At 43.0% G+C, this 227,055-nt stretch overlaps 6 protein-coding genes across 14 annotated transcripts; 2 read left to right on the forward strand and 4 right to left on the reverse strand.

The window, feature by feature from the left end:
• The first annotated feature begins 1,170 nt into the window (after nt 1-1,170).
• psmd1 (proteasome 26S subunit, non-ATPase 1) lies at nt 1,171-60,212 on the forward strand. Of its 3 annotated transcripts, none has more exons than XM_014149758.2 (25): nt 1,171-1,451; nt 2,332-2,375; nt 2,640-2,713; nt 3,087-3,256; nt 3,512-3,720; nt 3,969-4,112; nt 4,646-4,872; nt 6,636-6,696; nt 6,808-6,936; nt 7,118-7,206; nt 7,809-7,887; nt 8,019-8,192; nt 8,808-8,919; nt 10,300-10,496; nt 11,212-11,307; nt 11,746-11,810; nt 41,459-41,573; nt 46,187-46,303; nt 47,427-47,529; nt 51,643-51,812; nt 52,861-52,953; nt 53,302-53,400; nt 55,387-55,572; nt 58,715-58,879; nt 60,027-60,212. In XM_014149758.2, exons 1-24 carry the CDS (start codon nt 1,436-1,438, stop codon nt 58,859-58,861), a joined length of 2,916 nt encoding a protein of 971 aa, XP_014005233.1. In that variant the 5' UTR covers nt 1,171-1,435; the 3' UTR covers nt 58,862-58,879; nt 60,027-60,212. The 3 variants fall into 3 exon arrangements, with proteins under 3 accessions (XP_014005233.1, XP_014005235.1, XP_014005234.1); XM_014149760.2 differs by having other exon boundaries at nt 53,302-53,394; XM_014149759.2 differs by having other exon boundaries at nt 6,811-6,936.
• Nucleotides 18,718-34,047, reverse strand: htr2b (5-hydroxytryptamine (serotonin) receptor 2B, G protein-coupled). Its single transcript, XM_014149761.2, has 4 exons — nt 33,293-34,047; nt 31,750-32,390; nt 22,337-22,537; nt 18,718-20,432 (listed from the first exon to the last, which is right to left on the reverse strand). Exons 2-4 carry the CDS (start codon nt 32,009-32,011, stop codon nt 19,510-19,512), a joined length of 1,386 nt encoding a protein of 461 aa, XP_014005236.1. The 5' UTR covers nt 32,012-32,390; nt 33,293-34,047; the 3' UTR covers nt 18,718-19,509.
• Nucleotides 60,213-68,681: 8,469 nt separating the features above from the next.
• Nucleotides 68,682-140,300, reverse strand: LOC106574130 (arf-GAP with coiled-coil, ANK repeat and PH domain-containing protein 2). Of its 7 annotated transcripts, none has more exons than XM_014149750.2 (26): nt 139,609-140,300; nt 122,457-122,514; nt 120,213-120,332; nt 115,485-115,538; nt 113,858-113,916; nt 112,346-112,529; nt 108,175-108,219; nt 107,967-108,062; nt 104,849-104,923; nt 103,900-103,911; nt 102,133-102,177; nt 96,187-96,299; nt 93,743-93,794; nt 93,247-93,347; nt 91,265-91,370; nt 90,813-91,018; nt 87,844-87,913; nt 87,513-87,607; nt 83,976-84,178; nt 83,306-83,407; nt 82,866-82,946; nt 82,130-82,365; nt 79,928-80,037; nt 78,253-78,363; nt 76,384-76,445; nt 68,682-70,875 (listed from the first exon to the last, which is right to left on the reverse strand). In XM_014149750.2, the coding sequence occupies exons 1-26, from the start codon at nt 139,659-139,661 to the stop codon at nt 70,769-70,771; spliced, it is 2,556 nt and encodes an 851-aa protein (XP_014005225.1). In that variant the 5' UTR covers nt 139,662-140,300; the 3' UTR covers nt 68,682-70,768. The 7 variants fall into 7 exon arrangements, with proteins under 7 accessions (XP_014005225.1, XP_014005224.1, XP_014005227.1 ...); XM_014149749.2 differs by having other exon boundaries at nt 90,813-91,021; nt 139,609-140,296; XM_014149752.2 differs by lacking the exon at nt 102,133-102,177 and having other exon boundaries at nt 90,813-91,021; nt 139,609-140,294.
• Nucleotides 140,301-149,362: 9,062 nt separating this feature from the next.
• On the reverse strand, nt 149,363-182,478 carry ppp1r2 (protein phosphatase 1, regulatory (inhibitor) subunit 2). Its single transcript, XM_014149747.2, has 6 exons — nt 182,065-182,478; nt 170,689-170,796; nt 169,884-169,964; nt 156,847-156,941; nt 154,801-154,971; nt 149,363-151,839 (listed from the first exon to the last, which is right to left on the reverse strand). Exons 1-6 carry the CDS (start codon nt 182,199-182,201, stop codon nt 151,826-151,828), a joined length of 606 nt encoding a protein of 201 aa, XP_014005222.1. The 5' UTR covers nt 182,202-182,478; the 3' UTR covers nt 149,363-151,825.
• Nucleotides 182,479-191,246: 8,768 nt separating this feature from the next.
• On the forward strand, nt 191,247-206,192 carry LOC106574127 (uncharacterized). Its single transcript, XM_014149744.2, has 9 exons — nt 191,247-191,444; nt 194,811-194,913; nt 195,182-195,257; nt 195,497-195,615; nt 196,734-196,770; nt 196,902-197,311; nt 201,586-205,231; nt 205,397-205,484; nt 205,828-206,192. The coding sequence occupies exons 2-9, from the start codon at nt 194,855-194,857 to the stop codon at nt 206,004-206,006; spliced, it is 4,614 nt and encodes a 1,537-aa protein (XP_014005219.2). The 5' UTR covers nt 191,247-191,444; nt 194,811-194,854; the 3' UTR covers nt 206,007-206,192.
• Nucleotides 206,193-207,543: 1,351 nt separating this feature from the next.
• LOC106574125 (protein ANKUB1) lies at nt 207,544-223,891 on the reverse strand. Its single transcript, XM_045697399.1, has 5 exons — nt 223,603-223,891; nt 221,301-221,444; nt 212,859-213,069; nt 212,457-212,571; nt 207,544-211,202 (listed from the first exon to the last, which is right to left on the reverse strand). The coding sequence occupies exons 1-5, from the start codon at nt 223,690-223,692 to the stop codon at nt 210,260-210,262; spliced, it is 1,503 nt and encodes a 500-aa protein (XP_045553355.1). The 5' UTR covers nt 223,693-223,891; the 3' UTR covers nt 207,544-210,259.
• Between the last annotated feature and the right edge of the window lie 3,164 nt (nt 223,892-227,055).

Genomic DNA, 227,055 nt, shown 5'->3' on the forward strand with positions numbered 1-227,055 from the left:
GTACATTTTCAGACTGGTCCCCCGTGGGGATTGAACCTACAACTTTAGCATTGCAAATGCCATGCTCTGCCAACTGAGCCACATTATCAGGTCACGTCATCACAAACCACTTGATGTCTCAATGTAGGCCTACTCAATTACTGTATTGTGCATTGTTTTTCTTCATGTTGATGGAAAGTATACAGGTACCAAACCTAGATGACCAGCATATGTACAATACAGTAATGTACATTTATATTAAATGGTTTATACGAATGGTAAATTAATACTGTGTAAAAAGTGGTTGCTTTCCATGTTATTTTATCAAGAAAAATATTTAATTTGATGTGGATGTTTTGTGTCTTTGCCCATAACTTTGAACCTTTTAATGTAAATGTTTGAGGGCAGGGTTTTGTTCTGTCTGGATTCCATTAGCAGTGGTTCCCAAACTTTTTACTGTCCCGTACCCTTTCAAACATTCAACCTCCAGCTGCGTACCTCCTCTGGCACTAGGGTCAGCGCACTCTCAAATGTTGTTTTTTGCCATCATTGTAAGCCTGCCACACACACACACTATACGATACATTTATTTAACATAAGAATGAGTGAGTTTTTGTCATAACCTGGCTCGTGGGAAGTGACAAAGAGCTCTTATAGGACCAAGGTACAAATAATAATATAATAATAATCAATAATTTTGCTCTTTAATTAGCCACCTTACATATAAAACCTTATTGTTCATCAAAAATGGTGAATAACTCACCACAGGTTAATGAGAAGGGTGTGCTTGAAAGGATGCCCATAACTCTGCAATGTTGGGTTGTATTGGAGAGAGTCTCAGTCTTAAACCATTTTCCACACAGTTTGCCTGTAGTTAGTTTTCATGCTAGTGAGGGCCGAGAATCCACTCTCACATAGGTACACGGTTGCAAAGGGCATCAGTGTCTTAACAGCGCAATTTACCAAGGCAAGAAGCTGTAATATTTTTCTGTAAGGGGCGCTAGGGGGCAGAAAAACAACATGTGTATGACAGGTAAAATAACTGATTCATTCGAGACTGGCAGAATAGAAGCCGGTTTGTGGATAAAAATATACCGAAATTATGTTTTAAATATTCTAGCTAAGAATAAAAAATATACAGCCCATTACAATGATTTTAGTCAACACTTTTCCTACCCCTGTCCAAGAATCAGGATGAGATTAAATAATTGACAATGACGACGAGCTGTATTTTCATCAGGCACTATCTAGGTATACTTAACTATGGGTTTTGGGAAAGGGGGCTTTCATTGTTGAACCAAAAATATTTTTCAACAGACAAGTGTCCCGCTGTTGTGGACAACTGACACATCTACTGTACTTTCAAGGTGTTGATGTTTTATAATTGCATTGCCACTAACTGAAACGGTATAACCTGGGTTCGTGGAGTTAAGAGGCGGAGAATAAAGAACCAACCATGATAACGTCTGCCGGTAAGCAGTAACATACTAGCAAATGTCAGCGTTTTGGAAAAGATTGCTAACGGTAGCAAGCTAGCATCCATTGATTTAGCTGAGTCACATAGCTAACTGGCTAGCTAACTAGCTATCTACCCAGTTTACAGACTTTTAAAATTCACAGTTAGCTAATTTAGCTACTGAACGTTTAATAAATGAAAGCTAGTTACCTAGGTGGCTGGATAACACCTTTATTCCTATCATATTGTTTCATGTCTATAGTCGCCATTAACGTTAGTCGTTGGACAATGACGTTAGCCAAATGGCTAGCTAACATTAGCTAGGAATTTACCGACCGCGTTGGTTAGCTGCTGACGTTACCTAGCTGTGCCCTGGGAAACTAACGTAGTTAGCTAGTTTATAATGTAATATTTTCGAAGCCCGGTCAAACGGGCGGCATGTAGCCCGGCGGCTAGGATTCCTAGCCATTCCTGCTCCTAGTAGCAGTGTCGGGCCAGTAACCGAAAGATAGCTGGATCGAATCCCCGAGTCGACAACGTTTTAAATCTGCGCCTGGTCAAACTCGGAAGGGAAAGGGGGATACGTAGTCAGTTATTAAATTGAAATGTGTCGATTAAGGCCCTATCTGATTCCGAGGGGTTGGGTTAAATGTGGAAGACACATTTTCAGTTATACAACTGACTAGATATCCCCTTTTCCCTTTCGAGTTTGACCTGTTTAGGCATCACATGAAACTTTTTTTTTTACTATAACAGTCATAAATGAGAAGGCGAACGTTAACGTTTTCTGTCTAACCTAGCTAGTAGCTACGTTACATACAAATGTGTGTGAACCCTGATGCACATCAGGGTTTATCCATGATGTTGAAACTGACAACACATTCTTTGATTTTTAGCTGGAATCATCTCACTGCTGGATGAGGAGGAGCCCCAACTCAAGGTATCATAAACTTAAGCTTGTTATCCAGTGAGAATACACCAATGGTCACCAACCCTGGACCTAGAGAAGACGAGAAGCCTTGTACAATAACATTAAAGACCATCATAAGTAGCTAGTTAGTGGAAGCAGTCGTTAGTGCTGGACACTAGCTCTCCTGGACCAGGTTTGGTGACCACTAACATTGCTATTGACTTGGCAATGATTATTCTTGACTATTGTTTGTGTGAAGTGTCTTAACATTTTTTATATTTTTTTGGCTTGTAGGAGTTTGCTCTGCACAAGCTGAACTCCATTGTCAATGACTTCTGGGCAGAGATATCGGGATCCGTTGACAAAATGTACGTTTTTAAATAAGGGAGAAAAAGCCACAAATATTTCCATGTTCAGTTTAAATTGGCAATATGTCACTTTTTGGGCAACCTGACCAAATTCACTTAACGTTCTGTTTTTGTTTATTTTAACTTTAGATTTTGTACACCAGCTTCAAACAGCTGAAACAACAATATTTTTGCTTATGTAAAATATTTTTCACAGTGATTTAGATGATACATTGATTCTCTACACTATAGCTAACTTAGTTTGTCACAAACTGAAATTAGGCAAACTATTTAGTTTAAGTAACCAGCAAATGGCGGAGCGATTTCTGAGTAGTGCATATTTAATTAGAATAAAGAAATTACTCAAGGGGAAATATTTGTTCTCTCCTCACAGTGAGGTCCTGTATGAAGATGAGACATTTAGGAGCAGGGCATTTGCTGCCTTGGTGGCTTCCAAAGTGTTCTACCACCTCGGGGCGTTTGATGAGTCGTTGAACTACGCTCTGGGTGCAGGAGACCTTTTCAATGTCACAGACGACACTGAATATGTGGAGACCATTATTGGTGAGTGATGTCACAACTGCATGTTTTGGTATCCCCAAGTATACCATCTTAATAATCACCTCAAGGGCTTCTAATGCTGATCCATAGGCTTACCTTTTGTTACATTACACATAGTCACCTCAACAATGTTAAATTTATGTATACCCACTTTTGCTAATTTAGATATCAACACACTGATGCCACTAATCATGGCAATTGATTATTCCTCAGCGGTATACAGCAGTTCTTTGATGACCTCTGGTCTTTTCCCCGTAGCCAAATGCATTGACCACTACACCAAGCAGCGGGTGGAGAATGCCGAGCTTCCTGAGGATGAGGAGAAGAAGAGCATCGACCCCCGGCTGGAGGGCATCGTCAACAAGATGTTCCTGCGTTGCCTGGGCGACCATAAGTACAAGCAGGCCATCGGCATTGCCTTAGAGACACGACGCCTGGACATTTTCGAGAAGACTATCCTTGAATCGGTCAGTGGCTCCCTGGTCGTCTTCTGAACACGTTCTGTTTTGGTTCCACAGATTGTCTAATTTGGCGCTACTTCTACTTAATGTAATAAAAAAAATAAAAAATTAGCTTAATGAAAATCCACAGATCCATGACTTTTGGTTTAGCCTACATTTTATTGGAACGTTTTTGTTGTGGTTTAAAACAACATTCATTAACAACTTGCATTTTATGTTGAAATCCTAACCCTCTTCCTTCTTGTCTTGTACAGAATGACGTTAGTGGCCTACTGGCCTACAGCCTGAAGGTCTGCATGTCACTAATGCAGAACAAGAAGTTCCGCAACGAGGTCCTCCGAGTGCTGGTCAAGCTCTACATGAATCTGGAGAAGCCTGACTTCATCAACGTTTGCCAGGTAACAGGGAGAAAGCACACTTCAAATTGGGCTCTGATTTTAAAATAGCAATTCAGCTGCCTGCAGTTTGGTGGTGCGATGGTTCTCTGATTTCACAATCTGAAACAATGCCATCCTGATCCAGTGGAATTACATAGTCATTCAATAGCAAATTACTTTGAAAATAAACAGTCACCTGCACACATTATTATTGGGGGGGGTGAGAAACTCTGCATAATGAAATGAAAAGATCCACAAAATATTGTTCAACTCAATTGTAACAATGTTTCCGTCTGAGGTGGATCTTCATCAGGTTGCATGTGCCCAAACCCACACGTGTTACCAGCAGAGGCAGTCACTTTGAGGCTGACTACAGACTATTGCTCTTAATTCCCCCTCACCCCACCTGAATCTCTTTTTGATTACTGCAATTCAGCTTTTAGATGCAAATGTGTACAATATCAAATAAATCCATCTTACTAATACGAGGAAGGAACCACTTGACCACCATGCATCACACTCAAACTCTCTCTCCTTCTCTTTCTCTTCCACAGTGCCTGATCTTCCTGGACGACCCACAGGCGGTGAGCGACATCCTGGAGAAGCTGGTGAAGGAAGACAACCTGCTGATGGCCTACCAGATCTGCTTCGACCTGTATGAGAGTGCCAGCCAGCAGTTCCTCTCCTCCGTCATCCAGAACCTGCGCACCGTGGGCACGCCCATCCCCGCCGTGCCCGGCTCCACCAACACAGGCACAGTGCCCATCCCAGACAAAGACAGGTGCGTGAGGATGAGGGTGTAGTCACAGGGTGAGAGGGGTAGGTTGAGGAGAGGGAAAGATGACGGGGAAATGTGAAGGAAATGTAGTAAGATCGGTGTAGGTGAAATGCACTGCTCAAAAAAATAAAGGGAACACTTAAACAACACAATGTAACTCCAAGTCAATCACACTTCTGTGAAATCAAACTGTCCACTTAGGAAGCAACACTGATTGACAATAAATTTCACATGCTGTTGTGCAAATGGAATAGACAACAGGTGGAAATTATAGGCAATTAGCAAGACACCCCCAATAAAGGAGTGGTTCTGCAGGTGGGGACCACAGACCACTTCTCAGTTCCTATGCTTCCTGGCTGATGTTTTGGTAACTTTTGAATGCTGGCGGTGCTTTCACTCTAGTGGTAGCATGAGACGGAGTCTACAACCCACACAAGTGGCTCAGGTAGTGCAGCTCATCCAGGGTGCCACATCAATGCGAGCTGTGGCAAGAAGGTTTGCTGTGTCTGTCAGCGTAGTGTCCAGAGCATGGAGGCGCTACCAGGAGACAGGCCAGTACATCAGGAGATGTGGAGGAGGCCGTAGGAGGGCAACAACCCAGCAGCAGGACCGCTACCTCCGCCTTTGTGCAAGGAGGAGCAGGAGAAGCACTGCCAGAGCCCTGCAAAATGACCTCCAGCAGGCCACAAATGTGCATGTGTCTGCTCAAACGGTCAGAAACAGACTCCATGAGGGTGGTATGAGGGCCCGACGTCCACAGGTGGGGGTTGTGCTTACAGCCCAACACTGTGCAGGACGTTTGGCATTTGCCAGAGAACACCAAGATTGGCAAATTCGCCACTGGCGCCCTGTGCTCTTCACAGATGAAAGCAGGTTCACACTGAGCACTTGACAGACGTGACAGAGTCTGGAGACGCCGTGGAGAACGTTCTGCTGCCTGCAACATCCTCCAGCATGATCGGTTTGGCGGTGGGTCAGTCATGGTGTGGGGTGGCATTTCTTTGGGGGGCTGCACAGCCCTCCATGTGCTCGCCAGAAGTAGCCTGACTGCCATTTGGTACCGAGATGAGATCCTCAGACCCCTTGTGAGACCATATGCTGGTGCGGTTGGCCCTGGGTTCCTCCTAATGCAAGACAATGCTAGACCTCATGTGGCTGGAGTGTGTCAGCAGTTCCTGCAAGAGGAAGGCATTGATGCTATGGATTGGCCCGCCCGTTCCCCAGACCTGAATCCAATTGAGCACATCTGGGACATCATGTCTCGCTCCATCCACCAACGCCACGTTGCACCACAGACTGTCCAGGAGTTGGCGGATGCTTTAGTCCAGGTCTGGGAGGAGATCCCTCAGGAGACCATCCGCCACCTCATCAGGAGCATGCCCAGGCGTTGTAGGGAGGTCATACAGGCACGTGGAGGCCACACACACTACTGAGCCTCATTTTGACTTGTTTTAAGGACATTACATCAAAGTTGGATCAGCCTGTAGTGTGGTTTTCCACTTTCATTTTGAGTGTGACTCCAAATCCAGACCTCCATGGGTTGATAAATTGGATTTCCATTGATTATTTTTGTGATTTGTCAGCACATTCAACTATGTAAAGAAAAAAGTATTTAATAATATTATTTCTTTCATTCAGATCTAGGATGTGTTGTTTAAGTGTTCCCTTTATTTTTTTGAGCAGTATATCTTGACACATCACCGGTAACTTATAGTGATACAAAGTTGATTTAGCCAATATGTTTTTTTTTCTCTTTTTTTTCTCAGTGATGCTATGGAGACGGACGACAAGGCCAGCAGCTCCCCTGCAGGAAAAGCCGCAGACAGTGTGAGTAGCTCTACTTGGTGCTTCTTTATGGCCGTGCAGAGAAGTTGTCAATTTTATATAGCTGTTCTTGTCACCAATAATAATGGCTGTTCCCTTCCTCTGCTTGCATAGAAGGATGAGCCTAAGGACCAGAACGCGAAGATGATCAAAATTCTCAGTGGTGAAATGGCCATCGAATTTCATCTGCAGTTCCTCATCCGGAACAACAACACAGATCTAATGATTCTCAAGAACACAAAGGTAAAGGATGCCATTATGAGTATTAAACAGGCTATGTATTGGATGTTAAATCAAGAACACAAAGATAAAGGATGCCATTATGATGCCACTATGTATTGGATGTTAAATGGGCATATGACATGTACTGCATTATAAAAAGGCTTTCGCAAAACAATTTTGTTGCTTTGTCTACCTAATTCAGGATGCTGTCCGAAATTCAGTTTGCCACACAGCCACGGTCATAGCCAACTCCTTCATGCATACGGGGACCACAAGTGACCAGTTCCTCAGGTATAGCCACTATTCTATAACATCACCAGCTATAGCATAAACCCAGAGAATATCACTTTCGCTTTTGCCAGCACACTTCATAACATACCCTCCAGGAAGTCGTATTTATATATGTGTGTGTGTGTGTGTGTGTGTGTGTGTGTATTTATATTTCGTTGTGATGGTGGTAATGTGGTATATTCTATTGGTGTGAGGCAGACCTGGCTTCTGAGTATTTTCAAATAATGTGGCTGAAATCAACTACTTCTACTGGAAGTGTTTCAAATAATTCCTATAAATAGCCTACTGGTACTATTATTTCCAAATGCATTATTTCAAATACTCCTAGGACCTGGGTTCAAATGCATCGGAGTACTTATTTGAATTTTTATGTATTCTGTATTAAATTACATTTTCTAATAAATGCTTATACTTTCCGATTTTATTTCCAAATACATTCCAATATTCAACTACTTATATTTTCTTCCAAAAATATTTGAATATTTACTTTGAAATGTTTGTGAAAGTAATTTAAATAATCAAAATAGTATTTGGCTGAAGCCTGGTGTGAGGATATAAAGGGCCAGTGCTGTGTGATGTGATTTTATTCATTCTTTCAACAGAGAGAACTTGGAGTGGCTTGCAAGAGCCACCAACTGGGCCAAGTTCACAGCCACAGCCAGTCTTGGCGTTATTCACAAGGTAAACTTCAGTGGAAAAGATTTAAAACGTAAATGGATATCTGCGACATCTCTGGTTTTCGGATTTTTTATATATATATATTTTTTTTTAATAAAAAAAAAAGTTTCACTGAATAATCTGCATATTTTCAGGGTCACGAGAAAGAGGCACTGCAGTTGATGGCCACCTATCTGCCCAAAGACACCTCACCCGGATCAGCCTACCAGGAGGGAGGCGGCCTGTATGCCCTCGGGCTAATCCACGCCAACCACGGGGGGGACATCATCGACTACCTGCTCAGTCAGCTCAAGAACGCCAGCAACGACGTGAGTGGCCACATGCAGACACGTCACATTTCCTTTAATCAATTCCAAATCAACCCATATTCCCCCCACCCCTTTGGTCACTTAGATTTGATCGGATGTGTGTGTGTAAAGGCATCTGCGTGATACCCAGCCGAAACAGTTCAGAAAAGTTTGTGCTTATATTATAAGCAATTTGACACGTTTTCATGCATAATTTTTTTTAAATTGAGAAATACTGAATCAAACATTTTTGATGTACAATTGCGCGACTAAGATCTCCTCGGCAAAAACATGAAAATTAATTTCTTGAGTTTCTTGAATTGATTTCTTGAGTTATCTTTGATTAATTCGGACTATTTGAGGAAGTGTCTACTGGCTACAGCATCTCAAGATGGAAAAACAGTACGATTGGCACTTTTTTTCCTAGTTTTTCAAGTGAAGGTCTTTTTTAAGGGAGTAAGCGAACACTCGTTCCGGCTAGGCGCCAGTCAAACTGAAGCATGCTGATGCATTAAGCAATACGGAGATTATTCCAACGAAGCCCATCAGAGGGATATCATGTCACATTTGAGTTGAATATAAAGTTCTATTTGTGTCTGTGATGGCCGTTTTGGTTTGCTTTGTTTCCTCCCACAGATTGTCCGTCACGGGGGAGGTCTGGGCCTGGGATTGGCTGCTTTGGGTACAGCCAGGCAAGATGTGTACGATCTGCTCAAGTCTAACCTGTACCAGGACGATGCAGTCACAGGTACACGACCCTGAACAGACAGTGAGGCATTTGGTGCTAGTCGAGTTCAAATTTAGCCAACTATTATACACTGAACAAAAATATAAAAGCAACGTTTTCAAAGGTTTTACTGAGTTACATTTCCTATAAGGAAATCAGTAAATTGAAATAAATTCAGTAGGCCCTAATCTATGGATTTCACATGACTGGGAGTACAGATAGGCATCTGTTGGTCACAGATACGTAATGGTAGGGGTGTGGATCAGGAAACCAGTCGGGATCATGCAGTGCGACAAATCTCCTTCACGTGTAGCTCATCATCAGGCTGATTGTGGAATGTTGTCCCACTCATCTTCAATGGCTGGGTGAAGTTGCTGGATATTGGTGGGAACTGGAACATGCTGTCGTACACGTTGATCCAGAGCATCCTAAACATGCTCAATGAGTGACATGTCTGAGTATGCAGGACATGGAAGAACTGGGACATTTTCAGCTTCCAGGAATTGTGTACAGATCCTTGCAACATGGGACCGTGCATTATCATGCTGAAACATGATGGTGGCAGATGAATGACATGACGATACGTTCAAATTTCCATCGATAAAATGCCATTGTGTTTGTTGTCCGTAGATTATGCTTGCCCATACCGTAACCCCACCGCCACCATGGGACACTCTGTTCACAACTGTGACCTCAGCAAACCGCTCGCCCACACGACACCATACGTATGGTCGCGGTTGTGAGGCCAGTTGGACGTACTACCAAATTCTCTAAAGCTACGTTGGAGTCGGCTTATGGTAGAGATTTGAGCATTAAGTTCTCTGGCAACAGCTCTGATGGACATTCTTGCAGTCAACATGCCAATTGCACGCTCCCTCAAAACTGGAGACATCTGTGGCATTGTGTTGTGTGACACAACTGCACATTTTAAAGTGGCCTTTTATTGTCCCCAGCACAAGGTGTAATGATCATGCTGTTTTAATCAACTTCTTGATATGCCACACCTGTCAGTTGGATGGATAATCTTGGCAAAGGAGAAATGCTCACTAACAGGGATGTAAACACAATTTGAGAAAAATAAGCGTCTTTTATTTCAGCTCATGAAACATGGGATCAACACTTTACGTTTTTGTTCAGTATATCTCTGTAGCCCTTAGAGTGTAACATGGGATGTCAAATCCCCATTGGTAGGGGATTCAGAAAAACATCTTGAAATATTTGCATCTGTTAATATACAGTATGCTTGCAACAAAAACTGCATTGCTTGTGCAATTTACAAGAGATCAGTGATACTAGCAACTTGTTAGAAAATCAACACTGTGCTGCCAGTTGTTCAGATTTAGAAAGGACTTTTCTTTGGTGCCATCATGCGGTGCTCATGTTTTGACCCTCTGTTCCCAGGCGAGGCGGCGGGGCTTGCCCTGGGGCTCGTCATGCTGGGCTCCAAGTCGGCCCAGGCCATCGAGGACATGGTGGGCTACGCCCAGGAGACTCAGCACGAGAAGATCCTGCGCGGGCTGGCCGTGGGCATCGCCATGGTGATGTACGGACGCATGGAGGAGGCAGACACGCTCATCGAGAGCCTCTGTAGGGACAAGGTAACAATGGGACTTGAAATGCATTCACATGTACTAGGACTGACCACATTTTTTTGTTTGGTCGATAGGCTGTTTGACCTATTTCTTTAGTCGAGCAGTCGCAATTATTGAGTTTTTTAAAAGTTTTTTTTTTTTCATGTTTTCTTTTGATTCATGCTTGTTAGGGACAACCCTAACACACACACACTCGCTCCGCTATGCCTGCCGTGGGGATGGGTTCCGCTATGTGTTGTAAGGTGTGGAAACTCACCTCATCCCCTAGTACCAATATATTGACCTTCATTCCTTCATTCCTTGGCTATGCAACCATGACTGTTAACCTTGTTGCCTATTGTTGGGGTTCTTTTTTCCAGCCTGTAGTCATCAGTTTCAATTTACTGCGACAATGAATACCTGTCCTGAACCGTTGTATGAATGGTACATGCAGTACCCATACTTAAATGTGTTATTTGTCAAATAAGAGGTATACCTTTTGTTGACCATACATTGTTTCCATGACTACCTACTAGGGTTGCAAAATTCCGGGAACTTTCAATAAATTCCCTGGTTTTCCAGAAATCCTGTTTGGAGGTTTCTGGATTTCCTGCTTATTCCCTCCTGATTTATGGGAATCATCCAACTGGGATTTCGGGAATACCAGAATTTTGCAACCCTACTGCTGCAGACTCTTGTCTCTTAGCTAAGGCTCTGTGTTCTGTCACTGTGTGTGTTGTAGGACCCCATCTTGCGCCGCTCCGGAATGTACACAGTGGGTATGGCCTACTGCGGCTCCGGGAACAACAAGGCCATCAGACGTCTGCTGCATGTGGCTGTAAGTACCCTCCTTCCTCATGCAAAACACTGACAACCAGGAATCAGAGTAGGGATAGTCAAGATATGAAGTATTGGAATTGGGAGTATGGTTATGACAGACGATAGTATACCTCACAGTAAATTAAAATGTGTTTTTATGTTAATCGTCATAATGAAATAAATTCCTTGGTAGTACAGGAAGCCCTGATAGATTCATTAATGTTACTGGGTGCAGATGGTTGAGTTGGTATTCGTACAGATGGCAGCCTGCACAAGCTAAAGATGTTGTGATACAAGAGCTTTTTATGAACAAGTATAGGCTTTCCCCAAATCTTTTGATATCTAGGCAGATTGGGAGTTTGGCGTTTGGGCAGGAAAATGGTTATAAGTGGCTGTTATCTCCTTGCCCTACTGTATTTTTTTCCCTGCTATTAATACATTGTTCTCTACCTGTCAGGTAAGCGACGTGAACGATGATGTCAGAAGGGCAGCGGTGGAGTCCATTGGATTCATCATGTTCAGGTAAGGCCTTGTGCAACCCTGTATCCTTCTGTATCCTTCTGTATCCCCTATGTAATCCCCTTTCTGCCCAGCAGAGGTCCCCCTACTTTCAGCCTCTTGGTCCACTGCTAGTCTCTAAGCCAAGCTAACTGATCAATCAGCTCCTACATGTTTACACAAAGACTGCATTCCTCCATAGCCCGGGCATCATTTCCAAATGCTTTTGGAGTATGTCCTCAGATGGGTGGTGTTGGCAGTTTATGTAGCCTCTCTCCCCTCATCCTGATCGTTAAAACAAACAGTGAGATAGATTTCTTCCGCCTAGACCTCAGATAAATAGATGGGGCTTTTCCACTCCTGATTGCCACCGGGGCTGTTACCCATCTTTGGCCCTGAGGTTAACCCACATTTCCACGTTCCATGTTTTCCCATCAAGAATTGGGTTTTTCGCAAGTTCTCACCATAGCCTGTGGAATTTTCACCCCCGAAGAATTTGTCTGAACACTGTTTGGGGTTTTAAGTAACCAAGGGCATGCAGTAAGGTTAACCTTTAGCCCAGATGGAGCTCTGGGCTGATTTGCGTTTTCTTATACGCTGAATTGTTTATGTAAGCGCTAGTGCTGGGCGATATGGGCAAAATATCATATCATGGTATTTATTAAAAAAAAATGTCTGATTGTATTTGACAATATTTTATGTTTTTAAATTATAACATTTTCTAAATTTGCTTTATAAATAGTGCATGACCTCAGGGTTGCAACACATACATTCTAAGTGATTTCAACAGGTCTTTCTCCATTCTGATTGTTTTATACTGTTCAATTCAACCCAAAATATTTTTTTTGCATTTTCATAAATTTCTGCATTTTCTGCGTTCATTTGAGAATTTCCACACTGCCATGTAGGGTTGCACGATATGGGCAAACAATCTAAACCTTATTGTCAATCGGCAGGGTAGTGGTTAGAGCTTTGGACTAGTAACTGAAAGGTTCAAATCCCTGAGCTGATAAGGTACAAATCTGTCGTTCTGCCCCTGAACAGGCAGTTAACCCACTGTTCCTAGGCTGTCATTGAAAATAAGAATATGTTCTTAATTCTTAACTGACTTGTCTAGGTAAATAAAGGTAAAATCAAATGCTAATTGTTTCCTAGGGACCCTATAATCTTAGGCTACATTGCCTGTTTTCTACTTAATGTAGCTAACATATTAATGCTTCTTGTATTCCTTTTTGATGTGGAAGGTACTGTTGCACAAACAACATGCTGATATAGGTCTACACCATCACTGGTATTATCAGGCTGTATAATTAATTATGTTTGCTCTGACTAAGTACATTTTATTAGCTAGCTACCAGCATTAGCGGCTAACAGGATTTAGGCCCAACTTGCTAAGAAAAGACAAACTAGCTGTTTGCAGATGTAAGCAACATAAACTAATAGTGTAATTATAGAACACTAGTGGATTTATATGACGAAACAAAGTGAAAACAGCATTGTTGTCATCAACATTGTTGCATGTGCTACATTGACCATGCGGACTGAACGCAAGTCTCATAGTCGAGGAACAACAAATGCACTCCTTGAGTGACAGGGCGGGGCTAGGTCTGTGTTGAAAGCAACATGCGGAGAGAGATGACTCAAATAGCGAAGGAAACAAAAATAGACGTTAAACACGGCGTATCGCATTTAACAAATCAAACATTAAAATACCGTTTATAGAAGGTAAAGTAAAAACCCAAACCGGTCCGTGCATCAATACCGGTATATCTAAAAATACGGTATACCGCCCACCCCTAATAAGCGCCCATTTTGGGCTCAATTCAGAATTGAGTTGAGAATGCCTCAGAAATTCACATTTTTGAATTGGAGTAGTTAACAGGATGCAGAATTGCTATTTGAATGAAAGGAAATATAATTAATTGAAATTCAAATGCCTCTTCGATATTAGGTGTTGTCTATAAAAATACACATCTTGTACATAACATCAACCATGTCGTTATTTGTATGAAAATACAATTGTTGAAACAATTTTATTTTCAAGAAAAACTCGATTCATGCACCAGGAAAACAAAACCTGTGTGCGAATATTCTAAGTTATTATATTTCATTATTCACTTAGACATGCTCAGGTACTTTGGAAAATAGTAAGTATTTGGGATGGATGTCAGTTTGTAGTTCATACATGCATAATCTATGAGCAAATGTACTGTCTTACCTCAATTAGCCACCAAATCCCTAGGTAAAGAGTGACTGTTTTCTAGAAGCTCTGTGATGCCATTTTCCATGTGGGCCAGCCCTCTAAAAATTCAAGTTTCAGCAAAAAAACAGTCCCTCGCCGTTTGAGTGACAGCTAGCAAGACACAGACACAGTAGAGCGAGAGAGCAATGACGTGGTGCACATATCTGCACATTTGTGACGTAGTATGCAATTTACAGGGACCACTTTTGGCTCGGGCACTACTTTCAAAAGTACCAGAGAATATCTGTAAAGGTCCGACGCAGTTGTTTCTATCTCAATATCAAATCATTTCTGGGTAACAATTAACTGCAATATGTAACTTTTTCGGTGACCTGACCAAATTCACATAGAAATGTGAGTTATAGATCTGAAAGCAAGTCTTAGAAGCGGTAGATCTGTTCTATGTGCACTATTTCTATGCTTCCCATTCAGTTTCGTTTTTTTTGCGTCTTTTACTATTGGTTTTATACACCAGCTTCAAACGGCTGAAAATACAATATTTTAGGTTAGGAATTTCACAGCGGTTTAGATGGTACAAGGATATTCTACATTACACGTTGCTTGTTTTGTCACACAGACTGAAATTTAACAAACTATTAGAATTTTAGCAACAGGAAATGGCGTAGCAATTTCTTCATGTTGCACCTTTTTTTGAGTACCTTGTGATTGATCTTTTTTTGAACATTTAAATTTAAAACAAACTTCTTAGCAAAGACCAATTTCTCAATCAAGAATTTTAGGTCTGTCTGGGAGTGGTCTTAGTGGGGATGGGAAAACAATCTGTTTATTGGAAGAGGTTTGGAACATATTGGTCTGTTAACCTGTTGGGGATAGGGGGCAGTATTTGCACGGCCGGATAAAAAACCGATTTAATCTGGTTACTACTCCTGCCCAGTAACTAGAATATGCATAGAATTGTTTGATTTGGATAGAAAACACCCTAAAGTTTCTAAAACTGTTTGAATGGTGTCTGTGAGTATAACAGAACTCATTTGGCAGGCCAAAACCTGAGAAGATTCCAAACAGGAAGCGCTCTCTCTGACTATTTCTTGGCCTTCTTGATCATCTCTAACCAAAACAGGGGATCTCTGGCATAACGTGACATTTTCTAACGCTCCCATAGGCTCTCAGAAGGCGCCAGAACGATGAATGGTGACTTTGCAGGCCATGGCTGAAAAACAGTAGCGCATTTGGATAGTGGTCGATCTGAGGACAATGAGACTGGAGGCGTGTGCACGAGCCGACACCATGTTTACTTTCTCTCTCTTTGAATGAAAACAACGACTCCCGGTCTGAATATTATCGCTTTTTTAAGAGAAAAATCGCATAAAAATGGATTTTAAACAGCGTTTGACATGCTTCGAAGTACAGTAATGGAATATTTGGAAATGTTTTGTCACGAAACGCGTCGGGCGCGTGACCCTTCTTTACCCTTCGGATAGTGTCTTGAACGCACAAACAAAACGCCGCTATTTGGATATAACTATGGATTATTTGGAACCAAACCAACATTTGTTATTGAAGTAGAAGTCCTGGGAGTGCATTCTGACGAAGAACAGCAAAGGTAATCCAATTTTTCTAATAGTAATTCTGAGTTTGGTGAGTACCACACTTGGTGGGTGTCAAAATAGCTAGCCTGTGATGGCCGGGCTATCTACTCAGAATATTGCAAAATGTGCTTTCACTGAAAAGCTATTTTAAAATCGGACATAGCGAGTGCATAAAGGAGTTTTGGATCTATAATTCTTTAAATAATTGTTATGTTTTTTGTGAACGTTTATCGTGAGTAATTTAGTAAATTCACCGGAAGTGTTCGGTGGGAATGCTAGTCACATGCTAATGTAAAAAGCTGGTTTTTGATATAAATATGAACTTGATTGAACAAAACATGCATGTATTGTATAACATAATGTCCTAGGAGTGTCATCTGATGAAGATCATCAAAGATTAGTGCTGCATTTAGCTGTGGTTTTGGTTTTTGTGACATTATATGCTAGCTTGAAAAATGGGTGTCTGATTATTTCTGGCTGGGTACTCTGCTGACATAATCTAATGTTTTGCTTTCGTTGTAAAGCCTTTTTGAAATCGGACAGTGTGGTTAGATTAACGAGAGTCTTGTCTTTTAAAATGGTGTAAAATAGTCATATGTTTGAGAAATTGAAGTAATAGCATTTCTAAGGTATTTGAATATCGCGCCACGGGATTACACTGGCTGTTGAGTAGGTGGGACGCTAATTAACGCTTGGTGATGTCACTAGGCAGGCAAAAACTCCATGGCTCTGTAGTGTGATAGATGCGCTGGTGTGTGTGTGTTTGCGCAATGCCATCGAGTGCCATAAGCCAGTTGGCAGCCACAGATCGATAAGCAGGATGTTGGCCGCTTCCTCTGTCCTCTCAGACCTTATTTACTTTTCACAATGAGGGAATGTCTTTTCAAACAGCTCTTACGCCCTTTTAGTGTATCATCATTTTCACAATTTCATTGTTATTCCAACCTCATGGTATGGAAATATATATATGAAACACGAGTGAATCTAGTTTTTGACTTCACTGGGCCTTGTAAATTAGGTTCAAAATAGGGAAAATACTAAATTTCCCAGAATGCATTAGTTTAACCCTCAAGTTGACCCTGAGGCCTTCAAAAAAAAAAAGCCAAACAAATGAAATGGTTTCATAGTGAGAGCAATTATCCCATAAGTTTTAAATGGGTTGTCTACATTTGTAAACAGAGAAATAAAAGTTTGTGGTTATAATGGTGACGATCAGTAGTTCTAAGCTCATCAGGCTATACAGTCTGAGTGATATTCTCCAGGAGTCAATGGGTTTACATTTATATCCAAAAAAGTACAATATCTTTGTACCAGTCACGGATTGTGGCTTTAGAATACAAAGCACAATATATAAGGTAGGGTCTAATATAACTGTATTATTTAAGAAAATCTAATTGGCTATTCTAAGCACCAAGGTTAAAATAGAATGTTTCTGCAGAAAAGTGATTCTTTGTTGTCTGGACGTGTCACCTGTCATTCAATGAAAGGCATATTCTATGACTGAGTGGAATTTTTAATTGAATCAAATTAAATTCTACTTCCTGTCATTCAAATTCTACATCCTGTGGACAATTTGAATTTAAAGTCATGAGTTGAATGGGATTCAATTCCAAAATTCTGATTTGAGCTCAACCCTGGTAAGCGCTGGGTATCATTTGTAATTTGAAAAACCAACACAGTTAAATGTTTTGAAAGTGTGCTTAAGTTTCAGCAATGTGAGAATTTGTTTCATGTCCAAGTTAAATCTATGGAACATGAATCATCTTTGAACCACCCTTGTTTTGGTCTGTGCAATGGTTTTCAGTAGCCTCTTGTAATTTTTAAATGCAATTCATGATCAAAGATATGACACTTTTGGAAGTGATTTTACTCTTCAGAAAGCATAACCTGACCTACATTGATCAGCTGCAAACTATCCCTCACTTTCCTAGTTTTGGCACTCTTAAGTGATCCTGTGATTGGTTTGCATGTGGATTATCAACATGACATAGTGATCAGCATCTCATCAAATGGATGACAGAATTTAGGTTCACTTTTAGCTGAGAGGATATAATTACTTCCTGGCTCCTTTACAGGTAGTTCAGTGTCTGAGGACTTTGGCTTCATGTCATCCTCCCGAGTCGCATTATTGTTTTTCGGTCTGTTTACGGAGGCTGATCACTCATTCTCTGACGTGAATTTACCCATCAGGCATCACTGCAGCATTCAACAGCATCAGGCAGCACTGCAGCATTAAACGACACCGAGCCAAGCAGAGGAAAATGGAGGGACTATTTTAAGCCCAAAAAAGGCTATGCGATATTCCCATGATCAATCGGCTGTTAGATAAACGTTGTGTAAATCCTTCCTCTGTTTAGAGATCCTCCTGAGCGGCAACAATTCAGCTGAGCTCCCACTCCCCCATGGCTTCCAGGCCCCCTTACAGTCTTGGGAAACCAGGATGTGGTGCTCAGAGCTGCTGTCTCTTGAGTGGGTCAAAGGTCAGCGTGAACGCTGGTGTGCTGGCGTCTCTCACTCCCCAACTGCTTTGAAAGGCCATGGGCATATTCCTCCCCACCGACTAGTCTCATGATGGCAGAAATATGCATTGGAAGTTGTATATGAACCAAACATGGACTCTCTCATTACATTTCTGGCCTTGTGTTAGTTCCTTGGGACTTATTATTATAGATTTATGCTGTGGACTAATTTGGCACACTCACCTTAAAAATACTTTTGTTAGGTTTATGTGAAGTCAATTGTTTTTGAGTTGTAACGTCACTTAATTCACAGGTACGGAGAATTAATCAAAATGCCCTTTTTTTTTTTATTGCCCCTCATAAAGCGGTCATGTCCCTACGCACTTACGTTCGGGATTCAGCCTCCTCGTAGTCGTTGTTTGTGACGAACTCCTAGCGCAGTGGTTTATGGTGTGTTTATTTTGGCTCCCAAGTCCAGTTAGCTTTGCTTTGCTTCATTACCACCCCATCAAGGAGACACTATATAAACTCTGATGAAAGTGAAACAGTAGATCGGTCGTTGCGGCCGCAAAACATATATACTTTCAGAGAAAAAGACAACGTGTTTAAAATAAGATGACTTGGTCTGTAGTTACATCTGCTTTCAAGATCCTCTTAAGAACTGTAAAAAAGGACACGGCTTTTCTTTAAGCCAAGCACAGTTTTATACATTTCTGAACCATCACACATCCATTCGTAGGCTATACATTTTTGTATTTGACAAGCTTCCCATTTGCAAAGGTTTTGTCTGTGTTGCATTTTATATATAAACATCCAAGTGGATTATTATAACACTTTGGGGAAAATAGGACTTGTGACTTTATAACATCTGTTCACAGTTTATAAAAACACTTACCAAACATTGCAGTTAAAATGGGTGGCATTTATAGTGTATTCTTCAGAACTCTGTGTGATGTGGAGACTGAATGTCTAGTTTGTGGGAGGAGTGTTTGTCCTCTCAATTGGTAAGCATGTCATCTCCTCCATGGGAATTGTCCATAGCAGACAACCAAATAGCCCATGGGTAGCATGGGAATACACATTGTATCCACAGAGTGTTTCCAGACAGTCTATGTCTTCATTCCTTATCTGTCTGGCGGCCTCCTTAAGGACAATCCGACCTGAGCGTTGTAGGGTTTGTCTTTTATTGAGGGTAACTAACTCGACGCACCTATTTGCTGTGTCATTTTACTCCTAATGTTCAGCAATCTCTGTACAGAATCTGAGGGCCTCTTCTTTCTGGCCAAAGTGTTTGACAGAGATCGCATCTCCTTTCGTTTCGCCCCTGAGGACACACGGTGTTTTCTTTTAATAGCACCGAATCCACAGAAGTGATGCTCAAGGAAGGTGTCTTGTCACCTGAACCCCTGGACAACTCAAGCCTGCTCTGTCTTTTTCACGTGACTTTCTGGTTCTAATTATTTCCTTTTGCACTACACATAACTGACATGCTCTTCGGGTTTGCAATCCTCATTCTCTGTAAGGAGCAGAGTGTCCAGTACAACGCTAGCAGAGGACTGCATGGGTGCTTGCCGTCGCCTCGGCGGGCTCTGATAGCTCACCGGCCCGATGCCGTTCTTCATCCCCCGCTTCATGAACAGCTTGGAGTTTTCCGCCACAGATGAATGGAAGGAGATCCGTGTCAGATTCCTGCAGCCATGCTGTTCCCTAGTTTGCCTGGCTGGCGTGTTAGTGGCGCTGCTGTAGTTACAGGTGATGTAGCGTGTGAAGGCCTGGCGGAAGGTCTTGTTGAAGAGGGTGTAGACCAGCGGATTGATGCCTGATGACACGTAGCCTACCCACACGAAGATCTCCATCAGGCGGCCGATCACATGGACGTCGCAGCTGGCGCAAAGCACAGAGGTGATGTTGGTGATGAAGAATGGGCACCACATGACCACAAACAGAAGGAAGACGATGCCCAGCACCTTGGAGGCACGCTGCTCATTGGTCAGGTTCTGCATGGACTTCTTGCCTATGGTGGACATGCGACGGATGGGGATCTCGTCACCTATGATTGGGTTGGCGGGAGAAATTGATTTTCCTGGCAGTTTCTCAGTTGTGGGAGAAGCCACTGACTGCTCCCTCTGGAAGACTGAGGAGACGGTTGGGCGAGTGAAGCGTTGGGTCACCTTTGACCTGAGCAGAAAGGCTTTCTTGCGCAGCACCTGGATGGTGAGCAGGTAGATGACCATCATGATAGTCAAAGGGATGAAAAAAGCTGTCATGGAGCCAAACATGATGAATTCTCGGAAGCTGTCTGGTTTCAGTAGGCAGGTGTGGTTGCTGTTAAAGGTGACATTGTTTGGAAGGTGGTAGTTTCTCAGCCCCTTGATGGGAATGGGAATTGCGATACCTGTGTGAGAGAGAGGGAGAGAAGTTTGGTCAGTGAAATGATCAATCCAAACTTTGTTGTCTCTACACAGGGTTAGATGGAAAGACTAAGAACTTTGGTTGTTTGGGATTAAATGTGTTTTGGGAGTAGAGACAGGATCTTCTCAGCCAGTGGACACTTTATGCTGCTTTTCTTTTTGCATTTTATTATAGGACATGAAATGTTCACATCTGCTTTTCCTTTTGATGCTGCCAGAGTATAACTCTGTTTAAAGCTTCAGGCTTTCACGACTGAGGACAGCAGAGGTAGCGCAAAGGGTCGTTCTGGGACTTCTGGAAGTTCTCATTCTTTGCTTAAAAATCAAATAAACAAACCATATATTGCCAGCTATAATACAGTGACCGTGAGCACTACACCTTGGACGAAGAGACCCTTCTACTGTCGTGGCGTGTAAGTGCTGCTCGCGTAACTCTAAGCAATCGTCTGGTTTTGCTCACCGAAAGAAAGTCAATGTGTAGAACCTTAGCCCTGAGGTGGAAACTGAGAGCGTGCTGTTGTGAACGAGTCTGAACGCCCTATGAATTCCATTAACCTGCTAGTAAGCATGTCGTTGGATGGTGTATACCATGTGTATCCTGTACATGTGACTAATAAAACTGTAAACTTGATTAATGCCAGGCTGAACTCTGCCAAGTCCTCACACCAGTCTCCTAAATGCTTCAGCCAGAGGAACTGTCATGATTAACGAGAATAGGGGTGTTCAGTTTCATTTCATACTGGAAAGTGTATATATATATATATATATATAACGGATAACAAATAATTTGTAAGTCGCTCTGGATAAGAGCGTTTGCTAAATAATGTAAATTGAATTGGAAACCAGTGTGCATATTTACCAAGGGTTCACTGGCCAGTCATTAACAATACAGACTCGGACAGTGGACAAGAAGTAATAAGAAGCACATCAATCAGAAAAATAAAACAATGTTTGTCTCAAACTGTCTTATTGGGCTGTCAAATTACCCATTTGGGTATAGGCTTAACATTGGGCCAAATATGGGAAACCAGTCTGACATTCCCTCGTATGTAACATGTTCTGTGTGAAGAGGATTCCAGTGGATTAGCTGCTCCCTCTCCCCCTTCTTTATGGACTAAGCTTATGGTCCTTAGCTTTATCCCTTGCCCCTTATCCTCTTCAGTCCAAATGTCCTTTTGTCTCGTAACCTAATTTTACTGAAAATACCAGAGGCTCTTTAGCGTTGCTTTGCTATTCAGTTTTGTAAAATTGCAGATTCCTATCTGTACTGCAGTGCACATTTTATGCTTATTGTGAAGAGTCAAATAGTTACTGGTCCAGGAGTCCTCAAATAAGGTTGTGGTTTGAATGCTTGGTTTTGTCTTGAATGTTATTTTGTCTTAAACTTTTCTGAAAAACAAATCTGTGATCCATAGCGTTGTAGCAACATTGTAAAACCGTTGTACTGCTCAAAGAGCACGCATATTTTTGCAATTGTAAGCCTTATGTTGTTTCACTACGCTCATCACAAGGGCAGTGATGTGAAATGAATTTCCTTCCTGGGAGCATACTCTCTAATTTAAACCTCCCTTTTTTAATTTGATGCTGTTTTTGTGTAAATCTCTCTGGCTCATTAACTGTGTTTTCCCACAGGTCCCCTTGACTGCTAACACTATGATGCTCTGTTACTGTTTACAATGTGTTAGTCGGGGTTAAGTTTTAAGCGAGGTACAGTATGTGAACGTTTTTATATAGCTTTTATTGCATCCGGCTTTTCTGAGACATGTCACGTCACAGGCGCAAAGGAATTGAACCGCAATGACATAGCGTAAAGAAACTTGTTCAAACAATACATTGGAGAATGCTCCTGATATCAACACAGGACAAAAACAAAAAAACAGCAGCTTACCAATAGATATGAACCACACCACTGCTATCTTAGCCATGGCTTTGGCCCTGGACTTATACTGGCTGTGCTGAATGGGCTTCTTGATGGCTATGTAGCGGTCCAGTGAGATGGCACACAGGTGCATGATGGATGCTGTGGAGAACAGGACGTCCAGGAAGAGCCAGATTGGGCAGAGAAACTCCGGAAGAGGCCATCCGGAATCTGAGAAACGGACAGATGAGGGGAAGCATTGGATTGTTAGCTGCTCTCATAGGCCAATACAGAACCATTTGAGATTTAAACCATGCCTTTCTAGACAAATTCTCAAACTTCATTACTGTGGTGTTAAATCATTTTTTTTTCTTCTTCACCCTGAGAGGAGCCTATTTGGATTTCAGTGACTAAGTCATTGTAAAAATAAACATAATAGCCATTCAAGTAATTTATTACCATCTTACACTGAACAAAAATATAAAACGCAACATGTAAAGTGTTAAACTCATGTTTCATGAGCTGAAATAAAAGCCAGAAATGTTCCATATGCGCAAAAAAGCTTATTTCTCTAAATTGTGTGCTTATTTTGATTTATATCCATGTTAGTGAGCATTTCTCCAGTGACGTAAAGTACTTACCCCAAAAAACTACTTAAGTAAAAATTGTTAACTGTACAACTTTTACTACACTAAATTCCTAATGAAAATAATGTACTTTTACTCCATACATTTTCCCCGACACCCAAAAGTACTTATGTTTTGAATGCTTAGCCTTAGCAGGACAGGAAAATGTGGTCTAATTGACACACTTATCAACAGAACCTCCCTGGTCATCCCTACTGCCTCTGAACTGGCGGACTCACTAAACACATGCTTCGTCGGAGTGTGCCCCAGGCTATCTGTAAATAAACGTAAAAAACTAGGAAATGTGGCCATCTGCTTTGCTCAATATAAGGAATTTGAACTGATTTATACTTGTACTTTTACTTTTGATACTTAAGCGTGTGCATATATAAAACCAAATACTTTTAATCAAGTAGTATTTTACTGGGTGACCTTAATAGAAAATGAATCATTACTTTTACTCAAGCTTGACAATTGGGTACTTTTTACATCACTGCATTTCTCCTTTGCCAAGATAATCCATCCACCTGACAGGTGTGGAATATCAAGAAGCTGATTAAACGGCATGATCATTACACAGGTGCACCTTGTGCTGGGAACAAAAAGCCACTATAATGTACAGTTCTGTCACACAACACAATACCACAGATGTTTTGAGGTAGTGCAATTGGCATGCTGACTGTAGGAATGTCCATCAGAGCTGTTGCCAGAGAATTTAATGTTCATTTCTCTACCATAAGCCGCCTCAACGTCATTTTAGCGAATTTGGCAGTACGTCCAACCGATCTCGCAACCGCAGACCACGTGTAACCACGCCAGCCCAGGACCTCCACATCTGACTTCTTCACCTGTGAGATTGTCTAAGACCAGCGACCCGGACAACTGATGAAACTGAAGAGTATTTCTGTCTGTAATAAAGCCCTTTTGTGGTGAAAAACTCATGATTGGCTGAGCCTGGCTCCCCCAGTGGGTGGGCCTATGCCTTCTCAGACCCACCCATGGCTGCGCCCCTGACCAGTCGTGAAATCCATAGGTTAGGGTTTAATTCATTTATTTAAATTTACTGATTTTCCTTATGAATTGTAACTCAGTTAAATTGTTGAAATTGTTGCGTTTATAATGTCAAGGACTGCATGGGCCTGTGTGTGTGTGTGTGTGTGTGTGTGTGTGTTGGAGGCGAATAGAGATTGGTCAAAGATGCCAAAATAAAAGGTGAAAATCTGGGATATTTTTCTAATAGGAAATTAAGTGTGAAGATGTTGGACATTTAGTCATGCCATTTCTCTTACTTTAGTGGCCTATGATGCAGGTCTTTGTTTTTAATTCCTGAGGAGGAAGTAGCCCGTTTTGAAATAGGGACTAATTTCTGATTAGTCCCATTTTTTTTTGGTCCAGCAAACCTTTTTGCATTCTAAACAGAACTTGTGTTGTGGACATCAGTGACGCCACCAGCATTGGGGAGATGCGCTTCAATAGCTAATGATTAAAACCAGCTCTGATGTAAAGAATTCTATTTATTTTAGTAAATAATTAATTTACTGCCGAGGAAATGCTTCTTATGACTTTTTGTATGGAGCTGAAACAGCTATGTTCTTGATGTGTTCGGGCCCCTTCTCACCAGACGTGTTTGTTTTATTTTGGATCCCACGTGTGAAATTGCCCCATAATTGGGCTGGATTGTGTGTTGGAAAGGTTCTTGAATGATTGTCTTGTCAACCTGTTTTGCTGATGGCTTGTATTTCATAATTCAAGCATTAGTGGATATGTTTATTTTTTTTGTTAACAAGTATTTTTTTAATTATTTGTATATACTTAGTATGTGTATTTATTTTATAACTTAATATCACTACTATCAATATTTTAGTGTCCTCCCTGTTCTACGTGTGCCCTATGAATGTAATGGCCATTCATTTTATTGGGGGTCTACTGCGCACCATTTCAGGGGCTTTGTTCAGCTCCTCGCGCGCACGCACCACTTGCCTTTTCTCTTTTTTTTCATTTAGAAATATTTTCTGTGGGATATTTATACTTCGATAGGTAGGCTACTTTCTAAGAGTATAATTTTTGTGGGCCCTTTTTGTAATTGCTGTCATCTATTTAACATGAGCAAAGATTATTTTCAATGGGAATAATACTCAACAAGTTCTACATGTGAGGATATTGTGTGCTTATACCAGATTTGTTCAAATCTGTCTGGTAAAGTTTCTGATATGTGTTGCCAAGGCTACAGAGGTGTCCATCCAAGGCCACATTTCTAAGACAAACATGTGAAGTCATTGCAGTGGACCAGCTTCGAGAGAGAGGGAGATGGAGAGGAAGAGAATTCTATGAAAACAGAGCTACCAACCTCTAGGGTGAGGTCACCATTCCTTAGTTGGGGAAAAAGCCGGTTTGGACTCAAATAAAAACAAAGCTGAGATCGCTGTCTTGTTAAAGGTCTGTGTCTGAGTAGTATTATTGTCATTGTTAATCATTATTATTGCTTATTTTTAGAAAATGTCCCTGTTCCAGCAAATACCGGGGTGTAAACGATCTGATTAGAGTCATTGATGTCTGTCAGGCTCTGATTATACAAGACATGCCCACACTTCTTAAGGGCCTCCATACTTTATATGGGAATCCTTTTGTTCTTCTGTAAGAAGAACTCAGCCTAAATCTAGTGAAAGCTGATCTAGTCGTCACAATCGTTTTATAGTCTTTCTGTATGATATACAGTGCCTTCGGAAAGTATTCAGACCCCTTGATTGTTTTTCCCACATTCTGTTACGTTACAGCCTTATACTAAAATTGATGAAGGGGGGGAAAAAAATATTTAAATAATCTACACACAATACCCCATAATGACAAGGCAAAAACAGGTTTTTAGAAATGTTTGCCAACTTATTAAAAATAAAACTGATATCACATTTGCATAAGAATTCAAACTCTTTCCTTAGTACTTTGTTAAAGCACATTTTGGCAGCGATTACAGCATTGAGTCTTCTTGGGTATGACGCTACCAGCTTGGCACACCTGTATTTGGGGAGTTTCTCCCATTCTCTGCAGATCCTCTCAAGCGCTGTCAGGTTGGATGGGGAGTGTTGTTGCACAGCTATTTTCAGGTCTCTCCAGAGATGTTCGATCGGGTTCAAGTCCTTCTCTGGCTGGACCTCAAGGACATAGAGACTTGTCCTGAAGCCACTCTTGCGTTGTCTTGGCTGTGTGCTTAGGGTCATTGTCCTGTTGGAAGGTGAACCTTCACCCCAGTCTGAGGTACTGAGCGCTCTGGAGCAGGTTTTCATTAAGGATCTCTACATTGCTCTGTTCATCTTTCCCTCGATCCTGACTTGTCTCCCAGTCCCTGCCGCTGAAAAACATCCCCACAGCATGATGCTGCCACCACCATGCTTCACTGTAGGGATAGTGCCACGTTTCTTCCAGATGTGATGCTTGGCATGGAGGTCAAAAAGTTCAATCTTGGTTTCATCAGAACAGAAAATCTTGATGCTCATGGTCTGAGAGTCTTTAGGGGCCTTTTGGCAAACTCAAAGCGGGTTGTCGTGCCTTTTTAACTGAGGAGTGTCTTCCGTCTGGCCACTCTACCATAAAGGCCTGATTGGTGGAGTGCTGCAGAGATGGTTGTCCTTCTGGAAGGTTCTCCCATCACCACAGAGGAACTCTGGAGCTCTGTCAGTGACCATCGGGTTTTTGGTCACCTCCCTGACCAAGGCCCTTCTCCCCTGATTGCTCAGTTTGGCCGGGCGGTCTGCTTAAGGAAGAGTCTTGGTGGTTCCACACTTTTTCCATTTAAGAATGGAGGCCACTGTGTTCTTGGACCTTCAATGCGTCAGAATTTGGTTTTGGTACCCTTCCCATGATCTTTGCCTCGTCACAATCCTGCCTCTGAGTTCTACAGACAATTCCTTTGACCTCATGGCTTGGTTTTTGCTCTGATATGCACTGTCAACTGTGGTACCTTATATAGACTGGTGTGCCTTTCCAAATCATGTCCAATCAATTGAATTTACCACAGGAGGACTCCAAGTTGTAGAATAACCTCAAGGATGATCACTGGAAACAGGATGGACCAGAGCTCAATTTCGAGTCTCATAGCAAAGTTTGTCTAAATACTTATGTAAATAAGCTATTTCTGTTTTATTTTTTATAAATTGGCCAAATTGTTTTCGCTTTGTCATTATGAGGTATTGTGTGTAGGTTACTGAGGATTTTTATTTAATACATTTTAGAATAAGGCTGCAACGTAACAAAATGTGGAAAATGTCAAGGGGTCTGAATACTTTCCGAAGGCACTGTAGATCAGGGGTGCCTCCCAGTCATTATGCATGTTTTTGGTTTTTCCTTTTAAGACCTAGAAAACCAGGTGAGGGGAGTTCTTACTAATTAATGACCTTAAATCATCAATCAAGTCCAAGGGTGGAGCGATAACCCACGGACACTCGGCCCTCCGTGGAATTTGATTGACAATCGATGTCCCACAGATAAATAATTGTCTTCTTTTGAAGGCTTTAACAACAGGCATTCTAGAGTTTTCTATTCTGCACTGACGTCCTTCAAGGCAGCATTAATTCATCTGTTGTATTTTTCTCGTTATAAAGCCCTCTGCCGGAGCACTAAATGGGTGGCTTGGAGGTTTTGTTTACATTTTTAAATCGGGCATGTTTTGACTTAATGACATTTTCCAGGGTTCTCAAAATGAATTATGGTGAAGTTTAGGCTAAAAGGCAGCTCTGGTTGAGTAGGAAACGTAGATCTAAACCTAGGCCCTGCCGGTCGTGTGTGTGTGTGTGGGGAGACTGGGTGAGTCTGGGGTCGAAGCTTGTCTTGCAAAAGAGTGACCTCTCCCTGAAACAGTCTTAAGCTCATTAGTGAAGAAGGGTAAGAATGTTCTGTCGTCATTCTCTTATGGCCTGGTGGGCTATTTCGTGAAATCTTAATCTTCATTCTTCTCTTCACTCTGATGATGGAACAATGAACAAGTTTTCTGCACTGCCAGGTCTTATGCCACGGCCCAAATATATATTCAGGTAAACATTTATCTGTCCGCCATGTAAACACTTCTCATGGTGCTACCTTGTAAATATGGTGCTATGGTTAGTGCATCCCCCTCCCATCCCGAATCCTTCAAATAGCTTTTCTTAATTGTTCTCTCTCGTCACCCAAGCCTTAGTCAGCTGTATGTTTTTCGTTTAGCACTGTAGTCAGTCTACAGTGCAGCCTTTAAACATTTGGAACCATGTCATTTTTCAAGGTGTTGACTGTATGCCTTACATTCATCTGCTGGGCAGATGTGGAAGAGGTCCTCAGGACTTCTTTACAGCTCTTATCGAAAGCTATTGCACACTAGACTTTCCCTCCTCCAGTAAAATGTTTAATTTTGGAGGAAGGTCTTATGATTGGGCTCACTAACTAATTAATATTGGATGTTTGAGGTGATGATGGGAAGTTCGTATTTTTTTAATGACTGATCTTTTCAACTTCGTTCACTCCAAAATAATTTTAGTTCATTAGATTCTGTAAGGACCCGCTACTGATGAACGATAAACTAAAAACTCTGAAACTAAAAAGAATCCTGATTCTACAAGCTGCACGTTCACCATAGGGGGCTTATTGGATCTGGAATTTGTGACAGACATATAAGTGTGATTCAAACAATGTACATTTGTGAGTGCTAGGCATACAAATACAATTATTTATTGATACCTTTGGAATGAGGTCTAGTTGCTGCCGCAACCGAAATTGACTCTTGGCGGAAAGCAGTTGCTTGACTGCCGAGAGAGGAGATTAGCACTATCGTTTGCGAACTGCAGCATTTTTTTCTGGATCAAGAAGGGACTTAGGTGGTGGGCGTGGCTGGGGTGTTTCAGATGGCGTGGCAACATTTTAGACGCCCCAGTTTTGGTGGTGTAGAGTTTTTACAACTATTTGTTCAGTAAAAGAGTCGAACTGCACGTCACTAGTTTGAGGCAATAGCTACTCCAGGTTAGTCTGAAACTTCTCCCGCAGCCAGGGTTTGGGATGGAGAGGAGATCCATCCAGGCAGACACAGAAGAAAGTGGATAAATGGTCAAACTGAGTTGCTATTACTTTCTTTATGTTTATTTTAAGCAAATCGTTGTGGTTTATTGGGAATTTAGAGAGTGTAGTGTTTAATGGCGGTGATATATTAGCGGTGACAATACTGTAGCTACAACATCTCGTCTCTGTCCTCTGGTAAATTTCAGGTGGTATTTGAAAGTTTGCACTGATTCCCTCTCGCCATTTGCCTGCACACACTGTTCTTAGAGCTGCAGGCCTGGATGTGCACAGGCCTTAACTGGTCCACCCTGCCGAGTGGCTCTAAAGGCTTGGCGTGAAGCACTGACCAACCCCCCACTGTGTGCTCGGTCTCCAGCCAGTAGAGAAATGACAGCTGCCCCTGCACAAACGTACCTTGCGTCCATTCAGACATGGCGCTCTGTGCGAACTTACATGTACGCACACGTACACACACAGCCCCCCTCCTACTGAACATGGGCTACTACTCTTCAGAAGCCTCTGGCTTTTATTTGTGATCACATGGCCTTGACTTTGATCCTCTCCTTCCCCTCCGTCTAGGCCCGATCCTCTCCTTCCCCTCCGTCTAGGCCCGATCCTCTCCTTCCCCTCTGTCTAGGCCCGATGGACGTCATTAAGATGAGCCTCTCCTTCCCCTCCGTCTAGGCCTGAACCTCTCCTTCCCCTCCGTCTAGGCCTGATGGACGTCATTAAGATGAGCCTCTCCTTCCCCTCCGTCTAGGCCTGAACCTCCCCTTTCCCCTCCGTCTAGGCCTGAACCTCTCCTTCCCCTCCGTCTAGGCCTGATGGATGTCATTAAGATCCGATGGAAGGATGATTCCCCTCCCCCGATACAGCTAACCTCGTGCCCACTGTTTGCACGGCACATATGGTTCTTATACAAAGATGGTGCCTGTTTTCTGAAAGCATGACTTGAGATCAGATTCCTGCCAAGCACAGTCGAGGTGGGGTGCGTGTGTCACAGGGCCATTTACTCCAACAGAATGAATGAGGAGTAGTGGCTCGACTATACATTCTGTGTCAGGAGAAAGAGGACTCTGCTAGAGAGGGGGTGTTTTAATTCTGCACTTTGAAACACAGCTGCATTTGTGGGGCGGCAGGTAGCCAAGTGGTTAGAGCGTTGGGCTAGTAACCGAAAGGTTGCTGGATCGAATCCCCGAGTTGACACGGTAAAAATCTGTCGTTCTGCCCCTGAACAAGGCAGTTAACCCACTGTTCCCCGGTAGGCCCTCATTGTAAATAAGAATTTGTTCTTAACTGACTTGCCTAGTTAAATAAAGGTTAAATAAAAAAATTGTAAACATACGTCACTTAATGGAATCGAATGCAAATGTTTTCAGTTCGCTCTTACATCTGTATTTTCCCCTCGCGACCTGAGGGAGAGGTTGGTTTCTGAGTGGAAAGTCGTTTGTGAAAGTCATGCAGAAATTGGGTCATCGTGATCATTGGTACCTGATGTGACTGTGCCTCTGCTGTGATCACACAGCCAAAGGAAGTACCTTGTTTATTATCCACTGTCTTGTGTTTTTGCCATCTGCTATAATTTGTTTATACTGTAGCTGGCGGAGATTCAGCAGCATCTCTTGTGGTGTCCGATTTTAAACTGCTGTTCTTCAATTATTATATTATAAATATGCATGCTTATTTTTATTTTTTTTGCTCGGTTCAGTTAACAAAAGAAGGCGTCAATTCTTGTCATCGAATGCTAGATCTGCTAGATCCAATGAAAAATATTTTGGCTACCTACTGTGGTGGATTTCTGCTTTGCAATGCACATTTACAGGTGTTTCTCTGGTCTCAACTGACAGCAGCTTTATAATAGCGTCTCCATGGAAACTGGGGTGACCAAGTGCAATTTTAGATCTGATTGATGGGGGCCAAGCTAAACACAAGTAAGAGGCCAGCGTTTGTGATTGGATCAGCTGCTGTGTTGGGGCCAAAAATAATAATTAAAATTAATGTTGAGGCAATCATGGTGTTACAGTTCTATGAACTGTTCACACTTGTAGGATCAGTACATTTTAGTATCAGCTATGGTTGGGTTGTATACAGATGTTCATACATAAATCCTGTACCGTCCTGGGGGGTATACCGTATTATCGTCAGTGCAAACAAGTGGACATTTATTTTAAAATGTAACAAATAAATCTTATGCTTTAAAAAGAAAAGAAAACGCATGCGAACGTAAACTAATTGCGAAGACAGACACCCCAGTTCATAAAGTTGTACAATTAACTCAGAACAAATATTAGACAGCAAGAATGTTGATCCAGGAGGGATTGATCGATTCTGCTGTAACCAAGAAGATTGACCTTGCCATCTAGACACTTGGGTAGTAAACCAAATGCATAGCTGGAGCCCTGAGCTGGAGAGAATTTATTTGGCGCATCTTAGATAGTTAGCTGGAAACTATTAGTAGGATCGTCACGAAAGTTTCCATGTGCTCTTTGAGCCAGTCATGTGGTATGTTTTATGTTGAATGGCTTCTTCATTTCTCCTGTTGCATCATTCTTTTCATTAAGAATGCCATCTGCTTTATCTATTGACACAAGTTGACTGCAGGTATTTATTTTAAAAGAACCAATTGAACATTTTGTGATTTGAAAATCATACCGTGGGTATTTTAAAATACCCCAGTATACAGTATTCCGCCCAACCCTAGTATCAGCAGGGTCTTGAGTTACAAGTGGTTGAATGAAGGTATCAATGAAGGGTTCCTTTCTGATGGCAAGGCAAGAGGTCAACCATGTTGTGGTGACTTACTGTAGAGCACAGTGATGAGGGCGATGGGCATCACCAGGAGTCCCACCAGCAGGTCGGCCACTGCCAGGGACATCAGGAAGTAGTTGGTGGCATTCTGCAGTTTCCTCTCCAGCGACACTGCCAGGATGACCAGGATGTTGCCCCCAATGGTGGGGATGATGACCATAATGATGAGTAAGGCGGCCCAGCGTAGCTGAGCACCAGCCACCTCCTCGGACCCCGAACCGTTGACCGCCAGCGGGGGTGCCTCTGGCTGGGACATGCTGCTATGGAGAGGACTGCTGGGCTGGGCGCGGGTCGGGGCTCTGCTCTGGCTGGTTCAGGGGGCTTGGTCAGCATGGTCACAGGGTCCCGCGAACAGGGGTAGGGTCGGCGGAGGGCAGCTCAGGTCCAGCACACAGGGCGGTGGCTCATACCCGGGCGCACCGTATAAACCAAAAGGGCCACTTCACAATCAAAAAAGCCCAGCAGCTCCCAAACTTATTAACAGGTCGCCGCAAAACGTGGTCAAGGCAGTAATCCAAGCACAGAATGTACCTCCACAGTAAAAGGGGTGTTAGGTCAAGAGTTGGTTGTCTGACTCGCAATCCAGGCGCCGTTGTCTTCTGGTTTGTGTACGCTCTAGAACAGGCCGGTTTCTACTAAAAGTTTTAGAAGGAAACAAAAGGAAACAAAAGTGACAATGTTAAACCCCTTGGACGTTAGTTTCAGTGTGAAGACCTAATGATGAGTGACATTTATCATAACAAATGACATGGGATTTTCCTCCACAGTCATTAGTATTGTTTCTATACCAAGGAAACAGCTATCGACTGTAATCACTGCTTGCTTGCACGCTTAACTCTGGCATGTTTTTTGTGTGTGGTTTTAAAAAAAAACATTTATCAACTGCTAATATGTTCGTTCTGGGTCTCTTTGTGTAGTGGTTTGAACATTTTAGTTTCAAACAAAATTGTTAACGCGTAAGGTTGAAAACGATTGCATGTCATAAAAAAAACCATGGCTAGAATTATTTCTTGAACTAATGTTAAATTATGCATGGTTCAGTTTTGAACATACAATTTAATAAAGCTTATGGTTAATTTTCATTTCACTTTTGAAAGCAATTTTATTTGTAAAAAATAATTTCCTTAATTTTCCCCTATTGCTTTGTAGTGTATATAGTTACTTGTAACACATCTAGCTTATTCACTGCATATCATAGTGGTTTAAGTCTGTGGCACTAGGGTAATTATGATTTTTCCCCCTCCGTTTTTATAGATGAAAGTTATGCAAACATAAGCATATTTGGTTATTATTTAATTGACAATAATATTACACTCAATATAGTCACATCCTCTCAATAGCTTATACATGTTATTTACATGTCATCATTAATTGTAACTCATACATTTTATATCTTCCTTTAAAGTTAACTGACTGACGTTAAATCAAGCACAGCTCCGAAGTTCTCAGACTTTTTGATCAAAAAACATTAACCATTTCCTGTAGATTTAACTGATTTTTATTTTAGAATGATGAACAAATAGTTTGTCTTTCTTACCTTCATCAAAGGCAGCACCCCTTGTGTTCTCCTTTGATTTGTCCTGTACATTTGTATCGCCTTCTGAGCTGCTATAATCCCAAAAAAATTCAATCGTGCAAAACCAGGGTTGTTCATCACCAAACAACTCAATCTTCAAACTCCTTCAGTGACTGCCTTTTTTCCCCTGTCCCCGCTCATGTTTTTATACTTAGAACTCCTCCAAAATCAAAAAATGTCACAGGCAGCCCTTGTGAAAATAATTGCCTAATATTATCTGACTTTGGTGCATTCCATCCTGAGGAAATTCCTTTGTCCCGCTTGTTGGATGAGCCCCCGGTTTCGATTCGCATCACCTACCGTGATCACAGGTTGAAAACTTTCAGATGTCCTGTCTCCCCCCTCTCGCACTCCGTCTCTCACTCCCTCATACTGCTTCTCCATCCCCCTCGCTCCCTCCTATCTCTCTCTCTCTTACCACCTCACTTATCCATGAGTCAGGCTAGGGAGAAGACAGATGAATGTCTCAGAGCTGGCCGAATGCCGGTGTTTCTGGGAGGCAATATCCTTCGACACAGCCGACTTACTGTTTATATTTGTCTCTTTCTGTTCTCTCCTCCAGTAGGGGCTGGGGATGGTGGTTGGAGGAGGAGAGAGTTTTTAGTTGTGTAGGTTAAGTGTTGCTTCACGTGTCCTGTTGAAACAGCATTTTCACTTCTTTTTTAAAAGTTTTTTAGATAAAAACTAAAAACACATTTTCCGGATTATGATTATATAAGAAATTGCAGAGCCAAGTTTTTTTTGTCTCCCTTTCCGTGCCTGCACAGGGGGTTATGTTTGGCATCTCAAATCTCGCTTAACTTGACAGCCTAACCACCCCCGGCCAAGTCGGAGCAATTGTCTTTTGATTAGAACAAAGGCCAAAGGTCACCCCCCTCCTCGCCTGATTCCTATGTGAATCACTTGGATGCTCCTGATCCTCTGATGTTAGGAGTTGCCCGGGGACTTCCTGCTAGCGCCTCACAGACATCTGTTTTCCACCTTTCTGCATTAACGCTGCGGATGCTACTTGAAAACATATAAATAAATATAATTTGATTGAACATTCAGCCGACTTAGATTTTACGACAATGACCTGCCCAATTCTTCAGATATCTTCTAGCTAGACAGGATAGCAATGGGCATGATTTCACTTAGATTTTCTGCCCTGTCAACTCATGATTAAGTCTGCAGTCATTTCTAATTGGAGTGGGATTCATGGTGTACAGAGAAGTGCTGCAAAATGTTCTTATGTCTCTGTGTGGAAAGAAACACTGCTTTTCATTACTAATTTGGATCGAGTGGAATGACGAAGTGAATCATATCGTCTTTTTGGCAGTGTATGTATGAACTGGTACTGGTTTCATTACCCTTAATGTTTCCCTGCTTCCTACTTACTATGTGTGCCGCTGTGCTGGTCATCTCTGGCGGCTGAGAGGAAAGGACAGGATGGATTGAGCTGGTGCTACTGGGCTTTTTAATTAAAAAATAATAATTCAGCGTCGGACACCGTCAGGACGTCTGGTGACACGAAACATGTTAGGTGCACATAGCCTATATAGGGATTGCGTTAAATGCGGAAGACACATTTTCGATTGAAAGCATTCAGTTGTACAATTGACTAGTTTTTTTTTTTTTTTTAACCTTTTAACCTTTAACCTTTTATTTAACTAGGCAAGTCAGTTAAGAACAAATTGTTATTTTCAATAACGGCCTACCGGGGAACAGTGGGTTAACTGCCTTGTTCAGGGGCAGAACGACAGACAACCTTTCGGTTACTGGCCCAACGCTCTAACCACTAGGCTACCTGCCGCCTCTCGGAGCAATGTTTATTAACTCCAAATGTTATCAAATCAAAGTTTATTGGTTGTGTACACAGATTTGCAGATATTGCAGGTGCAGTCTATGCTTATGTTTTCTAGCTGAAACAGTGGAGAAATATCTAGAAATACAATAATACACACAATCCCCCCAAAAAGTAGCTAGAAACAGGGCGCCCGTGTCTGTCGGCACCATCTTGTCAATCATTTATATTGCTATGGTAGCAAAGCAAAACGCATACTCAACCTCAAGACATGGCATTGCCAAACAATGGTCGTAAACCTTAAATGTATAAAGCATTGGCTCATTGGAAAGATCTTATTTTACCTTAACCTCATTCATATTTTGATAAACATTTCTTTTTTTTATGGATGGTATATGTGGTATTGACACTTGCCACTGGCTTAGTCATACAATGGACTATATACCTGTCGAACCTAACTGCAAAGACTGCTTGGCCACAGCTCTCAAAGAATAGATTGGTGGTTGTTAAATGTCTACTACAGTAACATCTAATATCCTTGCTGGTGAAATTGAAAGGCAATCCAGATAATTTGTGATCAACTGGTTGACCAGTTGAGATGAGCTACTAAATCAATTTGATTTGTCACGTGCGCCGAATACAACAAGTGTAAAACTTACTGTGAAATGCTTACTTACAAGCCCTTAACCAACAATGCCGAGTTTTTAAAAAGTAAGAAAAATGTGGTAAATAAACGAAATAAAAAATAGTTACACAATAAAATTAGGCAATATACAAGGGGTACTGGTACTGAGTCAATGTGCAGGGGTACGAGTTAGTCGACGTAATTGAGGTCATATATACATGTAGGTAAGGGGTGAAGTGACTGCATAGAAAATAAAGAGTAGCAGCAGCATATGAACAAAAATTATAAACAGAACCATTTCAAAATGTTTACTGAGTTACATGTCATATGGATATCAGTCAATTGAAATAAATTCATTAGGCCCTAATCTATGGATTTCTCATGACTGGGCAGGGGCACAGCCAGGGCTGGGCCTGGGAGGGCATAGGCCCACCCACTGGGAAAGCCAGGCACAGCCAATCCAAATGCGTTTTTCCCCACAAAAGGGCTTTGTTACAGACAGAACTACTTCTCAGTTTCATCAGCTCTCCGGGTGGCTGGTCTCAGACGATCCCGCAGGTGAAGTCAGGTGTGGAGGTCCTGGGCTTGGTGTGGTTACACGTGGTCTGCGGTTGTGAGGCCTGTTGGACGTTATTCCAAATTCTCTAAAACAACGGAGGCAGCTTATGATAGAGAAATTAACATTAAATTATTTGGCAACAGCTCTGGTGGACATTCCTGCAGTCAGCATGCCAATTGCACGCTCCCTCAAAACTTGAGACATCTGGTGCGTTATGTGACAAACTTTTTGTCTCCAGCACAAGTGGCCTTTTATTGTCCCCAGCACAAGGTGCACCTGTATAATGATCATGCTGTTTAATCAGCTTCTTGATATGCCACACCTGTCAGGTGAATGGATTATCTTGGCAAAGGAGAAATGCTCACTGACAGGGATGTAAACTAATTTGTGCACAAAATCTGAAAGAAATAAGCTTTTTGTGTGTATGGAACATTTCTGGGATATTTTATTTCAGCTCACGAAACATGAGACCAACACTTTACATGTTGCATTTATTTTTGGGGACAGATCGAAAACAAATATGAAACATTCATGGACATTTCGCTAGCTTGCTGTTGCTAGCTAATTTGTCCTGGGAGATGAACATTGGTTTGTTATTTTACCTGAAATGCATATGGTCCTTTTTATTCTTTTTTTTTTTGCTGGATCTTTGTATAATTTTTTATTATACATTACCGCCACCGAGTGTGGATCTCTTTCATCTTTCAATCACCCACGTGGGTATATGCTTGTAAAAAAAACAATGAGGAGCTGGGAAAGGGCGGGACTTGACGCAGCACGTCAAGCGTATGAAATAGTTGTATTTTAGCAGATGAAACGATTGAATGACATGTATGTGTACATTTATTTAGCAAAACGGCCAGTTTGGTCAGTATGTAAGGGGCTTAATGTAGTGTCTGATTACACTTGGATTACATTTTAAAGATACACTATACCGAATTCGCTCCGCCATTGCCTGGTTGCTAAAATTCTGATAGTAACTTAATTTCAGTTTGTGACAAAACAAGCAAGGATAGTGTAGAGAATCATTGTAGCATCAAACCGATGTGAAATATATTTTCCGTAACCAAAAATATTGTATTTTCAGCTGTTGGAAGCTGGTGTACCAAAGTGAAAGACGTAAAAACTAAACTTTAAAATGGGAATCATAGAAAAGTGCACGTAGAACTGATCTACCGCTCCTTAGACTTCCTTTCAATGAGAATGGCAGATCTATAACACATATTTCTATGTGGAATTTGCAGTTGGTTTGACACTAGTTTTAATTTGTTTTAAAATCAAGACTGCCTGTTTTTGGTTTGAAGGACTACCAGTCATGCAAATATGGTTTGAGCAGTAGCACAACCGTAATAATGTGTACAATATGTTCAGTGTCCGGCAAAAGGGATCCATATTCCTCTGAGCTTTCTTAAGCCGCTTGATAATTATAACGTCCTCCTGGCCTCTTGACGCCGTCAAACCAATGAGGTTTTCTCTGAGAAGCAGAAAGGACCTCATCAATTGCAGGGACGCGTCACATTTTATGGTTGAGCCGTGCTATTTTTACGTTTTTTGTGAGTTAGTGGCATGGGAGTCATGGAGAGGGATTTGCGACGTTGATGATTATGCTTGTTTTTTGGAAAAGACTGAGGGATCTGTTTTTTTTATAGAGGATTGGTTTACCGCCTATCGTTTTTCGGGTGAATGACAATTAAAACCTAACTGATAGACTCTCAATGACCATTACGGAGAACTGAACCTTTCTGGGAAATCTGAAGGCATATGGTAATATCCTCATCGGTTTTACCGTCCATGCCGTGGCAGTGTTGGTCTTATCCAACTGCCTTTTTACAGCATAGCAGGCTGGATAACACGCTCAATATAATGCTGCTGACCTCATCCCATAGTGGCTGTTTGCCTCTGTCTTGACAGATTCCCTAATTCAAGACATTACCATGGGCTATGCTGTAATACATTTCCAATGCTGATAATGTAACACACATTGTAGTGATTTGAGTAAGAAGTGACTTGTGAAGTTACCAGTACTTATGATGAAATCCCTCTTTCTCAGGCAGTATTTGTTCCTGACCAGTTGTAATTGCATTCCCTTTTTTGTGACCAAATATAAGTAATACATGTTTAGCTGAGCAGTTTGGCAGGAATTTCGCAGGAATTTTCACTAATTGCACAGGCTACAACAGGCGACTCGTTTGCATTGCCGTAACACATTCTCATTTACAGCAACGACCTGGGGAATAGTTACAGGGGAGAAGAGGGGGGGGATGAATGAGCCAATTGGAAGCTGAGGATGATTGGGTGGATGGAACAAAGCCAGTATCACTTCCTCAAAATAGTCAGAATGAATCTAAGATACCTAAAGAAATCTGCAATTAATTAGGATTTTTTGGACGAGGATGTTTTAGTCGCAAAATTTTACATCTGGCTAAGGCAGCGGTTCCCAAACTAGGGGTCATATGAAAATGGGGTTGCGGGAAAATTTCCAAAATAATGAATGTTTTTATATATCATCTTTGTATCTTAAAATCATTGTAATGTGGTTAACCTTAATCTAAATGAAAAGTATTGAAATCTAAAAGATAAATTCAATCAGTGCCCTTAGATCGTGGGCAAAGGCCGCCCGCACTTGACAGTGGCTCTTGAATTGGGATGATTCAAGTGCGGCCTTATGAACTGTCATGTGACCGAGTGCTGCAGACAAAGCATTCACAGGTGTTTTGGTTCCTGACTTGAAGGGAATAAATACCCAGCCGTCTCACTCAGTGCGTTAAAACTCACGGTACCCTTCGGCAGCTCATATCTGTGTGACGCTGGATTCATCAGTGCTCTCGTCTGCATTAAAACCAAATATCGATCCAGGTGGGATGTGACCGCAGAGATTTGAGGTGCGCACTGTTGACCTCTTGCCCCCTCACTTTGAGAAGCTCTGACATGCATCAAACACACCCATCTCATCATTTGTGGTGAGATGAGACATTGTCAGACTAATTTGCAATTGACTGTCATAGCCCCACATTAAAAGAATGTATCGTGAGTTAAGACAATCAGAAATACTGTTAGAATGTTTTGTAATTGACTGCCATAGCCCAGGGGAGAAAAAAAAAATATATATATATATTTTAAATCCATGTCATATAAATCCATGTCATATATATATATATATATATATATATATATATATATATATATATATATATATAATTTTAAAAAAATACATTGGCTGTTAATTGCATAATTTTTTTGCGTGGTTCCGCAAGAATTTTCACATCAAAATGAGTTCGTGGACGACAAAAGTTTTGGAACCCCTGAGCGAAGGTGTTTGGTGCAGTGTTTCTCTCAAGTAAAACCAAAGACAGGTCTGCTGGGTAGGTCTGTCTCACTGTATTCTGCGGTAGGATTGGAAAGAGCTCCATCACCGAAGCTGTGTATCCTGTGTTAGTGAAAATTGTCGAAATGAAATCCACAACCCTAAATCATGACGAACTCACTTACAAAACTCTGTTCTGGACGAGACTGACTTTATGACCAAAATGATCCTCTTTACACTTTCTAGTCAATTTTGATAGTAGAATAAATGTTTCTGATTATTATGGATGCCACAGAGGCTGTTTTCTATCAGATGATAAGTTGCTCTTTAATGACCTACATTTCTTGTCCCAGCAACAGTCAGGTGGCACAGATCCACTTGCTCTCCATTCCCACTTTACTCTTAGAATAGAGCCCATTTAAATTCACTTCAAATCTCAAGCGCCTAATGGCAAATGGCCCTTACCCTAACGGCACTTTGAGCCTTAAGTAAAGATGAGGTTAGGGTCCAAAATCTACCTCCCACCCTGCTCTTACCTCTATTTTCTCACCCCATACTCCTGTTAGGGTGCTATTGAGGGGAAGGGGGGGTAACTATAATTACTTTGTGTAAATTGTTTAAAGAAACCATCTTGACACAGCTGCAGACTTGGGAGAGTTTGTATAAGGTCTTGGTTCAAAATGAACATGTGAAGAGTTTCCTCACAATGAGACGGTTGGACTTGTGGAAACCAGGAAAATGTGATGAGGGGAGAAATCCTAGCATTTACATGTAAAACACGATGGTCGAAGGTAGTGGATTGGAAGGGTTAGACCGAATATTCACTTACACTGGCAGTGTTTAGACTTGAGGTAACGTTCTGCCAAATTACACCGTAAGTTGCCATGGGGCACAGTTTTCTGCCAACGTCCCATCACCTAAATGTTGTTCTTTATCATCATTTTAGAAATATAAAAATCATTCATTATTAACAGTGCCTGTTGGATGGGCGTTATGTTTGAGCATGCCTGTTCTTTTTGTAAGACTAAAAAGGATTTTGACAAATGTAGTAGGCTAGTTAAGAGGCCAGAGTCTCCCCTGCTGTACGTTTTAATCGTCTTGGCTCAGTATTCACTTCAGTCAGCAAAGAAATAACCATTTATGCTTTGCAGAGATTTAAAAAAAGTTTTTTTTAAATAACATTTTGCTCTCGACCTGTGCCATTATACTTCAAGTCCAAGATTTCAATCTCGCAAAATGGTTAAGCACAAGGTTTTCTCTTCTTCATAGAGCAGCAGCCCCGGATACAATTCATCAAGACTTGCGGAGGTGTCAGACCTATAAATCATTGCCCCTTTTCACACACCATACACCCCCCAAGTTCACCCTCTATCACCGGTTCTGTTGCTGCAATCCCTTTGTTGAGCTGTGGCTTTGAGCCACCTGTCACCTGAACAATTATTCTGTAATGATATTAAAGCCTTGGACCTGGTCCAATTGGATTCATTCCTATGACCCGCAATGTTGACACAACCCCAGTCTCTTCAAAAATTGTCAAAAAAGTTAATAATGATTATATTAGTTATAGAATTTGTATTAACCATGTTTACATTGTGTTTACCATGTTTACAAGAGGCAAGACTGCAGACTCTAACAATGAGCGTAATTGAATAACTTATTGACTGTACGTTTGTTTGTGTAACTCTGTTGTTTGTGTCGCACTGCTTTGCTTTATCTTGGCCAGGTCACAGTTGTAAATGAGAACTTGTTCTCAACTGGCCTACCTGGTTTAATAAAGGTGAAATAAATCAAATAAAAGATAACCGTCTCTCTCTCTGTGTCCCTCTTTCTGTCTCTCTCTCTGTCTCTCGCTACAGGACCCCAGAGCAATGCCCCAGTGTGGTGTCTCTCCTGTCAGAGAGCTACAACCCCCATGTGCGCTGCGGAGCCGCCATGGCCTTGGGCATCTGCTGTGCCGGGACAGGCAACAAGGTAAGTGCCCCTCTCTTCCTTATCCGACCCTACCTCGCTACTGTCCTCACTTCTCTGTGAACCAGCTGCCAACTTCATTGTCCAGTCCAAAATAAACTCGTCTTAATGCAGCCTCGTGATTCTGAGATAATCAAAAGGGTCTATGGATTATTGGGAAAGCTCCTTCTAGCCAGCTCCTCCCGGCGCCGAGCCTGCCGCAACGGCGCCGAGCCTGCCACACCACGCGTGTAGCAAAACAAACGGATACCACTGTATCCTACCTAGGAAGCTGCCCCCCGGAGGAATTTGTAGCAGCTGTTAGTGTCTATCAGACTGAATAAAGTGGCAGGACTCTGAGGAAACCACTCTGCTGGAATAGGGGCCATGATCACGCCTGGTACACAGAGAGAATCACAGCCAGGATAGGATCGAGCGTGGCCTATGTGGAGACTGGGCTTAGAGGGGCTCCAATCTGAATCAACCCTGTTGAAGCATTCAACTCTTAAAATCACATTTTATTGGTCACATACACATATTTAGCAGATGTTATTGCGGGTGTGGTGAAAATGCTTGTGCATTAGTTTTTTACAGGGAGATCCTAGAACATGCCTGTTTGACCAGTGGCCAGAGTCTCTATATTTGGAATGCTTGTTATTAAAGACATGCTTCACCAATGTTGATACCCTGGAAGGATGACACCTGCATATTCCTGCTGACCTCTGTTGGGTCATATAATGAAGACTTATATCTGGCCCACACAATATGCGGTGATGGCAATTTTCCTTTTTCCTCATCGCCATTTTTGTTCTTTGTAGTCCCTTGTCTGTCACCGATACTGATGTCCTATGCTGAGCACAGGGGTTCATCTGAAATGAAAGGCCTTCAGTAGGGTTAACTACTAGTCCACGCCGCTAAAACAACGGCTTCTCTGTCAGCAAATTATATCCTGAACAAAAAAAATCTAAATGCAACATGCAACATTTTCAAAGATTTTACTGAGTTACTATTCATACAGTATAAGGTCAATTTAAATAAATTAATTCATCTGTTGATTTCACATGTTGGTCACAGATACTTTTTGTTTTTAGTTGCATGGATCAGTATCTTGTGTGACCACCATTTGCGTCATGCAGTGCGACACATCTCCTTCTCATAGAGTTGATCGTGGCCTAAGGAATGTTGTCCCACTCTTCAATGTCTGTGCGAAGTTGCTGGATATTAGCGGGAGCTGGAACACGTTGTTGTACACGTCGATCCAGAGTATAATAAATGAAATACAATGCCTGAGATACATTTGATATATTGCGCAGTTCGGTTTCTGTTTGGTTTGCATATTGCCACTGAGCTGTACCCTGTCGGCCAGACGAGGACATTGCGGTCAGGGATAGAGGGGAGGGAGAAGAGGCTGCCGCCAGGCTCAGAACAGCTTAATGATGTGGACTGGTTACTCTCAGGTGCCCGATGCCCAAACAGAGTCACAGCCCATTACACTCGGGCCTTGGTGCCCAGAGGGAGAACGTTCTAGGCCTACACTGGACTGGGCCAGACCAGGACTCCAGTCTTCGCACAGCCAGTCCTCCAGTACATTAGCTCCGTGCTTCGGTGAGCGGAATGGTGTTGTGGCTGGAGAAGTGGGTCAGCTAGTTATTACATATGGAGCTCATACTCTCTGTCATCATTTATACATCCTGGAGGTTTGGATATTTTTTTATTACCCTATAATTTCGGGTTCTTGCTGACTGGTATTGGGTAAAAACATGCAGAGGAAAGCGAGTTGGATTGGAACCTATTTCACGCTCCCTATCCATCAATACAAAGGTGTGCGTCAACATGAAAGTTTTGGGGTTTAACGAATTGGGTAGAAAATGAAGCCACGTTTTTTTTTTTTACCAGCCTCGTGTAAACATTCGAATTATTCATTCTTCTGAGTGACTATGCCGTCCTTTTCACGATTGACATGAGATATTCTGTACATTTCAAATAGGCAAGTAATAGCAGCTGTTTTGTTTGACTCGATCAATATATTTAAACCTCTTGACAGTGTAGAACTTTCATCAAGTCCGAAGGAGTGATGTCACCCTGCAGTACTACTGAGGCCCCTGTATGCCATGTTCTGCATCAGCCAGCTCTGCTGATTTGAAGTTAATACTCTCAATTGAAACCTCAACCGACTAAGGTTGAGATTGTTGGACCCATTTTGAAATGGACCTGGGCCTTTCCCACCCGAACACGATATGCATAAATAATTGTTTTAATATAGAGACCTGTTCCAAACGGACCCGAGGACAACTAGACTGGTTCCGTATAGACCTGGTTGGATCCAGACTCTATCCGAGGTGAGGGAAGCAGTAGAAATGTACATTTGTAAGCTACTTTATTAACCAGAGCTGAAGCGCAAGAGAGGGAAACTCGAGCGATCGGAGGAATGGCCTTGCAGTGTGTTTACTGTGAGCAAGTGGAACGGGGAGGGAGATTCAGAGATGTCAATCAACGCAACAACAAAAAAAACAGAAAATACCAAGCCGACTCATTTCTAGCTTGTCATAGCTAGATTATTTATCATAAAATATGATTACGTAAGACCCGTCTTGACTGCATCAAGCCGATTTAGAAGCAAGTTAGCTAAGCTAGCTAGCTAGGCTAATTGAGACTGCATGCGCTTCCTCCTCGTCCTACAGTTACAAATAACAACTCCATTCAGATTATTAAGTAGCAACCTACCTGTTGGCTCTTGGTTGTTGTAGCGTATCTTTCTCATTACATTTTTTATGTATGCGTGTGTCTGTGCCGGAGTCATGGCTCTATGTAGTACTGTGCACCTCCCATAGTCTGTTCTGGACTGGGGGACAGTGAAGAGACCTCTGGTGACGTTTCTTGTGGGGTATTCATGGGTGTCCGAGCTGTGTGCTAGTATTTTAAACAGACAGCTCTATCTTCAGCTTGTCAACACCTCTTACAAGAACAAGTAATGATGATGTCAATCTCTCTTCCACTTTGAGCCATGAGGGATTGACATGCATGTCGTCAATGTTAATTCTCCATGTACTTTTAAGGGCCAGCAGTGCTACCCTGTTCTGAGCCAACTGCAATTTCCCCAAGGCCCCCTTTTGTGGCACATGACTGAACAGTAGTCCAGGTGCAACAACCAGGGACTGTAGGACCTGCCTTGTTGATAGTGTTGTTAAGAAGGCAGAGTATCGTTTTATTATGGACAGACTTCTCCCCAATTTCCACATTATTCATTAGATAATTTCCTAGCTTGCTTTGCCACACACGGAGGCCCTATGACTGTAATGCCGCTTTGACGACTTGTGATTGGCCGACAACAGCAAGCTATCTACACACGCCACTCTGCATAGGCTATTCTTGTTGAGCAGTGGTGACTTGCTGTTACTTTAAAAAAAAATCTAATTATGAATTTAGTAGGGTTTTTTACCACCTTTTTCTCCCCAATTTTGTGATATCGAATTGCGATCCAATTACGATCTTGTCTCATCGCTGCAACTCCCCAACGGGCTCTGGAGAGGTGGAGGTCGAGTCATGCGTCCTCTGAAAAATGATCCGCCAAAACGCTCTTCTTAACACCCGCCCACTTAACCCGGAAGCCAACTGCACCAATGTGTCAGAGGAACACCGTTTAACTGACAACCGAAGTCAGCCTGCAGGCGTCCGGACCTCCACAAGGAGTCGCTAGAGCGCGATGAGCCAAGGAAAGCCCCCCCCACGGCCAAACCCTCCCCTAACCCGGACGACGCCGCCCTATGAGACTCCCGGTCACGGCTGGTTGTGACACAGCCTGGGATCAAACACAGGTTTGTAGTGACGCCTCTAGCACTGGGATGCCCCCATACTGTTAATGTTTTATCCACAACTCTCTGTCCATCGCCGTGATAATCTGGGAAGCCAAAACGTTCCCTACCCTACCACTCCCCATCGTACAGAACTAGTTCAAGGCTGCACTTCACTAAAGGATCATTTTGAAATGCGCCAGTAAAAATTTTAATTTGGATTACAATAAGAGGCATACAACGCAGTGTAGGTATAGCCTATAGGCCTAGTGTTTTAAATGTTTTTTTATTATGTATTCATTCGGGTTCAGTGCGACCCCACCAAGGTCCCTGTACCAAACGATTTGGTAAGAATACGTGTACTGTTACACCACTACCGCTGACCAATCGGGCAGGGGATGTGGTAGCAAGGGCTCCACCAGTGTACCTCCTACGCCACAGCTCTCCGCTCTGCTTGCCGTGGCAAAGATTCTAAAACCAAAGATAACAGATTCTGAGTTCAGTTCTTAAAGCTTTTTGTTTTGTGTAGTTTTCAGGGGATGCTCACTCATCCTTTTATATTGTTTTAATATGCAGAGTGTAAATAAATAAATCATTTTAAGGACAATAAGGTTTCAGTCTATCTGAAGTGATTGTAGGCCTCATCTTGGATCCTCACTGCTGAATGCTGCACTCGTACTTAAGGAATAGCACCAAACTTCATCTATCTATTTACTTACTCTAAGCTACTCAGCACGATAACCTCTCATCTTTAGGGTTTGCTGGTCAAGTAGTCATCTAGTTGTTAGTTTAAGTTGTGTATTTTATTGTCATAGAACTTGTCAATTTTCCTTTTTCCCTTCTCAGGAGGCCATCAACCTGCTGGAACCTATGACCAACGACCCAGTGAACTACGTGAGACAGGGCGCCCTCATCTCCTCTGCCCTCATCATGATCCAGCAGACCGAGGTCACCTGTCCCAAGGTGGGTGTATGAGAAACAGCCCATCTCATTCACAGCCCACATTTACCATAGAAATTGTCCACAAACAACTTTGTTATTCACAGACTAAAATATCTTGAAGTTGATTGGCTAATGGAATCATCTGTTTTAAATGTGATTCTAGCCTATAGAAATGTTCTCTATTTTGAGTCCAGTCCTCTACTTCTCTGCTGATGAACCCCCGTGGAGGCTCTGGGTCCTAACCAGAAGCTGTCTAAGTGTTTTGAACTTTTAGCTGCATGTTGATGTGACTCAGTGCCTAATATGACCACAGCTTTATACTGAGTACAGTGAGGGACAGGAGTTGTTCTCTCTCTTTCTCCGTTATGCACAACAAGCTCTGTCACAGCCGTTTTAAGAAATGCCAGACCCATTTTCATGCATCCTCTGGTCATGGCCTGTAAAGTTACAGCAACAGGCTTTGCGCTTGGGGCGGTGTGAGAGATTGTTCAAGAGAGACTGGTTTTAAACTAGAAACAGCAGGAGGCACTACACTTGTTCAAGAGAGACTGGTTTTAAAGCTGCAATATGTCACTTTTTGGACGACCCCGACCAAACTCATAGAAATATGAGTTATAGATCTGTCATTCTCATTGAAAGGAAGTCTAAGAAGCAGTAGATCTGTTCTATGTGCCCCGCAGGTGGATCACTTCCGTCACATTTTAATTTCCCTTTACATATGTTACATGGTCATATGAGTGGTAGTGTTTTAGCCGTATGACCTTTTCTTATTAAAGACGTGTGTGCCGCTATTCTGTCACTGCTTATTTCTCTCAGTAAAAAGTGAGTTAGAGAAACATAAAAGTATTTCTAGAATCAAAAATACTGAGTTAGTCCTTAGCTTCCACCAACAGTGGCTCTCGTCAAAGTGTTTTAACCTGTTTTTAATATTATTAAAGGGGAGTAAGGGCATCTCTTGCTTGTGGGCCCTGGCGTGCTCATTGACTTAATCAGAACCAAAGCAACGTGGCAGAATAAATATTTAACATATGCTGCTAAAAATGTCATTTAATAAGAATGTTAGATTGTAATGTGGAGACCCACCAAAAGAACTGAACAATGGGTTTGAGTCTTACTGTTTTTTTGTTATTTTCCCGACACACAGGTGAACCAGTTCCGGCAGCTCTACTCCAAGGTCATCAACGACAAGCACGATGACGTCATGGCCAAGTTCGGGGCCATCCTGGCCCAGGGCATCCTGGATGCAGGTCAGTGTGTTGTGACATTTGGAGTTAGGGGTTGGATTTCTTCAGAAGACGTGTGGGTGTATTTATCTGTTTCTGTCTGCTGTTAAGGGGAGGTGTGTCTGCGTATGTGTGCGGTTTACAGGAAGTCCCAGTCCCCCCCCCCTGTGATCTTTCCCAACTGCCTTCTCTGGAAGCGATCATGTTACGATGCTTTAGCGCCTGGCGGGCCAGCAATGTCAACAGCCACATGACTCTTGTGATTATTTTTGTTCCCATAATGCTTTCAGACGATCTTTGTCACTATAGCGACAGTCGAGACCAAACTGGGAGCCCTCGTTCTCCTGCCAAGATGAAGAACTCCAGAGTCCCCCCCTCCCTGTTTTCCGTCGCGTGAAACCGCCCAGACAAAATCTTTAGTATGGGGTCATTTGTAAGATGGCACACTGAGGCTCTCTCCTCTCCCTCTACTACCCTTAACAACTGTCAGGCCACTGCTCCCTGATACACATCCATGTTTTGAAACGGCCTGGAAGGCTGGGTGTTGAGTAACGTCAGGAAGGCAGCTTCCTCCCAAAGAACCATCACTTCACTTCTAGTGTACCACTTTGATTTCAGATAAGGTGATGGGGAGTATTAGTCTTTAGTTAAAAGTGGGGTTGTGATTTTGGGGGCAGTTGGGTAATCGTGTGACAGGCAGAAGTCATTAGGGTTCCGTTTCATGATCTCTGGTGTTCATTACTGAAGGTTCAGCATTCAGAAGCAGCTCTCGCAAACAACTACATGCCCAACCGTTCGGGGTGGGGTGGGGGTGCAAAACAATATTATGGAAGATGTTCCTAATGTTTTGCACAAGTTTTGTCCTCAGAACAGCCTCAATTCATTGGGGCGTGGACTCTACAAGGTGTCGAAAGCGTTCCACAGGGATGCTGGCCCATGTTGACTCCAATGCTTCCCACAGTTGTCAAATTGGCTGGATAACTTTGGTGGTGGACCATTCTTGATATCCTGTTGGGGCCACCCCTTCCCGTTCTTATCCCGGTAACTGGATTGCGTGACAATATACATGGCGCGAAATTCAAAACAGCAAAAATCGAATTTCAATTTCTTAAACAATCAACTATTTCACACCATTTGAAAGATAAACATCTCCTTAATCCAACCACATTGTCCGATTTCAAAGAGGCTTTACGGCGAAAGCATAAAGTTAGATTATGTTAGGAGAGTACATAGACAAAGATTTACACACAGCCATTTTCAATGCAAGGACAGGCGTCACCAAAAGCAGAAAACCAGCTAAAATTATGCACTAACCTTTGACAATCTTCATCAGATGACACTCCTAGGACATTATGTTAGACAATACATGCATTTTTTGTTCTATCGAGTTCATATTTATATCCAAAAACAGCATTTTACATCGGCGCGTGACGTTCAGAAAATGTATCTCCCCCAAAACTGCCGGTGAATTTACAAAAATACTCATTATAAAACGTAGATAAAATATTAAACTGTTATTCAAAGAATTATAGATTAACATCTGAATGCAACTGCATTGACATATTTCAAAATAACTTTACTGGGAAAGCACACTTTGCAATAATCTTGAGTACTGCGCTCAGAAAAATACACTAGGCAATACAGATAGCCGCCATTTTGGAGTCATCTAAATGCATAAATAACATTAGAAATATTAATTTACCTTTAATAATCTTCATCAGAAGGCACTTCCAGGAATCCCAGGTCCACAACAAATGTTGTTTTGTTCGCTAAAGTTCATATAACTCGATGTTGTTAGCGCGTTCAGTAAGCTAGCGCAAGGAAAGCGTCACGACGAAAAGTAAAAAAAAAAAAAAAACTATTTACGTTGGTTCAAACATGTCAAACGTTGTATAGCATCCATCTTTAGGGCCATTTTTAACGTGAAACTTCAGTAATATTTCAACCGGACCATTCCTGTGTCTTGAAAAACGTTTTGGAACAGAGCTACCTCTCTCGTGAACGCGCGCCAATGAAGTGATGTCATTCCCTGGGTTACCAACTTCCCAGCCTTCTCATTCGGTCTCTGTTCATCATAGACACCTCAAACAACTTTCTAAAGACTGTTGACATCTAGTGGAAGCCTTAGGAAGTGCAAAATGAATCCTTAGTCATTGTGTGTTCCATTGGCAATGACTTGAAAAAAGTACAGCCACAAGATTTTCATTTCCTGCTTGTATTTTTCTCAGGTTTTTGCCATATGAGTTCTGTTATACTTAGACACCATTCAAACAGTTTTAGAAACTTCCGAGTGTTTTCTATCCAAATCTACTGATAATATGCATATTCTAGTTTCTGGGCCAGAGTAGTAACCTGTTCAAATTGGGTACGTTTTTCATCCGGCCGTGAAAATTCTGCCCCCTAGCCCCAACAGGATATACATGGGAAACGGTTGAGCGTGAAAAATCTAGCAGCGTTGCAGTTCTTGACACAAACCGATGTGCCTGGTACCTACTACCATACCCAGTTCAAAGGCACTTCAATCTTTTGTCTTGCCCATTCACCCTCTGAATGACACACATACAAAATCTTTGTCTTAAGGATAAAATATCCTTCTTTAACCTGTTTCCTCGCCTTCATCTACACTGACTGTAGTGGATTTAACAAATGACACCAATAAAAGATCATAGCTTTCACCTGGTCAGTCTGTCATGGAAAGAGCAGCTGTTCCTAATGTTTTGTACACTCAGTGACCGTGTTCAGTTCTTAAGGCCCCTTTTTTATAGCTTTTAAAATACACACGTTTGATCATTTAGTAGACATTCTATAGCCTTTAAAAAAATACATATTTGATCTTTTAGACATTCTTATCAAGAGCGACAGAAATCCCTCAGCTCTGTTGTGCCGAAGGACCTTATGCGATCACGGAAAAATGCTAGTTGATCTCGGAATTACATAACACCTTGGATTCTGGGAAAGGATGTCCCCTTCCCCAGGAATAAAAATTAAACTGCCATAAAGTAGGTTGACAAAAACCCCAGGATACCTCTCCTCCCCCCCCCCCCCTAGTATATTGCACACTGCTGTCAAGCTGCATCTCAAGTTTTAAGAGACCTCGTGTGTGTGTGTGTGTGTGTGTGTGTGTGTGTGTGTGTGTGTGTGTGTGTGTGTGTGTGTGTGTGTGTGTGTGTGTGTGTGTGTGTGTGTGTGCTCTCATTGTGGCGCAGCAACTAGAATCTGTGAGTCACTCTGGCAACCAGTAAATCAATTTGTTCGGGGCATTAGGAGGCCATTTCAGCCACCAAAAGAAAGTTATCAAATCACCCAGAAGTCAACACTGTAATTACCTTTAAAAAAAAGTCAACTGAGCTGCGGTAGGTCAACCACCATTGTCTGATCTGTTATCACATTGGAAACATTTCCAGTGGTCTCTGCTGTAATAATGTCTTTTAATCAAAGGTTTCCTCCTTAGTAACGCTTGTTTTTTGAAGGGAGTTTTTACAATGTTTCTATGAGGATTGGGGAAGGACCTCCCAACACTGATTCCAATCCCCTTTTCATCCATCCTGTCACTCCTCTGCAACCCTCTTCCTCCCACTCCCTTCATCCTCTTCTCCCTAGCAGTCTCCCAGAGGGCAAAGGGGGTCTGTTGTTTTACTTGTCTGCACCCTAGCCCTTGACCCCCTTTGTACACTGGAAAAGGCTTTATTACCTCACACTAGCCATGCCAGATCATTGTTTTACCAGCATTCTGTTCACATTTTTTAATCTTGTTAAGTTTAAAGGTTATAAATGACTAATGGAAACGTTAGTGAGGCCCTTGGCCTGGGATTAGGAGTAATCACGATGATTTAGTGAAATGGCTGGCTTTGTCAGTGTAGTAAGTTAGTTAATTAACCCCTCCTCATTATTCACTTCTTGTTTGTGGCTGCGTCCCTGAGGGCACCCTATTCCCTTTATACTGTAATTCTTTTGGCCAAAGTACCCTTAGGGACGCAGACTTTATAAGCATGACAGTAGAGGAACCCACCATAACATCATATAATGCCATAATAGGTACCAAAGTTATAAAATGAGATTTGAGTGTTATAATGGAAGCAATACATATCAAAGTGAAATGTCAAAACTCTACTTCCCTGCCCCCTTGTTTGTGTGCAGGTGGCCGTAATGTCACAATCTCCCTGCAGTCGAGGACGGGCCACACCCACATGCCGTCCGTAGTGGGCCTGCTGGTGTTCACCCAGTTCTGGTTCTGGTTCCCCCTCTCCCACTTCCTCTCCCTGGCCTTCACCCCCACCGCCATCATCGGACTCAACAAGGACCTCAAGGTAAACGTCCCACCTCACTGTATCCACGCCAGTCCCACCCCACTGTATCCACACCAGTCCCACCTCACTGTATCCACGCCAGTCCCACCCCACTGTATCCATGCCAGTCCCACCCCACTGTATCCACACCAGTCCCACCTCACTGTATCCACGCCAGTCCCACCCCACTGTATCCATGCCAGTCCCACCCCACTGTATCCACGCCAGTCCCACCCCACTGTATCCACGCCAGTCCCACCTCACTGTATCCACGCCAGTCCCACCCCACTGTATCCACGCCAGTCCCACCCCACTGTATCCACGCCAGGCCCACCCCACTGTGTCCACGCCAGGCCCACCCCAATGTGTCCACGCCAGGCCCACCCCACTGTGTCCACGCCAGGCCCACCCCACTGTGTCCACGCCAGGCCCACCCCACTGTATCCACGCCAGGCCCACCCCACTGTGTCCACGCCAGGCCCACCCCACTGTGTCCACGCCAGGCCCACCCCACTGTGTCCACGCCAGGCCCACCCCACTGTGTCCACGCCAGGCCCACCCCACTGTGTCCACGCCATTCCCACCCCACTGTGTCCACGCCATTCCCACCCCACTGTGTCCACGCCATTCCCACCCCACTGTGTCCACGCCATTCCCACCCCACTGTATCCACGCCAGTCCCACCCCACTGTATCCACGCCAGTCCCACCCCACTGTATCCACGCCAGTCCCACCCCACTGTATCCACGCCATTCCCACCCCACTGTATCCATGCCAGACTTTTCTCTCAGGTGAAGTCACAGCAGTCAGCAGTCAGAGAAACACAGCAGTCAGAGAAACACTTTTCAATTTCCCTTCCCTCTCACACTTTAGCCCCTGGAGTTGATGTCCGTGCCCCCACGGGAATCTAATTAGCATTTTAAAAAAATGCCCCCATCAAAATGTCAGTTTAAGCTAGAGATTTATAAGTAAACCCGGAACATCACGTTTCATAGGGTGCTGGGCCGAACTTTACTACCATCGCTTGTTATTGACGTTTGACCCCCACACTGTTGTCTTCCCTGTCCAGATGCCCAAGGTGCAGTACCGCTCCAACTGCAAGCCCTCCACCTTCGCCTACCCTCCGGCCCTGGAGGTACCCAAGGAGAAAGAGAAGGAGAAGGTGAGAGTCCCCCAATAGTGACGTGATGTCACCCTGTTTTAATCAACTGATGTCGCATTCGCTGCTTCTCACGGTCATCCTGAATGGTTATTGTTATTCGAGTCCCTTTTGAACTCTCTCTCGTTTCATTTCCATATTGTCAGTCTGAGACCATGTTATTTTGCCTACTCAGTCCGAGTGTTAGCTCATTTTAGAACATGGGTACATTTTAATAACGTAATAAAAAAACAGTGGATATTTTTAGTTCACTTGTGTCGTGTATTTTAAGAGGTTTTATGATTGCCCCTCAGTGCCTTTTTATTTCTGTGCGAACTCTCCCTTCATTTAGTCTCTCTTCCTCCATTATAGGTGTCTACTGCTGTTCTCTCCATCACAGCCAAAGCTAAGAAGAAGGAGAAAGAGAAGGAGAAGAAGGAGAAAGAGGAGGAGAAGATGGAAGTAGTGAGTGTATGAACACAATCATTTCATAGGATGGCCAGCCTCATAGAGACCACTTTCTATTTTTCATTTTTTAAATATTTTTCTTCAAATTAAGTCTTGCTTTCTATGTAGATGTTTTTAACCTTCCTCAAGCAAGAATCCGGTAGCCCCTGTCCCAAACAACAGATCTCTGCTCATATTGACCAGCCTATTGAGGAATGATCTGTGTAATTGGTTGTGAGGTACTAATGGTTCAAAGACCTGAAAACAGTTTCCCTTAACGTGTCGGGCCTCTGCAGTCTGCAACTTCCGTCACTAATATTTCACTCAGTATCCCACAAAGCTTCTTATGTCAGATGTACTGTCCAGGTACACATACTACTGCAGAGGAGACCGTTTCAAAGGTAACAAAACCATCAATGAAATGTCCCTTTTTTTATTTTTTATTATAAAGTAGCAGTTCAAAATCAAATCACATTAATATTTGTCACATGCGCCAAATATAACAGGTGTAGACCTTTACAGTGAAATTCTTACTTACAATTCTTAACCAACAATGCAGAGAAGTTTTCTCAGGAAATCTTGAGTGAACTATCTCGCTGAAATCGAATTAGCGTAATAAAAAAAATGGCCGTCAATCCATCAGTTTAAACTAGAGAGATCTGTTTTTTTTTGCATGAGCATCACATTAAGTCCACCGCATCCGCCAATGGCGGCCTTCTGAGGTGGAAGGTGGCCTAGCTACAGCGGTGTTGTCAGACCATGAGACATCCCGAAAATCAGTCTTCTCACGAAAACGTCTGTATTGTCCCAACGGTTTGGCCTACATGACCACATGAAAATACGTTAAATAAAATAAAAGAATAACAAATGTTTCCTGATCTTTCAGATATAGAACAGACTCTTCAGAACAAACTTCCTTTAGATTTTTTTTGGGGGGGGGACCATCTGTTGTTCTATGTAGTCAATCTGTTATTCAATGTGTTTGTATGGGCTAATAGCAGTAAGACCAAAAAAAAATGTTTTTATTCAAAAATAAATAAATAATGTTTTTATACTTCAAGGGGTCTTAAAATTTCAAATCAGGAATCGAGGTCATCGCCCCCCCAGGGCTTAGACTCTTATGGGTTAACGTAGCAGTTCTAAAGAAATGTGAGTGAACTAGGCTTTTTAAAATCGCAGTTCTCAGGAAATTAGTGAAGTACCCCTTTAAGGAGCAGCTATCTGTCAGCCCTGGCAAGGTCCCCCAGCCCCTCTCCACTGACGTGACCAAGTTATCCATGAAGTACACGGCTGGAACACATACCATTACCGACAGCCCCTGTCAACCCAGTGCCAGTATTGCTTTCAGTGGGACGTTGGCCGCTGGGCGTTATCGCTATGTTTGATGGCGTCCACCATGCTAGATTTCACGTCCTCGTTGAGGGATGGCTCTGCGATCTCAGGCAAAGTTGGATCCGCTCAGTTTGATTGATTGGGCTTGGTGTCATCGAGGTTAACGAGAAAGGGGGGAGTATTTTAACCCTCGGTTATATCAGTGTGTTAGTTTTAACCAAAGGCATTGGACAGTGGAGATTAGTTTTATTCTCTCACACAAACACTGTGTGTTGTTTTTAGTTGAGACACACACACACACACACGTAGACAAACAGGAGTGCTGATACAAGTCATTGCACACCTATGGTCCAGTTTTCAGCCTATCGTCAGATGGTACAGGGCCTTGTGGTAGCAGCCGGGAGACCTGGGCAGGGGACAGGAGGCAGGGAGAGCCTAACAAATCACTGGCCACTGTGCAAGACAACCGATAAAGAGTGTATCACCCATCTCAAGATTAACACGTATTCCAGAGTTGAAGCTTTTTGGTGGTGTCAGGAAACATATGAAATGAAGGCACACTTTATTCCGAGGTGACCCTTACTGCCATCGTCATATTTTTTATCATCCAATGCATTGCGGATTTTCCTCAGGAAAAGGGAGGGAAAACGCTTAACATTGTATTTGTTGGATTCTCAGGAGGTACAGGAGGCTGAGAAGGAAAAGAAAGATGAGGAGAAAGAGAAGGAGAAGGAGAAAGAGAAGGAGAAGAAGAAAGAACCCGAGCCCAACTTCCAGCTGATGGAGAACCCAGCCAGAGTGATGCCCGCCCAGCTCAAAGTGCTCAACATGCCCGAGACGTGCCGCTACCAGCCCTTCAAACCGGTACGTACTGTTGGTGTGTGAGTCTGTGAACACATGGGACTTTTTTAAGTGTGTTTCTGGTAGGGATGTGACACATGATTTTTATTTTTTAACTGGGGTTAAAAAATCATAAAATGGCGTGAATTCACAATTCAGATATGGTCCTGCTTATGACCGCTAGGGGGCAGTGCAGTTCAATCTACCGCAGTCCTGGCTACCTACCAGACAGAGAAGTTCAATCTACTGCATTCCTGGCTACCTACCAGACAGAGAAGTTCAATCTACTGCAGTCCTGGCTACCTACCAGACAGAGAAGTTCAATCTACCGCAGTCCTGGCTACCTACCAGACAGAGAAGATCAATCTACCGCAGTCCTGGCTACCTACCAGACAGAGAAGTTCAATCTACCGCAGTCCTGGCTACCTACCAGACAGAGAAGTTCAATCTACTGCAGTCCTGGCTCCAAGCTGGCTGTCATGTGCCTTTTACTGAGGAGTGGCTTCCGTCTGCCCACTCTACCATGAAGGCCTGATTTGGTGGAGTTCTGTAGAGATGGTTGTCCTTCTGGAATGTTCTCCCATCTCCACAGAGGAACTATTGATCATTTTGGCTGGGCAGCCAGTTCTGGGAAGAGTATTGGAGGTTACAAACTTCTTCCATTTAAGAATGATGGAAGTCACTATGTTCTTGGGGACCTTCAATACTGCAGAATTTCTTTGGTACCCTTCCCTAGATCTGTTCCTCGACACAATCCTGTCTCGGAGCGCAACGGACAATTCCTTCGACCTCATGGCTTTGTTTTTGCTCTGACATGCACTGTCAACTGTGGGACCTTATAGACAGTTGTACGTCTTTTCAAATCATGTTCAATCAATTGAATTTACCACAGGTGGACTCCAATCAAGTTGTAGAAACATCAGATGATCAATGGTAACAGGATGCACCTGAGCTCAATTTCGAGTCTCATAGCAAAGGGTCTGAGTACTTACGTAAATAATGAATGTCAAAAATGTCTAAAAACCTGTTTTTGCTTTATCATTGAGGTATTGTGTGTAGATTGAGGATTTTATTTAATCCATTTTAGAATAAGGCTGTAACGTAATGAAATGTGGAAAAAGTCAAGTGGGTCTGAATACTTTCCGAATGCACTGCATCCGTGGCAAATTATTTGAAAATGTTTATCCTCCTATTGACAGAATTGTTGTATTACGTATGTTTTATTTATTTTAGCCTGGATGATGATGGTCTGGACCTGTTGGTGGTAGTTTTGTGATGACTGCAATGCGATTTAAATTTGGTGAAAAATAAAGGTGTTCAGTTATTTCTTTTTTTTAGCATCTGGATCCAGCGTTGAAGCTGTCTTTCATCAGCCATCTTTTATTCGTCTTTGATTAGATCCCCGGTTAGATCCACGGAGTCTTAAAGTTGCCGGACAATAAACCACTCTGTACTCTGGCCCTGCGCAAAATGTTGACAGCTTTCCACAGTAAATAACATGACATATGCAGTCGCCCACACACTTATCCTAATCCCACTCCAATAAAGAGGACTATCGTTTGGTTACATGTCAAATCAACACACGTCGAGCTGAGAGCAATGCATCATGGGTCATATCATATGACACTTGAGTGTTTTTGCTCTCGTCTGTCTCCTAAAACTTTCTTTAGTATTTAATTTTTTTTTGAAGGCGGTGTTTTAACACAAAGCGATCCGTTGTTGTGGGGCCAGGGTATGCCTCCCACAGACCTTCCCTCCATATTGTGATGATTCCATTTCACCTATTCCATAGAAGGCAATCCGAGCACACAGCAACTGTTCCAAAGGTCTTGTAGTGTGGTCTGTGAGTAAATTAGTGCTACTTAGCTGCCCGGAGATAATGTAGGAGTAAAGATCTAGTCTGGGCAGTGCTCACCATACCTGATGCTTTAGTCTGGACCTGACCATATCTCTAAATGATTTACAGTGATAACCAAGCTGCTTGATGTACTGTACAACCACTGCAAGGGCAATGTGCTCACAGAGTAGGACGAGACAACCATCTCCTCAAAATCCTCACAGGTAGACTGGGGGAAAAAACACCTGTTCTTTCTTGCAGTCATGGTAAATCTCTTTACTGTGTAATCCCTCACCACGTCTGTGTAGTGTTTTGAAAGTTCCTCTCGGCTTCAGCGTTATTAAACACCTGTCGCAGTTCCTCACTTCTCGGCTTCAGCGTTATTAAACACCTGTTGCAGTTCCTCACTTCTCGGCTTCAGCGTTATTAAACACCTGTCGCAGTTCCTCACTTCTCGGCTTCAGCGTTATTAAAAACCTGTCGCAGTTCCTCACTTCTCGGCTTCAGCGTTATTAAAAACCTGTCGCAGTTCCTCACTTCTCGGCTTCAGCGTTATTAAAAACCTGTCGCAGTTCCTCACTTCTCGGCTTCAGCGTTATTAAAAACCTGTCGCAGTTCCTCACTTCTCGGCTTCAGCGTTATTAAACACCTGTCGCAGTTCCTCACTTCTCGGCTTCAGCGTTATTAAACACCTGTTGCAGTTCCTCACTTCTCGGCTTCAGCGTTATTAAACACCTGTCGCAGTTCCTCACTTCTCGGCTTCAGCGTTATTAAAAACCTGTCGCAGTTCCTCACTTCTCGGCTTCAGTGTTATTAAAAACCTGTCGCAGTTCCTCACTTCTCGGCTTCAGCGTTATTAAAAACCTGTCGCAGTTCCTCACTTCTCGGCTTCAGCGTTATTAAAAACCTGTCGCAGTTCCTCACTTCTCGGCTTCAGCGTTATTAAAAACCTGTCGCAGTTCCTCACTTCTCGGCTTCAGCGTTATTAAACACCTGTCGCAGTTCCTCACTTCTCGGCTTCAGAGGTTTACATGGACATAAGCCTTGTTAAATGTGTCCAACTGTTGCATAAGCATGATAGTCCATGTTGACAGTGGAGAGTGGGGGACATTTTAAACAGTATGGGGTGCAGTGTCTTCTCTGAATTCGAGTTGAGGTTATTGTGGTGCGGGTGATGTTTGACGGGTGTACTGCTCAGTTGGGGAGGCAGACAGTGTTGTGCGTATAATACGACACCCGCGCCCCCAAAGAAAATAAATAAATTAAAAGACACCCATCATTGGTCGAACAGCTTAGTCGCTCATGTCCGTGTCCCCTATCTGTCTCCAGCTGCACACCGGCGGCATTATCATCATGAAGGACACCAGCGAGGAAGAGGAGGAGCTGGTGGAGCCTGTCTCTGCCCACGGCCCCAAGATCGAGGAGGAGGAACAGGAGCCCGAGGCCCCCGAGTCCTTCGAGTACGTTGACGAGTGAATGTCCTCCAAGCAAAAGGTATGTGTCCTGCACCTGTGTTTACCAAATGATGGATCTGGGTACAATTGATGGTTTGCAGATAAAACATTTTTTTAATGGGTTCACTCTGAAAGTGTGGGTTTTGCTTAGAAACATGTTTTGTTGAGTAAATGCTGTAGATGGGTCTTAGTGCTAAACATGTTGTATCCCCAGCCTAGGGGTAAATAGAGAACTCAAACTTTCAGGATCAAGCTGCCTGAATATTCAGCATCGCCTTGTAATTATACAGGCAACAGTCTGAGTAGCTATGCCACATTGATGGTTCAGAGAGAGGTAATGGTACAGTGTGCATGTCTTTGGGTTCTTGTTCCCATGCCTAACCTGGCTCACGTCCATCAGTGCCTATGGAATGTAAACAGTGCTGCCGTCGCCAAACCACACCCACCTGAGGACAAACCCTCCATCTGTAATTGCACGGCATAGAGAGCCGATCTAGATTGTTTTGTCATTTTTGGCCATCAGCACAATGTTATGTTTGTCTTGGTCCCCATTTACCTCCCAGGGTTGTACATACAGTACGTATGTTAAACAAGATAAAATGATGGGATGCTTAGATATTGTCATGCCCTTTTGGATCAGAAATGCTCCTGTTCTGCAAGTAAGATGATTTCAAAAACACACCACTGTGGTCAATATAAAAACAAATATCTGAAACTGGTGAAATAGTTTTTCTTCCAAATAAATGGTAATTGATTATGTTAAAAAGCAGCTTTTCTGTGTTGGAATGTTGCGGGCGTAATATACCTGTAATTGAAAATATTAATGTGAGTAGACTGCTGATTGGTCAACTCATCCTCCTCAGAAGGAGGACATCATCCTCTGAGGAAATGCTTTGGTCACATAAGAGAATATGACGAGTCGTCAACATTATTTGGGTACGAGTTAAGAGAATATGAACTTTTAAAAGTAAGATTTTTTGCTGTACAGTTACTTTAATGACAGCCTTTAAATTATGATCATTAAAAGTGAATTGTCCTTTAATAAACATTAGAATATAGATAAGCCTAATTAACAAAACTTTCCTGTAAAAAGAAGAAAAAAAAGTAATGAATTAAGGGTGTTTTGTGATCAAACACAGAGCCTGGTCAGGTAGTATCCTAACCGCTCTGTCCTTTTGGTTCCACAGGTGACATTACCAGGCTTCTACAGGAAGAATCTTCACATCCCAGCATGCACCTCTTTGTCTCTCCCCCATGACTTATTTGACATGTTCCTTCCCTGTCCTGGCCCCCTTTGTCAGACAGGGAATGTTTGACATTCTCTTGTTAAAATGGTATCATTTTCTGTTAGTACAATAAAATAAAAAAGTGGAGCGTGTGCTTAGTTTTTTTCCTGCATGTGCTGTGTGTACATAGTGTAAATCCCCCTAATCTTACACGTTTAGGATGGTTTACATTCTCTCCAGTGTTTCCTCACAGCCTGGCCACCAGCCTGCTATTATTCAGGCCAGTCTAGCTGAAGCACTGTCTCCTTACCATACCCAGGGCTTGAACACACACTCACATTGAATGCACAAGGGCATACACTCTTAGACATACAAGTCAGATTTAAAAAATAAACATACATTTAGACATCTCAACGCAAGTTTTAGTCTTCGGCTGCAAAAGTGCGAACCGTTAACGGAGAACTAGATGAGGAAGTTGCACATTGAGTTTAAGTGACACATGGTGTTTCTGTTTCCAGAGTTGGGTTCGTTGTTTATGAAAACCTGTGGAATGCCAGTTGGGGTTATGGAGGCAACGCTTGATATTTAACATTAGAAGCAACTGTTCTTAATACTTTAAAGTCATTAGTGTTTAATATGTGCCCTCTTTATTCCATTACCATCTGGGGGAGAAGAGGAGAGTTCACGTGAAATGCTGCTGGGTAAGAATAAACAAAGCAAGTGTGGTGACATGAAGCCACCATAGAATATGTTGCATGTCGGAAAACAATTAACTAACTTCATTTTATGTAGCTACAAATGTTTGACCTCAGCTATTTTGGGGGAGAGAAGTGTGCTTCACTGCTTGAAAACAATCAATGGTTATTCCTCCTCACTATAGTCCTTTCTACCTCAGCTATTTAGAAACACTAACCCATGCAGCTGTGGTCGATCACCACAATGTGTCAAACAAGGTTAAGGAAGTACAGCCGTGGTTGGTTGAGTCTACTGTGCACCTGATTCCAAGCTTCTTTTCTTGTTTTCCTATGTGATGCCCCTGCAATGTGGGGGGAAAAATTAAAAATTATTTCGCTCCATTTTCCTGCTTGTCAGGGGAGCATTTCGATGCTCCTAATCAAATTAAACATTATGTTATATGAACCAGCTGCTGCTATATGCTTTTGCTACTGTATCACTGAATGCATGCAGAACATTTTTTATCTACAGTGCCTTTGGAAAGTATTCAGACCCCTTGAGTTTTTCCACATTTTATTACGTTACAGCCTTGTTCTAAAATTGATTAAAACATTTTTTTCTTATCAATCTACTAACAATAAACCATAATGAGAAAGCAAAAACAGGTTTTTAGAAATGTTAGCAAATGTATTCAAAAATGTTGTTTTTTAAAAATGACATTTTACGTAAGTATTCAGACCCTTTACTCAGTACTTTGTTGATGCACCTTTTGCAGCGATTACACCCTCAAGTCTTCTTGGGTATGACGCTACAAGCTTGGCACACCTGTATTTGGGGAGTTTCTCTCGTTCTTCGCTGCATATCCTCTCAAGCTCTGTCAGGTGTCTTCAGAGATGTTCGAACGGGTTCAAGTCCGGCTCTGTCTGGGCCACTCAAAGGACATTCAGAGACTTGTCCCTAAGCCACTCCTGCGTTGTCTTGGCTGTGTGCTTAGGGTTGTTGTCCTGTTGGAAGGTGAACCTTCGACCCAGTCTGAGGTCCTGACTGCTCTGGAGCATGTTATCATCAAAGATCTCTGTACTTTGCTTTGTTCATCTTTCATCGATCCTGACTAGTCTCCCAGTCCCTGCCGCTGAAAAATATCCCCACAGCAAGATGCTGCCACCACCATGCTTCAACATAGGGATGGTGCCAGGTTTCCTCTAGATGTGATGCTTGGCATTCAGGCCAAAGAGTTCAATCTTGGTTTTATCAGACAGAAGAATCTTGTTTCTCATGGTCTGAGTCCTTTAGGTGCCTTTTGGCAAACTGGGCGGGCTGTCATGTGCCTTTTTACTGAGGAGTGGCTTCCATCTGGCCACTCTACCATAAAGGCCTGATTTGTGGAGTGCTGCAGAGATATTTGTCATTGTGGAGATGGGAGAACCTTCCAGAGAGGAGCTCTGTCAGAGAGACCATCGGGTTCTTAGTCACCTCCTTGACCAAGGCCCATCTCCCCTGATTACTCAGTTTGATGGAGGACACTGTGTTCTTGGGGACCTTCAATGCTGCAGACTTTTTGGTACCCTTCCCTAGATCTGTTCCTCGACACAATCCTGTCTCGGAGCTCTATCGATAATTCCTTCGACCCCATGGCTTGGTTTTTGCTCTGACATGCACTGTCAACTGTAGGACCTTATGTAGACAGGTGTGTGCCTTTCCAAATCATGTCCATTCAATTGAATTTACCACAGGTGGACTCCAGTCAAGTTGTAGAAACATCTCAAGGATGATCAATGGAAACAGGATGCATCTGAGCTCAATTTCGAGTCTCACAGCAAAGGGTCTGAATACTTATGTAAGTAAGGTATTTGTTTTTTTATTTCTAGAAACATGTTTTCACTTCGTCATTGTATGTAGATTGAGGATTTATTTAATCCATTTTAGAATAAGGCTGTAACATAACAAAATATGTAAAAAGTCAAGGGGTCTGGATACTCCAGGTCGCAGTTGTAAATTAGAACTTGTTCCCAACTGGCCTACCTGATTAAATAAAGGTGAAATAATAAAAAATACTTTCCTAATGCACTGTACCCAACCTTGCCCCAGTATCTGTGTTAGAGATGTCGACGATGGGTATGACGCGTCTCCTCAGGAAGCTCCGATTCAAACTCCCATTAGACTGCTCTGCAAGCGTTATGTGAAAATATGTTAATTACTGACCAAATATGGAGTTTCGCTAAGTAACTATCTTTATTTACTCCCGTTACGGCCGGTATGTACTTCCAAAAAATGTCAAAATATTAGTTTTTACAAGCAACCTAAAAAATGCCAATTCAGCACCTCCAATGACTCTGACAACAGCTCAAAACATTGGAGGTGCCGAAGAGCCATTTTTTTCAGTTGCTTGTACATTTTTATTTAGATTTTTTTGGAAGTTCATTACAGGAGTAAATGAAGATAGTTGCTCAGTGAAACTCCATATTTGGATAGTAACAAATGTATTTTGGTATAACGCTTGCAGAGCTGTCTGAGAGTTTGAATCTGAGCTTCCTGGGTGTTGGAAAGGTGACACGTCATACTGGGACTACCGAACCTCAAACATACCACAGGACGTTGTAATAGCCTTTAGTCCCCAACTGACACGAGGTAATGTTTAGTCACACTCTGAGCCTCCCTTCTCCACCCTGTTTCCCAAAGGAGATGAGATGACGGCCAATGTTTCACTTCCCGTATGTCTGTTTTATGCGGGTGGGATATTGTAGATTTCTGGGGGGAAAAAAGTGGAAAATCTAAATTCCTGGAAGAACCTTGTAAATCTGAAATAGTTGACATTGTCTTTGTTTATTTTGCCTCAGCTTTTCTCTTCAACATTTCATCCTTGGCACTCACTTATCTGACCAAGTAATTAAACAGAGTAATGAGATGTTGGCACACAAACCCTTTCCATCATCAGCAGCAATGGTTCTTTATGACCCCAGTACTGCCACATGAAATAATTCTACAGGTAACCCACTCTAACCTTGGCCTTATTCTGTGACCTGTAACCTTAAGTTCTAAAACACAAACTTGTGTTCATGAGTCAATATCCGGCGCAACATCAGTTCTATAATTGGTGGGCTGTGTTGTAGTTGGTGTTAGTCAAACTCCTCAGCGTAATTTCCCAACGGGGACAATATGCCCAACACCATACAAGGCGAAAAGTTACTCCTGATGTGGCGTCCAGCCAGGCCAAGCCGTGAACCCAGGGGAACAGTTATGGTCAAGCGGTAGACTGGCGCCTCCAGTGCCTTTTCAGCATAGTGATGAATGAGAGAAGGAACGAGCATACCTTTGGCGTTCTCGCCCGTGGAGTCACCGTCTGTTGGGGGTGTTGATGAGTAAGTGTCGATGAAATGATTGCGGCTCAACAGCTCTCATGTTGTTTAGGCAAACAAGCAGTCCCACCAGGTCAGGATGGGCCAATAGAGTCGTCGGAGAGGAGGGGATGGTTGTTAAATTGATTGTGTGGCTATGGAGCTGAAGGCAGGGTTAAGGCCCCAGCGTGTTCGCTTGACTTATAGGCCAGCGAGTGACATGCCGGCGGTCCATGGGACTCTGGACAGGGCAGACTGTTTTGACTCCTCAATGAGACTTGAGATCTAACGGGTGGGATGTTGTGGATCTAGGCTGATGTCCAAAATCCTAGTATCTCTGAACTAAAAGGCAGGGTACATCAGTCAGACCTCCCATTGAGACAAGCATCTTCTAGGAAAAATATGAAGAGAATCTATTGTGTCGTGATGAATATGCTGTGGTTATTTTTCATGTCTCCGTGATGTGATGAATATGCTGTGGTTATTTGTCATGTCTCCGTGATGTGATGAATATGCTGTGGTTATTTGTCATGTCTCCGTGATGTGATGAATATGCTGTGGTTATTTTTCATGTCCGCGACGTGATGAATATGCTGTGGTTATTTTTCATGTCTCCGTGATGTGATGAATATGCTGAGGTTATTTTTCATGTCTCCGTGATGTGATGAATATGTTGTGGTTATTTTTCATGTCTCCGTGATGTGATGAATATGCTGAGGTTTGTTTGTTTGCCTCCGTCGCCATTTCTTCTGAAGTGCTTGACAAATGTTATTTTCAAATATACTAAATTGAGCCTTTTTCCCCCCCAGTTACAATCAACTAGTGCTGCTGAGTTCAGAACTCTTCCTTAATCCATTACATTTGCATTGGAGGGTGGAAGACATGTTTGGCTATATTAAAAATAAATGTCCATAGTACAATCGCAGAGAAATACTGTACCAATGACATGAGCCTAGTTTGCATCACAAGAGTAGCTGCTCTTACGTGAGCTAGCTTTCCCGTGTTTTACATTAATGGCTTACTGTATGTTTGATTCCAGTCACCCTTCGCAACAGGCATCATGTTGCTTTTGCAGGTGGTTAGGTTCTGTTCAGCAAAGTTTTTGGACTCTCAAAGCTTCTGCGACTGCTGAAACAAACACCTCAAATGTCCTCTTCTGTCAACCTCAGACGTATTGGGTTTCAGCTCTCGGAGGGCTGGCACAACCACCTAGGCCAGTGTGGAAGATGAGGCTGTCTAGGGCTATTTTATTAGGATCCCCATTAGCTATTCCTTCCAAATCTCACAGAAGTATGGAAGCCATAATATTATATACTTCCATAAAGGTTTAATGGTAAAAGCTAATTGACCCAAAGGAGGGATGTCACTATGGCTAGACTAGCCATCCTTCACTCTCCCCACACCTGGCAGAGAGGGGCGTTCTGTGGCCCTCTGAGCAGCTGAAGGCAAGACCTGTGATGGTGAGGACTTCATTTTCCTAGACGGGTCATCCCACTGGAAAGGCTGACAGCTGGCTGCTCACCGGGTGTGGAGGACAGGCCTCCAGGGAGCCCCCCCCCCCCCCAATATAGTCTCCTCTAAAGGAGAGGGGCTACAGGACCAGCCCATTCTGGGAACCGGGGCTGGAGACATAAACAGCACAACTGCAGAATGAAGTAGCATGAATGAAGTACCCCTCCAGGGTAGATGTAGTCCTGGCAGTCTCAGTGTACCGAGACCCTTGGATGTTGCGGCGAGTGACATTAATGGAGCCTCTTTGCGTTTGTGCACATTTCTCTTTTATAGAGGGGAAACGTCTCCAGCAGCGGCCCTCCGCCTCTCTGCAGGGGAGTCCAGAAAAAAGGCCAGGATCCAGGCCCTGTGGCTGGGTACAGACTGGCCAGTTGAGCCTTTACTACCACGACCAGTCTGGAGCGTGAAAGGTCTAGGCTGACTCCGCATCTATAGGATCTTAAATAGCTGAGTCAGGCCTACACGGCAGATGTTTTCCATTGCCAATAGCAGTATGTGACCAGGGTAGGCGTTTTGTGATGTGGCCCAGGACAATGCTTTGAAACAGACTAAACATGCACATGTCTGCTGTGAGGACCATAGCTCATGAAAGGACTAGAGGACTGGATGCCTTACATTTTTTGCACCAGGAGAAATAAACAGTGTAATTTTTGAGTGGGTGACACCATCAGGGATGTATGTTCACTATAGCCCTGTTTATACCTGGTTCTAACATGCGTCCTTTGTCCTGATCTTGTCCACATTCTGATTGTGCCCACATTTTCAGACCGGTGTAGATGATTAAAAGACACATTGTGATCAGATTTTCCTGACCACCACCACGCAAGTGTCCATGGACCACTGTGATGCCATAAATCAATGATGATTTAATGTGGCTTAAAATATATATTATTTTTAAAGAATATCTTTCAAATAGTTTACATACATGGAGGGACAAGGAAATCTGGTCACAATGCAGACACATTGGACAGATAATAAACTCATTTTAATACCAGGTGTAGCATTGGGCCAGTAACCTTAAAGTCACTCGTGGATTATTAAAAAAATTATAATCTGACGTTCTGCCCTTAAGGAAGTTGGCTCCCGACGATAACTGCTCCCCGATGACGTGAATGTTGACTAAGGCAGCCCCCCCCCGCACAGCTCTGATTGAGGGTCTGGGTTTGTGAAAGAAAATGTTTGCTTTTCTAATGACTGATTGAACAAATCTTCACTATCAGTATCTGCAATTTGGCAGTACGCCCAGACCCTTGTTTTGAGAACGAAAGATCTGTTTTAAAATCAAATCAAATGTTGTGTTTCTAGCTCCAACAGTGCAGTGATATCTAATACACAAATATAAGTAAAGGAATGGAATTAATTTCAAGGTCTCAGTTTAGAGAGAAGAAGCCTCATGAGGTGTTGGTCGGTCACATGAATGAACCAGTGTTGGTCGGTCACATGAATGAACCAGTGTTGTTCGGTCACATGAATGAACCAGTGTTGGTCGGTCACATGAATGAACCAGTGTTGTTCGGTCACATGAATGAACCAGTGTTGTTCGGTCACATGAATGAACCAGTGTTGGTCGGTCACATGAATGAACCAGTGTTGGTCGGTCACATGAATGAACCAGTGTTGGTCGGTCACATGAATGAACCAGTGTTGTTCGGTCACATGAATGAACCAGTCTTGTTCGGTCACATGAATGAACCAGTGTTGTTCGGTCACATGAATGAACCAGTGTTGTTCGGTCACATGAATGAACCAGTGTTGTTCGGTCACATGAATGAACCAGTGTTGTTCATGCAAATATAACTTGTCTGCAGTATATAAGAGAACTAACCGGACTGGCCCGGAAAAGCTCACTTCAGACTGGCATTTTATGCATCTAAGTTTGACTGTGACCTCTCCAGCATGCTGTTAATAAAGAATGATTTGTTTAAGTTTGACTTGGTGTCCCTTTGTAGAATTTCCACAACAGGTTAAATGCATTCGGTTGTGCAACTAATTAGGTATTTGCTTTGCCTTCCTGAAAATGTGGGCACAATCAGAATGTTTGACAAGATCAGGACAAAGGATTCATGTTAGACAAAGGCACAAACGGGGCTTATGTGGGAGCGACAAGGTGATCCATAGGGAAAGGAAGAATAGCTTCTCTGTGACATCACTGTTGTGAGCACATCGAAAGGATGGCTGGAGAGGCTCAGACACACATGCATTGTTTGTATACTGAACAAAAACACAACATGTAAAGTGTCCAACAGAGCTGTTGCCAGACAATTGAATGTTCATTTCTCTACCATAAGCCACCTCTGTTTTAGATTATTTTGCAGTACACCCAACCAGCCTCACAACCGCAGACTGTGTAACCACGCCAGCCCAGGACCTCCACATCCGGCTTCTTCGTCTGGAGGGGCGGGGGGGTGCTGAGTAGTATTTCAGTCTGTAATAAAGCCCTTTTGTGGGGAAAAAAATATTCTGATTGATTGGCTGGGCCTGGCTCCCCCGGCCTATGCCCCTCCACCAGTCATGTGAAATCAGTAGATTAGGACCTAATGAATTTCAATTGACTGATTTCCTTCTATGAACTGTAACTCGGTCAAATTTTCGAAATTGTTGCACGTTGCGTTTACATTTTTGTTCAGTATATTTGCCCGCCTTCTATGAAGTAGAAACAGCAATCCTTCATGAGGTAAGCACTCTGCATGGTAGAGGGGACAACATTTCTCAGAAGGATCAGATAACATCTATGCGTCAGGGATAAAATGAGGACAGGATATGAAATATGGAAGCCAATTTTGTGTATAAGAGTAAAGCCCTTATAAGGATACTTCAAGATTTTGGGAGTGAAGCCCTTTATCTACTTTCCCAGAGTCAGATGAACTCTGTGTGCAGTTTAAAGTTGCTAACTAGGGTTAGCGCAATGACGGTGTCTATGGTAACTGCTTGCATACTAGTAGACACAATAGACTAACAGTTATTGGGCTAACGCTAGTTAGAGGTAGTTTCTGGAGTCAATTCTAACTTCCTTCATTCTGGATGCAGACAAAATGGTATCATTGCCAAAATAGTGAAGTATCCCTTTAATTAAAGTAATTAAACAGACAATCAGAACGGAAAATTGCTTTATAAAATCAATACAACAAACAGTTCAACATTCAGCAAGAAATTCAGTCCATGATTTGCAATAAATGTAATATAGTCCTTAATTATATCGATATGCATATCTGAGTGGTATAGGGAGACAATTTTATCTTGTAATTGTCTTTTTTATATTATCAGCATTTACAAGCGCTTATTTAATGATTCAAGTACCACTAGTTTAGATTTAACTTATGCATATTCAAAAGCTGTACAAGATCTGTATCCCATGTTGGATTTAAGAAATGCCCAGTTTATATCTGGTGCTAACAAAAAACTTAAAAAACACTGATCAGTTCTTCCTGACCACCTACGGAAGTAGTTGGGACAAATTGATTGGTTGGATGAAAACTCAGTGGGCAGAGTTTACAAGTTAGAGTCCAATAAAAATCAAGAAAGGAAAATCCCTAGTTACACATTTCATTTACATGTGATCTGAGCCAATCACTACTGTATCCGTCAATTACTAGATTGGTCCTACCGGGCCACCGTCTCTAAAATAATCATATTTATTTAACGTTATAGACCAATATTGATGCCTTTAGACAATGGTGCCCCACGTCAATGATTTGAGGGTGGATTTAAATGGTTTGACAATCCAGATCTGTTTACACAGACCTCCTCCAGAAGTGGTAAAGAGGATTTGATCACAATCAGTTGCTTTAATCATCTACACCCATCTAAAAATGTGGGCACAATCTGAATGTGGACAAGATCAGGACAAAAGGCAAATGATAGCACCAGGTATAACCAGGGCTTAAGAGCTCCTCATATTGTAATTGCAATGCAGTGCCGCAGTAGTATGTATCCAGGAAGGTGGTACATGCTTGTTAGTGTGTCTAATACACTGCTATACTAATAAACAAGGTATATTTTATAGAAGTTGTTTTTTGCCATCCAATGAACAGGATGCTATAATACTGTTTAAAATAAAATAGTGAGATGTGTCAGAAAAAGTGGATACTACAATGTGGGGACCTAAATTCAAACATTCATGTACATGCAATCTTTTCTCTTTTTAACAGTCATTGTTTCCGGTCTAAAACAAAATTGAATATGAAATTATACTTTAAAACATAAGGCTCGTCTTCCTCACACACACAATAACAAACAAAGAACTGGCCTTGGTGACAAACATGGAAAATCAGATCTTAAAAACCACACAAAACAAAAGTATTGCCTCATCAATAAAATAAACAGCAAAATACCCACAATCAACATCTATGAGCCACATTAAGGGCTTTTCAACAGGAACAGAAGAGTGACAAACCTACACTTCAGCAACATGTGCACTTTACACCAGCTGACACTAAAGTTCCACCGTACAAAACAGTGTTGACGAGGAAGGTGGGACTTTGTGCAAATAATTAAGGTGGCAGAATATGTCAACTACCTGGGGGAGCCAATTAACATGAACTTTCATTTTTAACATAAGGAGTTGCATTTGCATTTTAATATACAGTACATCAATGCTGTGAAAACACTACTACAGCCAAAATCACAAAAGGTGCTGTTTATTTATCAACAAAACACCACATTGAAATGGGACGATTTTAACAAATTGATAGCACAAATAAAATGCGCATTCTTTTATATATTAAAAAAGGATCTACATGTAAAAAGCCTACTAAACTTCAAAAGACACGATGAGTGGTCTATTTGGTTTATATGAATTCAGAATAGACAATTATGACTCGACTTGATTTTGTTATTGGTTATGTTTTCAACCAAACTGTCACATTATGTAAAAAGCATAATACTGTACCATTCAGGTTCAAATGTGAACTGTTTTACAAACTGGGCACCAGTCCAGAGTCTCATAAAACATTGTTTAAGTTCACAATCCTGAGCCATCCAGCCTCAATGAAATGTATACATTTTTAACTTTAAAAATGTACATTTTTAGACCCATTTAAAACCAATTAAAGGTGATATACGGCAGACACCTTCACCGTTGAGGTTCAGGTGAAACAGACCCTCCAATACTCGTGCTGAGTACAGCACTGAGCAGGAAGAAGGCCAGACGGTTTCCCCAGACTTCCAGGTTGTCTCCCTCCCTCATGGCCTCTGCTGCGAGTCATACTGCTGGTAACGGTTCAGCTTCTCCGGATCGTTTGAAGCCATCTGGGAAAAATCCTGGAAAATGTCTTGGTAGGTTTCATCTCCTGCAAGGACAAAGTAAACCATTACAGTGTGAGTACGACTCGGTAATACCAGGAGTAATACTATCAGTGACTTACAAGCATAAAACTGGTCGGTATTGTAGAATAAAACTGGTCGGTATTGTAGAATAAAACTGGTCGGTATTGTAGAGTAAAACTGGTCGGTATTGTAGAATAAAACTGGTCGGTATTGTAGAGTAAAACTGGTCGGTATTGTAGAATAAAACTGGTCGGTATTGTAGAATAAAAATGGTCGGTATTGTAGAATAAAACTAGTCGGTATTGTAGAATAAAACTGGTCGGTATTGTAGAATAAAACTAGTCGGTATTGTAGAATAAAACTGGTCGGTATTGTAGAATAAAACTGGTCGGTATTGTAGAATAAAACTAGTCGGTATTGTAGAATAAAACTAGTCGGTATTGTAGAATAAAACTGGTTGGTATTGTATAACAAAATGCAAGCTTACAAAAGGAAGATTTACGAGAGCTCAGACTTCTGTCACAGACACACACAATACAGGTAAGATAGGATGTTTATTTAATGCCAAAGGTTTGAAGAGGGAATGAAAGAAATAGAAATGTGGCCATACCTTAAAGCGTCACTGTTGGGCAGTAGAGAGAAACAGCATTATGCAGAGGAAGATGTAACAATGAAAGAAGAAGCAGCCCAATGTTTGAAGAGTGTGCAGGCCTAAAACAGTACTAAGGCAAGGAGCCCTCTCTTTGCAGTGAATTGTGATGTGGGAAAAAAAGGAAGCCCACAAGATAAGTTTTGTTACCAACTGTATTGTATTTAAAGTGCAGGATTTATGTACAAAAATACAGCTGTGTTGGACTCAGCACCCCAAAGAAACGAGAGAACAGAAAAAAGGCACAAACTCCGGGGAGAGAGAAAGAGAAACAGTACAGAACAAAGTGATAGACAGAGAGAGAGACAAGCAATGAGAGAATAAGAGTGCAACAAGTATCTGAGCAGAGAGCTTGACAAGAAAGCATCGTCCTACACTTCCATTGGATCCCTTCCCTACAACACATTCATACACTTCAGGTTTGTACACTAACAAGATGTAAAACATTGTCTTTGTAGAAAACACTACTGTATCCCCAACTGCTACAACTGTCTGCTGTTGACTTCAAGGTAATAACAGGCAAATATCGCTCACATTGGATTTAAGTCATGACAGAAAACGGTACATGAACAGTCGTATTAAATCAACTATTCTTCTCGTTACAGGTCCAAGAATCTATGGGTCATTGACTGAATCTACACTGAGTATACAAAATCATGTTCTTTCCATGACACTTTGACCAGGTGGAAGCTATGATCCCTTATTGATGTCACTTGTTAAATCCACTTCAATCAGAGTAGATGAAGAGGAGGAGACAGGTTAAAGAAGGATTTTTATGCCTTGAGACTATTGAGACATGGATTGTGTTTGTGTGCCATTCAGAGGGTGAATGGGCAAGATAAAAGATTGAAGTGCCTTTGAACAGGATATGGTAGTAGGTGCCAGGAACACCGGTTTGTGTCAAGAACTGCAATGCTGCTGGGTTTTTCACGCTAAACAGTTTCCGTGTGTATCAAGGATGGTCCACCACCAAAGGACATCCAGCCAACTTGACACAACTGTGGGAAGCATTGGAGTCAACATGGGCCAGCATCCCTGTGGAACGCTTTCGACACCTTGTAGAGTCCATTCCCTGACGAATGGAGGCTGTTCTGAGGGGGAAAGGGGTGCAACTCAATATTAGTAAGGTGGAAGGTGTTCCAAAAGTTTGGAATACTCAATGACCAAACACTTTTGAGGTGGAGGAACTATAACCTGTAGAACTACATGAAGTCCAAAGAGCAGCATGCTGGGTCACCTCCCTGTCAAACTCAACATTTATATTCCACTCACTTAGAGTGAATTGGTGGATTTCTAAATGGAGCACTCCCTCCAGTGGCCACACAAGGTAATTGGACCAGTTGTTTCCTCACGCTGTCAGACCCGCTACAAACTAGTTGTTTCCTCACCCTGTCAGACCCGCTACAAACTAGTTGTTTCCTCACCCTGTCAGACCCGCTACAAACTAGTTGTTTCCTCACCCTGTCAGACCCACTACAAACTAGTTGTTTCCTCACCCTGTCAGACCCGCTACAAACTAGTTGTTTCCTCACCCTGTCAGACCCACTACAAACTAGTTGTTTCCTCACCCTGTCAGACCCGCTACAAACTAGTTGTTTCCTCACGCTGTCAGACCCGCTACAAACTACCGTAATTTCCGGACTATTAAGCGCACCTGAATATAAGCCGCACCCACTGAATTTAAAAAATATATATTATTTTGAACGTAAATAAGCCGCAGGTGCCTACCGGTACATTGAAACAAATTAACTTTACACAGGCTTTAACGAAACACGGCTTGTAACAAAAATAAATAGGCTTTAACGAAACACGGCTTGTAACAAAAAATAAAAAATTAGCAGTAAGCTTTAGTTGTCTTTTTGCACTGAGTCAATTCCTCACGCTGCTGTTTCCAACGTCTTATCATCGACTCATTAAGACCAAGCTCCCGTGCAGCAGCTCTATTTCCTTTTCCAACAGCCAGATCAATCGCCTTCAACTTGAAAGCTGCATCATATGCATTTCTCCGTGTCTTTGCCATGATGAGGGTGACAAAATGACTACCGTAATCAGAATGATGGGAAGTTTGAGAGCGCTCGATTTAATTTAAACAGTAAACAAAAAAGATGTTTGACCTTATCCCGTTCGGTCATTTTATTGGTCTAATGAAAGCTTCATGCCGCCAAAAAACTGAGCACGTCACAGAATGTGTTTTTTTGGAGAAAAAAATTGAAAGTGGGAAAAATCCATATATTAGCCGCGAGGTTCAAAGCTGGGAAAAAAGTTGCAGCTTATAGTCCGGAATTTTACGGTAGTTGTTTCCTCACCCTGTCAGACCCGCTACAAACTAGTTGTTTCCTCACCCTGTCAGACCCGCTACAAACTAGTTGTTTCCTCACCCTGTCAGACCCGCTACAAACTAGTTGTTTCCTCACCCTGTCAGACCCGCTACAAACTAGTTGTTTCCTCACCCTGTCAGACCCGCTACAAACTAGTTGTTTCCTCACCCTGTCAGACCCGCTACAAACTAGTTGTTTCCTCACCCTGTCAGACCCGCTACAAACTAGTTGTTTCCTCACCCTGTCAGACCCGCTACAAACTAGTTGTTTCCTCACCCTGTCAGACCCGCTACAAACTAGTTGTTTCCTCACGCTGTCAGACCCGCTACAAACTAGTTGTTTCCTCACACTGTCAGACCCGCTACAAACTAGTTGTTTCCTCACCCTGTCAGACCCGCTACAAACTAGTTGTTTCCTCACCCTGTCAGACCCGCTACAAACTAGTTGTTTCCTCACCCTGTCAGACCCGCTACAAACTAGTTGTTTCCTCACCCTGTCAGACCCGCTACAAACTAGTTGTTTCCTCACCCTGTCAGACCCGCTACAAACTAGTTGTTTCCTCACCCTGTCAGACCCGCTACAAACTAGTTGTTTCCTCACCCTGTCAGACCCGCTACAAACTAGTTGTTTCCTCACGCTGTCAGACCCGCTACAAACTAGTTGTTTCCTCACACTGTCAGACCCGCTACAAACTAGTTGTTTCCTCACCCTGTCAGACCCGCTACAAACTAGTTGTTTCCTCACCCTGTCAGACCCGCTACAAACTAGTTGTAGCGGGTCTACTGATACTCAGTAAGCACTAGTAGGGGGCATATTGGCTTGTACGGACTTCACTTTGGATACATCAGTAACTATGAGGCTGAAAGTGCTTTTTGTGCCCATTTAAAAATTACCCATCAGGCTCAGGTGCATTGCCAGGGGGCAAAGACTACGTGATGGGGAAGATGAAAGGATGACATCTAAAGAGGGGAACATTTCATTCATTCTTTACCAACAATATTGGAGTGAGCTTCACACTGTCCTATATTCAAATGTTTTGTGAACATCTCTTTTTTTATCCAATAAGTTGAAGTTAATTATATAACTATTATGCGGTAAAATGCTGTACATGGGTAAATGTGAATACTTTTCTAGACTATTGCCCTTCCTTTTTGGTACACTCTACCACCTTGATATCTCTTGTCTAAACTTAAATTCACACCCTTACCAGTGTCAGCTAACATTAAAGGGATACTTCTAATGCTAGCAGATAGCGCAATGACTGGAAGTCTATGGTTAACGCTAGTTAGCATTGGCTTGCAAAACTACCTACAACTTCCTTCATACTGGACACAGAGAGATAAAAATGGTATCCACAAGTTCCTCGGACTCTGGGGAAGTAGATAAAGAGACTCTGCTAAAATCCCAAAGTATCCCTTTAAGGACTGTATAATTAATGTCAAAAGAACAGGATTGCCAGAGGGGGGGTATTGTTCTATACCATAGCCAGGTAGACCAACAATCAATGAAATCATAGTCTTAAAACAGGTGTAGAAAATACAACACAATACAACAACAAAAAACACACAAAAACAAGGATGCAAGCACATTTGACTTACAGTACTCACCCTTGTTCATAATGTGTTGTCTATCTGACATTCGACTTACAGTACTCACCCTTGTTCATAATGTGTTGTCTTTCTGACATTACTGCTTCCGAGAATCTCTCAACTTTACTTCCTATTTTGCTTATACTGTATATGATATAGAAATGTATGTATATTTATGTACAATACATCATTTACAATGACATCTTATTATCATTATCATTATATGGTTCCAATTGTTATAAAAAAAAAAAAGTTCTCCCACAAAAGTAAAATGCTTCTTTAAAATGTGCCAAAATGTATACTTCATCATTGTAACAAACAGTTCAAACAAGTGAACAAGAAAAAGGGGGAGGTTAAGACTGTGGGAACGATACATGTAACACACTGAGATATTGCATAAGCATACCAGGAATGTGCATAAATATTCCCTCCGGTAAATCACTCATAACCACACCTGGTGCATGGCAACACACTGCTAGCCACTCAACAGCCGGATGGTCAAAACTGTCATTCAAAAGTCAGGATTACTGCCTGCGAGTCAACACCGACGTAGCATTGCTGTTCGATAGTAATGACACCCTCTGTTGCACGTGCTCTTCGACATCACAACTAATAAAGACGTGGCGGTTTGAAAATTGGGACGCAACAGACTAATTAAAAAAAAAAAGGACTGTTTATGTCACAGCTGTTCAGTAGTCAAAACAATGGCTCTAGAGCTAATGGTTTTGACCCCGGTTGGAAGTAAAAAGTCGAGCACCTTTGTCTAAAACACAAGATGCAGCTTCGCTCACCACCTGGCTGGTATTGAACACAGGACATCACAGGGTCAAATGTCTGCTTAATAAAAGTATGTTGCTTCTCTTGTCTTTGTATTTGGGCTCTATGATCTCTAAGGCTCAGCCAGCTGTAGGCAAATGAACTCCTGCATACACTTCCTGTATTGCATCTCTGTGGGGCTGCTGGTGGAATATTGACCTGACTGCATGTAGGGCCCCTCCGCCTCCCGCATCTCCTCGTTCATCTTGGCCAATCGCAGTCTGGGGAAAGGAGAGCGAGGGGAGTCATTCAGTTTGTCATCTTTATCCAACCCACTTTTAGACTTATAGAAGCAATCCATATGAATTGAGACAGTGTAAAGTCAAATAAAATGTTGCATCAGTACTCCAATTTCAATTTGAGATTAAGTGACAAATATAAGGCAAATTGTTTTTCCATAAAAAATAAATACACTATATTTATATAATATTTATGTATACTGAACAAAAATATAAACCAACATGTAACAATTTAAAAGACTTTTCTGAGTTAGAGTTTATATAAAGGAAATTAGTAAATTGAAATACATTTATTTGGCTCTAATCTATGGATTTCACATGACTGGGAATAAAGACATCCATCTGTTGGTCACAGATATCTTTAAAAAAATGTAGGGGTGTGGATCAGAAAACCAGTCCGTATCTGGTGTGGCCAACATTTGCCTCATGCAGCGCGACATATCTCCTTCACACAGAGTTGATCAGGCTGTTGATTGTGGCCTGTGTAATGTTGTCCCACTCCTCTACAATGGGTGTGCAAAGTTTCTGGATATTGGCAGGAACTGGAAAATGCTGTCATACACATCAATCCAGAGCATCCCAAACATGTTCAATGGGTGACATGTCTGGTGAGTATGCAGGCCATGGAAGAACAGATCATTGTGACATGGGGCCGTGCATTATCATCAAATCAAATGATTATTGTTATTGGTCGCATACACATATTTAGCAGATGTTATGGCGAGTGTAGCGCCATGCTTGTGTTCCTAACTCCAACAGTGCAGTGGTATCTAACAATTCACAACAATACATGCAGAAACATGAAGTGATGGTGTTGGATGAATGGCACAATAATGGGCCTCAGGATCTCGCCGCAGTGTCTCTATGCATTCAAATTTCCATTGATAAAATGCAATTATGTTAGTTGTCCGTAGCTCATGATTGCCACATACCGCCACCATGGGGCACTCTGTTCACAACGTTGACATCAGCAAACCACTCACCCACACGACACCATACACGTGGTATGCGGTTGTGAGGCTGGTTGGACGTACTGACAAATTCTCGAAAACAACGTTGGAGGCGGCTTATGGTTGAAAAATGAACATTAAATTCTCTGGCAACAGCTCTGGTGGACATTCCCGCAGTCAGCATGCTAATTGCACGCTCCCTCAAAACTTGAGACATCTGTAGCATTGTGTTGTGAGACAAAAAAGCACATTTTAGAGTGGCCTTTTATTGTGCGCAGCACAAGGTGCACCTGTGTAATGATCATGCTGTTTTAATCAGCTTCTTGATATGCCACACCTGTCAGGTGGATGGGTTACCTTGTCAAAGATGTCTTCTGTGCCCATATGAATAACCCCTATGAGGTAACTGGAAAGATGAGATAGATGTTCTTCTATGTTTTAGTTTTATTATTTCACTGCCATACTGAGTTCGGTCTTGTCCAGCCATCTTGTCTCAAGAGGACCACAATGGAAATAAGTCCCAGACTTTATTGTGTGTTATCCTCCATGATTTTATTCATGTGCATGTATGGCTTTTTCAAGTTTTATGTGTGCTTGTTTTTTTTAAATGGTGGAATTAATAAACCAAACAAGGAGAAATGCTCACTAACAGGGATGTAAACAAATTTGTGCACAAAAAGTGAGAAATAAGCTTCTTGTGCGTATGGAACATTTCTGGGATCTTTTATTTTAGCTCATGAAACATGGGACCAACACTTTACATGTTGCGTTTATATTTTTGTTCAGTATATATATATATATATATTTTTTTTTTAAAGGCCAAAAGGCTTGGCACTCACAATGTGACGATGTCGGCATTGGCAGCGTCCACTGCCATGGATAGGGGCGTTTTCGCTTCAATGTCTGCCGCGTTCTGATTGGCTCCTCTTTTCAGGAACAAACACACTTGACTGGATTGGAGAATAAAATTTTAAAAAAGGGAGAAAAAAATCAAACCCCAACATGAACCAAGATCATAGACCGAGTTCCCCTTTGTCACCACTAATTAACAACCTCAACCCACTAATTAACAACCTCAACCCACTAATTAACAACCTCAACCCACTAATTAACAACCTCAACCCACTAATTAACAACCTCAACCCACTAATTAACAACCTCAACCCACTAATTAAGCTCAAACACTACCCTCGTCTATTACGATCAAATATAAAATACAAAAAGGCTTAGCCGAGGCTTGCCATAAAGGCTTTAATCTAAACCAGAACACATGAACAAAAGGAAAAGTCTGCCGTGTATTACTACGCCAGGTGAGATCTAGAAATAACAGACCTCCAATGCTGTAGGGCGGCGGGTAACCTAGTGGTTAGAGTGGCAGGTAACCTAGTGGTTAGAGGGGCAGGTAACCTAGTGGTTAGAGGGGCAGGTAGCCTAGTGGTTAGAGGGGCAGGTAGCCTAGTGGTTAGAGGGGCAGGTAGCCTAGTGGTTAGAGGGGCAGGTAGCCTAGTGGTTAGAGGGGCAGGTAGCCTAGTGGTTAGAGGGGCAGGTAGCCTAGTGGTTAGGGTGGCAGGTAGCCTAGTGGTTAGAGTGGCAGGTAGCCTAGTGGTTAGAGTGGCAGGTAACCTAGTGGTTAGAGGGGCAGGTAACCTAGTGGTTAGAGGGGCAGGTAACCTAGTGGTTAGAGGGGCAGGTAACCTAGTGGTTAGAGGGGCAGGTAACCTAGTGGTTAGAGGGGCAGGTAACCTAGTGGTTAGAGGGGCAGGTAACCTAGTGGTTAGAGCGGCAGGTAACCTAGTGGTTAGAGCGGCAGGTAACCTAGTGGTTAGAGCGGCAGGTAACCTAGTGGTTAGAGCGGCAGGTAACCTAGTGGTTAGAGCGGCAGGTAACCTAGTGGTTAGAGCGGCAGGTAGCCTAGTGGTTAGAGCGGCAGGTAGCCTAGTGGTTAGAGGGGCAGGTAGCCTAGTGGTTAGAGCGGCAGGTAGCCTAGTGGTTAGAGCGGCAGGTAGCCTAGTGGTTAGAGCGGCAGGTAGCCTAGTGGTTAGAGCGGCAGGTAGCCTAGTGGTTAGAGCGGCAGGTAGCCTAGTGGTTAGAGCGGCAGGTAACCTAGTGGTTAGAGTGGCAGGTAACCTAGTGGTTAGAGTGGCAGGAAGCCTAGTGGTTAGAGCGGCAGGTAGCCTAGTTGTTAGAGTGGCAGGTAACATAGTGGTTAGAGCGTTGGGCCAGTAACTGAAAGGTTGCTGGATTGAATCCCTGAGCTGACAAGGTCAAAATCTGTCGTTCTGCCCCTGAACAAGGCAATTAACCCACTGGTCCCCATGACCTTCTCATATTTAACCTTTATTTAACTAGGAAAGTCAGTTAAAGTCCAACGCTGACCACTAGGCTACCTGCCGTCCCTCTTAACTGACTTGCCTAGTTAAATAAAGGTTAAATATGAGAAGGTCATGGGGTCTTTAATGTTCTGCTAAAAGACAGATCGGAGGTTGTGGTAGGTGGTAAGGGGTGGGAACGGACCCGGTGTGTCCCAGGATGGTGGCGTGGTGGAGGGGTCCTCGACCCAGGGCGTCCTGCTGGTTCACGTTTCCTGCGTTCTGGAGCAGGAACTCACAGGTCACCAACGAGCCCTAGAAGAACAGAAAAGTACCAGTCCATTTATCGCGCATGAGCACACATACAGGGCCAGACTCCCCGCGCCAGTCCGCAACGCGCCTGTCCACAACGCGCCTGTCCACAGCGCAACGCTCCCCGCGCCTGTCCACAGCGCAACGCTCCCCGCGCCTGTCCTCCCCGCAACGCTCCCCGCGCCTGTCCTCCCCGCGCCTGTCCTCCCCGCGCAACGCTCCCCGCGCCTGTGCTCCCCGCGCAACGCTCCCCGCGCCTGTCCTCCCCGCGCAACGCTCCCCGCGCCTGTCCGCAACGTGCCTGTCCGCAACGTGCCTGTCCGCAACGCTCCCCGCGCCTGTCCGCAACGCTCCCCGCGCCTGTCCGCAACGCTCCCCGCGCCTGTCCGCAACGCGCCTGTCCGCGCCTGTCCGCAACACGCCTGTCCGCGCCTGTCCGCAACGCGCCTGTCCACAACGCTCCCCATGCCTGTCCTCCCCGCAACGCTCCCCGCGCCTGTCCTCCCCGCGCAACGCTCCCCGCGCCTGTCCTCCCCGCGCCTGTCCTCCCCGCGCAACGCCTCCCCGCGCCTGTCCGCAACGCGCCTGTCCGCAACGCTCCCCGCGCCTGTCCGCAACGCGCCTGTCCGCAACGCTCCCCGCGCCTGTCCGCAACGCGCCTGTCCGCAACGCTCCCGCGCCTGTCCGCAACGCGCCTGTCCGCAACGCGCCTGTCCACAACGCTCCCCATGCCTGTCCTCCCCGCAACGCTCCCCGCACCTGTCCTCCCCGCGCAACGCTCCCGCGCCTGTCCTCCCCGCGCCTGTCCGCAACGCGCCTGTCCTCCCCACGCAACGCTCCCCGCGCCTGTCCGCAACGCGCCTGTCCGCAACGCTCCCCGCGCCTGTCCGCAACGCGCCTGTCCGCAACGCTCCCCGCGCCTGTCCGCAACACGCCTGTCCGCAACACGCCTGTCCGCGCCTGTCCACAACGCTCCCCGCGCCTGTCCTCCCCGCGCAACGCTCCCCGCGCCTGTCCTCCCCGCGCCTGACCGCGCCTGTCCGCAACGCTCCCCGCGCCTGACCGCGCCTGTCCGCAACGCTCCCCGCGCCTGACCGCGCCTGTCCGCAACGCTCCCCGCGCCTGACCGCGCCTGTCCGCAACGCTCCTGTCCGCAACGCTCCCCGCGCCTGTCCGCAACGCTCCCCGCCCGCAACGCTCCCCGCCCGCAACGCTCCCCGCCCGCCCCGCGCAACGCTCCCCGCGCCTGTCCGCCCCGCGCAACGCTCCCCGCGCCTGTCCTCCCCGCGCAACGCTCCCCGCGCCTGACCGCATCGCTCCCAGCGCCTTTCCGCAACGCGCCTGTCCGCGCCTGTCCGCAACGCGCCTGTCCGCGCCTGTCCGCAACGCTCCCGTCCGCGCCTGTCCGCAACGCGCCTGTCCGCGCCTGTCCGCAACGCGCCTGTCCGCGCCTGTCCGCAACGCGCCTGTCCGCAACGCTCCCGTCCGCGCCTGTCCGCAACGCGCTCGTCCGCAACGCGCCCGTCCGCAACGCTCCCGCGCCTGTCCGCAACGCGCTCGCGCCTGTCCGCAACGCGCTCGCGCCTGTCCGCAACGCTCCCCGCGCCTGTCCGCAACGCTCCCGCGCCTGTCCGCAACGCTCCCCGCAACGCTCCCGCGCCTGTCCGCGCCTGTCCGCAACGCTCCCCGCGCCTGTCCGCAACGCTCCCCGCGCCTGTCCGCCTGTCACGCCGCTCCCCGCGCCTGTCCGCGCGCCCCGCCTGTCCGCAACGCTCCCGCGCCTGTCCGCAACGCTCCCGCGCCTGTCCGCAACGCTCCCGCGCCTGTCCGCAACGCTCCCCGCGCCTGTCCGCAACGCTCCCCGCGCCTGTCCGCAACGCTCCCCGCGCCTGTCCGCAACGCTCCCCGCGCCTGTCCGCAACGCTCCCCGCGCCTGTCCGCAACGCTCCCCGCGCCTGTCCGCAACGCTCCCCGCGCCTGTCCGCAACGCTCCCCGCGCCTGTCCGCGCCTGACCGCAACGCTCCCCGCGCCTGACCGCAACGCTCCCCGCGCCTGACCGCAACGCGCCCGTCCGCAACACTCAAGTATCCTCACCCCCTGCACAGCCATGATGAGCGGGGTCCTCTTGTCGTCGTCGGTGTTGACCCAGTTGATCTCCGCTCCGTGTGCCAGGGCCTCGGCCATGTTGGGCAGGCTGCGGGCACACGAGGCCCAGTACAGCTGCAGACCCGGGGAGTACTCCTTGGGCTCCGAGAACACCACCAGCTCCTTACAGGGCGATGGAGGGGGCAGGGTGGCAGGCATGGCCATTGGGGGCGCCTCGGCAGCTTCTGAGTGGAGGGGTGGAGAGAGAGAGGGAGTTAAGAGGTTATCAGGAGCGTCGAGGTGTAAACTGTTGTTTTTCATGGTAATCCGGGTGGATATTTAAATATAGGAATGTAAGTAAGGAGTTCTAGTTTCAGTGTGCGCTCGTGTGTGGGGTCATTTCAGTGTGCGCTCGTGTGTGGGGTCATTTCAGTGTGCGCTCGTGTGTGGGGTCATTGAACAGCTGTTTGAATATAAGCTGGATACGAGTGAGACCCATCGGGGGTGTGTTGGTGTGTGTTGGTGTGTGTTGGGGTTGGCACAATTACTGTATAATCATGCAACTGACGATTATGGATCATAACCACTTAAAAAAGAAAAATATATATTTAAGTATTTTTTGTGTGCTATTAAAACGATTATAACAGTGAACACGATCATTTGGCTGTCCAATAACAATCATTCAAAATGCCATCACGGCCTTAGAGTGTGTGTGTGTGTATGTATGTGTTTGAGAGAGCATCACCTGCTTCAGCCAGGCTGTTGGTGGCTAACATCTCTCTACTTCCTTCTGCACTGTTCTGGATGCCACTGTCTGCACTTCTTACTGCAAGGGACCAAGCAGTCAGTCACTCAGTCAGTCACTACACACCAGCACACATACACACACATTCTCCAACTTTAACCAAGTGGTTAGAGAATGCAGTGTACTTTGGTCACCACAGCCAGTAAGAATTTCCCAGCTGACCCCCACAGCCACAATAAGACAGATGAAACCCATAGACAAAACACTGACCACAACGACACACTCAACGTGACGACACGGCTCATTAAGGGAGCAAGACGAGGGAATGTGGAATGGGTATTAGTCTACAGCCAGAGCAGTGAGTACAGATAGATGGCTGGAGGGAAGGATGTAAGGAAGGAGGGAAGGAGGTGGAGAGTTAAACACTGAGCTATACTTACTGCTCCTGAGCTTGGCAGAGGTGTCAAAGTAGGAGAAGAGCGAGTCAAGCTCGTCTGGACAGAAGAGAGAGTCGCGGCGCGCCTTCAAGCCCTTGGCAGCAGCTTGGCAAGGGCAGTGGATGAGGTCAGAGAGAAAAGGGCACGAGGTGGAGGAAGAAAGGAATAAAAAGCAGCGAGGGGAAAGGGGTTAGTCCAGAAGCACAGAGCAGCCGGAGGAGGGTGGAGAAGAGGGGGATTGAGAGGAGAGAGAGGAGGATAGAAGCACAGGCAGTTAGACTACAACAAAAAGAGAGAACGCGAGAGAGAAGATAGGAGGGTGCCTTCCGTTGTGTGCCCTGAGCATGACATCGTTCTATTAGCGCAATTCAGTTGCTGTTCCTTTAAAGGCACACTCTGTAGCTTGTACTGTATTCTTGGTTAACAGCAACAGGCCCTACGGCTTGATTGTTTTAAAGGACTGAGTGGGAGGAAGTCTTTCCAAGTGTAAAATCAAAACGGAACAGGCGCTATCGATTGGCATTTTTTGTGAATTTGCATGTTTAGAACCATGTTTATGTGTTTATGTACAGTTAGCCTACACAGTATACATGAATTCGTAATACTACCAAACCGAGGAAGAGCTCCAGAGTGCACCTTTAAGAGACCGGACCTGGGATGGGTTGACACCTACCTGACTGACCTGAGGCGTTGGAGGACGGCCGGAGTTTGGGCGTGGGCGGGGGCGGCCGGGGGGGCAGGTGCTCCGTGCTGCCGCTCAGCTTCTTCTCCTGCTTGACCAGGGACACCACCTTGGCGCGTAACTCTTCATTGGACGGGCGCTGCACGAAACGCCGGTCAACGTACTTGGCCCTGATGTAGGCTTCGATCTCCTGCCTGGGGAAAGACACCGAGAAAGAGGAAGACTGAATTCAACAACCTGAACAAATCAGGCAAAGACAGCAAGCAACATTTTGGGCAATCTTTGAGCAATGCCATTGCACACTTGCTGTAGTACGACACCTATGACTTGTATGGGACTACCCTTTATTTGCTTCATAGAAATAACATTTTAAAAAGCTATAAAACATGGTGGTGGCTAAAATCAAATCAAATTTTATTGGTCACATACACGGTTAGCAGATGTTAATGCGAGTGTAGTAATATCTAACAAGGAATCTAACAATTCCCCCAACAACTACCTAATACACACAAATCTAAAAGGGGTGAATGAGAATATGTACGCGATGGCCGAGCAGCATAGGCAAGGTGCACTAGATGGTATAAAATACAGTATATACATATCTTATGAGTAATGTAAGATATGTAAACATTATTGAAAGTGGCATTGTTTAGTGGCCAGTGATTGGGTCTCCATGTAGGCAGCAGCCTCTGAGTTAGTGATTGCTGTTTAGCAGTCTGATGGCCTTGAGATAGAAGCTGTTCTTCAGTCTCTCGGTCCCAGCTTTGATGCACCTGTACTGACCTCGCCTTCTTGATGGTAGCGAGGTGAACAGGCAGTGGCTCAGGAGGTTGTTGTCCTTGATTATCTTTTTGGCCTTCCTGTGATATCGGGTGCTGTAGGTGTCCTGGAGGGCAGGTAGTTTGCCATCCGGTGATGGGTTTGTGCAGACCGCACTACCCTCTGGAGAGCCTTGCGGTTGAGGGCGGCGTAGTTGCCGTACCAGGCGGTGATGCATCCCAACAAGATGCTCTCGATTGTGCATCTGTAAAAGTCTGTCAGGGTTTTAGGTGACAGGCCAAATCTCTTCAGCCTCCTGAGGTTGAAGAGGCGCTGTTGCACCTTCTTCACCAAACTGTCTGTGTGGGTGGACCATTTCAGTGCGTCTGAAGTGTACGCCAAGGAACTTTCCACCTTCTTCACTACTGTCCCTTCAATGTGGATAGGGGGCTGCTCCCTCAAGTCCACGATCATCTCCTTTGTTTTGTTGACGTTGAGTGAGAGGTTGTTTTCCCTGACACCACACTCCGAGGGCCCTCACCTCCTCCCTGTAGGCCGTCTCGTCGTTGTTGGTAATCAAGCCCACTACTGTTGTGTCTGCAAACTTGATGATTGAGTTGGAGGCGTGCATGGCCACGCAGTCATGGGTGAATAGGGAGTACAGGAGGGGGCTGAGCACACACCCTTGTGGGGCCCCAGTGTTGAGGGTAGGCGGAGTGGAGATGTTGTTTCCTACCTTCACCACCTGGGGGCGGCTCGTCAGGAAGTCCAGGACCCAATTGCACAGGGCGGGGTTGAGACCCAGGGTCTCCAGCTTAATGATGAGCTTGGAGGGTAATATGGTGTTGAATGCTGAGCTGTAGTCAATGAACAGCATGATTTACATAGGTATTCCTCTTGTCCAGATGGGATAGGGTAGTGTGATTGCATCGTCTGTGGACCTGTTGGGTCGATATGCAAATTGAAGTGGGTCTAGGGTGGCAGGTAACGTGGAGGTGATATGATTCTTGACTAGTCTCTCAAAGCACTTCATGATGACAGAAGGGAGTGCTACGGGGCGTTAGTCATTTAGTTCAGTTATCTTTGCCTTCTTGGGTACAGGAACAATGGTGGCCATTTTGAAGCATGTGAGGACAGCAGGCTGGGATAAGGAGCGATTGAATATGTCCATAAACACACCAGAAAGCTGGTCTGCGCATGCTGAGGACAGGGCTAGGGATGCCATCTGGGCCAGCAACCTTGCTAGTATACACGTTTAAATGTCTTAACCACGGAGAAGGAACGGGGGGGGCGCAGTCTTCTTTTAGCGGGCCGCAACTGTGGTACTGTTATCCATTAGTTTGCCTGGGAGCGAGACGGTGTCCGTTACGCGGCTGCTTTTCTTTTTGTAGTCCATGATTTCCTGTAGACTCTGAGCCGTTGAACTCTGACTCCACTTTGTCCCTATACCGACATTTAGTTTGTTTGCCTTGCGGAGGAAATAACTACACTGTTTATATTTTGGCCATATTCCCAGTCCTCTTGCCATGATTAAATGCGGTGGTTCGCGCTTTCAGTTTTGCACGAATGCCGCCATCCATCCACGGTTTCTGGTTAGGGTAGGTTTTAATAGTCACAGTGGGTACCACATCTCCAATGCCCTTCCTTATAAACTCACTCACAGAGTCAGCGTATAGATCGAAGTTCTCTGAGGCTGCCCGGCACATTTCCCAGTCAGTGTGATCAAAACAATCTTGAAGTGTGGATTCCGATTGGTCAGACCAGCTTTGAATGGTTCTAGTCACGGGTACATCCTGTTTGAGTTGCTGTCTATAAGACGGTAGGACACGATGGAGTTGTGGTCGGATTTGCCGCAGAGAAGGAGGGCGAGGGCCTTGTATGCATCGAGGAAGTTAGAGTAGCAGTGATTAAGTGTATTGCTCACGCGAGTGCTGCAATCAATATGCTGATAGAATTTAGGTAGCCTTGTTCTCAAATTTGCTTTGTTAAAATCCCCGGCTACAATAAATGCAGCCTCAGGATATATGGTTTCCAGTTAACTTAGAGTCCAGAGAAGTTCTTCCAGGACCGTCGAGGTATCTGCTTTGGGGGAGGGGGGGGGGGAATATACACAGCTGTGACGATAACTGACGAGAATTCTCTTGGGAAATAATATGGCCGGCATTTGATTGTAAGGAATTCTAGGTCGGGTGAGCAGAAGGACTTGAGTTCCCGTATGTTATGTTTAAACCATGAGTTGTTAATCATGAGGCATACACCCCCGCCCTTCTTCCCAGAGAGGTGTTTATCTCTGTCGGCGTGACACATGAAGAAGCCCGGTGGCTGAATCGACACCGACAACGTATCCCGAGAGAGTTACAATCTCTGATGTCTCTCTGGAAGGCAACCCTTGCTCTAATTTAGTCTAACTTGTTGTCAAGAGACTGGACATTGGCGAGTAGTATACTCGGAAGCGGTGGGCGATGTGCACACCTACGGAGCCTGACCAGGAGGCCGCTCCTTCTGCCTCTTCTGCGGCGACGTTGTTTTGAACAACACTGGGGTAGCTGCAGAACAACACTGGGGTAGCTGCAGAACAACACGGGGGTAGCTGCAGAACAACACGGCGGTAGCTGCAGAACAACACGGCGGTAGCTGCAGAACAACACGGCGGTAGCTGCAGAACAACACTGGGGTAGCTGCAGAACAACACTGGGGTAGCTGCAGAACAACACGGCGGTAGCTGCAGAACAACACGGCGGTAGCTGCAGAACAACACGGCGGTAGTACCTGGGGTCTGTCGGCTTTGGCTTCATGGCTCCTAGCTCCTCTCTCCCAGCCTCGTAGATCTGGTTGATGACCCCGTTACCTAGCTCACACATCAACTGTGTTCAACACACCACACACAATAATGTTACCATGACAAAATTAACCAGCACATTCCGAGGACAACATGTCATTCATGCAAATTCATGACGTGTAAAAGACAGCTGTAATATGTAACCATTACATTTTACCATTGATCTGTCACTAGCGAATCCAAGAGGGAGTATGTGAGTGTGAAAATCTCCTGCCTCTCTCTTTGTGCCCCTCCATCCCTCACCCCCCTTTCTTTTCTCACCTTGAGTAGTTCAGGTTCCCATGAGTCCAGTGTGAGCGAGCGCACTTTGGAGAAATGGACCCCCAGACTCCTGCAGATGGTGAGAGTCTGTTATCAACTCATACATCAAAGAGATTGTCTAAAAATAACTGAGTGCACACAGCTTCATCACAGGAACACGCTGTTCAATCGAGGGTGTAGTTTGTACTGTGGCCACAAGGTGGGAGTATACAGTTAGTAACAGTAAGTCAACAGTCTAAAATGCACATGGGGACAGATTTACTGAGCCTTTGTTTTATTCCCCATTTAGTAAAAAAAAGTGAACCTTTGTACTGTTGTACAGCACCAGTCTACTGGTTCAGTATATTGTTGTCCAGCACCAGTCTACTGGTTCAGTATATTGCTGTATAGCACCAGTCTACTGGTTCAGTATATTGTTGTCCAGCACCAGTCTACTGGTTCAGTATGTTGTTGTACAGCACCAGTCTACTGGTTCAGTATATTGTTGTCCAGCACCAGTCTACTGGTTCAGTATATTGTTGTCCAGCACCAGTCTACTGGTTCAGTATGTTGTTGTACAGCACCAGTCTACTGGTTCAGTATATTGTTGTATAGCACCAGTCTACTGGTTCAGTATATTGTTGTCCAGCACCAGTCTACTGGTTCAGTATATTGTTGTACAGCACCAGTCTACTGGTTCAGTATATTGCTGTCCAGCACCAGTCTACTGGTTCAGTATATTGCTGTATAGCACCAGTCTACTGGTTCAGTATATTGTTGTCCAGCACCAGTCTACTGTTCAGTATGTTGCTGTATAGCACCAGTCTACTGGTTCAGTATATTGTTGTCCAGCACCAGTCTACTGGTTCAGTATATTGTTGTCCAGCACCAGTCTACTAGTTCAGTATATTGTTGTCCAGCACCAGTCTACTGGTTCAGTATATTGTTGTCCAGCACCAGTCTACTGGTTCAGTATATTGTTGTCCAGCACCAGTCTACTGGTTCAGTATATTGTTGTCCAGCACCAGTCTACTGGTTCAGTATATTGTTGTCCAGCACCAGTCTACTGGTTCAGTATATTGTTGTCCAGCACCAGTCTACTGGTTCAGTATATTGTTGTCCAGCACCAGTCTACTGGTTCAGTATATTGTTGTCCAGCACCAGTCTACTGGTTCAGTATGTTGTTGTACAGCACCAGTCTACTGGTTCAGTATATTGTTGTCCAGCACCAGTCTACTGGTTCAGTATATTGTTGTCCAGCACCAGTCTACTGGTTCAGTATATTGTTGTCCAGCACCAGTCTACTGGTTCAGTATGTTGTTGTATAGCACCAGTCTACTGGTTCAGTATATTGTTGTCCAGCACCAGTCTACTGGTTCAGTATATTGTTGTACAGCACCAGTCTACTGGTTCAGTATGTTGCTGTATAGCATCTTTATGATATCATGTTAATATAAGAAGGTGCAATACCAATAATGATAAAGTACTTTGGTGTAGTACCTTGAGGACATATAGGGGCGTCATGCACCCCAAAAATCTGAGGGGGCACAAAGTACGTGAGGATGGCCGGGGGGGAGTTGGCCCACCGTCCGTACGTTGGAGAATTTTGAATTTTTCTAACACCTGAACCAGCTTTTTCCTGAAATCTAGAGTAACCCCCATTATGCTTAATTCTATGTAAAAAAATATATATCTAAGCACACTTCTGGAGCTGTCTGTATCCTCAGAACTGGTGAAGTCAGAACTCAGTTCCTTATTTAAAAGGAACTGAATATGGTTCTCTACTAAAATCTGGGTAAACGATTGAAAGGAATGCGAGTCTTATTCAGTACATTTAGTTATTGCTTGCTTTTCTAAAAGTCTACCAATCATGCCAGCAGACATGTCAGCTAAGATAGTCGCTAGCTTGTCCAACTCTAACTTGATTGACAGCCTGAAATGGCTTCTGGGTAGCTAGTTATGCGGTTGAGAGCCTGTCTGGGCTAGCTAAAACCATCTTCATAACAATGCTAACTGGCTAGTAGCATAATAAATCAAATTAAAAAAATATTTTTTAGAAACACTTCCTCCGGTGCCCCCTATGGGCATGACGCCTACGAATACATATGAAGTTCGTAGTACCGTGATAGGAATGTACTGTGTATCCTGGAAGCACTGGGTAATATACATACACACACACACACACACACACATTAAAATATATATATATATATATATATATATATATATATATATATATATATATATATATATATATATATATATATATATATATATATATATATACATACATACATACATACACACACACACACACAGTGAACAAAAATATAAAAAACGCAATATGCAACACTTTCAAAGATTTTACTGAGCTACAGTTCATATAAAAAGAAAATCAGTCCATTTAAATAAATTAATTAAGCCCTTATCTATGGATTTCACATGACTGGGCAGGGGTGCAGCCATGGGTGGGCTTTGGAGGTCATAGGCCCACCCACTGGGGAGCCAGGCCCAACCAATCAGTTGAAGTTTTCCCCCCCACAAAAGGGCTTTATTACAGACAGAAATACTCCTCAGCACCCCCCTCCCTCAGACCATCCCACAGGTGAAGAAGCTGGATGTGGAGGTCCGGGGATGGCGTGGTTACACTGGAGCTTATAGTAGAGAACTGAACAGTCGATTCTCTGCCAACAGCTCTGATGGACATTCCTGCAGTCAGCATGCCAATTGCACACTCCCTCAACTTGTGACATCTGTAGCATTATGTTGTGAGACAAAACCGCACATTTTAAAGTGGCCTTTTATTGGCTCACTAACAGGGATGTAAAAACATATTTGTGCACAACGTTTTAGAGAAATAAGCTTTTTGTGCGTATGGAACATTTGTGATTTTTTTGTTATTTCAGCTCATGAAACATGAGACCAACACTTTACATGTTGCGTTTATATTTTTGTTCAGTGTAGTAGCAGTACTTCAGTATGTAGTATACCTGTGTATCCCAGAGCACTGGATACAAAGGGTGATACCCAGGTTGATGCTGGCCCAGCGTGGGTCAGGTTGACCACAGTCACAGCAGCAGGCGTTGCCCCCAATGACCATGACCCTCTGGAGGGCGCTCTCCCCCTTCAGTGGCCTCTCTTTGGGCTCGCCGCCTGAGTCCAGGCTGCCTGTGGAGGTGGAAGACTTCCGGTCCAGCTTCTGGCATGGAGGGTCATGAACATGACGTTATACACAACATATAACACTGGAAGAACGTTACTTCATGGATTGTTACACACACACACACACACACACACACCGAGGGAAATCCTTTATTTTTGTTCACATGAGGTACGTCTGATTATTTTCATCCTGACATGTACTAAACGAAAACAAATAGCAAATAAATAACATGGAGAAATGTCATGAGGTCATTAGTTCTGTCAGCGCGTGGTGACTCACCTCAGCGTCCTCTCCCTGCTCCCTGAAGGCAGTGGCGATGCTGTTCTGGACAGCTTTGATCCAAGCCTGCCTCAGCTTCTCAGAGTCAGCCTGCATAATACAACTCCTGGAGGTGGAGGGACACTGGGACGTCAGCCTGCTACCTGGCCTGATAGACCTCTACACACTAGACTTCAATTTGCTACTGAGCAGCACTAGAGTGTGTGGTGTGACAATATTGGGGTGTCTAGGTACTCTGTGTGCACTTGTCTCTGTAAGTGTATATACACTACATGACCAAAAGTATGTGGACACCTGCTCGTCAAACATCTCATTCCAAAATAAGGGGCATTAATATGGAGTTGGTTCCCCCCTTTGCTGCGATAACAGCCTCCACTCTTCTGGGAAGGCTTTCCACTAGATGTTGGAACATTGTTGCATTCAGCCACAAGAGCATTAGTGAGGTCGGGCAACTGATGTTGGGTGATTAGGCTGGCTCGTAGTCGGCATTCCAATTCATCCCAAAGATGTTCGATGGTGTTGAGGTCAGGTCTCTGTGCAGGCCAATGAAGTTCTTCCACACCGATCTTGACAAACCATTTCTGTATGGACCTCGCTTTGTGAATGGGGGCATACCACCCTGCATCCCACTGATGGCTTGCTTCTGAAGCTAAGCAGGGTTGGTCCTGGTCAGTCCCTGGATGGGAGACCAGATGCTGCTGGAAGTGGTGTTGGAGGGCCAGTAGGAGGCACTCTTTCCTCTGGTCTAAAAAAATATCCCAATGCCCCAGGGCAGTGATTGGGGACATTGCCCTGTGTAGGGTGCTGTCTTTCGGATGGGATGTTAAACGGGTTTCCTGACTCTCTGTGGTCACTAAAGATCCCATGATACTTATTTTAAGAGTAGGGGTGTTAACCCTGGTGTCCTGGCTAAATTCCCAATATGGCTCTCATAACATCATGGCCACCTAATCATCCCCAGCTTCCAATTGGCTCATTCATCCCCCTCCTCTCCCCTGTAACTATTCCCCAGGTTGTTGCTGTAAATGAGAATGTGTTCTCAGTCAACTTACCTGGTAAAATAAAGGTTAAATAAAAATGGTCATGTTGTAACAGAAAAAAGAGCCTTCCCCAAACTATTGCCACAAAGTTGGAAGCACAGAATATCATTGTATGCTGTAGCATTAAGATTCCCCTTCACTGGAACTAAGGGGCCTAGCCGAACCATGAAAAACAGCTCCAGACTATTATTCCTCCTGCACTATGCATTCGGGCAGGTTGCGTTCTCCTGGCATCCACCAAACCCAGATTTGTCCGTTGGACTGCCAGATGGTGAAGCGTGATTCATCACTCCAGAAAACGCATTCTTACTGCTCCAGAGTCCAATGGCGGCGAGCTTTACACCACTTCAGCCGACGCTTGGCATTGCACATGGTGATCTTAGGGTGTGTGGCTGCTCTGCCACGGAAACCCATTTCATGAACCTCCCGACGAACAGTTATAGCGGTTCTTGTGCTGACGTTGCTTCCAGATGCAGTTTGGAACTTGGTAGTGAGTGTTGCAACCGAGGACAGACGATTTTTATGCGCTACGTGCTTCAGCACTCAGCGATCCCGTTCTGTGAACTTGTGAGGCCTACCACTTCGCGGCTGAGCTGTTGTTGCTCCTAGACGTTTCCACTTCACAATAACAGCACTTACAGGTGACCGGGGCAGCTCTAGCAGGGCAGACATTTGACAAACTGACTTGTTGGAAAGGTGGCATCTAATGACGGTGCCACGTTGAAAGTCACTGAGCTCTTCAGTAAGGCCATTCTACTGCCAATGTTTGTCTATGGAGATTGCATGGCTGTGTGCTCGATTGTATACACCTGTCAGCAACGAGTGTGGCTGAAATAGCAGAATCCACTAATTTGAAGGGGTGTGCACATACTTTTGTATATATTGTGTGTATATGTGCATTATAGTGTGCGTGTGTGTGTGTGTGTGTGTGTGTGTATTTACTTGGTGGGTGACACCACTTCAAAGCAGAAGCGGCGTTCGATATCTTCACAGTGTTTGACTGTACATAGCCGCAAGTCCTCCACCACCACTGTGGGATTATCCTGGAAAGGAGAACACACACACACACACACACACACAATGCAATGTACACACGAAATATACAATTGTATGTGCAGCCTCAAGCGATCACACACAGACACGCACGCAAATGTCATTTTTTCAGAGCTATACACAACCTGCAACAAAGTGAATTGTTTTTCCTCCCTATTCCACAAACTCATCATCTATTTTGGGTTAACTGTGCTCCACATTCAATGCTACCTCACTGTATTACAAATGCAGGGAGAATTTGGGCTGGAAGTGTATATTTGATGTTGGCCGCATCCCAAATGGGACCCTATGTCCCTATACAGGTCACTACCCATAGGGCTCTGGTCAAAAGTAGTGCACTATACACGGAGCCAATTTGGGACACGAATGGAGTAATCCGACTTACCTTGAACTTCTTCTGGTAAACTAGCTGATTGTTTTGAATGGAGAACCAGCGCCTGAAAGGAGATCACAAGAGCGTTCACATCACGGTCAACAGCTGAGACCATTTGAAGTATTTAATAGTCAATTAAAATTGATAGAGATTTAATGAAGGACATAAATGATAATCTGATATTATGGTGATTAAATCCTATTCTGGGAGAGTTGGTAGAAAACTATGCCGTTTGACAGAAGGTCTGGAAAAAAGCTTCCCTGCACTATAATATATATATTTTTTAAACAGCATGGTTCCAGAGACCATCTCGCAGTACAGGGAATGTCTTTGGAGGCTATTGGAGTTCTTCTTGTTAACTCCATGCAGCTCACGGAGCGCTGCGCCATTCAGGCTGCGCTCTCCCAGGTGTCAGGCTGCGCTCTCCCAGGTGTCAGGCTGCGCTCTCCCAGGTGTCAGGCTGCGCTCTCCCAGGTGTCAGGCTGCGCTCTCCCAGGTGTCAGGCTGCGCTCTCCCAGGTGTCAGGCTGCGCTCTCCCAGGTGTCAGGCTGCGCTCTCCCAGGTGTCAGGCTGCGCTCTCCCAGGTGTCAGGCTGCGCTCTCCCAGGTGTCAGGCTGCGCTCTCCCAGGTGTCAGGCTGCGCTCTCCCAGGTGTCAGGCTGCGCTCTCCCAGGTGTCAGGCTGCGCTCTCCCAGGTGTCAGGCTGCGCTCTCCCAGGTGTCAGGCTGCGCTCTCCCAGGTGTCAGGCTGCGCTCTCCCAGGTGTCAGGCTGCGCTCTCCCAGGTGTCAGGCTGCGCTCTCCCAGGTGTCAGGCTGTGCTCTCCCAGGTGTCAGATGACTAGGGCATCACTACTTCCCTCCCACCATTCTTCCCTCCTGACTGACTGCCCTGGAGGAATGCATACTAAACAGTGCCTTAACACCTCCCCACCCAGCTAGTAACAAAAAACACCATAAGGTTAGAGGACACAGAAAGATTACTGCTACCAGGAATGTTCTACCTACTAAACATGTACTGTGGTGTTTAGTGCAACGGTGAAGCCATTACAGGGCGCAGCTAGAGAGAGGGATAGATTGGTACAAAATATATAGAGTACTGTACACACTACAATTACTTAGGTTTAAAAATAAGCTCAACTGGACACCTTAATGAGGCAGTGAATGAACTGAGAGAGAAAGCACGCAGGGCATTCTACGCCATTAAAAAGCAAATTCAAATTGAAATACTTATTAAAATTTGGCTAAAACTAATTGAATATGTCATTGAACCAATTGCACTCTATGGCAGCGAGGTGTGGGGTCCACTTGCAAAACAAGATTTCATCAAATGGGACAAACACCCCATTGAAACCCTGCATGTAGAGTTCTGTAGGATTATTCTACATGTCCAGAGGAAAACTACAAACAATGCATGCAGGGCAGAATTAGGCCAATATCCACTAATAATAAAAACTCAAAAAAGAGCAATTCAGTTTTGGAAACATCTAAAATACAGTGACCCCTCTCATATCATTACCAAGCCCTGCATTGCCAAGAGCTGAGCAAAGAAAAGAGTCCCCTCATCCAGCTGGTCCTGGGGCTGAGTTCACAAACCTGTTCTACTAACACACTGAAGCCTCAGGACCCTCATCCAGCTGGTCCTGGAGCTGAGTTCACAAACCTGTTCTACTAACACACTGAAGCCTCAGGACCAGAACATCCAATCAATCAGAATAAACCAAATTACAACACAGTCAAAACAAAACTATATTGCTTATTGGGAAACACAAACACAAAGCAAAATGCAGTGCTATCTGGCCCTAAATAGACAGTACACCGTGGCTAAATATTTGACCATGGTTACTGATCAAAACCTTAGAAAAACCTTAACAAAGTACAGGCTCAGTGAGCACAGCCTTGCCATTGAGAAGGGTAGACACAGGAAAACCTGGCTCCCTGTAGAGGAAAGGCTGTGCAACCACTGCACAACAGCAGAACCTGAGACGGAGCTGCATTTCCTGACAAAATGTCAAAAATATAAAACAATTAGAGAGTGTCATTTCCCCAAATTTGAAACCCTTATTCTAGGTTTCAAAGACCTCTCTGATGAGGATAGGCTACCCGTCCTGTTGGGGGAGGACGCAGAGAGCTGTGGGTTGGCAGCGCACTACATTGCTGCCTGCCATAAGTTGAGGGACAGTGTCTGACAGACCAATAAACCTGCACATGTACTCTACTGTATGCTTATTGTTATTGTTGAATGTATGGTTATTCTGACCCTTGGTTATTGTTGTCCCGTTTACAATTTTCATTCTCATTTTTTAAATTTATATTGTAAATATCCAAAATAAGCTTTGGCAATATGTACATTGTTACGTGAGAGAGAGAGTGAGAGGGTGAGAGAGTGAGAGAGTGAGAGGGTGAGAGAGAAAAAGAGGGGGAGAAGGAGAGAGCTGAGCGTCATGTCCTCTAGCTGACCTGTTCCATGTTTTGAAGGCGTTGCTGGCCCTCTTAAACAGGTAGCCCTCCATCGCAATGCCATTGTCTGCGTCCACATTGTACTCCAGCTTGGTGTCGTCATTCGAGAAGTCCTGAAAGAGAGAGCAGAGGTAGGACAACACAGAGAGGGAGAGAGCGCAGAGGTAGGACAACACAGAGAGGGAGAGAGCGCAGAGGTAGGACAACACAGAGAGGGAGAGAGAGAGCAGAGGTAGGACAACACAGAGAGGGAGAGAGAGAGCAGAGGTAGGACAACACAGAGAGGGAGAGAGAGAGCAGAGGTAGGACAACACAGAGAGGGAGAGAGAGAGCAGAGGTAGGACAACACAGAGAGGGAGAGAGAGAGCAGAGGTAGGACAACACAGAGAGGGAGAGAGAGAGCAGAGGTAGGACAACACAGAGAGGGAGAGAGCGCAGAGGTAGGACAACACAGAGAGGGAGAGAGCGCAGAGGTAGGACAACACAGAGAGGGAGAGAGAGAGCAGAGGTAGGACAACACAGAGAGGGAGAGAGAGAGCAGAGGTAGGACAACACAGAGAGGGAGAGAGAGAGCAGAGGTAGGACAACACAGAGAGGGAGAGAGAGAGCAGAGGTAGGACAACACAGAGAGGGAGAGAGAGAGCAGAGGTAGGACAACACAGAGAGGGAGAGAGAGAGCAGAGGTAGGACAACACAGAGAGGGAGAGAGAGAGCAGAGGTAGGACAACACAGAGAGGGAGAGAGAGCGCAGAGGTAGGACAACACAGAGAGGGAGAGAGCGCAGAGGTAGGACAACACAGAGAGGGAGAGAGCGCAGAGGTAGGACAACACAGAGAGGGAGAGAGAGAGCAGAGGTAGGACAACACAGAGAGGGAGAGAGAGAGCAGAGGTAGGACAACACAGAGAGGGAGAGAGAGAGCAGAGGTAGGACAACACAGAGAGGGAGAGAGAGAGCAGAGGTAGGACAACACAGAGAGGGAGAGAGAGCAGAGGTAGGACAACACAGAGGGGGAGAGAGAGCAGAGTTAGGACAACACAGAGAGGGAGAGAGAGCAGAGGTAGGACAACACAGAGAGGGAGAGAGAGCAGAGGTAGGACAACAGAGGGGGAGAGAGAGCAGAGGTAGGACAACACAGAGAGGGAGAGAGAGCAGAGGTAGGACAACACAGAGAGGGAGAGAGAGCAGAGGTAGGACAACAGAGGGGGAGAGAGAGCAGAGGTAGGACAACACAGAGAGGGAGAGAGAGCAGAGGTAGGACAACACAGAGAGGGAGAGAGAGCAGAGGTAGGACAACACAGAGAGGGAGAGAGAGCAGAGGTAGGACAACACAGAGGGGAGAGAGAGCAGAGGTAAGACAACACAGAGGGGGAGAGAGCAGAGTTAGGACAACACAGAGAGGGAGAGAGAGAGCAGAGTTAGGACAACACAGAGAGGGAGAGAGAGCAGAGTTAGGACAACACAGAGAGGGAGAGAGAGCAGAGGTAGGACAACACAGAGGGAGAAAGGGAGGGAGAAAAATAGACATTTGAATGGACAATGGCATTTGGTGTTGGTAGCACTTGGTTTTACACATCTAATACACAGCACACAAACAGGCTTGTGGCGTACAGACACGTTCAGTCAGTAAAGCGGGCAAAACAGGCTGATCCTGATTCACTGTGGGCGTCCAGGTGAAGAGCGACTCAGCACCATTCAGCCACACATTTTGGGGTCGTGTTCACTAGGCATGAAAAGGAAGAAAACCACTAAACTTGTCCAATAAGAAAAGCCTGCTTTCGTTTTCCGTTGCACAACGTTTTGCTACAGTGGGCATTAATGAACACAACCCTGTTGACCTTACAAAAACGGATAATTCAGTAGGTAACTAACACTAAACAAAAGCAATGGGTTTCTATAAAAGTCATGGCTAATTATACAACTTACATAGTAATGGTATTTCTATGGAGTTTGGAGAGGAAGAGCAGGGTACTTTGAAAATATGTTGGTTAAATATTTGGTTTTGATCCAAATGAAAAAAGGGAGAATGCTTTTTCGTAAACGGGTGAGGTAGTCTCACACAAACTAGACATTTTCCTATTTAGTGTCTACTGAACATGCCTGGTCCTTTGAAATAGAAATGTTCCAGAGATTCAGTCCCAAGAGAGATCCACGTGGACGTAGCAGTGACCATAGAAATAGACTCTGAAAACGGCTGCCAATCCACCCATTATAGCATCATTAACTTGAATGGGGACGCCCATTCTACTCATTCTAGTTCTGTTGCATCGGTCCTCATCCTTGTTTCCTGCGACAGTAAGCCGACTCGATCCTTTAACACCTGTGGTCTGGGGCAGAGTTGCCTTCTCTCTGAAAGAGCCACTGACACCCCTGTAACTTGACCAACTGGCCACCACTGTCATGAGATCGCCCCCCCCTCCAGCCTGTCACACTTTCCTAATCCTCTGGGACACTGGACACCATGCAGTCAGAGGGTAGGTGGGAATGGAGTTGGGTCTTAAAACTTCTATGAATTCACTGTTCAAAGTGTTGCTGAACTTGTCGTTAAGAGTTTGAAGACAAACAATAGGATTTAATGAAACAGATCTTTTGTTTTCTGTTTGTTTTTTAAAAACGTTTATTTAACTAGGCAAGTCAAATTCTATCTGTGATAGGAAAGATAAGACTTTAATTGTAGGATAATAAAGATCCAAGTGTTAAACGATGGCAGTAATCCTCTCAGTTCCAAATGACTACTAGCACACGACATGGAAATCACAAAACACTTCCTTAGAGTGGCACGGTGAAATCTGCTCCCAGCAACACAAAACCATACTGTCACATCTTGGTTCCACTGGCCTATAGTCGTCCCAACTGCTCCAGAGTAAGGTCTGCATCGGTCTGCAAGACGCCGTTGGTTGATCTGTGTACGCCGTTGGCCTCTACGTACAGCTAACGGGGGGTGTGTGTGTGTGTGTGTCCTCACGACCAGGTTGCACTCTGCACTGTAACCTGAGCAAAGGGGCCTGGAGCTAAACCCCTCAGCCTAGCAATCCCCTGGTTTGACACACACACAGTAGGACAACAGAGGTTATTTTTGGATGGAGGGGTACAGTACAGAATGTAGGCAGACAAATGGAGGGGGAACGGAAACTGTCTGTACAAAGATGCCCAACTGTGTCAATCCAAGACTCCAATCACAAAATCAATCCAAGAGAGGGTAACTACTAAATGAACCCCAACTCTTACTACCAGTAAATATCACTAGAGATCGTCACGGTTTTAAAATGAAAAAACAGAGTCCCCCCTGGATTTCCATAGCAAGACGGGTCAATCATCGGGCCAGTGGTGAGCAAGACGGGTCAATCATCGGGCCAGTGGTGAGCAAGACGGGTCAATCATCGGGCCAGTGGTGACCAAGACGGGTCAATCATCGGGCCAGTGGTGAGCAAGACGGGTCAATCATCGGGCCAGTGGTGAGCAAGACGGGTCAATCATCGGGCCAGTGGTGAGCAAGACGGGTCAATCATCGGGCCAGTGGTGAGCAAGACGGGTCAATCATCGGGCCAGTGGTGAGCAAGACGGGTCAATCATCGGGCCAGTGGTGTGAGATATTGCATGTGACTGACATACGAACTGAGATCCAGACCATAGTCCCCCCCCTCCCATTTCATCGTGGGGGGAAATAATTATGTTTCAGCCCTCCACCGTGAAAATAAAAACTTGAAATAAGCCAAAGACAAAAGGACAGAGCCCTCCTCACAACCTCTCCAATCAGTCTTGCAAGAGAGTTTGGTAAGGAAATCCTGTCTCATATGACGGCTGGGTTTATCACTAACCATGATCAAACAAGGCAACAGTAAACATGTCGTCCCCCACGAATGATGCCCCGCCCCGCCCGCTTGGGCCAATTGGGATATCGCATGTGACTAACACATTTCAATTACTGTGTGAGACCACAGATGATCCAATATACAAGTGATCCAGATACAAGTGGCCGATCTAACAATGAAAATACGTCTTCAAAAGTTACCCCTTCGTTTCTTCCTCTCTGGTGCGACTCACACATTCCAGTTAATTACCATAGCTCCAGCCTTAGGGCCAATCAGGGGCATTTAGTAAATGCCGGATCTCTATGGCAACACGCATCATTCACCCAAGTTTAGTCAAAACCGGGCCTGTGCTGTCTGAGATATCAAACTAACGTACAAATGAACAGATCTAATGTTATGCTCGAAAGACACCTCAGGAAGAGAAGATGATTTATCCTAGTGTGCACAGTCCACTTACAGTAACTAAAGCCTCATTTTGCAGTGTTGCCTTGTTGTATCCTCACTGGTTGTACCACTGCCTGGTACGGCAACTGCTCGGCCTCCGACCGCAAGACACTACAGAGGGTAGTGAGTACGGCCCAGTAAATCACTGGGGCCAAGCTTCCTGCCATCCAGGACCTCTATACCAGGCGGTGCCAGAGGAAGGCTTAAAAAGTGTCAAAGACTCCAGCCACCCTAATCATACTGTCCTCTCTGTTACCGCACGGCAAACGGTACCGGAGCTCCAAGTCTAGGTCCAAAAGGCTTCTAAACAGCTTCTATCCCCAGGCCATAAGACGCCTGAACATCTAGTCAAATGGATACTCTTTTACACTGCTGCTACTGTTATATATCTTCGCTTAGACACTTTAATAACTACCTACATGTACATATTACCTCAATTACCTCGACACATTGACACTGTACCTGTACCCCTGTATATGGCCTCGCTATTGTTATTTTACTGCTGCTGTTTAATTATTTGTTATTTTTATTTCTTATTCTTATTTTTGTAGGTATTTTTTTTTAAACTGCATTGTTGGTTAGAGCTTGTAAATAAGCATTTCACTGTAAGGTCTACACCTGTTGTATTCGGCACATGTGACAAATAAAATGTGATTTGATTGTACAGTGTAGACTCACTAGTGTGTAGCCTGGTTGTACGGTGTAGCCTGGTTGTACGGTGTAGCCTGGTTGTACAGTGTAGACTCACTAGTGTGTAACCTGGTTGTACAGTGTAGACTCACTAGTGTGTAACCTGGTTGTACAGTGTAGACTCACTAGTGTGTAACCTGGTTGTACAGTGTAGACACACTAGTGTGTAACCTGGTTGTACAGTGTAAACTCACTAGTGTGTAACCTGGTTGTACAGTGTAAACTCACTAGTGTGTAACCTGGTTGTACAGTGTAAACTCACTAGTGTGTAACCTACTCGGACTGTTAAGAAGTATTTTTGGGCTGTATATATTATTCAAGGGCTGTGTCCCAGCATGTACCCTGGAGGAATGAAATAGTTGTTCATTTTGGGAAGCGGTGAAAACATGCCATCCCTCTAAAAAGACACTACTACAACTGGAGGCTGTCCCTAAGACCCAAACACAAAGCATACTGCACAGCAGCCAATCAGCAAGGCTCAAGACAGACCGGGACATAGAATCCAAACAATCAAAGACCAAGGCAATAATTGATTGTGTGGGTAAACCATCGCCCTGCTTGAAAAGTTATATTTTTTTAATCCTTCTCTCCTTCCTTGGAGTAATCAGCAATCTAACAGGATTGGAAGGTGAAGGCAGGGTTGTACCACATAGCTTCCCATACATGTCCCATCAGGTATTGCTTCAAGGAGAAGAGGAAGTAAATGTTTCAGAACAGGATCTAAGTAATGACAGCAAACGGTCTTGCCAACTGGACAATGAGTGACAAGGAGTTGGAATGGCAGCCAAAACTGATCTGGGACCAGGCTAATGCTTTGTAGTGAGCAGGAAAACAATTGGAGCCATACATTAGAATGAGAAAAACCACACGCCTCGGCAAAAATCATTCATGTACAGCATGACAATGCAAATCAGTCATCACTCCGGTTGTGCAGGCAGGGGGTGGGGTTGGGGGGGGGGTCAATGATAAACAAATATCAAATTAAAATGAACTACTACGTACAGAGGACATCCACGCGTAAAAGCTGTGGCCATCAACCTCTGTCCCCTAAAGAGACACACCGGAAGAACAAGACAGGGCTGAGAGAAACAAACTGAAGGAGAAGAAAACAAGGACACTCGTTTCTCTGACACACAAAATGGATTTTGTTAACCACACAGAGAATGCCCATAGCACAGAGCCATGTCAAGCTGAAAACAAAAACACACGTTTTGTCCCATTCTTCCAGCGCTCTCACCAGATACCACACATAGTGGAACCTGCTGAAGATCTCTATGTCTGTGACAGGTTAGTGTGTGTGTGTGTGTGTGTGTGTGTGTGCCCCAGTCACCGTGACGATGGCTAGCTAGCGTTATCTACCTTCACCTGTCCCATTGCAGCATCTCTAGTGACAGCCCCGTCACAGTCGCAAGTTAGCTGCCTCTCCACAACAAAACCTCCCTCCCTTCCCTCTGTGTGTGTGTGTGTGTGTGTGTGTGTGTGTGTGTGTGTGTGTGACCGTCATCAACACTTGTCACCGCTGCTGGCTGAGCTTGGCCCCTCCCCCTTCCGCTAAGGCCCCATCGGCTTGCGAAGGTCGATGGGATGTGAGCGTGAGTGTAGGTCGATGGGATGTGAGAGCGTGTGTGTGTGTGTGGGTCGATGGGATGTGAGAGCGTGTGTGTGTGTGTGTAGGTCGATGGGATGTGAGAGCGTGTGTGTGTGTGTGTAGGTCGATGGGATGTGAGAGCGTGTGTGTGTGTAGGTCGATGGGATGTGAGAGTGTGTGTGTGTGTGTAGGTCGATGGGATGTGAGAGTGTGTGTGTGTGTGTAGGTCGATGGGATGTGAGAGTGTGTGTAGGTCGATGGGATGTGAGAGCGTGTGTGTGTGTGTGTAGGTCGATGGGATGTGAGAGCGTGTGTAGGTCGATGGGATGTGAGAGCGTGTGTGTGTGTAGGTCGATGGGATGTGAGAGTGTGTGTAGGTCGATGGGATGTGAGAGCGTGTGTGTGTGTAGGTCGATGGGATGTGAGAGCGTGTGTAGGTCGATGGGATGTGAGAGCGTGTGTGTGTGTAGGTCGATGGGATGTGAGTGTGTGTGTGTGTAGGTCGATGCTGGCTGGTGCTATGGGGTTAGAATAACCAACACAACTCCATGCAGAGTCGCTCCGGCATAAAACATTTACACAGCTTCTGTTTGAGAGTCATGTAGACGACTCCTACCTCTCACACACTGTACGCCTGTGTACAGACGCATGTTTTTCTGCAACGTGCACAAACTTCAAGCTCCCTTCGCCCAGTGAGGTTCTTTGTGACACGATGGTGCCCTCTGGCAATTCACATAAGACGTACTAACACACTGATGAAAATGAAATGCACATGAGTCTAGGCAAGGTGAATGTCAATAGCTATAGCACCTATAGCATTTAGCTTATAGTTTGAGATTTATCAACCTAACAAAATCTCTCCCCCATTCCCTTCGCAGCAAGGCTTAATGACTAGAGAGTTAAAGAATATGCTGTATCAACAATACATAAGGTGAATGAATGATTGACATTTACCACAGCCCGGCATGCATGGACTTCAACGGACACACAACACGGAGCACGTCAGGCATGTGTCAATAATACATCATGGTGACTACACTACTCTGTCTACATGAATGACTGGGTCGGTTTTGCTCTAGCAGTCTACTAAATCCCTGTCAGGGGCAATCAACATGCAGAAAGAACAGGAGACAGCACAGAAACAGGATAGAGACAAAAATGGGGGGGAAAAAAAGGCTTACCTGCAGAGCAGCCTGGGAAAGAGTAGAGAGTGGAGGAGGAAGAAAGAGGAGAGATTAGAACTGCTTATACATACTGGCAGAAAGAGCGGGAGGGGAAGGGCGAGAGGGAGTTAGAAGAAAGGCAGAGAGAGGGAAAGAGGGAGTGTATGAAAGAGGCAGAGAGAGGGAAAGAGGGAATGAAGGAGCGAGGCAGAGGGAGATGGAGGGAGCGAGGCAATATAAAAATAGCATCTACTAAAAAGGGAGGGGGTTGGAGAGGGAGGGCGCTGGGAAGCAATGCGCTCAAGGACGAGCGGAAGTTGGCACGGGCCACCTATGAGAGAGGTCCTGGCTGGAAATGGTGCTTAGGCTGGAGAGCCAGCTGCTGCTCACCACGTGCCGCGTGCACACACACACAATAAAAAAAGGGAGCGAGAAAGAGATTTTCATGAAGGCACAGACTACCTGACGCGCTATAAGAGGCCAGACAGAAACACACACAAAACTCACCCATGCACGAAAACAGGTTTCAGTTAGACTTGTCCTGAGTGTCTTGGACTTACATTGACTACCAATACAAAAGGAATTTGATTTATTTGACCTTTAACAGGGATTGAGATCAAGATCTCTTTCGCAAGGGACCCCTCCATGCACACATTTTAATGGGCATTTTTCTCCTTTTAAAAAAAAATGGGGATTTAGTTGGAGACTTAGGCCAAGATACCACCCAACACCGTGGAATTAAAGGTCCGTGATGGGTGACATGGCGGTGGTGGCGAAACGTACCCATGTTGTTAAGTGAGCCCTCCGGAACTTCCGACCCACTTGAATAATGTAAGGTGTGTGACTGTGTCCACTGCATGAGATCACCCTAATGTTGTGTACCAAATGGCATCCTATTCACTATGACGGGGGGGACGGACGGGGACGGACGGACGGGGGGGACGACGACGGGGGATGGGGGGGGTACCTTCTGTTGAATGGTGGAGTGTTTCTGCTCCATGTCCCTCTTCTCTTTGGCTGCATCCACCACCAGCAGGTCCAGCTGAAACACAGCAGAATGTGTGAAACCATTAAGTGTGTGAGTAAACATGTCATATTATTAAGTAGGTTGCATGGTTTTGCTCACCTTAAGCCTACAAATACCTCGTGCCCATACCAGTAGTCTTAAAGATGCTTTCTTCACCTCAACAGGGTTGTGTTCATTGGGGCATAATCAAATATGACTATCTTATTGGACAAGTCCAGGGAGTCTCTCCCGTTCTAACATCTGGTGCCTAATGAACACGATCCAGCGCTGTTCCCCACAATCCCCAGTAGGCTTCTGCAATATTGCTTTAACACATCCAGTGCTAGGGTACTGAAGTACTGTCTGAGAAGGTCCGGTGGTCACACAAATGTCCTAGGTGGCAAAGGTTCATATGGATATTGTCATATCGGCATAGTAACAAACCCCCACCTCGCAACCCCAAACTGTTCACACCCCTCTTGTTGACGGACAGAAAATGCCATTTTAAAGCTAATTTCCTGCAATTCTACACATTTTCCATGACGTGTGTTTTTATGATACCAGGAGTCGAAAGCCTGACAGTTCCACCCAACAAATGATAATAAATATATATTTTCTGGTGTGTGATTTTATAGTCAGGACCTGTGGTCCGTACTGACCCCGCCAGTCGAGTATGGGGGAATCTAGTGTTTCAGAACAGTGCAGATGGATGTGAGACGAGGAAGACACTTTAGATTAGCAAGTATTTGAGATCAAGTCTGTTTGTAGGGGAAACTGAAAACTAGCAACCAGAGACTCCAAACTAGGCTACTAAACTATCTTCAATTGCCCTTTGATGTAGCTAGAGAGGATAGTCAGCGTGCTCCTTTTCAATCTAGCCCATAGACATGTCGATGTCCCGTGGATAAACAACTGCTCCTTTAAGAGATGAGCTCTCCTCCTTGAACAAAATGGATGCCACCATTGATGCTTTATCATGTGTGAAATTGGATTGTGGGGAGATCTATTCTCTCCTTCCTGGTTAGCACCACATCCACCACACTAAAACAACTTCAGATTGAGTAACTTATTGACTGTTTAATTAGGTCACTGGATGACCCCAGAGCTTGTTTCCTACATGAGTGTAATTCGAGTCTCCTCGTGTGTCTAAATCAGCAGCTAGGATAACTCCTCTCACAGAGAGGAAAACACTACCCGGTGACAGAGGAAAAGTATTACTTAGGCTTAGAGTTCCAATGAACCACAAATAACCATTCCTCATCCAGCTTCCTCATTCCCACCTTTCTCTACCAAGATTTACATTTACATTTTTAGTCATTTAGCAGACGCTGTTATCCAGAGCGACTTACAGTAGTGAATGCATACATTTCATGCATTTTTTTTTATATATTTTTTTGTACTGGCACCCCGTGGGAATCGAACCCACAACCCTGGCGTTGCACACACCATGCTGGCGTTGCAAACACCATGCTCTACCAACTGAGCCACAGGGAAGATAATAATCATCGCAGCAGGAGGAACAGCAGCAAGAAGAGCTCGGTCACATTTTCCATTTAAACCTCCCCTGGCAAGGAAGGAATCTGCTGGTTTATCTGACCAGTGACCACGGCCAAGCGTTGACTTCCATCATGGCTACACTATTCTGTATCGAGAGAAATGCCATGACCGAGGTTCTCAAACCTCTCCTCGGGGTCGCCCTGCCCATGACCGAGGTTCTCAAACCTCTCCTCGGGGTCGCCCTGCCCATGACCGAGGTTCTCAAACCTCTCCTCGGGGTCGCCCTGCCCATGACCGAGGTTCTCAAACCTCTCCTCGGGGTCGCCCTGCCCATGACCGAGGTTCTCAAACCTCTCCTCGGGGTCGCCCTGCCCATGACCGAGGTTCTCAAACCTCTCCTCGGGGTCGCCCTGCCCATGACCGAGGTTCTCAAACCTCTCCTCGGGGTCGCCCTGCCCATGACCGAGGTTCTCAAACCTCTCCTCGGGGTCGCCCTGCCCATGACCGAGGTTCTCAAACCTCTCCTCGGGGTCGCCCTGCCCATGACCGAGGTTCTCAAACCTCTCCTCGGGGTCGCCCTGCCCATGACCGAGGTTCTCAAACCTCTCCTCGGGGTCGCCCTGCCCATGACCGAGGTTCTCAAACCTCTCCTCGGGGACGCCCTGACGTTACATGCATTTGATATAGTTCAGATCAAGCACACCTGATTCAACATGTCGACTAATCATAAAAGACCTCGACTCGGTCAATCAGGTGAGCTCGTTCAGGGCTACAATACAATTATGAAAATATGAAATAATTAAGAGCTTTGCAAAAGCACTTGACTTTCAATGATGCGCTCTCTAATGAACCATTGAAAGTCTCAACACAAAAGTACAAAGATCTTTTATCGCCAAGGTACACTCCTCTCAACCTACATGACGAACCACAGATCTTAGAAACAGTTCACAAAGGGACTTCATATTTGAGAAAGGAGTATCCCTTATCCAGATTACATTCGCTATAAATTATCGTTCAGTTTGGTCCCTATGACGAGGTTCTAATCTCGTTCCTGGTACTTCATAGTACAAAAACACCAACTCATCCAATGGCATATATCAATTGTCAACTCTAGATACTCCCATCTCAAGTAAAGCCACTCTTGATCCCACTCCTGGACAAGCTCACTGAGGGGAGTGACTTGCGCACAGACATTGTGGAGACAAATAATTGGTTCCCCATTAATCACGCCATCCCTTCACATGGTTTAAGAATAGGTAAAGACACATTCACATATGAAGACAATGTTCCATTCTGTCCTCTTCCCTTCCCAGGGATATGTGAATGACAAGCCTGACCTCTCCCCTCTCTGGACCCCAAGTGACTGAGCCCCAGCTGAGGGAAGAAGTCAGGCTTCCAACACCAGAGTCCAAAGGGATACATTCTAATGACAAGTATCTCACATAAGCATATTATGCAAATAAAACATTTTAATTATCTATGTTACCCAACTAATTGTGATTCATCCACCACCAGGGCCAGGGCTGTGGCCGGGTGGAGCTACAGTTCCAGTACAATGGGAGCCAACGGGGTAAAGGCCTACCTGTCCCCCCAGCTGTTTCATCAGAGGTTGCAGTTCACTGAAAAGGTCGTAACCCTGATGGAAGAAGGTCAGGTGGGCGTACATGAAGGACAGCATCTGTGGAGAGTAACGGACCAATCAGAGATGTCGGATACGAGGCAAGAGATGTAGGATCAACGTACTGGTACTTAGGTTTATATGAGGAAGTCCTCTGGGAAAAAATATTTACCGATTTGAGGATTTCCGATCTTCTCTTGGACTGTAGTACATTGATCTGTGTGGGGGGAAAGGAAAGTTCAGGGTTAGATTGTATCTATGAGAAAGCTAGAGAGAGCACTGTACTAGTGAAATTATGGAATAAAAACACTCTTCCTAGTTCCAACCAATCAACTTTAAATGTATTTCAAATGAATTGGTCCCCATTAAAAAGAGCATCAAGACTAGCATATAATTAGCAAGAATTACACCACTCTAGATTGAATAGATGGCTATCCCTCTCTTTGACATCAGGGGGAGCCCCTCGTCCCTCTAGCAGAGAGATGCTGCAGTCAGTATGATGTGTCCTGTGATCTCATATGCCCAGCTGCACTGTACACAAACTGCTATGACCCATCTGTTTACCCTTTAGACAGAGTGAATTAACGTCACACACACACACACACAGCGTCTGTTGCAGTCTGCAGGTCAAATCAGGTTCATTTCAATAAAGGTGGAGGAGCTATAAAAGAAACGGGGGGTTTTCTTAATCTGGGCTAACGCGGACAAATTCATGATGTAGTGTGTAGCGTGTAGCGTGCGCATAGGAATTTGATCGGTGGAACCAGGCGACAGGAATGGGAGAGTCTGAGGTCTATCACCATATTGCTTCTACCATCTTTCATATCGCCTTGACATCTGCTGAAGGATTAAAGACTAGCGGAAGGTTCTAGGGCGCTGGTTGTTTAACCACTGGGCAGTTGAGAGGATATTGAGCAACGTAAAGCACAGAGTCAATTGGAAAATGTCTCAATATTCCACTACAGCTGCTAAAGGGGGTCGTCGACACGGACAACTCACTCGTACAGTAGACAGAACACATTCAAAAATGTACAACTTAGGTGGAATGCCCCCCTTTCATTTTTATCAGCGGTGCTTTCCGGGCTTGGGCTATAGATTTCCGGAGCTTAATAGCAGAAAAGCTCAATACTACACTACCCCATTTAGGGGCGAGAGAGAGAGTCATTGATAAATTATCAATCAGCCCTTGAAAATCGAAAAATGCCCTCATTGTGAAACGTATGCACTAGAAAACAGTCCACTTCCCCATTCCCAGCAACACTGTCTTCGTCACAAATGGCACCCTATTCCCTAAATAGTGCACTACTTTATCCCAGAGTCTTATGGCACCCTATTCCCTATATAGTGCACTACTTTTGACCAGAGTCCTATGGGCCCTAGTCCAAAAGCAGTCCACTAAAATTAAGAATAAAGGTGTAATTTGGGACGCATATTATGGCTACGGCTGGTCCCCTTATCAGCCGACATTGTCCATGTATCATCACTGCAGCCGCCCAGGAGCAGGCAGGGCTGTATTCCGGTGATACACAACTGTTCTCTCCATTGTGAAAGGTCAGCTAAGCTACCAGGGAAATATACCTTGTTTACTGTAAAAGCCGCCACTTGACAAGCCTGGGCCTTCAGACTAAATGTGACAGCCCTAAACATGTCTTTCTGTCGTCCCATAGATGGTCAGAGGTCCAGTGAGTGAACAGTACCCTGTTGGTCCTATAGGGCTGAATGTGCCTGAGTGTGAGGATTCTTATCAGGGTCTGCCTTGCATGCTACAGAGTAGAGGCCTTCACGGTTCCAAAAAGTTGGACTCGTTCCGAAAGGGCCCAGGGGCTTTGCCAGACAGACCCGATATACAGAAATGAATTTTTAAAAGAGAGACCCGTTCCGAACGGACCCGAGGACAACTAGACCCATTCCGTATAGACTTGGTTTGATCCAGACCCGGTCCATTCAGAGTGAGAGGACCAGCAGAAAAGTACATTATTAAGCTACTTCACTAACCAGAGCTGATAAAGCAAGAGGTGGTCGAGAGAGAGGACCCTCTAGCAGGGGCCGTGCTGTGTGTAGGCTACTGTGAGAGGAGGTAGAGAGAGGGGACCCTCTAGCAGGGGCCGTGCTGTGTGTGTAGGCTACTGTGAGAGGAGGTAGAGAGAGGGGACTCTCTAGCAGGGGCCGTGCTGTGTGTGTAGGCTACTGTGAGAGGAGGTAGAGAGAGGTGACGCTCTAGCAGGGGCCATGCTGTGTGTGTAGGCTACTGTGAGAGGAGGTAGAGAGTGACACTCTAACAGGGGCCATGCTGTGTGTGTAGGCTACTGTGAGAGGAGGTAGAGAGAGGGGACTCTCTAGCAGGGGCCGTGCTGTGTGTGTAGGCTACTGTGAGAGGAGGTAGAGAGAGGGGACTCTCTAGCAGGGGCCGTGCTGTGTGTGTAGGCTACTCTGAGTGTGAGCAAGTGACACAGGAACATGGAGGAGAGAGGGAGAGACAAGAGACCGCAACCAACCAAGCAGACTTGCTATAGTAGACTAATAGCTGCCATAGCTAGGTTATTTATCATCTAACATGATTGCATAGCACCAGTCTTGACTGCATCTAACCTGGAGAAGATGGGGCTGGGCGATTTGGCCAAATAACATATCACGGTTTTACATTTTATTTATAGTATTTTATGTTTTTGAATAATAAAAGCTCAACATTTGCTTTATAAATGGTGGGTGACCCCTGGGTAGCAACACAGAGCATTCAAAGTATTCAGACCCCTTCCCCTTTTCCACATTCTGTTACGGGGCATTGTGTAGATTGTTTGAGGAACATTTGTTATTTAATATATGTTTTAGAATAAGGCTGTAACTGTAATGACAAAGCGAAAACAGATTTTTAGAAATGTTAGCAAATGTATTACAAATAAAAAACAGATACCTTATTTACATAAGTATTCAGACCCTTTGCTATGAGACTCAACATTGAGTTCAGGTGCATCCTGTTTCCATTGATCATCCTTGAGATGTTTCTACAACTTGATTGGAGTCCACCTGTGGTAAATTCAATTGAGTGGACATGATTTGGAAAGGCACTCACCTGTCTATATAAGGTCCCACAGTTGACAGTGAATGTCAGAGCAAAGGTTTGCCAACAGGCACCTAAAGAACTCTCAGACCATGAAAAACAAGAATCTCAGGTATGATGAATCCAAGACTGAACTCTTTGGCCTGAATGCCAAGCGTCACGTCTGGAAACCATGCACCGCTCACAACCTGGCCAATACCATCCTTACGGTGAAGCATGGTGGTGGCAGCATCATGATGTGGGGATGTTTTTCAGCGGCTGGGAGACTTGTCAGGATCGAGGGAAAGATTAACAGTGCAAAGTAGAGCGAGATCCTTGATGAAAACCTGCTCCAGAGCTAAGGACCTCAGACTGGGGCAAATGTTCACCTTCCAACAGGACAACGACCCTAAGCACACAGCCAAGACAACGCAGGAGTGGCTTCGGGACACATTTCTGAATGTCCTTGAGTGGCCCAGATAGAGCCCGGACTAGAACCCAATCTAACATCTCTGGAGAGACCGGAGAATAGCTGTGCAGCGACGCTCCCCATCCAACCTGACAGAGCTTGAGAGGATCTGCAGAGAAGAATGGGAGAAACTCCCCAAATACAGGTGCGCCAAAACTTGCAGCGTCATACCCAAGAAGACTCGAGGCTGTAATCGCTGCCAAAGGTGCTTCAACAAAGTACTGAGTAAAGCATCTGAATACTTATGTAAATATGATAGTTTTTTTGTCCTAAAGAGATTTACATGGTTATTAAAACGTCACGTCAGGGTAAGCCTACACGAACCACAGACCTTATTTTAAGTGTTTCTAAAATCCCCTACGGGAAAAATGAATGTTGTAAAAACGATTGGAACCATTTCCCCGTTTGACCGCTAGGTTTTATGGGTATTATGACACCACTGTGGGGCTCCATTGTTCCAGCCTAACACAGTCACATCTGAATCGTATTAATTTGACACCAAACAGAAGAAAACTGACAAACTGAGGGACTGAACTAGTCCAATATGAAACACCAATTTTCGTTTTCCAGTGCAAAGCCAAGTTTTGCCCTTGAGAGTACAATCCTGCAAATGGCCAATTATCTGCCATTTGCAGGTGCTGGGCTGGAACTAAACCCGGCACACCCTAATACTGCACTCTAGGACAGGGCTTGGTGAACCCATGTCTATGCTACTTCATAGTAGGATGAAGTGGAAAAACGGATCTAAAAAAAAAAAAAAGGTCAGTCTAAGCATGTTTACTTACCCCTGAAGGTTAAGTTCAGGATTTCTAAGGTAAACTGATCCCGTGTCTGTACCTGGAGGACATAGTCGAGGACGATGTGGCGGAAGCACTTGCGCGTAGCCGTCAGGATGTTGGTGGCCTCCTCCACCTCGTGCTGCTTGTTGCGTGGCGCCTGGGCGTTCTTGTTCAACGCCGCCTCCTTCTCCTCACTCACCTTATCAAACTGTTTCTTAGCCTCTTTGAACTTCCGCAGGTCCCTAAGGGCAGGAGTTAAAACATAGGTCAGAAATAGGTATGACACTGAGGAAGCCTCATCGCCGCTAAATGTTTGTCAATCTAGTCAAATTGTACTTCATCCAGGAATATAGGCATTACTTTAATTCATTCATTGGCATTCAATTGTTAATTTTCTTTTTGAGACAGATTGTTTGCAGCCATGGAGAAGGCAGTGAGATTCTCTGGTTTCACATGGTTTAAAGTACCCAGAACAAGTGGCTGTAATAGCCCAGATACCAGTAACCAAGAAGGACCAATTGATGCCACTCAGGCGAAAATAAGAAAATGTGCGACATTGAAAAACGTATTAACAAGTGGTCTAGCTAAATCATTAGAGGAAAATGTCTCTCTTCTATGTCTATAGTATTTTAAAGGAAATTAACGTCCATAAACATATCATTTCTCTCCCTTCTTGTGAGTCCAAATGAGTCTACCGCCTTCAGAGTGATGTCATATGCTCGAGTTAAGTATTTGACAAAGCAATTAATGACTATTCGGATATTAGCCTCGCATGCACGCTGACAACTTCAGAGTGGAACTAAAGGTTAAAGCTTGAATCATTTGCTAGTGTGTGCAGTGTGAATTGTACATTTAAAATTAATTGGCACAGATATGAGGACACTAGTTACTCTAAACAGAGGAAAAGGTTAGTACCTCAACTCAAAATGTCCGACATCTTGTTTTCTGGCTTGTACAGATCGAGTCTGAGTAAAATAAAGTCACCTTGGACTGCTTAGGAGGAGTGAGTAATTGTTTGGGAAGATGGTTTTGAGTGTTTCTTTTAAAAAAGAACACTGATGTAGGAGTTTTGCCTGTATGTGGTGTGGGCAAAGACAGCTGGCTGCATAATTATATAAATGAAGTTCCCCCGCAGGCTTACACTCTTACGTAAACAAGTCTGGGGAAAATGTGGGTGCATTAGCTAGTAGGTTAACAAAAATGTACATTATTTTAACAGAACCTAATATTCCGAACAATAACCTAGTATTCCACATTGCATCCTGGACTGAGTCTCATCCCATCCTGCATTGTATCGATGTGCTGCCCCTAATCTCTTCATTCATAAGCATGTGATGCTTGTGTGCGTGGGCTTCCTCCTTTTGAACAGTTGTGCGGTGTGAATTATTTTTTATTTTTTTTACACGGCTCAGCACGACCATGTCATTTACTTCCTTAGTTATTTTCGACCAAGATCATGATCTATCAGAAACCATTTGTGTGTTAAATACAGAGATACTGTTCATAACTTAATGTCCATTGTTATGGTGGACAAGAAGAACACTTAACAGTGATGTGTTGACATACTTACTCTTTGACAAATGTTAGAAGCTGTGTCTTAATCGATCGCTGGGCCTGGTCAAACAAAATCTATAAGCAGAGAAACAAATGACTGATTAGTACCCATCCAACCTTCTCATATTTAATTATTACAAGCTGGAGTGTGTGAAACTCATTTATTTACACGTAATGGTGTGTGTTCTGCAAGTCAGCACCTCAAACCAGGGTGTGTACCTCTACTTTATAGGTGAGTTCACTAAACGTGACATAAATCAGCATTGTTGGGACTGTCCCTTTCAGGCATATTTTAATTCACACCAGCCTATAGGTTTCAAAACCCAATCAGCTCGATAATGACATGCTGTGACGCAGCTAGTTAGTCAGAGACCACCAACTTTTACTTCCTTCAAAAACGGACAGTCAGCAAAATTAGCCTCAGACACACCAAAGCTGAAGGCCTCACGGTGTTGAGCCTGCTGATGCAGGGCCAGACAATACGACCAGTGTGGTTGGGACAGGACTGGAGGGCCGTGCTCTGGTGGCAAAACAGATTTGGCTCTGTGCTTTAAGGATCATGTGCTCGGGTTAACACTGAGTAGCAAACTTGAACAAATCATTCAGCTGATCTCACTGCAGTCTCCAGTGTGGAGTCATGGTCTCAGACCATAGGGTTTAGGCAGTAGGACACTAAGACAGGACTAGGGAGGTCTCTCCAGTGTAGAGTCATGGTCTCAGACCATAGGGTTTAGGCAGTAGGACACTAAGACAGGACTAGGGAGGTCTCTCCAGTGTGGAGTCATGGTCTCAGACCATAGGGTTTAGGCAGTAGGACACTAAGACAGGACTAGGGAGGTCTCTCCAGTGTAGAGTCATGGTCTCAGACCATAGGGTTTAGGCAGTAGGACACTAAGACAGGACTAGGGAGGTCTCTCCAGTGTAGAGTCATGGTCTCAGACCATAGGGTTTAGGCAGTAGGACACTAAGACAGGACTAGGGAGGTCTCTCCAGTGTAGAGTCATGGTCTCAGACCATAGGGTTTAGGCAGTAGGACACTAAGACAGGACTAGGGAGGTCTCTCCAGTGTGGAGTCATGGTCTCAGACCATAGGGTTTAGGCAGTAGGACACTAAGACAGGACTAGGGAGGTCTCTCCAGTGTGGAGTCATGGTCTCAGACCATAGGGTTTAGGCAGTAGGACACTAAGACAGGACTAGGGAGGTCTCTCCAGTGTAGAGTCATGGTCTCAGACCATAGGGTTTAGGCAGTAGGACACTAAGACAGGACTAGGGAGGTCTCTCCAGTGTTACGTCACCATCTAAAACCTGCCCTGATGCACCGTGGGGTTTAGGGGGAATGGTAGAGAGGGTAGGACATTAACAAGTGTCCTACCACACTTGAAAGAAGAGACTAGGGATGCATTTAAGCAGGCAGGATGTTTGTTCCCTGTTACATGCGGTTAAAGGCTGTGTTTGGAACATGAGATGTTTTTGGTTTTGCAGTTCTGCTTTTCAGAGAGATGAAAACCCAACTATTTTAAGGTCCCATTCCTGTCAAAACCACCCACTGGCACTTAACATTGATGGTCTTTGGATTAGACACACAAGCCAACTGTATATCACAACCACGTTAAGGTTTTAAATCAAATGTCGCCGGCCATACCGTGTGGTAGTTGATCATCTCCTGCAGACTCTCAGCAAACGTTGTGAGACTGGACTGTGGGAGAAAAAAAAAAATAAGTGTAACACAAAGATTCTAGGGCTGTGCGCTAGACTCTAGGGCCGCGCGCTAGACTCTAGGGCCGCGCGCTAGACTCTAGGGCCGCGCGCTAGACTCTAGGGCCGCGCGCTAGACTCTAGGGCTGTACACTAGGTCTCCAGTCACCCAAGTCATAGACTGTTTTCTCTGATAACGCAAGGCAAGTAGTACCAGAGCACCAAGTCTAGGACCAAAAGGCTCCTTAACAGCTTCTACCCCCCAAATTGCTGAACAATTAATCAAATGGCCACTGAACTAGTTACATTGACACACCCCCCCCCTCCCATCCCTCCATTTGTTTTTACACTGCTGCTATTCGCTGTTTATTAATTACGCATAGTCACTTCACCCCTACCTACAAGTACAAATTACCTCGACTAACATGTACCCCCGCACACTGACTCGGTACCGGTACCCCCTGTATATAGCCTCCACATTGACTCTGTACCGGTACCCCCTGTATATAGCCTCCACACTGACTCTGTACCGGTGCCCCCTGTATATAGCCTCCACACTGACTCTGTCCCGGTGCCCCCTGTATATAGCCTCCACATTGACTCTGTACCGGTACCCCCTCTATATAGCCTCCACACTGACTCTGTACCGGTGCCCCCTGTATATAGCCTCCACATTGACTCTGTACCGGTACCCCCTCTATATAGCCTCCACACTGACTCTGTACCGGTACCCCCTGTATATAGCCTCCACACTGACTCTGTACCGGTACCCCCTGTATATAGCCTCATTATTGTTGTTTTATTGTGCGACTTATTTTTTACTTTGGTTTATTTGGTAAATATTTTCTTAACTCTTTCTTGAACTGCTGGTTAAGGGCTTATAAGTAAGCATTTCGCAATTTTTTTATTTAACTAGGCAAGTCAGTTAACAACAAATTCTTATTTATAATGAGGGCCTACCGGGGAACAGTGGGTTAACTGCCTTGTTCAGGGGCAGAACGACTGATTTTTACCTTGTCAGCTCGGGGATTCGATCCAGCAACCTTTCGGTTACTAGTCCAATGCTCTAACCACTAGGCTACCTGCTACACTTGTTGTATTCGGCACATGTGACAAAGTTAAATATAAAAAATCAAATCAATCTGTATTGTGACGGTATGTCCAGATACACGGGACAGAGCAGTGCCGTGTGAAAACATCAGTCTAAGAGAAAAATGTATTATCCATGGATAATAGTCCTATTGTATGAAATAGTCTCTCACACACACCGCTCCAGGCCACGACCATTTAGTTCAATTTCGCAACCCTTTGACTTGGCAGTGCGTGCTGCCCTTTCTACATGGTCACACTTCATGCCAAACGTCACTTCACAGTGCTTTAAAAAAAAATAATGATGAGGCTACAAATCAGGATTTGGTCAAACAGTAAATGTGCATTATCCTCACGTTTCCTGTCATTAAAGTCCCGCCCTGCAGCTGTGCCAGTTTCGCTGGGACCTGCTGCTGTGATGAGCAAGCCACTTACTCCCTCTCCCCCCTGCACACTGGGAGAATAAAGTGTTTGTCCTGATTGTAGACTAACATTTCAAAATCCAATTGCAGGAGAAATACTTAAAAAAGAGAAGAGGTTCTCAGCTTTCTGTAGGTATCATTTTTTATTTCTCATTTGTGCTCTATAGGGCGGCAGGGAAGCCTAGTGGTTAGAGCGTTGGGCTAGTAACCGAAAGGTTGAAAGTTCAAATCCTCAAGCTGACAAGGTACAAATCTGTCATTCTGCCCCTGAACAAGGCAGTTAACCCACTGTTCCTAGGACGTCATTGAAAATAAGAATTTATTCTTAACTGACTTGCCTAGTTAAATGAAGGTAAAATATAGCAACTATTTTACAACCAAGATATTGGATATGACTTTTGAGATAGGGAGTGGCTACAACTGCATCGTTTTAATTAGGACATGGAATTTACCGTTCCTGAATGGATGTGTTAAGATTCAACTTATTTCTTGACTACCATCCCAGTAGTCTATTACACGTCTTAATAAAGCACTGCGAATGGCTTTATAACAAATTACTTATTTTTTCTATTGCGTGACGCTTCAGATTTTTTTTCCTGGTGTGACCAAATCATGGGCTGATGCCACCAACTTTAAAATGAAGTGGCACCAGTGGACATTGTTAGTCGAGCCCTGACACATAACACACTTATGAGCGACGGGGTATAAACACTGAATTCCAGACTAGTAGAACCTCCGGAGGGTGACTGAGGTAGGGCTAAGAGGAAATCCACGAGAGTACAGCCACGCTGCTTTAGGTCATTTGAACCTTGAGCAACAATGGTGCTTTAAGGGAGAATTCTTCAGCCAGGGCATTCTTTCAGAAAAATGCACTATGGCTGAACTTCAGACCCAGGGGAGAAGCTGTAATGGAAAGTGACACAAAAAAACTGAAATGCAGAACCCTCGATTAGAGGTCGACCGATTAATCGGAATGGCCGATTAATTTGGGCCGATTTCACGTTTTCATAACAATCGGTAATTTTGGCTGCCGATGTATTATTTTTTTTTTTTATAAATATTTTTTAACTAGGCAAGTCAGTTCAGAACACATTCTGATTTTCAATGACGGCCTAGGAACGGTGGGTTAACTGCCTTGTTCAGGGGCAGAACGACAGATTTTTACCTTGTCAGCTCAGGGATTCAATCTTGCAACCTTACGGTTAACTAGTCCAACACTAACCACCTGCTTTACATTGCACTCCATGAGGAGCCTGCCTGTTACGCGAATGCAGTAAGAAGCCAAGGTAAGTTGCTAGCTAGCATTAAACTTATCTTATAAAAAACAATCAATAAATCATAATCACTAGTTAACTACACATGGTTGATGATATTACTAGTTTATCTAGTTTGTCCCGCGTTGCATATAATCGATGCGGTGCGCATTCGCGAAAAAGGACTGTCGTTGCTCCAACGTGTACCTAACCATAAACATCAATGTCTTTCTTAAAATCAATACACAAGTATATATTTTTAAACCTGCATATTTAGTTAATATTGCCTGCTAACATGAATTTATTTTAACTAGGGAAAATGTGTCACCTCTGCAACAGAGTCAGGGTATATGCAGCAGTTTGGGCCGCCTGGCTCGTTGCGAACTGTGAATACTATTTCTTCCTAACAAAGACAGCCAACTTCGCCAAACGGGGGATGATTTAACAAAAGCGCATTTGCGGAAAAAAAGCACAATCGTTGCACGACTGTACCTAACCATAAACATCAATACCTTTCTTAAAATCAATACACAGAAGTATATATTTTTAAACCTGCATATTTAGCTAAAAGAAATCCAGGTTAGCAGGCAATATTAACCAGGTGAAAATCTGTCACTTCTCTTGCGTTCATTGCACGCAGAGTCAGGGTATATGCAACAGTTTGGGCCGCCTGGCTCGTTGCGAACTAATTTGCCAGAATTTTACGTAATTATGACATAACATTGAAGGTTGTGCAATGTAACAGGAATATTTAGATTTAGGGATGCCACCCGTTAGGTAAAATACGGAACGGTTCCATATTTCACTGAAAGAATAAACGTGATAGTTTCCGGATTCGACCATATTAATGACCTAAGGCTCGTGTTTCTGTGTGTTATTATGTTATAATTAAGTCTATGATTTGATAGAGCAGTCTGACTGAGCGATGGTAGGCACCAGCATGCTCGTAAGCATTCATTCAAAACAGCACTTTCGTGCGTTTTGCCAACAGCCCTTCGCAATGCATTGCGCTGTTTATGACTTCAAGCCTATCAACTCCCAAGATGAGGCTGGTGTAACCGATGTGAAATGGCTAGCTAGTTAGCGGGTGCGCGCTAATAGCGTTTCAAACGTCACTCGCTCTGAGACTTGGAGTAGTTGTTTCCCTTGCTCTACATGGGTAATGCTGCTTCGAGGGTGGCTGTTGTCGATGTGTTCCTGGTTCAAGCCCAGGTAGGAGCAAGGAGAGGGACGGAAGCTATACTGTTACACTGGCAATACTAAAGTGCCTATAAGACCATCCAATAGTCAAAGGTATATGAAATACAAATCGTATAGAGAGAAATAGTCCTATAATTCCTATAATAACTACAACAAAACTTCTTACCTGGGAATATTGAAGACTCATGTTAAAAGGAACCACCAGCTTTCATATGTTCTCATGTTCTGAGCAAGGAACTTAAACGTTAGCTTGCTTACATGGCACACAATGCAGTTTTACTTTCTTCTCTAACACTGTTTTTGCATTATTTAAACCAAATTGAACATGTTTCATTATTTATTTGAAGCTAAATTTATTTTATTGATGTATTATATTAAGTTAAAATAAGTGTCCATTCAGTATTGTTGTAATTGTCATTATTACAAATAAATTAATTAATTAAAATTAAATTGTCAAAAAAATTAATAATTACATGTAAAAAAAATATTAACAAATCGGACGATTAATCGGCAGTGGCTTTTTTTGGTCCTCCAATAATCGGTATCGGCGTTGAAAAATCATAAATCGGTCGACCTCTACCCTCAATGCAGAAATGTGAGAAGATAGAGGAGTTCCAGTAAAGAGTGTCGAGGAAACTGGAGGTTTCCTAACAGTATGAACAGACAGTTTGGACTTGAGAAGCTCAAGCTAAGTTATTATGGGTCTTTTACCTCAATGACTTCATCTTTGGTGGAGCTCGCAGCAAGCTCGCGGATTCCATTGACAAACTGTTTGTTTGCCGTGTTGTAAGCCTTGCCGGCATCGATCATCCCGATGCATAGCTTCACCAGCTAGAGGTGAGAGAACGAGAGAGAGAGAAAGGGACAGGGATGACAGAAGTGAGTAATGGATGAAATCGTGCTTGCTTTCCACACTGTCCCTTTGGGCCACTTTCCCATGTTCAAACACTGGAAGTTTGATAAATAAACACAACTTGGAGAAATGCTGATCATCTCAAATTTAAATCCACCAGAAATATACCTTTTTATTGTATATAATCCTTGAGAACTATCAATCACCAAAATAAAAGCTAGACAGTCAGGAAGAAATAAAATATATATATATTTTTTGTTTTGTTATGTTTGAGCAGAAGAACAGCATTAGCCATGGCAAAATGCAAAGACCTGCATTACCGTTGGCTCACAAAACTACCTCCAATTTCCTTCATACACAGAGACATATGTTATCCAGGAGTTCATCTCACTCTGGGGAAGTATATGAAGGGCCTCATTGTTAAAATACCGAAGTATCCCTTTAAAACTGCAACATTCTCTCAGCTGCATGACAAAATGTGTAGAATAAAAGGAAATTAGCTTTAAAACTGCAAAAAAAAAATAAAAAAGGGGCTCAGCTCCATGGATTAATTCATAGAATTGCATGAAAATTGCTAAAATGTCTATACACCGCCAACGATGGGGGGCCCCTAAAATATTCTCAGATTCACAGACGGGCCAACCGCGGCCACGACCTATGCCCCTTTTTGATCCAGAAAAAGTGGTCGCTAAGGATGCCTTTCCCTCCCAAGAAAGCGGCGCACTTCCGTGTAACACTGAACCCAAACCGGCAGCGCACGTGCGCCATCGTGCATAAATTTATTTTGTCCCCCCTACACCAAACGCGATCACGACGCGCAGGTTAAAATATCAAAACAAACTCTGAACCAATTACATTAATTTGGGGACAGGTCGAAAAGCATTAAACATGTATGGCAATTTAGCTAGCTAGCTTGCACTTGCTAGGTAATTTGTCCTGGGATATAAACATTGAGTTGTTATTTTACCTGAAATACACAAGCTCCTCTACTCCGACAATTAATCCACACAAAAAACGGTCATCTCTCCTCCTTCCAGGATTTTTCATCTTTGAATTTATATGGTGATTGGCAACTAAACGTTCATAGTATTACCACGACGACCAGCAACAAAGTTCGTCTTTCAATCACCCACGTGGGTATAACCAATGAGGAGATGGCACTTGGGTATCTGCTTCTATAAACCAATGAGGAGATGGGAGAGGCAGGACTTGCAGTGTGATCTGCATCAGAAATAGAAAGGAGTTCTATTTAAGCCCTTGGCAACGCAGACGCTCGTTGACGCGCGCGAGCAGTGTGGGTGCAATAATTGAATAACAGATTCCTAAATGTATTTTGCGACGCGAGTGGTGTAGTCAGGGTATTAATGCCATCGTTGACTGCTACCTCCTAGATACTTCAATGTTTGTCTTGCAGCAGATTCAATCTTGAAGAACAAAATAATAATAGCCACTGATTTCCTTGATTGTATGACCGCCGTAGTTTATATTCTTTACACCCAAGGGGAATTAATATTGTCCCAATGAAGCCTGTTGCTTTACGATTCAACTTGGTTGTGTGGGTGGCTCTCTTTCTCAATGGCAAGGACTAGTTTCTAAGAAAATCCTGAACTTTAGCCTCCTCTTGCAGGCACACCCCTCCATCCCCCACCCTGCAGTCACACCACAACCCCTGGAGCAGATCCTTCCGCTTCAGCGCAACAGGGAAGTGACCCCAGGGTATGGTATGAGAGGTGGGGGAGACACCAATAACAATGCAGTCGCAATTACTGGAGATACAGGAATAGTGAGTAAACTTGCAAGCAATAAGTAAAATCCCACCTCTTCCACCAACAAAACATTTTTAAAAAGAAAAAAATGCTCTAGTTACTGGCTGCAGGGTCTTTATAGAACTACAAGTGGGGTTTCATCACACTCCTCTTATGTACCCATCTTTCCAGATTGAGACTCTCGTTCCCTCACTCCAGGTCAACTCGTACTGATCTCAAGCCAGTTACAAAAGAGAGTGGGACACAGGGTTACTACGACGAGGCAGTGGTTCATCTACACAAACAGCAGGAGTTCCATCACTGTGTTCATCGCTCCAAGCCCAAATCTGGACTCACCTTGTCGAGTTTGGACTCCAACTCTCCAACATCCCCTTCCACCTCCTCTATAGTGGCCCTGTGAGGAGAAAAAACAACATTACAGTTACTCTACTTGTAGAAAGGGGAGGTTCATTTCAACTGATAACAGTCAATGATTTTGAAAAAAAGGATACAAGGGAAAATGGACGGTCGATACACTGCTTTGCACTGGAAGGTGAGTCATTCAACTGAAATGAGCATTCCACATGATGTTGGTGCTGTGTGTAAGGTTGACGCAGAAAGGAAGCAAAAAGCGGAGGGAAAAGAGAACACGCCCCATGAGGGGCCAGATTGAGAGATGACACATTGGGTAACGCCATGGGCCTAAATCTGGCACTTTGTTCCAACTAAAACGTGGCAAAGCACATTTTAGTCTTCCTAGGAACAACACCGTTGGAGCAGCAGCAAGCCACTGGAGAGGAAGAGGAACCTGGAATTACAATTTCAAGATGTCACTTTAGAACAGAGGTCACCAACCTTTTTGAGTCGAGATCAAAATGACAGCCATGTTTTTTTTTAACATGACTTAAAAAAATAAAAAAACATGCAGCATTAACCAATGAAAAACAGTTCTGTAGTAATGAGGTTTGTGCAGTAGGCTATAGGGGCAACATCACCGCATATTGGCTTTGCTTGAATTGCCCTGCCAATGCTTTGTTGTTCTTCTCAGCACTGGTACTAAATCAGTTGTATTACATGTGAGGCACAGCTCAGTGAGCATACATTTAAAATGATATTTATTTTTATGGCTCTGGGCTGATGGAGTTTGCATCTGATGGTCAGTCTCAGCAGCTGACACTAACCCAAAAGGAACACCATCTTCCAGCTGAGGGAAAACTCAAGTCGTAACACATTCATTCTGCCTCATGCACAAAATCATGTTACTCCTACAACCAGAGAAAGTGAAATATTCTTTGATAAAAAGCAAGCCACTAATAACAAAGCAAGCTTATCGATAAACCTTTCTACTCATGCATTACTGCTGCAGTGCTGGTTGTAGGAGAACATGCTTTTTATGACTTAGAAAAAGTATTGAATAGAAAGTAGGGCTGTCCAACAGCAACATCTTAATGAGAGTCATCTGTCCTTTCGACCAATTGATTTTTCCATAGACACATCCTGTGTGTTTTAATCAACTACATGCACTGAGCTTGTCTGATGTTAAGCGCACTGTTAAACAAAATCATTTTATACACACACAAATGACTAGAGGGAGTCCGAACGCAATTGATTTGATTGTGCAAACGGGCTCAGACTTGCTACGCTGTGTTAAAAACAAAATGACAGCAAGTGTGACTAGCATTCGTTGTCTCTCTCACCTCCCTGCTGCAGCAACAGTGTTAATCACACTGTCCGTGTTAATGACGCTCCAACAGAATTACAGGCAATTCTGACTGAAAGGTTCTAGAACCATTTGTTTAGGAAAAACATTCCTTATTCCCTCAACCCTTGCTCTCTTTACGTGACCAGCAGGGCCTGACCTATAGCAGCATACCATAATGGATGCAGATGACGTGACAAATACATTTAAAAAGGGGGAATGTTTGGTTGCTCAGGGGGTAAAGGGAAAGTCAGATGTGTGGAATAAATTTGACTAGTAGTGGAAAATACTGGAGATAAAGAAAAATAAGTTTAAGGAGCAAGCGCAGTGTGCCTATCAAGCCCTGTGTGGCGATCAAGCCCTGTGTGCCGATCAAGCCCTGTGTGCGCCAAACAGGTGCTGTTAGATTACAATATAATTACTCTGACCGTTTGAACAATATAAAAAAAACAGTAAATAAATGATAAGCGTACCAGAGAGTGGGTTGGAATTCATTTCTTGGGAAAGCCTTTATTACAGAAAAAGGCTAAAAACCGTCTCATGCATTCGTGAATGCAATTGCTGACACGGAACGGTTAATTTATTGTTTTACGCTAATTATTCAACGGTTGCTTTGACGTTTTATTTTAAAACTAAAATGCTTGATTGCATTTCAAATCATGAATGACTTGTATGCCGTGTGATGACGAACAAACGGATGACTCAGTAACCTATATAAAAGCATTGAAAAACACAGGCATGCGTTAGCTACGGTATTAACACTAAACAGGATGCTCTCTCAGGCCTACAGCTCAACAGTGGTTATACAAGACTACTATACAAAACCTAGTAACGATGATATTACTTAATATAATGATGATTACAATAATGGTAATAACAATAAGGAGATCAAGGAAAGAGGTTTATTATTCGTCTCCTCACTCCACCGTATTGTTCTCAACACCAATAAGCTGGGTAACTTTGCTATTAAGCACATAGCAACATGGTCTAAGAAAAGCGGAACCACCAACAGAAAGACTAATAATAAAAAAATAAACAAGAACGCAAGGCTGGTCTTTCTTTTTTATTCAGAAATGTTTGGCAATCGCCTAGGAATGCCTTGGAGACCGACCAATTGGTGATCACTACTTTAGACTCAATTCGACTGAGAACTTTGAGCCCTTATGTGAACATATATTGGACCTGTTAGTGAAAATGATTTGAGACCCTTGCGACCGAACACAAATAAATCCTTCTGGCGTATTGGCTTGTGATGTTAGCACTTTGGCCTCGTCATATCTACATTTGATCGGGGAGTAGAATGGAAGACCGATACAGTACAAGCATAGCTCTTTGAATACGCGGTGCCCTTAACCACTTTCTGTACCCTCCCCTCCATGTCCGTCTCCCACGCTGTACTTACATCTGTCCTGTTAATAAAATACGTAACCCAGACATTCTGCAATCCAGCTAAATATTAGGGCTGGGAATTGCCAGGGACCTCACGATACTTAGGTGCCAATAGGATATGTGTGATTCGACAGCAATTTTATTGCGATTTGATGTTACAAACATATTGCTCACTACATATTGCTGTAGAGGGAAGAGAAGATACGAAAACGAGATGATCAGTCATGGAAATAGAAGGGCTGATAACAAAACGGGCTTCCCATTTAAAAAGACAAGTTATGAAAGAAGAAATACTGGCGTTTTGGTGCAGGTACAGCAAACTATCTCAAGAATAATATCCCCATATGGAACTGTATTGATCCCCCCTCACTACTAAATATCAATGATGTAGACCTATACTATTTCATTTGGCAGAGACGGTGCATTCAGAAAGTATTCAGACCCCTTGACTTTTTCTCAATTTTGTAACAATACAGCCTTATTCTAAAATTGATTAAATTGTTTGTTTTTCCCCTCAATCTACAAACAATACCCCATAATGACAAAGCAAAAATGGGTTTTGAAATTTTTTGCAAATGTCTGAAAATTTGTTGAAGCACCTGCATGCATACACACACTTTTAGAAATGTTTTCACTGTCATTATGGGGTATTGTGTGTAGATTGATTTAAACAAAATATTTAAATACATTTTAGAATGATGCTATAATGTAAGAAAATGTGGGAAAAGTCAAGGGGTCCAAATACACTAAGTTAATGGGACATTCCGCAGTACCGCAAACGCACACTGCAGTGAAAGCTTATCCTGTTTCCTCCAAACATCCTAGTGTCGTTCCTCATCGGGATAATGGGCCACCGATAGGGATCAGCGAGTCTGAATAAGCGTGTGGTAGTGGTGATTGGGAAAATTGGAATAATCCCCTTTGGGTTTGATGCGATGTCATTGGGGTTGAATGGTGCATCCGGCCTCATCAAATGAAGACCGTGTAGCAAGGGGGGGGGAACACGACCATACAAACCCCCTCCAGCTGTTTCTATGACTGCCACATCCCAACACAGCATCTGGCAGCGGAATGTGAATAACAAGATGCAAACATGTTGCTGTTGACTCCTAGAGCAGTGAGAAGATTCTTCAAAGATCATCCCCCCCAACTCAGCCCTTAAAGACTACTCCGTCCGTCTGTCCATCCCTGTCTGTGTGTATGGGAGATGTGCAGTCAGACAGACGCTCTCTCTGAATACTACTCCGTCCGTCTGTCCATCCCTGTCTGTGTGTATGGGAGATGTGCAGTCAGACAGACGCGCTCTGAATACTACTCCGTCCGTCTGTCCGTCCCTGTCTGTGTGTATGGGAGATGTGCAGTCAGACAGACGCTCTCTCTGAATACTACTCCGTCCGTCTGTCCATCCCTGTCTGTGTGTATGGGAGATGTGCAGTCAGACAGACGCGCTCTGAATACTACTCCGTCCGTCTGTCCATCCCTGTCTGTGTGTATGGGAGATGTGCAGTCAGACAGACGCGCTCTGAATACTACTCCGTCCGTCTGTCCGTCCCTGTCTGTGTGTATGGGAGATGTGCAGTCAGACAGACGCGCTCTGAATACTACTCCGTCCGTCTGTCCGTCCCTGTCTGTGTGTATGGGAGATGTGCAGTCAGACAGACGCGCTCTGAATACTACTCCGTCCGTCTGTCCGTCCCTGTCTGTGTGTATGGGAGATGTGCAGTCAGACAGACGCTCTCTCTGAATACTACTCCGTCCGTCTGTCCATCCCTGTCTGTGTGTATGGGAGATGTGCAGTCAGACAGACGCTCTCTCTGAATACTAAGTTGTCAGAATGGAGTCAAAGAAATGTTGTTTGGCTACTGGCATAACATGGTACTGAACAACTTATCAACACACCTACACCGAACTAACAAACAGTAGGGAGTAGTAAAATCCTATTTACAGACACTACGCATCCTCACAGTCTGACTGTTGTCCAAATGAGAACTGTTAAATCAGGAGCTGGCTGAAGCCAAAACAGCTATGACTCTAGCCATCCAGTATATTTCAGACAAGAAGCCAAGTCATCCCATTGGCCACATTACTTTGTCGTTTGTTTCACTATTCCGCTGGGCAGTTGTAGGTTGATATGAGCTGGCACTGATTACTACTTGCACTGCGCAATATAGACACGTCAAAGAAGATAATGGTAGACTGCACACTCCAGCTGCTGAAGCAGTTGATTCCACCACAACTGCACTAAATAACACTTATTTTGAATTGGATAAAACTAACAAAAACTAACAAAATAGATTGGGACAAAATGAAAGAAACAAATGGATTCAACCGCTTAAATGATCCCTGTGCTCTCCACAATGACAGAGCACTGTTAAAATCAAAATGGCTGTGTCTGGGTGGCCACAGACAAATGCCATTTCACTTATTTATCATTCATAATCAAAAAGGTTAAGCTGGATGACTATGCCTCCTGGAGAATATCAATGGAAGATGACTAGGGTATAAATCACAAACGTAACATTGCGATGACAACACTAACTCCACTAACAATATCCAATTTTAAAAAGGCAAGACTTAAAAGGTTATGCCCAACTTCATATCCCCCTGGGAATAGCGTAGCACTTGGGCTAACTAGTCTGGTAATTAATGGAGGTTTGTTCTGCTCAATTCCTTTGAAAAATCCCCAATAGCTGCTATCAAACCCAAATCTAAATGAATTGGCCCACTTCCCTGCTCTCTATTGCCAAGTGAAAACGAATGTTTTCTTTTCATATCAAACTCCACTTCGGCGGAGAACTGGTGAAAGTGCTGACAGACGATAAGGCGTGATTCCGGCTAACAAAATCTAGGACGTAGCCTCAAAGCCACGGCCTGGGAGCGAGTCCATTGTATGTCTGTATAATGAGCAGAGTGAGCAAGTGTCAGTAATGAGGGAAGTTCAGAGACAAAGGCAGCGCTTTAGACCAGGAATTCACAGACGCATCAAAGCTAGAAAAAAAACAGGCCCAGCTATCAGTACTGCTAAATGCTGCCGCCTCCGTTAGGCACCACCGTTAGGCACCAATGTTGCCGCCGTTAGGCACCGCGCCGTTAGGCACTAATGTTGCCGCCGCCACCATTAAAAACAGTTGCTGCTTATATTTAAGTTACCACCACAGCTGGGCAAATGCAGAGACCCTGCTAGGCTAATTCTGCACTGTTGCTGTGTGAGTAATGTCAACTAAGCCTTTGTCTACCCATATACCGCTTCCACAAACTCAGTAGCGTCTGCTGTCACCGCCGGCTGGCTATATTGCGGTTGTCAGTGACTAAGTTCCTACTGCACCAAACTATGGGTCATTGCATCATAAGCAGGCTGTGATTAGCATGAAAGAGTAGGATGATACTGAGCTTTGAGAGAATAACAACCTCCAAGTCTAATAATCAAGTCCGTACGGATAGTCAAGTTAAGTCAACATAATGAACAGAAACATTTGGATCGCTTCATTTGCCAATAGTTAAGTAGGCCTAACTGTGAGAGGGGAAAATTGTTTTTTCTTTACCCGTTTAGCAGAAAGCATAGCAAGAAACTGCAGCTGTTTTCACAACACCAGCTGCACACTTGGAGGAATATGGGGTATTGCATGTGTGTGTTGGTCCAATAAAGTGATAGCAATACCTCCAACACTAGTGTTTCCCTAATATGCATTTAGACTCCCCTGCTGCTTAAACAAAGCCCACCCCCTCACAAACAAAAATTAGAGTAAATATCACACTCATTCAAGGGTTTTCAAATATTTGTACTATTTTCTATAGAATAATAGTGAAGACATCAAAACTATGAAATACCACATATGGAATCATATAGTAAAAAAAAAGAAAAACAAAGTGTTAAATATATTTTATGTTCTTCAAAAAGTAGCCACCCTTTGCCTTGACAGCTTTGCACGCTCTTGGCATTCTCTCAACGAGCATCATGAGATAGTCACCTGGAATGCTTTTCCAACAGCCTTGAAGGAGTTTCCACATATGCTGAGCACTTGTTGGCTGCTTTTCCTTCACTCTGCAGTCCAACTCATCCCAAACCATCTCAATTGGGTTGAGGTTGGGTGATTGTGGAAGCCAGGTCATCTGATGCAGCACTCCATCAGTCTTGTTCAAATAGTCCATACACAGCCTGGAGGTGCGTTTTGGGTTATTGTCCTGTTAAAATACAAAATGATAGTCCCACTAAGAGCAAACCAGATGGGATGGCGTATTGCTGCAGAATGCTGTGGTAGCCATGCTGGTTGTGTGCCTTGAATTCTAAATAAATCACTGACAGTGTCACCAACAAAGCACCCCCACACCTCCATGCTTCACAGTGGGAACCACACTTGCGGAGATCATCCGTTCACCTACTCTGCGTCTCACAAAGACACGGGGGTTGGAACCAAAAATCTCAAATTTGGACTCATCAGACAAAAGGACACATTTCCACCGGTCTAATGTCCATTGCTCATGTTTCTTGGCCCAAGCAAGTCTCTTCTTATTGGTGTCCTTTAGTAGTGGTTTCTCTGCAGCAATTCGACCATGAAGGCCTGATTCACAGTCTCCTCTGAACAGTTGATGTTGAGATGTGTCTTACGTATTATACCTTTATTTCAACAAGGAACACAGACTGAGACCAAGGTCTCTTTTACAGCTGGGCCCTGCGTATACATGTTTACACATACAGTTTAGGTACAATGATTATGAAACGACACAAGACAAACAAAACGATCACAGATAACAAGCAAAATACAGCAACAAATGTAATTTACACATAGTAGAATAACCTAACAGCATAAGAACTTGCATTACCTGAAACAGTTACAAGCAATACAAAAATGCTCCAATAAATATTTAAAATGGGCAAGGGGGACAAGAGTCTGAAGTTTAAGTTTAGTCTGCAGGCTATTCCATAGGCGAGGAGCGTAACAGGAAAAGGCAGCCATACCCAACTCTGTGGAAATCGCATGGGCCTCAAGTGTAATCCATGCTTGAGACCTGGTTTTAGGAATTATAATTCTAATATTGATGAGTGATGATAAATAAGAAGGTGGCTTATTCAGAAGTGCTTTATAGACAAACAGGAGAGCATGTTGTTCTGGTCTCACGGACAGCGAAGTCCAACCCACATGTTGATATCAAACACAGTGGTGAGTTCTGTAGCTAGCACCCGTAATAAACCTAAGTGTGCAATGATGAGTAGCATCCAGCGATTTAAGTGTTGATGCCGTAGCATGCATGTAAATAATATCCCCATCATCTATAAACAGACATAAAAGTAGCTTGCACAATTTGTCTTCTATTTGTAGAGGACAAACATGTCCTGTTTCTATAGAGGAAGCCTTGCTTGATTTTTAGCCGTTTACAAAGTTCATCAATATGCATTTTAAAAAGACCGTTTATCATCCAACCATATCCCTAAGTATTTATATGCAGAGACCTGATTAATTCGAGAACCATCTAAGCTCGTAAGTGCAAGTGTATTTTCAACCAACTTTTTGAACCTATTAAAAATCCTAAAATGTGTTCTTTGCATTTAAAGTTTCAGCTGTATTGTAATATCTTAAAATCTGTCTCCAATAGTGATAATGCTTGGTCAGCCGTTGAAGCGATAGAGTACATGACAGTGTCATCAGCATATAAATGAATTTGACACTTTCTTATATCATCACCGATATTGTTTATGTAGAGAGTGAACAGTAATGGACCAAGTATAGAACCTTGTGGGACCCCTTTAACCAACTCCAATGGCTCTGACTGGATGCCGTCGACTCTAACAGCCTGACTTCTATCCTTTAAATAGTCATGAAACCAATGACAGGCATCCAATCCCAGTCATATTGACGACAATTTACCCAAAAGTATCGCATGGTCTACATTGTCAAAAGCTTTAGATAAATCTATGAACAAGGCGGCACAGTACTTTATATTATCTAGGGCATTAGTAACATCATTTACAACACGTACAGTGGCCGTAATAGTACTGTGTTTAGGTCTAAAGACAGATTGATTACTTGAACTCTGTCAAGCATTTATTTGGGCTGCAATCTGAGGTGCAGTTAACTCTAAATGAATTTATCCTCTGTAGTAGAGGTAACTGGTGGTTTTTGCAACTGCACTTGAAGAAACTTTCAAAGTTCCAGACATTTTCTGCATTGACTGACCTTCATGTCTTAAAGTAATGATGGACTGTCGTTTCTCTTTACTTATTTGAGCTGTTCTCTGGAAATTATTATGGACTTTACCAAATAGGGCTATCTTCTGTATACCACCCCTACCTTGTCACAACACAACTGATTGGCTCAAATGCATTAAGAAGGAAAGAAATTCCACAAATTAACTTTTAACAAGGCACACCAGTTAATTGAAATGCATTCCATGTGACTACCTCATGAAGCTGGTTGAGAGAATGCCAAGAGTGTGCAAAGCTGTAATCAAGGCAAAAGGTGGCTACTTTGAATAATCTAAAATATATTTTGATTTGCTTAACTTTTTGGGTTACTACATGATTCCATAGGGGTTATTTCTTAGTTTGTCTTCACTACCATTCTACAATGTAGAAAATAGTAAAAAGAAAAAAAAACCTGGAATGAGTAGGTGTCCAAACTTTTGACTGGTACTGTATATATAAAAATAAAACAGAAATACCTTATTTACATAAGTATTCAGACCCTTTGCTATGAGACTCAAAATTGAGCTCAGGTGCATCCTGTTTCCATTGATCAACCTTGAGATGTTTCTACAACTTGGGAGTCCACCTGTGGTAAACCCAATTGATCCTAATGACATGCCACTGACTGAGTAAAGCCAGTGTGTCTATTTATGCGGATGACTCAACACTATACACGTCAGTTACTATAGAGAGTGAAATGACTGCAACACTTACAGCTGCAGTTAGTTTCAGAATGGGTGGCAAGGAATAAGTTAGTCCTAAATATTTCCAAAACTTAAAGCATTGTAATTTGGACAAATCGTTCACTAAACCCTAAACCTCAACTAAATATTGTAATGAATAATACAGGCTGAGATTGACTTCATCACTGCTTGTATTTATGAGAGGTATTGACCTGTTGAATGCACTGAGCTGTCTGTTTGAACTACTGGCACACAGCTCGGACACCCATGCATACCCCACAAGAGGTCTCTTCACAATCCAAGTCCAGAACAGACTATGGGAGGCGCACAGTACTACAAAGACCCATGACAATGGAACTCTATTCCACAGATACAAGCAGTAGAATCAGATTATTATTTTTAACAAAAATACACCTTATGGAACAGAAGGGGAATGTGAAGCACACAAACATAGGCAGACATGCATACAAACACACAGTAAAATATGCACTACACACACGTACACATTGATTTTGTGTTGTAGATATGTGGTAGTAGAGTAGGGGCCTGAGGGAACACTTGTGAATATATTGTAAAAAAAAATAAAAAAATAATGTATAACTGGCTTAAATGTTGCTGGACCCCAGGAAGAGTAGCTGCTGCCTTTACAGGAACTAATGGGGATCCATAATAAATACAAATCTCTGCAGCACTCCACCAATCAGGCCTTTATGGTAGAGTGGCCAGACGCCACTCCTCAGTAAAAGACACATGGAAAACTCAGGCTGTCAAGCGAGCTGTCAAAAGGCAACTAAAGGACTCTCACACCATGAGAAACAAGATTCTTGGGTCTGTTGAAACCAAGATAGAACTCTTTGGCCTGAATGCCAAGCATCATGTCTGGAGGAAACCTGGCACCATCCTTACGGTGAAACATGGTGGTGGCAGCATCTTGCTGTGGGGATGTTTTTCAGCGGCAGGGACTGGCATACTAGTCAGGATCAAGGCAAAGATGAATGGAGCAAAGTTTAGAGAGATCCTGGGCGAAGGTTCACATTCCAACAGGACAACAACCCTAAGCACACAGCCAAGACAACGCAGGAGTGGCTTTGGGACACGTTTCTGAATGTCCTTGAGTGGCCCAGATAGAGCCGGACTTGAACCCAATCTAACATCTCTGGAGAGACTTGAAAATAGCTGTGCAGCGACGCTCCCCATCCAACCTGACAGAGCTTGAGAGGATCTGCAGAGAAGAATGGGAGAAACTCCCCAAATACAGGTGTGCCATGCTTGTAGCGTCATACCCAAGAAGACTCGAGGCTGTCATCGCTGCTTCAACAAAGTACTGAGTAAAGGGTCTGAATACTTACGTAAATGTGATTTCAGTTTGTAATTTGTAATACATTTGCAGAAATTTCTAAAACCTATTTTTGCTTTGACATGAGGTATTGTGTGTAGATTGATAAGGGGGGAAAAAACTATTTAATCCTTTTTAGAATAAATTGTGGGGGGAATCAAGGGGTCTGAATACTTTCACAGCATTTCCAAACATGAAAACGCATTGTTAAAGTACCAGACAGTACTCGGGTCTGCACCACTAGACTTTAGATAGGATGCACGTCAAATAAAACTGACGTCGGTGCAGAATAATGAAATTGGACGCTCACTTTAAGAATATTGTTAATTCATAAAGGCTCCTACAGTAGCAGAATGATTGTATCTTGCGCCAACACATCTTAAATTGTTATAATACATTGGTTATTACCACACCCTTTCATAATGGCTTTAAAAAAAAAAAAACTGTCCAGCTTCCATCCGAGCAGCACCAGAAGTCAAGCTGAGCTGTGATAAAAGCAACATTATGGAGATAGGTGTCACTTCTTCCTCTCACAGGGATCCTGGCCAAAACGCAGCTATCTGCGTCTCGCCATCTAAAAATAAAGACGGCTAGCCGCCAAAAAGGCAGACAGGGAGTCATCTGAAGCGGTGGTAATCTGGTCTACTTCCATTTCACAATCCACGCTGGGAGAAAGACCAGGATCTGACCGGCAAGACCTGCACACTCAGTAACCTCTAATTTGAGTCAGTGTGAAAGTATGAGAATACAGATTTCCCTCTCAGAAGAAGCCAGACAACAGAACAATTGTTAAAGAAAGAAAAACATGAATACATGGTTAATAGCCCTTTATTGAGGTATGAAAATTCAACAATCGACAGAGAAAGTGTGTTTGGTGCAGTTCGGGTGTGAGATTCAGGCTGGTGTGTGGAATGAAGGAGGCTGAAACAGGTTCATGATGACTCATTTCAGTCAGGTCTGGGGAAACCACAGCAATAACAGAGGCCAACTCAGCCTTGCAGAGGGGAGGCCGTCTAGGCCACGAGGTAGACGCAGACTCAAGGCACTGGTCCAAGACAATGTGTTGGGTTTGGCTGCTGTAGTTTAGACTCACTTTATCAGGGAAGACAAAACTGATCCCAGATCGGTGTTTGGGGAGAGCGTTGACATCAACAGGGCACATATGTAAAGTCCAACAACTTAGGTCCTACTTCATCTGTACCAAGTCACTCACACACACACACACACACACACACAGCACCCCTTTTAGGCCAAACCACTCAAGTCGCCCAGGCTGACACACACACACACAATCCGCTATACCATTTCACAATGCAGAGCTACAAATGGGAGGGTGTGGACAGGCTTGTTAAGACAGAGAGTAGTGGGGAGTCAGTTTAGTCTACATTCAGACAACCTTCTCACCCATGTCCACACCACAAAGACAATCGAATGGCCATAATAGAGGATCTAGAGCACGGATTCTGACCTGTATCGTTTCTAAAAACAGACGTAATGAACCACCACCCAATGACTCATTGAGCGTTGCCTGTGTAAACCTCTGGCTACTTAGAGGAGTTTTGCTGGCTGTGAGCCAAGAGGGGTTTGTGTGGTAGGCTTAAGAGCGGGGGTGAGGTATTTAAACAGGTTAGTCACACTATTGGGTTGCACATTTCTGGGAACTTTATAAATTCCCTGGTGTACCCTAGAATCAGGAGGGAATAAGCAGAACATCCAGAATCCTCCAACCAGGATTTCTGGAAAACAAGGGAATTTATTGAAAGTTCCAGGAATTTTGATCCCCGTAACACCTCCCAAATCAAAGGATGTGTCTCACAGCCATTTCCTGCCAACTTTTGAGGACGTCGATATCATGTAGGATCCTACGAGACAAGCAGAAAGTGTGGTTTGAGAGGGACAGGATGATTGTCCCAACATTGATACTTCTACTTCATACTTCTCTGTAACTCTAGACGGAAAAATTACAGACTGGGTCGAGCCCCTGTGCTGTGGCGTATATCCTGCAATTGTTAGAGAGCGGGAATGTGTTGGGGGGGGGGGGGTCCTGCTGGGGTAAAAACCCACCATTACACACAAACTCTCGCGAATAACAAACAAGATCAAATCCTTGGTGGTAAAATTCAAATGAAGGATCTTAGGCAAAGCACAGTATGGCCCCATATGGTGTAGGCTAAGTGACTCAATGAGTAAGCAAGTAAGTTTGTGAGTAAGTTTGTGTGATTGGGTGTGTCATTCAGTTACAGTAACTAGGGAGCCAGTCCAAGGGAAAACCAATCAGTGTTTTACCTAGTGCTTCACACGTCCTCTGACTCCATCCAGAACTCTGACGATCCCCAGACCACTACTCTGTTGCAGTGTAAATCGGCTGACGATCCCCAGACCACTACTCTGTTGCAGTGTAAATCGGCTGACGATCCCCAGACCACTACACTGTTGCAGTGTAAATCGGCTGACGATCCCCAGACCACTACTCTGTTGCAGTGTAAATCGGCTGACGATCCCCAGACCACTACACTGTTGCAGTGTAAATCGGCTGACGATCCCCAGACCACTTCTCTGTTGCAGTGTAAATCGGCTGACAGACATCATCTCAAGTGCTCTGCTCAACTGTAGGCTAGATCCAAAGGCGTACCCAAAAGTCAGTCATAACCACAAACCTCAACCTTGATCATACCCATTTTAAAAAGACAGCGATAAATATTTAATTAGCTACTGTACTCAGTAGTGTCCCAGCTGCTCAATAGTCGGTTAATCAAACATGTCCTGTGTGTTCATTGCTAATGGCATCCCGTAAAATCCAGAGGGAATCGTAGATTAGGCTGAGGCTACATCGGGCGTGCAAATGAGCTCACCTGAAGGGTAGCAAAGACGTTAGTTTACAACCACCACTTGACTTCTGTGAGAAACAAACTCAAAGGCTAACTAACGTTAGCCCAGGGACTGTGGTGAAGGTATCCCGGTGCCGTCCTCTGCATTATCAACGGTGCTGAACTGTGGTGAAGGTATCCCGGTGCCGTCCTCTGCATTAGCAACGGTGCTGAACTGTGGTGAAGGTATCCCGGTGCCGTCCTCTGCATTATCAACGGTGCTGAACTGTGGTGAAGGTATCCCGGTGCCGTCCTCTGCATTAGCAACGGTGCTGAACTGTGGTGAAGGTATCCCGGTGCCGTCCTCTGCATTATCAACGGTGCTGAACTGTGGTGAAGGTATCCCGGTGCCGTCCTCTGCATTATCAACGGTGCTGAACTGTGGTGAAGGTATCCCGGTGCCGTCCTCTGCATTATCAACGGTGCTGAACTGTGGTGAAGGTATCCCGGTGCCGTCCTCTGCATTATCAACGGCAGTGATGAGGATGAGGTGTCTGTTGTGGGTTTGTCAATGAGGCAGGTCAAATTGCTACCACTATCGAGCGGCCTATGACATCATGTAAATGGCACTCAGCCAAGCTCGGTTTCTGCGTAACTTTCAATTACAAAGAAGGTCACAGGGTGAGGAGGAAAGAGAACATAAGGACAATCCATAATTGCAAAATGAAACAGCAAACTTCCTCAAATGCTTAATATACTGAAATTAATGTGTCGAACAGTGCGCAAAACCAAACTGTCACAAAAATAAAAAAATAAATATATATATATATATATATATATTCCACAACGGGCCGAGTGTTTGCAGGTTTTGGGCTTTTCTTTTCAAGTAAGCCCTAGACAGCCAGGTGAGGAGAGTTCCTTACTAATTACTGAGCTTAATTAACCAAGAACAAGGGTGGAGCGAAAACCTGCAGACCCTCAGCCCTTCGTGGAATGAGTTTGACACATGCTTTAAAGCCTAATATTTGGTTCAAAGTTCATCAAAAGCTGACATATAGTCTGGCACTGAAAACTGGCACTGAAAACTTTGACTGTAAATAAGTGAGTTAGAGTATTTGTTTCAGCAATCTCATAACATATTGCAAATAAGGTCTACAGAATCAGCAGCCTTTTGGCATCCGAGTCCCGGACCAGTTGTTGAAAACAGGTTTCAGGGCTACATGATAACGTCAGCTACATCTAAAAATGAGACCTTAGAGGTGGTAATGTGGGGTGTAGCCTACCCACTTGGGAAGAAAAAAGAACATAATTCATTGACACAGAGTTGAAAGTGCACACACACACACACACACACACACACAAATGGAAACAGATGTCAAAAGACAGTTCTTTGCTGGTCTGCATCCCCGTTTTCATCCATTACTCGCCCGCTCTCTCTTTGTCCTCTTCTCTGCCAAATCAAAACACGATGGAAAACAGAGTGAAGCAATGGTGGTCAAAGTGGAAAGAATGTTTGTTGTTTATGGATCTTTGGCAAATTCTAACCCACAATGAACCCCAGCGGTGCTTAGGGTCAGTAGAAACCTGGCCTCTGTCCACCTGTCACAGTGCAGGGGTCAGTAGAAACCTGGCCTCTGTCCATAGGTCTACCTGTCACAGTGCAGGGGTCAGTAGAAACCTGGCCTCTGTCCATAGGTCTACCTGTCACAGTGCAGGGGTCAGTAGAAACCTGGCCTCTGTCCATAGGTCTACCTGTCACAGTGCAGGGGTCAGTAGAAACCTGGCCTCTGTCCATAGGTCTACCTGTCACAGTGCAGGGGTCAGTAGAAACCTGGCCTCTGTCCATAGGTCTACCTGTCACAGTGGACTGCACTGATGGCTGTCTGACGAAAGCTCACAGATTAACCAACTTCCTGACAGATGAGGGTTTACAGCATGTTATCTTTATAATATTATTTCCTTAAACCAGGTACTATGGAGGTGAAAAGAGAATCACTATAGATATTGTTTGTGGGTCGGTGAGGGACTGTAGGCATCCTTCACAGAGTTCTCCCCATGATATTTTTAACAAGGTGTTACTGCTGAGTACAGCTGTGGGGGGAGGCGGGGGGGGGCAGTGACACCCCTTGGAATAAGATTTTTGCACACCTCTGCGATCAAGAGCAAAAACATTTGCCTTATATGATAACAAATATAACAAATGAAATAGTGGCACAGACAGTCCACTAAAGCAGAGCTGCACCTCTTACATTCTTCAGATAGGGAAACTAGGCTGTGTGACATGACAACGTCCTCTGTAGCTCAGTTGGGTGAAGCATGGCATTTGCAATCCCAAAATAGTGGGTTCAATTCCCAGGTCCACCCATACGTTATCCAGAGCCGAAAGTGCTCTGGATAAATGCATCTGCTCAATGGCATATATTATGATATTGCAGGCATTTTGATGAAAGCACAGGTGCCACCACCACAACCAGTGCCAACCAGAGTACCAGTCATCGTTTCACACTCAGCTGATTGTAAGGCTTTTTGTTCATCCCCCAAGCTGATCCTTGAGGAAATAAAGAAAAGCCTCTTTCCACGTTTCCTGCCAACAACTTTCTAACATCTGCTTCTCATTTTATAAGAGAGGATGTTGTTCAGCGCAGAGGGAGGGAGAGGGGGCAGTCGGAGAGGAAGTGGTGGCTCTTTCTCAAAGCTTGGGAAGCCCAAGTTTCACTGAATAGGATGAAATAACAATTTGATAACAAAAAGGCAAAACATTTGACTACATAAAGGTGGAAAACCTTTGATAGGCTGCAGGGCAGGCTGACGCATCTTGTACAGCTTCAAAGGAAGCACAGGGCATTATATTAGAGCTATTAACTACCTACTATTCTTGAAGACAATGTAATGGAGGTCAATGACAGCACTGTTGAAAACCTAGAACCAAGCTGTAATGTTAGCTACTACTGTAGGATCATGAGCAACAATTAACTTGCAACTTTATGGTTGCCAGTTGAGACCTCTGGGATGTTCATTTTTCATGTTGGTAATAAGAATATGAGAACCTCCCATCCACCAAACAAACCAAAGAAAACAAGTGCTTGTGATGAGGTTACAATGCAGGTAGCATTGTACAACTGAGTTGACCCTGGCAGTGAAAATGACAATCGTTTTCACTTCGCTTGCTACCATTCCTCTTCAGAACCAAATCATCTAGTGGTTGTACTGACATTTTGTTGTTATTCCGTCTCACATACACAGATAAATGGTTAGGTAATTTAGCTAACTAGGGGACAAGAGCTGAGTCCCCTGAGCTAACAAGCTAATTCTTTTGATAAGAAACAAGCTAACGTCCCCGTAATATGTTAGCTCGCTAAATGGACTAACTTGTCAGATAATGTAGGAACAAAGTAGCAAGGACACTTGGTCTACCTGAATCTTGGAGAGTCTTTGAGACATTCCTCGAATTCCACCGTTATCTTCATCTTCTTTAACAAGTAAAAACAGGGATTAAAACACTAGGATTAAAAAGAGCTGTCCCTTGCCTTGGACTCGGCAACCCGGTAATAACGTTACCGTTAGAGAGCTGGGAATCAATCCACAAAACGTCGGCAAACTAGCCAGCTTGCCGCTGTGTGGCTGGCTGGGAAATAATAGGTTCCCGAAAATGCAACCATAAACAATTACAAGTAAAATAACTACTTAAAATAAAGATCGAAATGGATATTGTTTTTGTTAAATACTGACTAGGAAAAGAACGCTTCACTAGCTAGGTCATAGCAGCCAGTGGGATGAGGTTTTTCCTTTCACGAATACAAGCTGCTGCTGTATCTACGACTCATCGTGTCAAGTGCTTCCTGATCCATGAAAAACGACTTGAGTGACACTTGGAACATCCAAAGAGAACGCTCTCTTCAGGACTGGAGGCTGGACATGTGGTATTTTCGGGAACTGTAACCATAGAGATAAATAGAGGACTCCTCTTTGTATCTGTGCGAGTATAGCGTCTGTGACAGCATTGGTCATGTTGAAGTGCATTTTCTTATTTTAATAAAGATTGGCTGAGTCCTCTTAATGATCCGGTTGGACATGTCACCAACATGGTCACCAGGAGGGATCAGCCACTGACGTTGGAAGTCCCAACCAGTCGACTAAATTAAAATGGTGGACGCTCGTCAAATGGCCCTGCCCATGCTAATGCCAAAGATGTTTATAATTAACCTAAGATGGGGGGGGGGGGGGCAGGATGTTGTCCAATGGGAGAAAATTAATCATAGTGGGCAGAACAAGAAAGGAGGTGGGCAGAGCCAAGCACAAGTTCGCGAGATCCTATTGGCTATCCGTTATGGAACGCCTATTTTGTGAAGCAGGGCATTTGCAGTAAGTCAATTCGCCCTTGCACTCCAAAACAATGTAATTAAAAAAAAACTTTGACAAAGGCTAAAGTCTACAAAACGTTGTCCACTCTGTTTGTAACAGAGTCTAGTTTTGGGAATAGAAAACTCTATTGAAATAAAAATGTTCCATCGATGACAAAATTAGCAGAATGTCAGCAGAATGTCAGCCAAAATCCATCTCGCTCCATCTTTTCCAACCAGACAGCCTCTCATCACCATATTTAATGGTGAGCGGAATTGTTTTATTTTATTTAACTTGGCAAGTCAATTAAGAACAAATTCTTAATTACAATGACGGCCTACCCCGGCCAAACCCTAACGACGCTGTGCGCCACCCAATGGGTCTACCAACTCACTGCCGGTTGTGATACAGCCTGGAATCGAACCAAGGTCTGTAGTGATGCCTCTAGCACCGAGATGCAGTGCCTTAGACTACAGCGTCACTCGGGAGCCCATAAAAGTGCCAACCGGATGCTTCAGATTTATACAGCCATTGAAACAATTTGGCAATTTTCTTCTTCATTGGCCGATCGCTCCCAACTCATAGGAATCCCCAACCAGTTGACTACTTTAAAATGGTGGAAGCCCTCAATGGCAATGTCCATTCTAAAACGATTTATATCCATGATGATTCCTCTCTCTCTATGACAACCAGAACAACTCTCATATAGTAGTCGTTTTAACAATTGGCCAAATGTCATGCGTCCACTTCTATCAGGTCATTCATAACAACCTAAACATTACGCAACTTCTATTCAATCAAATAAACCCCATGTAGAAAATTAGCAGTTAGCTGACCAAACGGTCATTGACCGTCATACAAAAATCCCCCACTTTGTGCGCTTATTTTCGTGGATAGATTTTGGGCGGAGTAAAACTTCTCACATCGCCTCTTCCTCGATCTAACGTTACAGTTTTTTTCAGTTGCTAACATGCGTTGGTCAAAACTGAAGTCACATTGTCAAAATTCTTCACACAGTCAGCGAAACAGCAGTGTATGTGGACCAAACTGAATTGTTTTATTGCGTTCACACAAAAAAAATGCTTTCAATGACCACATTCTCTGAAATCCATGAACTCTTTTCTCATTCATACTCCACCACCTGTAAAACTATATATTTGCAGCATGTTTTCAAATGCTAGACACACTGTTTCCAAAACTGTTGAAAACACATTCAAAACAGAATGACTGCAAGTGTCGTGCATTTCTGCCGTAACCAGATCGAAACATATAGAAAATCTCAGCAGAATATTTGAACATTCCAAAGACAGCTGATTGCAATTTCAGCTGAAAGCCTACCGAAGTGTCCTGTTTTTAGTCTCGTTAGCAAAAAATTAATTCGATGCAATACCTATTAATCTCACTCAAATTGTCAAGTGTGTAACAAGGTTGAATATAAAGTATCCTCTGAAATCCTCTTTGATTTGATCTTAACCAATACTCATCATTTTAATGCTTCTGGTATTTTTACATATTACATAAGTGATCACTGTGCTATTGCCTGTGTGAGAGATGGTTCAATTCCTAATTCCTATTTTTGATCCTTCTCTTTTTCAGAAGTGTGTAAAGCCCTGAAAGAAATGTATGGGAAAAAATCCCCTGGCCCTGATGAACTAGACCCCCACTTCCTACACCTAGCTGCAGACATCATTGCTCCCCTCTTAACATGTATTTTTAACCTTACGCTTGATGTGAAGGAAATCCCCAAGTTACGGAAATCTGCTTTTGTACAGCCTCTCCTGAAAGGTGGAGGCCCTTCGCTACTTGACAACTATCCACCCATATCAACACTGTCTGTACTAAGGTACTGGAGTCCTTAGTTAGTAGGCAGCTGAAGTCCTACCTCCAAGAAAACAACATCTTAAATGGAATGCAATCAGGTTTTAGGTCTGGCCACAGCACTGTTTCAGCAACATTGAAGGTTTTAAATGACATCCACTGTGCTCTTGATAAGAAGTTACATTGTGTGTCTGTTTTTATTGATTTGTCGAAGGCTTTTGACACCGTGGACCATGCTGTGTTGGTGCAAAGTGTAAAATGTTGTGGAATTACTGGTCATGCTCTAGATTGGTTTATAAATTACCTATCAAATCGTACACAATGTGTAATGGCAGATGGTTGTAAATCTGAGTCCATAGAGGTGTGCTCAGGTGTTCTGCATATTATCTCTGCTCTTTTTTATTCAGGACGGTAAATAAATATCAATGACGGTCCCATTCTCATTTGCTTCTAACAGTACCAAAGATTAGAACAGGTCGTGTTAGAAATAGTTTTAGTTACTCAGCTCTGTGGTCCTGGAATTCTCTCCTGAACATTTTAAAATGTGATGATCTAGATTCGTTGGTGGAGTTTAAACACTTGATCGATGTATATATCATAGAAGAGTGTAATTGTTTTTACGCCAGCTGTTTTTAGTCAAGACTTTTGTTTTTAAGGTACAATGTTTTTGATGTATTGTATGTGTGTTTATAGTTGTGTTTAATGTTGTTAGTGTATGTAAGTTGTTTTGTCTGAAATGTTGTTCCCCCTGCTGCTATTGGAACATGTCTCTAAGGGTGCAACCAAATCTGCAGCGTTCAAACAGTTGCATCAATAGTTCACATTTCCCAGCAAAACAGGTGAGATGTGCATCCTTCAGTGATAATTGAACTACATATTACAGTACAATATGTTCACATTTTTACATGTACTGACATTTTGAAATATATTGATTGTTTTGTGTTTTTCAGTAGGATCCGAAGGTTGCCTCCCACAGGAAGAAGAGGCAGAATGTTATCAGATGCACAGGAAATTGACATTGTTGACATGGTGATTGGCAACAACGCAATAAAACTGCGGGAAATTCGGGACAGAGTGCTGGCAGACAATATCACTTTTGGGAATGTGAATACGGTCAGCACAACGACAATTGCCAGAATCCTAGAGAAACATAAAATAAGGATGAAGCAGTTGTACATGTACCCTTTGAGAAATGGTGAAGGTGTGAAAGAACTCTGGTATCAATATGTCCAGGTAAGATGTCTGTTCAATAACCGGACTGGCTACATACACAACGATGCATAATGTAAAGCACTGTAAAACTGGATTTTAGAGCGTAATGGAGATGGAAGCCAGGCAAACTGTACATATATTCATCTTTGTGGATGAAGCTGGATTCAACCTGGAAAAAACACTCCCGGGAAGAAATTGGACAGAGAGCAACTAGATGTCCCAGGCCAGAGAGGAGCTAACATCAATGTGTACAGCACTGTCCAATGATGGTTTGCTGTTACACAAGCCACTCATTGGCCGCTACAATACAGAGGTTCATTTCTTTTCTGAATGACCTGCATAATGGACTTGTGCCCGCAGAGAATAGGGAAAAAAAGGGAAAGAAACTCCCCTACCTTCGTCATTGTGTGGGATAATGTGTCATTCCACCACGCTGCTGCAGTCAGACTGGTTTACTGCACATCCCAGGATGTCACTACTATTCCTGCCTCCATACTCCCCCTTCCTAAACCCCATAGAGTTTTTCTCTGCGTGGAGGTGGAAGGTTTATGACCAGATGTCCTTACTGAATGCCATAAATGCGGGGTGTGAAGACACTTCTCCTAAAGACTGCCAGGGTTGGATTAGACATTCCAGAAAATACTTTCCAAGATGCATCGCCAGAGAAGACATAAGATGTGATGTTGATGAGAACTTGTGGCGAAATGCAGGAGAGACGGAGAACTAGAACCCTCACAGTACTGTACAGTATGAGTGTTATACTATACATGTTGTTGATGAGAACCCTCACAGTACTGTACAGTATGAGTGTTATACTATACATGTTGATGAGAACTAGAACCCTCACAGTACTGTACAGTATGAGTGTTATACTATACATGTTGATGAGAACTAGAACCCTCACAGTACTGTACAGTATGAGTGTTATACTATACATGTTGATGAGAACTAGAACCCTCACAGTACTGTACAGTATGAGTTATTATACTATACATGTTGTTGATGAGAACCCTCATAGTACTGTACAGTATGAGTGATTATACTATACATGTTGATGAGAACTAGAACCCTCACAGTACTGTACAGTATGAGTGTTATACTATACATGTTGATGAGAACTAGAACCCTCACAGTACTGTACAGTATGTGATTATACTAGACATGTTGATGAGAACTAGAACCCTCACAGTACTGTACAGTATGAGTGTTATACTATACATGTTGATGAGAACTAGAACCCTCACAGTACTGTACAGTATGAGTGTTATACTATACATGTTGATGAGAACCCACACAGTACTGTACAGTATGAGTGATTATACTATACATGTTGATGAGAACTAGAACCCTCACAGTACTGTACAGTATGAGTGATTATACTAGACATGTTGAGAACTAGAACCCTCACAGTACTGTACAGTATGAGTGTTATACTATACATGTTGATGAGAACCCTCACAGTACTGTACAGTATGAGTGTTATACTATACATGTTGATGAGAACTAGAACCCTCACAGTACTGTACAGTATGAGTGTTATACTATACATGTTGATGAGAACCCTCACAGTACTGTACAGTATGAGTGATTATACTAGACATGTTGATGAGAACTAGAACCCTCACAGTACTGTACAGTATGAGTGATTATACTAGACATGTTGATGAGAACTAGAACCCTCACAGTACTGTACAGTATGAGTGATTATACTATACATGTTGATGAGAACTAGAACCCTCACAGTACTGTACAGTATGAGTGTTATACTATACATGTTGATGAGAACCCTCACAGTACTGTACAGTATGAGTGATTATACTATACATGTTGATGAGAACTAGAACCCTCACAGTACTGTACATTATGAGTGTTATACTATACATGTTGATGAGAACCCTCACAGTACTGTACAGTATGAGTGATTATACTACACATGTTGATGAGAACTAGAACCCTCACAGTACTGTACAGTATGAGTGATATACTATACATGTTGATGAGAACTAGAACCCTCACAGTACTGTACAGTATGAGTGTTATACTATACATGTTGATGAGAACTAGAACCCTCACAGTACTGTACAGTATGAGTGATTATACTATACATGTTGTTGATGAGAACCCTCACAGTACTGTACAGTATGAGTGATTATACTATACATGTTGATGAGAACCCTCACAGTACTGTAGAGTATGAGTGATTATACTATACATGTTGATGAGAACTAGAACCCTCACAGTACTGTACAGTATGAGTGATTATACTATACATGTTGATGAGAACTAGAACCCTCACAGTACTGTACAGTATAAGTGATTATACTAGACATGTTGATGAGAACTAGAACCCTCACAGTACTGTACAGTATGAGTGATTATACTATACATGTTGATGAGAACTAGAACCCTCACAGTACTGTACAGTATGACTGATTATACTATACATGTTGATGAGAACCCTCACAGTACTGTACAGTATGAGTGTTATACTATACATGTTGATGAGAACTAGAACCCTCACAGTACTGTACAGTATGAGTGTTATACTATACATGTTGATGAGAACTAGAACCCTCACAGTACTGTACAGTATGACTGATTATACTATACATGTTGATGAGAACTAGAACCCTCACAGTACTGTACAGTATGAGTGATTATACTATACATGTTGATGAGAACTAGAACCCTCACAGTACTGTACAGTATGAGTGTTATACTATACATGTTGATGAGAACCCTCACAGTACTGTACAGTATGAGTGTTATACTATACATGTTGATGAGAACTAGAACCCTCACAGTACTGTACAGTATGAGTGTTATACTATACATGTTGATGAGAACTAGAACCCTCACAGTACTGTACAGTATGAGTGTTATACTATACATGTTGATGAGAACCCTCACAGTACTGTACAGTATGAGTGATTATACTAGACATGTTGATGAGAACTAGAACCCTCACAGTACTGTACAGTATGAGTGTTATACTATACATGTTGATGAGAACCCTCACAGTACTGTACAGTATGAGTGTTATACTATACATGTTGATGAGAACTAGAACCCTCACAGTACTGTACAGTATGAGTGATTATACTATACATGTTGATGAGAACTAGAACCTTCACAGTACTGTACAGTATGAGTGATTATACATGTTGATGAGAACTAGAACCCTCACAGTACTGTACAGTATGTGATTATACTAGACATGTTGATGAGAACTAGAACCCTCACAGTACTGTACAGTATGAGTGATTATACTATACATGTTGATGAGAACTAGAACCCTCACAGTACTGTACAGTATGAGTGTTATACTATACATGTTGATGAGAACCCTCACAGTACTGTACAGTATGAGTGATTATACTAGACATGTTGATGAGAACCCTCACAGTACTGTACAGTATGAGTGATTATACTAGACATGTTGATGAGAACTAGAACCCTCACAGTACTGTACAGTATGAGTGATTATACTATACATGTTGATGAGAACTAGAACCCTCACAGTACTGTACAGTATGAGTGTTATACTATACATGTTGATGAGAACCCTCACAGTACTGTACAGTATGAGTGTTATACTATACATGTTGATGAGAACTAGAACCCTCACAGTACTGTACAGTATGAGTGATTATACTATACATGTTGATGAGAACTAGAACCCTCACAGTACTGTACAGTATGAGTGATTATACTATACATGTTGATGAGAACTAGAACCCACACAGTACTGTACAGTATGAGTGTTATACTATACATGTTGATGAGAACTAGAACCCTCACAGTACTGTACAGTATGAGTGTTATACTATACATGTTGATGAGAACCCTCACAGTACTGTACAGTATGAGTGATTATACTACACATGTTGATGAGAACTAGAACCCTCACAGTACTGTACAGTATGAGTGATATACTATACATGATGAGAACTAGAACCCTCACAGTACTGTACAGTATGAGTGATTATACTAGACATGTTGATGAGAACTAGAACCCTCACAGTACTGTACAGTATGAGTGTTATACTATACATGTTGATGAGAACTAGAACCCTCACAGTACTGTACAGTATGAGTGATTATACTAGACATGTTGATGAGAACTAGAACCCTCACAGTACTGTACAGTATGAGTGATGATACTATACATGTTGTTGATGAGAACCCTCACAGTACTGTACAGTATGAGTGTTATACTATACATGTTGTTGAGAACTAGAACCCTCACAGTACTGTACAGTATGAGTGATTATACTATACATGTTGATGAGAACTAGAACCCTCACAGTACTGTACAGTATGAGTGTTATACTATACATGTTGATGAGAACTAGAACCCTCACAGTACTGTACAGTATGAGTGATTATACTAGACATGTTGAGAACTAGAACCCTCACAGTACTGTACAGTATGAGTGATTATACTAGACATGTTGATGAGAACTAGAACCCTCACAGTACTGTACAGTATGAGTGTTATACTATACATGTTGATGAGAACCCTCACAGTACTGTACAGTATGAGTGATTATACTATACATGTTGATGAGAACTAGAACCCTCACAGTACTGTACAGTATGAGTGATTATACTATACATGTTGAGAACTAGAACCCTCACAGTACTGTACAGTATGAGTGTTATACTATACATGTTGATGAGAACCCTCACAGTACTGTACAGTATGAGTGTTATACTATACATGTTGATGAGAACTAGAACCCTCACAGTACTGTACAGTATGAGTGATTATACTAGACATGTTGATGAGAACTAGAACCCTCACAGTACTGTACAGTATGAGTGTTATACTATACATGTTGATGAGAACCCTCACAGTACTGTACAGTATGAGTGTTATACTATACATGTTGATGAGAACCCTCACAGTACTGTACAGTATGAGTGTTATACTATACATGTTGATGAGAACCCTCACAGTACTGTACAGTATGAGTGTTATACTATACATGTTTGTTGTAATTATTATTGCAGCCTTCAGAATCTCAGGAATTTGTTTTGTTTCAACTTATTTTTCCACAAGTAAATGACTATATGCAAAGATACAGGGAAAAAAAAAAGGCTATTGAAGCAAATTGCTGCATTTCTGATTCATTATTTTTACATATACTTTACAGGTCACTAAAGTGAAGTGTTATTCTATAATGAAATACTGATGTGAATAATCATTCAAACTTCAAAAGTTAATCATTTATGTAATGTTCCCTGTTAGTGTTTTTTAGGTCAGTGTTATGAGAGTGACAATGTATGCTTTCTGAGTGAGAATTATTGCCAGCGTCATGGTTGAATGAGCTTATTTTGAAACATGTATGAAGTGTTTGTGGTTTGAGTGAGTTTGAGGTGAGCTTCACTGTTTGGCCAAGATGCATGTTGGTAATGCAGACTGAAGAGTTTTGAAAAAGTGGCTTCAGTATGGACCGATGCTTGTTAGTAATTGAAAAAAATATTAATTAAAATCAGGAGTTTAAATATTTTTCAATTAAATACATCTACCCTTAATTTCTGTATCATACCTCATCTAGTTGCCAATGGATTATTCTAATACAAAAGGAGAAACTATATCATCTGAATCCACAGAACTAACAGCATGTCGTAATAGCACCTCTCAACATGAAGATATACTACTGCCATCTAGTGGCAACAGAAGTACTGAGTGATCTGTTAGGAGTAGGTATCCTGGATAAAAACATGAACCTGAGAATAAATGGTGTTACATACTACTTCCACATAAAAACACCAGGCTCATAAGCAGACGCTTCATAAACAGCATCTTTTAATTATGGGAGACAAAAATACACACATCCTTATGTTTAAGAACATGCAAATTTAAAAGATACAAAAAAAAAAAAAAAAGAAATAAAAAGTCCATTATTTGGGGACAGACAAATTATCACGAGACAGAATGTTAGTCCAGTGTCCCTCGTAAAGAAGGAAAATATGGTAGAATATAAGCAAGACAACAAGTAGCCAGTGGAATCCAAGCCTTTGAACTGCACAGGGAAGAACATGAGCGTAGCCTATTCATTTACAATACACATAAACAGATCATATTAGGCACATTTGCCTTGTAATAACCACCCCGGGTTAATGTCATACAAGTTGATTCACAGACAACCTCATCCTTTTGTCTTAAGTCCTAAAAAATGGAAAGAATATATAAATCTTCATAGTAATAACTCTTAAGTGTCAATTACCTTGTTTTTTTTGTTGCCTATGTGCCTTCCCTCATTCAGATAATATTAGATAAAAATAAAGAGCAAGGCGGAAAGTGGGAATAGTCAGTGTATCAATCAGTATTTCCTGTGGGTGTGATGCTGTCATTTTCAAAAGGAATTCAGCACCGCTGAGCTTTTGAAATCGTGAGGACAGAATCCAATGGATGGACACCTAGCTTATATGGTCATTCAGTCCCCACAATTAAAGGGCTTGGTAGTCTAGTTCTGAGAAGAAAGAAACCATCTCTACATGCCCTGATAAAACAAAAAATATATGTTTTGTAATGTGCTCATTCAGGAAGAGAAGGACATCAAAACTCAATGTTTAAGACTTCATTTATCACTGGAGGACAGTGGTTGTCAGAGGTTCATGTAGATCGAGGTGCCATGACTCAAATATCAGAGGCAATAAATACACAGTAACCAACTGTCTTGGTTGCCCAGATATCACTCATTTTGTCCGCCAAGCTAGCTAGCAGATTACAAAGGTAGCAGGATGCAAAAACTAAAATGGGGGTAAATTGATCCTAATCAACAACGTCACAATACCATACCCTTCATACAGAATGTAAGAGTGAGATAATATCAACTACATATACCAGAAATCTTTCCATTCATGCAGCCAATCAACCCATATTAACCCCCAAAACTCCTACTGTAGGATGGTAAGTAGTATTATTGACATTGTATAGGAAACAGTCCTGGGGTGTATTCATTAGTGTACACTGTAGCAAAACATCTTTCCATGAAAACAAGCATTTCTTATTGGATAAATGCAAGTTAGTCCCTCACCGTTTTGGCCCGTTTGGTTACTAGTGAATATACCCCTGCTTATCAGTAGTACAAACCTTCTCTGGAGGTTCCTTTCCCAAATGTTGTCCTTCTTATTAGCTTAGTGAGCGAACATGGTATTAGTGCTGATAAGCACAAGGCTTAGCAGCCATGCATAATACAGCTGCGTCCCATAGGTATAATGGCAAGCCTGGACATCTACATTTTAATATGCAGATGTCCTGTGAGAAATGACGTTATATTACACTGTTTTACGGTTACTTATCGCAACGCAATCCATAATAAAATGGTCATTTTATTGCATGAGAATAAATAGGTTTTGCTGTCAATTACAGTACATTAGCCATCCCATTACGATAATGGTACTTTGTTGGAAACATATATATCCATATTAGTCAGTGGACATGTATGTTCTGTACCTAATCCTATAGTGGGCGGGTATATATTACCTAAGACTGAAATGCTGGTCACCTTGGACATGGAGGTGCCTTGCGGGCTGGTTGTAAATGTTAAGTATGCTGTTCCTATTTCCATACCAGACAAGCCTATATCCAAGATCAGGGGAAGAGACAGAGACAAAAACCCAGGACAGAAGCTCTCACCAAGATTTCTTCAACAACGGTTATGTTGGTAATTAGTTAAAAAACAAACAAAAACAGGTACAGAGGGAAGTAAACACACCAAAAACGAAGAGACCAAAATCCTCCTACCACCGTCATCATAATTATCCCCCACTTCCATCCAATGGGTGCTGCTGTTTTTTTAGGAAGTGGGGTTTCCGACAGCTTATGCCAGGGGCTCAGGAGGAGCTGGGACAGTCGGACAAACAAAGACAGAGACTGCAGCTAGCGAGCGAGCAGGTGAGTGATTGAGCAAGGAGTGAGGCAGGAGTCCTCACTGATAATAACAGTCTGTTATAACAGTCTTTAGCGTCTCGGTTCCTATAGGTCTGGTTTCCTTTGAGGTGACGGCAAGTTTTTGACAGGGACTCTTTTGCAACGAGGAGAAGTGACCGGCAGGGTCGATATGCTTTGCATTGCAGTGTTTCTGGGAAATATACACACGCGTGGAGGGAGGGAGGGGGGTCAAGGTGAGGTTATGAAGCGGTCTGCTCTATGGCCCGGCACATGTAGCAAAGTGTCTCTTTTGAATGTTTTATGAGAGCCGAGACACACAGGCTGGGGACAGGAGAGGTGGCGTCTCCTCCTCCTCTAGGAATCCAGAGCTGCAATCCAAAAAGAGAGGACATGTGAGTGACAGCAGCATATGCGTTAATTCATTACAACAGTAACTGGAACAGAGAAACATCAGAAATGCTAACATTTTAGTACTTTTATAGTAGAGTGAACATGGGGCCTGTATTCACAAAGTGTCTCAGAGTGCTGATCTAGGATCAGTGTTGCCCGTTCAATCACAATGAATAAAAAGGGTCGGTCAAACTGATCCTACATTCTGAGACACTTAGTGAATACGGGCCCCTTTCTCAATTGAGACTGTTTTCTGTCAACAGCTGAGTGCTGTATTAAGACCTTTAACCTTTTCTCCAACGTGCCACATCAGTCCTCCGCGGAGGAACTGCATGACCTCTTGACATTTGGAAGGCCTACAAAAAAAAAAATCAGGGCCTGGTAACCTTTGTGTGGAGCTTTACACGTATCTAACCCTCTCAGAATCCAACTGCCTTTCTAGAAGGTTCCCCATGCATGTACGCTAGTACATGAGTCGTATAACCAAGTGAACATTTATCATTTCCCTGTTTATATATTAGTACTTCAGGCTACAGGGTAATGAAAAGTTTCTTCACAGCGTACTCAGTGCTTCCTGTGGTCCTGTATGGCTCAGTTGGTAGAGCATGGCGCATGCACTGCCAGGGTTGTGGGTTCGATTCCCGGTGCCACCCCTACGATAAAAAACATGTTATATTATTCAGCTAGGCTTGAAGGAAATCCGAGTGCTCGACTGAGGGACATTGAAATCCAAGAAATCCTCCCAGGATATGCATACATGGTAATCACAGAAAAGCAAGAGCGCTGAGATGTCTGCACAGTGACGTTTACTGCAGCCACAACAAACGAAGAGGGCTGGGCGAGAGAAAAAAGCTCAGCGATAAGAGCGTGGGCGGGGCTTAAGTTGGGGAAAGAAAATGCTTGGCGATGAAATGGCGCGATTGGCCAATAAAGGCTCGCTATAGCTTCCAGCCCATGATGGATTGGCTATTGATTCTTGCAGTAAAAATGTTTTACAAAAACACAAAATCAACCATTTTCTCTCTTTCAATGGATATCGCCAGAGTGTGTTCCCAATGTTCTTTTTCTGACTAGTCCTGTCCTAAGGTTTCTGAGAACCCACATTTGTCTTACCCAAAGGATCCGGAGGTTCCATGAAGTTCAATTTAAGACCTATTTAATGCCACTTGAAATGCAATACGATTTTTCATTCTTTGCGCGCCACTCCCCTAATATTCCTCAAGAAATGAGCCAATGTTGGCAAAAAGTAGTATTTGTAGAGCTGGCTTTTTCACCGAAGGCCATAACCTACATAGCTCATATTTACAAGTAGGTGTGCTATTTTAGCAATGAGCATTCTGTAGCCTAGCGGTGTGGGAGGGCTCTGGACTGACTTCTTCCAGTGCCAAGCAAAACATGAAAAAAGTTTGCTATTTCATCTAACATGGTCAGGGAATGCATGATGGATATTTAAAATAGGACCCATTATAATCAGATATCTGTTTGTCTCTTTAGAGATTCATTTGCCTGCATGTTTTTTTGTGCATATTGGCCTAGGCTATGCCCCATATCATTTACCACCGGAGGAAGTGGGAACACACACATTAGCTAGATTGCTAATTCTAAATATGTTTTGTTCTGCTGGCACATCATCTCAATGACATACTCTGTAAAGTGGTATAATTTCCTCTATATTGACATTTGAAAAATAATTGTTAGACTCTCACAAAGCTAAATCTTTTTTAAATGTTTTAACCGTCTTTCTCACAATGACATTTCGAAATGTTGCTCAACTGGGCTACCTTACGCTCTCCTCCGGCAACGACCCGACTCACACTGGCACATGACGTGCACAAAGAAATATTATTCGATTTTTAAAAAACAATTTGGGCTGTGGTGGCAACAACTAAGCAGTGGCACAAACACCATAGGAAGTGCGATGGAGATGACTAAGACCGCTCAAAACTAAATTAAATACATTAGTATTATTAATTTAAGACCAAAGCTGTGTAGTCGAATACCATACTGTATACTGCATACTATAAGTTCGATGTATTAGTAACCAACTAATGTTAGGTAACTAACTAACATTCCGGCGGCAGGTAGCCTAGTGGTTAGAGTGTAGAGGTGGCAGGTAGCCTAGTGGTTAGAGTGTAGAGGCGGCAGGTAGCCTAGTGGTTAGAGTGTAGAGGCGGTAGGTAGCCTAGTGGTTAGAGTGTAGAGGCGGCAGGTAGCCTAGTGGTTAGAGTGTAGAGGCGGCAGGTAGCCTAGTGGTTAGAGTGTAGAGGCGGCAGGTAGCCTAGTGGTTAGAGTGTAGAGGCGGTAGGTAGCCTAGTTGTTAGAGTATAGAGGCGGCAGGTAGCCTAGTGGTTAGATCGTTGGACTAGTAGTAAGGTTGCAAGATCGAATCCCCGAGCTGACAAGGTAAAAAAAAAAAGATCAGTCGTTCTATCCCTGAACAAGGCAGTTAACCCACTGTTCCTAGGCCGTCATTGAAAATAAGAATGTTCTTAACTGACTTGCCTAGTTACATAAAAAGGTAAAATATATTTTTTTAATAAAAAACATACTGCTGTAATACTATGCGGTACGTAAGGATAGCGTAGCTAACAAATTGTCAGCCAACCTAAAGTGTAATGAAACTGATTTGAAAGGTAATTACTTTATTACAGTGCTCAACATGTCATAATTAGTTAAAGTAATGAATTTGTATGCGCTTGGACTTTGAATATTGTCCACCATTTTCTTCAAATATGGTGGATACTTCGTATTTTGGCGAATTTAGTACAACATCCGAGAACTTTTGGCATACTAACTCTATCCATACTATGACCAATAAGCATACTCAATTTACGTCACAAATAGTAAGGTTAGTATGAGTATTTGAACACAGCACAATACTTAAGGACCTCCATACACCCTGCTTACCGTCTTAAGGAGAGTATCCCTGTTTGTCTTACCGTCATGCGGGGGATCTACAATAAAGTCCTCTGTTTCCATGTCCTCCTTCATCTCCTCGTCATCATCCTCTTCTTCCGCCAGCTCGTTGGCTATGAGTTGCCGGGCCATCCTGATGCTGAGGCCCTCGTTGTAATGCATCTTCCTCATCATTTCAAACTGCTTCTTTTTCGCTGATGGGGAGAAAGAGAGAGGTTTCAATTGCTTTGGCAATGTAAACATATATATGTTTCCCCATGCCAATAAAGCCCTTTGAATTGAGGTGGGTTGAAAGAGAGAAAGAGAGGCTATGGGGAGCCACAACTCAGACATACTGTAAATATCCTGATTTCCAGTCTGTGGAGGAGACAGTGATACATAGAGAGCAACTTTAGGAGTTGCTAGGATGGCACATTCAAAAGCTAAAAAGGGAGGTTTTAGTTGAAAGGGGAGAGTTTTAACATGCTTGTCCTCAAAATGGCGGTTGAAGGATCAATACACCATAAACAACTTTCATGAGGATCCTGACTGAACAGTTCCAGTAGAATCTAATCTACTTTCAAGGACATGGTTCTGAGATGACACAGTAAAAAAAATAACTGCTTTCTAATTCCAGCAGCAATCTACTACTACACAAATATACCTTTTATACCAATACGTTTGAGTCAACTTTTTGCCACCTTTTCTTTATATCAAACAAAGTCCGACTGAACAGTAGTCCAGGTGCCTCAAACCTAGGGCCTGTGGGGCCTTGTTGATAGTGCTGTACTTCTATTTCTGACAACCCATCTAGTCAGGATTGCTGTAACATATTTAATAGTCCCGCCAGTAGCCAACTTTCTATTCATCAGAACAGGAAAATACAAGGTAATTACTTACAAATGATTTACAAGTAGGCTAGAGCAAGCCGCTAATCTACTGTAGTGAATGTAAGAATTTAAAGCAGTGGAAAGTCTATTGATAAAGACATTTAGAACATGCAGCTGTCAGGTTATCAGCATGACAACGGTTGCAACAGGGTCAAAGTTGAACGTTTCTTGCTCCTTCCCCACAAAAGTAATGGTGTCTCTATGAAAAGCAAATGCCGAAAAGAAAGAGCTAAAAAATACAAAAAAAACATGTTTACAGCCAACATACCATGAACCCTTTCTGAAAGCAATAAGAGCCATTTTCAAAAGATAACTTGCAACTGCAGCCGTACACACGCCTCCACGAGAGGCTTCTTTTTGTAGCAAACAATAGCTTTGGAGTGTGAAGCAACAACCTTGAGGGACATTGTTACATGGAAACTAGGTGGGAGAGAGGATGTGACACAGATTTCAAATTTGGAAGCCAATGTCTGGAGGCTTAGTGATGTCACATTAGTACAGTCTCATGGAGTAACAGTGTGAGGTTAGGGGACAGCTGGCTCAATGTGTTGGGGATGGATTTTGTTACTAGTCGTCAAGATCACTCCAATCAATCAATTCCCTTGCTGATTGTTCGAAGCACACTACTTCAAATCCAGGTCACCCATAATTTAGAAAATCAAAAGATAATCTAATATGAAATACATGTTATATTCAGTTGATGGCCCGTCTAACTCTGAAGAATAGTATGTATGAAGGTCAGCAGGTCTCATATACCAAGTTATTATAGGTGAAAAAAAACCCCACTATATTTAAAAACGGGTAGAATTCTAACTCAAAGCAACACTATTATAGGTCTATGAGAGTATGTCTGGACACACCTAGTACTACACACATTTCAGAATTTGGGGAGAATTTACACGTTAGGCTCTTGCTTTCCCCTGAACTCCCGAGATAAAAATGCAGGAAAGCGAGGAGAGAGACATGTGTCAGGAGCCAAAATGGACTACAGTCAATTGGAACGGTCCACGGGAGCAAGCTCCGTTTGGACCGTCGGCAGTGCCCGGGGCTGCTGAGCTGAGAGAATCCGTTATCGGGCACACAGCGCTTGACACAACAACACAGGGAGAGGTCAGGGAAAAGTCAGGGCCTGATGCCCAGTGGGAATAGAGACGTGAGGGGGTGAGAGGAGGACGACGAAGGGGGGGGTGCAGGCCCCACCTTGAGCCTCTGGGGTTAGTTCATCCTCTTCCTCACTGCTCTCCTCCTCTTCCTCTCTCATGAAGCGAGGTTCTGTTCCTTCTGCTGCCGCCAACCTGGGGGGAGAAATAAGTGAAAGTGTGTAACAAAGACAGAAATAAACATGTGCAGGTGAAGTAGATGTGGCCATCCGCACACGTGAATCAAAGTCAACCCTCCAAGATAAATGTCCACACCCCCACGGAAATCGAATGACCAACATGTATGTGTTCGTGAGGGTCTCACCTTTACACAGAAGGTCATATTAGTGTGTAGCCATAACTGTAAGGACGCTACAGACAAAACAGTCAGTTTAAGCTAGAGATATCGTTTATTTGCATTGGATGAGTCTCAAATCCACCGCATCTGCCTACGTAATACTTCTGCAGTGAAAGGTGAGAGCTAGAGCGGTGTTTGTCAGACCATGAGACAGAGGGATTTTTTTTTTTTAAAGATATAAAATCGGTCTCCTCACAAAATCATGTGGCCTACAAACTACTATGACCCCTTTACGGAAAGATGACTCTCTCGAACGCGATGGTGTTCTCCGTTTCACCCCCCACAAGCGTCTTGGGACTCGTCTGAAGTCGGTAGAGCCGATCTGCCAACTTGTCTCTGTAGCGTCCGAACAGATTTGGCTACACAGTAATATGACCCCTCTGTGTAAAGGTGATACTCAAAAACATGTTGGTTGTTGTGCACTAGGACACCCACAGGCCTCACGACTAGGACAGGCCTCACGACAGGCCTCACGACTAGGACAGGCCTCACGACAGGCCTCACGACTAGGACAGGCCTCACGACTAGGACAGGCCTCACGACTCACCACAGGCCTCACGACTAGGACAGGCCTCACGACTCACCACAGGCCTCACGACTGAAGGTCCCCCGGCATCAGCTGAAACATTTATAGAAGTATATATGGGAGACTGTTTAGTGTAAAAAAATAAGGGGTTAAATACGTTTCCTGATCTTTCAGATATAGGACAGATTGTTCTGAACAAACTATTGTTCCATGTAGTGAATCTGTTATTCAATAGCTTTGGATGAGCTAATAGCAGCAAGGCCAAATTTAAAAAAAAAAGTGTCAAATAATTCTTAAAATATATATTTTTATACTTTGAATGGTCTTAAAAATACAAAAATCAAATAGCAAAAAGATCATTGGTATCAAAGACCCCCCCGCGGCTTAGACAGGGCTTATATTCTTATGGGTGAAAATGCAGTACTACACAGGCACACACCCTAGAGGAAGTCAGATTCACACTGCCCGTGTTAAGTCAGTGCCTTGCAAATTCCCTTATTTTCCACCAGCTGAATCTGGCAAACCTTTTCCAGTTGCGCGAATTTTTATGCCCACAGACAAAACCATTCAACTCTTTGCCTCCTCCTAAAAGTCAGGGTGAAGTTTGGGACATGGCACAAGAATCTGACTTTTGACTGTGAGAAACACTTAATAAAATGTTGTCCTTAATTAACATTCTTGTTCGTGAAGGCCAGAAAGCTTGAGTCAGACAATATCATAGCAAGATTATGAGCTCTATATCTCTATGGAGTTCTCTACTGGGAGAAGATGAGCATCGCAGTAGTCACTGTCAGAACTTTCTGGTCCACGTTCACTTTCTAAATTACCTCCAAAAAGGAGGAAGAGCAGAATTATTTTTTTAAATAAAATAAATTAAAAAACAGTTCTCTTGGAGAGGGATACAGATGAGGGCAGGAACAGAGTGAGATGAAAGACAATAAGAAAAGGAGGGAGGATAGATTTGGGGAGGGGGAGAGAACGAGTGAACGCAAGAGGGGAAGGAGGAAGGGGAACGTAGAGAGAAACAAAACGAGTGTGAGTAAGAGAAAGAGGGGGAGGGACAAAGAAAACGAAGGAGCGAGAGACCAGGCAGTAGCCATTTTAATAGGATGAGGTGGAACAATGGAACACTGAGTGAAAATAAACAATGGCTGCAGATAGAGTTTCAGGTCTGGAGCAGAACAATCCTCTTCACTTATTTACTGACATCCATCTTCACAACACCAGGCTTTTGATGAGTAGACACGAGCAACGCACATACAGGCCCAGAGCACAAACAGACATTTCTTTCAAGCCTAGACCAGACCCAATATGATTGCGCAATAGCCGACCAGACGGCCACTGATGTAATACTTCTAACAGCGTCCTTTAAACCTGAGACCTTTCCAACTGCTTTTATTTCCTTGAACAGCAGCCATGATTTCCGGTGTCTTGTTCAGATGGCGGTGCATTAAGTATGACAGTTGTGGGAGAGGTGGACTGAATAGGGACTTGTCTAGTCAAACAAACAAATTTTAGACGTGTTGATGGTGACGAAACCGAAGAAAAAAAAAGTTGCATTTGTAGTGTCATGCGACGAATACTGTGTTAAATATGGAATACTGGACTCCGTGGCCTTTATCCCTCCAACTAATGGGGGATATGCAATGTGCAGCATCCGTTGAGACAGTAAGTGTGTAGGCCTAAGGTATGTCATTCATTTCCATGTAGAAATAAACCACCACAATAAGACAAATGAGCTGATTGTGGACTACAGGAAACGGAGGGCCAAGCACATCGACAGGGCTGTAGTGGAGCGGGTCGACAGCGTGTTCACATTACTAAGGAATTAACATGGTCCACACACACACACACACACACACACACCCTCTCCCTCAGGAGGCTGAAAAGATTTTAAATGGGGCCCCTCAGATCCTCAAAAAAAAGTTTTACAGCTGCACCACTGACCGCATCTTGACTGGCTGCGTCACCGCTTGGTATGGCAACTGCTTGGCATCTGACCGCATGGCGCTACAGTGAATAGCTTCCTGCAATCCTGGACCACTATACCAGGCGGTGTCAGATGAAGGACCTAAAATAAATTGTCAAACTGTCCAGCCACCCAAGTCAGACTGTTCTGTCCGCTACCGCACGGGAAGCAGTAACAACGCACTGGAACCAACAGGACCCCGAAACAGCTTCTACCCCTAAGCCATAACGACTAAATAGTTACCCAAATAGCTACTAGTACTATCTGCATTGACCCTCTTTGCACTAACACTTTAGAATCATCACATAACCTAAATCAAATGTTAATCCTGTTGCCTAGTTACCCCTAGTCACTTAAATCCTACATAAATTTGGCTATATACGCAGGGTAGGGGTAGGAGCTAATTGAAGTAGATATGCACATATACAGTGCCTTCAGAAAGTATTCACACCTCGACTTTATCCACATTTTGTTGTTAGACAATATAAAACGTTTTCAATTGAGATTGTCGTCACTGGCCTACACACAATACCCCATGAAGTATATAAAAACATTTTTTTTGTAAAGATTTTTTTAAAAAAAAGATGAATTTCAGTGCATTCAGAAAGTATTCAGACCCCATGATTTTGTTACGTTAGCCTCTCTCCCCCCATCTACACACACAACCAACCCAATAATGACAATGCAAAAAAACAAGTTTATATCACATTTACATAAGTATTCAGACCCTTTACTCAGTACTTTGTTGAAGCAGCTTTGGCATCGATGACAGCTTCGAGTCTTCTCGGGTATGACGCTACAAGCTTGGCACACCTGTATTTGGGAATTTCTCCCATTCTTCTCTACAGATCCTCTCAAGTTGTCAGGTTGGATGGAGAGCGTCACTGCACAGCTATTTCCAGGTCTCTCCAGAGATGTTAGATTGGGTTTAAGTCCTGGCTCTGTCTGGGCCACTCAAGGACATTCAGAAACTTGTACCAAAGCCACTGCTACATTGTCTTGGCTGTGTGCTTAGTGTTGTTGTCCTGTTGGAAGGTGAACCATCGCCCCAGTCTGAGGTCCTGAGTACTCTGGAGCAGGTTTTCATCAAGGATCTCTGTACTGCTGTGCCACCAGAGATTCTGGGTTGGAGCCCAGGCTCTGTCGCAGCCGGGAGGTCCATGGGGCAACGCGTCATCCGGGCTAGGGAGGGTTTGGTCGGCAGGGATATTCTTGTCTCATCGCACACTAGCGACTCCTGTGGCGGGCCGAGCGCAGCGCATGCTGACCAGAACACCGTACACCTGGCGACTCCTCCGACACATTGGTGCGGCTGACTTCCGGGTTGGGTGGGCGTTGTGTCAAGAAGCAGTGCGGCTAGGTTGGGTTGTGTTTCGGAAGACGCATGGCTCTCGACCTTCGCCTCTCCCGAGTCCGTATGGGAGTAGCAGTAATTGTTTTTTTATTAAAAATGTTCCACTCAATCCTGACTAGTCTCCCAGTCCCTGCTGCTGAAAAACATCCCCACAGCAAGATGCTGCCGCCACTATGCTTCACCATAGGGATGGTACCATGTTTCCTCCTGATGTGATGCTTGGCATTCAGGCCAAAGAGTTCAATCTTGGTTTCATCAGACCAGAGAATCATGTTTCTCATGGTCTGAGAGTCCTTTAGGTGCCTCTTCGCAAACTCCAAGTGGGCGGTCATGTACCAGTTACTGGAGGAGTGGCTTCCGTCTGGCTACTCTACCCTAAATGCCTGATTGGTGGAGTGCTGCAGAGATGGTTGTCCTTCTGGAAGGTTCTCCCATCTCCACAGAGGAACTCTGGAGCTCTGTCAGAGTGACCATTGGGTTCTTGGTCACCTCCCTGACCAAGGCCCTTCTCCCCCGATTGCTCAGTTTGTCCGGGCGGCCAGCTCTAGGAAGACTCTTGGTGGTTCCGAACTTCTTCCATTTATGAATGGAGGCAACTGTGTTCTTGGGGACCTTCAATGCTGCAGACATTTTTTGATACCCTTCCCCAGATCTGTGCCTCGACACAATCCTGTATCAGAGCTCTATGGGCAATTCCTTTGACCTCATGGCTTGGTTTTTGCTCTGACATTCACTGTCAACTGTGGAACCTTACATAGACAGGTGTGTGACTTTCCAAATCATGTCCAATCAGTTGAATTTACCACAGGTGGACTAAAATCAAGTTGTAGAAACATCAAGGATGATCAATGGAAACAGGATGAACCTGTGTCTCATAGCAAAGGGTCTGAATACTTATGTAAATGAGGTATCCATTTTTTGTTTTTAATGCATTTGCATACTTTATTATTATGGGGTATTGTGTAAATTGAAGAGGATTTTTTTATTATTTTAGAATAAGGCTGTAACGTAACAAACTGGAAAAAAGTAGAGGGATCTGAATACTTTCCGAATGCACTGTTTTACTTCTTTTTTTTTTGTAATTCATAAAAATGAAAAGCTGAAATGTCTTGAATCAAGTATCAACCCCTCAGTTATGGCAAACCTAAAAATCAGAAGTAAAAATTTGCTCAACAAGTCATAAGTTGCATGGACTCACTCAGTGTGCAATAAAAACGTCTAACATGATTTTTGAATGACTACCTCCTCTCTGTACCCCACACATACAGATAATTGTAAGGTCCCTAAGTCAAGCAGTCAATTTCAAACAGATTCAATCACAAAGGTTTGCCAATGCCTCACAAAAAGGGCACTTATTAGTAGTTTGCAGACTGAATATATATCCCTTTGAGCATGGTGAAGTTCTAAATTACATTTTGGATGGTGTATCAATACACCAAGTCACTACAAAGACACAGGCCTCCTTCCTAACTTAGTTGCCGGAGAGGAAGGAAACCGCTTGGGGATTTCACCATGAGGCAGTTAGAGTTTAATGGTTGTGATAGGAGAAAACTGAAGATGGAGCAACATTGTAGTTACAACACAATACTAACCTAATTGACAGAGTAATACTGCAAAGCATGTGGCAAAACGATTCATTTTTTGTAATGAATACAAAAATGTTATGTATAGGGAAAACCCAAAACAACACATTACAGAGTACCACTCTCCATTTTTTCAAACATAGTGGTGGCTGCATCATGTTATGGGTATAATTGTAATCATTAAGGACTGGGGAGTTTTTAGGGATAAAAAAAACAAACGGAACTAAGCACAGGCAAAACCCTAAAGGAAAACCTGGTTCAGTCGGCTTTCCACCAGACACAGGGAGATGAATTCACCTTTAAGCAGAACAATAACCTAAAACACAAGGTCAAATCTACACTGGAGTTGCTTACCAAGACAGTGAACGTTCCAGCTTGACCAAGTTAGTTTTGACATAAATCTACGGCAAGACCCGAAATGGCTGACTAGCAATGATCAACAACCAATTTGACAGAGCTTGAATTCAGGCTGTAACAACAAAATGTGGAATAAGTCAAGGGGTATGCATACTGTCAGAAGGCACTGTATATGTACATATCTACTTCAATTACCTCCGACCCCTGCACATCGACTCAGTACTGGTACCCTGTGTATATAGCCAATCTATCATTACTCATTGTGTATTTATTCCTTAAGTTATATTTTTCCTCTCTGCATAGTTGGGAAGGACCCGTAAGTAAGCATTTCCCTGTTAGTCCACACCTTTTGTTTTTTAACGAAGCATGTGACAAATACAGTTTGATTTGAAAATGTCGAAGAGGCATAACACAAGACAAGGCTGCGTGTAAGTTAGTTAGTTATTCATTTCCATTTCACAGGTTTAAACCAACCGGAGAGGTCGAGTCAACGCTGCAGGTACAGAAAGTAAACTGATCTAAGTCTAATCACCTCCCATTACATTGTCCTCATTCCCCTGGATTTAGGGTTGATGGGATCTATTGAGTGGCATTTATAGATCCAAGCTGTTTTCACTGAAATAAATGACTGGGCGCAGATCCATCGAACACCGTTACGTGATGTTTAGCCAATACGCTCCACTGGGGGGGGGGGGGAGATTAGAACGAGAGGTAATATCAGTGAGGTTAGAGATAGTTGTGTGCCTTGAGCATCAGTGGCCTAGTAGTCAACACCGGGATGAAAATGTTGTCAGAGAGAACAGATACCATTGAAGAGACACAAGGGCTTACTCACTCCCTCTAACCCACATGCATTAATCACCCTGAAACGCAAATAAAACACTCAGCGCATCAATAGTGTGATCACATTGAGGGATAAAGGTAACACTGAGATTAATGCATTCGTCCAAGGCAGAGTCGATTTAGAGGGAGTGGACACAGCGCTTGCAATGCCAGGGTCGTGGGTTCAATTCCCGCATGGGACACATATACTAAGTATGTATGCGCGCACTAGATAAAAGCAAAGGCTATAATGGAATGTTACTTACACACACAAAGGGTTGACCTCCCTGCCTGTTAAGTGGATATAAAAATGTGTGGTAACAGTACATGTGACAGACCTTTGCCTCAGTGGAGTTTGGCCTTGAGGCTGTGACAAAGCATCTGCTCCACTCTATGATGAGTGCTTATGCTAAAGCAGTAGACTAGCTCCTACTATGTCGCTACTGAAAATCTACATAGCCATGGCCTTCTCTCGCCGTGCTAGGGGATATACAGTACCAGATGCACAGTTGAGAGCATCTGTCGGGATGCATCACCGCCTGGTACACCGCCCGCAACCGCAAGGTTTCCCCAGAGGGTGGTGCTGTCTGCCCAACGCATCACTGGGGGCATAATACCTGCCCTCACGGAAAACCTACAACACCCGATGTCACAGGAAGGCCAAACAGATCATCAAGGACATCAACAACCCGAGCCACAGCCTGTACACCCCGTTATCATCCAGAAGGCGAGGTCAGTGCAGGTGCATCAAAGCTGGGACCGAGAGACTGAAAGGCAGCATCTATCGCTAGCCGGATTCCACCTGGTTACACAACCCTGCACCTTGGAGGCTGCTGCCATATGTACATAGACCTGGAATCACTGGTCACTTTAATAAATGTTTGCACACTGCTTTACTCATCTCATATGTATATACACTGTATTCTATTCTACTGTGTGTTAGTCAATGCCACTCCAACATTGCTCATCTAATATTTACACAGTACCATTCAACAGTATGGACACCTACTCATTCAAGGGTTTCTTTTTTTTCTTCTTCGATTTTCTACAGCGTAGAATAATAGTGAAGACATCAAAACCATGAAATAACACAAATGGAATCATGTAGTAACCCAAAAAAAAAAGTGTTAGATCAAAATAGATGTTATTTTTGAGATTATTGAAAGTAGCCACTCTACCTTGATGACTGCTAGGCACACTCTTGGCATTCTCTTAACCAGCTTCATGAGGTAGTCACCTGGAATGCATTTCAATTAACAGGTGTGCCTTGTTAAAAGCTAATTTGTGGAATTTCTTTCCTTCTTAATGCGTTTGAGCCAATCAGTTGTGTTGTGACAAGGTAGGCGTGGTATACAGAAGACAGCCCTATTTGGTAAAAGACCAAGTCCATATTATGGCAAGAACAGCTCAAACAAGCAAAGAGAAACGACAGTCCATCATTAGTTCAAGACATAAAGGTCAGTCAATCCGTAAAATTTCCAGAACTTTGAACGTTTCTTCAAGTGCAGTATCAAAAAACAAAGTGCTATGAAACTGACTCATGAGGACCACCACTGGAAAAGAAATTACAGCCCAAATAAATGCTTCACAGAGTTCAAGTAAAATACACATCAACTGTTCAGAGGAGACTGCGTAAATGAGTCCTTCATGGGTCGAATTGCTGCAAAGAAACCACTACTAAAGGACACCAATAAGAAGAAGAGACTTGCTTGGGCAAAGAAAAACACAAGCAATGGACATTAGACCAGTGGAAATCTGCCCTTGGTCTGATGAGTCCAAATTACAGATTTTTGGTTCCAATCGACGCATCTTTGTGAGACGCAGAGTAGGTGAACGGATGATCGCCGCATGTGTGGTTCCCACCGTGAAGCATGGAGGAGGAGGTTTGATGGTGTGTCGCTGGTGACACTGTCAATGATTAATTAAGAATTCATGGCACACTTAAACAGCATGGCTACCACAGCATTCTGCAGTGATACGCCATCCCATCTGGTTTGTGCTTAATGGGACTATCATTTGTTCTTCAAGAGGACAATAATCCAAAACACACCTCCAGGCTGTGTAAGGGATATTTGACCAAGAGTGATGGAGTGCAGCATCAGATGATCTGGCCTCCACAATCACCCGACCTCAACCCAATTGAGATGGTTTGGGATGAGTTGGACCGCAGAGTGAAGGAAAAGCAGCCAGCAAGTACTCAGCATGTGTGGGAACTCCTTCAAGACTGTTGGAAAAGCATTCCAGGTGAAGCTGGTTGAGAGAATGCCAAGAGTATACAAAGCTGTCAAGGCAAAGGGTGGCTACTTGGAAGAATCTAAAATATATTTTCATTTGTTTAACACTTTTTTGGTTACTACATGATTCCATGTGTTATTTCTAGGGATGCACGATATAGTCGGTTAACATATCGGAATCGGCTGTTATTAGCTAAAAATACCAACATCGGCCCGATGTCTAGTTTAACGCCGATGTGCAAAACCGATATCAAAGCTTAGGTGCATACCTATATAACACGGATAAGAACATCTTCGTATATAACGTAGGTACATGACGTAACGACGCCATGTAAAATGTTGCGCTACACAGCATTCCTAACCTAGCCCACAATGTCTGCTGTGTGGATCAAGCAGTCATTTGAAAGAGTAAGAACATTTCAACGAGACAACCCAAAGGCAAAATCCATTAAACGCCAAGATAATGGAATTCATTGCCCTTGACAATCAACCGTTCTCTGTCGTGGGTGATGTTGGCTTTCGCCGACTGGTCGAGCACACTTTTTTTGGGGGGGGGGGGGGGGGGTACTATTTTTTAGATGTTGCCCTACCGGAGTTACACAGTAATAGCATCCCTGCTATTAGCTTCACGACTGACATTTGGGCCAGCGATATCAACCCCATGAGCATGCCGAGTCTGACAGCACAGTGGGTCGTCAAGTATTTCATACTGAGTAAAGTCATTTTGCATGCTCATGAATATGCTGGTTGTCATACCGCTGCTGCCATTTCAATGGCATTTGAGAAGATGTTTGAAACATGAACACACTAGCTAGCTCCATTTGAACAACTGACTGAAGAAATAAGCTCATCAACTGCGTCTGCAGCAGACGTGATACCCTCTGTCGTGGCATTGAAACGCCTGCTCAACAAAACTGACAGGGATGTAAACAGAATATGCACAAAATTTGAGATAAGCTTTATGTGTGTATGGAACATTTCTGGGATCTTTTTTTCAGCTCATGAAACAAACACTTTACATGTTGCGTTTATATTTTTATTCAGCGTAGAATTTGTATTCTAATTCCTAATTCTAACGCCGCCGATTCTGTCACGACAGTGGAGTGCGCATGCCAATTCTGACTTCGCCAATACTAAGATTGGCCAGTTAGCTAGCAGCTAGAGAAACGTTACATGGCCCCTTTTCCCGACGAGGTGGATGTTTTTACTGGCCCACATTGGCGAATTAAACAGTTGCCCTTGACAACAGTTTGCCCTGGCAACAAAACAGCCCACACAGGCTGTGAAAAAACGTTTCGGTGGCATTCTCTCTTTACTATGTCACCACCATGCTCGATGCTATGTACAAGGACCGCTACTTCAATGCAGACAAGAAACAGGGTTTACGTGAAATGTTACATACACAGCTGGACAAGATGGAAACGGACACAGTGACAGTGCGCACCAAGGAAGAGAGGCCACGGACAGAGAGCTGAAACTTCACTGCTTGACACGTATGATGCAATCCTGGTTGATTGAAACACAGTAAGAAAGTGAAAGAAATAGGTTTTGATGTTATAGGGACATACATTACTGGTAATGGGGACATGCATAAATGCCAACAAAATAACTTTTTTGTCAGTGTGGTGTGTAACCTTTATTTAACTAGGCAAATCAGTTAAGAAGAAATTCTTACTTACAATGGACAGCCAAACCCGGATGACGCTGGGCCAATTGTGTGCTGCCCTATGGAACTCCCAATCACAGCCGGATGTGATACAGCCTGGATTCTAACCAAGGGACTGTAGTGACGCCTCTTGCACTGAGATGCAGTGCCATAGACCGAGGCATCCATGCATGTGTTAACTATTTAACTGTATGAGAATGCTTAAAAGGCTGCACATTTTTTAAATAATTGGCATAGTTTGTTTTTTTTCGGCTTTGAAAATATCAGATATCGGTATCGGGCCAAAAAAAATGTATATCGGTGTTTCACTAGTTATTTCATAGTTTAATGTCTTCACTATTGTTCTACAATGTAGAAAATAATAAAAATAAAGAAAACCTTGGAATGAGTAGGTGTCCAAACTTTTGACTGGTGCTGTAGGTAAATAAACACGTTATCAGTTACTGAAAAAGTGTACCACACACACACAATGTTTGAGTTTGGAGAGAGGCTTATCTTATCACACCTCCCGAGAGGCGCAGCGGTCTAAGGCACTGCATTGCTAGAGGCGTCACTACAGACCCTGGTTCGTTCCCAGGCTGTGTCACAACCAGCCGTGATCGGGAGTCCCATAGGGCGGTGCACATTTGGCCCAGCGTCGTCTGGGTTAGGGGAGGCCGTCATTGTAAATAATAATTTATTTTTAACTGACAAGAAATGTTACATTTAAAATACTTTTTTTTTTTTACTCTGACTGTAGGCTAATTGAGAGTATCATTGGATACTTGGGGAAAATTACTTCTCCTTTAGTCAAATGGAGCTGATTGGATAAGGGTTTTTGATGGCAGAGTTGAAATGGATTACATTTACATTTGAGTCATTTAGCAGACAATCTTTTCCAGTGTAGCTTACCGTTAGTGCATTCATCTTAAGATAGCTAGGTGGGACAACCACATCTCAGTCATAGTAAGTACATTTTTCCTTAATAAAGTAGCTATTAGCAAAGTCAGTGCTAGTAGGAAAAAAAATATAGGCCAGTTTAAGTTCACGAAAGGCAAGGGAGTTAATTTCAGATTTTTTTCTTTATTGGGGGATTTCCCTTCTGCAGTTTTACCTCTACTGTTAACTCAACTGGTGAGACTGTCTTCTGACGGCTCCAAAACTATTTAGCTGATCATTCAATTTACCCAAGAGCGAAATTCACTCTATACTCAATGTTATTTGGGGGGGGGGTCAAATGCCCTTGTCGTCAAATAGTCTAAAGTATCCAGCTGTGCGCAACCAGTAGGCTTTTGTTGGCCTGGTGTATTGCGTGAGCCAGTGGCTTTATTCCAGGGCGTCACTGTGCTATGCACATACCAGTCGTCACACTAACTCTGGTCCAGGGCGTTACGTTAATTAACCACTGTTGCTTGAACAGCTAGCTAGCACAAACTCTCTCTAGCACACGCTAGCTAGCACAAACTCTCTCTAGCACACGCTAGCTAGCACAAACTCTCTCTAGCACACACCAGCTAGCACAAACTCTCTCTAGCACACACCAGCTAGCACAAACTCTCTAGCACACGCTAGCTAGCGCACACTAGCAAGTACCTATCTTCTAATTCTAAACTTAATTTCAGCACCTGTGCTGTTGGTGGCGGTAACGCACCATCTTCTCTGGCACCATTCAACATCCTGTCTGAGTTCGTATGTCTCATAGCATCTGTGGCGTAAGAAGGCATCTGCTGCAGCCAGACCCTATTGCAAATAGTTGAAATCCAGATGAGTATACATTCTGTTATACAGCATGTTCAAGCCGTAACCATACGGAGTCCCCCCCCCACCTTCAGTCTCATAAGACCGAGACGTATGAAGATGCTATGTTTGAGTTGCATCACTACCCTTCTCATACAGCCTTGATAAGTGTTTTAACATTCCAAACCTTTGAGTCCAATAACTTAACTTTAGCCCTCCTTCCCCCTCCCAGACCTCTCCAGTCAGTGATGCTGGCCCTCCCAGACCTATCCAGTCAGTGATGCTGGCCCTCCCAGACCTCTCCAGTCAGTGATGCTGGCCCTCCCAGACCTCTCCAGTCAGTGATGCTGGCCCTCCCAGACCTCTCCAGTCAGTGATGCTGGCCCTCCCAGACCTCTCCAGTCAGTGATGCTGGCCCTCCCAGACCTCTCCAGTCAGTGATGCTGGCCCTCCCAGACCTCTCCAGTCAGTGATGCTGGCCCTCCCAGACCTATCCAGTCAGAAATAACTTACTTGGAGGCCAGGTCACCCACAGTGGGCAAGTTGATCTCTGAGTCGCTGTGCGCCCCTTCATCCTCCTCGTCCCCCACCATCCTGAGGAAGAGAGAACGAGAGAAGGAGAGAACAGTGTGTCACAACGGTGACCTTCTATGCAACGGCCTTGGAGATTGGGTTACGTGCCAGTTTAGATGGCCCACCCCACCCACGCTTTATGCAGACTGGGCAGAAACTCATCCACACACACACGTACACACACTGAACCTGCACCGCAAGAATTGAGGTGCCCTGTGAGAGAAGGCCAATCTGCTATCGAAATTGTATCTAATCCGGGGTGAACATATTCTCTACAAAAATGATCAAATTATAGTCTCTTTTCTACATCACATTAGTGTGGGATCTAGTGACTGTTCACACACACACACACACACACACACACACACACACACACACACAACAAAAGCAGGATGACGCCAAACATACCAGAGCTGAGTTTCTTCAGGCCAAGTGAATCACAAATCAATGCTGTCAACAAATGTGAATATTTGACTCCAGAAAAGTAGTTTGTTTTTTTGGTTTGCCCAGAACTAAGAATATGTAGTGTGAAAAGTCCAACTGTCATTTTCACATGTAATAGGCCTAACTAATTGAATAAATTAATACCATTATGAGGTATTCGTAAACAAAAAAGTCAAAAACTGGAAATACTAGATAACAGTGTATATGGGAAGCCATTTTGACATTCGCTGGGTAACTATGTCCTTACCTGTTCATGAGAATGAATTGCATCGTGCTTTACACATTGAATGGGGCAACTCACCTGTTGTAGGGCGTGCTGGGCTCGTCGATCTTCATCAACCCATAGTCCTTGTCTGCCGGGTGGTACGTGGCCAGGATGTTCATCTCGTCCCATTTCTGTGACTTCTTCCTGAAAGAATGGGTCCAGAGATGAGCTCAGGGTGGTACTCAACCAACCAGACATTACCCTGGAGACCTGGCAGATTTCATCTAGGACTACACAGTGACCCAGTTCACTCCCGTAGTATATTTCGGGAACACAAACAAGGCAGCAATTAAAAAAAAAAAAAAAAAGAAGAAGGGTTTTATGTAAAATTAAATGATTCATTGTTTGGAAAATGACAGCGGCCCTGTACAGAGGTTGGTCACTTCACCTTCAGAATGATGCTGAGGCTGATCGAGCGAGTGAGTGTGTGGGTAGAAATGCTTCACCAATGTACTTTCCCCAGGTATAAATTGTAGGCTCACTCTGAGCTTCTGGCTGGAGTTGGCGGCTTCAATAACACCGCTGTCTGGACTTGGAGACAGTGCCAAATACAGCCGTTAAACTGTCTCTACTGGTGCGCCCCCCTCTCCCTTTGTCAAAGTAGCCAGCCTCCCGGACATGTTTATGGAGGCAGAGGCCTGCCATCATGGTAGAGAGGGGCGGGGGGGTGATAAATCTGCTCCCTGCCACAGTAATCCTGCAGAGCCATCGCTAGCTGCTCACACACACACACACACACACACACACAAGTGCTCAATAAGTCAGGCACACAGCAGGCAGTTTGACTGTCGATGGCACTGGGCTAAATCAATGGGAGACGGGCCCTGTACAGCTGTGTCTCACACAAAAATGGCACATCATGGGATGAGGCACATATCAATACTGCTCAGTCAGGCTTGCTGAGGTAGGCCAGCTCTTAACCACTGTTTCATAGCATATATAACCCATGGGATACATGTAAGAAACCAATGTAAGCTAGTGAAGACAAAACATAACATATCATTACATGAAACTGTCAGAGACATACAGTGAGCTCCAAAAGTATTGGGACAGTGACACATTTGTTGTTTTGGCTCTGTACTTCAGAAATTATATAATGACCGAGGTTAAAGGGCAGACGGTCAGCTTTAACTTGACAGTATTAACATCCATATCCGGGGAACCGTTTAGAAATTACAGCACTTTTTGTACATAGTCTCCCCCCCCATGGTAGGGGACCAAAGGTATTGGGACAAATGCACTTCAACTCAGCTAAAAAAAAAAAAAAAGTCCCCGTTTTCAGGACCCTGCCTTTCAAAGACAATTCGTAAAAATTCGTACAATCGCAAATAACTTCACAGATCTTCACAGTAAAGGGTTTAATCACTGTTTCCCATGCTTGTTCAATGACCCATAAACAATTAATGAACATGCACCTGTGGAACGGTCGTAAAGACACTAACAGCTTACACACGGTAGGCAATTAAGGTCACAGTTATGAAAACTTAGGACGCTAAAGAGACCTTTCTACTGACTGAAAAACAAAAGAAAGATGCCCAGGGTCCCTGCTCATCTGCATGAATGTGCCTTAGGCATGCTGCAAGGAGGCATGAGGACTGCAGATGTGGCCTGGGCAATACATTGCAATGTCCGTACTGTGAGACGCCTAAGACAGAGCTACAGGGAGACAGGACAGACAGCTGATTGTCCTCGCAGTGGAAGACCACGTGTAACAACAACTGCACAGGATCGGTACATCCCAACATCACACCTGCAGGACAGGTACAGGATGGCAACAACAACTGCCCGAGTTACACCAGGAACGCACAATCCCTCCATTAGTACTCAGACTGTCCTCAATATACTGAGAGAGGCTGGACTAAGGGCCTGTTGTAAGGCAGGTCCTCAACAGACCTCATCGTCAACAACGTCACCTATGGGCACAAACACACCGTCGCTGGACCAGACAGGACTGGCAAAAAGTGCTCTTCACTGACGAGTCGTGGTTTTGTCTCACCAGGGGTGATGGTCGGATTCGCGTTCATCGAAGGAACGAGCGTTACACCGAGGCCTGTACTCTGGAGCAGGATCGATTTGGAGGTGGAGGGTCCGTCATGGTCTGGGGCGGTGTGTCCCCTGTTATTGTAATGGTGAGAGGTTAGCATGTCTTGGGGGTATGATATTAAATGCTAACCTCCCCTGTTATTGTAATGGTGAGAGGTTAGCATGTCTTGGGGGTATGATATAAAATGCTAACCTCCCCTGTTATTGTAATGGTGAGAGGTTAGCATGTCTTGGGGGTATGATATAAAATGCTAACCTCCCCTGTTATTGTAATGGTGAGAGGTTAGCATGTCTTGGGGGTATGATATTAAATGCTAACCTCCCCTGTTATTGTAATGGTGAGAGGTTAGCATGTCTTGGGGGTATGATATAAAATACTAACCTCCCCTGTTATTGTAATGGTGAGAGGTTAGCATGTCTTGGGGGTATGATATAAAATGCTAACCTCCCATGTTATTGTAATGGTGAGAGGTTAGCATGTCTTGGGGGTATGATATTAAATGCTAACCTCCCCTGTTATTGTAATGGTGAGAGGTTAGCATGTCTTGGGGGTATGATATAAAATGCTAACCTCCCCTGTTATTGTAATGGTGAGAGGTTAGCATGTCTTGGGGGTATGATATTAAATGCTAACCTCCCCTGTTATTGTAATGGTGAGAGGTTAGCATGTCTTGGGGGTATGATATAAAATACTAACCTCCCCTGTTATTGTAATGGTGAGAGGTTAGCATGTCTTGGGGTATGATATAAAATGCTAACCTCCCATGTTATTGTAATGGTGAGAGGTTAGCATGTCTTGGGGGTATGATATTAAATGCTAACCTCCCCTGTTATTGTAATGGTGAGAGGTTAGCATGTCTTGGGGGTATGATATAAAATGCTAACCTCCCCTGTTATTGTAATGGTGAGAGGTTAGCATGTCTTGGGGGTATGATATAAAATGCTAACCTCCCCTGTTATTGTAATGGTGAGAGGTTAGCATGTCTTGGGGGTATGATATTAAATGCTAACCTCCCCTGTTATTGTAATGGTGAGAGGTTAGCATGTCTTGGGGGTATGATATAAAATACTAACCTCCCCTGTTATTGTAATGGTGAGAGGTTAGCATGTCTTGGGGGTATGATATAAAATGCTAACCTCCCATGTTATTGTAATGGTGAGAGGTTAGCATGTCTTGGGGGTATGATATTAAATGCTAACCTCCCCTGTTATTGTAATGGTGAGAGGTTAGCATGTCTTGGGGGTATGATATTAAATGCTAACCTCCCCTGTTATTGTAATGGTGAGAGGTTAGCATGTCTTGGGGGTATGATATTTGTGCGTGTGTATTTCTCTCATTCATCATTATTCATTCAGGATTATACGTAATCATGGTAGCATCCACATGAATGTAGAAGTGTTATGAAACATAATATTCTTATTTCCAATAAAAGTGACTCTAAAATGACAAAATACACTACTTACAATGAATTTCTATTGGGCACAAAATCATCTGAAACGCAACCAAAAGAAAACAGCAACTGCATCCAGAAAGTTTGTAGTCACAAGCTTGATGTCATCATTAGTGCTATGAATATGAGACCAAATACTAAACTTTTGACTACTTGAGTACACAAGTGAATGTCCCAATACTTTTAGTCCCCTAAAATGGGCTATGTACAAAAACTGCTGTAATTTCTAACCGGTTTACCCAATATGGATGAAAATACCTTCAAATTAAAGCTGACAGTCTGCACTTTAACCTCATAGTCATGGTATTATTTCAAATCCAAAGTGTTGGGAGAACAGAGTCAAAACAATAACAGAAATCTGTAACTGCCCAAAAAGGGTTGGAGCTCACTGTATACGTGGAAATTACAAGTTTGCAGTTACTTTTTAAATTTCACCAACCCTAGTTTGATGAGTCTACATTCACCAGACTTTGAACCCTTTATGGACAATTTCTAAATCATTTAAAACAGAAGCCAAACCAGTGTGACTGCATCTGGGCCAGGGCAGATAGGGAGTTTTGTATGTATGTGAGGAGTGTTGACAAGCCAGTAGAGAAGAGGAGCCAGTTTCACTGCTCTAAAATGTCTGTACGTCAGTCTGTGTATTTCTGCGTCTGTCTTTATCCTTCTGTATGTGTGAGGGGGTTGGTTATACAACACATCCCAGACACTGCCAGCCAGCCTGGCCTGATTTACAGTACACAGCACCCGTGCAAATCCACTCAAGACCTGACGCAGCCAGTCAGGAAAAAATGTTTAACATTTTTTTTTTAAATAAATACATAATGGAATGATGACAACCACCTCTTCAGGTAAAAAAAAAAAAAAAACAGCCCTATTACTACTGCTGTTATTCTTATTCGTATTTATTATTATTTTTCAACTGCATTGTTGATTAGAGCCTGTAAGTAAGCATTTCACTGTAAGGTCTACACCTGTTGTATTCAGCACGTGATGTGACCAATAAAATTTGATTTGAGAACGGACGCTATTTGACACTTCCATTCAGTGTGTGTGTGTGTGTGTGTGTGTGTGTGTGTGTGTGTGTGTGTGGCAGTGAGCATCTCTTGGAGTGGCCAACAGCTGGGTACATCCCTCTAAAAACCCTCAGTAAATAAAGTGGGGAGGTGAACTACACTATCAGATAGCATATTCTAAGACAAGCAGTGTGTTAAAGGTCTCTGGTCTTTCCAGCCGTGGACCCATGTGGCTCAGTTGGCGCTTTCAAAAACGCCAAGATTGTGGGTTCGATTCCCACGGGGGACCAGTACAAAAACATATGCGCTCTACTGTAAGTCGCTCTGGATAAGAGCGTCTGTTAAATGACTAAAATGTAAAAATGTGTTGTTTGTAAAAATCAGAGCACACTAAAGTCAATATAGGGAGTAGTAGGGACTTGGAGAGGCGGGGAAAGCCTAGAAATCCACTCATGTTGAGATAAATCTGTTTTAAAATATAACCTTTTTTTTTGCTTGAACCCAGTGAAGCCCAATGTCAAGGGACTGCAGTGCCCATTTGATCTACTACACTGGAGCAGGAAGTAGGCTACTATACAGGTTGCTCCTATGGTATTTTCTCCCCACTGTATCAAAAGTCATGAATGTCCCTCAACCCACTCATGAAATGGTCAGATTGGGCATCTAAGACAGTGGGAGGAGAGATAGTGTTTCATGGAAACATGCCTGTGACTCAGTTAAAAGTCATTGACTATAATGAATAATGAATGACTGAGCTTGGGGTCCATGCATCAATGTTAACTGATTAGTGAGTACAATGAAACGGCGTACATTGAAATTGAGAAGATGCTTGACTATTGTTTATGGGGCAGCAATAGTCATGACCCATGACACTTTCTAGAACTCTATGGCAGGAAGTTGTGGTTGTTTGGACAGGTGCAGAGTGGACAAATGCTTTGTGACAGCAATACGGATATTTGGAAAGCAGGCTCAGGATATCCCCTTGGTGCTGTTTAATGAATTGAAAGCTCCCGTCTTTTCTGTCCCCTTTGGGAAACACAAGAGATGGCAAAACAGCCTAGTGGTTAAGAGCGTTGGGCCAGTAATAGAAAGGTCGCTGGTTCGAATCCCCAAGCCGGCAAGCTGAAAAAAAATCTGCCCTTGACCAATGCAGTCAACCCCCAACAACAACAACTGCTCCCCGGGCTCCAATGATGTGGATTAAGGCAGTTGTCATCGTCCCCCGCCTCACCTCTCTGATTCAGAGGGGTTGGGTTAAATGCAGAAGACATATTTCAGTTGAATGCATTCACTTGGACAACTGACTAGGTATCCCTTACCCTTTCCACTCTTACCGGGGTTCCATCCAACCGTTTCACACGAATAAAGTAGATGTCGGATTTTAAACAAAATGTTACGACAGGCCTGATGGAAAAAGCTCATTTAACCTGTTAGGGCTAGGGGGCAGTATTGACACGGCTGAATAAAAAACGTACCCGATTTAATCTGGTTACTACTCCTGCCCAGTAACTAGAATATGCATAGAATTATTGGCTTTGGATAGAAAACACCCTAAAGTTTCTAAAACTGTTTGAATGGTGTCTGTGAGTATAACAGAACTCAAATGGCAGGTCAAAACCTGAGAAGATTCTGTACAGGAAGTACCCTGTCTGACCATTTCTTGGCCTTCTTTGTCATCTCTATCCAAAACAAAGGATCTCTGCTGTTACGTGACACTTCCTACGGCTCCAATGGGCTCTCAGAAGGCGGCAAAAAGCTGAATCGTGGCTTTGCAGGCTCTGGCTGAAAAAAAGTAGCGCGTTTGGGTAGTGGCTGGTTACAGTACTGTGAGACTCAGGCGCGTGCCCGCGTCGACCGAATGCTTTGTTTTCTTTTGTCTGTTTACCTAAACGCAGATTCCCGGTCGGAATATTATCGCTTTTTTACAAGAAAAATGGCATAAAAATGGATTTTAAACAGCGGTTGACATGCTTCGAAGTACGGTAATGGAATATTTAGAAATCTTTTGTCACGAATTGCGCCATGCTCGTGACCCTTATTTACACTTCGGATAGTGTCTTGAACGCACGAACAAAACGCCGCTATTTGGATATAACGATGGATTATTTTGGACCAAACCAACATTTGTTATTGAAGTAGCAGTCCTGGGAGTGCATTCTGACGAAGACAACAAAGGTAATCAAACTTTTTTAATAGTAAATCGGAGTTTGGTCAGGGCTAAACTTGGTCGGTGTCTAAATGGCTAGCCGTGATGGCTGGGCTACCTACTCAGAATATTGCAAAATGTGCTTTCACCGAAAAGCTATTTTAAAATCGGACATAGCGAGTGCATAGAGGAGTTCTGCATCTATAATTCTTAAAGTAATTGTTATGTTTTTTGTGAACGTTTATCGTGAGTAATTTAGTAAATTCCCCGGAAGTTTGCGGGGGGTATGCTAGTTCTGAACGTCACATGCTAATGTAAAAAGCTGGTTTTTGATATAAATATGAACTTGATTGAACAAAACATGCATGTATTGTATAACATAATGTCCTAGGTGTGTCATCTGATGAAGATCATCAAAGGTTAGTGCTGCATTTAGCTGTCTTCTGGGTTTTTGTGACATTATATGCTAGCTTGAAAAATGGGTGTCTGATTATTTCTGGCTGGGTACTCTGCTGACATAATCTAATGTTTTGCTTTCGTTGTAAAGCCTTTTTGAAATCGGACAGTGTGGTTAGATTAACGAGTCTTGTCTTTAAAATGCTGTAAAATAGTCATATGTTTGAGAAATTGAAGTAATAGCATTTCTAAGGTATTTGAAAATCGCGCCACTGGATTACACTGGCTGCTGCGTAGGTGGGACGAATTCGTCCCGCCTAGCCCAGAGAGGTTAAAAATCGGTACATTTTCCATATATTCTAGGCACGGTAGGATCTTTTTGTGTTGGTCAAATGAATCATGCGAGAAAAGGCAGTGGAAACCGCAAATATTGACTTAACAAGCAGTAAATGTCCATGATATGTTGCGTGGTCCTCCCATTTCAACTCAGTAAAGCATGCAGTTTATTAAAGCACATTGTTTTAGTTGCAACAAGTCAATTTGATGGAAACGCATCTCCGGTGGAAAAATGTGCTTATTGTTTTTATGCAGGTTTTATTATATCTGCATGAAAATCTTCCACCAACTGGAGGAAAAACTAGCAACAGATAGGAACACGTTTTCCCAAGCAATACATTACTTAAAGAATGAGAAACTGGCAGTCTCTATGGGGGTGCCACAGGGTTCAATTCTCGGGCCGACTCTTTTCTCTGTATAGATCATTGATGTCGCTCTTGCTGCTGGTGATTCTCTGATCCACCTCTACGCAGACGCCACCATTCTGTATACTTCCGTCCCTTCTTTGGACACTTAACTAACCTCCAGACGAGCTTCAATGTCATACAACTCTTCTTCCGTGGCCTCCAACTGCTCTTAAAACGCAAGTAAAACTTAAATGCATGCTTTTCAACCGATCGCTGCCCACACCTGCCTGCCCGACTAGCATCACTACTATGGACGGCTCTGACTTAGAATATGTGGACAACTACAAATACCTAGGTGTCAGGTTAGACTGTAAACTCTCCTTCCAGACTCACATTAAGCATCTCCAATCCAAAATTAAATCTAGAATCGGCTTCCTATATCGCAAAAGAAGCATCCTTCACTCATGCTACCAAACATACCCTCGTAAAACTGACTATCCTACCGATCCTTGACTTCGGCGTTGTAATTTACAAAATAGCCACTAACACTCTATTCAGCAAATTGGATCCAGTGCCATCCATTTTATCACCAAAGCCCCATATACTACCCACCACAGCGACATGTATGATCTCGTTGGCTGGCCCTCACTACATATCTGTCGCCAAACCCACTGGCTCCAGGTCATCTATAAGTCTTTGCTACGTAAAGCCCCACCTTATCTCAGCTCACTGGTCACCATAACAACACCCACCCGTAGCACGCACTCCAGCAGGTATATTGCACTGGTTATCCCCAAAGCCAACACTTCCTTTGGCCGCCTTTCCTTCCAGTTCTCTGCTGCCAATGACGGGAACGAACTGCAAAAATCACTGAAGCTGGAGACTTATATCTCCCTCACTAGCTTTCAGCACCAGCTGTCAGAGCAGCTCACAGATCACTGCACCTGTACATAGCCCATCTGTAAATAGCCCATCCAACTACCTCATCCCCCATACTGTTATTTATTTTTGCTCCATTGCACCCCAGTATCTCTCCTTGCACACTCATCTTCTGCACATTTATCACTCCAGTGTTTAATTGCTATTTTTTTATTATTTTGCCATTATGGCCTATTTATTGCCTTACCTCCCTTATCCTATGTCATTTGCACACACTGTATATAGACATTTTCTATTGTATTATTGACTGCATGTTCCTTTATTCCATGTGAAACTCTGTTGTTTGTGTCGCACTGCTTTGCTTTATCATGGCCAGGTCACAGGTGTAAATGAGAACTTGTTCTCAACTGGCCTACCTGATTAAATAAAGGTGAAATATATATATTTTTTTAAATCTAGAAAAGCATGGGAATATTCCACTGCTGTGGCAATGAGCCTAACATGGATACAATTCCGATAGCTTTAGTTGATTCATTGTTCCTCCAGCACAGCAAACTGAATGCAGTAAGCTAACCTTGAGATGATATAGCCAAATAGAATTGGTGTTGAAGGATAAAGTACTTAATGTGTGATTAGTTTCGCCATAACAATAGCATGGAATCATGTAGTAAGCAAAAAAAGTGCTAAATAAATATATTTGAGATTCTTCAAAGTGAAAAGCTGTCTTGGTATCCTCTCAACCGGTTGTCATCCAGAGTGACATTTATTTTCCAAGCTATGGCACACAATATTTTACAAACAGCAGGTTTTTAAAGGACCAAAGAGTTGTCTGCTTTGTGGTTTAATTTTTGCCATGGAAAAAAAACCGTTGCGACAATGGTATCGTCCCGGCCCTACTGCTCATCCATCAAATTTAAATCTGATTTTGACTGAAAGTAGTACCCTAACACAGACAGAGGGCTTAAGCAAAAATTTGGGAAAGAGCTTAAGAAGAGTAGTGATGAGAAAATAAGCCATGTGTGTGGTTTTGGTTTGTGAGGACTGTTAGAGAGATGGGATATAAACAACACGCTATGAGTTCTGGTGCTGAAGGGGTGTGTGCATGCAGCTGTCTGCGCGTGTTCTTGTTTGTTTGCTACAGACATAGCTTGAACTGAAGGAGTAGGCTACAGCGCAGCCAGTCGTGCTGGTCTCATCCCACTACATTTGAAGAAAGAGAATCGTTCAGGAAACCTTTTTACCCATTTCCTACAGAGAGACTATTTTGGTATCAACACAGAACTGGCTGGGAATGGAATTCACTGATAAATAGGCCATACAAGGACGGCAGTTTCACATGGACGGCCTTCCCTGTAGCTCAGTTGGTAGAGCATGGTGTTTGCAACGCCAGGGTTGTGGGTTCGATTCCCACGGGGGGCCAGCACAGAAAAAAAAAAATGTATGAAATGAAATGTATGCATTCATTACTGTAAGTCGCTCTGGATAAGAGCGTCTGCTAAATGACTAAAATGTAAATGTAAGTTATGAGTCTCATAGTAGGTTGTATGAAGGCTAGCCACCTAACACCATAAATGGACTATATAAATCACGAGCATTAATTATTGAAACTCGAACAACCTCCATCTCTATCCACCTGTGCATCTTCACATGGACCACCAGCTCTTCATTAAAAAGACAAGCTGGAATTGAGAAAACAACACTCATGTTGCAATTAGCCACGGTGTATTTCCTAGTGGTATCATTTGAGCAACTGAACAGCTCAAAAGGACTAGCTCACTGACAGTTTAATGTGCAACGTGAATTAGATCAATGCCTGACTTCAGGCATAAACTCACCACAGTTCTGACAACCCCACAGTTCTGACAACCCCAGAGGGCCATGGTGTAAATATAACGTGATAGCTTGGGATGTGGAAGTCAGTGCCTTAACAGCAGATACTCTCACTGATGGCACTCTAGGCACTAAGGGTGTAGTGTACAGTAAGCTACCATCCTGCTTCCACATTTACCCACGGTCTTAGAAACTAAACTGTATAGGACAGTCTGTGCCCACCACACAATGGTGAATGAGTCTATAATTTACAGGTCTGAATCCTTCAGTTACTGCTGTACATCATGTGTGTGTGATGAGAGTTGGAATGGGTAACTTGCTGGCTAACATACCTGATGCCAACATAACATTTCTTAAAATCTTAACTAATTACTAAAATCGTCTCTGGGTTTAAACATATCTGTAGAAAGAAAAAAAACACTTCCAAATTGTTTGTTTGCGCTGGTAAAAATGTCTGTGACTAGACTATAATTTGGCTAACTAGCCAGTCAACCCATTCATCACCCACCTTTAAAACAGCATCAGTGAGTTGGCTGATGAAATTTACGTGTGATTACAGGTGTGAAACCGGATAAAATATTAACTAGCCACCTTATCAACTGACATCGACAAGTAGACATTTGAAACGTTGCAAACGTTAGCTAGGTAACGTAGCTAGCCAATGTTACCTTCTCGGGGCAAACTAGCTAGCAAATTGGCTAGCCAACATTAACTGGTAAGTTAACAGTCCTAGTGAGAACAATATGAGTGAATTGGAAAGCAAGCATGACAACTAACTTGCTAACGTTAACTAACTAGTTAGCGTTATGTACTACCTGGCACATTGCTGACGAGTTTACGTTAGCTAGCAAGTCCATAAAGTTTTCAGCCAGGGCAGCAACCAACGCAGACCAAGCTAAGCTAACGTTACCTAAACTGTCGGTGTCAACAAGAAACTAAGCTAGCAAGCTAACTGACTGTCTACTCACTGTTGGTCATCTTCCAGAAGTCCAGGATCCACTTGTTCTGGAGTCTCTACTGGCACTTCTTCGGCTGGGCCCACTTTGATACCCGTCCCGCTGTTCTTGTTCTTCAGAATACCTTTTATCGGACGGGGAGCTGCCATTTCCACAAGCGCTAGGTCACTCACTGGAGAGTGGTTGTCAATTTTCAGAACTAGCTGGCAACGCGATGCACCTTAATTTTGTGCCCTTTGCTTTTATGATTCAAAAAACAAAACCCGATTAGGCTACAACTGTTCCTGCACTCCAGACTCCCGGTTGTCTCATAAACACGCTCAACTTCACAGCTGAAAGTATTTGGCATGCGCCCGACGCCCGCACGCTGTTTTGTCTGTGGCGACCACTGAAGTATTGGTGGCGACTAGCGGCAAAAAGCAGCAGTCGCCGACAGTCGTCACTAGTTACCACAGGCACAAAGTCAAAAAACCCCGCCCATTTCTACAATTCCTCTTTTTAAAATCAGATTTGAATCTAACCCTAATCCCTTAACCCTAACTATAGCCACACTGTCAACCTTATGCCTAACTTTACATTAGGACAAAAAAAGCTTTAGTTTTCATGAATTTTTACGATATAAACCATTTTGATTTTATGGCTGTGGTAACTAGTGACAACCGTCGCCGACACCCCCTTATATTTTTATCATCGCGAGAATATAGAGTTGCTATAAGAACGCTTTCTTCACAGTGACCTGAAAAGGTAGCCATACTTATTGTGGCACTCAGATGGGTTTTTATTCAGGGGTGGGCAACTCCTTGAGGGCCTGATTGGTGTCAAACATTTTCTCCATCCCTAGCAAACACAGCTGATTAATCAAATTGCATTTTAAAATGAAGATCATGATTAGGTGATTATTGGAGTCAGGTGTGTTAGCTGGGGCAAAACTGTGACAACAATCAGGTCCTTGAGGACTGGAAATGCCCACCCTTGGGTTATATGCATACTCCAGTTTAATAAACTATATATATATATACACACACCTAACGGCTCATAATAATGGCTGGAATGAGGCAAACGCAATGACATCATTTACATTTACATTTTAGTCATTTAGCAGACGCTCTTATCCAGAGCGACTTACAAATTGGTGCATTCACCTTATAATATCCAGTGGAACAACCACTTTACAATAGTGCATCTAAATCTTTTAAGGGGGGGTTAGAAGGATTACTTTATCCTATCCCAGGTATTCCTTAAAGAGGTGGGGTTTCAGGTGTCTCCGGAAGGTGGTGATTGACTCCGCTGTCCTGGCGTCGTGAGGGAGCTTGTTCCACCATTGGGGTGCCAGAGCAGCGAACAGTTTTGACTGGGCTGAGCGGGAACTGTGCTTCCTCAGAGGTAGGGAGGCGAGCAGGCCAGAGGTGGATGAACGGAGTGCCCTTGTTTGGGTGTAGGGCCTGATCAGAGCCTGAAGGTACGGAGGTGCCGTTCCCCTCACAGCTCCGTAGGCAAGCACCATGGTCTTGTAGCGGATGCGAGCTTCGACTGGAAGCCAGTGGAGAGAGCGGAGGAGCGGGGTGACGTGAGAGAACTTGGGAAGGTTGAACACCAGACGGGCTGCGGCGTTCTGGATGAGTTGTAGGGGTTTAATGGCACAGGCAGGGAGCCCAGCCAACAGCGAGTTGCAGTAATCCAGACGGGAGATGACAAGTGCCTGGATTAGGACCTGCGCCGCTTCCTGTGTGAGGCAGGGTCGTACTCTGCGAATGTTGTAGAGCATGAACCTACAGGATCGGGTCACCGCCTTGATGTTGGTGGAGAACGACAGGGTGTTGTCCAGGGTCACGCCAAGGTTCTTAGCACTCTGGGAGGAGGACACAAGGGAGTTGTCAACCGTGATGGCGAGATCACATAGAAACCATGTGTTTGATACCATTCCACCTTTTCCGCTCCAGCCATTACTACGAGCCCGTCCTCTCCAATTAAGATGCCACCAACTTCTGTGATTTGTATACACAGACATACAGCGCATTCGGAAAGTATTCTTCGGTAATACTTTTTCCATATTTTGTTACGTTACAGCCTTTTTATAAAATTGATTAAATAAACATTTTTCCTCATCAATCTACATACAATATCCCATAACGACAATGAGAAAACAGGTTTTTAGACATTTTTGCAAAAGTATTAAAAATGAACAACAGAAATACCTTATTTACATAAGTATTCAGACCCTTTGCTATGAGACTCGGAATTGAATTCAGGTGCATCCTGTTTCCATTGATCATCCTTGAGATGTTTCTACAACATGATTGGAGTCCATCTGTGGTAAATTCAATTGATTGGACATGATTTGGAAAGGCACACACCTGTCTACATAAGGTCCTACAGTTGACAGTGCATGTCAGAGCAAAAACCAAGCCATGAGGTCGAAGGAATTGTCCGTAAAGCTCTGAGACAGGATTGTGTCAAAGTACAGATCTGTGGATGGGTACCAAAAAATGTCTACAGCATTGAAGGTCCCCAAGAACACAGTGGCCTCCATCATTATTAATGACAGAGCTCCAGAGTTCCTCTGTGGAGATGGGAGAACATTCCAGAAGGACAACCATCTCTGCCCCACTCCACCAATCAGGCCTTTATGGTTGAGTGGCCAGACGGAAGCCACTCCCCAGTAAAAGGCACAACAGGCTGCTTGGAGTTTGCCAAGAGGTCCCTAAAGGACTCTGACCATGAGGAACAAGATTCTCTGGTCGATGAAAACAAGCTTTAACTCTTTGGCCTGAATGCTAAGCGTCACGTCTGGAGGAGACCTGGCACCAGTCATATGGTGACGAGTGGTTGTGGCAGCATCATGCTGTGGGGATTTTTTTTTTCAGGGACTGGGAGACGAGTCAGCATCGAGGGAAAGATTAACAGAGCGAAGTACAGAAAGATCTGTGATGACAATCTGCTCCAGAGCGCTCAGGAGGTTCACGTGACCAATACAATTTGATTTGATTGCTGTTCTGCCTGAGCATTCAAAATGTACTTTTGGTGGTCTATCAGGGGAAATGTATGGGATTCAAAAGTATCCCATACATTGAAGTAAATTAAGTTGTCAAATATAAATAGTAAAGTACAGATACCCCCAAAATTTACATAAATACCACTGCCAGATCACAACAAACTGAACAGCAACTGGAGATAAATTATGGTTAAGGACAAATCAACCTTACGACCACTAGGTGTCATCGTATACCCATAGATCAAATTGATTTCATATTTTTGTAAGATGTATATTTACAAAACATACAAACGACAGCATACAGACACCCACAAACATCAACGGCATCACACCTGTCCAGGCCCACCTGCTCACACCCCCATCTCCATCATACTCCTCTGTAAACTGGTCATCTCTGTATACCCGTCGTAAGACCCACTTAGTTCTCCCTCCCTCCCTATTTGAGATATCTACTGCAGCCCTCATCCTCCACATACAACACCTGTTCTGTCAATCACATTCTGTTTAAGGCCCCCAAAGCACACATCTCTGGGTCGCTCCTCTCTTCAGTTCGCTGCAGCTAGCGACTGGAACGAACTGCAACAAACACTCAAACTGGACAGTTTAACCTCCATCTCTTCAAAGACTCAATCATGGACACGCATACTGACAGTTGTGCTTGCTTTGCGTGAAGTATTGTTGTCTCTACCTTCTTGTCCTTTGGGCTGTTGTCTGTGCCCAATAATGTTTGTACCATGTTTTGTGCTGCTACCATGTTGTGTGTCGCTACCATGTTGTTATGTTTTGTTGCTACCATGCTGTGTTGTCATGTGTTGCTTCCTTGCTATGTTGTTGTCTTAGGTCTCGTCGTGATGTGTGTCTTGTCCTATATTTATATTTGATTAATTTCTTTATTTTTTGTCCCCGCAGGAGGCCGTTTGCCTTTTGGTAAACCGTCATTATAAACAAGAATTTGTTCTTAACTGACTTGCCTAGTTAAATAGATAAATACAAATCAACGACATCTCACCTGCCCAGACCCACCTGCTCACAACCCCATTTCCAGCGCCAGCATTACTCTCCGCCACATGGCCTCAAACTGCACAATTATGTATGTCTCTGTTGCCCACGCACTTTCAACATTTAGATAACAAAGCATTTTTCCTTTCCATTGTGTTATTAACTATGGCGGATTGGTTGATTTCCAGTTTTTGTATACTTTTTTTCAAGATGATTGACGAGAAAAGTATCGTCCAACCATTCGGGTATATCACTGCACCCTCATATGCCATATCTTGAATTATGCAGACAGATGGATTAAAAGTACATTTACATTGTAATACCACTGAAAGACAACTTTTAAACTTAATTTTACATTTAAGACATGACTGCCATTGTGCAGTAGAATTTGGGAATTTTGGCTCTAGTATAATAAGTTATATACACTAGTTTATACTGGATTAAGTGTACATTTTCGATAACTGAAATTTAGTTTAAAAAAAATATGTTCCAACATTCCCTCCATCTTGTGTCAATATCAGTTCTTTTTAAGTCTTGGTTTCAATCGTTTATATTTTCGTCTAAGAGATTGTCAGTTGTATAGGCTCTCTGCAAGGTGTTGTATATCTTACATATTATATGACTATCCTTTTCTGACACAAAAATAATTCTCCTCAAGATTCCTCTGGTGTCCAATAGGATTCCCCTCAAGATTCCTCTGGTGTCCAATAGGATTCCCCTCAAGATTCCTCTAGTGTCCAATAGGATTCTCCTCAAGATTGCTCTGGTGTCCAAAAGATTTCAAATCGAAATCTCATGATCTGAAACTTTTAAATTGCATGTATTTGAAAATATGTACATTGGTCAGTCCAAAATTGTCATGAAAATTCATGTATTTCCAATTACCAAGCAATTTAGGGTTAATGTTCTTAGCTCTATCCTTTGAAAATAGACACTTAAAATGATTCTGTGGATGAGCATGCTCATCTTCAATATGTACCTATTGTTCCTCTTTAGTGCATTTAACTATATGTCGCAAGTACAGTAAAAGCCTTGGGTGGCGAGTTGGAAAGTATAAAATCTCCCTCAGACCTATGAAGATGTAATTACTTTCCTTTTTATTCTATGAGTTATTTGCCCATATAAAGTCTGTAATGACCTAGTATACTTTAAAAAAATAATGTCTTCGGATGGGGTGATTGATATTACAGAGAATAAATATAGAAACTTTGGGAGCCATCCCATTCTGAAGAGGTTTATTCTACCTGTAAGATTTAATGGAAGATTGTTCCGTTAAATTAGATATGTTTATATAATATATCGTTAAGTAATGGGATAAAGTTATCTTTATATAATTGTTCAGGGGCGAAACTTTCACTGGGCACGGGGATGGGAGACGGGGACATGTCCCCCCCACTTTCTGAAATTGCATTTTTGTCCCCCCCAGTTGTATCATTGGAATGTGATACAAACAGGGCAACGGTGTGCTTTAGGACCATGCGGACGCCTCTGAGCGGTTGGGTAGGCTGTTTGGAGTGTTTATCCCCACTTCTAAAACCAACCTTGCGCCCCTGTATTTGTTGTTTGTTGTCACATGTTAAGCATCCTAAGTATTTTTTTTTTGTGGTCCACTTAAAGGATTGCTGTAGATCACGAGTTATTATTTTATTTTTCCTATTCCCATTATTTATTTATTTTTCACTTTAATTTTATATCCTGAGATTTTAGAGTATTCAGAAAATATTTTTTGCAAGGGCGGCATTGAGTTTTCAATATTTGTCAGGTATATCAGGAGAACATCTGCAAATAAGATTAGTTTATATTCCTGTTTACCGGTACTTGTTATGTTTAGGTCCTGTCTAATTCATTCTGCAAGTGGTTCAATTGCCAGTGCAAACAGGAGGGGGGAGAGAGTACATCCCTGTTTTGTGCCCCTTTCTAAAGTAGTTTCAGCCAGATAATGTATTATTTTTGTATATTTTTGCTTTAGAACATTTGTATCCAATTTTTATTAAATGTATTATTTCAGCTGGAAAGTTGAAAGATTCAAAAGTTTTGACTAGAAAATGCCATTCAAGACGGTGGAAAGTATTTTCAGCATCAACTGCCATTATTGATGAATCTCTATCTTGTTTTTTAGTATATTTTATTAAACTGAAACATGTTGTTGTATTTGTTTGTAATTGTCTATTTTTTATTTTATTGTTACAATTTATTAAACTTATGGGTCTGTAAGCAGCAGGGGACTCTCCAGATTTTCCTGCTTTTAAAATAACTGAAATAACTGTTTGATACATGGAACGAGGAAGCACTACATTTAAATGTAGTGTGTTGTCATTTGTGTAAGTAGGGGCGCTACTTTAATCCAAAATGTTAAATAGAATTCTTTGGGAAAGCCGTCCATTCCTGGTGCTGTTCTCCTGGGGAATGTTTTGTCTGTTGATAATTGCTTCAGGGTTATTGAGTCTGTTGTTTAATTCTGCTTTATATAGATTTTCATAGAAGCTTTTAAAATGGTCATCAATCATGTTGTTGTTTCTAATTAACGCATTTGTATCTTTATCTATTAAAATTATAACTGGTTTGGTGTGTATTCGTTTTGTGAAGGCGGCGAGATCTTTACCAGGTTTATTTGCCATTAAGTAGTATGCTTTATTTTAGTTTAACCTGTAATTGTTGGCTGTCATCAAAAGTAAAAGGTTGTATTCCTGCTTAAATTCAAAAATGTTTAACTTGTAAAGATTTTTATGGGCTTTTTCTAAGATATTCATTTATTCATTTTCCATTTCTAACTCAGATTACATTTTTGCCGAGTATGAGTATATTATTCCCCTAATGTACACATTAAAAGCTTCCCAAATTATATCGGGTCTGCTTTTCTCTGCACTCTGTCTACATTGCATATGATTTGTATATTAACATATCTGGGACATTTTGGAGAACACTCACGGATCTGTTAGACACATACATTATTATTATTATTATTCATTCATACATCTATGCATTTTCTCTATAAACTGATTTGACAACTGATTTGCATTTCAGTGGTAAGTCGGGGCAAACTAAATGAGAAATGGCAATCGAGAAGAAGTGGCAATACAGCATACCTTGTGATATCAAATGCCTTCTTACACTTTAATAAGATGGGGGACGCAACCAGGCTCACATGAAACCCTTCATGAAGACAAGTGATCTGAAGCGGTAATTTGTAAATCGGGATGTGCCAGAACAAAAAGTGAGCGCTAGAGGATCACTTTTATAATAAAGCATTGAACACATATCATCACATTTGCGTAGTGGGGTAGAGCAGTAGAGTAGAGCCACTTATAGAAGGTGCACACATGGGGAACATTTTTAGTAGCCTAGGGTCCGGGAAAATGTTGGCCTTTTAAAACCGCATTTCATGCAATTCTACATCATTTTACATGACTGGAGACTTTTGCATTATCTTTTTTAATACCGCACAAATGATCGAAATGGCAGGCTACTTTGACGCTGACAAACTTAGTATCTGAGATCAATAAAAACGACCTTGTCTTGAATCCATCAATAGCATGTAGGCCTAGGTTTGTGGAGAAACATATTGTAGGCTACGATATGAGGAGGAAATTATAGTCCTAAAAATGCTTTCCAGTTTCACTGACTCGCCCAATGATACGCAGTTTACTCGCTGGAGATTGTCGATGCGCTCGTTTCAAAAGCCTATCTCTCTCTCTCTCTTTTGTAAAACAATATTTGGAAGTTGATCAAATATTTTGGTAGTCTACAGCATAGTCTTATCTTTTCAGCAAGAGTCATTGCTTTCCAACCTGTGTTTTCACTCGATTGTATTTGAAATATTGCAAAAGGCCTGTTTTGTATCTGCCTGCTGTTTTTTCACTGACATATTTGCCTCGCGTTCCCGACTGTAGGCTATTTTTAAAAAGAAGCTATTGGTCCTCTGTGGTTAAATTATAGTGCTTCTCATTACATATTAGGCTATTCTGAATGATTTAATTTATTTCTGAATAGACAGCAGTAATTACATAATTGTAGAAAATTCCTCCAGAACCATTCACGCAGCTATGATTCTATAAGGAAACAAATGATGAAGTGCAACTCTGGAGAGATGAGGGGGCAGGATAATTGACGAAGAGGCAACTCGAATGAACTTTGATCGCTTTTATTATAATTGTTACATAGCAAAAAGTGAAAATGATTTTTCATGGCACGAGAGGTACAGGATTCGGCCAAATAGGTTCCGGAACAAAACAGTCCAGAACGGAAAGGTGCCGGATTCTGTTCTGACATGATCCGGCTCAAATTAAGCACTGATTTGAAGTACCTAGGCCTCTCTCTACCTGAGTATAAAGATTATTATACTAGATTCCGTGGGCTTGTCATTCACAGTACTGTTGACAAATCAAGTGCATTTGATCTAAATATGGGTATACGAGGACATCTACTGGTCACCGGTTTAAAAAAAAAAATCCATGCTAGCTATGCACTAGCATGCAATATATTTGACGCAGGTATTTATTTTTCAACATGTATTGTCATTGACTGGAACAAAATATAATTGTATGAGCTATGCATCTGTGTACCGGCGTTGTTGTACCCCTCTACTATCTGGCTTGGTGGGGCGATCGCGTTTTGCATGCCTTCTTCACTTAGATACACTGTTAACGGTCATATCTGTCTTGCTAGCTCATTTAGCTAGCATTTTATTCGCTTTTTCTGCACGATAGCACTTATTACAGCCCTGAAACTCATAGGGACCTCACTGTCACCACTGGTCATCTAGCCAGCCCTTATTTGCCAGCAGGGTTGCATCGGTTTCCATTGGACTTGACAGTTTTTTCGGCTGGCTAATAGGTAGCTAATTCCCTAACGCGAACTGCTTATCATGTAGCAGCCTATGCTGACTAGCGTCGTTAGCAAGAATCTAACGTCGATAAACTTTAGTCGTAGGTCCACAAAAATCAAACAAATGTTACTGAACTGATGACAAAATCATGTTTCTAAATTGTAGTGGCTATTGATGTTTTTTTTTTTTTTTGCTTAATGACATTGCGAATATAATCATTTTTGTCATTTAACTACCGGTATGTATTATCTAATCCGGTTTCGGCATGAGAAAAGTATTAATCCCGAATTCCCGCGAGAACTTGCGCCCTAACGGATACTGGGCAGTAAGAGATCCGGTCACGGAGCCACGCCCTAAAATAACATGTGACCACAAGGCGTTTGTGACACGTACATGTGTTCCATTGATGTCATAATTGTCTGTACGTTCTAAATTGTCTATCAGCTTGTCTGTCCTTCAGAAAGTAGCTAATACTTGTACTCTACAGCTGTATTTTCCTACAGTTAATAATAATACTAGCAACAAAACAGATTTAATTCCTTAAAATGATATTGCCAGATGGAAGAAAATAATAAGGTAGGCCTAAACTGTAATAAGATATACCTTAAAGACTGCTTGTGTTTGATCCTGAATCCAGTTGCCCCTCTAGTACTGGGATAAAACAATAGGGAACCCATGAACCTTATGGAGGTGTGCATGTGTTTTGCAGACACACCTGGGTTCTAGACTGGCTGAGGTAAACATTTTAGGAAAGCCTGGGTTTTTAAATCCCGGTGAAAGCAGATATGACAAGGTTTGTTAATGTCATGTTGCCCTCCTATTTAGATGAAACTAGCGAAAAGGATAATTCTGCTTCTCTTAATCCACATTTTCTAGAAAAAAAAACATGTTCATGCTTTAGGGCTGGTGGGCTGCATACATATTGGTCAAATGTAAAGTGTGTGTGTGTGTGTGTGTGTGTGTGTGTGTGGGGGGGGGGGTAGTGGATAAAATGGGGTATAGGCCTACACTGTTTTCAACCTCTAAACTATGGATGTTTACTAACTTTGGGAAGTTGGAAACACAAGCATCTTAATATACAATAGGTTTGTTTCAAAATTAGCATGTTTCTGTTCATAGTGTATTGTTAATCAGCTCAAGGTAGAGGTTGTCTTAACCACAGGTTTAGGATCAGATGATCCATTAGGGGGGTGAAAGAACAGTTGATCCTGTACCAGTGGTTAGTGTTAACTTCTACTAACACGTTACAGCTCAGCCACCCCACTGGGCGCAAACTGGTTGAATCAGCGTTGTTTCAACGTAATTTGTCAACGTATTGTGACATGGAATCTTCTTGGGAAATACATTGGATCATCAACGTAATCTGTTGTTTTGAGGGTGAAATTTCAACCATAGGATGATGTCATCATTGAGTACAAAATTCAGCATAGACAAACCTTGTTATAAAATAGGTTGAATTTGTACCTTTGAAACAATGTCAGATTTTCAATGTAATATATACTTTCAGAAAAAACAATAGGCTGGGCAGCACTTCCTACTGGAGAGTTCATCTATCTACAGCTATTCATTTGATCTCCCATCCAGGTATTTTTTTTGACCCATTTTTTTCCTTCCCAATTGATAGTTAGTCTTGTCCCATCGCTGCAACACCCGTACGGACTCGGGAGAGGCGAAGGTCGAGAGCCATGCGTCCTTCGAAACACGACCCTGCCAAGCCGCACTGCTTCTTGACACACTGCTCGCTTAATCCGGAATCCAGCCGCACCAATGTGTCGGTGGAAACGCCGTACAACTGGCGACCGTGTCAACATGCACTGTGCCCGGCACACCACAGGAGTCACTAGAGCGCGATGGGACAAGGATATCCCGGCCATCCCTGCCCTAACCCGGACGATGCCAATTGTGCGCCATCTCATGGGTCTCTGGCCACAGCCGGCTGCAACACAGCCCGGGATTGAACCCCATCCAGGGTTTTAACCACACCCAGCCCTGCTTAGCTTTGATATGTCACTGACTACTACCAATATGCTATTGTGAGAATTATTATTGAGAGATCTCTTAATAACAAGATATATTCAGTGTAAATATCGAAGTCATTCCAAGGGGTGGGTTTGACAAAGCAAATGAGATGTAACCATACTTTATAAAAGCCTATATAGCATTTGCAAAGGCATCAACAGCTATTGTTTCAATTCAACCCAGAGTTCAACTAATAGACAAGGCATACAGTATAGGCCTAGTGTCTCAAGCTTTGGTTGATTTCAAATGGAATCTTCCTGTTAATCATTAACATTTTGGATTCACGTCTCCATCTCAACCAAAAATCTAAGTTTAAAGAATAGGACTAAATCGGATCAAACTTTATTTAAAGTGCATTTAAAGTTTGATTTGATTAAATGTAGACCTATTCTTTAACTTAGATTTTTGGTTGAGGTGGAGACGTGAATATAACATATAAATGGTTCCTTTTTAGACAAACTGGAATTAAAGCCAGACTAAGTCAGTGGCACAGATGGAACTATCCAAGCAGAAGATACGTCTCCTTCAAATGTTGATATTTGGTTTCGATGTCAACCAAACACAATATTACTTTAGTAATACAGTAAATAGGCTGAACTTTAGGCTAACTTACAAACTAATGGAGCAGTATTTATTCAACCTTAAAATGAGTAACGCATTCATAGCCACATAGTGACAAAGCATGCATGTTCAAGATAGTGACATGTGCAACTTTGTGTTGTTGTTTTTGGTCACACTGCTTTGCTTCATCTTTGCCAGGTCGCAGTTGTAAATGAGATCTTGTTCTCAACTAGCCTACCTGGTTAAATAAAGGTGGAGGAAAAAAAAGAACAAAAAAAAATAGCATTCTAAGGTCGCAGGTCTGTGGAGATCTTCCCAATTGCTGTATTAATATGCACAGAATCTCAAACAGCATTGATCTCTTGCACCATGCTCTTTTAATGTAATCTCAACAACAATCCAGGTCATTTGGTTGTGCTATTAGATAAAGCACATTGATAACACATTGAAGTTGTTGTATAAATATAAAATATCTGACACTGTATTCCCATTTGAACTTTGTTGTGCTTTTAAATGGTTCAAAGTGCTGTGATTAAAACATTTACATGACAACTAAACCAGAAGTCAGACATTGTTTTTCCATTGGAATTTGTTGGTGCTATTAGATGGTTGAACGCATAGTGAAAACACATTGTTTAATTCCCCAACTTCTCATTGTCTTTTTGAGTGGATGAATAAAGGTTAAAATCTCATTGATCAACATCTCAATCAAATATTACCCACATTTCCATGTAGAAATGACCTGGTGTGCCCAGTGGGATGTGTCTACATTGCTGAGGCTTGTTTACTCATTGACTTCAAGTAGAGCATTGTTGGTGAATCTGAATAAAAGCCTAATAAAATTGTCCCACCTCCCCAGGTTAGGAACCACTGCTACACTGCTTTTTTTATAGTCACAAAGGGTTTGTGACATGTGCATGTGTTCCAATGATGTCATAATTATCTGGAGGTTCCATGTTCTCTCTCAGCTTGGCTGTCCTTCAGAAAGCAGCTAATATTTGTACTCCACAGATGTATTTTCATGCAGCTAATAATACCAGCAGAACTAAGATAACTGATCGGCTCCATCAACATAACGCACTGGGCACAGACGTCAGTATAACGTCTGGTTTTGATTTAAAGTTTGGTGGTTGTTAACTAACGTGAATTCAATGTCCCTGGATTTAGGTTAAAAGTTGGGTGAAGAAAAGACTAAATGCCTTTCAAGTTGATGACTTTTTGCAAATCCAATTCGTTTTCTACGTTGATTAAATATCATCACATAGCTTTTTTGGGGTTGAAATGATGTGGAAACAACATTGATTCAAGCAGTTTTTGCCCAGTGGGAAATGGTTCAGTTCACATCCAGTCACTTTGTTTCAGCTTGAGAGATCATCCCGGGCTTTGCCCCCTCTGCTGTGGCTGAGATGTCCCTGGAGGACATAGAACAACAAGACTATGATGTTTCTGACACTGAGACAGTCAGGTAAGGCCACTCACACTCTGTCCAGTTAGATTGTTGTGTGGAGATTAAGAGAGAGAGTCTAATAAGAGAGAACTTGTTATGGGGCAGGTCAGGCATCATTCTTGGAGTCATTTGTAGGGTCAAGTCCCCAGCAGATCTATTTGAACCCCTCATTATTTGTGGCTATGTATTAACTACTAAGTGAGTCTTTAACATGAAGACAGTGGTTAGATTCTGCCATTGGGATTGCTCTGATGTTGTTTCCATTCTCTCCTGGTTATGACCATAGAGCCTTGTCCCAGTCTCTAGACCTGCCTGTCTGTGTGGTGGATGACCACCTGCCCTATGAAGCTGTCAATGAGATGGTAAGTTGACCGTCATTTCATATTGCAACATTAATCCAATAAAATGTTTTAATGATGCTATCATTGGAAATGTTGACTTACCACAACCATCTCTGTTGTGTTGCAGTTGTTTAATTGGTCCAACGTTGCAAATGCTCCTCCACTCTCTAACAGTTCATAATTATTACAGTATGATATTTGTTGTATATTAAGTTTGATATTAAGTTTGATTATTTGCAATATAATTACATTTCTACCAGGAGCAGAGCAATTCTACTAGGAGCAGAGCAACCTCAGTGATGGAAACCACAGAAGAGGGGAAGCTCAACAGTGTGGAAGATCTGACACTTATGGACTTCCTTCAAAACCTAACTGAGAAGTATGTTCTGTTTTCTTTGGTACTATCACACCTTGAACGAAATAGGATCATATTAGAAACGGATTCATCCAGAAAAAAAAAGTAAAGTGCTAGAAAAGTTGTCACATTGCAATGTTGTCAAAAAAACTGACACAAAGCAAGTATAACTACACTATCAGGCAAATATTGAAATAAAAACAATTCTGCCGCGCATCCTGATATGACAACATGTCCAAGGCATCCTGAAATGACAACATTTCTAAGGCATCCTGATATGACAACATTTCTAAGGCATCCTGATATGACAACATGTCTAAGGCATCCTGATATGACAACATTTCTAAGGCATCCTGATATGACAACATTTCTAAGGCATCCTGATATGACATGTCTAAGGCATCCTGATATGACAACATGTCTAAGGCATCCTGATATGACAACATTTCTAAGGCATCCTGATATGACAACATGTCCAAGGCATCCTGATATGACAACATGTCTAAGGCATCCTGATATGACAACATGTCTAAGGCATCCTGATATGACAACATTTCTAAGGCATCCTGATATGACAACATGTCTAAGGCATCCTGATATGACAACATTTCTAAGGCATCCTGATATGACAACATGTCCAAGGCATCCTGATATGACAACATGTCTAAGGCATCCTGATATGACAACATGTCTAAGGCATCCTGATATGACAACATGTCTAAGGCATCCTGATATGACAACATGTCTAAGGCATCCTGATATGACAACATGTCTAAGGCATCCTGATATGACAACATGTCTAAGGCATCCTGATATGACAACATTTCTAAGGCATCCTGATATGACAACATTTCTAAGGCATCCTGATATGACAACATTTCTAAGGCATCCTGATATGACAACATTTCTAAGGCATCCTGATATGACAACATTTCTAAGGCATCCTGATATGACAACATGTCTAAGGCATCCTGATATGACAACATGTCTAAGGCATCCTGATATGACAACATTTCTAAGGCATCCTGATATGACAACATTTCTAAGGCATCCTGATATGACAACATGTCTAAGGCATCCTGATATGACAACATGTCTAAGGCATCCTGATATGACAACATTTCTAACAATATTGTTTTCAGGCAATGGAGGGGGATTCGTGAGGGCATGTTTGACCCGGTAAGATCATGTTACTGACAATTTAATCAGATTACCATGAAAACTCTGCCTCATGTTTAACCTTGTTCATAAGCTTTTGAAAGACGCACAATGCAACATTTTAAAACACTTCTTCTGTTTCTGGAATACAGCTGACAAAACAACAGCTTGCCAGCTTGTGTCTGAGGATTGTCCAGTTTTTATCGGACAAGCTGATGCAGATCATCATCCCAGGTCTTTACGAACTACTGGGCATCCAAGATGCTGCCTCCTCTCCATTGTCACAGAGATCTCTCACAGCGTCACTCAGCAGTCTGGAGGACGATAAGGCTAACAACAAGTCCCGTGTGAGATTTACTGAGGCCGGTGTACCTAAGAGGCAAGGCAGTCGAAAGTCTTACGCTAGCTTTCGCATTCCGACTCCCTACCCTTCCTCCAACTGTATGGAGCAAAAAGAGGAAGAAGAGCAGGAATCACAACAATTTAAATTCAAGGAGTTTTACCTGACTAAGGAGATGCGCAGTCTGGGCAGTGGAAGCTACCTGCCCAAGGGGGCCATGAGGTATGTTCTTAACTTCTCTAGGGTAGGGGGCAGTATTTTGACGTCCGGATGAAAGGCATGCCCGTAGTAAACTGCCTGCTACTCAGGCCCAAAAGCTAGGATATGCATATTATTAGTAGATTTGGATAGAAAACACTCTGAAGTTTCTAAAACTGTTTGAATGATGTCTGTGAGTATAACATAACTCATATGGCAGGCAAAATCCTGAGAAAAATCCAACCAGGAAGTGTGGAAATTTGAGGTTTGTAGTTTTTCAACTTAGGGTTAATTTTGCACTTCCTAAGGCTTCCACTAGATGTCAACAGTCTTTAGAACCTTGTTTCATGCTTCTACTGTTACTGGGAGAGAATAAGAGCTGACTCAACAAGTGGACTGCCTGAGGCAAATGAGTTGTTTACTGCGCGGTCACGCAGGCGTGCCGTTCCTTCTTTTTCCTCTGTAATGAATACGCTATTGTCCGGTGATAAAAAGACCCTAAGGATTGATTGTAAACATCATTTGTAAACATCATTTGACATGTTTCTACGAACGGTAATGGAACTTTTTGACTTTTCGTCTCGGGTTTTGCGCTCGCGCATTATGCCTTTTGGATAGTGATCTGAACGCGCGAACAAAACGGAGGTATTTGGACATAAATATGGAGTTTATCGAACAAAACGAACATTTCTTGTGGGAGTCCTGGGAGTGCATTCCGACGAAGATCAGCAAAGGTAAGTGAAGATTTATAATACTATTTCTGAGTTTTGTTGACTCCAGAACTTGGCGGGTAACTGTATAGCTTGCTTTGATGGCTGAGCTCTGTACTCAGAATATTGAACAATGTGCTTTCGCCGTAAAGCTATTTTGAAATCTGACACAGCGGTTGCATTAAGGAGAAGTGTATCTATAATTCTTTCAATAACTGTTGTAAATTTTATCAACGTTTATGATGAGTATTTTTGTAAATTGATGTGCTCATTCACTGGAAGTTTTGGAGGCAAAACATTTTCTGAACATCACGCGCCAATGTAAAATAGTGTTTTTGGATATAAATATGAACTTTATCTAACAAAACATACATGTATTGTGTAACATTGAGTCATCAGTGTCACCTGATGAAGATCGTCAAAGGTTAGTGATTCATTTTAGCTGTATTTCTGGTTTTTGTGACGCCTCTCCTTGCTTGGAAAATGGCTGTGTGGTTTTTCTTGTCTCAGCGCTGTCCTAACATAATCTAATGTTATGCTTTCGCCGTAAAGCCTTTTTGAAATCAGACAATGTGGTTGGATTAACGAGAAGTGTATCTTTAACCTGTTAGGGCTAGGGGGCAGTATTGACACGGCCGGATAAAAAATGTACCCGATTTAATCTGGTTACTACTCCTGCCCAGTAACTAGAATATGCATATAATTATTGGCTTTGGATAGAAAACACCCTAAAGTTTCTAAAACTGTTTGAATGGTGTCTGTGAGTATAACAGATCTCAAATGGCAGGCCAAAACCTGAGAAGATTCCATGCAGGAAGTGGCCTGTCTGACAAGTTGTTTCATCTTGGCTCTTTTTATTGAAGACTGAGGATCTTTGCTCTAACGTGACACTTCCTACGGCTCCCATAGGCTCTCAGAGCCCGGGAAAAAGCTGAACGATATCGAGGCAGCCTCTGGCTTAAACACATTATCGCTTTTGGCAAGTGGCCGATCAGAGTACTATGGGCTTAGGCGCGTGCCCGAGTCGACCGAATGCTTTATTTTCTTTCGTCTGTTTACCTAAACGCAGATTCCCGGTCGGAATATTATCGCTTTTTTATGAGAAAAATGGCATAAAAATTGATTTTAAACAGCGGTTGACATGCTTCGAAGTACGGTAATGGAATATTTAGAATTTTTTTGTCACGAATTGCGCCATGCTCGTCACCCTTATTTACCCTTTCGGATAGTGTCTTGAACGCACGAACAAAACGCCGCTGTTTGGATATAACTATGGATTATTTTGAACCAAACCAACATTTGTTATTGAAGTAGAAGTCCTGGGAGTGCATTCTGACGAAGACAGCAAAGGTAATAACATTTTTCTTATAGTAAATCTGACTTTGGTGAGTGCTAAACTTGCTGGGTGTCTAAATAGCTAGCCCTGTGATGCCGGGCTATCTACTGAGAATATTGCAAAATGTGCTTTCCCCCGAAAAGCTATTTTAAAATCGGACATATCGAGTGCATAGAGGAGTTCTGTATCTATAATTCTTAAAATAATTGTTATGCTTTTTGTGAACGTTTATCGTGAGTAATTTAGTAAATTCACCGGCAGTGTTCGGTGGGAATGCTAGTCACATGCTAGTCACATGCTAATGTAAAAAGCTGTTTTTTGATATAAATATGAACTTCATTGAACAAAACATGCATGTATTGTATAACATAATGTCCTAGGGTTGTCATCTGATGAAGATCATCAAAGGTTAGTGCTGCATTTAGCTGTGGTTTGGGTTTATGTGACATTATATGCTAGCTTGAAAAATGGGTGTCTGATTATTTCTGGCTGGGTACTCTGCTGACATAATCGAATGTTTTGCTTTCGTTGTAAAGCCTTTTTGAAATCGGACAGTGTGGTTAGATTAACGAGAGTCTTATCTTTAAAATGGTGTAAAATAGTCATATGTTTGAAAAATTGTAACGCGCCACGGGATTACACTGGCTGTTACGTAGGTGGGACGATTTGGTGCCACCTACCCTAGAGAGGTTAAAATGGGATATAATAGTTGTATGTTTGAGAAATTTGAATTATGAGATTTTAGTTGTTTTGAATTTGCCGCCCTGCTATTTCACTGGCTGTTGAATAGTGTCCCACATACCCCAGAGAGGTTAAAGTGAAATTTAACAACTTCATATTCATCTCCAGCATCACCATATGTGAAAATTACACATTTCCATGTTTTGTAGTAAAAAAAGATAGAGGAACGTAACTGTTTCTAATAGTGCTGAGAGATTAGTGCTTTTTGAGGTTGGTTTCGTTTCGTTTCAAATATTTTAAAAATAATCACGGTTTTCGATTTCAATCATTTTTTTTAGACATTGAATGCAGTATGGATTATGTGGGTTGAATGCTGTAACAACACAGAATAAAACTATTAATAAAAGTCCCCTTTGGGTAGTGACTGCCCATTACTGCTTATCCCTTATTAACCATCATTTACTTTCTCATATAAAATATTTATTTGATGACTTTATTATTTCATTCCAAGTCATCAACTCATCTCTATAGAGCTGCTGCCTATCCTGTCTGACAAAATCACAATTTTAGTAGTTCTTCTAAGTAAATAAGGCATACTTTTATGACTGCTGAATACCAACTATCAATCACTTAGATAATGTATTTCCAGGTTGAGAAACCTCGCAAAGCAACTGCTTTTTATCGCTCTCATGCGTTCTCTCTGTCTCAGTCAATGAGGTCTTCATATCTGCTCCACACAGAGTGGACAAGTAAGCGGGCGTGCAATGGATTATGGGAATTAATTACCATATTTTCTGTGCTAAACTATGTAGAATATTGGCCTGTTGAAAACTACAACTTCCTACTACATTGCATAGTTCGTGCTTTCATCTGATTTATCTCTACAGAAACTGAGCATCAAGCTCACAGAAGAAGAAAAAAATTAAGTATATATGGAATTCAAATAATTGAGCCGACGTCGGTCAATTAGTTGTTTAAAAACCGAAAAATAACAAAAATGTTGGTTAATCGCTCAGCTGTAGTTTCTAATGACGTCATCAGTGTGCATCGTGTGATTTTTAACCAATTATGAGTAGGCATTGCCTACTAATTGGTTGACGATGTCATAGGAAACACTTATCTTCCTCTTTCTTTTTTACTACAAAACATAGAAATGCCCATTTTTTTACATATGCTGATGTTGGGGTGGTGCTGTAGATGATGAATATGAAGTTGAAACATTTAGAAATTTCCCTTTAACATTTCTTCAAACTGCCTTGTATTTATGATTGTCCTTGAAGTTATTAGTCATTATAGTATTTGAAGATTATAGCAATTTTGATTTTGTTGAGGATAGATATTGCCACCTACAAGCTAGTTTCAATACAAATTACTTATACAATTTTTTTTTTTTTTATTGGGCTTTAGAAATGAAGCAGTTAGGCTGACATCACACTAAGGTTTTTTCTCAGAGAAACAGCAGTGTTTTCCTCATTGTTTTCAATGGTGCAGATGTATTTGACACACTGAACGTGCATCACAACCTTACATATTATTTGTTTGACTGTGATGATTTCTGTGTTTTGTTCAAGGTCTCAAACCTCTTTGTCTGAGGTGCAGAAGAAGACAACCAACTCTGAGTTGCTACAAGTCCTTTTAGGTGTCTCAGAGGACACCCTCGTCACCTGTGTGCAGGACAGCCTGCAAGGTTCTCTCTCCAAATTTGCATGCATGTCCGATTCTCCATCTGGAAGTGCAGGCTCTATGACGCTAACCCCTGCTGTAATGGCAGAGTTGGCTAAAGATGTCAAGTCGGCCATATCAGTGGTCGTTAAGAGTGCCTCTGCAAGTCAAACCTCTCTAGTGACATCTGGAAGAAGGGGAGACGCACAGACCAAGGTGACTGAGAGCATGGTGAGAGAGCTGGCAGCTAAACTTGAAAAAGTTGACCAAGAGAGCAAGAGTCTAACAGGGCAAGTCATAACTACCGTCTCTGAAACAATGGTGGCTTTTGTTGACGAGAACGAACAGAATTTGCTGGAAGATCTGAAGAAAAATATCACGTTTTTGGCATCGCATGTTGGCTTCATTGACGATCTTGATGCCCTGATAAGGAAATACGAGAGCAGCTACAATATTAGTGAATCTGGTTCCTCCTGCACGCTCACATCTAAGAGCATCCAAAAACTCTCCAGCCGGGAGTTTCAAACATCAGCAATACAAGCAGTGAGTGGAGTTCTTGCCAAAAAAGTCAGCAGTTTGAGCTTTCCTAGTTCAGTCGTTCAGTCTAAGTTAACAGGTGCTGTATCAGGTCAAACATTGTCTGGCATTGTAAAGACATTGTCAATTCACCCAGTGGGCACAGCAGCATCAGTAGTTGTTAAGACTTTCGTGTCAGATATGAAGTCTTTGACCGAGCGTAAAGAGAGTCCTCAACAGAAGAGTGCCTGGTCTGCTGCTGTTCACATTTACCACAGCATCCAAAACAACTTGAACGATTATTTCAGCAAGCTTCAACGATGTGCCTTAAAGAGCACTGTCACATCTGATGAAAACACCACACATGCTGAGTGTAAGGAGAGAGTTCCTCTTCAATGCCTGCACAAAAAATATAGCCCCAGTAAGAGTGAGCCTCAGTTGCCAGAGTCCACTGGTGAAGTGACTCTACAAAGAGGCTTAAGTGAGAGCTCAAAACTTCTTTGGGCACAAACTGACTCAGAAGAAAACAAGCTCCTTCTGACAACTTGCACCAAAGAAGTCATCTCAGAGCTTCTGGTCTTGTACAACACTGAGATGTCAAAGGAGGACCCCCTGTCCACTGTTGGAGAAAAAGGATCAGACCTTTCTATTGAGAGAGAGAAATTTGTAGAAGGTGTTCTGGCTCAGCTTGGGGATATCTCCCATTCCAGGGCCCCATCAGCAATGGTATGTGAGTTCCCCTCTGAATGTGAGGACATCATAGGCAGCAAGGCCACAGCTTCTTTGACAAGTCTGTTAGATTGCATGAGAAAACTCTCAAGTGAGGAATTCAAGAGAAATGCCACTCAAGCAGTGAGTGAGTTCCTAGTTAAAAAGTCCACCACTAGCTTAACTAGTGCAATGCCTGCTTATTCTGTAGCATCCAGGTCTGGTTCCATTCAAAACCAGAACACATGGTCAAAGGATATTTGTGCAGATTCTGCTGCCATTGGCATCATTGACACATTTGTGGAAGACCTGCAGAACTTGGCGCAACCTGCAGAAGTAGAACAGAGAGAACCTGACCTCCAGGAAAATGCACAAAAGCTACAGAGCAGGATCTGGTCTGCTACCACTAGTTTATATAACAACATTAAGAAGACATTAAAGGACTTCACCATTCGCCAGCGGAGGTCAGACATGCTGAGCAGAATATCCAGTCATACACCCATAGAGGACTCTGAACATCTTGGGACTGAGGAGTACCTTGGTTTGGCAAGCCAAGACTTGAGGCAAGCCAGTAAGAGTGTGCCTCACCTGCCCAGTTTGAACCAGGAAGTGGCTCTACACAGGGGTGTCAGCGAGAGTTCAAAACTTCTCTGGACTGAAACAGACGAGGCTTTACTGACCAATAGTACCAAAGAGGTCATTTCAACAATCTTGACCTCATGTGAGGATCAGACATCAAATGCACCTTGCTTCTCCACAGTAGGAAAGAAAATATCTGATGTGTCTCTTGAGGTCAGTGTGTTGGTAGGTGGTGTTCTGTCTCAGCTGAATAACATCTCCTTGTCAAGGTCCCCAACACCATGTGAAAACATGTTTGAACATCTCCAAGATTCTCTTGAGCGAACCTCTCCAGTAAATCTAGATTTCAGCATGTCTACCTCCAAAGGCATTGCATCTTCCCATAGTCTTTCAACAAAGAGCCTCCAGAAACTCTCTAGTCATGAGTTCCAAACCAAAGCTGAGAAAGTAGTGAGTGAGGTTCTCTCTAGATCATTTAACATTGTGGAGGAAGGTACAACAGATAAGTGCCTCCAGTCTGTATCTACATCCACCACATCTACTGATATTATACAAACCATGGTGAAAGATCTGCAGGAGCTCACTCAGACCACCCAATCATCGGAGATGGTATCTGGAACCTCCCTGCTCACCACTGGACAGGTTTCTGAGGAAAGGATCTGGTCTGTTGCTTGTAACATCTACTACAGTCTGCAAAGTAAGATTACAGAGTTTCTCAGAAAAGATCTTCAAAGATCTTCAGACACAACTCTTGATTCAATCAAAATGTTTACATATCAAAGCAGTCCTGCATCACAAAGAGCTAATCTCGGCCATCTTGAGGTCAACCAGAGCAGTGTTACACCTGGTGGAAAAGATGCCTGTGTGGACATTCCGCATGATTTACTACCTAAAACCACTGAGCTCTCAGGATCCATGCTGGAGGATATTGGCACGATCCGTTGTAGGAGTGCTGACAGCCAAAAGACAAAGCCCTCTTCTTCACGCTCCTCCATCTCTCCAACACCTATTTCAAAATCAAGGCAGTCGAAATGGTACTTTGCTTTACCCGGGACTCCCATACCCACTGAGTTGCCTGCTCAGTGTGACTTTCCCATTGTAAGAAACACAATCATTGAGGACTTTGTTCACACAGAGGACTTACTTCCCCCATCCTTTGTGGACAAAGTCAGGAAAGCTGCTGGGGTGGTAGTGGACATTATGGTGGAAAGTGTTGAGAACACACAGGAAAATGGACAGGATGCCTCTCATCCTGACGACCTCCGATCTGCTGTTAGGAAATTGAGAAAAATGATTTCCACTTGGACCATCCACATTTTCAGTCATGAATTTGTGGATAAAGTGATAGCCATTCAGGACAACCACAGCACTCCACAGGTCCTAACATTGGCAGCAGCCAGAAGTGCTTCTGACTCCATTCTTTCAAGGCTGAAATGGGAAAAGGAACAATGTGGCGTATCCAGGAAGCTCTCCTCTCAGCTTCTCCAGATATTTGCTGAAGAGACATTGAGGGGCTTTCTAAAACAGTGGTCAGATGAGTATGAAAATATAAACTTTGATGTTTCAGTCCAGAATGATCCAAAGACTTCTACTTGCATGGTCATTCTTCAAATGATCACCAAAGCCACTGCTAAATGTTATTTTGAGTCCACTACCAGCATGGCCACCAGTGACATTGTAGAAGGCGAGTTTGATTTGGCAAGGGATACCGACAGCAGTACTGGAGAGCAGGTCCTCACCATTAACACAAAGGTATAGTACACATACATCTTTCATGAATAACACTGCTGTTTACTTTTATCAGAGCTATGATTCTTTGGGTCATGACATTGCACTGCTTCTTTGCAATTGATATGCTGTACTTTAAGATATAGAATATTTTTTGTTTGTTTTAATGTGCCTTTTCCCACCAACCAGGGTTCCAAGAACGTTAGTAAGAACCTCTGTCCCCAAGAGTCTATGGAGTACCAGCCTCAGAACACTTCCCCTACTGTGTACTTTACAGGTAAGCCCTGCTGTTGTTTAGGCTGCTGCTCAGTCAAGACTTAGACATTATCCCTTTACCATTCCACTAATTCATTTGGAAAGACATTGTACTCTCCTCTGAGTTGTTACCTATGACATACTGTACTGCGGGCTGGGTGGTAGCCTAGTGGGTTAAGAGGTTGGGCCAATAACCGATAGTTTGCTGGTTCAGAATCCCTGAGCTCACGAGGCAAAATCTGTCAATGTGCTCTTGAGCAAGGCACTTAATCCTAAATGCTCCTGTAAATCGCTCTGGATAAGAGCGTCTGCTAAATGACAAAAAATGTAAATTGATGACATACTGGATGGTCTTTTCTTTGCAGAGTTGATGACAAATTCTTATGGCTCCTTTGCTCCAGAGGGAAATTCTGATATTGCATCGTCCTTCCCACTTGAAGAGAAGAGTCGCAAATCCTCCCTTTTCACCAGATTGTATAGAGCCATCACAAAAGGCTTTTCCAGCCTATTCAAATCTTCAAGGAAAACCAAATTATTTAATTAAATTCCTCATTAAAACAACAAGAGAATTCATTTGTTCAAATCAAAATGTAATCGTATTGGTCACATGCGCCGAAAACAACAGGTGTAGACTTGTGAGATGCTTTATTACAAGCTCATTCCCAACAATGCAGAGTTAAAAAGTAAGAAAATATTTTCTAAATAGTAACACAATAAAATAACAATAACAAGGCTATATACAAGGAGTACCAGTACCGAGTCAATGTGAATGGGTGCGAGGTAGTTGAGGTAATACAGTATGTATATGTAGGTAAGGGTAAAAGTGACTAGGCAATCAGGATAGATAAACACAGTAGCAGCAGCTTGTGTGAAGTGTGAAAGTCGGTCAGTGTCACAGTGAATGTGTGGGTAGAGTGTGCATCGAGCCAATTCAAGAGAGTCAGAGCAAAACAATTAGAAAAATACATCAATAACAAAGGGGGTCAATGCAAATAGTGCAGATAGCCATTTCATTAATTTTCAGCAGTCTTATGGCTTGGGGGTAGAAGCTGTTCAGCAGTCATGGCTTGGGGGTAGAAGCTGTTCAGCAGTCATGACTTGGGGGTAGAAGCTGTTCAGCAGTCTTATGACTTGGGGGTAGAAGCTGTTCAGCAGTCTTATGGCTTGGGGGTAGAAGCTGTTCAGCAGTCTTATGGCTTGGGGGTAGAAGCTGTTCAGCAGTCTTATGACTTGGGGGTAGAAGCTGTTCAGCAGTCTTATGGCTTGGGGGTAGAAGCTGTTCAGCAGTCTTATGGCTTGGGGGTAGAAGCTGTTCAGCAGTCTTATGGCTTGGGGGTAGAAGCTGTTCAGCAGTCTTATGACTTGGGGGTAGAAGCTGTTCAGCAGTCTTATGACTTGGGGGTAGAAGCTGTTCAGCAGTCATGACTTGGGGGTAGAAGCTGTTCAGCAGTCTTATGACTTGGGGGTAGAAGCTGTTCAGCAGTCTTATGGCTTGGGGGTAGAAGCTGTTCAGCAGTCTTATGACTTGGGGGTAGAAGCTGTTCAGCAGTCTTATGACTTAGGGGTAGAAGCTGTTCAGCAGTCTTATGGCTTGGGGGTAGAAGCTGTTCAGCAGTCTTATGGCTAGGGGGTAGAAGCTGTTCAGCAGTCTTATGGCTTGGGGGTAGAAGCTGTTCAGCAGTCTTATGGCTTGGGGGTAGAAGCTGTTCAGCAGTCTTATGACTTGGGGGTAGAAGCTGTTCAGCAGTCTTATGACTTGGGGGTAGAAGCTGTTCAGCAGTCTTATGGCTAGGGGGTAGAAGCTGTTCAGCAGTCTTATGGCTAGGGGGTAGAAGCTGTTCAGCAGTCTTATGACTTGGAGGTAGAAGCTGTAAGGAGCCTTTTGTCCCAGACTTGGTGCTCCCATATCGCTTGCCATGTGGTAGCAGAGTGAACAGTCTATGACCTGGGTGGTTGGAGCCTTTTGCCAATCATTTACCTATCGCTTACTTGATTTTTATTTTATTTGATGTCATATTGTAAAAGTATGTATCTGTTCTGCTGAAAATATGATTTTGAAAACAATGAATGTCTACAAGTGCTTCATAAAACCAGATATATTTATTTTTGTATTTTCAAAAGACAGCAAATAGCCAATCAAATATCAACAAGTGAAATTAAAATACAGATTTCATTTTCAGTGAATAATTGTCTTGTCCAGTGAGCAACTCAATGACAACGATTGAATGACATCATTAGATCACCTCCAAGAAGCATCTTCAACGTTCACCTGACAATACACTGGATGAGACGCATACACTAACCAAGTGTTTCTTACCTGTCAAGAAGTTTGAGATCAGAAGCTTCTTCAATACCCCAGAAATGAAAAAGCTTTGAGACAAAGACAATCAACTGACAAGACAATGGACATACACTAAGCGGTATGTTCTACTTGCCCCACTGAGTTAAAGCAAAGTTATCATTTATGCATGGGGTCAACGATCCACTCATAGCTCTCACAGCTATCTGACAGTTCTCAGAATACTATGGATGAAGTGTGTGATATTGGATTCTGTGTCCTTCCCACTCCAAGTGATTGGGAGTCCCATAGTGTGCCGCATAGTTGGCCCAGCGTCATCCGGGTTTGGCCGTCATTGTAAATAAGAATTTGTTCTTAACTGACTTGTCTAGTGAAATAAAGGTTAAATAAAAATAAACTATTTCAGTTGTCTGCTATGTTGCTGTGTAAATCCACATACTGCAGGGGAATGGGCTACCCTTTAGCCTATGATGACACATGCTGTCTAACACATTGTTAGAGTAGTTGTCAGTTTTGTAACGTAAATAAACATGAAATGTATGCATTCACTACTGTAAGTCGCTCTGGATAAGAGCGTCTGCTAAATGACTAAAATGTAAATGTAAACAGGGTTTTTTCAAATACTCTGAAATACAGTATGTATTTTTGTATTATTTTCCCCATAATGCCATTATTTCATGTCTTTTGTGGTATTTATTTCCCTTATGTAACAGATGTATTATTTTGACACTGCACAGACTCATTTATATGAGCAATTATGATTCACATCTTAATGAAATAGTTGTAATGCAGCAGTGTTCATACTGTGTATTTTACATTGATTTCAACCACTATAGGTCTTCATCAGCAAGTGGGGATTTCTATGGACAAAAACTAGTGTTAAGTGGGGGGGTTTGGAGCCTCAATTAGACCCATGTCAAACACTTACAATCACATACAGTACAATCACAAACAGTACAATCACATACAGTACAATCACATTCAGTACAATCACATTCAGTACAATCACATTCAGTACAATCACATTCAGTACAATCACATTCAGTACAATCACAAACAGTCACATTCAACTGAATGACTCTAGAATAAAGACAAACAAGAATAATAATTCCATTCACATTTGGCTACTACAAATAGCCAGTGAAATATGAAACGTTTTTGTTACTTGAGAATACGGATGACTGAGAATCCACTGCCTGCCGTTATAAACCTTCTACACACAAATCAAACACAGTACTGACTATATCTATAAGTATCTTTATATATCTATAAGCCTCATCAAAAGGAACTAAATTCTTCGTCGTCCGCATTGTTTCAGGCATCATCTGTTCCCAAGTCTCATCTTGTTCACTGTATTTTCCTCCCTTGTTGGTGACAATACAGGTACTTTGTGAGGTACCAGTTAGTGTTGTTGATCTCTGGGTTGTGTTCATGAGGGCACACAATGGAAAACATTTTTTTAATGTTTTGCCGAAGAGAAAACTTAAATAAGAGTTCCTTTTTGAACAAGTCCAGGTTGTCCCTCCTTGTTACAGTATGTTTAATCTGCCTAATGAGCAGGATCCTGGTGTCTACCCAATGTGCTGAGCACTCCTCCTGGCCAGAGTCCGCGCTACATTCAGCTGCTGCAGCCATGGGCTCTGTGTGAAGGCACTGTTAGAGAGTCAATCAACCAGAACAAGGTTAGGAGGCCAAATCTGTGGTCTAACATTGTGAAATACTGTATATGTCATGGCCTCAATACATTAATGAAGCTCCCTTTCTTACATCCTTTCCTCTCCCCATACTGAAACAACTTGTTAGAGTAAACCAATAAGGCTGACACTCTATATACCTTCTAAGCATGATAGTTGGCTCATGATTTGTTTTAGGACTTGTTAGGGTAAACCAATAACAGCTTCTAACCCCAAGCCATAAGACTGCTGAACAATTAATCAAATGGCCACCGGACTAGTTAAAAATGTTTTATTATTTGTTACTTTAGTTTATTTGGTAAATATTCTCTTAACTCTTCTTGAACTGCACTGTTGGTTAAGGGCTTGTAAGTAAGCATTTCACGGAAAGGTCTACACTTGTTGTATTCAGCGCAAGTGACAAATACATTTTGAGTTGATTTGACTCTATATACCTTCTTAGCATGATGGTTGGCTCATGATTTGTTTTGACTAAAATCTATTCAGGGAGGATAAGGGTATATCATAGGCAGTGATGAAGTGGTAAAAACATTGACTGGGAAATGCTGATTGCCGTTCAGGATTAAAGAAGTAACGCTCCCTATACTTTCAATGCATCTTCCACAAAAGGTGGGTAAACGCTTGCGCAAAATAAAATAAAAAGTGTGTAAACAGCTTTTACATGTGTTTTCCCCCCCACCACTGATTATAGGAGGCATCTTCTGACAGTATTCACACCTTTCATAAGAAACCTCCAGAGAAATATTCATATTAAAACCGTAGCGTTGAAATAACACTGTAATTTCACTTGTAAATCACTGTCATTTAAAGTTGGACTAACCTGGCCAAGGCCAAACAGTATATGGCGTTTTGTCTGGGTGTGCGGTTGCAGTGGAGAGAAAAGGACTCCAGTGAGGTGGTGAGGATCTGGGCGGAGTTTGGCGAGGCAGAGGCAAACACAGGTCTGAGATTGGTGTCTCTGGAAATGGGCGGGAGCGAGACTCTGCTCCTCCATTGGTTGCTGTTCTGATCCCCACTCTCATCCTCCTCACATCCCTTCCCGCCACATCCCCTCTTCTCTCTTCCATCCCTCGTGGCGACAGGGGGTAGCTTCGGTAGTTGAAGAGGTGCATCCAGGGATGCCAGGGCGCGGAGCGTGCAGGATACATGAGACGGGCAGTTGATGGGGGTCAAAGGTTGAGAGGCTTTGGACGCCACCCTGATACTCGCCTTGGCCTCACTCCTCCTGGGCTTGGAGGACATCTTGGGGAGGGTGAAGCCGTCCACCAGGACCGTGTCGCCCACCCTGGTCCTGAACGGAGCCCTGTTGAGGCCCATGCAGTGCCTGGATGCTGCCCTCCTCTGCCCCAGCCTCACCCAGCGCTTTATCTGGACGTATGTCCGCATGGGCAGAGCCATACCTGGGAGGACCACCACAGAGCACAGCTTGGTGGCCAGGTGACACACACACTCTCTGTGGCCGTGCTGGAGGGCGATCCTCAGGGGGTCACGACCCTGGGGATCCCGACAGGCAAGGGTCAGAACGCTGCTGGCGATAAAGAGTTTGAGGATGGTGAGCTGGCCGCGCTCGATGGAGGCGACGGCGGGACACTTGGCGGCGTCGGGGTGGGCCATCTGGTGGCACCACTCACGGTAAGGGTGGACCCCCACCGGCTCAATGGCACGTACCCCCCTCTCCAGCAGCCAGTCGGCCAGGTCCAGGTGGCCCAGAGAAGCAGCGATGTAGAGTGCCACCCGGAGCTGGAACCTGGAATAATACAGAAACAATGTATTTATTACACGTTTCAAGTTTTTTTTGTAAAGTTCACAAGATACAGCAGGTTATAAAACAGTACAGTTAAATGCTTACTTGCAAGCTCTTTCCCACAATGCAGTATTAAATATCAGGGTATGAGAAAAAATGTATAAAGGAAAAAAACACGAGAATATAAGCTATATACAGGGTCAGTACCATTATTGTAAGCTATATACCGGGTCAGTACCATTATTGTAAGCTATATACCGGGTCAGTACCATTATTGTAAGCTATATACAGGGTCAGTACCATAATTGTAAGCTATATACCGGGTCAGTACCATTATTGTAAGCTATATACCGGGTCAGTACCATAATTGTAAGCTATATACAGGGTCAGTACCATTATTGTAAGCTATATACCGGGTCAGTAACATTATTGTAAGCTATATACCGGGTCAGTACCATTATTGTAAGCTATATACCGGGTCAGTACCATAATTGTAAGCTATATACAGGGTCAGTACCATTATTGTAAGCTATATACCGGGTCAGTACCATTATTGTAAGCTATATACCGGGTCAGTACCATTATTGTAAGCTATATACAGGGTCAGTACCATCATTGTAAGCTATATACCGGGTCAGTACCATAATTGTAAGCTATATACCGGGTCAGTACCATTATTGTAAGCTATATACCGGGTCAGTACCATTATTGTAAGCTATATACAGGGTCAGTACCATCATTGTAAGCTATATACCGGGTCAGTACCATAATTGTAAGCTATATACAGGGTCAGTACCATCATTGTAAGCTATATACCGGGTCAGTACCATAATTGTAAGCTATATACCGGGTCAGTACCATTATTGTAAGCTATATACCGGGTCAGTACCATCATTGTAAGCTATATACAGGGTCAGTACCATTATTGTAAGCTATATACCGGGTCAGTACCATTATTGTAAGCTATATACCGGGTCAGTACCATCATTGTAAGCTATATACAGGGTCAGTACCATTATTGTAAGCTATATACAGGGTCAGTACCATTATTGTAAGCTATATACCGGGTCAGTACCATTATTGTAAGCTATATACAGGGTCAGTACCATTATTGTAAGCTATATACAGGGTCAGTACCATTATTGTAAGCTATATACAGGGTCAGTACCATCACTGTTGATAATAATACAAGTAGCTGAGGGGAATGGAATTGTACTAGTCTATCATACAGTTCAGTGTGTAGATGTGTATTCTGACCTCATCACAGGTCTCTCCCTAGACAGGTATCGTTGGACGGTCAGTCTGTGTCCCAGGAAGCAGCCTCTGATAAACTCCGCCCACCCATCCCAGGTGTCCAACCGTAGAGTAGCCCCTGGGAGACAGAGACATATGCAGGGTTGTCCTCCTGGTTGCCATGAACCAAGAATGTGTTCCATACAGTCCATTTGTCTCTATGTTACATCCATAAAGGTGTTGAGACTTTTTTTTTTGCATTGCAATGCTGGAACTTCACTGGACCTCCACAGTAATGTGGAAACATTTCAGTATAAAGGACCCCCCCCCACCCACCCACCCACCCACACACACACACACACACACACACACACACACACACACACAGCAGAGGACCATTGCCCTACTGCACAAGGAAGGCCATACCCACGTCAACGGCGTAGTCGTGGAGCCGGTTGCAGTTGTAGAGTTGCAGGCCGGTGGGAGAGCTCAGTCTGAAGGAGCTGACGGGAAGCCCACACTGCTGGGACACCAGGGTCATGAGCCTGGCCACAGACGTACTCAGGAGAAACACCGTGCCCAAGACTGAGAGGGTCTCCCCCGTCACGGCACTGAACACACGCACCACCGGCTCCTGCTGAAGTATAAGACCAATGGACATACAGTATATTCACTTGTTTTACATAAATACCTATGTTGTGTTTATACAGCGAGTAAACAAAACATTATGAACACCTGCTCTTTCCATGACAGACTGACGAGGTGAATCCAGGTGAAAGCTATGATCCCTTAATGACGTCACTTGTTAAATCCACTTCAATCAGTGTAGATGAAGGGGAGGAGACAGGTTAAAGAAGGATTTTTAAACCTTGAGACAATTGAGACATGAATTGTGTATATGTGCCATTCAGAGGGTGAATGGTCAAGACAAAATATTTAAGTGCCTTTGAACAGGGTATGGTAGTAGGTGCCAGGTGCACCGGTTTGTGTCAAGAACTGCAATGTTGCTGGGTTTTTTACACTCAACAGTTTCCTGTGTGTATCAAGAATGGTCCACCACCCAAAGGACATCCAGCCAACTTACATTTACATTTAAGTCATTTAGCAGACGCTCTTATCCAGAGCGACTTACAAATTGGTGCATTCACCTTATAATATCCAGTGGAACAACCACTTTACAACTAACTTGACACAACTGTTGGAAGCATTGGAGTCAACATGGGCCAGCATGCCTGTGGAATGCTTTCAACATCTTGTAGAGTCCATGCCCCAACGAATTGAGGGCAAAAGGCGGGGTGCAACTCAATATTAGGAAAGTGTTTCTAATGTTTGGTACACTCAGTATATATAAGTTAGAAGTCATAATTACAGGGGTAAGATGAAGTGGCTCCTTTGCACTGATCTAAGGTCTGGTTTGTGTTTTTACTGCTAATGGTAAAGGTTAGGATTTGGTGAGAGTAAGCAGATCCTAGATCTGTGCCAAAGGGCAATTTCTATCCAGAGACAAATCAAAGGTCCATTCTATTTAAACTTGTGATCTACCACCATCTCGTGGCTCAAACTTGTAACAACATTTTGTAATTCATGTACTGCAGTGAGTTTTGTTCTATCATATTGAACACTAATCTGGGTGCAGATTAAATTGAACACTAATCTGGGTGCAGATTAAATTGTTAACAGAAATCTAATATGTATTTCAATGAACCCAAAGGGTATATGGCCTCTTCTTCTACTACTATACGGCCTGCTGTACTCTGCTGTGCTCTACTGTGCTGTACACCACTGGGTATACAGACTCTTCTGCTACTGTTAGCGAACACCAGACAGGTCGAGGCGATTACATGGGGAAAAGGTTTATGACTGTAAGGGTGTTTGGTACAAAGGCAACACTACATTGGGCCACATTTCAGCTCTATCCCAGGTCAACCATACAATACTATATATTTCCACTCTAGTCAACCAGCAAGAGGGAGAGACAGACAGAAGGTCTGGCTTTGACTCTGTCAATGATGGGATGTGTAAGTAAGGAGCAAGGAACAGAACTAAACATGATTCTGATGGTTAAACTTGTACTTTGATACATAACCACTCTCCTCTGTTAGCAAATCTTCCACAAATCTTTGTGTAACAGAGTGAGTTCTGTCCCTGTCCGGCTCTGGACATGTTCCCAGGAACCTCTGTACAACAACACTTCACACTCACGAAGCAGTGTTCTTACTAACCAATCACTCTACCATAACCATGGTCTTTGTTGAGCAAGGGCAACATTACTTTAAGTCTCAAGCAGGGTGACCTCACCATACTATATATCACCACACTATATATCACCATACTAGTGGCTTGCAAAATTATTCTTCCCCCCTACACCCCCCCCCCCCTTTTTTTTCTATTTTCTTGCCTTACAACCTGGAATTAAAATGGATTTTGGGGGGGTTTGTATCATTTGATTTACACAACATGCCTACCACTTTGAAGATGCAAAATATTTTTTATTGTGAAACAAACAAGAAATAAGACAAAAAAACTGAAAACTTGAGCATGCATAACTATTCACCCCCCCAAAGTCAATACTTTGTAGAGCCACCTTTTGCAGCAATTCCAGCTGCAAGTCTCTTGGGGTATGTCTCTATAAGCTTGGCACATCTAGCAAATGGGATTTTTTTCCCATTCTTCAAGGCAAAACTGCTCTAGCCCCTTCAAGTTGGATGGGTTCCGCTGGTGTACAGCAATCTTTAAGTCATACCACAGATTCTCAATTGGATGGAAGTCTGGGCTTTGACTAGTCCATTCCAAGATATCTAAATGTTTCCCCTTAAGCCACTTGAGTGTTGCTTTAGTAGCATGCTTAGGGTCATTGTCCTGCTGGAAGGTGAACCTCAGTCCCAGTCTCAAATCTCTGGAAGACAAACAGGCTTACCTCAAGAATTTCCCTGTATTTAGCGCCATCCATCATTCCTTCAATTCTGACCAGTTTCCCAGTCCCTGCTGATGAAAAACATCTCCACAGCATGACGCTGCCACCACCATGTTTCACTGTGGGGATGGTGTTCTTGGGGTGATGAGAGGTGTTGGGTTTGCGACAGACATAGTGTTTTCCTTGATGGCAAAAATGCTCAATTTTAGTCTCACCTGACCAGAGTACCTTCTTCCATATGTTTGGGGAGTCTCCCACATGCCTTTTGGCGAACACCAAACATGTTTGCTTTTTTTTTTCTGGCCACTCTTCCGTAGAGCCCAGCTCTGTGGAGTGTACGGCTGAAAGTGGTCCTATGGACAGATACTCCAATCTCCGCTGTGGAGCTTTGCAGCTCCTTCAGGGTTATCTTTGGTCTCTTTGTTGACTCTCTGATTAATGCCCGCTTTGCATGGTCCGTGAGTTTTGGTGGGCGGCCCTCTCTTGGCAGGTTTGTTGTGGTGCCATATTCTTTCAATTTTTTAATAATGGGTTTATTGGTGCTCCATGGGATGTTCAAAGTTTCAGATATATTTATAACCCAACCCTGATCTGTACTTCTCCACAAAGTTGTCCCTGACCTGTTTGGAGAGCTCCTTGGTCTTCATTGTGCCACTTGCTTGGTGATGCCCCTTGCTTAGTGGTGTTGCAGACTCTGGGGCCTTTCAGAACAGGTGTATTTATACTGAGATCATGTGACAGATCATGTGACACTTAAATAAAGTCCACCTGTGTGCAATCTAACTAATTATGTGACTTCTGAAGGTAATTGGTTGCACCAGATCTTATTTTGGGGCTTCATGGCAAAGGGGGTGAATACATATGCACGCACCACTTTTCTGTTTTTTATTTAGTCAACTTTTTTGAAACAAGTTATTTTGTTCATTTCACTTCACCAATTTGGACAATTTTGTGTATGTCCATTACATGAAATCCAAATAAAAATCCTTTTAATTACAGATTGTAATGCAACAAAATAGGAAAAACGCCAAGCGGGTGAATACTTTTGCAAGGCACTGTATATACCACCATACTATATCACCATACTATATATCACCATACTATATATCACCATATTAAACTCAGCAAAAAAAAGAAACGTCCTCTCACTGTCAACTGCGTTTATTTTCAGCAAGCTTAACATGTGTAAATATTTGTATGAACATAACAAGATTCAACAACTGAGGCATAAACTGAACAAGTTCCACATACATGTGACTAACAGAAATTGAATAATGTGTCCCTTAAAAAGGGGGGGGGGGGGGTCAAAATCAAAAGTAACAGCCAGTATCTGGTGTGGCCACCAGCTGCATTAAGTACTGCAGTGCATCTCCTCCTCATGGACTGCACCAGATTTGCCAGTTCTTGCTGTGAGATGTTACCCCACTCTTCAACCAAGGCACATGCAAGTTCCCAGACATTTCTGGGGGTAATGGCCCTAGCCCTCACCCTCTGATCGAACAGGTCCCAGACGTGCTCAATGGGATTGAGATCCGGGCTCTTCGCTGGCCATGGCAGAACACTGACATTCCTGTCTTGCAGGAAATCATGCACAGAATGAGCAGTATGGCTGGTGGCATTGTCATGCTGGAGGGTCATGTCAGGATGAGCCTGCAGGAAGGGTACCACATGAGGGAGGAGGATGTCTTCCCTGTAATGCATAGCGTTGAGATTGCCTGCAATGACAACAAGCTCAGTCTGATGATGCTGTGACACACTGCCCCAGACCATGATGGACCCTCCACCTCCAAATCGATCCCGCTCCAGAGTACAGGCCACGGTGTAACGCTCATTCCTTCAACAATAAACGCAAATCCGACCATCACCCCTGGTGAGACAAAACCGCGACTCGTCAGAGAAGAGCATTTTTTGCCAGGCCTGTCTGGTCCAGTGACGGTGGGTTTGTGCCTATAGGCGACATTGTTGCCAGTGATGTCTGGTGAGGACCTGCCTTACAACAGGCCTACAAGCCCTCAGTCCAACCTCTCTCAGCCTATTGCAGGCTGATGAGCACTGATGGAGGGATTGTGCGTTCCTGGTGTAACTCGGACAGTTGTTGTTGCAATCCTGTACCTGTCCCGCAGGTGTTACGTTCGGATGTACCAATCAGCTGTCCATCCTGTCTCCCTGTAGCGCTGTCTTAGGCATTGCAATTTATTGCCCTGGCCACATCTGCAGTCCTCATGTCTCCTTGCAGCATGCCCAAGGCACGTTCACGCAGATGAGCAGGGACCCTGGGCATCTTTCTTTTGTTGTTTTTCAGAGTCAGTAGAAAGGCCTCTTTAGCATCCTAAGTTTTCATAACTGTGACCTTAATTGCCTACCGTCTGTAAGCTGTTAGTGTCTTAACGACCATTCCACAGGTGCATGTTCATTAATTGTTTACGGTTCGTTGAAGAAGTATGGGAATCAGTGTTTAAACCCTTTAAAATGAAGATCTGTGAAGTTATTTAGATTTTCACAAATTATCTTTGAAAGACAGGGTCCTGAAAAAGGGACATTTCTTTTTTTTGCTAAGTTTATATATCACCATACTATATATCACCACACTATATATCACCACACTATATATCACCACACTATATATCACCACACTATATACCACCATACTATATACCACCATACTATATATCACCACACTATATATCACCACACTATATATCACCATACTATATATCACCATACTATATATCACCATACTATATATCACCATACTATATATCACCACACTATATATCACCACACTATATATCACCACACTATATATCACCACACTATATATCACCACACTATATATCACCACACTATATACCACCATACTATATATCACCACACTATATATCACCACACTATATATCACCACACTATATATCACCACACTATATAACACCATACTATATATCACCATACTATATATCACCATACTATATCACCTGTGGTATCCCAGGAGGTCTACCCCAGGGGATGGTAATAGAGGGGAGGTACGCGAGGCGATGTTGGCTCCCTCTGCTGGGAATACAGAGCTGGGCACCCCGACACAGACAGCTCTCAGTGGAGGTAATTAGAGGAAAGTGCCAACCAGCCGTGGAGGCCAAATAAAAGGAGCATGTTGGCACACCACGAGGGAGAACGGGAGAGACCGACACCAAGTGAAAGGAGAGAAGAAGGACCGAGCCACACCTCAGTGATTTTCTTTGTTAAGTTTATTTTCTGTCTTAGCAAAGTTGTTGTTGCAGACTAAAGCCTCCCACGCTCTGTGTCAATCGCTGCACGCTCAACCCAACACCCCACGGATTACCACACTATATATCACCACACTATATATCACCATACTATATATCACCATACTATATACCACCACACTATATATCACCACACTATATATCACCACACTATATATCACCACACTATACATCACCATACTATATATCACCACACTATATATCACCATACTATATACCACCACACTATATATCATCATACTATATATCACCACACTATATATCACCATACTATATATCACCACACTATATATCACCATACTATAAACCACCACACTATATCACCACACTATATATCACCACACTATATATCACCATACTATATATCACCACACTATATATCACCACACTATATTACCACACTATATTACCACACTATATATCACCATACTATATATCACCACACTATATATCACCACACTATATTACCACACTATATTACCACACTATATACCACCATACTATATATCACCACACTATATATATCACCATACTATATATCATCATACTATATATCACCATACTATATATCACCACACTATATATCACCACACTACATATAACCATACTATATATCACCACACTATATATCATCACGCTATATATCACCATACTATATATCACCACACTATATATAACCACACTATATATCATCATACTATATCACTATACTATATATCACCACACTATATATCACCATACTATATACCACCACACTATATATCACCACACTATATCATCACACTATATATCACCATACTATATATCACCACACTATATATCACCACACTATATATCATTATACTATATATATCCATACTACATATCACCACACTATATATCATTATACTATATATCACCATACTATATATCACCACACTATATATCACCATACTATATATCACCATACTATATATCACCACACTATATATCATTATACTATATATCACCATACTATATATCACCACACTATATATCATTATACTATATATCACCATACTATATATCACCACACTATATATCACCACACTATATATCACCTCACTATATTTCACCACACTATATATCACCACACTATATATCACCACACTATATTTCACCATACAATTTATCACCATACTATATACCACCACACTATATATCACCACACTATATATCACCATACTATATATCACCATACTATATATCACCACACTATATATCATCACACTATATATCACCACACTATATATCACCATTCTATATACCACCACACTATATCACCACACTATATCACCATACTATATATCACCATACTATATATCACCCCACTATATATCACCATACTATATATCACCACACTATATATCACCATACTATATATCACCATACTATATATCACCACACTATATCACCATAATATATATAACCACACTATATATCACCATACTATATATCACCATACTATATATCACCCCACTATATATCACCATACTATATATCACCATACTATATATCACCACATTATATATCACCATACTATATATCACACCACTATATATCACACCACTATATATCACCATACTATATATCACACCACTATATATCACCACACTATATATCACCACACTATATATCACACCACTATATATCACCACACTATATATCACCACACTATATATCACCATACTATATATCACCACACTATATATCACCACACTATATATCACACCACTATATATCACCATACTATATATCACCACACTATATCACCATACTATATATCACCATACTATATATCACCCCACTATATATCACCATACTATATATCACCACACTATATATCACCATACTATATATCACCATACTATATATCACCACACTATATCACCATAATATATATAACCACACTATATATCACCATACTATATATCACCATACTATATATCACCCCACTATATATCACCATACTATATATCACCATACTATATATCACCACACTATATATCACCATACTATATATCACACCACTATATATCACACCACTATATATCACCATACTATATATCACACCACTATATATCACCACACTATATATCACCACACTATATATCACCACACTATATATCACACCACTATATATCACCACAGTATATATCACCACACTATATATCACCACACTATATATCACCATACTATATATCACCACACTATATATCACCACACTATATATCACACCACTATATATCACCACACTATATATCACCACACTATATATCACACCACTATATATCACCTCACTATATATCACCACACTATATATCTCCATACTATATCACCACTCTATATAACACCACACTATATATCACCATACTATATATCTCCACACTATATATCACCATACTATATATCACCACACTATATACCACCATACTATATATCATCACACTATATATCACCAATACTATATATCCCCACACTATATATCACCATACTATATATCACCATACTATATATCACCACACTATATATCACCACACTATATCTGAAACACTTTATGTAAATGATAATATGAAGCTGTTTCAAGCAATAGCCAGCACACTCTTATATGCATTTTCAAGCACGGGTAGAAAAAACTAGGTGTCCGGCTGGTACCTTTAGCAGGCAGCAGATGGCACTGCTAGGGGTGATGCCAACGTCTGTCAGGACCCAGTTGTCCAGAAGGATGGCACCAGCATAGCTCAGTTCCAGGAAGTGCCTCACCTGCTTGTCGTCTGACAGTTGCACGTGGAAGTAATCCTGCCAGAGGAAGAAGATTGGAAACACAGAGAGCCGTAATGGAGTGTCACATACATTCAGAGTGAGAGGGCTCAACACTGATGGAGCCGTGTTCCACCCAGACAGATGTCAATGGATGATTTACCATACAAAGAGAGACACAATTGTAAAAGTGTCCAATTAAGAAATAAGGCCCAAGGAGGTGTGGTATATGGCCAATATACCACAGCTAAGGGCTGTTCTTAGGCACAACGCAACGCAGAGGTATATTGGCCATATACCACAAACTCCCAAGGTCACTTATTTTTTTTACCCAATTTCATGGTATCCAATTGGTAGTTACAGTCTTGTCCCATCGCTACAACTCCCATATGGACTTGGGAGAGTCGAGGGCCAAGAGCCATGCATCCTCCGAAACACAACCCAGCCAAGCCACACTGCTTCATGACACAATGCCCGCTTAACCTTGAAGCCAGCCGTACCAATGTGTCAGAGGAAACACCGTACATCTGGCGACCATGTCAGTGTGCATTGCACCCGCCCGCCACAGGAGTCGCTAGTGCATGATGGGACAAGGACATCCCTGCCGGCCAAACCCTCCCCTAACCTAGATGACACTGGGCCAATTGTGCACCGCCCCATGGGTCTCCCGGTTGCGGCCGGCTGCGACAGAGACCAGAACCAGGATCTCTAGTGGCACAGCTAGTACTACGATGCAGTGCCTTAGACCACTGCGCCACTCGGGAAGCCCGAGGTGCCTTATTGCTATTATAACCTGGTTACCAATGTAATTAGAGCAGTAAAAATGTATGTTTTGTCATACCTGTGAAATACCACGGCTGTCAGCCAATCAGCATTCGGGGCTCGAACCAGCCAGTTTATAATAGTAAAATAGACAACAAAATCTACATAAACATTGTTGATTATCATCATTTCAATCCCATCACATAACCATGTCTCCTACTGTAAGTACTATCACCTCATCACATAACCATGTCTCCTACTGTAAGTACTATCACCTCATCACATAACCATGTCTCCTACGGTAAGAACTATCACCTCATCACATAACTATGTCTCCTACTGTAAGTATTATCACCTCATCACATAACCATGTCTCCTACTGTAAGTACTATCACCTCATCACATAACCATGTCTCCTACTGTAAGTACTATCACCTCATCACATAACCATGTCTCCTACTGTAAGTACTATCACCTCATCACATAACTATGTCTCCTACTGTAAGTACTATCACCTCATCACATAACCATGTCTCCTAATGTAAGTACTATCACCTCCTCACATAACCATGTCTCCTAATGTAAGTACTATCACCTCATCACATAACCATGTCTCCTACTGTAAGTACTATCACCTCATCACATAACCATATCTCCTACTGTAAGAACTATCACCTCATCACATAACCATGTCTCCTACTGTAAGTATTATCACCTCATCACATAACCATGTCTCCTACTGTAAGTACTATCACCTCATCACATAACCATGTCTCCTACTGTAAGTACTATCACCTCATCACATAACCATGTCTCCTACGGTAAGAACTATCACCTCATCACATAACCATGTCTCCTACTGTAAGTACTATCACCTCATCACATAACCATGTCTCCTAATGTAAGTACTATCACCTCATCACATAACCATGTCTCCTACTGTAAGTACTATCACCTCATCACATAACCATATCTCCTACTGTAAGAACTATCACCTCATCACATAACCATGTCTCCTACTGTAAGTATTATCACCTCATCACATAACCATGTCTCCTACTGTAAGTACTATCACCTCATCACATAACCATGTCTCCTACTGTAAGTACTATCACCTCATCACATAACCATGTCTCCTACGGTAAGAACTATCACCTCATCACATAACCATGTCTCCTACTGTAAGTACTATCACCTCATCACATAACCATGTCTCCTACTGTAAGTATTATCACCTCATCACATAACCATGTCTCCTACTGTAAGTACTACTCACATACTTTTCTTGAAACCAGCCAAATGAACAAATTGTTTCTTAGAATCATCTTCATTTCCCATAGCTGTTCAGTGTACAAACAGAGAGAGGGGAGTAACACTGCTATATTACCAGGTGACTACAGTACTTAACAAGGACCTCTTTTAGAGGTTTAATTACCTTTACCATCAGTTTTACGCTCCCCACGGTCTGGTCAGGAGAGACGTCAAAAGGCTCGCAGGAACCATCGAAGGCGATGAAGACCCTCATGGCAGGATGCCCCTCTGCCCCTCTCCACCGCTCTAACCACAGAGTGCAGTGTGTGTGGAGTGTTGAAGTTTGTATCTAGGGTTTGTCTGAAGAGACCATTCTGGGGAGGGCCAGGGAGAGAAGGGAGACAGGGTGGCATTTGGTGGGTCTAAGGAAGTGCCAGGGAGGGAAGGGAGACTGGGACGTTTGGTGGATCTAAGGAAGCCTCTCTGCAAGGGGGAAGAGGCGGGGGGGGGCGACATAGAGAAGGGTATGAGGGATGGTGTTGTGTTCACGAGAGAAAGTGACAACACACACAAACACACACACACGCACACACATAGAGAGAGAGAAGAACAAAAGACAAGTTATACCTTTGAAGGGCACACAGAAACATGTGTCTACTTGGCCACTGATAAGCACAAAGATAGTAAACATAAAACTATGGGTCATGTGGCAATGTGATAATACAGAAATAGTAAGTCCCAAATGATCCCTGGTCAAAAGTAGTGCCTTACATACGGAATAGGGTGTAAAGTACTTAAGAAAAAAGACTATAAAGTACAACTTAAGTAGTTTTTTGGGGTATCTGTACTTCACTTTACTATTTATGTTTTTGACAACTTTTACTTTTACTACACTACATTCCTAAAGAAAATTAAAGACTTTTTACTCCATACATTTTCCCTGACACCTAAAAGTACTCGTTGCATTTTGAATGCTTAGCAGAACAGGGAAATGGCCAAATTCACGTACTTAGCAAGAGAAAATCCCTGGTCATCCCTACTGCCTCTGATCTGGCAGACTCACTAAACACAAACGGTTCGATTGTGAATTAGTGTTGGTGTGCCCCTGGCTATGCGTACATTTAAAAAAAAACATGAAAAATGTGCCGTCTGGTTGGATTTATATTAGGAACTTTAAATGATTTAAACCTTTACTTTTGGTACTTAAGTATATTTAAAACCAAATACGTTTAGACTTTTACTCAAGTAGTATTTTACTGAGTGACTTTTACTTGAGTCATTTTCTTTTAAGGTATCTTGACAATTGGGTACTTTTTCCACCACTGCATATAGATACATTGTCTGGTGTTGCTGTTTGACTGAGATAAAACTGTTATCTCAGCATGTGTTGAGATCTAGATACTGTATGACTGTGTTTACACTTCAGAGCAGGTGACTACAGTCGGGCTATAAAACACATCATTCACATTATTCACTTCAGAGCAGGTGACTACAGTCGGGCTATAAAACACATCATTCAGATTATTCACATAAACACATTATTCACTCACACACACCCCATCCATAACAAAGTCGCACCTACTAGATATCTCCCTTCGTACAACCAGATCGCACCACAGTGCAACATTTATACACCAGCCTTGTGTGATGACTTCGATTACAGTTTCGTGCTATAAATGGATTAGTTGATAACGTCACGAAAACAATGCACACGCGACAGAGGTCATTGAGTTGTTATGATTCTGGATGGCCAGATATCTACCAACACTGACAAGAAACTGCCATGTGGGGAACAGTATGTGACTCGTTTCAGCTCGTTTCATCTTGTTTCAAAGACAAACTATGCCATCTTAAAGAGATCATTTATTCAGCATACAAATTAACGTGATTTTCCACCTACCTTGCCTATAGTTGACTTAAATAAGAAGGCAGTTTAAAAAAAAAAAAATGGTTCCTTTAGGCCCTTAACTCTTACATCTAGATGTTCCGCTAGCGGAACACCGCTCCAATATCCAATGATAGGGCGTGGCGCGAATTACAAACTCCTCGAAAATCTGAAAACTTCCATTTTTCAAACATATGACTATTTTACACCATTTTAAAGACAAGACTCTCCTTTATCTAACCACACTGTCCGATTTCAAAAAGGCTTTACAACGAATGCAAAACATTAGATTATGTCAGGAGAGTACCCAGCCAGAAATAATCAGACACCCATTTTTCAAACTAGCATATAATGTCACAAAAACCAAAACCACAGCTAAATGCAGCACTAACCTTTGATGATCTTCATCAGATGACAACCCTAGGACATTATGTTATACAATACATGCATGTTTTGTTCAATCAAGTTCATATTTATATCAAAAAACAGTTTTTTACATTAGCATGTGACGTTCAGAACTAGCATTCCCACCGAACACTTCCGGTGAATTTACTAAATTTCTCACGATAAACGTTCACAAAAAACATAACAATTATTTTAAGAATTATAGATACAGAACTCCTTTATGCAATCGCGGTGTCCGATTTTAAAATAGCTTTTCAGTGAAAGCACATTTTGCAATATTCTGAGTAGATAGCCCGGCCATCACAGGCTAGCTATTTTGACACCCACCAAGTTTGGTACTCACCAAACTCAGATTTACTATAAGAAAAATTGGATTACCTTTGCTGTTCTTCATCAGAATGCACTCCCAGGACTTCTACTTCAACAATAAATGTTGGTTTGGTTCCAAATAATCCATAGTTATATCCAAATAGCGGCGTTTTGTTTGTGCGTTCAAGACACTATCCGAAGGGTAACGAAGGGTGACGCGCCGGCGCGTATCGTGACAAAAAAATTCAAAATATTCCATTACCGTACTTCGAAGCATGTCACACGCTGTTTAAAATCAATTTTTATGCAATCTTTCTCGTAAAATAGCGATAATATTCCGACCGAGAGATGTCGTTTTCGTTCAAAGACTGAAAATGTAAAATGGACTCTTCACGTGCACGCACGCACCCGTCTCATTGTTCTCAGATCGACCACTATCCAAATGCGCTACTGTTTTTCAGCCAGGGACTGCAGAGTCATCATTCAACGTTCTGGCGCCTTCTGAGAGCCTATGGGAGCCTTAGAAAGTGTCACGTTACAGCAGAGATCCTCTGTTTTCGATAAAGAGAGTATAGAAGGCCAAGAAATGGTCAGAGAGGGCACTTCCTGTTTGGAATCTTCTCAGGTTTTGGCCTGCCATATGAGTTCTGTTATACTCACAGACACCATTCAAACAGTTTTAGAAACTTTAGGGTGTTTTCTATCCAAATCAAACAATTATATGCATATTCTAGTTTCTGGGCAGGAGTAATAAACAGATTAAATCGGGTACGTTTTTTATCCGGCCGTGAAAATACTGCCCCCTATCCATAACAGGTTAATAGTCATATTTTGTTACTGTTAGCATTCTCAGTAACTTAACAATAACCTGTAATTGTGCCTGTGTAATGGAACAGTGTTTTATTAGCATGTTGTTAAATAATACTTGGGTAATTGCATTTTCATTTGCATAGCAATGAGCTGAGCACTTTTGTAACTATTGTACACGAGAAATAGGGATTGTTCCTTATTCCACTTGTATAATAATTATAAATCCAT

This window comes from Salmo salar, chromosome ssa16 (assembly GCF_905237065.1).
Source record: "Salmo salar chromosome ssa16, Ssal_v3.1, whole genome shotgun sequence".
NCBI classification, from domain to species: Eukaryota; Metazoa; Chordata; class Actinopteri; order Salmoniformes; family Salmonidae; genus Salmo; species Salmo salar.

What these genes read in the sequence shown, in the direction of transcription:
- psmd1 (XM_014149758.2), top strand. An exon ending in AGGAGGAGCCCCAACTCAAG is followed by an intron (nt 2,376 to 2,639) that starts GTATCATAAACT and finishes TTTGGCTTGTAG; the next exon opens with GAGTTTGCTCTGCACAAGCT. An exon ending in AGAGCCTCTGTAGGGACAAG is followed by an intron (nt 10,497 to 11,211) that starts GTAACAATGGGA and finishes TGTGTGTTGTAG; the next exon opens with GACCCCATCTTGCGCCGCTC.
- htr2b (XM_014149761.2), bottom strand. Translation starts at nt 32,011, where the DNA reads ATGTCCCAGCCAGAGGCACCCCCGCTGGCGGTCAACGGTTCGGGGTCC. An exon ending in CCTCATCACTGTGCTCTACA is followed by an intron (nt 22,538 to 31,749) that starts GTAAGTCACCAC and finishes TCCGTTTCTCAG; the next exon opens with ATTCCGGATGGCCTCTTCCG. An exon ending in GGTGTGGTTCATATCTATTG is followed by an intron (nt 20,433 to 22,336) that starts GTAAGCTGCTGT and finishes TCTCTCACACAG; the next exon opens with GTATCGCAATTCCCATTCCC.
- LOC106574130 (XM_014149749.2), bottom strand. Translation starts at nt 139,661, where the DNA reads ATGAAGATAACGGTGGAATTCGAGGAATGTCTCAAAGACTCTCCAAGA. An exon ending in AGATGATCAACTACCACACG is followed by an intron (nt 113,917 to 115,484) that starts GTATGGCCGGCG and finishes CTCTGCTTATAG; the next exon opens with ATTTTGTTTGACCAGGCCCA. An exon ending in GGGAACCTGAACTACTCAAG is followed by an intron (nt 87,608 to 87,843) that starts GTGAGAAAAGAA and finishes TGTTGAACACAG; the next exon opens with TTGATGTGTGAGCTAGGTAA.
- ppp1r2 (XM_014149747.2), bottom strand. Translation starts at nt 182,201, where the DNA reads ATGGCAGCTCCCCGTCCGATAAAAGGTATTCTGAAGAACAAGAACAGC. An exon ending in CTTCTGGAAGATGACCAACA is followed by an intron (nt 170,797 to 182,064) that starts GTGAGTAGACAG and finishes CCATTCTTTCAG; the next exon opens with GAAGAAGTCACAGAAATGGG. An exon ending in CCCAGCACGCCCTACAACAG is followed by an intron (nt 169,965 to 170,688) that starts GTGAGTTGCCCC and finishes TCTCTTCCTCAG; the next exon opens with GATGGTGGGGGACGAGGAGG.
- LOC106574127 (XM_014149744.2), top strand. Translation starts at nt 194,855, where the DNA reads ATGTCCCTGGAGGACATAGAACAACAAGACTATGATGTTTCTGACACT. An exon ending in CTTCAAAACCTAACTGAGAA is followed by an intron (nt 195,616 to 196,733) that starts GTATGTTCTGTT and finishes TATTGTTTTCAG; the next exon opens with GCAATGGAGGGGGATTCGTG. An exon ending in GTGAGGGCATGTTTGACCCG is followed by an intron (nt 196,771 to 196,901) that starts GTAAGATCATGT and finishes TCTGGAATACAG; the next exon opens with CTGACAAAACAACAGCTTGC.
- LOC106574125 (XM_045697399.1), bottom strand. Translation starts at nt 223,692, where the DNA reads ATGAGGGTCTTCATCGCCTTCGATGGTTCCTGCGAGCCTTTTGACGTC. An exon ending in GCGTAAAACTGATGGTAAAG is followed by an intron (nt 221,445 to 223,602) that starts GTAATTAAACCT and finishes TTCCTCTGGCAG; the next exon opens with GATTACTTCCACGTGCAACT. An exon ending in CGACTACGCCGTTGACGTGG is followed by an intron (nt 212,572 to 212,858) that starts GTATGGCCTTCC and finishes TCTGTCTCCCAG; the next exon opens with GGGCTACTCTACGGTTGGAC.